Source organism: Cupressus sempervirens, chromosome 7, assembly GCF_028749045.1.
Source record: "Cupressus sempervirens isolate cs-2001-9-10 chromosome 7, ASM2874904v1, whole genome shotgun sequence".
NCBI classification, from domain to species: Eukaryota; Viridiplantae; Streptophyta; class Pinopsida; order Cupressales; family Cupressaceae; genus Cupressus; species Cupressus sempervirens.
Window position 1 is genome coordinate 890,340,351 of NC_143124.1, and position 288,358 is coordinate 890,628,708.

At 35.3% G+C, this 288,358-nt stretch overlaps 1 protein-coding gene across 2 annotated transcripts; it reads right to left on the minus strand.

The window, feature by feature from the left end:
• Positions 1-79,842: 79,842 nt before the first annotated feature.
• LOC149550356 (GroES-like zinc-binding alcohol dehydrogenase family protein) lies at positions 79,843-200,179 on the minus strand. Of its 2 annotated transcripts, none has more exons than XM_089793390.1 (7): positions 199,803-200,179; positions 170,001-170,228; positions 168,757-168,830; positions 135,597-135,756; positions 124,383-124,502; positions 124,158-124,262; positions 79,843-80,354 (listed from the first exon to the last, which is right to left on the minus strand). In XM_089793390.1, exons 1-7 carry the CDS (start codon positions 200,040-200,042, stop codon positions 80,313-80,315), a joined length of 969 nt encoding a protein of 322 aa, XP_089649516.1. In that variant the 5' UTR covers positions 200,043-200,179; the 3' UTR covers positions 79,843-80,312. The 2 variants fall into 2 exon arrangements, with proteins under 2 accessions (XP_089649516.1, XP_089649515.1); XM_089793389.1 differs by having other exon boundaries at positions 124,154-124,262.
• Positions 200,180-288,358: the final 88,179 nt, after the last annotated feature.

Sequence of the window (288,358 nt, forward strand, 5' to 3'; positions counted from 1 at the left end):
CTTTGGTTCTTGAAACAAGTCATCATAACTAGAAATAACTTTGACCATTTCAGCCTTATGTTTTGGATCACATCCCTTAAATGCCTCAGATGTTTCATCTTCTTTGGCTTTTACAATAATCAACACAAAATTCTTACTAGAGTTGACTAACCTTTTCATTTGACTAGTTTTAACAAGAGCTAGATTAGTCTTTATTTAATGTGCTTGTATAATGTATTCGATTTTATCTTTAAACAGATGATACTTATTTTTCCCACTATAGAAGATAGCATGTCGATCATACAAATAGGGACTCCCAAGTACAAGACCACAAATATCTAAAGGGACTACATTAGCTTCTACCTCATCCACAAAGTTTGTAGTGATAGAAAATCTTAACTTGCATTGCTTAGTTACCTGTAACTATGCATCATCACAAGCCCATCCAAGAGGATATGGTTTTGGATGAGGTGTTGTAGTAAAATTAAGCTTTTAAACAACTTCCTTAGATATCAAATTAACTTTAGAACCCATATCAAATAATGTATCAACCTTAGTATGCTTGATAACAACTCGGATGTGAAATAATTCATTCCTTTGCTTATCATTCTTAGGAGAAGATTCTTTACTTGCACTTGCACTTATACTAGAAGAACTTGCAGCTAATGAAAGAGATATACCTTTTCCTTTACCTTGAATCCTTGTAGCAACAATATTTGTCTCATCTCTAGAGTCAGATCCAAGATCTTGTTGAATTACTATAGCAGTCTTTTGTTTCCTTTGTTTCCACCATATCGCTTTGGCCTTTTTTCAGGATGCAGCTTCCAGCACTTAGAATCATCATGCCCTTCTTTCTTACAATGTGAACATGTGGGTTTCTCACCCTCTTTCTTTATTGTAGCTATATTTTTAACCTTTCCTTTTCCTTTTGACTTTTCCTCAAACTTAGATGGCTTTTTATCATACTTATCAATGAAAGTACCCTTACCCCTTGATTCTAAATGTGTTGCCTAGACACATACTTCATCCAAATTACAAGGATTTAGGACAAGAATAGAGTGCCTTACGTAAGAATGAAGACCACATATATACTTAAGTAAAGTGTCTTGGGTATACAATGGGACATTTAGTGAAATAGCCTTTTTACAAAACTCATGGGTGTAATCCTGGACAAACTAATCTTTTCCTTGCCTAAAATGTTGCCAGCTCATCATTAACTATTGTATATGGCCTAGGGGATAGAATTTCTTCTTTAAAGCACTAATAAATTCTATCCAAGACATGTTGAACTTACCATGTTGTGAAGTTTCATGCCAAGTCCTACTCTCCCACCAAGTTATAGCTACACCACCTAACCGAAGAGTGGCTAACTGAATTCTATCAACATCATCTACAAGATTTTGAACTCTAGAGTAGACTTCTACTTGTTGAATCCAGTCATCTAATTTCTCGGCATTTAACTCCCCAAAATATTTTAGCAAGTCAAACTTTACATCCAACTTAATTCGAGGCTTATGTCCACCCTTAAAAATATTAGAAGACTCAGAATGTGTAGAAGAGGGAGGAGATGGAAGCTCATGATCAACACCTTTCTTTTTCCCTTTACCCTTTCAAGTTGCACATCTTTGCATCTTCTCTTCTCTTTCTCATACCAAAACTTCTACCATTGTCTGCAAATTTTGAAGAGTCTTTTGGATACTTCAATCTTTTGAACCTTTTCCACCACCTTTATCTTTCATCTGTGACGGTGGATTAGCTCTTCACTTTTTGATCTCAGGATTATATTCTTCAAGATCACCTTCACCTTGATTCAACCTGGATTATGTTAACATTCAAATCTACAATACTAGTCCAACAAAGATCTGATACCAAATTTGATCTGATTAGGATCTAGGACTATTACAGAGGAATGCTTAACATTATTACATAAAGTTAAATTTCAAAGCATTAATTAGCAAATTAACACAACTTAAATGCTTGAATGAACAAAACATAAAAAGGTAATGACTAAAAGAAAGAGAATAGAGAGACATAAGTCAAAACACAATTGGTAACAGAGTTTGTTTTTAGGTCAGACTACGTCTTCAGGTCCTGCTCCAATAGAGGGACCGATCTAATTTGCTCTAAAAATCAATTACAAGTGTTCAAGAACTTCCCTTCAAGCACAATTGCATCATTATTCTCCAATGTGTAGGAATAATCATCAAATCTCCAAGATTATAATCTCATTCTCATCACTTGGATGCCTTTCCAAAGCTTACTACCCCCATTTTATACATCAAATTTAGCCAAAAATGGGCTAAAACAATTAACCAACATAATCCCCCATTTTGATTACATATTTTTGAATTTACCCCTTTTACCATTATTTTGTTATGATCTCACACCAAAATTAAGGGTTTGTTTTCAACAAATACCCTTATTTAAATAAGATTGGGTGGATTTGTTATGCATAAATAACAACTCTTCCCTTAATATTTCATATACCATAAACAGCCCATTGCTTGGCTTAAATTTTAGGACGCCAATGGTTAGGAGTTCAACTCCCATTATCCAATTCCTTTAATTTGAATTAAATAACCATTTTAATTTTAATTTTAATGTTTTCCCTCTTTTTATGATTTTATGATGTCATGCTGACATCATCAAAATCCATACTTTTACCTGAATTTGAAACCGTCATAACTTTTATATCTGATCTCCATTTTTTATGAAACGAATGCCATTGAAAAGCTTTTGACAAGCTCTTTCATTTGAAATCCATTATTGACTACTTTTGAGATGATTAATTTTTTACCCTTTTATGGCCTCTGGTCCTATTTTGACCAAACTTTGACCAGTCATAACTTTTGCACCTAAACTCCAATTTTTCCCTTTCAAGTTATGTTGGAGTCAAAATTTTGAACTCTTTGTAATGATGTTGATTCTTGGAGCATTGGGGACATTTTACTTTTCACTAATTTTTCTCCCCTAGATCATGACATCATGATATCATGATGAAAAGACAACTATTCTATAACCATGAGAATCAAATAAAACATCAAACAATCAAAGAACTCGAAGTGTACATCATGAGCTCCTCAAAAAAAACCAAATAGCCATGATCTTCAATCAAGAAGATATACCACCATAACCAAATTAGGAAATCCAAACAATTAAACATCAAGGATGTACCTCTATATCCAATTATTTCATGTCAAAATCTATGGCACCATGATCACATCCATGAACCAAGCATCTAACTCCCAAAGTGTCTAATATGTCAGCATAAAATAATCAACCACAATTCTCCACCATCATTGTACTTGATAACAACATCTCATCTCTTCTACATGAAGACAAATCAGAAAATTCTATGGCTAAGGGCATAGACAACCCAAATCCATGAAATTAATATGAATATGGATCAATAATAAAATATTAGTGGGCAAAGACAACTCATATACAAGCCATAAAGGCAACTTGTAAGTATAGACCACTTACAACACTGCACAACTTGTAGATTGAACCATTCATCATACATAGACAAATAAAACATTGATAACCATATCATCATGAGACCTATCTGAAATATAAGTTGAGTATACAATGACATCAAACTCCAAATCTCCAAAATATTCAATGTCATAAACTCACAATGTTACCACAATCAATATATAACCAAATAAATCACAGCAAACATGCACCAAATCTAAATAAATGTGTAGAGCTCTCCAAGAGCTTTCCATTGACAATTTGAAGTCCAAAATCAAACTTTGTATGCCCAAGTTATGCCCAAACCTATATTAAAAATAAATAACATCTAATATTTGGGCTCTTAAAACCTAACAAATTTCAAAATCGCAGAATCAAACCTACACCAACTTATAGTGTTCTAAATTAGCTTTTCAACAACTATAAGAAGTCCAAGATCTGATATCCTAAGTGAAAGTTATGGCATTTTAACTAAGACATTCTTTTTACCATTTTCAATGCAATTTTTTTTACAAAATTATGGCAAGATTAAATTTGATGACTTTCATCAGCTGCAACAAAAAATATTTTGCATTTTCTACCAACATGGTCAAACTAAGGCATATTATATATCATAATTTATGGAAAAATAGTTAGAAATAGATAATACTAAGAGGGGGTGAATCAGTATTCTACAAACTTTTGCGCACAACTGAATATTGTTACTTACTTTATAACTTGCATATGAAAGTAAACCAGTAATGTTGAACAGTAATTATAACCATGCACATAGATAACTCATAACACCATTATTTGTTAACTAGGGAAACCTTGGCCAAGGGAAAACCCTAGTGGATATGATACCCACAAGATGATTCACTAAACAATAGGATCCTATTAAAGATATTGACCCTATTAGGAGTCTATGAAATACATATAGTGTCTAGAGTCGCTATTAGAAGACTAGGCCTAATTAAAAGCCTCAACAAGAAGAGCCCACTGTCCTAACATGCAATTATACAATTCAATTCTTCACAAGATAGGTATATACTTTCTTCATTGTTGTAACTCGCACTTGCTCTGATCAAACATTAGATCTCACATCACATAAGGCTTGCATAATAGTTTGCATCACAACTACAACATCTCATGACTTCCCAATCACTGTGCAATATAAGATCTTTACTTATACCTTGCACATTCACAAAAACTCTACTCAGTTGGCCTTCATGTGTTCACACACTTGACATAATATAAAATATTGTCAATAAATTTGGCTCATCATGACTTATTAATTATTTTGTAAGAAAAATAATTCCTAAGTTTGTACAACTTTGATTATTGAAATGCTTTGTTCTACTCTGCTAAATACCTATATTGGTATTTTAATCATAACTTGCACCGTATTGTCATACACATCTATTAACTTAACCACATCATCATGATAGTGTTATGAAGCTTCCCTTCATAGTGCATAAGCTAACTCTTAACAAGTCATCTGCACTCTTAAGATCTATTCTCTGCACTACTGCAAATTGTCTAACACTTAGACAATCTTCTATCTCTAAATGCATAAATAAAATTTTGAATACATGTTGCCATAAATGATAACCATCAAGACATATATCGGACCATATTTCCAACAATCTCCCCCTTTGGAATTGATGATAACATTTGGAAAAATTGGCTAAGTCCCCAAATGATGTCATGCACAACAAAAACACATAAAAGTAACTTATATAAAACTTGTCTTCAAAACATAACAATTTTATTTATGTTTTGATGGATCGTTACATTCCTTATCACTCATTTACATTGATACATACATAAGCTCCCACTTACATATACATTTACATCTATATAATTTTCTCTACATAATACTCCCCCCTTTGACATCAATGACAAAGGTGTCAAAAACTGTATCACAAAAACTTGTTGCTTGTTGATGATCATCTCATCATTCTGGATATACAATCTACAAAATAAATCTTAAACCTATCTATGTCCTTCTTCTAGTTGCCTTGAACTGTATTTGATATACTAATGAGTGTGCAAAGTGTATAAGATTCCACTTCAACTACGCTCAAGTTAGTATAGCAAAATTTGTCATAGGATATCTTCGTTGTAAGATATTCCTCCAACTACCTCTGCAAAATGACAACTTTGGGTGTCAAATGTTCTCTGAGAATATAGAATCTCCTTAATAGCTTATCAATGTTAGACTCAATGGCTCTAATAGCATTATGAATCTTCTCAATTTTAGTTTTAGGATCTTCAATTCTGACCTCTGGTTTCTGCAATCTAGTAGTGAGTATTTGAAGCTCACTCATATGGCCTTTGATCTTTGCATCAAAATATGATAAGTAATTGTAAGATATTGTGCACTATCCATCCAACTTCTTACCATCATCTAAGCTCTTCCTTAGCTCCTTTATACAAACATATAAGGTTTTCATATCATTCCTAACATTTGTGCATACTATGTCAAACAGTGATGCATCATAGTGTGTATGTACTTGTGTTGCTACTACTTTAGATAAAGTTGTGAACTCCTCATGAAAGATCTTCACCAACTCTTTTTCCTTAACCTGTAAGTCTAGATTTTCTACAGATGTGGAAACTATCTTCTAGATCCACTCCAAGACTTCAACAAGAGTCTTCTCCAAAGAGTTTATAGACTTATTTTTCTCAAACAATTTTCTCAAGGTGCCCATTTGCTCTTTCTAATCTTCATCATTAGATGGAATAGATATTGTTGCTGATGTTCCAGCTACAGATACTACTGAGGTTATAGTAGCCTTCATATTATTTTCCTCTTCTTTCTACTTTTCCTCTTCCTTCTTCTTCTCTCTTCTTCTTCCTTCTCTTCTGTTCTCTTTTCCTCCTCTTCTTTTTTATTTCCTCTTCTTTTCTTCTTCTTATTTTCTCTTCTTTTATTCATCTTGATTCCTCTTTTCTTGTTCTTCCTTTTTCTTTTTATCTTCTTCCTCATCATCTAAGCTATAATATGTAATGATATTGCCAACAATAGATTGACTAAATGCTACAAATGGAATTTCTTTGACATCTATTGTTATGTGCATACTATCCACTTGCATGGATTCAGTATCCATACTAGTGTGAGGTTGTGAAAGTGTCTATTGTGTCCCTTCTTCATCTTCTTCTACCTATAAATATACTAGAATAACATCTTTGGTCTGCACACTCACCTTAGGTACTGAGGACATATATTTTACTATAGCCTCCCTTGTCTCTTGCCTAACTTCCTCATAATTTCCTCCCATCAAAAGAGTTTCTCTTGTTTTGTTCCTCGGCAAGGGTTCAATACCCTTCAAAACTTTGTCTGACTCTTCCTTTGAATGGACATCACATAACTTATTTATTGATGTGATCCTCATGTTTAGATCTTCTTCTAATACCATTTTCTTCTTATTTACCCACCTATTATATAGGTCTTCAACAATCCTATTTTGTATTGGCTCAAACCTTTTATTCTTCAAAATCATATTTTTTATAACAACATTCTCTAACTATCTTCTATCCATACTACAGTACATATTGTCATATTTATTTAATTGAACAAAATTATCATCATTTATAATCTGCATATTCAAATTTTCTACCTTAGGTTTCCATGCTTTCTTGCATGTTGTTGTCCTTGCTTCCTGTGCATCTTGTTCAACAAGTTTATCTTCAGCATCATCTTCTTAACTCTCTGAGCTGCTCATCTGCATGGTCTTTCTCCTGTTTCCTGGTCCATTGGCACTCTACTTGACCCTTTTCTTTGCTTGTGGTGCAAGTTCTTTATTAACCTAAACTAGATTCAAACTTTCTAGGTGCACAAACTCAGACTTCAAGGATAAGCCATTATTGCACATCTTTCCTAAATCTTTGTGAATCTCCTATGCTCTCATTTTTGCAATGTATATAACTTTTGATATCTTCTACGTGTATCACATTTTTTGGAACTTGCAAAAGTGGGCCTATAGGATCATCTAATAAAGAAACAAATGGGTGTTTCTTGAACTCATACCTTGGTCGATCACTGACATCATACACTTTTTGACTTTCCATTGCTCTATAACTATAAATACTAGAATAAATTGGATTCAAGCTTTCTAAAATACCTTGGAAACATGACTTGGGGCTTTTACAACTTTCAACTTTTCAAACTTCACTTTGCACTTGAGTTTGTTGTCAAATTGATCTTCAATTCACTCAAGACACTTTCCATGAACAAATGGTACACTAAATCTTTCTTACAATCCTTAAATCAATTTGAATCATATTGTGCATTAAATGCATATCTACCATAGATTCAAACTATTGTCTCTATCTACCTTTTACCTTATTTTCACAATTCCTACATATCGCGATCACATCTAGACTTGCACACTTGACCATGGCTTCCTCTCTATGTCTACTATCTTCTATTAACTGCACAACCAACAACTCACTCTCTAACATCAGTTTTGACCAACTGATGCTCTGCTACTATTGTAATAGTTTAATTTAGGTAGGATGAGCCACAAACAATCTGTGACTTCAACTTCCCATCAGGTGCATCAAAGAACTATTCCTCCAACACTTTGCAAGAGCTTTCAACATTAAAAGCTTTCACAAATGCTTCCTTGAATTCATCAACATGGTCCTTAACTAATTATTTCTTACTGTTATTACTTACATTCTCATTCCTTTTGTTATCTATACGTTGTTCCTTATGTGATTAGAATTCCTGTTAAGGTTCCTTTTGCCCATTCTATAGAATTTTTTTGTATGTCCAAAGATATTGCATAACTGACATACAGGTGCATTCCTCCTTTGATTGGTTCCATTTTGACTTTTAGGTGCTCTACAATTCCTCGCAATATGTCTAGGATTGTTACACTTGTAACAAACAAACTACTTGCTTTCACCATCAGGTTTTTCTCCATCATTATATCTACTCTAAGATCTACCTCTTCCATTACCTATAGGGTTAGTATTCCTAATCATTCTACTATTCTCATTATTACCATCAAATTTGGGTTTCTTAATATCTACTTCCTTTTGTCCATAACCATGACAATTATAACAATAGAAATTACTAATAAGATTAAAAGACTTACCTCTGTAATCTCTCTTCATATGTCCAACTTCATTACAAATGAAACATCTACCTCTAAACTCATTTCTTACAACCCTGGGCTATCATCTTACTTAGATTCATCAACTTGCTCTAGTTTCTTAGGTTCATTAGGCTTAACTTTCAAATCAATTAACTCAATTTCCTTTGATACTTCAGTAGATGTGCTTGATTCTACCATACTTAGATCATATTCCTTAGGGGATTTATTAAATAGATCTAGTTGTCTTTTGATTTCAACTTTCTTGGTTGATTTCTCTCCAAACAGATATCCAAGTCCTGTCTTTTCATAAGAAGGTCTCTGATGAAATATTTGTGTTGTTCTCAAATTGGTTTTGACAATTGAGTGTCAACACACTTAACCAATTCTTCAATTGATGCTGAGTATAATATAGAAGTCAAACTACAATGTATGTTGAGCAAAAAATTCAATAGGTGTCGAGTGAACTTGAGGTGCCAAGCAATCTTTAGGTGTCGAGCAAAGTATAGATTTCAAGTGAAACAAAATTGCTATAGAAACCAAGTGAGCCAATTTTCCTTTATGTGTTGAGCATCAGCAACTAGTATGTGCCGAGTAACATAGAATTAGCATATGAGTTTGTGCCTTCACAAACTCAAATATAAACCATTTTTGGAGCTGACATGGGATGAATCTCAAAGGATCTTGAAGATAAGATTGAATCTTTTGCATTACCTATGTAATCAACATGTAGCCAATGAGAAAAATACATAAGGCATGCAACCAATAGGAAAAGTGCAAGAAATGAGTGGGAAATGAAGATTTAATATTGATCATAGATTCATACCTAACCCTAAGTCTTTGAAATCTTTAAAAGGAGAACAAAGCCTCATTATACAAGAGAGAGGATATGTAAAAAAAAGAAGTGTATGGGTAGATTATAGTGAAGTGCAGAAGGGTAAAAAGAGTTAGTGAAAAATAGAACAGAATTATAGAATCTAGTTGATGAAGAATAAAATCTTAGAACCTCGCAGATTGACATATCAGGTCAAGCAAGGATCAGAGCTAACAAAGCAGAACAAGGATCTGGAATTAGCAATTGAAGATTGCAAAGCTATTAGGTCAAAGACTTTCTAATACACTCTACCAATTTTATTAGATATGGAAATCCTATGGACTTAGGTTGGCCTAGTAGTCATTTGCAATCCTTTAACAGGGTGGCATTCCTAGTGAATGTACTAAAGTCCTTTAATTAGGCCTAATTTTAGCAGGGTAGTAAAATCCTTTAACCAGGTCACTTTTAATAGAGTGTAAAGTCCTTAACAAGACAGGCCTTTCACAGGGCTGACTATTGGAAGTGGTCAAACATTGTAATTTTGAATAGTTACACATTGTTGTAGTGATATTTTGTGGGTGTCATCCCCACCCCAGTTGTACCTTCTCATTTTGGGGGGTTTTTAGGTTACCAAAATTGTGTGTTATCTATTTTCATGCACGTCTTTACATTCATGCTTATTAGATAAATTAGATGCATGTGAATGGTTTCATTTAAAAGGATTTGAAAAGGTTAAAGTTAGTTACTTCTTATTCACCTCCCCCCCTCTCAAAAGTAAATCTTTCCACTTGTTAATTCCAACAATTGGTATCAGAGCAAGGTTCTCACAAGAAGAAGCCTTATAGCTTGGAGAAAAAAATCTAAAGATGGAAGTATACAAACTTGGGAAGATCATATAGAATCAGGCAATTGACATACAACTTTCTTTACATGCTTTGGAAGAAGCTAGAGGAGAACTGAAGAATTCCTTAAAAGAAGAAGAGAGATTTCCATAGCTAAGAATGACACACAGTACAAGGAGATTGACATCTCAAATCTATTTTCAAATGGAGATTCCAAAGAGTTTGATGCAGCAATAGTAGACCTAATGGAGAAGAATAGAGCTCAAGCAGAAGAAATTAGAATACTCAAGCTTGAACAAGAATCACAAGCCATGATGCTTTGTGAGGTGATTGAATAGAAGAAAAGAGCCATTGAAGACAAGGCTATAATAGAAGAAGACAAGAGAAACCTTTCCAATAGACTAGAAGAAAAGTCAATTGAGCTTGAAAGAATTTCAAACATGCAGATAGACACCCTAAGTCAAATGATGAATGCACATCATGAACTGAATGTCAAGGATATTGAGATCTCTACACTAAAGATGCAAAATGAACAACTAAAAAATCACCTAAAAAGAGAGAAGGAGATTGTATAAAACTTCAACAAACCCAATGAGGCCATCAAGTACTTTGAGCAGCTACTGAAATCACCAAGGGCTAGCAATGACACTTCAAGACTAGGTTACATCAGCACTGAACAAGGAGAGACATCCAAAACTATAGAAGAAAGGAGTAACAAAGGTAAAAACACTAAACCTACTTGTCACTTCTATGGTAAAAAGGGACATACCTCTAATATATGCAGGAGCAAAAATGTCCATCACCATGACAAGCCTAAGAATGCAAGTTATTGTCATAAGTGCAAAAAGCAAGGACATCAAGCACACAACTACAAGAATAGGACTATTAGAACACCAAAATTTGAAGATCACTACTACAATTGCAAGAAGTATGGACATAGAGTTTTTAAGTGCAGATCAAAGCCTATGTGGACATCAAATCAGGTAGCAAGGGAAGGAAACCATGGTCATCACTATAGTTGGGACTATAACACTAGGTATAGCTATCATTACTGTCAAGAATATGGACACATTCTTCAAAATTTCATAGGGACACATTTTAGAAGGAACTACAGTAGATGGTTGAACCAAACCACATGTTTCAGTTGCTTGAACACTGATCATATTAGCAGGGATTTTCCAACAAAGTCAAAGGCACCCAACTCAAATAATGACAAAGGAAAGGAGAAGGTAGATGTTGAACACATCAAAGGAGAAATTAACAAGACATGGAAGAAGAAATATGGGAGTAGCACATCAAATGAGGAGATCACTTTGCCTAGCAGGTCAAGTGGTCAAACTTCATCAAACTCAACAAGAGAAGGCACAAGGGACTGATTTAAAAAGTTATATCATACATCATTTCCTAGTCAAGAAAGTACTAAAAAAGAATAGATCAGCATGAACAAAGATGCAAAGTTGAAAATTCAAGATTTCACAAGTGTTGGTGAGTTGCCTTCAGATGCCAAGTAAAAATCTAGTACAAGCTGAGTTGATTGTCAAAACTATAGGAGCTAAATGATTAGTAGGAGCTGAGTTGGTAGAGGAAGCTGAGTGAAGAAGAAATATCAGTTGAGGTTGAGTAAGTAATACTCTAGTGGAAGCCTAGTAATGTAGAATCCTTCAGAAGCTGAGTGGATAGTTATAAATGCACTAAGCATTAAATGCAATGAAAATAGCATATATTATCATATTTTTAATCATTTTTCCTCATCACAAACAAAGAGCAAAGATGAGAAAGAGCGTAGAGAAAATCCAAAGTAGAAAATCTAGTGTATAAGAAGATTTCAATAGCATTCCAAGCACGATTCCATCGATTTCAAGGTATTCACAACTGTGCCAAGCTATGCAGTTACATGTTTTCTCTGTGTTAAAACCCTAGGTTGTGTAAAATGGCTTCTAGTTCTAGAAAAACTTAGGAGAAGGAATCATTTGAAGTCCAATTAGTGTCCAAAGAGGTCAGACAACCTAATTTTTGTCCAATACCTGAAGTTACATATAATAAGAACAACCTAGCTGGAGCCCTATCCATCATACCCCCTAAGGTTGTAATGGTTCAAGATGTAAGGAGATGCTATAATTGCAAGATTGGAACCATAGGCGACATGGAAATGAGGGAGGCCTATGAAAAATTGTGTGATAATGGAGTGTTGAAGGAAGAATTTCATATGGTTGAGAGGAAGGGTTTAAAACAAGCCCTAGAATTCCCCACCATTTTCAAGACTGAATGAATTAGACTAGTGTTGAGTAGAATACATGATGGTAGCTTATGGTTGGAGGATGGCCCTATAAAAATCACAAAGAGAATTTTACATAGAGTGACAAGGTACCCAACCCTAGATCGGTCAAAGACCCTTAGGAGTGATTCTTGTTAGAGGAAATAATTATTTAATTATTTATTATTTATTCTATTACTTAAGCTTACTTATTTTAATGCATTTATTTAATATTTAGTATTTAATGCATGTAGTGATGAGTTGTGGACAACATGGGAGTTTGTTCCCTTCTAGCATGTTCCATCTTTTTGTGGATGCTTGGTTGTCAACCTTATCCTCTACCACTTTTCAGCTTATTCTACAAGCTTCCATGAGGCTTTTATATTTGGGCTCTCTTATTGTATTTTCACAACTCACAACGCATTCTCATTGTAAATACAATTTCATTATTTTGCAATATGTTCTCTCTCATGTCCATTTAGGGTTTCTCCCAAGCTCCACCTCTTCCTTCTTGATTTCCCTTTGATAGGTTATTTGCATGCAAGTGATCTTGGCAAGCTATGGAGTTGGATTTCATCAAATCCTACAATTCTAAGGAGGAAAATGAGAAAAACACAAGTGCAAAATGGAATAAGAGAGGAATGACAATTGACACTATCCAAGACCCTCTAGTTGACTTTGTTGTTAGGGTCATTACACACAAATTCTACCAATCCAGCAAACTCAATAGTATGCCTTGTATTGCAGTAGATGTAGGATACAAACTGGTGAAGAATGATCATACATATGATCTTGTAGAGCTACAACTGCAACAGATCAATGAAAATATGGCTGCAATCAAGAGAACAAAAGGAGCCCAATGCAAATTTGGTGCCATTTTGATATGTATTTACTTTTATGTTTAGAATGAATTTCCTTCTCTTGGAAAAGTAGCATGGAAAACTAATAGGTCAATCATAGATCAGGTCAATGAATACATAGAGCATATGGGAGCTAATTTTGAGACCTTGATGACTCATTATTTTGAGGACTTTAAGAAGACAATGAAGCAAAGGCTCATAATTCCAGTTTTTTTAGTAGAGAAACATGTAAATCATGTATGTTTTCTTATAGATATAGACTATACATACATAAAAGTTTCCATACCAAGAGTGAGATGGTTAGGACCTCTTGGGTATGAAATAAACATAGATGAAGCATCAACAGCAATAACTGCATTATTGGCAGAGGAAGTTGACAAGATGCACCATATTTTGGAACCTATGACATGGTGAGATCAAAAGTGGATATGGAGTTGAAGACTACCTCCACTTTGAAAAAGAAGGACAAGCTTGTTAAGAAGTTGAAAGATAAATTTGGGGAAGGTACTACAGAAGAAGCAGAAGAAGAAGATGAAGATGGAAAGGCTAATGAAGAAGAACAAGATTAGGGGCCACTTGCCTTAACCTAAGGTATGGGAGAAGATCCAAATAAGGAGGAAGGTGTTGAGCAAGAAGCACCAAAGGCTGAGCTAAAGAAGAGAAAAGCTCAAAAATAGGCAATTGCATAGCCCAAGGGAAAGAAGAAGGCTACAAAGCCAAGCCCGGCTAAGCCAACTACAAGGGCTAACATTAGGGCTACAACTCAAGGGGAAAAAGAATGGGAAAAATAGAATGCAATAGAACAATGACCTATAGAGTAGAAAAAGAGAAGAAAGTATGTTGCACCTCCTGAAGAGAGAACAAAGTCTGATGAAGAACAATTCAGATTGGTAAGTCATTCTGCCACATCTAAATTGGAAAACATTTGCAATAATATTAGAGATAATGCAAATTTAACTAGTCTAAAGACCGTAGATTTCAATAAGTTATCAAAGAAACAAAAAAACATAGTGGAAAAGTCCATCTATACTATGATGGCTAAGTTCAAGACCACCCCACTTGAACTAGACAATTCAATGCCTAAGGAGCTAAGCTCATTAGTTGAGAATAAATGGCATTATTGTCTCAAAATGGAGAAGGAAATAAGGGAGTCTAGATTGGCTCATGTAATTTCAGACCTTACTAAAGGTCAAATAAAAAAGGCTAGTAAGAAGCATAAGAGCAAATTTGCACCCAAATACAGAGCCTTCAAAATTTTGTAGAACCAAATAGAAGATGTTGTCCAAAAGTCCACACAAATGTGGAAATTAATATATGGATTGAAAACTATGAAAAAAGGGTAGGAAGACCCATTTGAAGGCAGAAATGATGAAGAAGAATGAGAAAAAGAGAAAGATGAGGAAGAGGAAAAAGAGATAGAAAAGGAGACAGTGGAGAAGAAACATGGTGAAAAGGAAACAGCTGAAGAGCAACAGACTGAACAGAGTGTCCAAGACACCCAATTGCCACCACCAAGTCCTCCACACACAAAACCTATAGAAACAACAATTGTAAAGGATGTTCCTAACACCTCAGGTCAGAACATCAATCCTTTAACTACAAAGGATCTCAAAAAGATCCTTCACCAATCTACATTGCAAGCACAACTTTGTACAAATCCAATTTTGGTGAGTGTTGATGAGTTGCAAAAAGCTATAGCAAAAATAACTAGGGAGAAGGAAAGCACACAAGAACAATCTTCACAACCTCCCATAACTATAGTAGATCAACCCAAAGAGCACGAAGAGCAAGACAAAATTGCTAAGGTTGATTCTACAATAAAAGTAACAACAACTACCGAGGAGCAAGCAAAGGAACAAAAGGGCAAGATGTTCCTACTGCACAAAGTCAAGGTGCACCTCCACAAATTATCATTATTGATCAAGGCAGTAGAGAAGAGGAGAAAGAAGAAGAGAAAACCCCTAAGAAGTAGAAGGCAATACAAACATTGGTGAACTTGCCTACCTTAGGGACTCCTAATAAGAAGCCAAGCACTGATGCAGTACCATTGTAGATTTCAGCACCAGGCTTGAGCTCCACCAAGGTTGCAAGGGTACTTCACTATGGAAACCCTACACTTGATGAAGAAATAGTCATATCCAGTTATGACTCAAGAACCATGAATCTACAACAAATAAATGAAATGCAAGAGGCACTAGAGAGGAGAAAGAAACAAGAAATACTCATAAATGAGTTTAGGAAAAAGCAAGCACTGGTGGAAATCAAGGACATATTTCTTAATGCATTCAGCTTGCAAGCACCTGATGAAACCCAGCCCATAATGGAGCAACTATCCAACATTGTGGACCAAGTATAGAATGAGGACCTAGAAACTAATGTTAAATTATTAGAATGGTCAGAAAAGAAGTTTCAAATGAAAGTAAATGAGAAAATATCAAGTGAAATAGCACGTTCACAAGTTGAATTGGCAAAGAAGATTGAAAAAGTGAAGAAAGTACTTGAGAATGTATTCTCATTGTACAACAAGTTGTTTGATTCCTCATATTTCACACAGGAAACTAGTCAAAGGATACTGAGCTTAGAATGAAATCTAAAGATCTCTAGCACTCAGCTACCTAAGGATCTAGCTCAATGTGAGAAGAATTTTGTAGCTATGCTTCACACACAAAAAGAATTAGTTGTATTGACAGCAGAAGAGGTCAATATTAAGGCCAAATTGATGCAAATTCAATCTTCCATTACCCCACATCTAGAAGTACTCCATAAGGAACATGCATATGCAAAAAATGTTCTAAAGAAGGATCCTAACCTTCCTACTCCAGAAGGCCTTGTACATCTTGTAGGAGAGACATGAGCCATCCAACACAAGTCATTGGAGATTGCTTTAGATAATCAGGACACTTCTCTCAAGATGATTATGGAGGCAAATAAAACATTTTTGGCAAAGTATTCTATTTATCCTTAGGACCCTTTGACTTAAGTGCCAAAAAGGAGGAGAATATACTCATAGGGGATATAATTCATTATTTATTATATCTAATAAGAATGGGGAGATATAATGTTTTGGGGAAATGTGAATAAGAATGGTTACATAATAAATTCTTTGATGGAAGCAATAAAGAATATCCAAAGGGGGAGATATTCAAATTCACATTTTAAGGAAGTAATCAAGTCAAAAGGATGCAAAACTACAAGTAGATGTGAAAAGGGAACAGATACAGAGTACAAGGAGCAGAAATAGGGTACAAATAGATACAGAGTGTAAGAAAGGCAAAAAGGCATCAAATTGAGACACATTCAACAAAAGGATTTTTACGGGAATGGAAATAGAAATGGCACATCAACTTAGGAGGAGCTACAAGATTTTGAGGTATACAAAATTTTGAATAAGTTTTTGAATTTTTGTATATATGCCGAATAGAATATGTAGTATACTCATAAAGATTAGATTTATAATGTCTAGTTAAGTGTTTTGCCACTCATGTCAAAGGAGGAGATTTTTGGTCTCAGATTGGTTTTGATAATTGAGTATCAACACACTTAATCAATTCTTCAATTGATGCCGAGTATAATATAGAAGCCGAACTACAATGTATGTTGAGCCAAAAAATTCAATAGGTGCCGAATGAACTTCAGGTGCCAAGCAATCTTTATGTGCCAAGCAAAGTTCAAGTGCCGAGAAAAGTATAGACGTTAAGCGAAACAAAATTGCTACAGGAGTCGAGTGAGCCAGTTTTCCTATATGTGTCGAGCATTAGCAACTAGTATGTGTTGAGTAACATAGAATCAGCATATGAGTTTGTGCCTTCACAAACTCAGATGTAAACCATTTTTGGAGCCAACATGGGATGAATCTCGAAGGATCTTGAAAATAAGATCAAATCTTTTGCATTACCTATGTAATCAACATGTAGCCAATGAGAAAAATGCAAAAGGCATGCAACCGATAAGAAAAGTGCAAGAAATGAGCAGGAAATGAAGATTTAATATTGATCATAGATTCATACCTAACCCAAAGTCTTCGAAATCTTTAAAAGGAGAACAAAGCCTCATTATGAAAGAGAGAGGATATGCAAAAAAAGGGAAGTGTATGGGTGGATTATAAAGAAGTGCAGAATGGTAAAAGGACTTAGTGAAAAATAGAGCAGCATTGCAGAATCCAGTTGATGAAGAATAGAGTCTCAGAACCTCGCAAAGTGACATATCAGATCAAGCAAGGATCAGAGCTGATAGAGTAGAACAAGGATCTGGAATCATCAATTGAAGATTGCAAAGCTATTAGGTCAAAGACTTTCTAATACTCTCTAGCAATTGTATTAGATATGGAAATCATATGGACTTAGGTTGGCATAGTAACCATTTGTAAATCCTTTAATAGGGTGGCATTCCAAGTTAATGTACTAAAGTCCTTTAATCATGCCTACTTTTAGTAGGGTAGTGAAATCCTTTAACCAGGTCACTTTTAACAAAGTGTAAAGTATTTAACAGGACAGGCCTTTCACAAGGTAGACCATTGGAAGTGGTCAAACATTGTAACCTTGAACAATTACACATTGCTATGGTGATATTTTGTGGGTGTCATCCCCACCCCAATTTTACCTTCTCATTTTGGAGGGTTTCTGAGTTACCAAAATTATGTGTTATCTATTTTGATGCATGTCTTTACTTTCATGTTTATTAAATAAATTAAATGCATGTGAATGGTTTCAATTAAAAGGATTTGAAAAGGTTAAAGTTAGTTACTTCGAATTCACCCTTGCCCCCTCAAAAGTAAATCTTCCAATGTCATGCCCATAATTCAACAAGGCAAAAATGCAACTAAAAATTTTATTTTATTTTTTTTGAAATGTAGGAACTAAAGGCAAGAAATATAATCTACCCTTAAACTTGGAGGTGATGGAGCATGATAATGGAACAGAGTATTGATTTACTCATAGTCTAGGTTACGAGTACTAGGGGGTGGTTACCTGGTAGCTAGTCACTGAATGCAGAGATACATAATAGTGTGATGGATGTGAACCCTTAATCTTTTGCACCCTATATGAGACACCCTGATTGTATAAGTGAGATTCAATTTGTGTTATTGTAGTAGTAAAAGTTCCAAGGTTGTAACAAGAAGGTGTTTTATCAATTTATCATTTAATTTCTATTAATATTAGCTCTATCTTAATTTTTGCAATATTTTCATTATTATTATTCAACTTTTATTATAATTATTATTTGAAAATACCTATACTTCTACTTAACATACATCTATTTTTTTGCTAACATTATTAATATTTAATACTAAATTGAAATTACTACATTTGCAAATCATGCCCGATTAATTATTAAGTAAAAACTATCTTAACCTATACTAACTTTAACAAATTATATATATATATATATATATATATATATATATATATATATATATATATATATATATATATATATATTACTCTCCTAAAATATCTATGATCAAAATCTAATGAAATCAAATATATTAAAGTAACATATATATATTATCTTTTGAATTCATCTAATACACTATAATCAATTTATAATCAAAATACACTATTATCAGAACTTGCAAACTCCTAAATCAAAATATAATCAAATAAAATAAAATCCAATTTAAAATCCCTTTATTATATATATATATATATATATATATATATATATATATTTATTTATTTATTTATTTATTTATTTATTTATTTATTTATTTATTTATTTATTTAATTTTTTTTTTTAAATGCCCCTAAATTTATCCCACCCATCAACTAATACTTTAATATCACATACTTTACCCCTTTCCCCATTTACCTAAGTATTCCTACATTCCAAATATAATAATTCCATGATCTACCTAGCATACTTTCCTAGGTTCTGCACCCACCCACCCCAATCAAGTGATATGTCCTAGGTCCCATTGCCTAGGGATTAGCTTGAGCATGTGGACATGGGTACAGTCATTACCCAAATGTAATTGCAAGAAACAAATTTTAAAAACATATATGTCTTTTCTAAAGTGCTCCCCTCCTTTTCCTAGGTGTGGGTATGAGTTAAGATTTGGGTTTTTTAAATAAATTCTTTTTTTTTTTAAGAAATCTCCCAAGACTAGACATTTAGAAGGATGTCTGCCATGTAAGACTTCATAAATGCATGTCTCTTATATATGCCAATTTTACCACTTGCTTACTAGGCATGGAGGAGTGGTTTTTTTTTTTTTTTTTTTTAATTATTAGTTTCACCTCTCCCAAGGCTAGGCACCTAGGGAGGGTGGTGGTCTCAAGACTGACATTGCATGTCATGTCTTTTAAAACTCTTTCCCTAGGTCAACCTTCCATGGTTGCCCACCATGATTTGCCCCTTTTTAAAATGTATTTCTTGCTTGAGGTGGCCCCTAAATTTGAAGAAATATGGTACATGTAGGAGAGGGTAACTGTGTAGGAACATAAAAATATATTTCCCCATTTATTGTGTTTGATTAGTTTGGTATTATAATACATTTCTTTCTTCTTCTTCTTTTTGTTTTTTTTTGTATGAATATATCTTTTGTTTAGGGTCATATCATAGAATAAGGACTAAGTCTAACAATTTATTTAATAGGAAGGATTTTGGAGATGATTTATTTCAAACTTCCAATTGAGATATTAATAATTTGTTCAAGGTCTATTATTTTATTTGACTGTAATAGAATGAGACTTCTTTTGGTTTGCCCATACATTTCCAAAATCTAATATCCATCTACAGGCTCTTGGTTTATATTTGGGTAGCTTATTTTCTTACTTCTTTGTAATCTTCTCTATGGTAATTCATAAATTTGAACCCACTTAATCTGGCTTAGTATTATGAAATTCAAACTCATTCCATGTAGTGAAACCTACATTTTGAAGTATGAAAAATACCTTAAAACTATCAAGGAAAATTGCAAGATACTTTTGTGTCAAACACAATATAATCCTCTACTTGTAACTTCATGAACTTCCATAATTTCCAATTCTAATAAGAAGTATTCATCATGTCCATGAATTCATTATCAATAGGCAATAAATTCTACACTTGATATGATTCAAGAGTAAACACAACTCATCTAATTTATTTTAATGGAACTTGAGGGAATAGGAATAACAAGATGATCATATTATATTCATCCTTCCAATGTATATCCTAATTTAAGGTTTTCTTTTTTTTAATACATTCTAGTCATGCTAATAAAATGACAACATCAAATAATGAAAAATTCTTCCTTCATTCTTCCCTCAAGATTTACATTCAAACCCAATATCAAGCAAACAATTGGGTGGTGAAAATATCATGTCAAGATACACAATGGAAGAACCTTACAACAAGGTATTTCACAATTCCTCTCTAATTTTCCTATGCATGAGACCAATAACAACACTCCTACAACACAATGAATTCACATATCATGATAGAATTTTCCTCCATTACAATACAAAAACAACGGTATTCTCTTCTTTTATGCAAGAGTAAGACTTCACCATTTTCAAAAGTCCAAGACCTCAAGAAAATACCTACAAATAAAAGACAAATGTAGAACCATGGAGGCTCACCTCCCAACCTAGGCCTCAAGGAGGCAACCCACCGAGCTTGGAAAAACAAGGCACAAACAATTGCATACTCCAGATTCACATACCATGCACGATCACAACAATATGACAAGATTTCACACAATACATTACAAGACATCCCATCCCAAAGCTTGCACAAAGATTCAACAATTGAACCAAGTATAGGGTGAAGGTGGGGTCTCTCCATGAGGAGGATTTCCAAAAGCTATGATTCACCATTTACACATATTCTCATTATCAACATTCCCTTTTGAGGCTTACAATAACTTCCCTTCTACATACCTCCTTATACCTCCCAAACTACAAGTAACCAAGAAGACCACATTCCATTGAACATATAAAATCATCTCCACACATGGGAGAGTTCCTGAAATACATGTGCAATCCCAACTAACCCCTTCACCCAAGCATCTCTTCCCTCCCAAGGGTAAGTGATTCTTCACACCCATTACGCAAAACACACATGGAAGCAAAACAAGATTCAAGGATGGTTTCACACAAAACTTCTCACATGCAACACTCAAACAAAAGATTTTTTCCCACAAACCACGTCTACAATACACTAAATTTATCATGGAATGAAGAACACCATATCTATTCTACATCAAAATGAAGAACACCATGGATCATGGGTACCAACCTTACTGCAAGCAATGGCAATGAAATGTTGTAGTAGAGCTCCTTATCCTATTCCTCTAAACCTTAGTTGGCTCTAAAGATAGAGAGTGGCCAAGTGAGTTTCTAATTTGGCCAAGCCTCCATATAACACTCTTATTTTCGGATTCAATAAAAAATGCATTCTTTTGGGGGTCTCCTAGGTCTACTGGGCACCCTAGAGGCCATTATTAGCCCCCTAACTTAAGGTACTAACATGGGTAGGGTTTATTTTTGTCACAAATTCACTTTAGAGTTACTTTATGGCCCTCACAATGCCAAGCAAGTCCAAATTCCAAATTTCCCATGGTGGTAGCCTTTTCTCTATACTAATTTAAGGCAATAAATCAAATTTCTCAATTAAGGCATTTAACTCGAAATAAGGTGGCCACATGATCCATCATCAAAGAACATGTCATTTCACATAACAAGCACAAGTGTCAAGTGACACACATGAAATACACTATACATCACACATGACACGTTCAAAATTTACACATGAAATACACACTACACACATACATCTCATGTTTACAAAATAAACACATCACAATGAGGTTTATGAATCTTACAAAGATTCACCTTGGCAAAGTCATTCAAACATGTGTTTATACTTTGTTTCCCTGTTAAATTTCTATGGTTCCTTTTCCTGCATATCAAACTCAAGCATCAGTAGTCCAAGGGGTCAAATAAATGTATACAACATAAGTTCATATAATAATAATATCCATATTAACATAATTTGAATTAGATTTCCTTTCTTAGTCTTTTCAATTATTTTATTTGAAATGTTAAGATATCAAAATCTACATGTCATAAGTCATCATTATCAAATTAACATCCATCTACATATCCTAACCATTCATCTACATGTCATAAAGCATCATAATCATATTAACATTTATCTATAGATCAGAAATCATCAAAATCAAATTAATATTTTGCATTGCATCAAAATCTGATAATATCATGTCATAAAGTTGCATCCATATATGTTCAAACATTTCTTACACAATAACAGGTTCTTAGTGCATATAACAATGTAAAACACTACTGAAGTATCAAAATCAATAGATAAAGCAATCCACTATCCATCTAAGTTTTGAATAACTGTCAAAATATCAAGGTCTTGAATATCAAAAAATAAATAAAATATCCATGCTATGACGGGTCGGGGTGAGGCCTCACATCCCACTTGTTAATTCCAACAATTTGTTGATCTATCTTTTCACTACTAGAATAAAGTTTCTCTAACTATTACTTAGCTTGTATCAATTCTCCTTTTACAATAATGTTGTATTTCTCTAACTCAGCATGTTCAATCTTGATAGTATCAATTCAGATGTAACTTGACTTAATTGCTTTCTAAGATCTACATTCTCATTTTTTAGTCTTGGTTCAATAATGCCACCATTTTTCTGAAGACTTAACTTAAGCTCAACTATTTTTAATTCATGTTTCAAGATCTCATTTTCCTTCTAAAGATCTCCTACTTCATCATTGTCACTAGTCTTCACAATTGGTTCCTTGCTAGATTTTAGATCATCAATCTCATTTTCAATTTGCCAATGTACACTTTTGCATCTTTGTATCTATCTTTCAAGGTGTATCTTTCTTTTATAAGAAGGTCAATATGCTCAAGATCTTCTTCAAGATTCTTCTTCAACTGTTACATATTCACTAGGATCTCACTTAAGTTGTTAAGCCTCTTCAAAGTAATTTTATTTTAATACCAATTCTTAGAAATTTATAATACTAAGAGGGGGGTGAATCAATATTCTACAAAAAATTTCCCACAACTAAATATTGTTACTTACTTTATAACTTTCATATGAAAGTAAACTAACAATGTTGAACAGTAAATATAACCATGCACATAGATAATTCACAACACCATTATTTTTTAACTAGGGAAATGTTGGCCAAGGGAAAACTTTGGTGGGGATGATACCCACAAGATGATTGGCTATAAATTAGGATCCTATTAAGGATATTGACCATGTTAGGAGTCTATGAAATACATATAGTTTTTTGAATCCCTATTAGGAGACTAGGCCTTGTTAGAAGTCACAACCCTATTAGGAGTTGGTAGAACAAATATAATGTGTGCAAGAAGAGCCAACTGCTCTAACATGCAATTATACAATTCAGTTCTTCACAAGATAGGTATACATACAATACTTGTTTTACTATTGTAAGTCGCACTTGCTTTGATCAAACATCAAATCTTGCATCACATTAGGCTTGCATAATAGTTCACGTCACAACTACAACATCTCACAACTTCCCAATAACTGCACAATATAAGATCTTTACTTATACCTTGCACATTCACAAAAACTTTGCTTAGTTGTCCTTCATGTGTTTACATGCTTGACATAATATAAAATATTGTCCATAAAGTCAGCTCATCGTGACTTAGTCATTATTTCATAACCAAAATAATTCCTAAGGTCATACAACTCTGATTACTAAAATGCTTTATTTTCTCTTTTAAATACTCGTACTAACCATACACATCTGTGTACTTAACCACATCATCATGTCAATATCACAAAGCTTCCCTTAACTATGCATAAGCTAGCTCTCAACGAGTCATCTGTACTCTTAAGATCTATTCTCTACACTGTTGCAAACTGTGTAACACTTTGACAATTTTCTATCTCCAAATGCATAAATGAAATGTTGAATATATGTTGCCATAAACAACAACCATCAAGACATCCTATCTAACTATATTGCCAAAAAAAACCACACCAGATTCAATGGTGAGGTTTTTTTTTTTACCTAGAAGGTCATTTCTACAAGCTACCCCTTAAAACCCTCATATAAAAGAAACATTTGAATAACTCTTTTGACCAACAATTTCACATGCCCCAGATCTGTCAACATCTTATCATAATAGCAAACCTAAAGCCCCCAGATCTAAATCAAACGACCTACAAAATGCATATATCTTGTCCTTGCATTCATTCTTTCATGCATTCCCATAGATTCAATATAGGTTTACAACAACAAAAACCATAGCTCCAATACCACTTGTAAGGAAATCTGCAACCAAAAATATTATCATTCCCACATAACCCATAATAGATCTAAAATATAAATTGTAATTTAAATCCACATGCAAGAAAATAGACAACATTCTCACAAAATGTGACACAAGATATACCTTGGGAAACCTTCATTAAGGGAAAAACCCAACATCAAAAGGAATCCATCACCATGTACTATTCAACAAAAATATCATTGCAATACAACCATGAAAGCCTTCAAAACCATAGCCACAACCAAGCAATCCATGTAAAACAAGCATGAATCCACACAACCCACATCAAGACATGCTTCCAAACTTCACAAATGCTCCCTTGGCTAACATGTCAATTCTTATCTTGCTTGACTCTTGTTTTCTTATGTTTTTCCCTTCTCATACAACCACCCTTGTGGTTGCTTTTATAGTAGCAAGTCTCACAAAACTACTAAGTCATATTACATAAACCATGTGCTACCTAAAACATTAACCCCACATTTAATATTGGACATTTAATTTATTTTCTCTAATATTAAATAATTACATCAAATATTATCAAAATGTTACAATACAACTCATCAAGAATATCCCATGAGAATCTCTACATCTCGCACATCCATTAAATGTTTCTAGATGAAACATTACATAATAAAATAAAATAATACAATATAATAATATTATGCAATGTGTGCAACACCCATTATCTCAACATTTATGATGTAAAATGATTTAATAGCTTCTTATGACAATGTTGAGTTGCAAGAGATTGCAGACTATAATCATATGTTAATCACTAGATAACTAAAATATTGGAGTTGTTGTTTGAACATAACCCAGGGATTGGGTACCTTAAATCAGTGTGTCTTGTGTTCTCTTCCATGTACTTTATTCCTTTGTAATATTGGTTATATTTACATGTAATTATTATTTCTCTCTCTAAACCTAACAGGTAGTATAGATAATCTTGTTTATGAGGACTTGGTTAATAAGTTATTTGAAAAAAAAAAAAAAAGGAACCCCTAAATCCCTACCAGATTGCTTAGTTGTAAAATGATCATAATGCTTTGGTTAGTAAATAGTTGCTCACAAAGTTCAAGATTGAGGCTATCATGATGAGGTGTTGTGTGATATTATGCCTATGGATGTTTGTCATTTTCTATTAGGGAGGCTATGACAGTATGATCATCGTTGTACATGATGGGTTTGCAAATACCTATCTTTTGACAAATGATGATGTGCACCAAAATATGAAGCTCTTGAATAAAATAGAAGGAAAGGTATGTAGTAAAGAAAGAATATATTTAATTGATGGAAGAAATATTCTAGAAAGTGTGAGGTATGAGCACATGTGGTTTTCTTTAATTCCAAAAATTGGTAAAGAGGAAGTAGAAGATGTACTTGTAGAATTTATAGATTTATTGGATGAGTTTAAGGGTAGTGTATATGATAATGTTTTTGATGGGTTTCAACCTATGAGAAAGATGAAGTTTTAGATGGATTTGATTCTAGGAGCTAGTTTTCCAAATAAGGCAACTCATAGAATGACTCTGGTAGAAAGTGGACAAATGAACAGACAAGTATAGTTATTATTGCAAAAGAGTTTAATTCGAGAGATCCTAAGTCCATGTGTTGCACCAATAGTATTAGCATCAAAGAAAAATAGAGAATGAAGGATGTGTACAGATTCTAGAGTTATCAATAAGATTACTATCAAGTACAAATTTCCCTTGCCAAGGATAGATGATGTTATGGATTTTTTGAGTGGATTAGTCTATTCCACAAACATAAATACAAAAAGTGGATATCACCATATATGGATTAGAGAAGGAGATGAATGGAAGATTTCATTTGAGAGAAAGGAGGTGTTGTATGAATGGTTAGTCATGTCTTTTAGGCTAAGCAACCCACTTAGTACATTTATGTGAGTCATGAATGAGGTACTAAAAGAAATAATGGGTAAATTTCTCATTTTTTATTTCAATGATATTGCTATATTTAGTAACACATTGGAGGAGCATATAATGCATATTTGTGGACTATTTGAAAGGTTAAAGCAAGAGAAATTATTGATTAATTGTAAGAAGTATAATTTTGCGAAGGAGTTAGTATATATGAGATGTGTAGTTCCAACAAAAGGTCTAAAAATGGACCCAAGAAGGTGAAGGGGAAAGCCTACTCCAAGAAGTGTGAGTGAGGTAAGATCTTTTCATGGTTTGGCTAGATTTTACAAATAATTTATCAAGAGTTTTAGAAATGTCTAGGGACTATGGACTGAAATAGTGAGAGGGGATAAGAAAGAGTTTAAGTGGAATACAAGAATAGACAAGATTTTTGAATTTTTGAAATCAAAAGCTATAGAACAACTTATTTTATCACTTCCAAACTTTAATAAGGTGTTTCAAGTAGACTATGATGCTAGTGGTAATGCAATTGGAGTTATTTTGAGTCAAGGAGGTAGACCTATTGCTTATTTTAGTGAGGAGTTAAATGATGCCAAAAAAGTGTATGTATATGATTAGGAGTTTTATGCTATAGTTCAGGTATTGGGCAAGTGAAGACAATAGATTTTTTCTAAGGAGTTTATTTTATATATTGGTCATTAAGCTTTGAAATATTTCAATAGTCAAGGAAAATTGAATCAAACACATTTGGAATAGGTTGAATTTTTGTAGAGGTACACATTTATTTTGAAATATAAGAGTAGGGAGTCTAACTAGGTTGCAAATTCTCTTAGCAAGAGCCTAATTTTGCTAACAGAGATGCAAGTTGAGGTTATTGGGTTTAAGGAATTCAAGAGTTTATATCCAAAGGATCCTAATTTTAGTGAAGCTTGGAAATCTTGTATAGAACCTGTCACTTTAGGAAAAACTAGGTGGTTGGATTTCATCATTCAGGATGGTATGTTGTTCAAAGGAAATCAATTGTGCATTCCAACAAGTTCAGTGGCGAAGAATCTCATCAAAGAGAAGCACAATGGAGGGTTGGTTGGATATTGTGGTCTTGATAAAACCATTGTTTGTGAGAATTATTATTGGCCATAGTTTTGCAACAAAATGTTAAGAGATTTTTACAGAGTTGCAAAGTATGTTAGATGGAAAAAAGAGAAAAGTAGAATACAAGATTATATTATCCATTACCTCTACCAAATGATCTGTGGTAGGATATCAATATGGCATTTCTTCTTGGCTTACCAAGGACTCAAAGAGTGCATGATTATATTTTTTGTGGAGGTTGACATGTGTTCAATGATCACATATTTCATTCCCTATAAGAAGACTAATGATGTTGTTCATGTGGTAGAATTATTTAGAAATGGTGAGACTACATAGTCTACCAAATATAATAGCTTTAGATCAAGACACCGCATTTTTGGAGAACATTGCGAAAGAATTTAAAGAAAATTTAAAATTCACCTTGGCACATCATCCACAAACTGATTGATAGAAAAAAGTGGTAAATAAGATTTTGGGAAACCTATTGAGATGTTTGGTTGGAGGTAAACCAAATGGATGGGATTTTATTCTCCCATGGGTAGAGTTTGCATATAATAATTATGGAAATGGGAGCATTAGTAAATCACCATTCCAAATAGTATACAGAAGTAGTCCCAGAAATGCTTTTGAATTAAGGAACATGGACAAAGGGGAGACAAGTAGAGTTAAAGTTGAAGACTTTGTAGAACACTTGAAGAACCTACATGAGGAGGTGAGAAAGAACATTGCTAAAATGAATAAATAGTACAATGCTAAGGAAGATGAGAGAATGAGACATAAAGAGCTTTAAATTGGAGATTAAGTCATCATTCATTTGAGAAAGGAGCAATTTTTAGTGAGTACATATAATAAGTAAAATATAAGATGTTTGGACCATGCAAAGTACTAAAGTGTTGTGATGTGGAGCCTAATCAAACTAGGAGATTTATTCCATACGATTTCTTCCCAGGTTATTTCTATGGGGCAGTGCCCTTGTGAGGTCCTAGGATAGTGCCCCAAGTGTACTCCCTATCGCAATATAGGGTGGGATTGAGGGAAAACACCCTTGTGGGGGTCTTTCTAGGGTAGTTCCCCTAAAGCCAAAAATGACCTTATATTGTAAAAGGTGTTGACTGCTATTTTTCTATTGGATGACTTAGTCTAGCCCTAATTTTGCAAGTGGTAAAAAGCTTATATAAAAAGGCTTAGCGTTAGGGATTTCATAATGTATAATGATATTGTAGGTTCTTGTGGCAGTATTGAGCTGTAAGGGATTGTAGATTGTAATCAATGGATAGTAATAATATTGGACTTATTGTTGGTGGATGTAGCCTAGGGATTGGGTGAACCATGTTAAATCTTGATGTCTTGTGTTCTCTTCTGTGTGGTCTATTATTTTCTAATATTGGTTATATTTGCATGTAATTGTTATTTCTATCTATGGTTAATCCTAACATAAAGAAGCCTAATCCAAGAAATGATTATGACCTAGAATTTCCTAGTGAACTAAACATTTTACCAGTTTTTTAATATTCTAGATCTAATAGAGTATCATGAAGGAGGTGTTGATGATGAGGTCACATAAGTGCAATGAAGTATTCTAGTAATTACTTCAGCTATAGGGATTGAAGACATTTTGGATAGTCACATTGGTAAAAGTACAATAAACAAGATATATGAAGAATATCTAGACAAGTGGAAAGGAAGACCTATTGAATATTCATCATAGTTGACAAGGGAGCAAGTTAACTGTCTTGGTTTTCCTCTAAAAACTTGATACTTGACAAGGTGACTTCTCAAATTACTCTAGATACCTAATACAAGAGTATCTTGGGTGTAAAGGAAATCTTGCATCACCCAAAAACATATTTATATGTTGTCCTTTTTAACAAGAGTTATCTCAATGCATAAGTGTTGTTTATGGAAGCTTACTATTTTTAGTAAGATGGTTGTTTGAGCTTAGAATGTTCTAATTTCTTCCCTGGAAGTTAATTTTACATATATCAGCTTGTCAGTACAGTTTCATTGCAAGATCAAGTCATTTGTTAAGTTATTAAATAAAATTGGTATTGGTAGCCTAGTATATAACTTTGAACTCAAATTTGAAGGCTTTTTAGAGGCTCCAAGAAAGGGTCATACCTCGACTGACTAAAGCTTGCACAAGTAAGGTGTTATAGATCAAGTTGTGACATTTTCAAAATGGTTTCATAATAGTCAATAAGAGCAACCAGTGATGAGTTGTGGTCTCCAAAAGTTGTACTACTTGAAATTAAAGAAAATGAAATTCCTTAAAAAATGCTTTTGAGTTTTGAAAGCTATTGAGACCTACTTTAATGTAATTAAACATGAATAATAATATCTTAGGGTTGGTCAGCCTCAAAGTTTAGTGCTAAAATTTTAGAACCGTCTTGGGTTGTAAAAATTTGTGTATACAAAGAAGGCTTGTAGGGTTTTCTAAGACATTTTTGGGTATGATTTGATGGCTCTGGCCTTCAAAATATTGTACCCATGCAACTTTGCATGTTTTATTTTACAATATTGTAATTCTATTTTCTTGGAGATAATAAGAAGTCTATTTTCTCTTCTTGCAAATTGTTGTTGTTTCTTTATTTTGTTGAGAGTATTTATGTTAATAAGGGGAGTACACTTCATCACTCTCAATCTCTCTTCATTTTTTGAGAATTATTGCTTTGAACCCATAGGAAATTCTATGGGTCATTTTTTGATAGTGGGCAAGGCTACAATTGAGGTGCACTGATCTAATTTTTCTCGCATTTTGGTTGATCATGACATCTCCATACTTCTTCTAGGGATGTGATTTTCATGGTCAAGGGTACACCATGGACCTAATCATCTGGTGGTGCTTCTCTACTTGTCATATGCCCACAAATTATTTTCTTTCATGTCATAAAGGTGTTTTCACATGGTGGAAGGATGCATATGACTATCATTTGACTTTCCTACCCTCCAACTCATCCTATGATGTCACTTTCCAGGCCGATGATGCATCCTCCCTGGATGATGCTTCTTTTTCTTTGACCTTCTTTCTCATTTTGGATCAATCTCCAGCCCTTTTTAATTCAATCCCCTCAATAGTGTTAAATTTTCTCTGATTATTATTTCCCTTGGTATACATCAACCTATACTTATTGAGGTTCAACATTGCAAACACTTTGGTCTTGTTGATGATGTTGGTTCTCTCTTTGAAGGTCCCACCATCTTTCATCGAGGATCTTGTTGATAGTATCACTTGGATGATTGTTCATTTATAAAGGAAGAATCACTCTATAGTCTCCCATCCTTCTTGCCTTGTTGTGGGTGATTTGTGTACCTATACTTCATGTGGGTTACTAGTTATCTTCCTTTGATCTTAGTTTAAATATTTATCTTTATGCCTTCATGTTGTGGTTTTATAAGGGCATGGCCCTTTTTTTGCTTCTAATAATCAAAAACATGTATTTCATGTAAGTAAAGATGAATGAAAACTTCCTATACCAATCTTGAGAGGAAGGTTACCTAATGCAGGAGCATCCTAGGTGTAAGAGAAATCTTGCATCACCCAAAAATATTTCATTTCAGTTGTTTGAATAAGGGTTTCCTTAATGCAGAGTTTTTGTCTATGGAGGCTTGCTACTTAGTAAGTCAATCATATGAGCTCAAAATGTCCTAATTTCAAAGGTGGATGTTCATCTTGGATATATCAGCCTACCAATTGAGGCTTGTTGTCATATCATGCATATTCATGGATCTATTGCAGATTTTTGGTTTGCAATTTTGGTATATAAACTCTAGCCTCACTGTTGGAGGCCTAAAAGTGCTTGGATGAGGCCCAAAAACTCGATCTATGGGTGCTTGCGTGGATCCAAGCCTATAGGTTAGGAGTTGAGGTTTCTAAAAAGTGGTATAATAGCCAATTAGAGCAACGGTTTGAGAGGTATGGCCTTCCAAAGTTGGACCAACCAAAACTTTCAAAATAAATGTCAAAAATGGATTTCGTAACTTTATATGTAGTGTTAGGGTCTTTCAACCCTAGGTATTAAGTTTGAATGTCTAGAACCTTCTAGGGCAACATAAAATTGCCTATTTAAGAAATGCTCAAACATTGTCTAAGACAACTCTAGGTGATAGTTCACGGCTTTTTCTTGCAAATTACTATAATGAAGGTGCCCATGTGACTTAGTATATTGTAATTGTGAATTATATAATTCCACAATTGCGCTTATAATAAGAATTGCATATTTTGTTCTCACAATTGTCATTTTTTTGTCTTTGTTATGTGTTTATGGTATTTAGAGGAGCACCCTTCATCATTACCAAAAAAAGTTAAGATTTTTACAATAAAATAAAATTAACATAAATAGCATACATATCACAACACAATGACTTACACGAGGAAAACCATTATAGGAGAAAAATCCCAAACTCTAAAACCAATCAATAGATCATACAAAAAATTCTACACACACAATTGTAAAACACACTTCTTATAAGAGTGTCACCGATGAGAGATTTGAAAGTAGGGTAGCCGCTATAAGGTTCCAACACAATCTACATCTCATGCACCTATATAGGATACAATACATGAAAACATCAAATAATATTACAAACTATGGGCCAAAACCATCCCAAAAAATATTACACTCATCTTATCTCTAATCCAAGATGTCACATGATGTGTCAAAGTACACACCATGTGTATGTTCCTTTTATAACTCAATGTGTCCAACACATTTTTATGTTTCCCATTTCAAGTGACCCAACTTTTGAGGCCATACATTCTAATTTGAGTGTTTGATTAATGAATTATTTGAAGCACCAAAAAGCTCATAAAGTGCTCTATTAAAGTATAAAGCTCGTATGCTCAATTTTGGGCTCATACAAAGCCCGTAAGTCTTCTACATTGACTTCAAAATTTTCAAAAAAAACTTCAAAAAAATTGAAACTTTCATTTAATATCATCAAATCTAAAAATAAACTTGCAACAAAAACTTATCAAGTTACTTATTTAGCCGACCCATAACTGTGGAAAAAAATTGACTAGTACATGTTCAAATTTAAACTTGCTATAGTAACCTTATTTAAATGCAAGGTTTAGACATCATTTTCCTAGCATTCCATATAGTCAATACATATACACATAAATTAAGAAACCATAACAAAAATAAAGACATCAACGAAAACAAGATAAAAAGAGCAATGAATACTAGAAGGATTTTCCTAGCAATGTAAAATAAAATATATGAATTAGAAAGTCTTCAAAATAGTAAATTATTGTTTAAGAGAGCATCTAACTTAAAGCATTCTTAAATTTTTCCAAATTAAATTAAATAAAAATCAAGGTTCTTGAAAATTAGGACCAAACATTAAGAATTTACTAGTAGTCATAAAATTGAATAGAAAAATACTAAATTGTGTAGGTGGTACATTTGTTTTCTTAGGCACAAGCATTTTCTTTTATTTTCTAAGGTTTTGCTTTTATATTGTTTGTGTCTTGTGTTCTTGAATAATGCACACCTAACATCTATCTATAAACTACATATATGTATTCTTTACTACATGAAAAGAGAATCACAAACAACTCTATATACATTCCAATTGTATTAGTAAATTTTATTATATGTGAATATCTATATTAAGTCTAAAATTTTCAAAACACACTGTAATTAACTAGTCAATGGCATCTTTCTTGTTCAATTTCCATTATTTTCCACATAGTAGAAATTAATCTTAATAAAATATTAATTTAACAATAAAGCATCAATTTGTATCTCTATATTAAATCTAAAAAATCAAAACACATTATACTCAACTTGTCAATGGCCTCTTTTTTTCCAATCATTTCGACACAGTAGGAATTAATCTTAATAACATTAATAATCATAAAGAGCAATACTTCTGTAACTTAGGAATCCACATTCACATATTTTTCAATCAATATAAAATTGGTGATAGAGAAAATAAATTATAAATTATTTTAAAATAAAATTTAATTTATATTTATCAAACATTATACAAGAATTATAAACCTAGATTGTTGTTTTGGAATTCATAAGAGGATTTAATACTAAAACTAGAAACACTTTAGTTATCTAATACTTAATTACACATCATAAAGTTGTATAATCTGTATATGAGCAATGTTAGTATGCTAATAGAAACCAAATTTAAATAAAGCTTCTACAAACTAAACAAAATTCATAAACTTCAAGATAGACTAAGATGAGCTCTCAATTGAGAATATGAGCCATTAATGGGCTCTCTCAATGAGAAGCTCTCTTGTTGAGTAGCTTTGTCTAAATAGATAGGATGTATGCTCAAGCTTTTATGCTTCAAAAAGGGCTTCAAATGGAGTTGGAATTTGGGTGTGAGTGTATGGTTTTGATGTAAAATGGCTTCTCAAAATGGCATTATGACTTTACTTCATGGATTGTGTTATTTTGCAAAGGGGAAGGATCCAATTTATAGGCAAGAGGCTTGAGGGATTGAGGGCTAAGATGCAAGGATGGGAAAAAGCTCATGGAGGGCTTAGATTGCATGAGAGGAGAGCACATGGATTGTGCTTCCTTACAACCAATCAAAGAGTGACACATGTCACATGGTGAGAGGATGGAGGAAAGGGGAAGGATGAGTCAACAAAGGAGGCTCAAGGGATAAAATCTTCATAAAGACCCTCATAATGACTTGTAAGAGCAATAAAAGGGCTTGTAAGAGTCATTTATGACCTAGTGGACTTCATAAAGTTTTATGGTTGAGATATTTTGAGGGTGATGAGAGCAATTTCGACTTGGACTTGATAAGGAAGGTTTTAAGTTTGTTTAGCCTTGTGCAAATGATTAGAGGATGGATTAGGATGGTTTAGGATTAGCTTAGGGATAGGCAAGTGGATGGCATTTAATGAGGGTGAGTGAAGGAGGAGATATTTGTTAACTTTGGCTTGGGTTAGTAATTCTTAACCCATGTTTAGGGAATGTGACAAGGTTAGGAGGGGATTAGGATTAGGTTTAAAGACATCTTCTAGAAGAGTCTAGACTTTGGATGAGGATAAAGACTTTCTAGAATAGTCTAGAATTTCCTAGGATGAGGATGAAGACTTTCTAGAAGAGTCTAGAACTTCTTAGGATGAGGATAAATTAGATTTTTAGGAAATAAATAAAGTTTTATTTATTTCAAGGGTTTGGGTTGAGGAGATATTTATTAAAACTTTTTTAATAAACATGAGGATTAATATTTAATCTTAATTAAATATTTTGAGTTGGGATTAGGGGTAGGAAATGATGGGATTAGCCTTTAATCGAAATTAAAGAAGGATTAGAAGATTTTGGAAGAGGTTATTGGTCATAAGGAAATTGGCCAAGTTTTGGGCAAAAAATAATTTTTTTATTTATTTTAGAATTTTTGGTCAATTTATTAATTAAATAATTAATTAATAAATAAGGAAATAATGTTTAAATAAGATTTAAACATTTTTGGGAGGGATTCCTTAATTAAATATTTTTAATTAAGATAAAGGGATTTAATGGCATAAAAATAAATTAATTAATTAAATAATTAATTAATTAATAAATGATGATGTCATCAAGAATTTTTAGAAAATAAAAATACTTTATTTTCTAAAGGTTTTTTAGGTTTCTACATAATCTATATGTTAAAACCTATTTGGTTAAAAGCCAAGTATGGGTGGAATTCATTCTACGAAAGTTGTCTACGACGCAATCCAAGCCTTAGTCCTTATGATGTCAAGGCTATGTGCTTGACAAGAATCAATCCTTCATGGGCTCATTCAACTTCATCAACAAACTGAAGACTAATAAATGCAATCATTTATTAAAGCTTCCCTGGTATTATAATCCAATGTCAAAAACTAATAACAACTTGTCTAATGCCATAAGATATTTCTTATATAGTTTTTAAATTATCAACAAATGATTTGGGGCATTTGATAAGGTCAATCTAGAATTTCTTTGCATTAAATACCCCCAAAATTTTCAGCCCAATTTTGATCTATAGCTAACCTTTATATTATTTATTGAGGATAGGAATGGAAATGTATCTTTTTATAGTCTATAATATTGGATAATCAAATCTACATATGATTTACAGTAAATGAGACTGTCTCATATTCCATACTAAACATGCCTAACTATATTGTATGTAATCTTCTATAAAAACATGCTAATTGAAGATGATCACATGATAGACAATTATCCCATATCTAGCATAAAAAATATATAAGCATTTGTGAAACCTAGGTGAAATTTAGGTAAACCCCATTTCCTTCTATAAAAGTGTGAATGATAATTGCAAACTCCCATGGATGACAATAGTTCCATGAATATGATCATTAAGGTGAGTAAACCTAAATTTCATGGCCTTGATTTAAACTAGAGTTTAAATCTCTTTCAAAAGATATGTATTCAAACTGTAGATGCTTCCACATCCCCATACCAAAAATTAGATAATAGTTGATATATTTATAAAAGGTCAACTAACACATATATCAGATTCACCTATTTTCAAAAAAGTGAATCATAATACTTGCATCATACAATCTATCAAATATTTACGTTATATAATATAATAGAATTTAAACAACAGACAAAATGCATCAACGTTCCTGGCAATAGTTAGAGAGGAAGCAAAATAGAATAAAAAATGATAAGCTAAAAAATAAATATGCTACATCAAAATTGTAAGTTTAAAATTTTGTTACTATCAACTGATTTAATTTTGTAAATCAAATTTTGTCGAGTGAAATGTAATGATGCTAATTAAAATATTAAACATCTTTATATTCACTTGGTAAGATTTAATATTTAAAGTTAAATTATTTTAAATAACTTTAAATAATTGTTATTATGATATTTTAAAAGAAATTATCATCAGTATTTTATTTAACATCTTTATATTGCACTTGGTAACCAAGTGAAATATTTGGTAAGATTTAATTTAAAAATTAAATCTTAACAAGTGAAATATAAAGATGTTAAATGAAATACTGATGATAATTTCATTTAAAATATTACAATAGCAATTATTTACAATTTTTTAAATTAATTTAACTTTTAAATGCATTAAAAAATCAATCAAAGTCAAATAATTTATCATGTTTCCTTTCAATTATATAAAAAATTATTTTATTAATAAAAAATGATATAACACAATAAGAAAAATATAATTATAAGTGAATATGTTTAATAATCTATAAATAAATAAATATTTTTTAACTATTTATAACATTTCATGTAAATTAAACATAATTTTAGTATTTATACAAAATAATTAAATGTAGTAAATCACATATAAAATATATATTTAACTATATCAAATATAAAAATATAAAAATGTAATTCGTAATAAATTATAAGAGGAACGATGGAGGAAAAAAAGTGTTAATGGAATTTGATCTCTTATGCACATCAACAAACATTAGAATTATTGGCATGGCATAGACACTCAACCAATTATATTTCAACCATGGTTGTTCAAAAGATAAATAAGTGGAAAAGGCAGGGTCCATGACATATAGTTTTTGATTGATTTAAAAATAGGTTTTGAAGGTACTCAAAAGCCATTACAACATTAGAGTATAAAGATATTCAACAGACACCCCAAGATAAAACTCTACCAACAGACATTGAGTACCAACCCAAGATATCCAAAGGAATAATGCAGAGAACAATAATATTCAAGACCAAGTGGAAACAATAAAATAGAAACATAAACAAGAAGCCCAAACTACCCAATCCAACAACCTAGAAATATACAATAAGCCCAAACTACCCCAATGGATTAAACCCTAGGAACCCACAACCTGTGAACAATGAAGATTTTCCTTTACCTTCATTTTTTCAAGAGCTTAGAATCATATCAAAGAGAGGAAGAGACTTCTCGTAATAATTTTCAATAACTAGGCTCCATTCCTCCACCATAGTAGCCTTATCCAACCAAGCCTGAGAATCCATAGACCTCGTAGCAAAATCGTGAAACAACCAACACCGTCTAAGCTAGAAATAACATTCGCTAATGGATCAACAATAAAACCTCTGCCAAAGGAACTAGATCAGAATTTCATTGGACAAATCCAATGGTCAAACTTACTACAACATCATGTTGGATAGAATCAGTAACAACAACGAGACCAACAACCATCAAACCAGTCGTCATGGATCCAGCAATATTTTGACCAACATTATGATCCAAACCATAAGGAACCCTCTTTGAGACATCAATTGCACTAGCAGAAACACCAATAGAATCCCTATCAGTAGATGGTCCAGACAATCCATTAGATTGAGAAGAAACATCCCCAAGAACACTAACTGCACAACCATCATTGCAAGCAACACTTAGGGAATCCTTGTAAGGATCTGAGAGGTCTTCTTCCAAACATAGCAGTGTTCACAAGAACCACCATTCCACTAGTTAGCATATCTTTTATTTCTCTCTAGATCACACTAAGAAGAATCGTACCCAATTTTGAAACATCTTCAGCATCTAGAAGGGATGCCTTCGTAATCGAATTGCTTAACCAAGGAAATCGAAGAAGTCTCAATCCTAATTTCAAGTGGGAGCTCACTAGAAATATCCATGTCAACCAAGATTTGGGCATAACTAGAATACAAAATGTCATATAAATCCTTATCAATCATCAAAAAGTACCCCAAAGCCTCCCTGACTTCTTACAGGAAGGAATCTATACAAATGTTGAGAGGAAGGTTGGAGAGCCTAAACCAAATAGGGATCTTGTTGAATTTCTCAAAGAAAGGGTTAATCTTTGGATGTCAAGGTTTGACCATCAAAAGAAACTTGCCTTCCCACCTAAAGAAATCAATGCAAAGATTCCTTGTTCTATCCCAAACAACATCAAACTTGACAATGAATTAACACATAGCTAAGGGGTAAATATGTATAGAAACTAAAGAGGAGAGGTTCCCATGAAAGGTTCCCAATGATGGGAAATCCATGCAACTTGGGAAGGCTAAGCCAAAATCCCCTAAAACGACAAAACAAACCATGAGGTAGAAGAACAAAATTGTTGTGATCAATCTCCTTCTCCATACCATCATATTTAACTTAGGAGAAAAGGGTTTACAAAAAGGAAATAGGGTCTTGTTTAGCAAAACCCCAAAAACACCAGCACCCTCCTTAGAAAGAGCACATTCAACAAAGGCTTGTTACCAAACAAATGCACCTCAAGGGAGGCATGAACCACAAATTGGCAACACTGACACCCAAAGCAGTAGCAGACACGTTGGACCCAACTGCCACATGAATCTCTAGGAAGTTCAAGCAGCGTGAGAACTAGTCACGATGGCCTCAAACCAATTCTTGTTTGCAACCAAAGGAGCAAAACCTGTCACAAAAATAGGATTTTTCACCAAAGGAAGGCCACCCACAATAGACAGTGGCAGCAACAAAGACACCAGCAAGCCATTGGTCTTCAGACCAAAACCAGAGCCATGTACTATAAAAACACCACCAGAGACAATGCCAGAGGGAGAAGTGGCACCTAAGGGAGAAGCCCTAGCAAAGTTGGAGAACCAACCATGGTATATTTTATTCCATATTCCATATTTTACTAGGTGTTTATAATTTTTGTATAGTAGAAGATTTCCAAAAAGAAAAACAAGGTTTATCATCAATGCTAACATATGTATGTCTTTTCATGTTGTTGAAATATATGTTATTTTTATTGAGAAAGTTGAATTTTATTCCTACTAAATTTTTGTATAGTCTAATATAATTCATTTAAAATGAGAGTTATAGAATCATGTAAAATAGAATATATATATATAGACACACACACACACACACACACACACACACACATATATATATATATATATGTATATGTATATATATATACATATGTATATTTGTATATATACGTATATATTTATACATATATATATATATATGTATATATAGTATATATATATATATATATATATATATATATATATATGTATATATAGTATATATATATACATATATATATATATACTATATATATACATACATGTGTGTGTGTGTGTGTGTGTGTGTGTGTGTGTGTGTGTGTGTGTAAGTTTTGTAATTTAATTGGTTAGTTTAGCTGAAAAATTAAATTGAATGGATTGAATAGTATTATACTTGCCAGGAACTAATGACTTGGGTTGAATTTAGAAAAATGTCATTTTCCTTTATAAAAATATGACACTATCTTATAAGAATATTTGTAGGTGAAATAATAACATAAATGTACTTTGAATTTTTAATATATTTTTTATAATTAATTAAAATAATTTCTAAACTTTAAGTGAAATATATTTTTCTTGTATATTATTTACACTATAGAATTGATGTTTTTATTTTCTTAATGGACAACATAATTTCACGTATTGAATTGTAGAATCGATATAATAAAAAATATCTATATAAAAGGTTTAAAGTGCTTCTCTATCCATTTTATTTGATAAATTTATTTGATTACAAAAATTATTTATAATGATATTAATTTGATTCAAATGACATTTATATAAGAATTTTTTAGATGGGAAATCACTTATTATTTCAACTAATTTATAGCATTGGTAAACACCCCTTGTCATTCTTTAAATAGTGTCGCAGGGTAAACTATCTTTCATGGCATAGATTATGGTTATGACTTTTTAGACCTTTTATCAATATTCTATTTAAACTAAACAAGAAAATTTTAAAGGCATAAATTACAAATATTCATATCCATGTAAAAATAATAATTAGATGACATTTTATATAAGGATTTTTTAGATGGAAATTAGTTATTATTTCAATTTATCCATAACAATTGACCTTATCATTCTTTAAATAATGTCATTGGGTAAATTGTCGTCCATGACAAACATTATGATTATAACTTTTGAGACCTTTTATCAATCTTGTATTTAAACTAAACAAGAAAATCTTAAAGGGATAAAGTATAGATATTCAAATTAACCAACAATCGAACATTGAATGACCCTGTGTTGGGAGAAATATTTTTCATATTAAATGCTATTTTCTTCAGCATTTAGAATATTATTTGTAAGTTTTTTTATAAATTGAAAGTAGGTTTCGAAAGACCATGGAACCCTTTAGAAAATAGGTTTGAAAGGGACTTGAAACCCCATAATTAAATATATTCATGACTACTCACTAGATAGAGTGGACCAAAGCAAAATGGGACAAAACCAAGAACATAAAGCAAGCTAGACAAGCTTCCCCCAAAAAGACAAGTTGTATAAATAAAAAGGAAAAGAGAAAATAATCCTATATACAACCCAAGCCTAGCAAGTACTAAGATTTCATTTCGAATTTCCCTTATGGGAACAAAGGGTCACGGCAAATGGGGAAGCTTAATTATTCATAAGTTGGTACCATGGAAGGAAGCTTAATTTGACCTATGAAACATCTATGGAAACTTGGTATGAAGAAGGTAATACAATCGTTTTTAGTTTTTCCAAAGATGTAAGAAAGATTAATGGCAGTGCAGGATCTATAAGAATGATGCAAAATTATCTTAGAGAACCTAACCACATCCTAACGCAAAAAGTAATTTCAACGAATAAGAAAGGAAACAACATGACACCCTACTACAATATACAAATGTAGCAACCTTCATGGATTAATTGTGCATAAGTTCTCTCCACCAAAAGTTTTCCTTGTCAAGCAGTCGAAACCCAAACCTATGAAACGTAACATGTAAAACCATTATGCACCTTGTAGAGCACAACAAATCACATGATAGATATAGGTCAATAAAAACTCCATTTAGATTTGCACCCCTTTATGTCAACCCTTGGTGGTACCTTGTGCTGAAAAACATTTTATACTAGACATTAGGCTTAGGCCTAGCTTAGGCTAACGTAGATCACTTCAATACTTAGGAGTTTGTATATAACCTCTCTATGGAATGAATAGAAAGTAGCTTGGTAATTACAGAGTTTGGAAATTAGGATCTAGAACTAAATTTTTTATATAATTTAGAAAGAAACATGTGGTCGCCTATAAGCTAGCATGTGTGGCCAAAGGGACCTAATGTAATCTACATATGGGAAGAACTATATGCATGTTTAGTTTATGTTTTCAATCAATAAAATGACATATTTCATTCAATTTTTTGTATTGTGTTGAGTTGTACTGCAAGTTTGCATGGTCCATTCTAGACCAACATTCATTGTATCGAGTGATATCATAATGATATTTGAATCCTTTGAGAACGTGCATTTTCAGAACCTTAATATGGATAGCCTATCGACTTGAGGCAAACAACAACTATTGTCATTCAATACCACTAAGGAGGATGTTTGTAATGGCCAATCCAATCAGAAGGGTAGCAAAAATGATGGACATTATGAGGTTAATTAAGAGTTGGTTGGACGTTGTTGAAGATGATAGGTGAAATGGCATAAACCCTAGACCAAATGAGGAGGATGGTGATGAGGAGCAAAGGATTAGAGTAGAATGAGGAAAACTTGAGGAAGAGTCAAACCAAATCAAGATGATGGTCATCACAAAGATTGGGAAATGGCCAGGATAGAGATTCCTAGTTATCTTGTAACTGTAATACCAAGGAGTTGATTGACTCAATAAATGAGATGCAAGACTACTTTGAAGGTTAGGAGTGACTCGAAGTTGCAAAAAAAATGGTGGGTTGTCCTACTCTCAAGTGGAAAAAGGGAAACTAGATAGCAACTGGGGAGGAAAGGAGAGGATCACAAAATGGAAGAGGATTATAATACAATGGAAGAATTGATACATACTTGCTAACTATGAGTTGGAAATCTTACAACAACCTTGAAATCTAAGGAAAAGGAGAAGACGGTAAAGGAGTACTCAAAAGAGCTCCATAAGATTATTACTATGATAAATCATAGCGAAGCCAAAAAGGAGATGGTGCCATGGTGCATTGATGGCCTTAAAACAAGCATTCAAGAGGAATTTAGTGTGGTTTGCAATAGGAGGTTGGAGTGGATACCAAGTAAGAGAAAAAAAAATTGCAAATGTGGTCAAAACCTAATGAAAGGCGGCCATACATAGAAAAAACAAAGGGGTCCTTACACAAAAAAAGAATGAAGACCCAATGATGTGATTCTTATTGCAATAAGAGGAAAGTTATGACAACTACAATGATGGTGCATACTGGGGGAAAGAGGACCTGGAAAAATATTATTTTAGCTAACATTTTTCATGTGTGGGAAGTAAGACATTCAAGCTTTGGATGCTACCAAGGAAATGAAATGAAGCAAAAATAGAATAAAGCCAAAATAGCATACATATAGGAGGAATCAAATCGATTATCTAAACCTATGGGAGATCCAAAGGGGTGAATATCTAGTTATGAGAAAAACTCTATTGCAAATGGAGATCAAGGGCAAACTAGCACATCAGAATAACTTATTTTCGACAAAGTGAAAATCATGAGGCAAGTTTACCATTGGCATCACTAATGATAGTATCACAAACACTTTGGTCTAAGAAGAAATGCTATGGAAGCTAAACCAAAAGAGGGTGAAACATGCAAAATCGTATTGAATTTCTTGGATTCCAGATGACCACAAAATCCTAGTAAGGGAAGAATGTTTGCTCAAAATTCACATTGGATCATATAGGGATGAAATGTTGTCTGACAAACATGCCTGTTGACACTTGTCATTTATTGTTGGGAAAACCTTCACAATGTGATAGGAGGACTATAGATGATGAAAGGAAGTGCCTTAACATAATGTGAGACACAAAGAATCCCCAAAGGAGATGCCCAAGACCCCAACAAGAATGCCACAATGGAAATAACATAGATAGAAATCTAAAACAACCATTCCTTATTCACAAAATCATCAAAATTCATACAATGTGTTGGGTTGTCAAGCTTTCCCAATTACAACCACATACAAAACTCAAACTCAGATCAAGCACAATCCTTTCACCATAAGGTATCAACCCTCAAGTTGCCCTTAGCCCAATCCTTACAATTTTTGTTGCTCCCTCCATCCTATAACCACAACCTTTAACTTATACTCAATGCCTCTTACCTCAACATTCAAATATTACATAGCCTGAGACAAATGTATTAAGCTTGTCGGCTAACAAGTGCAAATAAAATCCCTAAATCCTAAAACTTCTCAAAACCTATCGACCACCATATCAGCCACATGAAGATCCACCTCAAGAATCCAACCAAAACTCACGAATGATCGAAATCCATGACCGCAACTACTAGCCACCTAATTGGTGCACACTTGATTGAAAAGAACTTTAAGCCACCAGTAAGGAGTGTCGGCCTCTAATAACAACTCCAAAGCATTAATAAGGAACATCAACCACCGATAAGGACTCCAATTATTGATAAACAACTCGAACACAATGAACAAAATGCAACAACTGGTGAGATAACCCACAAATCAACCAACTACCCAAATCAACTCATAGAAGAAGTGTAATCAAGAGACCCACTCTCCAGGAATCCCTCAATTAGACTCCAAGATAGAAACTCATAACTCGATCACAAGCTCCATCCACAACCAAATCTCCAAAACTTGTCAACCAAAACCAAACAGGTACACAAGCCAACAAAATAATGCAAGATCTTAGACTACCCATGGATGCTCTTGCATTAAACAATCTAGCTGATAAGAAGATAAATAGGAACATAAACATCTTGAGGAATTCACGACATGAATCTCATACTCATTCCTGATCCAAACATTTTCAACAACACCATCTGATCTGCATTTACCTTTGCTCCTTAGTAATCTCTTCAAATCATTTCCTTGTTAGTTTCTCTATGAAACTTAATGTCATGCCACTTCTTAGACACTTTAGGTTGTCTATAACTAGAATTAGGTTGACTCTTCTGATCTTCAGGCACTCAATCAACCCTCATCTCAACCTTCTTACTGATACTCAAACTCCTCATACCTGTCCCATTCTTCTCAAGGAAAGATTCCTTCCATTCTTCTCAATCAAGAACACATTCTTCACGCAATCATGCACAACCTTGCAGTCATATTGACAAGGTCTTTCGAGCAATAGGTGACATTAAAAAGCACTTGATCCATGTAAGGCCCAATCTCGAAATTAAGTAGGCACTTCTCTCTTACTTCCAAAGAATGTTCATCCTGTTACCAGCTTATCTTGTAAGGACAAGGATGTCTCAGCCTCTTCAAACCAAGCTTTTGCACCATCTCTTCAAAAACAAAGTTGTTAGTATTACCACCATCCACATTTACCATACAACATTTTCCTCCATACTTGCAAATGGTTCAGAACAAACTTCTCCTTTGTCGAGGATCTACTTTACATGGATTCACCAATAGCCAATGAACCATAAGGTTTTCTCTAGCCTCAAGCATAGCAATATCTGCAATAAGTTTCCTCTGTAACATGAGAATTTTCTTGCATTCAAAGGCCCTATGTCTAGTCAATCCACATTTAAAACAACCTTGGAATTCATAATTGCATATCCCTTTCCTAGCTGTATATGTTTAGGTCCTTCAACTACATGCTTATCCCTACATCTAGGGTTACTCAGGTGTTTCATTTTCAACTTATCTTTTTCCTTTCGGGCAATACTAATAAGCATCCTCAATCGAATCCATCCTCAACAAGCTTAACTCATCTTGAACAACAAACTTCAAACCATTAACATACCTAGCCACCTTCTCCTGCAAAAATTCCTTAATGAACACATATAATGGTAAGTTTGTAAAGCTCCTTGGCATAATCCTCCAGAGTCATAGCCTTTTGCTTTTGGTTCTACAATCTCTTAAACAACTAAAGCTCATAATCAATCAATATGAACATAGCCTTAAGTAATCATCATCTTCCATCTAATGATTTTCATTTCACCATCTTCTTCTCTTTCCTTTTGCAATTCTTTCCACCAAATTGTAGTATGTCCCTTCAACTTAGTATGTGTCAATCTAACCCAAAGAGGATTTCTACTTTTCTAACTCAAAGTAATCCTCAAGTTCACCTATCCAATCAATCAAGTCTTATGGATTCAATGTACATGACTAATTAGATACTTGCATCCGAAGACTAGAACTCAATCTAGCCATACATCTCTCTAATTTGTCAAATCTGTCATCCACATTAGATCTTTCAATCCCAACTCTAAAATCTTCAACAGCTTCCTAATAACCATCGTTGGTTACAAGATTTCCCAAAAAATTGATAATAGCACTCATGATATCATTCCTGATACAAGCCATCTTATATCTAAGTTCTTCTCAAAGATCTACTCTCATATGCTCCATCATCCTAGGGTTTACTCTTCTAGGAGGCATTGTCCAAGACTTTGGTGCAACTGCCTCAAGTTTGGTGATATGTTCACCAAAGAAGGAAAATCTCCAGGCTTTAAACCCTCTCCAATGTAGTCCACCTTGCACACACCTCTCAATTTTTGTGAGTCAAATCTCCAATCTACAACCTCACAAACAACAAGATGTTGGTTCACAAGTACTGAATCGCAAATTAGCAACTATAGGAATCAAACTAGCTCTGATATCATCTGATGCAATGTGAGGCAGGAAGAATCCCAAAAGGAGATGTCCAAGCCCCCAAGAAAAATCCCACAATGGAAATAACATAGATAAGATCCGAAATAGCAATTCCTTATTCAAAAAATCATCAATTTTTTATAAAATGTGTCAAACTATCAGGCCTTCTTGCTTACAGCCACACACAAAACTCAAACTCAAATTGAGTGTGATCCTTCCACCACAAGCTATCAACCATTAAATTGTCCCTAGCCCAATCTTTACAATCTACGTTGCTTCCTCCATCCTATAACCACAAACTTTAACTTGTACCTAATGATTCTTTACATTCAAATATTACATATCTCGAGACAAATGTATTAGGCATGTTGGCTGGCAAGTACAAATAAATCCTTAAATCTAGAAACTTCTCAAAATCCATCAATCACCACGCCAACCACACAAAGATCTACCTTAAGAATCCAATCAAAACTCACAAATGAAATCCGCAATCGCAACCATCAACCACCTAATCAATGAAGACTCCACTGATAAGTGCAACAAGCCACCAATAAGGAATGTCAGCCCCCGATAAGAACTCCAAACCACCAATAAGGAATATTGACCACTAATAATGACTCCAACTATCGATAAACAATCAAAACACAATGAACCAACTGCCACAACTAGTGAGATAACCCACAAATCAACTAGCCACCCAAATGAACTCACAAATTAAGTGTAATCACAACACTAGTCTCTAGGAATCCCTCAATTGGACACCAAGACATATACTAATAACTTGATCACAAGCTCCATCCACAACCAAATCTCCAAAACTAGTCAACCAAAAACCAAGCACATATACTTTCCAGCTAAACAATGCAAGATCTCAAACTGCCCAAGGATGCTCCTACAGTGTACCTACATTGTGGCCCTAAAAGGAAGAAGCATATCTTGTTTCTTCTAGACAAAGAACAAAAAGCTATTAAGCAATAATGTTAAGATATGTTCAATGGATGAGATGAAATTGCTAGATGGATTCAAGGATGAAAAATTTTCTTTTGCACTCATTTTGAGGAAGGATAGTGAGGACTCGAGGAGTATCACCACAAAAAGATAAGTGTAGAAGAAGGTCTTAAGGTTACTTTATGCAAGGAGTATAGTCATGATAAAACTAAATATGACAAACTTTTTTTTTCTTTTGGTTGCATTAGAAAACATTCTAGAAGGACTTCCACCAATTCAAAGTATCTACCATCATGTAGGCCTCATACTCAAAGAGAGATTGCAAAGATAGCCACATGTGTTGGATGACATCGGTAAATGGTGCAAGCCTAAGTAGACATGCACAGGAGTTAACAAAGAGAGGATCAATTTAGTACAACCTAATCCCTTGTGTAATACATTTCTTGATACAAAATAAGGATGGGAATGGAGGATGTGTATAAATTAGAGCAACCGACAAGATCAGTATCAAGTGTTGGTTTCCCATACCAAGGATGGATGACATTATGGACTATTGGAGTGGGGCAAAATAATTTGCAAGATTTGATCTCAAGAGTGGACACATCATATTAGAATTTGAAAAGATAATAACTATCACTAGTACATTTGGGTTACATTTTTTACCTAAATTTTTTACGGTAGGCCAATTTGGCTTGTCAAATTCTTTTTTTTTTTAATATGATCCTGATAACGTCAAAATTTTGACGTTAGTTAAGTTTATCATTGAAATTTTGACATTTTCGAGGATATAAAAAAAAAATAGAAAAAGTGAAACTTCATTTATTCACATGGCAAAGTGCGGGCAAGAGGCTCAAGCATGACAAAGAGTTGTTCAAGGTAAAGGTTTTTAGTGCTTTGATCTTGCATTATGGAACTTTTTTTTTTTAGCCATATCTTGTATATACGACATTGTAGGGTTTGACTTGGCACATCAATAAAAGTAAATTGAAACAGTGAAACCCATGCTAAATAAATAACCAAAACAATCGAGAATGTCTCCCATGCCCTGAAATATTTAACAAAATTTAACTTTTCAGATATCTTTCAGCATGAATCAACACAGTCACTTTATCATAATGTTTTAGATTCACCACTTATTAAATTTCTCTAATAGCCCATTAGTATTTAATGGTTTCTACAAAGCCCTCTGTACGAATGTTTGGAACTTCACAAATAAGATTCAAGATTCAAGACTCGAATTAGGGTGATAAAAAAGGACCATTATGGGGTTGACCACTACCTTAATTAACTTTATCTCTACTAATATCCTCTTTTGAACCTTGGAATAATTTAGGCTCTTGCTAATTCAAGGGCATTGGTGGCCAACCTAAGTGAATGCCCTAGCTAGCAAGAAAAGAATTTTTTAGTAGATGTTGCTTAAATTCTCTACGAGTCTGTTCTTTGTGCTAATGGTCTCATGATATTTATGGTTCTCTGCTTATCTGTACACACTTTTTTTTAGGTAAATATGTCGAATACCTATATTTATGGAAGTAAAATTTAGAGGGAAATGTTAAAAAAGGATGCAATGATTAAGCAATGGTTGCATATTTCTAGCATGCCCCTATTCACCCACAATATGAATTCTAATTCCTAAGTTGTCGTTGCTCCCCCTTTTTAGGAGAATATTTGATGTTATACCTTATGATTGAAAAATAAGTGGCAAGCAGTTGCATGGGACCATGAGGCAAAGGAGGTATCATAGAAGTTATGCAAAAGACCTTGAAGCTTCATCTAGGATCAGTTGAGTCAACTAGTTGCCTTTTTTGTTAGTGCTCAAATAATAATATTGGATCCTCCTTGTACCTTCAACTTTGTGAAACCTTTCTTAATTGTGATGTGAAGATCTTCTAGCTAAGTTGTCAGTCCTTATATGGGTTTGGTTACATGTGTAGGGATACGATATAGTGGTTCGCTAATGTTTTTGTCACATGTTCCACAAGACTTGGTCATGGTTGTACAAATGTTTATAAAGATTCTAGCCATGTAAACAAAATTAATCATAGTACGCACTGAATAAAAAAAATTCAACCACAAAATAGTGTCGAAGGATGACAATCTAATGCTATGAGCAAAAAAAATAAAATGGTTTATAAAGTTATATCTTCTAGTAAATATAGGATAATAGATAGTAGTCAAACTACATAGAACACATAGAAACTCAAAATAAGTCATTTTATTGTTCTTTAGAAAGTGCATAAACATCATTGATCGCATTTTGAAAGAAGCTAGAATCCTAACAATGAAATTTGAAAAAATTATCTATAGACATGCTTAGCAAGAAGTCAATTGGATATCTTGGACAGTAAGGGTGTAGATTTGGATTCTTTAATTCCCTTGAACAAATCCACATTGGATGATTGTTCAAAATTAGGTGGTTGTAAGATGTGGATCCTGCCCCTTAACAAGGTCCATTTTCATCCTAGAAGTATCTGTAGCCCATTTGGGAACCCTGTGAAATCTATGAGTTGTTGAGTGTAAAAGGAAGCACAAATCTCTTAATGTTACCTTAACACGGGGAGATGGTGGTCATGATGTGATAAATTAAGGCTAGATCTTGAGTAGAAGCTTAATTAGATTCGGAAAAAAAAAAAAAAAATTCTTCACCGCTATAATTAGAAGCAAACAAATCTGAGGAGTTTTGGCTAATCTGGTTGGACAATTGGGCACCTTCACTTCATTCATCAACTTGAAACTATATGATTAGTGAAGATGGCAAGTTAGTAGGTACTGATTATCTCATTTGAATATTCTCTTCCATTCTAGAAGTATCTAGGTTGATTTTTGCTCTCGTCAAATCTTAGCTAACTTGAAATCCTAAAGAAGCAAAATATCAGGGAATATTAAACTCTCTAATCTAGCCATACTCTTACCAGGTTCAAGATGAGCATTAATCTTTTTTTTTTAAATATTATCAGGTTTCTTGAAGTTTCATTACCAGAAGAAAAATGGATCATATATTTTAAATTTATATCTAGAGAATCTTTACTGTTGCAAAATGGGTCATCAATATTGTTGAGAAACAAAAACTTCCATGGTCCTACTTATGTTTGCTAGATACAGATTATTTGCATCAGGTAAGGACAATGCACCAAATTTGGACCTATTTTTTGATAGTAAACGATATTTTTATGATAATTAATGGATTAGGAATGTATAGGGGTGAGTAATGAGGGTGTCTTAACTCTTAAGTGATTAGGAACAAGGGAGCACTTAATTTGTGTTCAGGTTGGTGGTTGTCTCTACAAAGGACTTACAAACATGACTGTTTGTCTAAATGTTGGACATAATTAAGTTATGGGTATTAGTGTTTGGGGGCAGTATATGGTCAAGGGGTTGAATAGGGTTTAATGTACATTGGGATAAGAGCCTTAGAAGGAGGAAAAGATCACAAGAGCAAGGTCAAGAATTGATACCTGATAAGGATCTATAGGGAGATGTATAGTGTGTTTGTTTGTGAGAGAGGCAATCACATTGAGATGTAATATGGTGACAAAGATGGTAGTTGGAGTAGGAATTATGGATTGAGAATTTAATTGGTAGGATCATAGAATGTGAGGGATCCTATTTGGGATTTGTGAAGGATAAGGTTTGGTTTCTATCATGGAGAGTGGTGGCATGATAATCGGATTAGGGAATGCGATTAGATTAGAGTTGTTGTGATCAATGGAATTATTGAGTCTATGAGTGATTGTTTGTTGAGTGGATGCATAAAACATTGGTAAGAGGATTTAAGATTAGGCCTAATGCTTGAGACCTAACCATTAAAGATGATTTGGGAGAAACAAGAGTTATGATTGTGGTTAGATTTGTGGATCTATACGTTGATCCTATGATTATGACATTGGGTTTGAGATGCTTTGAAGGTTTGATCAGAGTTAAGAGTGGAAGCTTGGGGAGCTTGGAGATTGGTCCAAATAGTTGATGAAGTGTGTGATGATCAAGCATGAAGCCTTGAGAAGGTAGGGTTGTTCCAAAACAAAGTAGAAAATGGAAACTTTCCTAGTAATGCTAGTTGGCCCATGATGCTCTGCATTACAAACCAAGATCCTCCATCTTCAACCCAAGCCTCATACACAATATTAAAGTTGGCGAGAAACATAAGTAATTTTTGCATAATGTATTAGAGCTTCGATTAGAGTTTGTCACACTTAGAAACAAGGTGAAAGATAAATTGCTAGTCTCAATCACTTAGAGAGCTCTTCATTAATCTAGGATATTTGACATTAAATTGCAGTACTATTGTGGTGTCCACAACACACGCTCCATTCCTCAATAGAATGGGGAACCCCTACTTTTTTCGACTCCTGGACTCACAATTCGAGAGTCGGGAGAAGAAATTTGATTATAGTCAGTGTTAGACTCAAAAAATTAGAAAATTTAGAAAATACAAAAGAAATTAGAAAATTAGAAAAAGACAAAAAAATTAGAAAATTAGAAAAATCAATCATTAAAAAAAAATACAAAAAAAAAAATTAATAATTTTTTTTTAAAAAAATAATAATAATAATAATATTTTTTTTTAAAAAGAGAGCGAGCGGGCAAGCGCGCGCGCACGAACGAAGTGCACAGCGCACACTCCGCCCGACACGGGGAATATAAAACCCCCCCCTCCTTTCATTTCATACTTAACATGTTTTATTTTGCCAAAGTTTTTTTTCTCTCGGCATAAGGTAAACACAGTGTTCTAATTTGCGCTGTCGCGCGCTAACAAACAAAGCCGCACACATTAAAAGCGTCACACACCCCAGCAAAATTTTGCGCCACACGCCTTGTCATCGTGCCATTGCGCACTCATCAATGGCATTGCGTGCCCTCGTCATCGCACATTTTCCACCACTGTCACCACCACGTGCCTCCTCATCGCACCGTCGTGCACTTGTCAACGGCACAGCGCGCCCCCACCGTAAATTTGCACCTGCGCACCCTTTTGCCCCATGAACCAATGTGCATTGTGTGCCCACGCACCTCCTTTTACGCCACACCTTCAATCTCCTTCGCACACACGTCTATTTGCCGCGCCGCCTCCAAAGCTGCTTTGTGCCCCTCTCAAACGCACTACACGCCCGTCATTGCACCGTTGTGTGCCCAAACAAATCATGGCACCACGCGCCCATCAATGGCATTGCGCACCTCACATCCATCATGCCGTCGTGCATATTTAGCCAGTGTTGTGCGCCCCACAAAATTGGCACTGTGCACCGCTTTATCAAACCCTAACTACAGTGCGCACACGCACCCACACTCATCTCTACCTCATCATGACCCTCTTTACAGCGCCCTCACACCCACACACTCACATTTTTTTCAATTTATTTTTTTTCAAAATTAATTTTAAAAATTAATTAATTAAAAAATATAAATATATATATAATAAAAATTAAATACTTTAAAATACCCAAAGGGGACTTTTTTTTATCTTTATGCTTATTTTAGTTTAATAGTTTTTACGTCTTATATTTGGACTAATAAACATTTTTCTCATTGTGTGCAGGTGATTAAATGGCGTCCACATCTAGAGTAGCACCCAAACCGGTAGTCTTCAAATTCCAAGGCGTACCATCCAAATTGAGATTTCACGATGATTATGCAAAAACTAGAGATACTGACCAGGGGCACATAGACTTAGGAGAATTCTTGAAAACCTATAATAAGCCAAATAAGAGGTCAGATCTAGTATCCTCCTTCATACGTTTCGGGTTGGTGAAAGCAGCATCACATCCCATATCAGTGCAATCAACAGAACTAGTAATGACATTGGCGCAACATTTTGTTCCTCATGAGAGAGTGGTGAAAAGTGTGATAGGAGAAGTGGTCCTTGATCTTCGACCCAACAACATTGAGAGGGTCTTCCATCTCCCAAGAGTGGATCAATTCATTAGGCTCTCCTACAAATCAGCAGAGAGATGGTATAGGGAACATACAAAGCAGGCGATAGATATTATACAGTCATCTTATCTCATTGAGAGACCTCCTCAAGGAAGGATAACAGGCAAAGTGGATATGACTCGGGGATATAAGAAAGAGGATATTGGTTACTTCATCATCCTTTTGAGCAGAGTAATGGGTTTATCTGCAGCAGGCCACCTTAATACCTTCATGATCAACTTTATTGAGACCATCAAAACATCAAAGATACCATTGGACTAGGCCACTACACTAAGTGAAAACTTGTGTGAGCAATTGAGGACGGTGAAGGACAAGAAGAAGTTTTATATGATGTCTTACATAATATACTTGCTTGCACCAAGGGCAACAGATTATCACAGATTGTATAGAAAGGGAAACATGCAGGATCCCAATGCTTGGCCTTACATAATCTACCCTCAATTGGTCAAGAAGAAACTATCTGCTCAAAGCAAGGAATATAGAATCGTGAATGATGCATTCATTTTTGCGAACATTCGATTCATTGAAGGAGATTATGGAAAGAGGCTATTTGATTAAGAAAAAGCATAGATAACAACTCTCGGGGCCTATTTCATTCAGTTTAAGATGTTTACCTACCTGCGGGTAGGTGGTGCCACTATCAACCCCAAGAAACTCCCTAGATATCCGAGTGACAAGCTGGTGCTATTGGAGATTTCCCGGCAGATTGAATCTGCATATAAAAGGGTGAAGAGACAAAGAAGACCTTGTTGGACATGGCCTTTCGTCATTGGACCATACCAGGTAAAGAAAAAGCAAGTCATTCTGACTTTTGAATGGGAATGGGAGAATTATCCCCTTGAGGAGTACAATTCCCCTAGAATACATTTTGATAATGTCAGGAAAGTAGAGAGTATGGATGGAAAAGAGTTTCATCATGAAGATGTTATTGAAGATCATTGGATTAATGTGACAAATGACTACGATATCCACATATGGGATTATTGTAGGATGACTTTGTATCTGGCAGAGAAGACCCTCAATCTCAATATTCAAGAGGAAATAAGGCAACAAAATTCTAAGGAGCTATTGGACCCCCTGTTCAACTTAGACAAAATTGGAGAAAGACCCATTATGAATGCAGAAGTTGACAGAGATGAGGACAATGATATTGATCATCGGGCAAGACATGTGGTTCGAATGACGAAGGAATGGATCAAGCAACCTTTTCCACTTGATCCCATACCAGACACTGTAGTCTTCCATACTCAAGCCCGCCCTGAGAAAGGTAGAGGAAGGAAAGTTACAGTTCCTACTTTTGCGCTCCAATCTCCCATCAAGCCAAAGATAGTATACCAACTTGACCGCCCGGATGGATGCTATCATCCTCCAGAGAGGACAGGAAAGAATAAAAGGAAGAGGACTTCCCTGCAAAGAATTCAAGCAGAACAGGGTGAAGTGCAAGAACCTTCCCATCAGCAACGAGAAGAGGTACAAGGATTTGAGGATATCAAAGCTGCTCAAGTCGAAGATAATCCTCCACTACCTCCCTTTGTGCCTACCTAATCAGAAGAGGAAGAGAGTCAGCAAGTTTATATCCCTCTGGCGCAAGAAGAACAAGCTTCCCCTTCTGCCTCTATAAAAAAAAAAAAAAAAAGAGATGGATTCAAATGAAGAAAAGGCAAACGGTGACTAAGAGAATGGTGCCTTTTCCTTCTATTCCTGAAACCATCCCAGAAGAAGAAGATGAAGAAGAAGAGGAGACTGATGAAGAGGAAGAAGTGCCCTTACAAAGAAGAACCTAGCTAGCTAGAGCCATGGAGAAAGAAAGGAGGAGTACCTCGAGCATATCACCATCCACTCAGGCAAGACCCTTACAAATCTCTTCTTCAGAAGATGAAGTGCAATAGTGGGTAGATGAGAAAAGTGAAGAAGGGGATGATGTATTTAAAATGTCTGATTTTGACTTCATGCCTATGGGAATGAAAGTAATTGATGGCAAGATTAGGCATACTCCTATGAGCCAATCTCAACATGAAGGCTAGATGCAAATACCACTCGGCACACAAGGTCTCGATCCTGCTCACCCATCTTCACCACAAGCTATGGTGGTAGATAAAGGTTTGATTACTCCCCCGCTTCCAGGATTAGAAGAACAAGTTCAGAAGGAATCGTCGCAAGATGAGCAACCAAAACAAAGGGCAACCGATGAAGCATCAAAGGAGGGACAAATAGTCGAATATTCTCAATCACCTCCCCAAGACACTGAGGTGCAAGCTACCGGGTCCATTGAGACCGAGCAAATAGAAGGAGAGCCCTCACAAACAAAAACAACTCTGAGGAGGAGTGATAAGGGGAAGAAAGTTGCAAAACATACTCCCTCGTCTTCAATAAGAAGACCTCTAGCTAAACACACTCCAAGGTGGCTGCAAAAGGAAGTGATAAGAAGCTCCAGACCCATATTCCAAGCCTTGGACGAAGACATTTATGAGATTGCAAAAATTTTGAATAAACCTGAGTCCCCGGCACATGAGGCAATACCATTGGCATTTGTTACAAGTACATAGAATAGCCTGGAGTTGTTTGCACAAGTATTTATTCCTCCTGGAGATACAGACGTAGAAAGCCTTGGTCCCAAGGATTATGAATTGAAAAATGTCATGTTGGGAAAACCCACACAGGATGCATCCCAATAAATGGTGACCATGAGAATTAAGGAGATCATGAAGAACATGGGGGAAGATGAGATGGAAATCCAAGCACTTCGAAGGCAGGTTGAGATCCTAAAGGGATATTTGGCCGAAGTCATTGGTCCTCTTGATCCTGAGCGCCCTAAGGAGACCTTGAATACTGTTCTTAGAAAAGAGGCAGTAGTCCATATGGATCCATTTTTGAGAGCCTGTCAGTAATGGTGGGAGAGTTTTGAAGAAAAAGGAGTCATGATTATCATAGAAAACCTAAAGATTTTGCACGCTACACAAGAAAATGTGAATAAAATGGTGGCGACTTTGAAACAAGACTTCAACATTATTGATGAAGTACGGGCCTGGAGCAAAGATTTACGGACTATACAAGCCATAAAGGGACAAAGGTACCAAGTTTTGATTGATGTATATACGAAAGATGAATTAGATATGATTGATGACTGGATAGAAAAGATAGCAGATAGCAATAAGGTAATGGAAACATTACATGATGAAATTAATCGGCTCAACAATCATGCCCAAGAGAAAATTTTGGAAGCAAAGAGGCACTATAGTGATGCCTGTTTGGATATTTTTGAAGATGAAGAATGTGAGAGATTGCTACCTGTAGATATAGTAGTGGAGAATTTTAAGAAGATTTTTGTGGAAGTTGATGATGAGGAGGACATCCGACAGGCCTTCAAAACTGAGGAAGCATTGTTAGAATTGGATACCAAACTTGGGGATTTTGTTGATACCTGAATTGAGGTAGACAATTATAGATGAAAGGTCAATGAAAACTATGAGGCTTTGGATTTTCCGAATGCGGCCAAAATCACTAAGATTATAGAGAAATTCAAGGGCAAACATCCAAACATATCTTTGGGATGAAGAAGAACAAAACCCAGATGCCAAAATTTCAATTTTGACACTTAGTGAAATTTTGAGATTTTGACCTTGTCAAGATCCGCAGGTCCGTAGCTCCGCAATTCCAGAAGTGCGTTGACAGTTAACTGCTAGTTCCAAAAATAGAGCTTTTCATGCATCGAAAATGCATTCTGATGGCAGTTTAACTCTAACTAACGCCCTGTGAAGGATCAGCTTCTAATTTTGGCATCTCCAGACACTTCTACTTTGACTCGAAGTTTTTGCATGCTTTTCTCTCGTAATTTCTCTATTTTTGACATGTAAAGGACTCATGCATCCAATTAATGAATAAAATATGGATGGAGTCCCTCTAAGCACCAGTTAGATTATTAGTTTGTATATATTTAGTTTGTTTAAATGTTTTAAAAGCATTTTTATTGCATCAAGATATCTCTCACTCTCAACACAAATTGAGGAGACGATTTCTTATAAATACTTCATTATAAAATGTAAGAAGGGTTGTCGTTATTATGCAATAAAGTTATGCTTTTGGTGCTAGCATTCAGAGTGTAGTTATTCTTGCCTGAATGTGTCATTGTTTTGTGGATTTTATTCATGAGATTGTGATTGAGCCAAAGGTTTATTGCGTTGTTTCTGGATGTGTGATCTTTTAGTTCTGGTGTTTGCTACAGATATATGAATTTCGGCGATGTAACGAGCTTGAGAAGAGATCACCCGATTGTGTCTACATAGCTTTTTGTCTTGCATGAGTGCACTTTCCATGGCCTTGCAATTTGATGAAGAGTGAAGCATCATTCGATTTGTTAAAAATTCTCACCGACGATTACATTAGTGAAATCTAAGAAGCATTGCTCCTGTTTTCAGTGGTTTCCTATCGATTTCTTTGAAGGTTTAACGCGCAGCGTGTTGTGTTCTGTAGCTTATGTCTGTTTAGAAATTTCAATTTCAAAGTCATTTGATTTCATGTTATTTTCTTTCAGTTTTGTTATTTGCTTTGCTAACCCCTTGTTAGAGTAGGACCTCATACTAGCTGCATTGTTAGAATTGCATACATTGAAAAACAAAAAAAATATTCTTTTGGTGTGATATTTTGAGACAACGAACAGATTTTACTCCAATTCCAAGATAAAAGAATTTTTTAGAACCAGCAAAGGCCTCCTTGTGAACACTCGCATTTATCTTCTACTGAGCGGATTTTGGTACGTCGCAGGACAAATACTGAACCTTGGAGTGGATCCGTAAAAAGATTTTCTTTTCAAGAGAGGAATTACGCAATGGATTCTTGCCATTGACCTCGTGCAAAACAAACGCCCAACAGAAGTGGCGCTAGAAGGAGGGCTAACTTTTCTGATATTCAAGATAAGAGAAAAAATTTGCCAAAATTTCAAAATTCTTCACTTTCTTGCAAATTTAGAAATTTTCTGAGTCTGTCAGAAATTTAGGTCCATAGCTACGCAGGTCCGCAGCTACATAGATCCGTACCTCTGCAAAATTTTGTGGTGTGCTTCTTTTTGTGAGAAAGTTGTGCTTCTATAGAGGTACGCTTTTTCCAAAATTGATGCAAACTAGAGGATTTTGATCCAGAGTCCCCATTTTAGTGAACATTAAGATCCTCACCAACTGCACACGAATTCCTTGAACTTACCCATTTCCGCAAAACACGTAGTGAAAAAGGAATCCTACAAATTCAACCACTTCCTTTTGATCTTTCATCATCTTCTTTAGTTATGCCTCCACTCCAACCACCTGGTGGACCACCACATATTCCAATAATTCCAGCATCATTAGGTCCGCCAAATCCTCAAATGGCCTTTTTTGAAAACATTGTAAACTCACCCATCAACTTGAGAGGTGCACTTCATGACATTCCCAAGAATCTCGAGAAGTTTTGCCCAAGGTTCATTTATGGAGAAACATGAACTGCCAAAGATCACATCAAAGTATTCAAAGAAATTTGCAACCGAAAGCAGATTGCCAACGAGGATGTGGTTCTTCATTTATTCCTTTACTCTTTAGGGGAAATTGCCTTCAATTGTTATGTTAATCTACCACCTGGATGCATTGGAGATTAGGACACTCTCGAAAAATTGTTTTTAGAAAAATTTAGAACTTTTATCAATCCGGCTGTGATACATCAACAATTCATATCTATCAAAAAAGACCCAACCGAGACAATTTCACGCTTTAACCATCACTTTCATATGGCATACCGCAAGTTAGAATTGCCATACACTATACCAAAACTAGCTGCTATCCAGATTTATTTCAATGCGATGGACCATCTCACAACTATCTTTCTAAGAAGACTTCCTGGAGCAAATATTGACACATTGGATAAATTTTTCATAGAAGCAATCACCTTCACCAAACAAGCCAATCCCAATGGAGGAGGATTGATGTTTCCCGAGCAAGCTATTATAACAACACTGATATACCCAGCTGCGACACCCATGGTGCCTAGCCAATTCATACCCATGAATCTAGTTCCACTATAGCAGGTGCCCACTCCACAAAATCCAACTTTGACATATCTAGGATATGAACCCCCAAAAGTTGCTTTCTTCAAACAAAAGACAACAGCTCCAGCTGAGGTAGACAACAGTTTTGTCTCCGAGTTCGGCCAGATGAAAAAGACTATATCACTAATGAACAATGAGTTGACTCGCTTAAGGTTGTCGCAAGGAAAAAATAACAACTTTCAAAGAAACAACGCTGGTCCTTACAACAACAACAATTACAATCAAAAGTACAACCGGAATTTTGCTGGAACTAACAACAATGTAGGAAACAATAATGGGGGAAATAACTTTAACAATGGCTTCCAAAGATAGAACCAACACTGGAACACACGTTCAAATAATGGAAGCATTCCTGCAAATAACAACAACAACAATGTTCAATATGTTGATATCAATCAATATGATGATAGTCAAAATGCCCCAAAGAGTGATGGTTCGTGCTATAACGAAAATCAAGACATGATTCAGAATCAACAAGCAAATGATAATGTCCCTCCTATGCAGTTTAATGCTATGCTATTAGATTCTTACGAGTCCACACAGAATGCACCGGTTGAACCACCAACTAGTGAGGAATTATCTTTTCCATTTAGCCAGGAACCAAATATTCAACATGATGAGATGTTTGCTTTTCGCAATGATAATTGAAACACCTACAATTTGCAAAACAAAAAAGAACCTTTGACGGATGGGATTCCTCCAGGACTAAAACCGACTCCTCCTGATCTGAGAGCGAGTAATAATCTGGCGCCAGTCAAGCCCCCATATGGAGGACAACTGAATCAGAATCAAATAATAGTTCCTACAATCTTGAAAAATCTAGCATGGTCTACTAAGAAATACAATGTAGTAGAAGATTTGAAATGAACTAAGGCCAATATGTCTATGTTTGACATGTTGCAAAATTGTCCTCAACAATGGGAAGCATTGATGAAGACCCTGGATCATACAAAGGTACCTCAAAACAAGAATATTGTTTCTCAAAAAGCAGTACCTCAACAGGTCAACACTTCAAAAGCAATGCTGACTATGTTTAAGGACAAGGTTGAGGTGCCTCCATTTCTACTAAGTATTAGAATATATGGGAAAAATCTTCACAATTGCCTAATCGATTCATGAGCCTCATTTAATGTGATGCCACTATCGATAGCACAAAAGTTGGGAGTAAATCCCCAGCCTTCCAATCGAATAGTAATACAACTAGATAAGACTGAAGTGAAAGTGATTGGTGTGCTAAAAGATGTCCGCATACAGTTGACAGTCGACCCTAGGATTCAAGATATAATTGATATACATGTAGTTGATATACCTGAGACATATGGATTGCTACTAAGCAGAGAATGGACAAAATGTCTAAGAGGATGGTTCTCTACAGACTTCACTCAGTTATGGTTACCGTGGAAAGAGTTGAACAACCAAATCATGATAGATGCAAAACCAAAGTTAAAAACTATGGTTACTGAATATAATGCTCCTAATGAAGTAGCATTCTTGCAATCAAATCTGGGTTCTTATAAAGTGATGGCTTTCTCAACCAAAATATCGGAGGATCAAAAGTCCAAGGTTTCAATTCCAAGGCAAGAAGTTGTAATGTAGTTTGTAGACAACATGGTGGCTAATCTACAATGTTTAGGAGAGGAAGCTGACCCCAGTATCCTACTTCTCCCAAGATTTTGTCGACTGCATAAAATTAGCCATTCAGATTTTGAATGTTCATCATGCCAAGAAGCAGTTGCTAAGGTATTGACACAAATGATGGAAGCCAAGAGCAATAACACACTGAAAGATGAACCCACGGAAGATCAAGCCCCTATAAACATAACTGAATCTGTTGAAAAAGTTGAAGAAGAAATCGAAGACTAGAACACATCATATGGTGATACCTCTTCAGATGGTGGAGGTTTGTCTTCTCCTCCACCAGGGATGATCAAAACCAAAAGGAGAAGATGGTACATGAAAGGGCAAGGATGGACTTCAGTAGTTGTTCGCCCAATAGCCAAGGTGGATGAAATGAAGGAATTGATAGGGGAAATCAAAGATAAGCAAGAAAAACACGCACTCCCGGTATCAAAGAGCGACAATGGAAAATCAGTAAGTCCACCTCGAGAAAGATTAAAGTGGGTACCTAAGAGACAATCTCTTCAAGCCCAAGTAAAGGAGAAGATGAGAACAAATAAACACAAAGTTAGAAAACCCAAGGAATGCTCGATATGGACACTTCACTTCGATGGTTCCGGATGCAAATTGGGAGCCAGCGCGGGTATTGAGTTGGTCAATCCTAAAGCTAAGTCTTTCTATGTTGCATATCGATTACAGTTTAGATGCACTAATAATGTTGCAGAATACGAAGCATTCATTCGGGGACTCCTTTTCACTTTGGAAAAGGGGGTTAAAGCTCTCATCATTGAGGGAGATTCTCAGTTAGTGGCGAGACAAGTAAAATCGTTATACTCCTCCAATGATAAGAGGTTGCTCGCATATAGGAAAAGAGTATGAGATTTAATGGATGATTTTGAAGCCTTGAATGTGAGATCTATTCTGAGAAGGAAAAACATGATAGCAGATGCTCTAGCTATTTTAGCTAGCGCATTACAACCAGTTGAAAGAACCAAATTGAAAAGATTTTTAGTCGAATTGGTTGTTGTTCCATCCATTCCAGATAATATCATGAACTTCCAAGTCTTTCAGGATGATCAACATATACTCGAATTTATCATGAGCAGTGGCCACTTTAAAGGGCAAGAAATTGATGACACGTCAGATGACAACCCCGAGAATGATGAAATCAAAGATGAGGATGGGATTCTGAATTTAAAGACCAACACTATTCATAAGGGGATGGTTGAGTTGGAGCGCATCTTTGATCGTGAAAAATCGGCACTTAACAGAAGAACGACTGAAGAAAAGGGAATAGAGGAATGCGACTCGTACAATTTGGGCACTGATGATGATCCTAAAATGGTAAGGGTCGGGAAAGCATGCACTCAACAAGAAAGAGAAGATATGCTTAGATTACTCTCAGAATATAAACATGTCATTGCATGGAGCTACGAAGAGCTAAAAACATATGATCCCAAGATTATGACACATGACATTCCATTGAAACCAGATGCAAAGCCTTTCCATCAAAGGCAAAGACCTGTCAATCCTATCATCGAACCATTGATAATGAAAGAAGTTCAGAAACTTCTCGACGCCAAGATCATTTTCCCTATTCATCATTCCACATGGGTGGCCAATTTGGTACCTATACGGAAGAAGACTGGAGAAATTCGTCTTTGTGTTGACTTTTGCAACCTCAACCTAGCATCTCAAAAGGACAATTATCCTTTACCTTCACTAGATGAGGTCCTACAAATCGTAAATGGTTCAAAAATGATGTCCTTCTTAGATGGATACTCAGGATACAATCAGATAATGGTTGACGAAGAAGACAGACTAAAGACAGCATTCACAACTAAGTGGGGAACTTTTGCCTACAGAAGAATTCCTTTTGGGTTGATCAATGCAGGGGCTACATTTCAACGATCCATGGATGAAGCTTTTAAAGGATTGATAAGCAGATGTATAGTCATCTATATGGATGACTTGACGGTCTTTTCGAAATATTGAAGCACTCACATTGCGGATTTGAAATAAGTATTCAACAGATGTCGCAAGTACAGCATATCTCTCAATCCTAAGAAGTGTTCCTTTGGCGTCACTAAAGGAAAGCTCCTGGGTCACATCATTTTTGAAGAAGGGATCTCCATTGATCCTGATAGAATCAAATCTATTCTAAAGCTATCACCTCCCCACAGTCAAAAGGAACTCAAGTCTTTCTTTGGGAAGATCAATTTTGTTCGAAAGTTCATAAGTGGATTTGCAGAAATAGTCTGTCCCCTCAACGACTTACTCAAAAAGGGGGCTAAGATAGAATGGGTTCCGAAAATTAAGAAGTCATTCGAGGATATCAAAGTGGCCATTTCTACGACCCCAGTACTGGTCAGTCCAAATTATGAGTTACCTTTCAAAATATATTATTTTGCCTCAGAACATTCATGTGTTGGGATCCTAGCAGAAGAAAGAAAAAGAAGATGAAAGGCCTATTGCTTTTATGAGTTGTCCTCTTAAAAATGTTGAGTTGAAATACTCTAACCTTGATAAAAAATCCTTTGTGTTAATCAAGGCAGTGAAGAAGTTTCATCACTATATACTCATAAGTAAAGTGTATGCAATAGTACCTGATCCAGCAGTAAAGATGCTTTTGATGCAGAATGAACTTGGTGAAAGGAGAGGCAAGTGGATGGTGATACTTCAAAAATTCAATCTAGAGATTCAACCTATGTGACTGGTTTGAGGACAAGGATTGTCTAAAATGATAGCTGACAACCAGGATGGAAATGAAAAGGAATTCAAGTTTGACAATGAAATTGATGACAAAGATCAAGAGAAAAGGATTGTAATATCTCAAGTTGACATTGACCAGGGTGTGGTGACAGATATTTGGTACCAAGACATCGTTTATTACCTCCTACAGAATCAGTATCCCAATTGGATGAATAGCTCGCAACATAGAGGACTCAAGATGAAATGTGAGTCTTATATGCTACATGATAGAAAGTTGTACAAAGGGAATTACGAAGGGATATATCTCAAGTGCTTAGGTCATGAAGAAGCCAAGGAAGTCTTAGAACATTTTCACGACAAGTATGGTACAGGACATGGTTCGACAGAAGCAACTACTCACATGATTCTAAGATCGGGCTATTTTTGGCCCTCGATATTTAAAGACACTTTCAAGCACGCACATACGTTCTTGCCATATTTGTCAAACTAGTGCTAATAAAGGAATCTAGCAATGCCCTTATAGCCTGTATTTGAGATATGCCCCTTCACAAAGTGGGGATTGGATTTTATTGGTCCGATCAACCCACCATCGTCAACAGGACACACATTCATTCTCACAGCCACAGATTATTGTACAAGATGGACGGAAGCAGAAACCTTTAGGAATTGTACTGCTAAGATGGTGACTGACGACTTAGAAGAACATATTGTCACTAGGTTCGGGATGCCATTTTCCTTGGTATGCGATAATGGGTCTGCTTTTGCATCAGCATTCTTGACCCAATGGGCATTTGAAAATCAAGTCATTATCAAGTTTTCTTTGAATTACTACCCGCAGGGAAATGGGGTAGCAAAATCCACAAACAAGAACTTGATTACGGTTATAAAACGATTGTTGGAGGAAAACCCTAGAGATTGGCATACGCAACTTAATTATGCTCTATGGACAGATCGAGTAAGGATCAAGAACGCTTTGGGAACTTCTCCATACTTGCCTGTCTACGGACAAGAACCAGTATTTCCGCTCAACCTCAAAATTCTTGTTTTGAAGTTCATGAGTGAATATGCTCAAGATGCTAACAAAATACATATCAGACTGATGAATCTTTTAGAAATGGACGAGAAGTGGACAACTGCACTAGAACACATGGCTAAACATTAAGTTGTCGTCAAGAGGTGGTTCGACAAGAGGGCCACAATAAAATCCTTCAGGATTTCTCACCTTGTTCTACTTTGGAATAAGGCAAAAGAAGAGCCGAGCAGCCATACCAAGTTTCAATGCTTGTGGATAGGCTCGTATCAGATTGCAAAAATCCTCGAAGAGAACACTTTTAGACTAAGTTCCTTATGGGGGGATTTCTACCTTTGCCTGTAAATGGGCAATTTCTGAAACATTATTTTGAAGCCTTAAAATAAAATTAAAAAAATTTAATTAGTTAGATTTTATTTCTGCATCTAGGTTAGATTTTCATTTCTGCTAGTGTGTTTATTTTTGCAAGTGTGTTAGCTATCAGTTGTGTGTTTTATTTTCAAAGTTATGTCAGTCCTAAGGGGTAAGGTGTACTTGAGATTTTTCTCAAGATTTTACTAACCACTCTTTGGTTTCTGATTTCAAGAAGAGGTATTTCTTTGTCAGAACATTTGGACGATTGTGTGTCTTATACCAACCAAGCAATGGACATTTTTTGTGGAAATAAGGGATTTACAGTCAGGAAATCAAAACTCAAGACCAACAAGTTCACAACACTTTGAAAATCTTAAAATTTGATCATTTTTGGTGTTGTTGAATTCAAGTCAAAGATGATGAGAGATTATCCAAACTTCAACTAGTTTAAACGGGGTGAGTCTCCTCGAAAGGTTACTAAGATCATTGATTGGCGTGAGAGTTTCTTTAAAAAAAGTTCTAAAAGAGGAACGCAAGGGATGTTCACAAGAGATCAAATCCAAGAAACGATGATGATATCCTGACTACACAGTCTAAGCGTAGTTAGGATACAAAAAAAAAAAAAAAACAGTGTTAAGGCTAAAGGATTCCAAAGATCTGAAATGGAAAAAGATACGTTCTCAAAATAGAATATCTTATATTCAAACTTTCACTTCATCAAAAGTAACATTCTGAAAGACATGGAGCAATTATTCAAATTGCCAGAAAATTAAAAGGATGGGACATCCCGCCAAGAGCCCTCGAACTAATTCTCTCATCTGGTCAAGCAGTTGATTGATAAAAGTCTTCATGGAGATTCTGAATGAATGAGCTAGGAGGAGTGAAAGATCGTTTTCAAGTTATCAAAAAACTTTTATAAACTACATCCTAAGACGTCAAAGGAAACGAATACACATCGCACACACTAAGCTTGAAGATTTCGGATCCTAAAATTTCGACTGTGAAGTCATTCAAAATAAGCTTGAGATGTTCAAAGTTTGGTTGGTTTTTGACACACATTGGAGATATGTTTGTTGATGAAGAAATGCCTTTGTCATTTCTTCCTTTTTCGGGGGCTATTTGTTGTGGTGTCCACAACACACGCCCCATTCCTCAATAGGAATGGGGACCCCCTACTTTGCGAAGGCTCCCGGACCCATAGTTCGAGAGTTGGGAGAAGAAATTTGATTATAGTTAGAGTTATAGTCAAAAAATTAGAAAATACAAAAAAAATTAGAAAATACAAAAACAATTAGAAAATTAGAAAAACACAAAAAAATTATAAAATTAGAAAAATCAATTTTAAAACAAAGAATACAAAAAAAAAAATTAAAATTAAAAAAAAAATAATAATAATTTTTTAAAAAGAGAGTGAGCACACAAGCGCGCGCGCGGACAAAGTGCATGGTGCGCACTCCGCCCGGCGCGGTGCTTATAAACCCCCCCCCTCCTTTCATTTCATACTTAACATGTTTTGTTTTGCCAAAGTTTTTTTTCTCTCGGCAGAAGGTAAACACAATGTTCTAATTTGCGCCGCCGCGCGCAAACAAACAAAGCCGCACGCATTAAAAGTGTCGCACACCCCAACAAAATTTGGCGTCGCGTGCCTAGTCATCGTGTCACTTCATACTCATCAACAACGTTGCGCGCCCTCACCATAAACCCTCGTCATGGCACATTTTCGACCACTGTCACCACTACATGCCTCCTCATCGCGTTGTCGCACGCTTGTCAACAGCGCAGCATGCCCCACCGTAAATTCGCACCTGCGTGCCCTTTTGCCCCATGCGCACTGTGCGCATTGCACACCCACGCACCTCCTTTTACGCCACGCCTTCGATTTCCTTTGTGCGTGCATGTCCATTTGTCGTGCCACCTCAAAAGCCCCTGTGTGCCCCTCTCAAACGCACCGCGCACCCGTCATTGCGTCGTTGTGCGCCCGAACAAATCATGACGCCACGCGCCCACCAATGGGGTTGCGCGCCTCACATCCATCACGCCGTCGCGCATGTTTAGCCGGTGCTATGTGCCCCACAAAATTGGCATCGTGTGTTGCCTCATCAAACCCTAAGTGCAGTGCACACGTGCACCCACACTCACTTCCACCTCATCACGACCCTCTCCGCGACACCCACACACTCACATTTTTTTTCAATTTGTTTTTTTTTAAATTAATTAATTAATTAATTAATTAAAAATATATATTAAAAAAAAAATTAATTTAAATTTTATTTTTTAAAATATTTAAAAATACCCAAAGGGGACTTTTTTTTTCTTTATGCTTATTTTAGTTTCATAGTTTTTACGTCTTATATTTGGACTAATAAACATTTTTCTCATTGTGTGCAGGTGATTAAATGGCGTCCACATCTGGAGTAGCACCCAAACCAGTGGTCTTCAAATTCCAAGGCGTACCATCCAAATCGAGATTTCAAGATGATTATGCAGAAATCAGACATACTGACCTAGGGCACATAGACTTAGGAGAATTCTTGAAAATCTGTAATAAGCCAACCAAGAGGTCAAATCTCGTATCCTCCTTGATACGTTCTGGGTTGGTGAACGCAGCATCACATCTCATAGCAATGCAATCAGCAGAACTAGTAATGACATTGGCACAACATTTTGTTCCTGATGAGTGGTGAAAAGTGTGACAGGAGAAGTGGTCCTTGATCTTCGACCTGACAACATTGAGAGGGTCTTCCATCTCCCACCAATGGATCAATTCATTAGGGTCTCCTACAAATTAGTAGAGATGGTATAGGGAACATACGAAGCAGGCGATAGATATTATACAGTCATCTTATCTCATTGAGAGACCTCCTCAAGGAAGAATAACAGGCAAAGTGGATATGACTCGGGGATATATGAAGGAGGATATTGGTTACTCCATCATCCTTTTGAGCAGAGTCATGGGTTTATCTGCAGCAGGCCACCTCAATACCTTCATGATCAACTTTATTGAGACCATCAAAACATCAAAGACACCATTAGACTGGGCCACTACACTAAGTGAAAACTTGTGTGAGCAATTGAGGACGGCGACGGACAAGAAGAAGTTTTATATGATGTCTTACATAGTATACCTACTTGCAGCAAGGGCAACAGATTATCCCGGATTGTATAGAAAGGGCAACATGCAGGATCCCGATGCCTGGCCTTACATAGTCTACCCTCAACTGGTGAAGAAGAAACTATCTGCTCAAAGCAAGGAATATAGAATCGTGAATGATGCGTTCATTTTTGCAATCATTCGATTCATTGAAGGAGATTATGGAAAGAGGCTATCTGATCAAGCAAAAGCACAGATAACAACTCTCAGGGCCTATTTCATTCAGTTTAAGACATTTACATACCTGCGGGTAGGTGGTGCCACTATCAACCCATAGAAACTCCCCAGATATCCGAGTGACAAGCTAGTGCTATTGGAGATTTCTCGACAGATTGAATCTGCATATGAAAGGGTGAAGAGACAAAGAAGACCTTGTTGGACATGCCCTCTCGTCATTGGACCATACCAGGTAAAGCGGAATCAAGACATTTCGACTTTTGAATGGGAATGGGAGAATCATCCTCTTGGGGAGTACAATTCCCCTAGGATACATTTTGATAATGTCGGGAAAGTAGAGAGTATGGCTGGAAAAGAATTTCATCATGAAGATGCTATTTAAGATCATTGGATGAATGCGACAAATGACTACGATATCCACATACGAGGTTATTGTAGGATGACTTCGTATCTGGCAAAGAAGACCCTCAATCTCAATATTCAAGAGGAAATAAGGCAACAAGATTCTAAGGAGCTATTGGACCCCTTGTTCAACTTAGACAAACTCGGAGAAAGACCCATTATGAATGCAGAAGTTGACAGAGAGGAGGACGATGATATTGGTCATCGGGCAAGACATGTGATTAGAATGACGAAGGAATGGATCAAGCAGCCTTTTCCACTTGATCCCATACCTGACACTATAGTATACCTTGCTCAAGCCCGCCCTGAGAAAGGTAGAGGAAGGAAAGTTATAGTTCCTACTTTTGCGCTCCAATCTCCCATCAAGCCAGAGACAGTATACCAACTTGACCACCCGGTTGGATACTATCATCCTCTAGAGAGGACAGGAAAGAATAAAAGGAAGAGGACTTCCCCGCAAAGAATTCAAGCAGAACAGGGTGAAGTGCAAGCACCTTCCCATTAGCAACGAGAAGAGGTACAACGATCTGAAGATATCGGAGCTGCTCAAGTCAAGGATAATCCTCCACTGCCTCCCTTTGTGCCTACCCAATCAGAAGAGGACAAGAATCAGCAAGTTTCTATCCCTTCGGTGCAAGAAGAACAAGCTTCCCCTTCTTCCTTTATAAAACAAAAGAAGATTAAGATTCGAATGAAGAAAAGGCAAAGGGTGACTAAGAGAATGGTGTCTTTTCCTTCTATTCCTGAAACCATCCCGGAAAAAGAAGATGAAGAAGAAGAGGAGACTGATGAAGAGGAAGAAGTACCCTCACAAAGAAGAACCCGGCTAGCTAGAGCCATGGAGAAAGAAAGGAGGAGTACCTCGAGCATATCACCATCCACTCAGGCAAGACCCTTACAAATCTCTTCTTTGAAAGATGAAGTGCAACAGTGGGTAGATGAGCAAAGTGAAGAAGGGGATGATGTATTTAAAATGTCTAATTTTGACTTCATGCCTGTGGGAATGACGTTAATTGATGGCAAGATTAGGCGTACTCCTACGAGCCAATCTCAACATGAAGGTTGGATGCAGATACCACTCGGCACACAAGGTCTCGATCCTACTCACCCATTTTCAGCACAAGCTACAGTGGTAGATAAAGGTTTGGTTACTCCCCCGCTTCCAGGATCAGAAGAACAAGTTCAAAAGGAACCGTCACAAGAGGAGCAACTAGAACAAAGGGCAACCGATGAAGCGTCAAAGGAGGGACAAATAGTCAAATATTCTCAATCACCTCCCCAAGACACTGAGGTGCAAGCTACGGGGTCCACTGAGATCGAGCAAATAGAAGGAGAGCCCTCACAGACAGAAACAACTCTGAGGAGGAGTGATAAGGGGAAGAAAGTTGCAGAACATACTCCCTCGTCTTCAATAAGAAGACCTCCGGTTGAACACACTCCAAGGTGGCTAGAAAAGGAAGTGATAAGAAGCTCCAGACCCAGATTCCAAGCCTCGGAGGAAGACATTTATGAGATTGCAGAAATTTTGAATAAACCTGAGTCCTTGGCACGTGAGGCAATACCATTGGCATTTGTTACAAGTACACGGAATAGCCCGGAGTTGTTTGCACAGGTAGTTGTTCCTCCAGGAGATACAGAAGTAGAAAGAATTGGTTCCAAGGATTATGAATTCAAAAATGTCATGTTGGGAAAACCCACACGAGATGAATCCCAGTTAATGGTGACCATGGGAATTGTGGAAATCATGAAGAACATGGGGGAAGATGAGATGGAAATCCAAACACTTCGAAGCCAGGTTGAGATCGTAAAGGGATATTTGGCCGAAGTTGTTGGTCCTCTTGATCTTGAGCGCCGTGAGGAGACGATGAATACTATTCTTAGAGAAGGGGGAGCAGTCCATATGGATCCATTTTTGAGAGCCTATCAGCAATGGCAGGAGAGTTTTGAGGAAAAAGGAGTCATGATTATCACCCTAAAGATGTTGCACACTACACAAGAAAATGTGAATAAAATGGTGGCAATTTTGAAGTAGGACTTCAACATTATTGATGAAGTACGGGCCTAGAGCAAAGATTTATAGACTCTACAAGCCATAAAGGGACAAAGGTACCGACTTTTGACTGATGTATTTGCGGGAGATGAATTAGATATGATTGATGACTGGATAGAAAAGATAGCAGATAGCAATAAGGTAATCAAAACATTACATGATGAAATTCATCGGTTCAAGGATCATGCTTGGGAGCAAATTTTTGAAGCAGAGAGGCACTATAGTGATGCCTGTTTGGATATTTTTGAAGATGAGGAATGCGAGAGATTGCTACCTGTAGATACAATAGTGGAAAATTTTAAGAAAATTTTTGTGGAAGTTGATGATGAGGAGGACATCCGACAGGCCTTCAAAACCGAGGAAGCATTGTTAGAATTGGATAGCAAACTTGGGGATTTTGTTGATACCCGAATTGAGGTAGACAATTACAGACGAAAGATCAAGGACAAATATGAGGCTTTGGATTTTCCAGATGCGGCCAAAATCACTGAGATTATAGAGAAATTTAAGGGCAAACATCCAAACATACCTTTGGGATGAAGAATAACAAAACCCAAATGCCAAAATTTCAGTTTTGACACTTAGTGAAATTTTGAGATTTTGACCCTGTCAAGATCCGCAGCTTCGCATGTATGCAAGTCCACAACTTCGCACCTCTGCAATTCCAGAAGTGCGCCGACAGTTAACTGCTAGTTCCAAAAATAGAGCTTTCCATGCATTGAAAACGCATTCTGATGGCAGTTTAACTCCGATTAACGCCCTGTGAAGGATCAGCTCCTAATTTTGGCATCCCCAAACACTTCCACTTCGACTCGGAGTTTTCACATGCTTCTCTCATAATTTCTCTGTTTTTGTCATGTAAAGGACTTGTGCATCCAATTAATGAATAAAATATGGATGGAGTCCCTCTAAGCACCAGTTAGATTGTCGGTTTGTATATATTTAGTTTGTTTAAATGTTTTAAAAGCATTTTATTGCATCAAGAGATCTCTCACTCTCAACACAAATTGAGGAGACGATTTCTTATAAATACCCCATTGTAAAATGTAAGAAGGGCCGCCGTTATTATGCAATAAAGTTATGCTTTTGGTGCTAGCATTCGGAGTGTAGTTATTTTTGTGTGAATGTGTCATTGTTTTGTGAATTTTATTCATGAGATTGTGATTGAGCCAAAGGTTTATTGTGTTGTTTCTGGATGTGCGATTTTTAGTTCTGGTGTTTGTTACAGACATATGAATTATGTCGTCGTAACAAGCTTGAGAAGAGATCACCCAATTGTGTCTACATAGCTTTTTGTCTTACATGAGTGCACTTTGCGTGGCCTTGCGACTTGATGAAGAGTGAAACATCATTCGATTTGTTAAAAATTCTCACCGACGATTGCATCAGTGGATTCTAGGAAGCACTACTCCTATTTTCATTGGTTTTCTACCGATTTCTTCGAAGATTTAACTCGCAGCGTGTTGTGTCTTGTAGCTTATGTCCATTTAGGAATTTCAATTTCAAAGTCATTTGATTTCATGTTATTTGCTTTCAATTTCGTTATTTGCTTTGCTAACCCCTTGTTAGAGTAGGATCTCATACTACCTACATTGTTAGAATTGCATATATTGAAAAACAAAAAAAAATACAAAAAATATTGTTCTTTTGGTGTGATATTTTGAGACAGGGAACAGATTTTACTCCAATTCCAAGATAAAAGAGTTTTTTAGAACCAGCAAAGGCCTCCTTGTGAACACTCACATTTATCTTCTACTGAGAAAATTTTGGTACGTCATAAGACAAATACTAAACCTTGGAGTGGATCCGTAAAAAGATTTGTTTTTCAAGAGAGGAATTACGCAATGGATTCTTGTCATTGACCTCGTGCAAAATGAACGCCCAACAAGTACCTAGAAGGTGTCATTTGAAGAACATGTTTGCTTCAACAAGAAGACTGCATCTAGTCATTACAAGATGACTTTGGAGACAAATCATTTATTTTGAGAAAAAATGGACAAATCATCCATCTCAAGAAATGGGTATGTCATTTCAGAGCCATCCTATTGGGTGAATTTAACTTGTATATACTTCATTCAATTAGTTTCTTGTTTAAAAAATGAGATGGATTACCATGGCAGGGTTGTTTAGCAATAAAAAAGCATAGAATTTTTTTGAATAGCCACAACACAATATCATTTGTAAATTGCCGCATGTTGAAGATTTTGTTTAAAGGAAAATTAGTCACACTAATGCTTCATCTCCATTCATAAAAATAGCTAATCCTCGTAGCCTTACCAACAAATAGAGAAATTGTGGCTAGTTATGATAAGTATCACTCCCTTCCTCACAAGATACAAGACATGCTTTCATTCACACGATTTTTGGATATCAAATCAAATGTAAAAAGTAAACAAAAATCTAAATACAGTAATGAATCATTGGGAAAGTGAAGAATTAATTGTACAAGAACAACAAAAGGAAAAGGGTTGCTTGTTTGTAAATTGTGAACTACAATTCATCAAAATCAATGTAAAAATCAATCATCATGTGGCATCCCTAAAGAAGAAGAAAAACCTTAGGTCAAGAGGAGACACATGGTACACCATTGAGACTTCATGTTGATCACAAAATAGATCAAATTACAATCATGGCCTAGCCATTACAGATGTTGAAAACATGTAACCAAGGTGTGACATTTAATCCGTTATTGTAAAAATAGTTTTGATCATGAGGTCGCATCCATTTCACATGAACTCAATAGCATGGTTGAGTCTTCCTATGTTCATACTCAAGATGATAGTGGTGCACATGAGATATATATTGTGGACACTGGGCATAAAAGTGATGATTTTGTTCATCACACTATAGAAGATGTTAAAAGGACACAAGATATGTGTATGGGTGATCAGAAAAAGCGGAGAAGGCCAAACTATTTATTGCCCAAGCAAGACAACACTTACAAGAGATCAAGGAAAGATGCAATAAGCTAGACAATACATTTGGACCTATTTGTGAGGATTTGGAGAGTTAACTTATCAAAATATATAAACCTAAATGATTTTTTATAGGTTGTAAACTTTACATTCACAACGTTAGACATTTTAATTAACAAATTCCATTAGCAGGTGTAATTATTGTGCTATCTTGACATAATTAGTTTGAGATTTTATGGGTAGGTGATTTTTTTGTGTAGGTTGGTTGAAGCCCCTAACTAATCTTGGTTGTTTCCGCACACGTGATTAATGCTATCTACTCACATTGGTCACCATAGTGCAGATCTCTAATCACCTCAATTTTGTAGTGCAATTTTTTTGTGCATAATGGAACTGTTTATTTTTTGGAGCAATATGTTGCATATACGGCATTGCAGAGGTTCCAATTTTACATGTTTTTATTTCTGATTGTTATACAAGGAATCTATCATTGTAACTAATGGGTTTTGCAATTCATCCTTTCATAAGAATTTTGACTATAGGGAATTATAAATCTTCGCAAGCTGGCATCTTAAAACATCGTAAGTGGCTTCATCTCTTGCACTCTCTACTTACTTTCCCTCGAACTAGGTACTTCAAGCAGGTGGGTGTTTTGAAAATAAAAAGTTAAACATTCATCTCCATCCTATACCCCTTCCACACAACAAAAATTAGGGTTTTTCACTATGGGGATTAGGAAGGAGACTTCATTTCAATTAAACCCTAAGCATAAAGTAGGGTAACAAGCAAATAGAAAATAAATCAAAAGTACTTCAAGCTTAACCTACACACCTCAAACTAATTAGCACCTTTTCTAGGAAGCAAAAATACAGGTTTTTATAATATAAGCATGTACCTACTGTAGAAATGCAAGATCTTAAAATTGTACTTTTGTATTTTCCCACAAAAATTGCTTTCTTATTGATTCAAATTCGTACATATCAATTCCAACCCTTTCCAAGGTTGAAGAACATTCATTTATAGGCTATATCTCTTGACCTGACATATTCATTCCTACTTGTTTGATCAAAACAAAACACTGACTGTTGACCTTCCAAATTTGCAAAAAAAAATTGATTAACAACAATATTTGTTGCATGACAATTTTTTGCTATTTTCTGCAACTTTTCCATATTTCTAATCAAATGTCTTCCAATACCTTCCAAGGTGATAAAATTGCATATGCAAATGTAACTATCTCTGTATGTGTGTGTGTGTGTGTGTGTGTGTCTATATATATATATATATATATATAGAGAGAGAGAGAGAGAGAGAGAGAGAGAGAGAGAGAGAGAGATCTTGTGGATTGTGGAGATCAGTAGAGATTTCGTTGTTGCCCCTTGTGATCGTTGTATATATATATATATATATATATATATATATATATATATATATATATATATATATATATATAAGTGTGTGTGTGTGTGTGTGTGTATAAACAAAGAGATCTTGGCACAATAGAAAAACAATAAAACTTAATAGATAGCATGGTCATGAGTATTGTCATAAGCTTTTAAACATGACTATATAAAGAGTGAGTTAAGACGTATATAGGTTAATCTTACATTAACTGTAAACTACAACACAAAGGTTGCACCAGGGTATTACATGCAATTTTGTATGCCTCCAGTGTGTAGACACCTTGGACATAGTTAGGTAGCACTTAACTATTTTAAGACATTATATGTCAACTAACAAGGCTCATTCCCTTGCAGAAGCCTCTCACCAAATCAACCAAGATGGCTAGAATATCTTGCTAAGCACCTCCTATATTGCTCAATTTCTTGAGTTCATCTTTGACATAATTATGATCATGTATAAGAGGATTATATGTTTCTTCATTGTTGTCAATATCTATGTTCATTCTAAATATGTACTAAGCGAAATCCGAAAAAATTACATTTCAATTCTCCGTTGGGGACATAATTATATTTTATTCCTTAATTTTGGATGCAGCAATGAGGGTTTTAGCTCAGGCCACAAGAGAGCATTTGAGTTGTGAACATCAAATTGGGAATGATATATGTTGTGTTTTGGTTTTGTTTTTTTTTTTTTTTTAATTTAAAATCAACTTCACATTGTGGTGTAACTCTGGTATAGGTGTTTGATCCTCAATAGCTTTCATTTCAGCATTTCAGCATTCAAGTTTTCAAGTTTCGTCTTCATTATATGTTTGGTTTATCAATGATTTCCTCCAATTTGATTACTATATGATCTAGAATGTTATGAAGTACTAAGCTAGTAGTAACTTCTCTCATGTCTCCAAAAAGCATAGCATAGGTTTAGGGTCCCTTCGCTCTCAAGAATTTGTAGCATAGGTTCAAGGTAGTAACTCCTTACACTCAACTCTTCACTTAAGTTATTCTCACTACCACAATGACGTTACCTCTAAACCATGCAAAGGATGTTGAAGTGGTTCCCAATCTTGAAACACTCTTATAACTTAAGAAATGGCAAAGCAAATGCAAATGCAATACATGACAAATTACACAACTTGTAGTCTTTATATATAAAGAGATCTTTTTTAAGGTGCTTATTACATATTAGCACAACAGAAAAATTGTTCTAGTTGCATACATATTCTAAAATCCAAATAATAAAAACAATAAACCTCACTCAACCCATACTAAGTGACAAGCCATAACCTAGTTCAATTGGTCTAATTGTTGATTAGCTAAGTTGATTACTAATTCCTATAGAACTATCATCAGATTAGGTACAATAAAACGAACAATCGGTTATTCCCAGCTAGCATTAACTTGACTGGTTTATTTAGACCCATTGATTATTGTCACAAGCTTTTAAACATAACTATAAGGAGTGAGATAGGACATATATAGGTTAACCTTAGATTAACTGTAAACTACAACACAAAAGTTGCACTAGGGTATTACAGTATTGTAATAGAAAACCGCCTGATTCGCCCGAATGGGTGTATGGTGGCGAAAAGTTGTATTAGGTAAGTAAAGCTCACCAATGGTTATAGGAATACAACTAAATCAAAACAATTAGAAATCAGAACTAAATATTCGTTAGTGAGTAGTTTAAGGGTCTTGATCCCATGGATAAGAGTATGTAAGCAGCCTGGTAGGCAGAATATGCCTTCAGTGTGCAGACGCCTTGGACATAATTAGGTAGCACTTAGCCATGTATGTATGTATGTATGTATGGATGTAACTATTCTCTACTTAACAATGCCATCCACATGGAGAGGGGAGTTGATCTTGCACCTTCTGCAATACTTCATTTCCATTATTTGTGCTCTCTCAATCAAAGGTATATAACTTTATCACTTGTAACTATAATTTTCAAATAGTAAAAAACCACAATAGTTTCTTAAAATTCTATAATTCTCTTTGTAAGTTTATAAAATTGAAATTTAAAAATTAATTGCATTTATGTACATCTTTTTCAAGTTTGATATTTCTTTTTTTCCTAACTCATAGTCCAAGAATAATTTTTCAAAACACATACTAACCAGTTGGAGATTGAGCCAAAAAATTGTAAGAGCAATTATGCCAAAAGAGCTTTAAAAACATGATTGGTGCACGATAATCATCTTTTTATGCTCTTTTTTGGCACAACTGTGCTTACATTTTATGATTTTTGGTGAGAACAAAATTCCAAACTAATCAAGTAGGTGATCCAGAATTAAATCATAATTGGTTGACGCATGTTTAAATACCTTATTTCACATGTTATTGAATGTTATGTGTTTATGTGATGCTATTAATGAAGAATGTTACAGGCTATTGTACTAGTTCTTAAGCCAAAAATAGATAAATCATGATTTGAAATGCAAACTTGGGTGCTTAACTTAATGGATGAGCATGCCAAGCAAAAGACCTTGTGTGATGAAGGATTATATGATTTTCTACATATTTCACCACATAGCAATGCATTGCAGGTTTACATACATTCTTAAGTAGACATTTGTGAGCACTGGGTGTGTGAAGGCTCCATGCAAAAACATGAAGAAGCATTTTCAATGACATGTTTGCTAAGAACATACACAAGTTCCTCAAGGTGACTTCACATTATCAAATTTTCATGTTTGCCAACACAAATGCTCTTCCTCCATATCCTACACAAATAAAAAATGTTGCCTCCAACATTGCAACCATATGATAAATGGGAATAGCACATGCACGAACCATAACCTAGTTAAATTGGTCTACTTGCTGATTAACAGGGTTGATTACAAATTCATGTAGAACTGTCATCAAATTAGGTATAATAAAACGAACAATCAGCTATTCCCAGCTAGTAGGATCAAATATAGTTTTCCAAGCAGATAAAATTGCATATGTAGATGCATCACTTGACAAACTAATTATATAAAAGATGTGAAAGTCATATGAGCACAATGAGAGGAATACTTGATCACACCAATCACTTTTTCTTCAAATTTTTTGAGATTCCAAAGTACAATCATATCACTAATGTTTTGAGATCATCAAATTTATGTGTCACTTAATAAAACTATCTTCCAATCACTTTGAACTTAAGAAATAATAGAGTTCAAAATTCAATAAACTTACTAATATTTGATAGGTGTCAAGTCATGTTTTGTTATCATTAAAAAGATAAGAGAGTGTTGGTTCATGGAATAGATTATTGACCTATTAATAGTACAATAATAGCACTAGTGCAATTCCAGCACAACAACAATCTATCAAAAACCAAAAAAAAAGAGTCAACAATCAACAATGTCTAGTAATGATGTTATTAGCTTGATATACAGTGAGACTTTCATTTTTTTTTTTAACTTTGGCTGTCGTTGATATTTCGACGCGGCCTGATGTCAATGGTATGACAAACCCGCCGAATCATCTCTGGCTGGCGTCAATAGTTCAACGGGGTTTGTCATCGATGGTCAAACAACCTCGTTGAATCATCTTTGGTTGGCATCGATAGTTCGACGTTTCGAATTAGTTGTCGAACGCCACCATGTGACATAGATGGGGATGATTTTCGACTAAGTGTCCCATCAATAAATCGACAATCGTGGAGTGCATCAAACTTTCAACACAATTCTAGCAACGTTGGCTTTAGATGTTTAAGTGTCAAAATTTTGACCACCCACGCATTGAAAATAGGTCCAAATATACTAGTGTGTAAGTCTACATTTAAGTCAAACAAAGGGTTGTATGCATTGTTAGTCATCCTCTAACTACTAACATGCATGCAAGACACATTCAAAGTAAGTTCCACAATGTTTGCCTTGATAGTATTCCAATTTTTAGGAAAACGAAAGAGGAGCATCTAGAGAAGAGAAGAAGTTGATCAACATCAAGAAGTGCAATTTCATGAAGATAGAGTTAGTTTGCCTAGGTTTGTCATCTCAATGAAAAGAGTGAAGATGGATCTAGAGAAGGTGAGAGCAATTGAGTGATAGCCAACACCAATTAACATTGGAGAGGTAACATCTTTTTCATGGTTTCGCAAATTTTTATTTGAAGTTCATTATAAATTTTTAAAATTTAGCACCAACTGCATGCAAATGATTGAGACATGAGAGTAGATCAGGAGGAGTTTCAGACTTCAGTGGACATATAGAGAACAAAAAAGCTTTGAGTTTCTACAGGAAAAAAGGTGGAGCAATCAATACTAGGCTTACTGGATTTCATGAGCTTTCAAGTGGAATGTGATGCCAATGACAATGCTACAGGATTTTTCCTAAGTTGGGGAGGAAGGCCTATTTCATATTTGCATGAGAAGTTGAATGATGCCCGAAGAAGATATTCAATCTATAATCAAGAGTTATATACCGTGATTCAAAGTGAGGTACCAATGGAGTTCATACTATATACTAACTATTATGCCCTTTAGTTCCTAAATAATTTGGATAAGTTGAACCAAAGGCATATGCCATGGGGTTGAATTCATGCAGAGCTATCCCTGTGCCCTGAAGCATCCAAGTCAGAAGCCAAGGTTGCAGATGCACTGAGAAAGAGAAGGAATCTGACTATGCAAATGAAGTCAGTAGTGGTGGGATTTGATGACCTGAAGCATCTGTAGATTGAGAAAATGTGTAAATGAAGGCAACTTGTAGTTGCACTTTTGGGATTGTTACAATTTCACTTGTACCATATCAATCTCCATTCTACTTGTATTTGTTCTACAATTCTAACATCTATCTAGTGGATCTATTATAAGCATTGCTGCTATTAAGTTTCTATGATAAGTAATTTAATAACAAAAAAACACATACTGTTGAATTATAAAAGAAACTAATAAAATATGATGTGTACAGTTATGCAAAACAACCCAGCTCCTACTCTTCTTATGCTAATGGTTCTATGAGTTTCAATAAAACAAAAACATCCCAAAAGAAAAGCTCAAATAACTAAATGAAAAATCAACATTTTTTCATAGGAAATAGATAACTTTAAAAGCCAATAGTCTAAATTGTGCTCTCTAATAACTTTATTCTCTAACCAGTAAGATGCATATCAGTAGAGTAAAACAATTTGAAGGTACATGTATGAAAAGTTTGAAATATTTCGTCACTATATGTACAATGTGCATTATCGTACACTGCCAAATTAACAGAATTTATCATTACAATCTTCAAAAAGAATCATAGTGCTCTTGCCAGATTTATACAATTTATTAACTTGATCTCAAAAAAATTGACTCCCAATTCAACCTATTTATAAGTCCTGCACAAGATGCCAAACTTATTTTGTTCTGCTGTGAAGAATTAGTGAACAGGAAGAAAACGGCCACTCACTCTATTTGGAGGACAACTTTTCCTCGTAAAACTTTGCTTTCTCTAACACGATGAGCCTCAGCAGCTTCTTCCAATGGGAATGTCTTTCCTACAGGAATCTTCAATTTTCCCACTCTACTCAATCTTGCAATCTCTTCTAAACCTTCAGAATCAGTTCGCATATAGGTCCACCAGTAATCTACATTCAAAATTAAGTGGAATAATTCAACACAAACTAAATAATGAAATGTGAATTTCCAGATGAAGTGGATCTTACAGATTAAAAATGCAACTATTTCCAAGGAGCATACAATTCAGATAAATAAAATTATTGATAGATCCCAATAGACAACTAGGGATTTTGACTATTTATATTCTTCTGTTTGACAAGATCTCATCAATCTGAAAACATGCAGATAACTCTATTGTCAACCTTTTGGAGGAAAACCTTTTGACATACATAGCACGAAACAAAATAATTAATGATGTGTGTTGTCTTTCAACACAGTTTTTTTTCCCGTCAAGACAGGATCCATATCTGGTCCCACTCTCTCTATGCTCTTCATCTTTCATTTATGCGGAGATACATAAAGTGCCCCAAAAAAGCCAAATAGAACACACCTGTTGGCAACTGCTTAACCAAATCCTAGTAACTACCCACAAACTGGCAAATAACTAACATATTTATTACATCTCAAGTACAATAGCATCAAAAATTAATTTATACAAATGCATCATTTTTAGATGCTCCATTCTTCTTCTGCTGCTGCCAATTTTGTCTTCGCATTTTTTGGAATTGAGTTTACTGACTCAAATTCTCTTGAAACGGTTTTTTGCTAATCCACTAACTCATCGCATAAATTTACAAATGTCAAGGTTATTTGATCAACCCCTTTTGCTATCCAGCTATGCAAACATCTCGAATTGCAACACGAGATACTAGTAGTGGAAATGAAGCTCTCCCAACTTTGTTTTTGTGGGTTTGGTGATTTGAATTTATTGAACCAAATGTGCTTGAAACTCATTATGCTAATGCTCGAACTCATTGGATAAATTTTCCGAAGACAAAGTTACTTGATCAACTATGCAAACATCTCAAATCGCACCAGGAAAACTAGCAGTGGAAATAATCCTCCAATGTAATGTCCCCAAATTTTTGTAACGTGCCTTAGTTTAATCAATTAATTAAGTTGTTCAAAAAAAAATCATAGGGATGACTTTTAATTGATTGATTTAATTGAAATTAGAGTAGAAATAAATAAAATATTTAGATAACCACTATAATAAGTAAATTTCTCCAACTACGAGAAATATTAAAGTCGGCCTTATCTTCTAGATTCTTCTGCAAGTTCTTTATGAGATTGGCTGGGCAGAGGGAGTTATGATTTATGTTTCCAAGGATGTAAACCTTCAGGAGTTGACAGAAGGGTTGAGCGAAAACCTAGCTCTTACAAAAGGGGTGGATTCATTACGAGGACTCCATTAGTGCTAATTTTAGAAGTCTTCCTTTACAGACAAATTTCAGTAATAAAGGAACTACAGCATTGAGTGGGAAATGAATAATATTATTCCAGACTATTTTAGTTGATGTTTTCTGCGTGTATCAGAGGCTAAGATTAATATTAATCCACGATGGCCTCAAGGTTTGGGCAAGATATTTTGTTTGTGGAACTGATTAATACTTTGGTCTACTAAAGTTTAAAGTTTAGGCATGAGAACTAATATTTTCCATATTAGAATAGAAAAGCCAAATCAGAGAAGTGCCTCTTTTTCTATAGTAAGCTGATAAGGCAATATTTAATATTTAAGTGGTGATTGTATCTGTTCATTTCAAGGTACAATATATTTATGCCAATGCCTATTTGTGGGATGATTTATATTTTGTTTTTTCCTTAAATTTGGGCCAAACAGTAGAACTTACTATCTATCAACAGGTGACCCCACAATAGTAGGTTATACTTTTTTGAACATCCTGATTTTTGTTGAAACTACACATTTTAAGGAATATATGATAATTTAAACCTTGACTAGTCCTATTTAAAGGAAATTACTAAAAGTGGTTTGATCAGAGTCTTGTAGATCAAAAATATTTTATATAACCTCTCTCCTCCTCAGTCATGCCCGAAATGGAGTCTCCTTCACACCAATCATAATGCTGATAAACAATCACTTTGACTTTAGCTTTTGGGGAATCAAATGAATTCATTTTAAAAACCTAGATGCAACATATGGTACTACTCAAAGATCTTGCCAATGAATATAATTTTAATATATATTGAATTTATTATGACTCTGTATATTTAGTTTTACTAAATATAAATTTTTCGCCATATATGAACTTTTGTGTTCAATGATTGAGGAAAAATAGTAAACTAAGAAAAAAAGATGAGAAATATAAAGCCACTAGGCATTGGTGTCCTCTTTCTATCAGAAAAAGCAAAAAATTAGTTTTGATACACGGAGAAATTTATGGATTATGAAATAAACTATGTCCAAATTATAGTTAACTTCACATAAATACTTAAAAATATATAAAATATTTGTCATAATAAAATGAGACCAATTGAAATCACTAGATATTGGCGTTACAAATCTAAATTCAAATTATCACATTTTACTTTTTTGAATCACAAAATGAATTTCACTCCTTCAAAATGTTGATTTCTGATACAATTTAATTTTGAAGGAGATGAAAAATGGGTACAAATCAAATCCAAGAAATTCCAAAAAATATATTTATAATCTAAACACAAAATGTTAAAAATCGATGGTTTACATCATCTTCAAATTTTTGAATTGGTCTTGCAGAATTAGGTGTAAATGGGGAATTTTTTCTTCAACATATTTATTTCAATGTCAAAGTTGGCAAAAAAACGTAGCCCCCTATTGTGGACCCACCCCAACTAAAGAGTCTACGGCTTTGAATGAATTTTTGCAAAAACAGTGATAAAATAATATTAATACTACTGTGGACAGACAAAATAAAGGCACTATAGTCTATAAACAGCAGAGAAGTAATCCATTGTGTTTCCCGTCATTGATACCAAGTCTCATTTGTAAAGCGGAGGTTGGAGCTGTGAATGTGATTTAAGTCACTCAGAACCATGAATATTGATAAAAGATCATTCCTACCAAAACAGTATATATCCAGGAACCGAGTCAATTGGTAGATGATTGGCTGAGAATGGTTTTTTAAATTTTTAGTCGTAAGTGTGAATATCAACAATACTTGGTTTCCAACTATCAAATCTAGTATCTCCCATTGGTGAATGTCCAGTCATGGCACTACAAGACTGAATGGCAATGATTGCATATTTTCAAAACATCGTGGATGAAGACTTCTGAAGTATCTATTGTTTATATATGTAAGGAATGGCTATGCTGTGTTGGCCGTGATCAAAGGACCTTTTAATTGTCACTAGATTCTCTGCTGACCAGCATGGATATTCACTGAGTTCTAGTGACTCTCCATTGCTGTAAGTTGGGTTTAATATTGGAACTAAATGTGCATTGTCTGAGTATTTGCAAAGTAGTTAATTTATGATAATTTCAGTTATTTAGAACACTGAGTATTTGCTGTCACCATGGATGACCAATTGTACTAATCTGGTGTCAATAAATTATAAAGAGGTCAGGTTCTGCAAAATTTCTGATTTTATTGGTTTCACAATTATTTACATCATTCCTGTTGCTTGTCAAGCCTCTGTTGAATGCAACAAATTAAACAAATACATCAGACCTGCAATTCTGGAACCACAATTCTGAAAGTAATAAGCAGAGGTAAGTTTCCGGGACAGGGACGGTAGGGGACAGGAGGACTAGCTTCTGGGACAGAAAATCTGTAATAACCCCGCCTGGTTATAGCTTAGATTAACACCAATTTCCTCTGCTAATTAGCGTTTTGACGTTTCATCAAACACTCAGCGGGCATGCTCTCATACCACTGCGAAAACCTTTGACTGTTTTGAGATGAAATGCTGATGAAGCAAGATATTTCTTTTATGTTGTCTTTACAAATTTTGGTATTTTGGGTTTATTCACTTTTTTTGAGATTTGAGATTATAATGGCAATTGAAAGAGGAATGCAATACTATGAAATTATTCTCAAGAACTAACAACCTCTTAATTGGTCAATTCTGAATTTTTGCATAAATATCAGTACTATCTGCTATTACATGATTAAATACAGCCAACATAAAGAACATGGATAATGTGCAGATCCAATGATGCAATGTTTTAATCAATCAAGCTCCTAGTGTTAACCTCCTCCATTAGCCATGTTTAGCAGACTGAATACATCAATGGCCTCTAAACAGTTCACAGCCTTCATACATGTCGGATAAAAAATTTGTAAGCCACTGTGACCACAGCTTATAAAATGGGAACTTTTAGGCAACGGTGTAGCGAGATAAATCTCTCCTCTCAGCAAGAGGGGAGGCTCCCTTCTTACTGTACATGGCTACAACAAAGACCGAACTGGAATTGACAAAGGGATGGTTCACTGAATCAATTCCTCTTTTTTCAGGAATGATTTTCTATTACCAACTACTACTTACAATTAAACAAAAGGAATCTATTGCTACGGTAATACCAGTGGCTTAAGTATCAACATAAAATCGACCTTAAGGCAGCAATTATACTTGACTTATGTGGTTGATAGCACGAACCCAACGTCTCCAACAAGAAACCTTCTTGAAACAAAAAGGTGAACAGCTAACAAAGCCCAAAGTCTTTGTTCAACTATCCAGATATGAAATAATATACAAAGGAATCAAGCTCAAAGTCTTCAAATCTTAGTACTTTCTGCCACTAACAAACTTGATCAATCTCATTCAAGAAAGCTCAAAAGTCTTTCAAAAACAACATCAACCATTCAAATACCTTAATGAGAAAAGTAAAACGGCTGAATGAATCAAAGTAACATAAGAAACAATGATCAATTCCAAGTATCTCAACACAAAGTTTGGGAAAAACTTGCATCTTTATTCACTTCATAGATTTGCAACAAGAAATACAAAGCCTTCAAGTTACAAGCCCAACCTTCTCCAATAAAGAAAAAGATGATTATTTACAATGAACTCTCTTCTTTATATAGGAAAAACAAAGAGAGAGGTGTGTTGGCCTGATTTTTCACCCATCAAAAATTTGTGAAATCTTGTGAAAATCAGGAGAACTATGTTAAAGATTACTTAGGGTTTCTAAAAATAGTTGTCTATCTTGTGAACAAAACCCTAACACTAGTCATGTCATGTATTTTTCTTGAAATATTCATAAGTTGACATGTTTTAGGGATATATGAAATATTGCTTATTTTTTATGTACCTAAGTCCTTTTTGTATGTTCTAATGTCTTGCCCTTTTTACAAATTTCAAGCTGCGATGTTGCAACTGCTTTAGTTGTAAAATCGCCCCATTTCTTATGCTAACAGTTTGTGGAGGTGCGACTATGCGAAACAGTTACATTTCCTAATGTGTGCAGCTTCATGGCTATTGGGGATAAGTGCAAAGAGGCAATTTCATTGATCACATGATCGCTACTTCTTCTAACATTAAGGGTTTTAATGGTGTGACTGTGCGAAAGAGGGTTACCAGATGGTTTTGTTCAAGGCTTATCACACGATCGTAGAGGATTAAGGCTAACCATGGTTTGGAGTTGCGACAAGACGTTTCAATGGATCGCATGGCTTCAAAGACAATCAGAATGTTAAGTTGTGATGTTGCGAGATAGGAAATGATTAACCAGAAATGTTCAGTGCAACATCGCACAATCAAAGAAAACATCTTACTTGGTAGTCACGAAGACGCAACAAGGTCATTATCTCAATAATCGCAGCGTCGCAAGCCTAAACAATTAACAAGGAGAATTATATTCCTGATCATCAGATCTTGTTAGATCAACGATTGTCGTATTCTCACAGTTATAAGTTACAAGGTTTTTAACCAAAGCGAGAATATGACAAAGTGACACATGGAAAGAGGTCTGAGGTGTGTGCATGGTCGCAAGACAGTAAAGGTTTGTAAAATTATAAGTTGTGATGGTGCAAGAAAGGGCAATGCAATTAAGTTCTATAGCTAGTGCAAGATCGCATGAAGTCTATTTAACCCTAAAGCCTATGTTGCGATTGTGCGAATGAAAGACAAACAATTAACAAAAATGGCTTGTCACATGCTCGCAACGAGTTAAATGAGGCCTCGGGTTAAGGAGGCGAGGCTGCAATGGTTTGTGTTCGCGTGATCGCAAGAGTTAAGGTTGAGTTAAGCATTCATGTTGGGAAGTGGCAATCAAGGTTAATGTCCAATGCTTCACATGTTCACAGGTTAGCTTAGTCAAAGGAAGTGTTATGTTGTAACTTTGCAAGAAGTAATCAGACAGTTAAGCTAACAATTATTCGCAGCATCGCAAGGATAAAATGAAAAGTAGCAATTAAGTTGCGAAGCCGCAATGATCATGAAACAGTCAATGCAAGCCTTTCTCGCGTAATTGCACAGCTAAGAAACGAAGAAGAATAAACAGTTACGAAGATGCGAAAAATTAACCAATCAATTAGGGCCTTTGTATCGCAACTTCGTAGAAGGTTAGAGCTAAGTTGATGATCAAGTTGCGAGCTTGCGAAGTGGTCAGGGCAGTCAATGTTCAAAGCTTTCACATCTTCGCAGGTCAAGTGTGGCAGTTAAGGTTTCAAGTTATGAACTTGCGAGAAAATGAAAATGTTAAGGAAACAACTAGCGCAACATCGCATGTCAAATGCTGCAGTTAGGTGGATTAGCTACGAAGTTGCAAAATAGTGTGTCTAACCATTGCTCATGATCACAGCAGTTAGAAAGATGAAATGAAACCTGGTTCTGAAGCTGCGAAGTAAAAAATAAGGAGGCAAATCCAACCAGTCAGAAGGTGACACATGGTTTTCAATGGGCAATCAGCTCAGTTTAGCCTTGAGGTGGCAAAAATATCTGATTTGAAATGCAGATTGCAGAGTTGAACATGAATGAAACGAAGCCGAAAGATGAACATTGAGTTAATTGCTCAATTTTATACAGCCTTAATGGAGATCGAATTTTCAGGGGGAGTAAAGCTATAGGGAAAATCAGATTTTTGGAACAGCCACCATGAAAGAAGTAAATGTCTTGGAGGTTGATTGGAGAAATGAGGATCCTAACGGCAGAAGCAGTTAAAAATTTTCACAGCCAAAGCAACAGAGGACGAGCAGAATTGAATGAAAGACTCCTATAGCAAATATCGCCATGCCAATTTAGCGGTCGCTGTCCTAGTTTCATTTTAATACAAAGTGGTAAATGCAATATCATTGATATCTCTGCATATGTTTTCTAGTCAAATTCTGACATGTGTCCTCTCATCTGTAGCTTGTTGCAATCCTTCTCTTTGTAAGGATTTCCAGGATGGGGAGGAAAGGGTTCCAGTTTCTATTGAAAAATCCTTTCAACTACTATGATACCAATAGGGTTCCAGTTTTTTGGGTCAAGTTTCTCCCCAACTGCTATGATACCAATAGGGTTCCAGTTTTTTGGGTCGAGTTTCTCCCCAACTACTATGAGACCATAGTTGGTTCCAATCTTTTGGACACTTTCGTAATTGTGATACCGCCGAGATGGTTCCAGTTTGATAAGTCTTTCCATTGCTGTGATACCATTCTTTCAATATTTTCTCTGTTGTGAACAGCATTTGTATTTCTCTTTGAGCATTTACGTTATACACTTGTCTATTTTGTACATTCCGAATCTTGCATGCATTTTGATGTATTAGTTTCAAGGGAATTAATGCAAAGTTTTATTCAAAGTTTCAATCTAAAATTTGTCTCCATCTTCATGGGTTTGTAATTTTCTATTAGTATATGTATAAGGTGCATATTGTGCAGTTGCAACTTGGCTTTGAAGTTGTATGTCATTGCATGTTTTGCTGTTAGGTCAAGGACTTGAGTAAATTGCTTGATATGCATTGACAGAATTGCAGGGGTCATGGGAGGATCTGATAAGTATGAATTTCATCTTGAAGATAGATGTTTGTTTGCAAGTTGAATGGATGGATTAGATATCTGGGTATATGAGTATATTTTGGATATCCAAGTGTATGTTTTTAACTTAGTTTATGCCCAATGGATAAGATATTGATCAGCTATGAGATTGCATGTCTTTGTACACATGCCTTGGTCTTGCGGAAAATCAACATCATAAATGAAATCTTTTCCCTTTCATGTTGAAAGAGCTAAAAGAGTTACCCTCACTTAGAAGATTAAGGGTATTATCTACTTTGTTAGATTCAAACGTATGCTTTAACACTGGTACCATATGAATGAATCTGAGGTACACCAGCCTAAGTTTTGCAGAACCTGAAGTAAAAGAAGGGTTTAGCTTTATAGTTGGCCCTGGTGTTTGAATAGGTGCATTGAACATGAGAATTAGCTGCCCCTAGGTGTATTTGTTCTTCTCACTGGGCTATTCAAAAATTGTTAATTCAAGAGCCAACAAGGTGGAGGAAAAGAACAATCTCAACCACCAATACTTATCCTAACTAATTACTTTGACTTTATTCAAAGTTGCATGCCTAATTCAATTTCAACTTAACTACATGAGCCGATTGTACAAGTACATGTTATCCTATACTTACAACAAAGATGCTCTTTACATGTAGCCTTCCTATCACTAATCTACTCAAAGCATATAAAATAAGATTTGGATTTTTCACATTGTATCAACCAACTCTCCAAACTTTCGTAGGGACTCTCGCACAACCGCAACATCTAGTTCTCCAGCATGTTATAAAATCATGATAACTTTCTTGAATGTGCTTGCAGCCCTAGATGTTTCCTTGTTAGGATTCTCCACTTGATTATGCAAATTCTTCAATAAAAACTTCCAATTTGCAAATGTGTCAAGTACACTGATGTTAAACTTATCCAACTCAAGTTGTACGCTAAAAGCCTCTGCAAACTCTATGAGAATTTCTTGTTGACTTCTTACTCTGTTGTCCTCATTGATGATTTCACATGGCAATTCTCTTAAAGCTCCTTTGATCCTATCTTCTTGAATAGATACCATGAGTACTGCTGCCTTTATCTCTTCAATGAGCTTTTGGAGAGCTTGTTTCTTGTTTTCCATCACATGTGTGGAATCATGGTACATTTCAACAGATGTAATGACATTATACTTACATAAGAAGTCTAAATCAACTTCAATCATGTTGTTCCAAGCACCAAGATTCCCATCCAATAATTCAAATTGATATTGACATGTCATCGAGTTTAGCAAAGATTTCAATTTCTTTTCTCAACTACCGATACACTTATAGAATCACTTGGATTCCCTATTTTACAATATCGCTGCCCCATTCATTACCAGTTTGTGTCTTCCACCTCTCTCTTTCTGTGAATACAACTGAAATAGGTTCACTACCTGCAAAAGACCTCTTCATCTCTTCAATAATTCCCAACAAACAAGCATTCTCTTCTTTGAGTTTCACTTTCTTTTCCCACAATGCATCATTCTTTTGAGAAATAAAGTTTACCGCCCCATGTGCATCCTATTGATAACTTAGCCTTGTTTGCTTATCAAGTTCAACCCTTGTGATTCTGTAATCAGCAAGTTGCATGTCTTCGGTAGATTTCTCCACAAGTGGTTCAGCCACTTCAGCATACTTGATATGATTATCATCAACGACCACTTGAGAAACTATATTAGCTTTCTTATTCTTTGAAACCCTTGGTTTTCTTACTTGTCTGTCATCTTCAAGTGGAATTTCGTCTTTTTTTCTTTTCTGTGTAACACTAAACCATGGAAGAAGCCTGAAAAGAGACACATTGGCTGAAGCAGTAGTTACCATAGAAAACTCAGGATTACCTTGCATTACAGCAGTGACTATAGTTGGTGTCTCAGTCTGAATGGACACAGAAGAGTGCTATGTGTGACCTCAATCATAAATTGTTCAAACTAGGCTGAAGTTACATCAAGCGATGTTGTAGACCAAACAGTAGCAGAAGGAATAGACAAGGAATATGCATCGAAAACATTTTCAAAATCATACTTATCTCCTTGTGCTTCTAATGCAAGAGCAGCTGAAAATACAAGCAGTGTTGGTGCCATAGGCACAGAATCTTCAAAAGACGAATGCTTAATGGAGAGTGCACCCATAGCAACACCTAAAGGCAAATCATGAGATTCATCTGATATTGGGGCCGAGTCTAAAAGAGAGGTTACAGCGAGAACTTCTAGAGGATATGAAGCAAGAGGTGATGACTCCTTTGATTTCTTCGCTTCATCATCACTTGAGTCAACTTGAATTGATTGAGATTCAATCTCTTGCACCTAATGTACTCTCAAATCCTTTCCTCCTTTGATAGATAGCTTAGGCAAACTTTGAACAAGAGGTTCAAATGTATATGAGGATTAGGATGTGTCATCTTTACCTTTACCCTTAATTTCTAACCTCACACCAATCTGACCAGTAGGATCAAAATCTTTGTCAAGCTTTATCTTTATGCATTTAAGACCCCTTCTCTTCATCCATGTATTGGTATTAGCGAGAATAGACTAGAATCTATCCCAATTTCTTTGCATGACCATGTAGGAGGAAGAATGGGCAACTCCTCCACATCATGCTGAAAATATTCAGGATCCAGAATTTGATCATCATCTTCAAAACCAAGAGGAATTGATGCCAAGTTGGTTAACCGAGTATAATCCTATAATGTCCCCTGTTTGGGACATTAGAAATATTAAAGGACACATTTATATGATATTAAAATTGACTATGAAAGCTTGGACTCTTATTATAAAATGTCAATTTAATATTCAAAGTGGGCTAAAGATGACAATGAGAGATAAGACAAAAAGTCAGGAGGGAAGTCGAAGAGTCACAACTGTGAGAAGAAAAGGAGAAGTGACTCTTTCATATGGTATGCTTGATTATGATTCAGATTTCAGTCTCTCTTGCAAGAGTTATTTGGAAAGCTTCAGCTTTATGCCAGTGTGAGGACGTAGCCCCTCGTGCCAACAGACAGTGGACGCAAACCCATTGTCCGTGGAGACGTCACTTTAGGTGTCTTGTATGCGCTTACAGGTTCTTCTCTTAGTGTTCCAATTTGACTGTAAAACTATGTTTAGGATTGGATTCCGATTGTTGGTTATTGTATTGGTGTTGTATAACATGTTTTAAGGAGTTGTATGAGAGTTTATTAGTTTAATACTGTTGGTTTGTAAGCATTTCATATGCTTGGATCTTGAATATTATTCTAAGAACGAACGAATTAATAACTATTTAAAAATCTATTGGTTTCTATATTGATGTTTTGCCTATGTTACGTTCTAAATATATTTTTGAGGAAAAATCGAGTAAATATCCGGTTTGGGATATTTCAAATCCATGCGCTATATATCCACCTCAGTACATACATCAATCCATAGATCTTCTAGACAATGTATGTGCAAGAACTGCTTCCTCATCTTGTCATGCAATCCCCTCCAATCAAAACAACTCCAGACTGCAAACTTTTTCAGCGTGATACTTCAAAGTTCAAAGTCCATATTCTTGGCCTTAGGCACAGTGTCTACTGAGTATCCTCCAATCTTCAAAGGGTTTCGAGATAAGATCCCCACTCCGGGAAGTTGCAAACTAGACTGCTAAGAATAGACTTCCATAAGTTGTCTTGGTAGCTCCATCAATATAATTCTATCAGTGGGATAACTTGGTAATATGTATGGCTCTCCCTTGAAGCACCCAACTCGCAAATATGTAAAGTTGGGAAATTGCAAAAACATGTAACCATACTCATTAACCTTGTTCCATGCCTCATCACATAGTCGCTTATTAAGAAGATCTTTATCAAAAAAGCACATAAAAAGCCCAATGAGGGAATCCTAAACTCTTTTGAAGTGTATCCAACTTTCTTTCAAAGGCAATTGTTCATAATTTCGTAGTAACCCCAACCCCACTCACACTACTTCCCAAATTTTAAAACACCACATTGGAATATGCATTGCCCACAACTAATTGAACAATTTCAAATAGATCTAGCAATTGGAACTAGCAATTAATTTTATTTACTTAAATACGGCTAGCAGCAAAATGACCAAATTATATAATTATCTATAATTGGTACCAAACTAAATGTCTTGTGATTGGGGTTTATATCAATCTGCAATTTGGGATTTAAGGCAATGCTACAACAACAATAACTTTAAATAAACCTGTCACTTCATATCCAAATCGATTTGCACAAAAATTGACATGCATTTCACATAGCTCTGCAACTCCAATTGAGATAATGAACTTGTCTATGCTCCTATCAAACTAGCAAGTGCCTCCACATAGATTCTGATTGCCATACATCAGCAATGCCCAGAGATTATCAGTAGTTCACAAAACTCGGAGATAGCAAACACATAATCATGCCCTCCAATGGTGTCTGAACTCCTTCAGCAGGGTGACACTAGAATTTACCCAAACTCCACAGGCAACTACAGCTCCCAATAACAAGCAAAACAATAGCAAAGAATGTCAATAGACTACCCAGTAACCCACAACCAGAATTGCAAATCAACTGCAATTCTATTTTGCCAATCAAGTGTAGATCAATTTCCAATGTTTTAGCAGAGATAGATGTGTCAAACAGTAGACATTAATGTAGCCTTTGACAGGACTTTTAGACCACTGAAATTCAACACCTGTAACCAGAAATCTAGGCGTGTGAAGAGCCAATGAGAACTTACAGCAAAACTCTGAGAAATGATGCCAAACTCTAGACCGTAGGTGTACCAAAGCATGAGATTTTCTTTAGCTATTAGCCCTCTTCTCAATCAATGGCAGAATATAGATAACCTCTAGCCAACATATATCTTCCAAACCACAGTAAGTACAAAAATGGAAGATGCCAACCAAACTCTAGAATTGCAATACTTCCAGCCACAGATGATAACAATAAGGGAGATTAAATGGAATCACTTTACCTCAGCAGTGATTCAAAAATACTTCTTAGTTTCCCTTATACATCAGCAAGGGCAACAAAATTCAGTACCTCGGAAAGCCAAAAAAGTAACAAAAACAAAGAAATTGTATTTATGACCTCCAAATTCTTTTTTGTTGCCAAAATGTAACTTCACTTGAGAAGCTTCACCACACAACATTAATTAGAAACTTCATTTACATTCTCTCACTTGACTTGGCTTAACTAATTGATAAATGGCACTTTCCAATGATAACTCAACTCTCAACTTAAGTGAAATTATAAAGTTAAATTATAACTTCATAATAAGCCATTTAATAATTAATAATAATTTGACCACTAAAAATATAATAACTCCCAAAATACTCATCATTTAAATATGTTGTCTGAAATAGGAGTCATACCTATTATTTCTTCATGTGACCAAATGCACTTTCCAAAAATAGGAGTCCATCTCGATCAACACCAACTTACCACAAATAGTAAGTACACAAAACTAAGCCCAAACAAAGTTCGATCTAAGTCAAACGAAGACCAACCTGTAGCTTATTGAAATGTGGAGAAGATAAGACCCTCCCAAGCCGAGCCACTGCCATAGAAGACCCTCTATCCACAATAATCAGCCTACGAGGATCACAATAATAGGCTAATCCCTGAAACTTTGATGCCGACAAAATTGAGGACATTACAAATATTCCCACATGAACTATAGACCTATCGTGCCTGCTTGATAAACTAGAAAAGGTGCCTAGAGCAGCAGCAATGTATACTATGTAGGAGTTCATGTTGAACACACCAATTGACAGAACGTTCACTAATTGTTCGCATATTGAGTCACTCACCAATTCAGCCCAAAACACATTCATTTTTTATAGTATTACTAGTGAGATTTTCTTATACATCCAGGGTTCGAAGGTGTTTGAATCCTTGAGCCCTGTAAAGCGGATGAGAAGTGCAATGAGGTCATTGATTTCTTCTTTAAAATCACATCTACGAACTCCCTTAACTGACAATCTGACAAGATTTGGTATCTTAATAATCAGCCAGTTACCATTTACAAACTTGGTACAAGATGGAGTATCCTCATTCCATCGGTCCATAGCCTTCTTCCTTGTGAAATTCGTAATAGGAGTATGAGGAACATGAAATATACGATCAATAGTCTCGGGATCAAGACTAATGATAGTATTGCCATCTTGATCTTTGATGGTTCGTGAATCCGCATCAAAATGTCTTGCACATGCGAGGATGAATTCTAGTTCATGAGCTACCAAGTGGAAAGTGGACAGATGATGAATATAATTCCGCTTGATCCACACCATATCCTCAGTAGCTGCAACCTTAACTCTTGCAAGAAAGTCTTCAATGTTCATATTAGAAATATCAATATCTCGTACTTCATCACAGTATGAGGTTACTTGTGATGAAGGGATGGAGTTATGATTCTAATCATACTAGTACATCATCTTCTTTTTGTCTTTGCCCTTTCCTAGAGTAGATTCTCTTGACATTGAAAATGGTACGCCTGCACAACTGTTATATGAAAATCTCATAAATAAGAACATCGTCATGTGAAGAATCCATAGCAAGATTTTGATGGATTTTGAACAAGATGTAAATGGGGAAAATGGGTGGAATGAATGAGGATAAATAATGAACAAATGGGCCAGGCTCATAATGCCTGTAAATGGTGAGTAAAATAGCCTAAAACTGGTCTTTTGGGATGAATTACATAAGCGATCAGCAAGCTCGGATTTAAGTGAGCAAGGAGAAAAACGAATAATACATTGAGCACATCATGTTTAAATAAATGCAAAATGTGAGATACTATCTAACAAGCATGTGGGAAAGACTTCAACCATAGGGTAGACATATGGAGGTACATGAAATGCATAATGATGGAGTTTTTACTCACATTTGCATGAAAGGGAAAAGTAAACTTATCTTTCTTTTTAAAACGGGATTTTACACCCGACTACATATGCAAGTAAGATGAGACCTTGCATATGCAACTTTCAAAAGAAGACGAAAGATAGAAGAAACAACTTCAAAATTGAAAATCATGCACGCCTGAAAATGGAAATGTCAATAACTTGCAAGATCATTCAAACAAATATATACAAATCCCTTTGAAAGAATAAGCAAGGAAAATTACCTTAACTCCACCAAAAATGAGAAAGACCAAACCTTGTTCAAAACTTGAGCAAATCTGAAAAGAATCCAAGAGATTTTTGGATTTTAGATTTGTCCAAAGCCAAGACTTAAATAGATTTTGAAATCCTTATGACATGGTTTGAATTTGGACACGTGGATATGGTTAAAGAAATGCAATGCCCAAAATGTGGAACAAACTTTGACCTAGCAACTCCAAATTTAAGGACATAAAAGTGACGTCTAGGGCATCAAAATGACTTCCAAAATGATAAAAGACTTTCCTTGCAAAGATTCAATGCCACAATGAATAGGTATGAGCCGTTTGGAATGAAGAATATGCCCTAGATAGGTTGTTTTTCCCCAAACGCATATAGAAGACAAATGCAAATGCTCCCAAAATTGTCGCTCAGCTCTTTTTAAAAGAAATGCAAACTTCAAACATGCTTTAGAAAGGCACAAACACGTGTAGTTTTGCCTAAAATCGCCATTTGAAAATAAAGGAGGTTTTGATAGTTATAAATGCAGTAAAATCGCCATTTGAAAATAAAGGAGGTTTTGATAGTTATAAATGCAGTTTTTAGAAGCTATTTCATCACCACAAACTTGTGCATCTTACTCAAAAATAGCCACCATTAATTGGATAGAGCAAAAACGTGTTTTTAGATCAAAACATGTTTGCAAACATGTGTAATGATAAAGAAACTCACACCATTACTTAACACGTTTTTTTAAGGCATTTGCATGCTTGCAAAACATGTGTATTTGACTTGAAAATTGCCACTAAGTCTTTAGGATTGATGACTTAAATGAAAAATGCCCTTTTAGGAAGCATTTACATGCTTTAACATTGATGCAAAACCTTCAAATATCGCCACCAAGACTGAACACATTTTTGAAACTCATAAACATATATGCAATATGATAAAAAAACACCACATTTTCTCTATAGGGCTTCAGTTAACGTCAAACACACATTTGAAGACAAACATATGTTATTGACTTAAACATCGCCACTTTTGCTTGAGGTGGGTTTTAAAAGTGAAAACACATTCTTTATTAGCATTTACACATCCAAAACATATGCAATTGACTCAAAAATTGGCACCTTTACCTTTGGTTTTAAGGAAAACACATTTTGTAATTAAAAACATGTCTTTGGGACCAAAATCGTCATTTTAAATTCAAATGAATAAAAAATTCATTTTAATATAGCATTTGCATTTAAATAGGCTTCAAAAACCCACTTTAAATGGTGATTTAAAACACGTGCATTTATAAAAAATGGACTTTAAACACAATCACATATGCAATCGCATTTTAAAACCACATTTTTAATGATGTTGGGACTTAGAATTTATTGAAAGTGGATTTTCATGAAGTAAATTGCATGTGGACATATGCAATATGAAATAAACATCTCACTTATGCACTTAAGTTATCTCATGTAATTATATTTAATTTTTAACTATAGTTTTTAATAAAGTAACATGAAAAATAGACTTGAAGAAGGCTAATTTCACAAAACATATAAAACTATGGTCAAAACAATTCAGAATGAGCTGAAATTTTAAAACGGACCACAAAGTCCACTTTAATTATCAAATATAACTTCATATTGTGCACTTGCCAATAAAAAGCCCACTTAAATGAAGTTTTTAATAAAACTATGTAGTTATCTTGAAAAACCCCACTTTTTCCCTTATAACTTGAGCTAGACAACTCCAATTTCGACCTAAGTTAGCTCAAATCGAGTGGAATTCCAGGGGCTATTCCTCTAAGGCAAAAACAAAAACAAAAACTATTTACAACACAAAGAAAAAAGGAAAAAAAGACATGAAAGTTTGTCGAAAATCAAGTGTTTGTAATGCAAGAAGGAAAACTCTTACAAACAATTGGGGATAATCTCCACGGAAAACTTTCAAAAGAACACATAAATAAGACTACACAAAGAACAATTCGAGAATAATGAATCATTTTCATTATGTCTCATTAATGTGTTGAAACAAAGAGGATGCACCTATGAATCCATGAGAAAAATTCATAGAGTTGCCTCAATTTTGTGATGTCAAGATTAAATTGAGGACAACAATACATTAATGTGTGTGCCTCAAACAGATATATAAGTTCCCCCAAATTAACATGCAAGCCCTCTGAAATCCAAACACAACCCCTATAGTCTTAATCGTAGCACAAAACAGACAAGAGATTGTTGTTGTGACTGGTATACACGCTCACATTGCTTCACATGGCCTTCAATTCCATTGGCGCGACCTCCAAAGTTATTCGTAGGCTTTGTGATGAATGCAGGTCTACATATACGATCACAAGTGTCCCAAATGGCAATAAACACTACCCAGAAATCAACAAAAGGGCAGCCTCCAACAACACTCTGATTACCAATTTGAAAATTGTTGGTATTCACAGCTATGATTATGCAATTGTCCCTCTCAAATGGTTTACAATATTAAATCAGAATCTTACACTAGTCGCCTTCTCAATTACAGTCACCTTAGAGGAGAAGCAATCTCCATTTGCTATACCTCAACAACAATTGGGAGTACAAATCAAAAGAATTTCAAGAATTCCAAAAAAACCCTTAGCCAGATATCAAGATAATAATAATTGTAAGAACAGTACAAAGACAAAGTAATCTTAGAAATCCACAATACCTCAATTGTGGAAGAACGATCAACTTCACACCCTTAAGAAAGGTCACATAATACAATAACTCAAGAAAGTCACAAGGTCACAAAAGCAAATAATATTCAATCGGATGCCTTTCCTTTCACAATGAGCCCATATTTAAAATCTCAAAAAACCACTTGCTTCCCAAACGAAACTCCACTCAAGAAGCTTCACCAACACAACATTAATTAAAAGCTTCTGTTACATTCTTTTAATGAATAACAATTCCTTGCCCTTTCATCTTTAATACTTGACTTGACTTATAACTATTTAAATAAATGGCTCCTTCCAATTATGACTCAACCCTCAACTTAAGTGAAACTATAAAGTTAAACCATAACTTTATAACAAGTCATTTAATGATTTAATAATAATTTGGCCACTAAAAATATAATAACTCCCACAATACTCATCATTTGAATATGCCATCTGAAATAGGGGTCATACCTATGATTTCTCCATGTGACCAAATGCACTTTCCAAATATAGAAAGGTAATGCAGGAGCATTCTCAGTGTAAGAGCAATTTTGCATCACCCAAAAATATTTCCTTTTTGTTGCTTGAATAAGGGTTGTCACAGTGCAAAGTTGTTGTTTGTGAAGGCTTGCTACTTGGTAAGTCAATCATACGAGCTCAGAATATCTTAATTTTAGAGGTGAAGACTCATCTTAGTCATATCAGCCTGTCAGTTGAGGCTCAATGCCATATCATAGGTATCAGTGAAATTATTATGGATTTTTTGTATAAATTTTTGGAACAAAACTTTGGGCTTAGATTTGAAGGCCTAAACGTGCCTGGATGAGGCTCGAAAACTCAACAGATAGGCTCTTGCACATCCAATCCTGTAGATCAAAAGCTAAGGATTCTGAAAAGGGCTTATAATAGAAAATCGGAGCAACAGTTTATAAGTTGTGGCCTTTCGAAGTTGGGCTGACCAAAACTTCCAAATTAAATGTCAAAGGTGCATTTGGTCGACTCTATATGTATTGTTAGGATTTGTCGGCCCTAGGTATTAAGTTTGTGTCTAGAACCTTCCTAGGCGGCATAAAAATGCCTATTTAAGAAATGCCCGTAGATTGTCTAGGACAACTCTAGGTGATAGTTCGTAGCTTTGTCTAGCAGAAACTATAATGAAGGCGCCCATGTGGGTTAGCATATTGTAATTCTAAATTATGTAATTCTGTATTTGTGGCGATAATAAGAAGAACAAATAGTTGTTATTTCTTGGTTTCTATTATGTGTTTAAGGTATTAAGGGGAGCACCCTTCATCAAAAGGATCCATCTCAATCAACACCCGACTTACTACAAATAGTAAGTACACAAAACTAAGCCCAAACAAAGTCCAATCTGAGCCAAACAAAGACCAACCTGTAACTTACAGAATTGCGAAGAAGACAAGACCCTCCTAAACCAAGTCACTGCCTCAGAAGACCCTCTCCATAATAATTGGCCTACGAGAATCACAATAATAGACCAATTTTTGAAACTCTGATGCTAACAAAAATGGGAACGTTACAAAATCAATTTTCCAAGTTTGGGGACGACCTTATAAATATAGCGAAATTTTAAAATAAGTATGCAAAGTTGCATATATATATACATTACATTCATATGAAAGCATGGATAAAGCATACCATTTAAACAGCATAGAACACTTCAATATTGAAACTCAATACACATTCATTATTCGGAATTCATTACCAATAGCAACAAAACAACCCACCTTCCAAATTGAAACACATTACTATCATTTAAGTGTAATATAAATAATCAAAGTACACATTATAGGCATTGCATTACAATTGCTTTCAAAGATAATCATTTAAAAATTAGTGCATGTACATAAAATAACATTCCTATGACATACTAACATAAAAATCCTTAGAATATCTATTGAGTTGATTGTTGTAGGTTTGGCATTGACTCTAGAAAAGGGATGCTACAGATAGTGGATCAAGTATATGTCTCCCAATGCTCTTCTATAGACCACATTCACGAATGATATAAATCAGGATTACATTGTTACAACCCTAAAGCTACATCTCTAGTTTATTGTAAGTGAATTGATATTAATACAAATAGGTTTGCTCTACAATTTCGACCATGATATAGGTTTGCTACAGCAAGATGGCACCGTGATGCAACCTCCAATATTCACCAAATCTTCCACAAAGGACCCAAATCAACACAACCAACCTAGCACTAATGTTTTGTCACAAAATAACATAAAGATGCATGTCGCAAGTTTGTGATGCACTTTCCATACTTTTTGAAAACCTTGCAAACAATCTGCTATATGATTCTAAGCATGGAGCATGACTACAACAAGATTCTTAATTTCACGGTTCTTCATTTAGTGTTGCCAAATGCTAATTAGAGTACCCCAAAGAGAAAGAACTAACTACCAAACAATAATAAGCATAATAGGGCTATCTTGGAAGGAGAGCGCCAATTTAATATTATAAAAGAAAGAGATTTACAAAAGAAAAATGTGTGTTTTTTTAGGTGCAAACACAACCTATCCCATTAGGGGCACCTATATGTATCGGTGACTTCCAAGGCATCCCTGGGACATATAGCTTGCCTCCACAATATTGGGCAACATTTCCAAGTTTTTGGGACGCCCATTGTGACTTTTTGAAAATAGGGGACAAGATGGGGACATCCCCTAGCTATCCCCCTATCCTAGAAATGTCCCCAGTATGAGGGCAAGGAATTTCAAGTTGGTGACGCACCCCCAGGTAACACTCCATTAAATTGGTAGATATAGCAATGGCTCTTCACACTGGAACTTTGACATTGGTAGTCTGGGATAGATTTGATGAGTGAAAGCACACTTTGTAAATTTTCGTTCTTAGGCTCCAAAAGGCATGGATTGTTCCATCGAACAATAGGACCATGTTAGAATGGTTGCATTTTTTCCAATTTCAATATGGATTGTTCTATGTATGCTTGAACACAAATTATATTGGGGGTTAAGTATGATAACTACTTTTTCAAAAAATTTAACTTTATTAATTAGAATTGCAAAATTCATTCAAATGCAAAGAACACAATGTTTATACATACTGAAATTAGAAAAAATGCAACCATTCAGAAGCCAAAACACATGAATGGGTGAAAAACTATAGTGAGAAACACAGCTAGGATCGACTATCCTATTCCAACCTCATGAAGAAACAATGTGTACAAAGCTTTTAGGGAACCAATGTTGTCGATAAATTTATAAAATAGCCGACAGGTAGATTAGCATGTAGTCGGTAAAAGAAACAATGTGTACAAAGCTTTAAGGTAACCGATGTTGTCGGTAAATAGCCAACAGGTAGATTAACATGTAGTTGGTAATAGTTATGTAGCCGACGGACCCCGTCAATAATTGTTATGTAGCCAACGAACCCCTTCGAGAAGTATATGTACACCATCTAAGATCATTGTAATCATCATTGGAAGCACTCTGTAATCTCTTTGGCATATATGCGAATAATAAAAAGAGTACTGTTGTGTTGCATGTTCTTGTCTATTGTCTGTATGCATTAAACTATTTACCCTATACGGTAAACATTTGGTGTCATTGCCCCATGGACCTGGAACGAAGGCAGAGGAATGAAGACTAATGCCGAATCAGCTTAACAAAAATAAAAATAAGCTAAAGGAAAAAGATGAAGTACGCACCGCACAAGAAATTTTAATTTTGGCACAACAAGCCGAGCACATATGGAGGTTTCAACAGATTGCCGACGGACACCGAAGCACCTAGGAATTGTTGGAAGAGACTCAACAGTGGTTGAACTTGGTGGAAGAAACAAGGGAGGAATTTCTTAACCTGTATACGCTAAGGGAAGAGAATCTAGACAGAAGGGAATTAACTCACATGGCTCGAAGTGCCAAGAGAGCACGAGCGTGGAGCGAACTCTTCGTCCACGATACACTTCCGGAATGGACAACTTCGCTTGAGGAAAACCCTTTTTCACCAAGTAGCACGGCCGTTGGAAATAAGACGACTATCTAAAACAATGCGGGTATTCAGAACAGCGCAAGTGTGCAGAACAACGCAAGTGTACAAAACAGCGCGGGTGTGCAAAACAACACGGGTACACAACAAGTACCTCCAACTCAAATAGTAATGACTGGACCAAAGGAAAAATTGCCAAAGTTTGATGGTGATGGAACGGCCGATCCAATCCGACACTGTAAGACATGCAAATCAATTTGGACGGCAAATGGTGTAACTGACACAGATGAATGGGTCCAACAATTTCCAGCAACCCTAAGGGGTGTAGCAGTTGATTGGTTTGCTGACACCGATCTCCAAAAATTAACCACGTGGGCGGGAGTTAAAAAGGAGTTTATCACCGAATTTCAATTGCTCTGAGACGACAATGAGATCGTAGCAAAAATCTACACCACAAAACAAGGGAAAAATGAAACAGTCCGTGTATATGCCAGAAAACTAAAAGAATTAATAAATAAAATGGAAAGTAAGCCGACGAATGGCTTGAAAAAGCGATGGTTCATTGAAGGATTACGCTTGAAGTTAAGGAAGAAAATGAAGATCATGTCGCCATCATCATACACCAAAGCATACAACCAGATGATGGACTTAAAGAGTGAACAGAAAATGAAAAAGAAGAAGAAAAGTAGCTCATCCGACTCAGATGACGCGTCTTTAGAAGAAGATAGCAGTGGTGATGAAAAGGGCAGCAAGAAGGTCCGAGCTCTTCAAAAGAATGATTAGAATGATGAAGGAATTTAAGAATATGCAGAAAGAGACGAAGGGAAACGAGCTTTGGTGTATGGAATGTAAGACAGAAGATCACACAAAGGGATCCTGTCTGAAAAACCAGTTTTGTGAGATCTGCAAATTATGGGACATTCCACAAAAGAATGCCCCTTCAATATGAAAACAAGAGGACCTCAACAAGTGCTCCTGACACAGAAGGCTTCCGCGTCAAGAGGGAACGGAAACACCAACAATGATGGTGCCACTTCGGGTGGGTACAGAACTAATAGAAGAGGGCAAAACAGCAATACCAACAATAATAATAGAGGCCGCAGCCGAATTCAGTACAATGCGAACGGCCGCCTGATGATTCAATGCCGAGCATGCAATTTGTGGGGCCACTTTGCAAGGAATTGTACATCAGCGAATACACCAAAGTTGGTATGTCGATGGTGTGGTTCTGGAGATCATGAAGATGCCAAGTGCCTGAAATCAAAAGTGAATCTGATCAGCATTGGTACGGATGAAGAAGTCTTGGCAAACATGGAAACAAGCAAAACTGTACCTCAACCCGATAGAAGAAAAGAAGAGATTGGAAGAAGCACAGACGGAAATTGAGAAAGCAACGCAGGCAGAGAAATCACAATTGAAGGACACTACTAGTACCTCAATAAGGAACTATGCAGAACAAAACATCATATGGCAGATATTACAAACTGAAGTACTAGTCAAAATAAACGATCTGCTGCTCACAATGCCTCAAATTCGATCGGCACTTACAAACATCACTCCAGTTGCTAAACCACCGGGAGAATATGGAAGGGAAAAGGAAAGCGGAGCAAGTACAACGGACCCAATGCTGCTAGCCCTCACATCCGAACGGCATTTGGCGGTCATAGAGATGGGCATATTAGGAACGGTCCTTTCAAACACAATTGTGGACGGAGGATCAAGGGTAAACGTCCTACCAGAAGATAGCTGAAAGAAGTTGGGACAGCCGACGTTGTGGCCACCTACGTTCCAATTACTAACGGCAGACTAACACGGCATTAAACCTCTCGTCGTCCTGACGACACAACCCGTGACCATTGGAACACATCCGTTCCTACTCAATTTCGTCGTCATCCCGCTGAAGAGGAGAGGATATGATGCCATTCTGGGTCGAGGATGGCTCATACAAGCAAGGGTTAAGCATGACAGGAAGAATAATACACTATCAATGGAGAGCAGAGGACGAAAATTCATTATTGATTTACACACAAATGGTGGGCGAAGAAGCCGTATCATCTGATTTCGAAGAAGAGGATGAAGGAAAGCAGTGATTAGAACCCAATAAGGAAGGAGTCCTACAGTTAGAAGGATCAACGGGTGATGATCTGGATTCGGTGAACAGCCTTTTCCACTCGTAAATGGAGGATTACGAGCTCTTTCCAAGCTGTAATATGTTAAGGGTCATGAAGGTGAGAAAGAAGACGGAAATGAATGTCCGAAGGAATATAGAGAAGCGGAAGAAGGAAAGGCAATTACAGCTGAAGTTGAAGGGAAGAACATAAAGTATGAACCAAAAAAAAAGGAAGATTCCACCGTACGGTACACAGTGAACGGACTACACAAAAAGAAAAGGTTACAACGCACCACGAATTTACTAGAAAGTTGCCGGTAGCAAGGAAAACACATCGTACGATCTGCACAAGAAACAAAGAGGAAGGGCTTAATAAAAACTTCAGCAGTACAGAGCGAAGGTTCTAAAATCAAGAATATAGTTATTGACGGCAAGGAGTGGCAGCTGACGGAATTCATGGTACCGAGTTTCAAGAACAAACTAGGCGATATGGAAAACCTGAGGGAGAGATCGTGTAACTTAAATAAACTTGATGAGCGACGATTGCAGGCACAATGGGCCACAAAGGTGACACAAAACAAGTGCAAAGCATGGCATGATAAACACCTAAAATTAAATAAGTTTCAACTGGGCCAGGTAGTGTTGAAGTATAATGGGCGGAATGAAATCAAACCTGGAAAGTTCAGAGTCAAATGGGTAGGACCATACAAGATACGGGAAGTTGATGATAATGGGGCGATGAAGTTATGGACGCTTGACTGGAAGGAAGTACCGGAGACACTGAATGGGTCGTAGTTAAAAATCTATCATGAAGGGAATAGTCCCCCATCAACAAACAATGAGCAGTAGTTTCAAAAAAAAAAAATTTGAAATATTAAAAAAAAAAATTTAAATGAAAAAAATATTGAGAAAAAAAAAGTTAGTAAAGGTCACCGTACACCTTCAACAAGCTCATGACCACCGTACGACCAAGAAAAAATGCAATTTAAAACATGTGTGGACCATACGACGTACGAGGGTAGAGAAATTAAAGACTATATGGCAAGGAGGGAGAGAACAGTAGAATTTGGTGAACCGTACGACGTGGAGAAAAGAGAAACTAAAGCCCGTACGGCAAGGTAGCTCATACAACTTAAAGTAAGATCGTATGGTGAAGGCGAGTCAAGAGCAACGTCTGTACGGTGAAGGTGAGACAGGGAAATCGAAACAAGAAAAAGAACGACGCACAAAAGATCGTACGGCATTTGCTAAAAGAGACTTAGCCGTACGAAACCCAGCAGCGAAACATAGAAGGGAGTCTAGACTAGCTACCCTATGGTGTATGGCTGTAAGGAAGAACTGTACAATGGACAAAAGGTAAGGAGCAAATTGTTTTAAAGTCAATAATAGATAATGTACGGTGCACAGGGAAAGAAAACAGAAGGGGTAACAAACCAAAAGGTCGTTCAACATACGATGGATGACATTAACACTACTTGGAATTTTGTATAGCGATCAATAGAGAAAGGAGGAAAGGACCGTACAGTTTGAAGGGTACAGAGAAAGAAAAGAAACCGTAAAGTTGTACTACAAACACCATACGGCCAGTACAATAAAAGCAATTCACAGAATTTTCAAGGAGGGTTGTACGGATCCATATGGACACCAGGGAAGGAGAAGAATTTGGTTGTACAGAGGGATAATTGACCTAATTAAGCAGAAGAATAAATGGAGTCTGCAGGAAAGAGGCGCTGCCCCTCGACCCTGCTGGGGGCAATGCCCCCTAGACCCCCAGTCGCTTCAGTTATCAGTCATGGGAAGTATGACCAGTTGATGAGACCTAGAGCTGCTGCAGGCATGGAGTGTCTGTGTACCAGAGGTGGAGAGAACAACAGAGCAAGTCTTTCGAGAGGGGTGATACGCTTTGTGGCACTTGGAGTAGGTGTTGAACGTGAAACTGTCTTGGTGGATGCATAGAGAGCTTGGGAGGAGCTGATAATCCAATTGAAGGCAGTACTGCAACACTTGGCTCAGTGTACCGAAGAGTTGGAAGCAAAGAAAGCGGCACGGGTGGCTATCAAGGTCAGCTAAGGAAGCAGTATTGTGTTAGCAAAGGTTGTAGATGCAACGTATTTTGGAGACCAGTTTGATGCAAACACGGAACGAATGTGAAAGTGTTGTGATAGAAACATATCTATCTTGTTATAGTTAGTCAATTAATATATCCTGTTTTGTTAATATGTCTCGGATACTTTGTAATTGTCGTCCGGAGACGACTTTTCTTTTTGGGGGGGATGATGTTGTCAGTAGAGTTATAAAATAGGCGACGGATAGATTAGCATGTAGTCAGTAATTGTTACGTAGCCGACGGACCCCATCGATAATTGTTATGTAGCCAATGGACCCCTTCGGGAAGGTTCTTCGAGAAGTATATGTACACCATTCAAGTTCATTGTAATCATCATTGGAAGCACTATGTAATCTCTTCGGCATATATGCGAATAATAAAAGGAGTAATGCTATGTTACATGTTCTTGTCTATTGTTTGTACGCATTAAACTATTTACCCCATACGGTAAACAACCAAATCTGAATCATCGAACCCATTGCTTGAGAGCACCAACTCTTACAAAAGCACCAACTTCTCAATCTGAGCACCAACTCAGTACCCTTGAGGCACCAACAATAACAATGATACAAAGATTCTTATACAAACTCCCACTGTTTTATATTCCCTTTGATTCTGAAAAATTACACTTCACAATATCTGAGTCTGTAAGAAAACGTTTACAGTATGTGTACTATCAATCTTCAGATATGTTCATACAAACTCATCAAAATACTTGTAATATATCACTGATTACTCAACCTTCACATCATCTATCTTTTTCAACTCTATCAAATTACAATCTCAATAAAATGTATCGCTGCAGCCTTGACATGATGCAATCTACTTACCACACAACTTTCATTGGAACTTTTCAATTCTTCTAGAAACCTATCTATGATCATGCATATGGTTGAATAGTTTCAACTTTCAACTGCCTGAGCAGTTATAATATAAGCCTTAACCAAAGCACTTAACACTTAAGGTATTTCCTTTATACACAACCATAAAACATGTCTCTAGTCATGACAATCGTATAAAAAAGAGTTTACAGACTAACTGAATACAGGTGATAACTGTCAGTTTTAACCAAAACAACCAAGGCTTAAATTGACCCATGGCAAACCCAATATATAGAAATCGATCTGAGCATAATATTTGGTCATAAGAGCTACATCCATAACAAAATGAACCCACAAACATATGCTACATAATTTTGATTAGAAAAATAAGTTTGCAGGACAAAGTTTTTGACTTTTCATTCTGCACATTTCAGTACTCTGCCCAATATATCCAATACCATCATCTCAGTTATACCTGATATCAGATCATTTCATCTTCTGAGTCTGATAGATACAATCAGACATTTCTGTTTCCATACTTGATTAGAACCATTCATTAACGTGGGAGAGAACAGCAACTTCAGAACAATCAACATTATCCAACCACTGTAAGTTCAATAAAAAAATGGTATGAACTTGGGTACTTTTCTTGATCAAACTAATCCACAATGGTCAAGTATAGCATTGATGTCTACAAGTTCATTTCCCTGTTATTACTTTTCTGTTAGAAAGATGTCATGCCACTGTTTTGTCACTTACAGATACCCTTGGGCCTTATCAAATAGACATGGAATATTATCAAGTCATCACTTGATACAAACAGATATGTGTATCTTGCTCTAATACAAATCATTTGATACAAATAGATATGTGCATTTAAAGTAGGATTTCACAGTATCTGCAAATTTCATCCAACTGTTGTATCTTATAATTATCAGCACTTTTGTATCTGTATTTGACATCAATGACAAATTCTGCTAACAGAGCTAACTCAGACAAGTGCCTCTTTCTCTAAAGTAAGCCATTATTGAAATGTTAATATATGTGTGGTGACTGTATCGATTCATTTCAAGGAGTGCTCTTTCTGCCAATGTCAATTTATATTTTGTTTTTCTATAGTTTGGAATCATTCTGAATTATTATTTGGGCAGAATTGTAGAGAGAAAAAATGTCTTTAATGGCTTCAAATGGATTTTTACCTAAGTTACCAATTCAGGTTCAGGGACAGATTTATGTTTGAGTTCAGGTTCATGGGTTGGGGCGAAAAAAAAAAAATCCCATTTGGATTCATGGGTGGGTTCGTGAATGTGTGTGCGCGTGTATATATATATATACATTATGTATAAATTATGTATACAAAAAAAAAAAGAGAAACATGCACAATTGCAAAACTTAGTCATTTCATAGTATGAATATATGTTGCTTGATCATTGATCAATGGCAAATGTCATAGCTATACATTAAATACCTGCTCATTAATCTATGTTCATGATTGTAAAGAGAATCATACATTGAATTACTAAATTGCAAAATGAAGTTTCAAATTATAGCATAGTTCATCTAATAACAAAGTTTGAAACATAATGATAAATGGCAAGTGTTTAATAGATTATCAATGATCATGGTATCAAATGCCCTTCAAGGGTCAAATGGGTCATCAAACAATAAGGGATCAATGGCTTCATCTCAGGCTGCAACTATATCTAGGTCCTCGTCATTGGAACAAAAAATCCCTACAATCTTCTCTTAAAACTTGTAAAATGTGCATACCAAAATAAGAGAGCAAAAGAGGGATTAGACGAGTGAAAAAAAATTATTAGGCTCCTTTTAGGGTTACATAAAAAAAATATTTAAACAACATTATTTTAAGTTGTTTTATTTCATTTTTTGGACCCCACTTCTACGAGTCCTCATAGGTTCGCCCAAATTCATGCCAGCAAGGACCCGGACAGACCCTGCCTGGACCCACAACAAACCCGGACGTGAATTCTGACCCACACGAACCCAGACCCAAATGCAGGCTCGAGGGTGCAAACCCAACTTCATCGATTTGCCAATGCAATGATGAATAACACTATAGTAACATTGTTGTGAAGAGACAAGATTAAAATTATTATATGTCAACCTCAATCTGCATCTTTGTCAACAAAATCAGTCTCCTACTAAGAGCATCTACAACCCTGTGAGACTTCTAACTCGTATAATTCTGCAAAAATTCAACCCATTTCAAATGCCTTTGATTCAACTTTCTTTGATTGTTCAAATATTTTTTGATGATCATTTTATAAAACAAACGCTTTAGGTAAAAGATAATATCTCCACTTCTTCAATGCCTAAACTATAGCATAAAACTCTTGATCAAAAACATAATAATTTCTTTTGGCATCATTTACTTCTCACTGAAATAAGCAACAGGTCTACCTTCTTGGCTTGAAACAACTCCATTTACATTTACCACTAGCATCATATACTTGAAACATCTTAATAAAATATGGAAGTGTTAAAACAAGTTGTTTTGTAACTTTTTGTTTCAACAATTCAAAACTCTTTTTTTGCTCCGATAGTCCACCTAAACTCTTTCCTATCCCTTGCCATTGTTTCAGCCAAGTGCGCACAAACACTACTAAAACTTCTAATAAACTTTCTATAAAAGCTAGCCAAACCATGAAAAGATCTCACCTCATTAGCACACATTGGAATAGGCCATTTGAAGACAGACTTCACCTTCTCTAGGTCCATTTTTAAACCGTTTGCCGAAACTACAAGTCCCAGACACACTAATTCCTTCACAAATCTGCACTTCTTCAAATTAGTCAACAATTTATCTTCCCTTAACCTCTCAAACGCCCTACAAATATGCATTATATGCTCTTCCAATGTTTTACTAAAGATCATCATCCAAATAAAGAATGACAAACTTACCCAAAAATTCTTTCAATACCTCATTCGTGAATCGCATGAATGTGCTCAATGCATTGGTTAGCCTAAAAGGCATGACTAACCACTCATACAATCCCTCTTTTTTCTTGAAGGTTGTCCTCCATTCATATCCTCTAATGCGGATTTGGTGATATCCACTCTTCAAGTCTACCTTTGTGAAATACACGAATCCATTCAAATAGTTCATAATATCATCCATCATTGGCAATGGAAATCTATACTTAATACTGATCTTAACGATAGCTAGAGAATACGTACACATCATTCATTCACCATTTTTCTTCCATGCTAATACTACTATTACAAAGTATGCACTCAAACTCTCTTCAATCAAAAATTTTTGCAACAACTCTTGCACTTGTCAATTCAACTCTTTACTTCTTGTTGGTGTCATTTTATGTGCTGCCTTATTTGGCAAACTAGCTCCTAGAATCAAGTTCATCTGATGATTGATCTTTCTCATAAGTGGAAATATATCAAGCGCATTATCGGATACAATATCCCAATCTACAACTTCTGGAAGTATATCTTCTACTTTTTTTTTTACCAACTTTTTGAATTAAAGTAAAACACATATGCTCATGCCTCGTACCTTTTAGCAACATTCTTCCATCATCTACACATATTTTAGCAATACTACATACCTTTTCTTTTGTTTCCTCCAATGACTTCATCTTATGTCGCACTTCATCCTTTGTCAAAGAATAGGTAATTGCATACCCATCATGTATTGCACGTCGATCAAACTGTCACAACCTCCTCATAGCATATGACAAACATCCATAGGTATAATATCACACGGTAGCTCATCATGATAGTTCCCACTCTTGAACATTACCAGACATTGTTCATTAACCAAAGCCTTACGATCCTTTTGCAACCAAGCAATCCAATGGGGATTTGGATGCTTCATTCTTCCCAACTTCAACTTATTAACCATTTCCTTGGAAACAAGAATATATGTGCTACCACTATCAATAATGGCATCACATGCTTCACCCTTACACTTGCACCTCGTGCGGAACAAATTCTTCCTTTTTTCAAGTTTATTCTCATCATTCAGCAAGGGTCTTCCCGTAAACCAAGCCTTCTCCTCTTTCAGCATCTTCAAAATGTGATGACTTGGCATCTTCATCTACATGCGCAACTCGTTCAACGCCTTCGGACCTTCTATAGGCTCTCCCTTGATGTTGAAAACACTCACAATCTCTATGACCTTCTCTGCAATGGAAACATGTTCCACAAAAACCTCCTCTTCCTCTCTAATCTCTATTATTCTAATCACGAGAACGGTTCAAGTTGTTTCCCCTATAATTTTGATTGCTACTCAACTCAACATTCTTCTTTTGATCTTCACTGCGGCCTCCATATAACCTTTTGTTGCGTCTTCCACCACGATCTCTTCCATCTTGCTTGCTTTTGAACTTCTTGTTCAGCTTTTCTTCCACTCCCTCTTTAATAGTTTTTGGAGTTAAAGTAAATCACATATGCCCATGCCTCATACCTTCTAGAAACTTCCTTCCATTAACGTAACATATTTGAGCATTAATACATACCTTTTCTTCTCTTTCCTTCAACGACTTTAGCTTATGTTGCACCCCATCCTTCAAAGAATAGGTATTTGCATACCCATCATGTATTACACATCGATCAATAGAAAGCAAAACATCCAATCGGAGAATTAACATAAAAGGCCCACTAAGGAATTGCAAACGACATATTGTATAGACCTTGGAACATGCAATCTGCATAAGTATTTGGGCCCAAGTCTAGTAATCACAATCAGGTCAAACCTTATTTAATAAAGAAGAAGAAGGATTTCCTTTATGAAACATAGAAAGGGATAAGGTGGTAAGTATAAGACCACCATATAACAAGGAGATATGATATCTGAAAATACAGGTGTAAAGCACGTGAGGTATGTCGTGTTATAAGCTATATACTTTATTTAACAAATATTATTAATAATAACAAAAATAAAAATTTCTCCCCGACAGTAAAAGAACTGAATATAAGAAAAATTAACTGGAGAATGGGTTGTATTAGTAGTAATTAACCTTCCACGTAAAATGAAGTCAAAATAAATTTCACCAAAAGGATACATGGTATTACAAATGGAATACAAGTCTGCAATAGCATCTTTAATCTAATTCTTAGCCTTTGCCATTTCCATGCTATTGTTGGAAGTATAAGAGTGGGGGTTATCGAATTTGGTGAAATGTTGTCTGAAGAGTATTTTGATAAAGTCAAAATTAGATTCAGCTTGATTTTTGATTATAAGGTTTGGATATGGCGTCGTAAACTACTTATAAAGTAGAAGATCATGACACATAAGATGGAACCGCTGCCAAGGGTGAACGTCTCGATGATTTGACCCATACACGGAATGGGAGATGATACATGTTATAAAGTGATATAATCACATAAGGTGGAAATGAACTATTAATGATCTGAATCATTTTGTCAATCCAAAGGACAATACCAAAGGAAGAAATAGTAGTATTGTAAACACGTAATAAACAATATCAAGAAACCAATTTATTCATAAAATAAAATTTCATACAATTGTGGACAATCTCGTAAGTGAGATGTATGCTGTAATGTACCCTGAAAGGATCTTGTTCAATTTGTTTTAAAAATTTCTTTATGACTTTAGTTGTAACATCCTTGTGAATTTTCTAATGTTTTTCTTTCTTCCCTATGATTGTTACTAAGATGAGTTCTATCTTATTTTAATTCCCTTTAAAGATTTGTATATATACATATATTTACACTGCAACTCTTCAAAATATAATATCTCTATTCTTGACTCTAAAGCTGGTATCTACTTCATGTATATCTATGCGCACCTCAGCCATTGGATAGAACATATCCTCATTCTTACTCCCTGACTTATTCTCTTATTGCTTCCTTTCTGACCAAGACTTCTGATTGCTTGCTGACTAGATAAGGTTTATACCGTCTATCATATTGGGTGCTTTTGGGATCTTATTATACTTGCTAAGTGGGTTACTGTCTTCTTCTTTCCTTATCAGCAACTTCTCATCTACCTAACTACTGTGATAGTAATAGCTCCCTCTATATCCAATGATTGTTGCAAGATTACCGGGATTCCCATAAATTGCAGGCAAACCATTATTCTCTTATCTGACATAGCCTTCAGCTATACTCTCAAGTGTCTTCCATTGAGTGTAAATGGCCTTTTTCTAATGTTCGGACTTTCAACGTGGGGAACAGACAGTTTTATGTATGCGAGTATTCAATATTGAACAATCTTTTATTGACACGAATTATACTTTTGAGTTGCAGATTACTCTCCTATGATTGATGATGCCTGGGCACAATATATAAAAATTGGAATACTCTTAATCATGATTTTTTTGTTCCTCGCATCTGCCTAGTCAGATATATATGGTTTGAAAGGCCACCCCTATCTCTAGAATCTGATATTTATCTGTTGTATGCTTCTGCCAACTATACTTTATTTCCACTTTCCAGCTTCTTGCTAAGGTTATCTAATAGAGTGTATATATATCGATGTTGTACTTGCATGTTTCCCTATACGGATGTTAAAGTTATCTTTGGAACGCGAATGTCTATACTTTCTGTCATTTGGGATTACACCACCGACATGATAACTTAGTTGCTTGCAATCACAACTGAATCCTCAAATCGTTAGTCTTGCATCGGTAATACCTTCATGGCTTCAGTATCACATTTGTCATGGTCTTTATACAATAGTCTTCATAGGGATGTTCTTCAAATTCCACTTTCCCTAATCGAATGATTTCTTATGCAAATTGTATCCTCTCCATTAATAGGTCTCCTTTATCCATTGTTTGCCATTGTGTTGATTCCTTGATGATTATTCGTCTTCCATTCTGTTACATCTATTCTATCCTCGGTGTATGACTCTCTAACAAAATTTGCTTCTGAATGATTATCTTTGTTCTTTTCCCTATCGTGTCTCAAGTACTTATTTACCTGTGTTATGGAAATATATTCTCCAATGTAACTAAGGTTAGGCTTGATGCTTCTTGATTGTTTGATGGCTGGTATATATCTGCTTTTTTCCCTTTTTTTCCCTTCTAAAGGAAGAATTGCCTATCTATGTATATTCCTTATGCGGAATAGGTGTGTCCCTTCAGTTAGTAATAAATTGTGACCCTTCAATTTTCTTCCTTAATTATACTTAATTATACTTGATGTAATCACCTCTTTGTTCTCATAAATCTTAATATATATAATATAATTGCTCTTATTATAATATAATAATATTTTATCTGAAAATATATATTATATTATTATATTATTTATTCCTAGGTTGTTCTCTTATTCTATTATATTAACACGACAATTCATTTAATAATTATAGTATAATTTATTACTAAATCGATTCCTTATTTTGTTCTTTATTTTCAAATTTTATGGGGCAAAATAGGGGACATGACAGTCCGCCCTTCTTCAAATTGCTTGTCCTCAAGCAATTCAATATTTTCTCCTTTTGATTTGGTCGATGCACCTCACTATAGTCCTACAACAGCAATTTAAACTTTGGGATTAGATCATTATAAATATAAATTTAAAGACTACAAGATTCAATTTAAATAACTAAGATTGATTTTAGAGAAGGAACTTATCTTGATTTGTTGTAGCACTTAAGTGTTTCTTGTCTTTGGTAAATATATCTCTCAAACATAAAATCGCTACAATGTTCTCTATGCCAATAAGGGCGACATTCCATAAGAATGTCCTCTGCCCATAATAGCAACATTCTATAAGAATGCCCTCTACCACAATTGGCGACATTCACTGACAACGTCCTCTACCAAGAGTGGCAACGCTCATTGAGAATGCCCTCTGCCAAGCCTAGCAATGCTTCTCTAAGAATGCCCTCTATCCATAATAGTAGTGCTCACTAAGAACACTCTCTTCTATTTATGGCAACATTCACTACAATCACCCTCTACCAAGCATGGCAGCGTTCACTAAGAACACCCTCTATGGCCGACATCCAAGAATGTCCTCTATGGCCGACATTCACATGATGTCCTCAGTGGCCGACATTCGAGGATGCCCTCTATGGCTGACACTCAAGAATGCCCTCTATGGCCGACATGCACACAATGTCCTCTGTGGCCGACATTCAAGGGTGCCCTCTATGGCTGACATTCATAAAGAATGCCCTCTGTGGCTGACATTTAAGAATACCCTCTGTGATCAACATTCATTACGAATGTCCTCTGTGATCGGTGTTCAAAAATCCCCTCTATACAAATCTCTTGGGTCTTTGGATTACCTTTAGGAATCATGACATCCATTTTGAATGCCCTCTTTTTTAATTCTTATAAATAACTCATTTTGTCACATATCATTCTAAGATGATCTCAATTTATTCCTTATGCTTTTAGTATTGCTTTGAATAGATATTGTTGCAATTAAATGTGTCTTCCTCTAAGATTTGTTGGACCATAACTGAATCATGATGTCATCTTTCTTGTGATTGCATGATGGAAATTTTAAAAAATAAATAAATTTCTTTCTCTTATTTGATGTTTGTATATTTTCTACCCTGCAGGATTGCAGGATCATGCTCTGATACCACTGTAATGTACCCTAAAAAGATCTTGTTCAATTTGTTTTAAAAATTTCTTTATGACTTTAGTTGTAACATCCTTGTGAATTTTCTAATGTTTTTCTTTCTTCCCTATGATTGTTACTAAGATGAGCTCTATCTTATTTTAGTTCCCTTAAAAGATTTGTATATAAACATATATTTACACTGCAACTCTTCAAAATATAATATCTCTATTCTTGACTCTAAAGCTGGTCTCTGCTTCATGTATATCTATGTGCACCTCAGCCATTGGATAGAACATATCCTCATTCTTACTCCCTGACTTATTCGCTTATTGCTTCCTTTTTGACCAAGACTTCTGATTCATTGCCGACTAGATAAGGTTTATACCGTCTATCATATTGGGTGCTTTTGGGATCTTATTATACTTGCTAAGTGGGTTATTGTCTTCTTCTTTCCTTATCAGCAACTTCTCATCTACCTAACTACTGTGATAGTAATAGCTCCCTCTATATCCAATGATTGTTGTAAGATTACCGGGATTCTCATAAATTGCTCTTATCTGACATAGCCTCCAATTGTACTCTCAAGTGTCTTCCGTAGAGTGTAAATGGCCTTTTTCTAACGTTCAAACTTCCAATGTGGGGAACAGACAGTTTTATGTATGCAAGTATTGGACATTGAACAATCTTTTATTGACACAAATTATACTGTTGAGTTGTAGATTACTCTCCTATGATTGATGATGCCTAGGCAAAATATATATAAAAATTGGAATACTCTTAATCATGATTTTCTTGTTCCTCGCATCTGCCTAGTCGGATATATATGGTTTGAAAGGCCACCCCTATCTCTAGAATCTGATATTTATTTGTTGCACGCTTCTGCCAACTATACTTTATTTCCACTTTCCAGCTTATTGCTAAGGTTATCTAATAGAGTATATATATCGATGTTGTACTTGCATGTTTCCCTATACGGATGTTAAAGTTATCTTTGGAACGCAAATGTCTATACTTTCTATCATTTGGGATTACACCACGGACATGATAATTTAGTTGCTTGCAATCACAACTGAATCCTCAAATCGTTATTCTTGCATCAGTAATACCTTCATGGCTTCAGTATCACATTTGTCATGGTCTTTATACAATAGTCTTCATAGGGATGTTCTTCAAATTCCACTTTCCCTAATCGAATGATTTCTTAAGCAAATTGTATCCTCTCCATTAATATGTCTCCTTTATCCATTGTTCACCATTGTGTTGATTACTTGATGATTATTCATCTTCCATTCCGTTACATCTATTCTATCCTCTATGTATGACTCTCTAACAAAATTCGCTTCTGAATGATTATCCTTGTTCTTTTCCCTATCGTGTCTCAAGTACTTATATACCTGTGTTATGGAAATATATTCTCCAATGTAACTAAGGTTAGGCTTGATGCTTCCTGATTGTTTGATGGCTGGTATGTATCTACTTTTTTCCCTTTTTCTCCCCTCTAAAGGAAGAATTGCCTATCTATTAATATTCCTTATACGGAATAGGTGTGTCCCTTCAGTTAGTAATAAATTGTGACCCTTTGATTTTCTTCCTTAATTATACTTAATTATACTTGATGTAATCACCTCTTTGTTCTCATAAATCTTAATATATATAAAATCAATGTTGATTGAGATAAGACTAGTTAGATACAAACTCATGAGGGGAGATATCAAGAGACAATATCAAAATTCCAAAATTGAACCATCCTTAGTGGGTAAGTGATTCAAAAGAGATGTCTCTCAAACAGTCTAAAAGGATTTTTTTTTTAATTTGATGAACCTTCATTGAAACAACTTGTATCAAGAATGCGCAAATAAGTATATATTATCCTTAAGTATATCTTTTATCTACTGTAGTCTCTCTTTTATTTGTATTTCTATATGTACTGTAAGAAAAATTTACCTTGTTCCTTGAGAATATTTTTGCAAGAAGAGAAGAATGCTACATTAGGAATGTTAATGATTCATTAGATAAGTATTGTTGGTTATTCATTCTTGAATGCTCATTTTATTTGCATATCATAGTCAATCTCTTAACTATATCAATGCGTATAAGAATCATTTGCCTTACTATTATGCTCTTGTTATTTTGCATGATCCCCAGGATGAAGTTCGACATATTTGATGTGATGCAAAATTGTTCGATGATATAAGAGCAGGAATGTCACATTGTAGGGGGGGTGGGAATAATAAACAATATTCCATTCCCATATGAACTATCCTTAGAGCGGAGATGTCAAAGAAGAGACACCATCAAGGATCTGAATATTGGTACATTAGGCATGCTACCAAATATTATGCAGGACTCAATTTGATGACAAAATCATTAGTCATTTGATGATCATCTAGATAAAGTGAGGCTCTTGAGGCAACCTTCTATATCAAGAGGGATCATGATAGTTCATTAGAGACAACCTTGGACAAAGAGAGGGAGTAGATGGACGATATGCTTTAATCAAACTTGTCTTGATGATCTTGATTGTATTGACTTAGATGGAGTAGACCACGTCGAGACGGATTCTTCAGCAATTATGTATGTAGGCTTGAAGGCCTTGTGCTATCAGGATACTTGTTGAACTAGGGAGGCATGACATGACTTGCTAACAGTACAAATTAGAAGGATGATATCGGATTCAGAGGGAGTCTGACACTTCACTAGAAGCAACCTTAACTGGGAAAAGTCTACAGATTGAGAAGGAGAACATTGAGGTGAAATTCCTTGTAATATATTATTCCCTGTGAGAGAGAAGGTTGAGGTGAAAACCCTTGTTCCACCCTCTATGAGAAGCTATGGTGGATCCATCCTCTGGCATGGCTCATGATGGATATCATGTGAGTCACTACATGAATTTGTTGGAAAACATCATGAGTGGTTAGGATCTTTCATCAATGTTTATTTGTGAGGATGCAATTGTAAGGCGACGATGTTAACAATGGCTTGACCTGTTATCATGATGGACTACATTAAGTTGTTATCATGGAGTGTGTCAAAGATCATGATAATGAACGTATCATGATAGACTACATTAAGTTGCTGCCTCGAAATGTGTTGGAGATCATGATACTACAATTGTTGTTCATGAGCTCTTGATCTATTATCATGATAGACTTCATTGACTTACTGTCCCAAAATGTGCCGAAGATCATGATAATTAACATATCACGATAGAGTACATTAAGTTAATCTCAACAATGCGTCGAAGATCGTGATACTTGTCAATACAAAGACTACTTTGCTGTCCCTAAGATTAATGTTGTTATCCTATAGACTACATTCAATATTGTCCCAAAGTGTGCCGGAAATCAGATAACTAATATCTTTCTAGGATATAATATTCTTGTTGATAGGCATCTTGGTGTTGATACTAGTGCTCATATCACAATAATGTGAGATTGATAAGATTGTTTAGAATCATATCACCATTTTGTGAGATGGTCATGTTGTTTAAATTCTTCCTCGCTAAAAGGGAGTGTTGATAAAATAGCATCAGTCAGAATATATCTGATATGATGGATATATGTTGATATCCTTAAATATGTCATTCCAAGAATATCATATTGAGATGATATCTCTCTATATGCTTGAGAATATAATGTGTTTTATAACAATCCACCCTAGCTAAGAGGGATTGTTAATGTTGTAGCTTCAATAGGATTGAATTTATCTAGAGTTTATCCCCAAATGGTTATTGGTTAAACAATATTGCATTTGATTAATCATCAATTAGAAACACACACACATATATATTGTTGTTAATAATATCTAATGGAAATTATCTTACCACAGTATGATTAACATAGAGACATGTCTCTTCTACTCCTATATATATATGCGTTTGGATTTGCACTTAAAACACACAGAAATAATCAGGAGTGTTATTGCATTTGTAGAGATCCTTTCATTCAACAGGGGGCATTGCATTGTTTCATTAAATCAAGAAAATCAAATATTGAGAAAACTCCAAAATTGTACCCACCAAACAATACTCAAAGTAATAACCTAATGAAGGCTCATGTTAGAGAACTCTGCCAAATCCCCTCCAGAAAAGGGTAATACACTCATAATAACCATCAAAACTCAAAGAAACATTTGATGCTACCAATCTATTGCATAAACTATCTCCAAAGTTCCCTACCCTTACTCATTAGCCTACAAGAATCAACTATATAGGCTAAAGGTCCACCACAACTGAATTGACTAGGAAGGGAGCATTATAGTCTTCCCTTCCCAAAAATTTCATGTCCTCAAACAATCTCAACTCTAGGTGTTGCCTCATTGTCCCATGTTGCATCCTCTACTAGCAAGTTCTTCCATTTGACTTGAAATTCCTTAAAACTCTCCTCCAAAGAGTCCACTATCTGGAGTCTACAATGGCCTTTCAAATCAGTATCAACTTCCCCTCCTCTTCCGATGATGGCAAATCTAATGAGAGAACTACGTTGTGCTTGAGTGTCTTCATGAGCCTAGATACATGAAAAATGTTATGTAATGTGCTACTAGATGGTATTTCAAGCTCATAACAACCTCTAAACGCTCTTGGACACTAAATGGACCACAAAACTTGGGCTTAAGCTTCTCTGCTCTACTCTTCTTGAAAGTAAATTATTTGTATAGCTGAAGCCTCAAATATACCATATCCCCAACCTCTAAACTGCATTTACAAGTTTTCCTTCAAATATTTCAGAGCATCCTAACTCTCGTATGATAAATTCCTTGCCTTAGGCACTCTATTATGGCAAAAAAAAAATCCAAGAAGTTGGGTGTTTTGTGCCCATTCAAAGCCATGAAAGGTGACATCACGATAGACATATGATGAGTAGTATTATAGCAATACTGATACATCCCAAGATTTTGACCTAATTTCAAACTTGTTCATAACCGTTGGATTTAACGGAGTATTCTTTCATGATCATGTGAAATAGGTAGTTATTTATATACGTTGTATTAACTATTAATGAAGATGGTCATTAACCATTAACTGTTATTAGATGATTAGCAGTTGCTTGATTTGAAATTATGATTAATAATTTAAAGTCTTTTAAAATGTTTATATGAAATTATTATAGAATTGTTATTATGGTGAAAGTGTTTTCATGGGTGATTGCAGGAGAAGATGAAGAGGGGGGAAGCATTGCTAAACGGGATCATTGGAAATGGATGCTCGCTTAGTTCAGTCATCAAGATCAGCAGGTATGACCTTAAACTTCTTTCGAAATGACACGACGACTTGAACAGAGGATACATTCGTGGGACCTGCATGAGCTATTACGAAAATAATCTAAACATAAAATAATCTAATTAAAATATAAAACGTACCTCAAGGGATTTTAATTGATCTTTAATCATATTATTATAATATATATACGTACATATAAATATAAAAATGAAATGGCACCATTATATTATAATAACTTAATAAAATGATGCCATCCCATTGATATATTCACGTGAACATACATATATACATATTATAAAAATACAACCAAATTATAATTTCAACTCTTTCTTCCAACCTTTTCTTTTCTTTTCTTTTCAACCGATTTAACACTTGGCAATTTTGAATTAACAAATAATCTTTTATGTTACGAAAGCCAAGAAGTCACAGCTAGTTCTTTAAAATGGAAGCCGTGAGAGGAGTCCAGCACCATATTCCATATTCCCGATTTCTTTCTGCTGCTACATTTTCAAACCTCATTGCCTCCACAACACCTGACCTCTTCTCATTTACCAATTAATTACTTTCGTTGATACCCTACAATACCGATTATTAAGCTTTGTTCAAGCAGTTCGAGTTCTACTCTTTGTCATGCAAGTATTCCAGCTAAGAATCAGAGATTATATGCACTGAAAGTGAGGTCTCAAGCAATTGGAGGGAATCGATCAGATTGCAAGTTCTTCAAAACATTACTAAATTCTTATCAGGTCATAAGTTACCATTCCAATGTTTTTAAATACAATTTCTATAGCAGTCGGCTAGGCACAGGAACCTCTTTACTTTATGTCTATGATCATGTTATTTAACTTGTTGAATAATCCCTGTGATTTATAATAAATTTTCTTCTTACTTTCATAGTTTCCTGAATCATCATAAAAGAAGTTGAATATAGTATCTCTTAAAGAAGAGTTTGTAAGTGTAGTAAGAACTTGGATGAATGTTATTGATCTCAAGAACAAGTTTCATTTTGTCACAATTCCTGATAAAAGATATCAAGAGTAGAATGCTCATAACTTTCCAAAACACCTGGGATTGACCAGCAGTGTAGCCATAAAATGGTGAAGAGGTGCAAAGGGCAGAATGCTCATAATCTTTCAAAACACCTGGGAATCACCAGCTGTGTAGCCATAAATGGTGAAGAGGTGGAATAAATCTGCAAGAAAACAAAAGAGAAATTAGACATGAATAACTTAAATGAATTATACTTGATAGCTCATGCTCATCCCTGTAATGAAACCTGTTGTCAAGTCGAGCAATGGTGATCAAGTCATTGAGCCCATCGGAAATCCTTGGCCAAGGTAGTTTATAGGCATGTTTGCCATCTAATGATCACTTGATGTCAGAGGCGCCAATTATGCAAGCATGTCTGTTTCATAACTGTGCGGACACTCAAAACACCAAGATGCTCAGATGGTTGGACTAAGAACATCCCAAGCCCAATCCCGAGGTAGGGAGGGTCTTTCTAATTTAATAGATTGTTTGGGGATAAGTATGGTCCGAAGTTGGGAGGTTAAGCCCATGTCAATGCTTCTCCTCTCACCAAAGCCAAGGCTTGCACAACCAGCTAAAGACCCTCCGGATGATTCTTGTATGTTCTTTCCTTCTTTCCTTGTTAAGCATTTACTTACGTGTATGAAGAAAGGATAGTTGATCTTAAGTACAGTTATTTTCAATTGCTCATTAATCTAGTTATTTCAGTTGATCATAAATACAACTATTTTCAGTTGATCGTTAAATTAGTTATTTCAATTGATCATGAATACAGTTATGTTTAGTTAATGGTGGATAAAGTTATCTTCAATTAATCGTTAAACTAGTTAATTTCAGATGAACATTGATATGGTTATGATTATTTCAGTTAATAGTTAAAATGTCATAGGAAAAGGATTTCTGTTGTCTATTTATGAATGTTGGAAATTCTTTGTTTAAACCGTCTTTGTTTTCGATATTAAAAACTGTTTGTTACAAATACTGACCAAGGAGCAACTATTTAATGCAATCCCTCAATTGTCCTGACACATGGCATCTAAGATACCCTTCTACCCATCTGTTTAGTATCACCATCTACCGCTCTGTTTATAGGTGGTAGCTAGTACTAAGAGTGAGCTCAGTCTCATTCATTCTTTAAATCTCCTACCAAAAGAGGCTTAAGCAACTTGTTGTCCCTATCACTCACGATGCTCTTTGACATCTCATGCAATTCAAAAATCTCTCTAAATAACAAATCAGCTACCTGCAATAACAAATGTCACTGAAATAGCAAAGAAATGTGCAAATATAGTAATCTGTCAACCACAAGATATTTGCAGTCCGTATCCTATACCTTAGGTAGGCCGTTTATGAAGTCCATGAAGATACATTACCATTTCTAATGAGAAAAGGGCAAGGGCTGAAGTAGACAAGTGTGCTCATTCTTATTTGTCATGGGGCGCTATCTATCATAGTTGAAAACTAATGAAGTCTTTTTCCAAGTGATTTTTTGTCAGATTTTCCTTTAGGTCTTGAACCCTGGGTGACCAGCCATAGGTACATCATCAAAATTAATTGGTATGTTTACCTTAAGTAGTGAAGTGGGCACCAAATAAATCCTCTCTATAAACAATTAAATCATTAACCACAGTGTACCTGTCATATGCATTGTGCCTCTATGATTCCAATTGCCTAAGAATCTTTATCATTGACATCAACTCTCTAATCAGCAGTAATCTCAACCAGAGAACCTAAGTGAGGCCTGCTAGAAAGTACATCAGTACCTAAAATGTGAAAATCATATTCCTGTAGTTGTTCACCCACTACTACTACATGTCATGAGGATCCTTCTGTTCATAAAGTACTTAATGAAAATTATGGTCCATTTTGATACTGAACTTACCCCCAACTAGGTATGGTCTGAATTTGGTACTTAATGAAAATTATGGTCCATTTTGATACTGAACTTACCCCCAACTAGGTACGGTCTGAATTTGGCCAAGGCATGCATTCTGGCCAACATCTCCCTATCATAGACCATGTAGTACTTAATGCAATTATAGTCCATTTTGATACCAAACTTACTCCCAACTAGGTATGGTCTGGATTTGACCATAGCATGCATGATGGCCAATATCTCCCTATCATAAATTGCGTAGCTCCTCCCCACACCTCTCAATTTCCTGTTCTCAAATGCTATGGGGTGTTTCTCCAACATTGAAATGGTTCCAATCCCTTCTCTTGAAGAATCAAACTCCAACCACATCTTTTTTAATATTTTTTCTGTGTTCTACAATCATCAATTTAGTGATTAGCTATGCAAGTATTCAGTTATATTAATTATCGAAGATTTAATATTAGGAGATTTATGCAATTCAATGATACTATTAATTATTGTATCAAGTCTTTATATTGCTGGTGTTCTTTGTTTACAAGTTGCTAAACAAGCAAAGGAAAAATTACATACTCACTCCATGTGATTGTCGATATTGTAACTGTTTCTTTGACATAGCAACAGTTGCAGCTGCACCGCCAGCAACTAGACCATACTTGTCGGTGAATGAAACTGCCTCTCCCTGTAACAATGGGTCCATTCAATAATAAGCTTGTAAGTGATACAATTAATAAGTCATCAAATGTAGTTGGATATTGTTCTACCTTACTATAATTATCCGAGTTCATTTATGCAAATGTACCTGAAGTGTCATGTAATGACCACCCCTCTTCAGAAGACCAATGCCTAATGCTTCAGTTTCTGGGACACTAATTGTGTCTAAGACTGCATCAAATTTCCCCTTTAGCTCTGCTTTCAAGTCCTAAAAGAAATGATATATTTGAAATGATTTTCTTCAGGCCAAATTACTAAATTAATTCTCAAAGGATGAACATAAAAGAACATACACAGACGTAATTATTCATATACATAGCAATAATCAATTCAAGGTAGTACAAAGAACATATCTTGGATTGGAAGGAATGAATCTTAACCAGGAATGAGACACTCAAGAACAAGTGATAAATCTTACCAAGGAGAATTACCCCCTGAGGGATTTGTAAACTATATATCCTAGAATGGTTGATTGTATTAAGGATATTTTATGGCTGCTAATAAATGCCCTTCATCCATTTTCCCATCAAAAAAAAGTCGCAATGAAATATTAGTCTCTGAATTAGCTAGTAATAAGGTGTGTCTAATCGTTTATTTTTTAATGGCTTACCCTCCTTTATATCTGAAAATATCTCTCGACTGTTGACAAGCCAGTATTTGTATTCAAGGCAAACACATAGTCAAACAGTACTTGTAAATTCTGTTCATAGTTTTACTGGATTAAATTTTACCATCCAGCACCGCCCTAATTTGGCGTCCAAGACATTTGATGCTGACTAACCTATACTTTTTTGGAGGCCAATATTAAAGTTAAACTGCGTTTAAATAAATAAGTTTATAAGAAAAAGCCCATGGTTTATAATGCTGGACGATCCTTGGTGTTTAGCACCCCACCTTGGGGACTTAATTCTCAACTTATATAAATCTTTATTTATTTAATGAGGCCAATCCCTTGTGAAGCACCAAGTCCGCAATTGAAGGATGCAATTAAAAGCTATAAGAATTAACCTCATTTGTCAAGCATTATATCCCTCCTAGAGGTTGCCAAGATAGAGAAAATCTGAAGCAATCAAATCAAAATATTAGATCAGATCTTTGAAGTTAAAGCAGATTTTCGAAGCATATTAGAGAAGATCCAAGGCAGAATGAGAGCAGAATTATATATGAAGAATCTGCAATCAAACTAGAAGGATGAAGTAGAGATGAGGAATAAGAAATCTAAGATCTGAGTTGACACATAAAATAAGGCAAATAAGAGCAGAACCTGATCTAAAATTATCAGCCCAAGTTTAGTAAAGTTATATGTGGAGATGTGATATATCAACGCAACATTTATATTTTGCTGGAATTTATCGGGGCATCAAATGATATGAACAATTAATTGGAAATCAGATAAAATAGAAAAATTAGCAGAAATCTAAGTTGGCAGTTTTATCAACATCGAATTTGCAATTTGGGTTGGTATAAGTCAAGGAATGGAATAAGGAAGCCGATTTTGATTATTACAACAATCAGATCACAGAGTTTTAGATACAAATTGCATTCAGAGATAAAGAAGAAATATATTTAGCAGATAAATTGGCATATCCGAAAAGGGCACATTTACAATTACAGATTTAGTAAGATCACAAAAAAATTCATCTTACAGTTTAATGAAGGGTTCTACCATATGTATTATTTTGTTTTAAGTTGTCTCACAAGAGACAAATTGAATGCTAAGACATCATAAACATTCCATCAGATGCTCTTTTTATAATGAAACATCAAATGATTCTGATAAAGAGTACTCCCCTTATTAACACAAATACACAACAAAATATAGAAATTTAAACAAATTGCAACAACGGGAATTGACTCCTTATTATCTCCAATAAAATGGAATTACAGTATTCAGAAATATAACATGCAAATTCACATGGACATTTTCCTTACAATCTTCTGCAAGCCAAAACCACCATCTACGTCTCCGGAACTCTTCTAGACAACCCTACAGACCTTCTTTATATAGGCGATTTTTAACGGCACAAGAAGATTCTAGGCCCAAGAAGATTTTCAGTTGCTTTAACAGGCTATTGTGACCACATTTTGGAAATGGCACGAACTTCTCTATCTTGTCTAACTTGCGCAAGCTCTAGTCAGTCACAGTTGGACCTCTTTTCAGAGCCTCTAAAGCAATCAAAAATTAGTTCAAAGTTTTGTACCCTGCTACAAATACCAAATATTTTGAATATTTTCAAAACTACAATTGATCAAGCAATGAAACTTTACTGGTGGACTGATATATCTAAAATGAACCTCTAGGGAAGAAACTAGAACATTCTGAGCTTTGACGACCAACTTACCAAAAATAGTAAGCTTCTACAAATAGTAACTCTACACTGAGATAGCCCATATTGACAAGACAAACCAGAAATACTATTGGGTGATGGATACTCCTGAATCAGATTCTTTTGATAATCTAGAAAAAAATACTGAAGGTAATGGCTCTTAGTTGCTAATATAGGATATAGTGGATGCCTTTTTACCAAGACAAGAAATAGAATTCTCCTTTCAATAAAGTTATAGAGGGATAATGGAGATTAGCGAAAGCTTTAATGCAGCCCACAAGAATTTTCTTCCAAATAGAAGGATGTCACACTATAGTGACTCTAAAAACAGCCAACAAAAGGTATTCAAATCTAGTTCAATTTTTGTGAAGCTTCAAGTCGATTGCAAGGATTAAGAAGAGGGATGCATGAGTCTATTTTAAGAACAGCTTCAAGCTACAAAAGATGATCAAATAGTGCACTGGGACTACATATTCATGATGAAATATGAAGTAGAGATGGGGAGACTATGTTGTGCCAACTTCACCACGTGATACTTTTTGGAAGGAAAGAAATAAGCATCAAGGAAGGCATGTGTTGTCAGGTAATTACATTTGTTAGTTAAGGGGTTGTTGTCAAGGGGTCAGTAGTTAGCCGACAATTGCCAACGGTTGGCACTCGACACCATATATGTGTTGTATTTACCTTCATGTGTAGAGTTGTTATGGGATGTTATGTTATGGTGTGGTGATACTATTATCTCTGAGATACATTGTAATAATTCTGGAAGCAATGAATAAACAAAGCTAAGTTCTCTCAATTACATTGTGTATGCTTACTTTTTGTTGTGTGTGCACTCTATTTTATTTTTAACATAATACCCTATGGGGCAACAGTATGATCAAATTGATAATGGAGAAAGCACTCTATATAGAAACAATCATAATAGAAAACAACAATTTCATTGCACAAATACAGAACACACCATTTTTTGGAACAATAGAACGATAACAAATATTAAGATAACATCAAGATGTTGATAACAAGGAAACAATTTACAATGTATAAAACATAACCAATGCAACAAATTGACCCCACAAATATACACAATCTTCATTCATAAGACAATAATTAGCCTCACACAAGAAACATCATCTCCCAAATTTCTCATCAACACAACATCACACAAACTTATCAGGTAAAAGTGACGACTTTGAGACTATATCGCTCATTACTCCTAGCGCATAATAAAGCTAGGTACCTATATTGGAGTCCAAAACTATCCCCTACAATATACAAGATTGTCATCCACGATAACAAACTCTCGTCTTGGATGTTGGAATTAGTGTAATGGTTGTTGTACTTGGCCTACATGATGAAGATCCATGTTCTTCCTTTAATATTGTCGTTTCTACACCATATGCGATTTGGAATCAAGACCCTTGATTTGCCTCTTTGGCCTTTAGGCAATTATCTTGCGCAGTGTGGCTTAAGGAATAATCTTCTACATAAACCAAACTCATCCATGATTAGCTGCAAATCCATGTGAACTTCTTAAAATATATCCGTGCCATAGTGAAATGAAATAGACATCTTCCCACATTGATGTGTTCTCCTCAAGCTACTATATAGACTCTATCTTATGTTGTTGTAGCCTTACACAGATATATAGCCAAAATTATAGAGGCTACCATATCCAAGCTTGCTTTTTCTTCACATTGATCATTTGAAGCTTGATAATTTTTAAAAATTTGTGGATACAGCTTAATCAATATTTATTATAAATTGCATGCCTTTGGACTCCTATCACTCCTCGAGAAAAAAAAAAAAGTATGCAAATACTGCGCCGAGGCTATAGATGCGGGCCCTGATATATAATGGGGGGGTGGCCCCTCGTACAAGTGTAAAGGCCCTTTACTATATCAAGGGCATTGGGGGGGACGACGCGTGCAGCCCCGAGAGCTTGACTGGAGCTGGTGAGCTATAGAACATACTATTTTTTTCTAGTACTGCATTTACCTATATGTGCATATGTCTCAACTAACTCGAAAATAGTATATGTCCTCATTTGATAATGAGTGGGAATGTCACTAAACGCTATGTGTGTTGAAATACAAGACCATCCCAAGCCAAGCCTCTACATCAAAAGATTCTTTATCCACAATAATTAGCCTACGAGAATAACAATAATAGGCTAATCTCTCAAACTCTAATGCTGGCAAAAATGGGGACAATACAAAAAAATTTGGTGAAGTTGATTTTCCTTGAGAAATATATGTCGGCTCCACTTTGAATATCTGCATATTTCAAATTTATTGTCCATAATTATTAATTATTAATCATGCTTTCAACAATTTATCTTCACCATAAGTTCTACCTTCAAGGAAATTACATGTTGATGGAAATATCTCATAGTCCTCCATTTGTTAGTAAAACAAGCCACAAAGAGAATTTGTTTCATCATCTAAGCATGAGTCTAACTCCAAACTTCTTTCGTTGTAAAGTTCCATCCAACCCTAACACTTCGTCCATTCATCTTTGAAGTTTAATTTTGAGAAATTTGAAGAAGCAACACTACAGAAATCACTTCCTCTCCAATGGCTTGGTTCTTTAATCAATTACATACTTGTGATCTTTGATTTTGATAGAGATTGTGTCCTTTTCATAAATGTGATTGGCTTTGGTTGCTAGCAACCAAGGTCCCTCAAGTAATGCATTGTGCACTTTCTTTTGCAACAGGATGACCACAATATTCAAGAGCAATTGTTGGGTCTCAATCTCTACCTTTTATGCCATCAGCATACCCAATGATTGGATTTCGTGTTGGTTAGCACCTATTAGTTAGACTATGGATGGACAAAGGGTTGGATTCCTAAGTGATTTCTATGTATCTTCTAGCAGCACAGTGACTTATGATCCTCCACCATGATCATTCTTCTCAATGCTTTCCATGCTTCTAAATGATAGTCAACTTCTTCTCGATCTTTACCATTGCTGCTCTTAGTTGTGGCATGGTTTAAAGGTTTATCACCTTAATTGGTATGACTGTTTCGTAGCACCTGTTGTACAATGTTTGTCTCTAACTCTGACCGCATTGAGGTACTTCCAATTTCCTTGGAGCTTAATCATTTCTTTGCCATGGCTTGTTCTACTTCTTCCCTGGCTTGTTGAAGTCATTCCTTTAACAAATGTGGGTATGGATAAGTTGTGTTCTTTGTATGTGATCTTAGTAATTGCTAAAATGTCTTTCTTTCACTCCATAACATCCAACATAGTGATACCCTTTTGTTCTTTGTATGTGATCTTAGTAATTACTAAAATGTCTTTGTTTCGATCCATAACATCCAACACATTGATACCCTTTTGTTTTGATCAGTTGGTGCCTTCATGATTGTGTGGCCCATTCCATTTGAACAATAAACTTTGTCCTAACTATTGGTGAATATTATATGATAGGTTGCCCTTAGCTGTAGAAAATTTGGTTTTTGTTCCCTCACTGGTTTCAATAACCACCTAGAGATGTATCTTGTAGCTTCAATGAGGTGGAAACTCTCCTTGTATAAAGAGGCTCGTGTCCTAGCTTTCAAATTGAATGGTCACTCCTTTACTGAATGCCTCATAACCTAAAAAATCTCATAAAACATCTTTCTAGACAATTACTTTTTTGTGTGCCCCTCAAATTTGAACTTAGTACACCATAGTTCATTAGTTTCTTTATTAAGCTTTTTCTTTGCCTTCAATTTTTTCATCATTCTCAATCATTGGATTGACTTTTGTTCTTTGTTGTTGCTACCCTTGGTGTTGTGGACATTTTTTGTCCTACACTTCCCTTGGAAGCATGTTTTATTTTCACTCTCAATGTCCATCACCTGATTGTAAGCATCAGCATACAAGAATGGATGTATCACTTTCATCTTCTACAAGGGGATCAATCCTTGATGAGCAAAAAGTGCTCTTTGGCTTGTTAGTTACCCCGGTGATCCTCTATGGTTGTGAGATTTGGGGCAGCAGCGTGTCTAATCAGAAAAGGAGACAAGTAGAAAGAATCCAAAAGCATTTAATCATCAATAGTCTCAAAATTAAAACAACAGAATTACAAAAAATTATAAAAAACACAAACACAAACATTTGTTGAGGTTTGAAATTGCTTTGTTTATTTAAACAATTTATGCATTATAGTACCTGTTTTAATCATTCCACACACCATGACCTTATGAACCTTTGGTTAAAAATTTTAATCTTTAGCTAGCGTAATATAGTATGTAAAAAAATTGAATCTTTATCTTGAATGCTACTTATTACAGTTCAAACTATTTTGCACTAATATTATAACTTCACATTAACTGCTACTTATTATGGTTTGAAACATTCTGCTTGATAGATATTCTAATTATTATTTGTTGCATGTTCGAGGAAACTAGAAACTAGAGTTAAGTTAAGTGATGAAACTTGAAATATTTACAACTTGTAAGTATATTCTAAATAATTATCAAACATAAGTTAAATTCTTATTATTATTTTATTGAAGTGAAAGACCAGGAAATAAATTTCATCCATACTAGATTTCTTTGTCTGTCACATCTTCCTTGAATCATTTCCTTTTCTTGCTTATGTGGTGAATAGCCAAATGTTGACTTGGTCAAAGATGGTTTAATCTTGATTTAAGATAAATGAAAGTTAACACCTTAGATTACACTAAAAATTAAATGAATTATTTTAAGATGGAATACATGATTTATTATGTTATGATGATGTTGCCATAAGACGTGTCCTTAAATGTCATGATTTAATATCTATGTGATTATGCTAATGTATTTATTTCCTATGAGAACCTATTGGTGAAAACTTGTATCTTCCCTTTAGAAGCCTCAACAATGATTCGGTTATTATGATATTTAAAGAAAGCCCAAAGTATGGAAAATCATTGTCAGCCTAAGCTGATTGTAGAAGAGAGATTGAATAGAAGAAAGAACACGTAGATGAAGCAAAATGTCAAATGGATGGAAAAATGGAATGTTAGTATGCATGAATATCCGAATAACAATGCTGGAATAAAAAAGTTTGTGAAGGAAAAATTCAGGAGTTGCATATGGTCAAAACAAAATGGGCACAAAAAAAGACTTTGATATCAAAAATTTAACCCAACACGAGAACCTGAGGAGAAAGCATACAAGGAGCAAATATCAAATGGAGAGCTAAAACGCTCATAGCACAACTTAGGACAAGCTCTCATCATTTTAGATGCATAAATAGGTAGATGGACGATACCCAAGGAAGAATGGAGAGAATAAGTCTTTTTTGCAACACAGGAGTGATGGAGACCAAGCGACACTTTCTCATGGAATGCCTGGCATACAATGACATCCACTCCGGCTATTGGGATATACTAGAAACAAGCAATTTAGGTACTCTTTTTGAGGAAACGCAGCTGGACAGGACAGCAAATTTAGCGGTCAACATTCACTGTCGAAGGGATAACTTAAAGAAGCAGCTCCAAAAGGCCTAATGTTCTCACACACTTTATCTTGTAGGGGCGCTTGTCTTTTGTCCACTGAGTCCCATAGGCTGCTTTGACCTCGCGGATCTTATTAAAATCATTCATTCATTCAATCTATCCGCCAACAACCGATTGGTTCTCCAACTTTACCAATAAATCCTTAACGCTATGATTGTTAGCTTATATGCTCTCATCTTTCCCTTGCTTAGTGTTGTAGATCTCTACCATTATCAAACTGTCGTCTCTCAATAGTCTAAACTCTACCTTGAAAGCCTTCTTCATCTTTTTTTTGTCAATTCGTCGATGGCTATACCCCACAGCCTTGTTGGGAATGCTTTCAGCTAATAGTCTTTGTGTTCCTGGCCACTCACTAACCGAATGGGTCTGCAGATCTTGTAGTGCCTCATAAGATTTTTAGACCCATTCCTTGTGACTTTTGAGAGTTTGTCTTTCCATAGCCGGACTCACCAAGAGAGTCCCCATTTTCCTTGATTGATTGTGTCATTATGCATTGGACATTGTCTTCACCTCAATGCTCCAATGTTTACCTTGCATTCACCTGATTTCTTTTATAGCAACGACGCCAAATGTTAATTGCTATATATGATAAATTATACATGAAGTAATAATAAAGATGGCAATGCATACTAGATATAGGAGTTAAGTATATCTTTATTTGCACATGAAATTATTACAAAGAAGACTACAGATGATCAGCCAAAGACAGATGTTGATCAGGCTAAATCATAGCACTTCCCTTGACAATACACAATATATTTAAAAGACTCAACAATTGCCAAGAGGAACACAATTGTCAACCAGCCAACACATAACTACCCAGGAATAACAAACAGATACATTATACATACATGGTTGGATAACAAAATTATCATGCGTAACAATAGATATTGTGTGCTAACAATATAATAGGTAGTGTTTTCTATCCTTTCTAAGATTAGGTCAAATGCATCATTTATTCTGCATTTTAGTATTGTGCTCTAGGGCATTAGACTTAGGGCATCCTCTACATGCTAGAGACATGTCTTGATATTATACAGCAAGTAGACATCTCTTGCATATTCAGCCTCTAAGTCATACTCATTTGTAGGACACATTGTACAATTGGGCACAATTCTCATGTAATCTCCCATTTTTTGTAAGCATGAAATATAAATAATTAATTAAATAAATAATTATTTTTTCTAAATTTATTTTAAGGTAACTAGTATTTGATTAATTATTATTTAAAAATAAAGAGATTTTGGGTCGAAAAGAAAAGGTACTAAATAAAAGTCACTTTGGAAAAGGCAGAATATATTAAAAATTCAAAATGTTAGGAGGAATAGAAAAGGGTGGTAAAGGAAGATTGTTATTGTCTTTTGAAAATATTTTATTGGGAGAATTTGAGTTTTGGAAAGCTTGTTTACATGGCCAACAGGTCCAAGACCTAGGAGGACTTACATCAGAATTCATGTGCAGCTTTATTTGGTTGGTTCAAGAGATTTATCTGGAATTTGTGAGGTCTTTTATTAAAAAACAAACTTCAGGGTTCCCTCCGGAAAAGTTTTATTTTCAGGTAGTACTGTAATTTTCAGAATGAAGACATTATTGCAGGAGAAAAAATATTTGATTGCTGGAGAATAATATCATTTGTACTGGGCAAATAAATTATTATTTTGATGGTTTCGTTGCTTCTCAGAAGGCGTGGGAATTAATATTATTGTTAAGGAAAATCTAATCAATGCCCTAACTTTGGCATAAGATTTAAACAAAATATATGTTCAGAGGACTGTACATATGGGGAAAATAAGGTATAGCTTGGACAGGACATAAGAGGCTTGGAGCCATGTTTAATAATTGATGAGTTTCCTTCTAGCGTAATTCATATTAATATTCAGATTGTAGACATTGGAAAGATTTTCAATTAATTTAAAATTTGGAGGGAGTCAATTATCAAATGAAGAATATTAATCAGAAGCCATGAGAAAATAGGGCAGGCAGGTCAATAATGTTTTCAGCATCCCAGACTCCCAGGCATGAACATATTTTGGGTTACAAGTTCTCCTCACCAAGAAGTGCTTCCAGCTGGGCAAGATATGAGGCAGTGGCAGTTATCCACTGGTGATTGGTATCCATATCATTAGCCAAAACATAGAAGATTTGCTTATTGCTGAAGTGGCTCAGGAACTGCTGTGTATAGGCAATAAACTCTACCGGATTCTGCCACCTCGTGTACCAGTTGGAGAAAGGACTGAAACCAACAGATCACTTATCTGTAGCAGAGATGTATCGAGTACATGGGGGCACCCATTCCCTAAGCTTATTAAAAGTAAGAAGCTCTATTTTGGACAAAGTGAGTTGCTGCAACCCTGAGCAGAAGATCTTACAAAATGTTTACACTTAAAATAGGCATCAGATTTAATCTCTGTAGCTTCTGCAATTAATTACAAATGTGAGGTAGCAGTTCTGGTTCTATTTTATTTATTATTTATATGTGCAATTATATATTACCAATCCAATCAGGAAACACAATGTTATTTTCCCACAAACATGATTGATTCAGAACAGCAATTAACATTTACTGTGCTCAGAGAAATTGCAAGGTGATTCATGAAATCAAACAGTGCAGAGTGTTTGACAGAAGTACACAATGATAAGAGTGAAAATCTTGGATTTATATCACAAGGGTTATTACATCTCCAGATCTCAAAGGTTAAATCTCTATTTTGGACAACAGTGAGTTGCTGCAACTCTGAGCTGAAGATCTTACAAAATGTCAAAGTTTACACTTAAAATAGGCATCAGATTTAATCTCTGTAACTTCTGCAATTAATTACAAATGCGAGGTAGCAGTTCTGGTTTTATTTTGTTTATTATTTGCATGTGCAATTATATATTACCAATCCAATCGGGAAACACAATGTTATTTTCCCACAAACCTGATTGATTCAAAACAGCAATTAACATTTACCGTGCTCAGAAAAATTGCACGGTGGTTCATGAAATCAAACAGTGCAGAGTGTTTGACAGAAGTCACAATGATAACAGTGAAAATCTTGGATTTATGTCACAAGGGTAATTACATCTCCAGATTCCAAAGGTTGAATCAACGTTTATGATTCAATGGACTCGGATAGGTTGGCAATGCAAATAGTCAAAAAAATTAATCAACTAAGCACTAAACACTAAGTAGTGCCCCTAATAAATCACAGTTCAAGCTTTCCACGAACTTAATATAAAATAATCTCTTTGTAGTATTTTTCCTTTTATAATTGCAGCCCGGGAGGCATTCATTTGCAATTGCTTTTTTAATTTTAAATATCTTTACTTGCAGTCACTTTACTTGCCTTGGTATCAATAGTATTTTCATATCTAGGACCCCAGTTACAGAACCCCATAATGGCTCACTTTGAGAAAAATAAAATATCAAAGACGGGGAATCAAGCTATAAGGAAAGCCTGAAAGTTATTAGAATGGAAACCCATGTACTGTATATTACCTTAGATGTATAGTCAACAGCCTGCTCTGCTCCAGCTGCCATAACACGGTCTATACTTACTTTTCCACATGTACTCACTACTCTACATCCAGCTGCTACTGACAATTGGATTGCAGAAAGCCCAACTGCACCTCCACCTCCGATTACAAGTAAACTTTGTCTACAAATCAAGTTAAACCAAAAACACAAGCTCTGTGAGAAATTAAATCTAAGGCTATACACATAGAAGGAAAAACAAGTTTGAGAGTTGAGGATTCTTGATTTATAACTGTACTGCAGCATATAGTTTCAAACAAAAAACATAAGGATTTTACATTTATGGTAATCCATAATCTCCATTAGTTGTTTAAGACCATGCACTAGGAGTTATTGTAATAAACATAAAAGCTAAATAGATAAAATGGAAACAATACAATATAAAATAGGAACTTCTTAAACTAAGTCAGAAATAATATAACAAAATTAACTTGTATAATTAAGGACTAGCAAATACAGGTTTAAGAGATTAAAAAGAGCAAACATGTATGAAAGAATAGGCTAGGACATATCCTATCTTGTTTATCATGTAGTCCCATGTTAAATGACAAATTAATTTTACATATTAGTAAGAGAATTAATAAAGGCCAATAAATTCTATATATCATAAATTTAACAAAAATTATTATGGGGATGTAGTAACACTTGGCACAATATAATTGAAGTTGTCATGAGCAATACATCGTCCTACATACATGTCTCTGTTGATGTGAGTCTTGTGATCACTCCAACATGCAGGATAAAATACTAAGGATTGTTCCCCTCTTGAACAAGGAAACTTCAAATGCTAAATAATATAACAAATGTGTGATCAAATGAAGCAACCCCATGGTTTGCAATGTGTACTTGCAACTTTAAGTTGGATACAATTCAGTTTATATATGTTGTCATGTCCCCATTTTGGAGGCAATTTGATTTAATTAATTTAATTAATTAGGTTGTCCAAAATAATGAATATTTTATGAGGATAACTAATTAATTATTTTAATTAAATAAATAAGTGGTATTAAGTTAATTATTTATAAAGTTATCAAATAAATAAATATTAAAAGGTAACTTTATATTTAATTAATTTAATAAAGTGACTTGAATTATAAAATATTTTTTATAAAGTCACTTAATAGATAAAATAAAATAATGTTCTAGAAATTTCTGGAGAAAGTGGAGAAAAAGAATAAATATGCACCCCAGGCTTCATTCTAATCATCCAGTTGTTTATTTCTCTCTTGACATCAAATTGTGATTCAGTCACATAGTCTATTGTGGAGCCAAGTGGTTTCAAATAGTCAGTTGATCTTTGGGAACAAAAACTCCCTTGGATTAGCATAACTGAGGAAGTGAAATATCTTCTGAAGGGTTGCACAATTGGAGGTGATAATTCAGTCACTTCAGCTAGGGCATCATTGGGCCTAAGGCCATTTTCAGCATTTCAGCATTTCAGGAGGCAATTTTAGCAGGGCCGAAATTATTGGAGGTCATTTCTAGCAAGTCCGCAAGCTGAAAAAGCAGTCTGAAAAAAGCAGACCGAAAAAGCAAAATCGAAAAAAAAGCAGTCCGAAAAAAGCAGGCCAAAAAGCAAAACCGAAAAAAAAAGCAATCCGAAAAAGCAGCTCCGAAAAAAGAAATCTGAAAAAGCAGCTCGAAAAAGCAAAACGAAAAAAACAAATCCGTTAAAAGCAAGTGGAAAAAGCAGATCGAAAAAAAAAAAGCAAGCAGAAGGGGCAGCATTGAAGGAAAATATTACAGCCATCCACAATTAGGTTCTTCACTTCTCATTTGGCATATTTTTTGAGAAATGTAGGTTTTCAGCTAAGTACAAAATATAGCTTCAACACTTCATTATTTTACATTGAACTTGTCTTTGTTTGCCATTTGGCATTATTGGTATCAAAAGAAGGCTAGGATTTTGCAATTGAAAGAGCGTTGTAATTTTTAGACTATTAGCTTATTAGTTTGCATTCCAATTGTTTGACAAAATATCAATTGGCTGTAAGTTCTCTTTTTGGCATAAATAATGTTATAATTTTGCATACTAAGTGTTTTTATTAATGCCACTTGGTTGTAAGTGCATTAATGTCATCCTAGGTTGCATCCAAAGTAATTGTCATAATTACTAATTGCTGTAGCTGCATACTGCAAGTAGTTTAAGTCACATATTTGTATTGAATATTGTCAAAATTAGTTGCACATTCATGTTGGGTCATTGTTTAGACAATCTGGAGTCTTTTTGTAAGCATTCTCTTTGATGCAAATTGAAAAAAGAGTCATTGCAGCAATCTGAAAAGTTATATCAGTCTTATGAGCCCTTGTATGCAAAGTGTTTGACGAAATGTCAAACAACTGAAGTATAAAGATTTTTGTTGTTTAAAGGAGTTATAACCTGTTGGGGTTATTACAGATGTGATATTGCTGATAATTAAGAAGGTACTTACGCTATTCCTCCTAAATTTAATCAATTTTTTTCCTCGGTATCAAGAACTTGGAATGTTAACTTGAATTCAAATAAATGACAAAAGGGATGAAAAGGTGAGAAGACTATTATATTCCTAAGGACATTGGTATCAATAAATGATGCTTAGTTAAATGAATTCCTTTAACCAAGCTTTGCTTCACCAAATGAAACCACCACACAAAGATGATGCAATCTACAAAGGAAACGCAATGGATTTTCACATTGTAATCATTCATTCAAATACCCAATACGCATGCAAACCAAATGAACATTCACAATAAGATTTCGTAATTAATCAAGTCCAAACTAATCTTACATTGTGACTTGCAATCAACAAGCAAGAAAATGTAAGGACATGGAATTCATCATTTATCTTCACATTTCCATTTCAATCAATGAACTTAAACTAAACTACGAGAAGTAGAAACCATCCAAAATGTTGAAACACTACATTGAAATTCCCCATATCTTCCATGAAAATCATGTCTTTATACAATGTCTCCTTAGCAACAATTTTTCATCTCCTCCTATTACTACTTCTACTCTATGGCTAATCTACAACTACCCATGACAAATGAGAAGGCTAGGCATTGTAGACCTCCCAATTACAAAGAAGGCCCCACAATGATTTGAATCAAAGTCCAAGATTATTATATGAAACCCTAATCAAGGTTGTTAAAACAATCACTTATAATAATTTAGTATCATCCAATGGAAGAATTCCATTGATTTGAAATACATATGCTTTTAAGGACGAACAAGTGAGAAAAAACATTATAACAATTCATTAAATGCCTCCCACATGTCTGCTTGTGAATAAATTTGATTTGATGATCTTGGACATGTTGACATGGAATCACTTGATTTGTTCAACATGGGTAGGCACCACCTCAAGATGTACATCCTTATCCTTGATTCACCAAGAAGAGGTATCTCTTCATACTCAACATTTCTAACTTCGATAAATTCTTTTTAAGCTATCATCTTGTGAATGCGATGATTTATATCCTCAAGTTGCTTCATCTTCGTGAATGTTTTTCATCCTCTTAATCTTGGAAATCCTCTCCTTAAATTGGTCTTGAAATCGCTCTTGTCTTGATATCTTCACCTTGCTCCTCTTGGAGTAATTTGGCTTTCTTCTTATTGATATTGGATTTCCACAAGAATTCAAGATTGTGATAGTCTTCTCCATCTGTAAACTTATACACTTCCTTGTACAACTTGTTCTTTGAATTCCATCTTGAAGTGGGAGTCTGGTGTTGAATCTGGGTTTTTCCAACTCCTTGATCTTGAACTTTCTGTGCATCTTCTTAGTCACCTTGGGCTTGAACTTGAAACTTCTTGTAGTCGTTGACTTGAAGTTGTGATATCCGTGCTTCATGTTGTAAAGTTGCCCATCTTCATCATGATCATCATCTTGCATGCCTCAATCATGAAAACGAAAAGAAAAACAATTTAAAGCAAAGTCATGAATGAAATGCAAGAACTTAACATAATTTTATGATGAATGGTTCTTGAAAGGATAGGATTTTTGTCATGAACTGAGTTTGTATTTGAATGCGATCTGGAATTAGAGATTTGAAATGTGGAAATGCACTTCTTGCTGATGAATTTTACATCTGGTCTTGAATTGTCTTTAATCTGTCTTCTCATTTCACATTATTCTAAATTTTGCCCCTCCATTTGATTCATTTTGCTCCATGGAATTCTGATTCTGATATCTGTATTTCCTTTTTCAAACCTGAGTGATTTGCCTCCTTCAGGGAAGGGTTTTGCACCTTCTTATCTCTGATTTTCACACTTTATTGGGAAGACTTCTGTGTTTCAATGATATGTCTTGCGAAATTCTGGGCTTGACATCTGTATTTATCTCCAAATTGTCCAACCTGAAGGATCGGATCCTGATATTTATCACTCGCTTATCATCCAAATTCTCTCCTTAATATATCAGATCTGCATTTCTTGCTACTGCTCTGCTCTTCATTCAATTTATGTTTAAATTGTGGTTAAAATGACTCCGTGTGATGTTACTTTATAAGCTCCCACATAATAAATGAAAGGACACGTCTATTAGTGAAGGGGGAGGCCTAACCTTCCATGCAAAATTTAAATTGTATTCATGAGGATTATCATCAAGGCTGACCCAGTCATATAAATTTGTGTGGTTTGCAATTGCATATTTGTAATATTTTCCTAGGTCAGGATTCAGAGGGGGAGCTGAATTTGTTTTGAAACAATCCAAATTGGACTTATTATACTTGATTTCCTAGGTTGGAAATCCACCTAGCAGCTGAAGTGACTCATCAAGAGGGATGGGTTGCATTTCAAAATTAGATCTTCAAAATCTCATAACTTTGGATCAAATTCAGCTATTTTCATTGTCATTTTCATCTTGAATTGGATATCAACTTGACTTGGCCATTTTTTCATCTCATGTCATGCTTTACAGGTCGTAATTCCACGAGGGAGCTGAAGTGAGCAAACTGAAATTGCAACTGCTTATTAAACTCCAAACTTGAATCATCATAGTGAAATTTTATCAGGCCTTTGATTAACCTTGAATTTATCTCCTCTTCTCCAACTAAAATCTAAGATGCTGGTTTGTGTTCGAGTTCAAAGAACCGCTTTGGTGATACAAAAAAATATTGCAATGGGTTTAGGATTGCTAGTACAAAAGCATATAAAAAATTAATTATGCATGCATGTATGTATGCATGTATATATGGATGCATGGATGTATGGATGCATGGATGTATGCATGCATGCATGGATGGATGGATGTATGGATGTATGCATACATACAAGCATGCATACATGCATGTACATATGCATGGATGAATGTATGTATGTATGTATGTATGGATGTATGTATGGATGTATGCAGCTTAGAAGCATGAATTAAGATTAGAATACCAGATAGTATCATAAAAACAACAACACTATAAACATGTAATCATAGCACCATATCTACTATCAATATCAAAAAATTAAAATAATATTGAGTTCAAGTATCATTGTTTTGACTCTTACATTTTAACAACTGGAACTTTATGCTAAGTTTCAATCATCTAATAGATTTTCTACATCTTCATCTTCTTCTTCCTCATCATCAAATGCATTAGTTGATTCACAAACAATTTCAATGGCAAAGGGATCAGCTGCACTAATAACATTCTTGCTTTCCAAGTCCTAAAATGCGTATTAATTTTTCAAGGTATAGAAAGCTTGTTTGATTGTAATTAACATTCTACTTGAAAAATGTTATAAAAGTAGCTAGCAACTCCCTTCACGTATTGAAGATATTGTTTAATATTTAAAATATTATTTATCAGTATAGAGAGATTCCAATTTGTTGAGCAGGGATCATTATTAGGAATTGGATATAAAATTTTCATTGGATGAAATCTTGAGGGCTAGTAAATATCTGAACTTTCGCAAATTTTGCTTGTAATGCAAAAGATCTTATTCAAATTTTGTAATAATCGTTATTTGCAATGTTTTCTACACTAAATTATAGAATGTTTCTCTATGGATCTATATCTGGTTTGCAGTTGGTTTGCCTAGGTCTGCCCTAGTTCGAACATGGTTTGATCTAAGTTCGACTTGGAGAACCCAGCCTTGATCCTAGGTGTAACCCACAAGCAAAGCAGACCAAGACAAAGGACTGGTTCGAGACTCGCCTCATCCGAATGGCAGAGAGAAGAACTATGTAGCTTAGACTAAAATTGATTTCATCTTTGAAATGCCTTCATTTTTCCAAGGTCATATTCGAGCAAAGGAGCTGAAATGGACAACGCATAGGTCGGATTCGAGAAGAGGAGCTCAAATGGTTCAAGAATTAGCCAATCTTCTGATCTTGGTAAGGAATTATCGAGACTTCTTGACCAATTCATATTTCTTCCTCGGAAATCCTTGCTGCTTCAGTTTTGGATGGAAATGTTTTAATTTAACATCTTATTTTCCTTGAGTTTGTGATGTGTTGGTACAACTTTACATCTTGCACTTAGGCTTTCCTTTCATTTTCTCCCCATTTACTTGATCAACCTGAAAGTTTACCTCAAAAATACCCTTAATTTTTCTTGGTCTGAAATCCAAAAGGGAGCTGAAGTGAGCCAATTGAGGTCGGAAATTCAACTAGGAGCTGAAGTGGTTTATGACAGCCATTTTTATGCGATCAATCTTGATTAGCTCTATTAGCTAAATCTTTTGTAAGCAACTATAACCACAACTTACAAAATGGGAACTTTATGCAACAGTGTAGTGATATCAATCTCTCCTCTCAGCAATAGGGGAGGCTCCCTTCTTACCGTAGGTGGCTACAATAAAGACCTAACTAGAATTAACAAAAGGGTGGTTTACTAAATCAATTCTTCTTTTTTCAGGAATGGTTTTACATTACCAACTACTACTTGTAATTAAACAAAAGGAATCTATTACTATAGTAATACTAATGGCTTAAGTATTGACATAAGAACAACCTTAAGACAGCAATTATATCTTGACTTGTTTGGTTGATAGCAAGAACTCAAAGTCTCCTACAATCAACCTTCTTGAAACAAGAGGGTGAACCAGCTAGCAAAGCTCAAAGTCTTTGTTCAACTATCAAGATATGAAATAATATACTAAGAAATCAAGCTCAAAGTCTTCAAATCATGGTACTTGCAGGCACTATCAAACTAGATTAATCTCATTTATGAAAGCTCAAAGTCTTTCAAAAACAACATCAAAACACTCAAATGCTTCCAAAGAGAGAAGTAACAGAGATGAATGAATCAATGCAACATAAGAGACAATGATCAATTCCAAGTATCTCAACACAAAGTTTGCGAAGAACTTGCTTCTTTATTCACTTCAGAGATTTGCTAAAAGAAATACAAAGCCTTCTAGTCACAAGCCTAGCCTTCTCGTATAAAACAAAAGATGATTATTTACAATGAACTCTCTTCTTTATATAGGAAAAACGAAGAGAGAAAGGTGGAGGAAAAAGTGGAACAACCTCAACCACCCATAGTTATCCTAACTAACTACTTTGACTTTATTCAAAGTTGCATGCCTATTATGATTGCAACTAAACTACATGAGCTGATTACATAGGTACATGTTATAATGTATTTACTTAAAGGATATGAAAATTTGAAATGTTCATAGGGTCTAAACAATCTTTGCAAATTTCTATAGTGAATTTTGCACAACCTCAGCATCAGGCTCACCGGTGTACTCAGCAACTATTATGATCCTTCGACATGTGTTGGCTGCCTCTGAAATCCCCTTGACAAAAACCTCCTTTTTGCTTTGTAGTTCTTCTAATGAACACTTCCAGCTTGCAAATGTATTCATTACACTGAGATTGAAATCATCTACTTCAAGCGGAAAGCGAATCGTTTTAGTGAACTCTATAAGAATATCCTCTTCTTTCTAGAGTTCATCATTCTCAATGATATCTCGACATGACAGCTTCTTGAAGCACTCACTAGTCATGTGTTTTTGCTCATCAATCTTTACTATTGCTGCCTTTGCATCCTTCATGAGTTGTTGCAAAACTTGTTCTTTGTTAATCATCAGATGCTTATAATCATGATACATCTCAACAGATGAGATGACTTCATAAGCACATAAAACCTCCAAGGTGAGCTCCTCCATATTCTTCAAAGTACCAATATCCCCATCTAACAATTGTAATTGTTGTTTAATTGATCCTTGAATATCACTTAGTTGAGCAACAACTTCCTTACCCTTTCTCAGCATTCTGTAAATATCACAAATGAGTTGATAACCTTGTGATTCAGTGTCGGTTACCCTTTCATCTATGGCATGTGCCTTCCGATTCTCTCTTTCTATACATACAATTGAAACAAGTTCACTACCGGCAGAGGACCTCTTCATTTCTTCAATGATTCACAACAATCGTGCATTCTCCTCTTTGAGTTTCATTTTCTTTTCTCATAGTTCATCATTCTTTCAAGAAAGAAAGTTAACTACCTCATGTGCATCCTATTGATATCTCGGCCTTGTTTGTTTACCAGGTTCAACCCTTGTGATTCTATAATCAACAGGTTGCATGTCTTCAATAGATTTCTCCACAAGTGGTTCAGCAACTTTAGCATACTTGATGTGATTTTCGTCAACCACTACTCAAGAAATTGTCTTAGCTTTCTTATTCTTTGAGACCCTTGGTTTACTCACTTGCCTGGTGCTCAACCAAGGAGGAAGGCTGAAACAAGATGCATTGACTCAAGTAGTTACTATAGTTAACTCTGGATTACCTTGCATAACATTAGTAACTATAGTTCGTGTCTCAATCTGAATGGTCGTAGGAAGAGGACTACTATGTGTGACTTTAGTCATGAATTGTTCAAACTGAGCTGAAGTCATATCAAGCAATGATGTAGACCAAACAATGGCAGAAGGAATTAACAAGGAGTATGTATCAAAAACATTCTCAAAATCCTACTGATCTTCTCGTATTTCTAGTACAGGTGCGGCTGAGGACACAGGCAATAAGGGTGTGATAGTCGCAAATTCTTCAAAAGATAGATGCTCAATGGAGAATGCATCCATAGCAACACCTAAAGGCAAATCATGGGATTCATCTAATACTGGAGCCAAATTCGGAAGAGAAGTTGCTAGGAGAACCTCAAGAGGACATGAAGCAAGAGGTGATGTCTCCTTTAATTTCCTTGCTTCATCATCACTTGAGTCAAGTTGAATTAGTTGAGATTCAATCCCTTTTACTTCACGTACTCTTGAATCCTTTCCTTTTGGGATCAACAGCTTGGGCAAACTTTGAACAGGAGGTTCAAATGTAGATGAGGATGTGTTATCTTTACCTTTACCTTTATTTCTGATCTTAAACCAAGACCAGCAGGATCAAAGTCTTTATGCTCTATTTTGATGCATTTGAGACCCCTTCTCTTCATCCATGTATTGGTATTAGCAAGAATAGACTGAAATTTATCCCAAATGGATGTATTTTCTTTGCCAAGACCATGTAGGAGGAAGAATGGTAACTTCTCCACATCATACTAAAAATAGTCAGGATCTAGGATTTGATCATCATCTTCAAATCTAGGAGGGATTGATGCCAAATTGAAATCTACAATCTGCTTCAAAATCAACCGAGTATAATCCATGCGCCGTATATCCACCTCGGTACGTACATCAATCCAAAGTTCTAGATGATGTATGTGCAAGAACTGCTTCCTCATCTTCTCATGCAACCCTCTCCAATCAAAACAACTCGTAGCTGCAAACTTTTTCAGCATGATCCTTTGGAGTTCAAACTCCATGTTCGTTGATTTAGGCACAGTATCGACTGAGTATCCTCCAATCTTCAATGGGTTTCGAGACAAGATACCCACTCCAGGCCAGTGCAAATTAGATTGATAAGCCTGTACTTCCATAAATTGCCTTGCCAACTCCATTAGTATACTTATATCGGTAGGGTACCTTGGCAGTGTGTATGGCTCTCCCTTGAAGCATCCAACACAAAGTTATGTAAAGTTGGGGAACTGTAAAAACATACAACCATACTCATTTACCTTGTTCCATGCTTTATCAAATACTCGCCTATTAGGAAGTTCTTTATCAAACAAACACATAAAATGCCCAAAGAAGGCATCCGACTTTGCTTAAAGGGCAGCTACTCATAGTACTCCCACACATGAACTATAGACCTATCATGTCTTGTTGATAAACTAGAAAAGGTGCCCACAGTAGCAACAATGTATACCATGTAGGAGTTCATGTTGAACACACTAGTAGATAATACTAGTATATAATACGTTCACCAATTGCTCACATATTGAGTCACTCACCAAATCAGCCCAAAACACATTTGTTTTTTACCTTGTTATGAGTGAGATGTACTTATACATCCAGGGTTTGAAGATGTTTGAATCCTTGAGAGTTGCCAAGCAACTGAGAAGTATAACAAGGTCATTGATTTCTTCCTTGAAATGACTTCGACGTACTCCCTTGACTGGCCATCTAACAAGATTTGGCCTCTTGGTAATCAACCCTTTGTCATTTACAAACTTGGAACAATAAGGAGTATTCTCATTCCACCACTCCAAAGCCTTCTTCTTTGTGATATTTGTAACAACTGGTGTGTGAGGAATATGAAATATACAATCAATAATCTTAGGATCGAGACTAATGATGGTATTACCATCTTGGTCAATGATTCGTAAGGCTACATCAAAGTGTCTTGCACATACAAGGATAAATTCTAGTTCATGAGCTGCCAAGGGGAAATTGGTGCAAGGAATATGAAATATACGATCAATAGTCTTGGGACGGAGACAATTGATAGTATTATCATCTTGGTCTTTGACGGTTCATGAGGCTGCATCAAAGTGTCTTGCACATGCAAGGATGAATTTTGGTTCATGAGCTGCCAAGGGGAAAGGGGGCAAAAAATGAATATAATTCCACTTGATCCACACCATATCTTCAGCAGTTGCAGCATCAACTCTTCCAAGGAAATCTACAATGTTCATGTGAGAAATATCAGTATCCAGTACTTCATCACAGTATGATGTTAATTGTGGGGAAGGGATGGACTAATGATACTGATCCTATTGATACTTTGTCTTCTTTTTGTCTCTGCCCTTTACTGGAGTAGGTTCTCTTGACATTGCAAAATGGTACACCTGCACAATTGTTACATGAAAATCCCATAAAATGAGGACGTCTTCATGTGAAGGATCCATAGCAAGAGTTTGACAAATTTTGGACAAGGTATGGTTGGGGAAAATGGATGGAATGAATAAGGATAGAGAATGAACAAATAGGTCAAACTCAAAATGGCTAAAATATGAGTAAAATAGCCTAAAACGGATTTTTTAGAGTAAATTATATATGCGATTAGGAAGCTTGGAATTATGTGAGCAAGGGGAAAAATGAATAACACATTGAGCATCTTATGTTTTAATAAATGCAAAATGTGAAACTCAATCCAATAAGCATGTGGGAAAGACTTCAACCATAGGGCAGCCATATGGAGGTACATGGAATGCATAATGGTGGGGTTTTAACTTGCATTCGCATGCGAGGGAAAAACGAACTAATTTTTCTTTTAAGAATGGGATTTTACACCCAACTGCATATGCAAGTAAGACGAGACTTTGCATATGCAACATGGAGAAGAAAACAAAAAATAGAAAGAGCAACTTCATATGCAAAAAAACATGCAAATCTGAAAATGGAAATGACAAATATTTGCATTCAAACAAATATACAAATGCCTTGGAGAAAATAACCAAAAGTAATTACCTCCACTCCACCAAGAATGAGAAAAATAAATCCTTATCCAAATCTAGAGCAAATCTGAAAAGAATCCAAGTGATTTCAGATTTTAGATTTGTCCAAAGCTAAGACTTAAATAGATTTTGAAATCCTCATAACATGGTTTAAATTTGGACATGTGGAGATGGTTAGAGAAATGCAATGCCCAAAATGTAGTACAAACTTTGACCTAGCAACTTCAAATGCAAAGACATATAAAAACGGCGTCTAGGGCAAAGATAAGCTTGCAAAATTATGAAAAACAAGCTTGAAATTAAAAAAACTTTAAAACAAGCTTGAAATTAAAAAAACTTACTTTAAAATAGCTTCTTGAAGAGTTTTGATGCAAAAACACCTTGAGATCACAAGGTATTTTGATGGAGATCAAGCCCAAAACGGGCTGCTTTTTGTAATAACCCAAAAATAATCACACATATATGTATATATTCCTAAAGTGAATAGAAATGGTTTCCTTTTATATTATGTTTGCATTAAAGAATTAAATAGATTATATGGTTGTAAAATAAACACTCAAATAAATAAATTATATTAAACTACTATCAATGTGAAATATTATTAAATGTTTAAAAAGTTATAAGATGCTATTAATATGAAATGTTTCTCAAACACCAATGAGCATTTCCATCGGAGGGACACGACTTCTCATATCGAAGGCAAATCTATATATGTGCAGAGAAGTATGAACGACGAAGAGATGGGCAAAGAGAACAGAATCGATCAAATATTAGAAAAGTGAGCATCTCCATCCACTGGGTATCATCACCTCAACATCAGATGTCACACATCGTGTTGGAGTCGTCATACACAAATTGAAGGATCTTCAGACCAAACCAATCGAGAGTTGTTAATCATCAACGCAGATCTACTACCATTGTTGGAGGAAGGAGCGGGATTAAAAACGTCGAGCCTTCATACTCGATCAGAGCCAGAGCCGAATCTCAGACACGCCCATGCAGAAAGAAGTAAACTAATTAGTCGAAACTGTCTAGCATTCCAAATACAAAGAAGGCTTCCACGCTACTTGCCAACAATTCAAGACAATATTTGTGATACCCCATTTCTATATATACACCAACAATGGAAGACACGCAAGAAGAGAAGTCAGGGAAGTTGTATAGATAGCCCTAAATGTGTAGAACAACATATTGGAGATAACAGAAGACTTAATGTTTACATCTAATATGAGATATCATAAATGTTAAAGTAATACTACTAATAAACAAAGGTACCTAATTTATTCATAACTAAGAAAGAAGTTATAGAAAACAAGGGAGCACCTTGGTAGGGAACACTTGAATTGAATGTCTAGTTTCATAAGAGGGAAACTCAGAATATAAAGACATTCAAATAGATGTTGAGATTATGAATAGGAATTCAGAAAAGGATTTATGTTGGAATCCTTAGAGACAATATATATATTGTAGTGGTCAAACATATGCATATGTCAAAATCAGAGACTTGGTAGAGATGGGATCTCTACCAAGTAGTGTTATAGAGTGTACAACCAGAGATCCCAAAGAGGCCTTAGGAGGATTACCTTCATATGACGATTGCCTAATTGAGAAATAGTTCTCAATATAGGGTTAGGTGATCTAAGAAAAGTCTTTTCCGAGGGATTAGGGAGAACAGTATTAGATGTATACTTAATTAGTTTTAGTATTAGTATTTTTCCTATGTTGTACTAATATTTTGTTGCAAGTTCCAGCCAAAATTCCTTAAAATGAAACAGGGACATTACATTTTTGCTCAAACGCATACATTGAAAATGCATGTAAAAGCTCTTAAAATTGCCGCTTATAGCCTTGCAGGCTCTAAACGCACTTTAGAAAGGCATTAACATGCTATGAAATGCATGTATTTTTTCCAAAAATCACCATTTATAAGAGATAGGGTGTTTTCGAGTCAAAACACATGTATTGAAACTCATAGCATATTGCAAAACATATGTATTTCCTTCCAAAATCACCACTCAGCCTCTTAATGAAGGAAAACAGTTTTTAGAAGGGCAAAACTATATTCTCAACAATATGATATTGCAACAAAAATTGTCGTCTATGAGAGATAGCACAATTTCAAACCAAAACGCATTTTTTTTGGAATTTATAACATGTTTTGGAGTATATGCATTCCTTTTAAAAATCAGCACTCAGCGTTACATAGAGTAAAATGCAACTTTTGGGAGCAAACGTATGTTATAAAATACATGCATATCCACCAAAAATCGCCACTTTTGATTGACCATTTCAATTGCTAAAGAAAACGCATTTTTTGGAAGCATAGGCATATTGGGAAATATATGCAACGTGATATAAAATCGCCCCTTTTGCTCCAAGTTGAATTTATAAGTCAAAACGCACATTCCAATGGCATTTACATGTGTTATAAAAGTTAAAACATATGCAATTGGCTCAAAAATCGCCACTTATGGTTGTAGACTTAAAAGAAAGCATGTTTTTCAATCAAAAACATATGTATTCAGGTCCAAAATCACCACTTTGGCTTAAAATGAATAAAGAACTCATTTTCAGTTTACATTTACATGTAAATGAGTTCCAAAATCCCACTTTAAATGGTGGTTTAAAAACACAAGCATTTAAAATCTTACTAATAAGAAAAAATGGCGAGATCTGCTCTGAAAGCAAACTCTACTGCAAAAGCAAAAACACCAACGAAATATAGAATCTATGAACTTCCCTGCCATAACAAATTTGAAATAATGACAAAATTACACTCAATCAGAAACGAACGAATCCAGAGGTCGGGCAAGACCAAAGGCTTGGAATCATATCCCAGCCAACGAAGAACAAATTCAAAATCAGCAAATTCAAATCTGCAAGGGACACCATCAAAACCTAATGAAGGATGGCAGCTAGTACGGAAAAAACAGAGGATCAAACAATCATCCCGCCAGCAAAAAGCTCCCCCTCATGAGAAAGAAACACCGGATAGCCTCCTATTCACATTCACCAAAGCCCTCCTTCAACAACGAACGAAAGCTCCTGCAAGAACACAAGATCTATACCAATAAGCAAGGTACTCTCAAACATTCAAAATCTCTAACTGTGGATCCATTAAATAAGCAGAAATTTTTCTTTGCTAAAACCAAGTATGCCCCAAAAACTCATCATGTTTCCTCTCCCAAGACCCTCATTTGGAACCCGATAAATCTCACCCCTATCAATGTAGTTTCTGCAACCTCCAACCACATTAACATGGATTTCCGATGTCCCCCTGTCATATCCTATGTAAATAGAATTCCACTAGGGAATCAGCCCAAATTACAACAAGATCGGAATCTAAATAAAACCAACACCGAAAAACCCACAGCATGTAACCTTCCCAGGAATAACTAGAGTTTTAGCCTTGTGCCATCCATCCCACCCCAGGAATCATCTAGAGCCTTAAAAATCCAACCTAGCAAACCTAATGCTTACATTCCCCCTCATAGGAAAACCGCATCCCCTCCCAAAACTATCTCTAATCAGCTTCCCCCCAAGACCTAATACGGAATACCCCTTGAAAACAACAATTATCAACAACGCCATAAGTGAAAGGAAGTGGTTACACTGTCAAAGCAAGGGAGTCTACGATTTTTGGAGGGGCCCATCAAACAGAAAGGAAAATCTGGGAGACTGGATTAAAACCTTCAATTGGGAACAGGTAAGCATTCTTCCTATCTCTCCTAGACTAGTTTACATGCATTGTGAGAGTGAAGTAATTAGAGATGATATTCTACCATTTCCATCTTGTTTTTTTAAAGGTTATCTGATCAATTTTACAAAGTAGAAACCTAACCTTATTGAGCAATCATTTCAACAATTCTAGATTTCCCAGTGTGGATAGCTTTTAAGGACATCCCTATAGAAATCCTTCATACTCATATTTTGGTTAGAGTAAGTTTAGCTCTAGGAAACTTAATTGGTATAGACATGGATAATTATAACAATACCAAATTACTAATTAATCTGAAATCCGGATAGCAAAATAAATGGATCTATAAAAATTATAACAAATAGATCAATCTATAATATCCAATATGAGAAATATGAAGGACACATTAATAACATTTCTATTATCACAAACCTACAGTCTTTAGAAAACCTTACATTAGAATTCATCCAAATAGATAGGAACACTAATCTAAAAAGCTTAAATACAAAAATCTCTAAAACAAGCCCAGAGGAACTATCTGAACAAAACCTAAACAAATCCATACATCTTATCAATTATCCCAAAGTGAAGCCTCGTTTTCGCAGTATATCCCACAAGTAAATGAAGGATTAGAGGAAGGAGAAATTCAAGATGAGAAGGAAAAAATCAAATTCAGCAGGAAGCAAAACTCATCAAGAGGAAGCAACCTGCAGTAAAGGAGAAAGCTCTAGAATGATCCGGGAATTAGCAGATGAAAACCAAAATAAAGAGGTTCATCCCAAGTCCTTAAACACCAATTATAAGAATGAGTTAGAAAGAATGCAGCAATGTGAACAGTGTGAAAAATAAGATACATCAATCGAAGATATCAAAGCAAATCTGCTAAAATATAATCAGCTTATCCATGAATTCCTATTAATCCACAACGATATTGCAGACCAATTAATGTTGTGGGAAGAAGCCCACGACCAACTTCTAGAAACCAAAACAGAGGATCCAAGTATAATAGTTGATCCAGAAAATTGGATGGAATGTGAAGAATGCAGAATTGTCTTAAGAAATACATACCAGCGTAGTAGAGATAATGTAAAAAACAGAATGGCAAGCCCAATAAAGATCATGGAGAGAATTCAAAATCTTTAAGAGAAAGTATAGGAAGAAGAAGGAGAACTCAGCAAAGATTTGCAAGGAAATGATAAGAAAGCCCCAAATTCTGAGGAAACAGCTAGAATCACAACTAATGAAGGAAAACAAAAGGATAATCAACAGTAGTCCAGCATAATAAACAGGTTCATCTATTAGATATCCATCTTTCTCCAGTAGAACAAGTGGAGAATATCGATGGCATGACAAGAACCATGAAAAGATCACTTAGATTTTTGGCAAACCAAAAAATGGAAAACATCCTTTTGAAGATTATGATCAAGAATCATATCGAAACAATGATGAACCTGATATGGATGACCTAAGAATTCTAGTGGAAATAGAATCCCTACTAAACATGTCTAGAGTTAAAGAAGCTGAAGTTTTAGAAGACAAAAGTAAAGGGACAGCAGATAAGGAAAATGGAAAGTTTTAAATGGGAAGAATTTGGGGGATTAAAAGAACCAGAACAGGTTAGAGAAGAATATGAGTATTCAGAAACTGAAGACCAACAAGCAAATGAGGAAGAAACACAAATAGATTTAGGGGAGCAAATAAATAAAGAATGGAACGAGGCTGTAGAAACAAAGGAGGAAGAACTTTCATCTTCAATTAGAGAAAACGCCCATAAGTACACTAATAATTTTAGGGATATCTATGAATAAAGAAGGTAATAAAGCTCTAAGATGTGGGAAACAAAAAATGAAAAGAGGTAAAAAAATCTTTGAAAGAGTTAAGAAATGCATCAGGTCAAGCAAACAATCAGAAAAAGATCAAAGGTGTTGTATATAGGGAAGGGGAAGGTCCTTCCCACAGAACAATGAAGATCACTACTTGGAATGCTAGGGGCCTTAATGCCCCTAGCAAAAAGCGTCTATTAAAGAACAACTTAACCCTATTTGAATCTAAAGTCATACTAATTCAAGAAACTAAGCTAAATAAAGACAAAGGACTTACATTAAAAAAGAAACTAGGTAATTGGAAAACGGATCTTGTTGAATCAAATGGAGCCTCAAAAGGAAAAGGATCAATGTGGAATCCAAGGAAAGTAGATTTTATCAAAGTTGTAGAAGCAAAAAACTGGATGGGTGGTAGAATCGAAAGTTTCAGAAACAATACTCAGTTAATCCTTATAAACATATATGGCCCCGTCCAATCAGTAGATAAAAAAGAACAACAAAAGGAAATAAGTAAATTCATGGATGGCCATCCAAGTGATAGTATTCTTATCAAAGGTGACTTAATGCAATACTGAATCTAGAAGAGAAATCTAGTGGAATTCAAAACCTCTCTCAGGCATCAATAGACTTTAAGGAATGGGTAGAGTAAAATAATCTAATGGATATACATACTAATAATGGAGTTTTATACATGGAACTACAGAAGGGCGGGTTTCTATAATATAGCAGAAAGATTAGACGGATTCTTACTCAAAGGAGATTTAAGTAAACTGAATGCAATCCTTCAAGCTAGCATTTTACCAAACACTGGGTCTGATCACTTTCCAGTCAGATTAGAATTTGTAGAATCATGGAAACCTACAAAAAATCCATTCAAATGTGAAAAAATGTGATTTTTAGATAAGGAATTTATGGAAAATATCAAGAAATGGTGGAATGAATGCTTATTTGAAGGATAAAAAATGTTTTGTTTCCTATCTAAACTAAAATGGCTGAAGGAAAATATTCTTAATTGGAATAAAACACACTTCAATAAGTGTTAAACAAACCAATTTCATTAGAAGAAGTTAAAGAAGTCTTATTCAAGATGCATCCGGATAAGTCACCAAGCCCAGATGGTTATCAGGCCTTCTTCTTTCAGAAGTGTTGGGACATAATTGGAGTAGAGCTATGGAAAGCCATTGAGGCAAATAGAAATTGAGGGATGTTGTTAACTGAAATCAATCATACCTTTCTAACTCTCATTCGTCTAATTTGAAAGCTCAAAAGGAAATGCTCAATTCAATCCCAAAATTGGTCACAAAAATGGACAATAAAATGTTAAACAAACCAATTTCATTAGAAGAAGTTAAAGAAGTCTTATTCAAGATGCATCCAGATAAGTCACCAAGCCCAGATGGTTATCAGGCCTTCTTCTTTCAAAAGTGCTGGGACATAATTGGAGTAGAGCTATGGAAAGCCATTGAGGCAAATAGAAATTGAGCGATGTTGTTAACTGAAATCAATCGTACCTTTCTAACTCTCATTCCAAAATAATCGAAGGATGAGGAACCTGGACATTAAAAGCCTATTGCTCTATGTAATACCCTCTATAAAATATTATCCAAAATTGTAGCAATAAGAATGAAAAACATCCTCCCTGAAATCATATCAGAGGAACAAACCGGTGTCATCCCAGGAAGATCAATACTAGATGTTATTATCATCATTAAAGAAGCTATCCATTCAGCACAAAACAACAAAGAAGCATGTATGCTTGTAAAGTTAGACATATAGAAGGCATATGACATGGTTGATTGGAGGTTTCTATGCAAAACCCTAGAAACCTTTGGGTCTTTTCATCAATGGGTAAACCTAATTTTCAATTGTATAACTACACCAAAATTTTCTATACTAATAAACAGAACACCGGAAGGATTTTTCAACATATCAAGAGGGATTTTTCAACATATCAAGAGGTATTAGACAGGGAGACCCTATCTCACCTTTCCTATTTATTATTATGGTAGAAGCTTCTGGAAGAGCTGTTAAAAAATCACAAATAGAAAGGAAAATAAAAGGAATAACGGTATCCAATAACATTGTGAACATTACCCATCAACAATTTGCAGATGATACTATCTTACCTGGGAAAAGCTCAACTGATGAGGCATTTAACTTCAAATCGCTTATACAAAGGTATATGGAAGCATCCAAGCAAAAGGTAAATGCTAACAAATCTGAAAATTTCTTTAACAACACTAAATTAGCAGTGGAATATGAGATCTACAATATTATGGGATATAGGAAAGGATCATCTCCATGCAAGTATTTAGCGATTCATTTAGAAAAGCAAGTAAATAACTCTAAATCATGGGAACCCATTCTAGAAAGAGTTGATGATCAGATTATTAATTGGAAAGGAAAATGGCTAACCAAGGCAGATCAGAAACACAAAAATTAAAGCTGTCCTTTCAGCCATTCCGACTTATCAACTATCGTGTCTACAATTACCCAAAAGTATTAACAAAAAATTAGAAAGAAAGCTCAAAAACTTCTTTTGTGAAGGTACCGATCATAAAAAGAAACTAGCTCTAATTAAATGGGAAACCATTTGTAAACCCAAAAGGCTAGGAGGCTTAGGAATCAAAAATCTAAGCTGGCAGAACGAAGCTTTAGGAGCAAAATTAATTTGGAGAATGTACTAGGAAAAAGAGACTAAATGGGCAAATATACTCTATCATAAATATTTAACTAGAACAGATCCATTATCATTATTTCAAAAAGGAACCCGCCTAAAGGATCACACATATGGAATTTAATGATAAAATGTCGCCCCATTATTAGCAACAATTTAACTTGGGATGTAGGGAAAGGCAACGAAGCATTATTCTGGGAAGACTCTTGGGACAGTCCACCATCTCGTAATAGTTGTAACTTATCTAGAAACATCAAGAAGACGTTAACTCAATTATGGGGGACACAAGTTATCAACTATAGAAATAAGATAGAAGAGAATGATGAAGATAATTATGAATGGAAATCTCCAGACAGCGTTAATCTCACCATGCAAGAGAGAGGAATTTAAAAATTTCTTATGTAGTGGACATCTAAGTTATAAGAATAGACAAGATAAGCTAATCTGGGATCTTTCAAAAAATGGGAAATATAGTGTAAGGAAAGGAGTATGATTTACTAATCAACTCACAGAACTGGGAAGAAACTAGTATACCCCTTAACTTATGTTGGGACCCATCGTGCCTACCTAAAGCTGGTATCTTCTTATGGGCAGCAATACAGAAGAGAATTTTAACAGCAAATAGATTCACTAAATTGGGATATGAAGGCCCTTCGAGATGTATCCTCTATAAGAATGCCCCAAAAACAACAAAACATCTTCCTTACCAGTGCTCGTTCTCCAAAAAATGTTGGGAATGGCTAACTCAAAAATTAAATTGGCAAACCACATTTCCTGAACACCTATCTAATCATCTAATAAGCTGGCCGACAAGAGAAAACAAAAGAGTTTATAGCAAACTATGGAACACATCGCCTTCTATTTTATTATGGGAAATCTGGAAGGAGAGGAATAGGAGAATCTTCAAAGACTCGGCATTAGAATTTCCCTCATTTCTTAACAAAGTAGAGGCTTGCATTACGAAAGTCATAAACAGTAACCTTAGGAAAGTACCCAAAGAAGAATGATCCTTCACGAATTGGGACACAGAGATGGAACAAAATTGGAACAAACTCATAAACCCACCACTAATCTATAGGAAACAAAATTTACAAGCAAGAAAAGAGGGTAAATGGCAAACCCTCCCCCCCCCCCAAAAAAAAAATGGATTAAACTCAATTTCGATGGAGCTTCAAGAGGCAACCCAAGAAAGGCTGGATTAGGATGTATCATCACTCGGGATACTGGAGAATGGTTAGTCAAACGAGAAAAACCATTAGGCACCTCAACCAATAACATAGCAAAATTAGAAGCTCTAAAGGAAGGGCTAAAATTAAGTTTAGAACTAAATATCAAAGAATTAGTAATTGAAGGAGATTCTCAAATTATCTTGAATGCACTCAGGAAATGTTCAACAGCAACCTAGAGGATCAATTCCAATCTAGAACCACTTTCAAATCTATTAGATAGGTTTGAAGAAACAAGAATCCAACATATATATATAGAAAGAAACAAAGCAGCTGATCAACTAGCAAATCAAGGGGCAGATAACGTAGATATAATATTAAAGGATCCTCAGATCAACCAAAATTTAATATATCGTACCTAAGTTTTCCCTAGATGCATCCTCAAATATTAAGAACCCAAAACTACTCACTTTGTTTTTTACTCTTTTCCCATATTATCTTAATATTTCTAAACTTCCTAAACTTCGAGTATTAAATCTAACATCTATGGCCATTCCTCAACATTGGGACATCTTGTATAAAGTAACAAGGCATAATTTTGTATGACCTAAACACTTTATAAGATTAGTAGATGTGATTTTAAAATTACAATGGATATATGTGGACTTGTTATAAACCTTTAGAGTGTTGCCGTATATAATTGACTCAGTTTTTGGAGCCTATCATCACAGGTTTAGCTTGGCTATCTCCAATGTCGTATCATCATTCCTCAGAATGCTCTTGGTCTGAAATTATTAACTTTGGCATCTATTTCTTTACCAAGTGTTCATCATTCTTCGTTATGATTATGATTGATTACTCTTATCAGCATCTCCATCCTTCTAGATTTTTCTAGGTTGCTCTACTGCCTTTTTAAGGTTTGGCTGCTCCTCTTATCGCTTCCCTCCCTGTCAGTCTATCTAGGTAGATCCCTTTAGGTTTTATGTCCGCAAATAGGATCTTTTTTAGTATGGAAGCCGCCATTTATCTGTTTCATGCTAGTGAGGCTAGAACTATGGCTTTTAGGGTCCGATTAAGCCTAAATGCAAGAATCGAATTCTTAATCCGATTGATGAGATGACCAAAGTTGCTGTCTACAAGGTCTTGGGAGAAAGGGTTTTTGATAATGAATCCACTTGGCGTACCAACGGTTCAATTCTAGGGTCGTTCATAGCATGTCTGACAAAAGCCCAAATTGACCATTGGGATATTATTTGTTTATGCTTCAATCTTTTTGATCCAACCTGGTTGGTAGGGTTGGAAAATGCAGTTCTCAGCATTGATGAAAATTTGAAAATACCATATGTTGAGGTTTACATGGCACATCCCCTGAGTAGCTTTGTTCATGCAATTGTGCCTATGTTAAGATTATAGCTACAATCGAATAAATTTAATCTTAAGATGAAATGTTGATATATATAGCATATATATATAATATTAAAATTATACTACATATATACTTATTATATTATATATATGCATATAATATTATACATATATATTATATATAATACATATGTTGTATTGTGATTTATATTGTTAATATATATTAACTAATAATGATTAATCATATTGACTGAAGAGACATGTCTCCTACGCTTATATTTATAAGAGATTGGGATCTGCATTTGAAACATATCTATAACAATGGCAATATAATTACATTTGCATAAATGATCCACGTTACTTAACATGGTATCAGAGTGAGGCTGTAAATGTAAGAATAACATATACGCATATACACATGAAAAAAGAAAAAAACTTGTCTGGCTTATTCAGATTCAAAAGGTTCATTATGGCAGATTATATGACTCACTATGTGGTATTTGGAAAGACATTGTGTCCCTTCTGGAATTACTCCTCCATTTCATCTCCATGGTTGAAGACACCTAGGCTTGGGTGGCATTATGATTCCCTGTCGTATATATTTTGATATGACCTTATGTGAAAGGTTTGGTTCATATAGAAAAGTCTAGAGTTAATGATTGTGAGCAGAGTTTTTCTTTGGACTTGTTATCGCATGCATTTTATAGTTACAAGTGTGTGTAGATTCTGGAGCGGAATATTATAGTTAGTAATTACCTCCAAGCGGATCGAAGTGTACCTCATGTCCTATCCATTACACGCTAAACTCATACCATCAAACTTATAGATGGAATACATTCAACGGGAAATCACTTAATTGAATGACAAATAATGAGTAGTGTGCATTCCACTGATGGAGTTCTATAAATTTATATATGATTGAATGAGAAATAAATTGGAAGGGAGGATTGCGGAGACACTCCAATGATAGGACTGGATCTTATGGAGAGTGGTCCATCTTACATCGACTACTTAAGGCAAACATTAGAAAGAGATTAAAAGAACTTAAGCCCTATAAAGAGTGACTCGACCAGGAACACATCATAGTCATTAGTGAATAAGAATATCAGGAATCACCTAAGAAAAAGAAAAAAGAAAAAAAAATGCCTGGCAGCAAAATAAAATGAAATAAAAAGGATCGAACAAGTTAGACATACCAAGTATAATAATAATACTACATGAATTCAATCTTGAATGGAGTCAGTAAAATTTGTGTAGATTAAAACTCAATGATTTTATTAATTCTCTTCACAGGAATATTGTTATTTTTGAAAATTATGTAATCCTTGTGTCAACACAGCAACTAATGAGGACTGGGTTCATCCATGCACAGCCCGTGGCTTCGTCCATGGTCTGATATTTTGCTCCTGACTGTGGGCAATATAAATTGCTTAGATGATATTAGTAAATCAATATTGTAGCAATATCACTTTGAGAAAGTTACAACCGAATCATATTGGTGGGTGAGTAGCAGTATCTAAACAGATGCGGGTCGAGAACGTGATTGGATCGCCATCCACACATAGGAATCATGTGGAAAGACCATCCAAGATAGTCTGAGCACAACATAGTAGGCAGAATAACTTAAAGGGAGCATAAATTTTAAAGATAACAACACAAAGTGCCATCTTTACCACAAAGATATAAAAGAGTGTTAACGTCTAAGATGGAGGGAAATAGAAGATACCGATGATATTAGTGAACATCAATAAAGGCCCAACCATCTGTCAATTGTTTGAATATAAGAATGGATTGACATTTTGTCAAACAGTTCAAATATTATCATAGATAGCTATTGGAAGGCAATGAGGTTTCAAATTCAAACAAATAAAAATAACTGACCTTCTGTGAAGTCATTGAATGTGCACCTAGATGTATGGGAATCCTTGCTCGATGATGAAACTAATTTGTCCACATCATACTTATGATGACCCTATGAACGTGGTTTTCGGCACCATAGCCGCAGGTTGGGCAATCAATGAACTTCTAACTCAAGAGTCACATACTTCCATCAACATGACTCAATTTTGATATTGAGCTTTTGAAATACATCATGCTTTCCTTTGGCGCAAGCACTCAGTCTTTGTGTTTCCATTGGGGAACCGGATAACTTGAACAAGCAAAGAATTATGATTTTAAATGAATTGAGATATCTTCTTTATTGAATCTAAAATTGTTCATTTGTCCTGTTGAGCTGTGAGAGTGCTCAAACTGGCACATTCCACACCTGACACATGCATTTCCATCTACGTGTCCATCAGCTTCGAGAATTTTGTCAATGAGTGACACGTCAACTCCCCTGGATATTCAGATTTTCATTGTTTCAAAGTTGCATTCTGAAGGTATTTTCCAAACAATTTATGATCTCTCTATGCGGGAAGATTGGGTTCAAACAACCAAATGATTCAATCCACTACAATTTGTTCATCAAACATTATGCGTTCTCTCCCATTCTACATATGATGTTATCTATGTGTAGGGTGAGTGGTTCACAAGTGCAATCAGTATTAAAATAATAAAAATAATAAAAAATTGATGTGAGCCTTTTCGTTATATTCTCCATTACAACCATTAGAAGCAAATGAATATATCTTCACCTTTCATTGAAGTATATAATTGTTACTATTGGACAAATAAAATGGTGATAAAATTAAGGTAAAATGTCGAAGTGGAAAAAGAGAATATAAATCCTTTGAGTTGAATATCATTCTCATCATGGTGTTAATCTATATATGAAGTAGCAATGAGTAAGTAAATGAAATAGTCACTTTTATTGGGTACATAAACAATATGTAAGCTATTACATGATGCCAAAGGGAGAGTATTACTAATGCTATCTAATCATGGATTAATTCTCTAGTGGGGTACAATGAAGAATCATATATCAGATGGTGTAACTAATGACTTATAAATGAGAGATTTAATCACCATTCTTATCATTGGATCATTATTTATTCATATTGGCTTGTTGGTTTCGAGAGCTGCTCAATTATAATGAACCACCGAATTGGTATCTGATACAAATGACTAGGATGATATGGTGATTTGAAGCTACGCCCTTACTTAACACCACGGATTCTTGTTGAGCTCTTGAAATGACTAGAGTGATTTCCTTGGCAAACAATATGAGAAGGCATTTTCTAATTTGATGGACCTTCATTAAAGAAACTTGTATCAAGGATACACAAGGAGACATCATCTTACTTAGGCACATGGACCCTAATTGGAACAACTTGTATCAAGAACGTTAATGTGGAGATAAGTGTCTATTATCTTTGAGTATTATATTTACTTACTTATTGTAGTCTCTCTTATTTGTAAGACTACAAATATTATAAAAGTTAGTTGCCTTGATCTTTTCCTTTATGTCTAGGGATGTTCTTGCAGTAAAAGAAGGTTGTATAAAGTGAGACTCTTGAAGAAAAAAATTTGTAATGATTGAAATCATGAGTATCCTTCTACATTAAGAGGGAGTATGACACTTCTTCGAAGGCAATGCAAGAGATTGGAAGATTGATTCTTAGCGGGAGTCTAAAAATACATGTGTGACACTGCATGATTTTGATGGGCCTACTCTTGAGTGCATCATGAGGAAGCATTAACTTATCACTAGAAAATCAACATGAAAATCAAAAGATTGATATCAGATTTAGAGCGAGTTCGACAGGCATCCTTGGGTGAAAAGAGTTTTTGAGGAAGTAACTAGAGGACTTGACTTCCCAAGATTGATGTTCAGAGGGAGAATTTTGAGGTGCAATCCTTTGTAAATGATATCTTCTCTATGAGGAGAAGTTCTAAGTAAAATTTATTGTAATGTATTCTTCGAGATAGAATTGAGGTGAAAGCCTTTGTACCACCCTCTGACTTGGTTCATGGTGGTTACTATTTCACATATGATATGCAATGAAAGGTGACAATTTTTCATTGGCATGTACAAACAGAAGGTAACCATTGTAAGGTGACGATCTTATAAATGGTAGACCTGTTATCATGACAAACTTCATTAAGTTGTTGTCCTAGAGTGTTGGAAGTCATGATAACGAAGAGAAGGTAACTATTGTAAGGTGACGACTTTATCAATAGTTGATCTATCTCCTAACACCAAAATGTGTTGGAGCAAGTGTTATCATGGTTCTTCAGGCCGGATTTTGCCGAACACCATGAAAATCAATTTGTTATGGCTCTTCATGTCGGATCTTGCCAAACGCTATGAAAATCAATTTGTTATGGTTCTTCATGTTGGATCTTGTCGGACACCATAACTTAAATCTATCATAGACCACACTTAAGGTGGTGTTCAAATCTTGTATTATAATTGCTTTAATTCTCTCTTTGTTAAAGAAGGAGTGTTGAGAAATTTAGCCTCATAGTGAATTGAAGCAAATTCCATATGTAATATATGTTAATATATATGTGTGTCGATGGATTTATGTTGATATCTGTAAATATCACATTGAGATGATATATCTCCATATGCTTGAGGGCATATTGTGTTCCATAACAAATCCTCCCTAGCTAAGAGGGAGTGTTAAAATTATAGCTATAGTTAGATTGATTTAATCTTAAGATGCAATGTTGATATATATATCATATATATAATATTGAAATTATACTATATATATATATATATATATTTTACATATGTATTATATTATATTATATATGTATATAATATATTATACATATATATTATATATAATACATATGTTATATTGTGATTTATATTGTTAATATATATTAACTAATAATGATTAATCATAGAGACATGTCTCTTCCTACTCTTATATTTATAAGAGATTGGGATCTGCATTTGGAACATATCTATAACAATGGCAATATAATTACATTTGCAAAAACAATCCATGTTACTTAACGGCCTAGACGCCCAATTTTGCACATCAAGGACATTAACCTGTTCAATAGAGAATGGCCTAAAATGTTGGTGAGTATCAAATTTCTTCTAGGATGGAGAGGAATAGTGGAGTTCAAAACTAAGAGTGGCTCCTCGACTACCTGAGAATTTTTTACTCTTACACTGAACCAAGAGTAGATTTCTTTGACCTTAGCAGATTAGAGTTCGCTTTGCCAAACTTCAACAAGTCAAGCCGAGAGAGAACCGCTTTTGAGCTGGCACCAGGATATCAAGTTATCAACATTAAAGAACTAGAAGAACTCATCATGGTCTACCGGAAGAGGCCCAATCTTTCCACACTTTGGTTGTTGTTTTTGTTTTCTCCCCTCCGTGGTTCATGTTGTCTTCTTTTCCATGCTTGGTTAACAGAGGTAAAGTCCCCATCTGGGTGGTCCTGTTGTCATTTCTTTATATCTAGTTGGTCTAGGTTTCTAATCCTTTGATAGGGCTATTTTGTAATGTACTAGCCTATCATTCTATAATTGCCCATAAATGTATCTATTAATATACTCTCTTATGTTCTTAACAATTTTTGTCTCAATATGAATAGATGATGTTCATCCTTTTCCTTGTTTCTCAGTTTCGCTTCACTCTCTTATTTTAAAGACTAAGAATATATAACTAAGAGATTTGTATTCTTTGGCATGGACGTAAGACATATGATCAAAGAGGAAATTCAGGCATGGGATGGGAAACCTATACCAGCTCCCAGTTTTTTGGTACCCCCCATCTCAGAAGCAGTTTTAGACACTTGAATTAGGCTTCATCTTCGCCTAATGACTCTTGTCAGATTACTGATCTAATATAACTATAATTGAATTCTCCTTTAGATCTAGTTAAAGGTCAATCTCATGCAAGTGATGCATTTTTCTTATTCTTATTGCTTGCATATCTACCAGTAGATCACATCTGGGTAATTTCAATCACTTGGATTACTAGTATTTAGCATACCTATCCATAGGTTTTAAAAGTAATAAGTTTTTTTTCATCTCTACAAATGTGAGATTAGGAAAGCTTAGAGTTATCATCAGACCTAGGTAGGTTAGCAGGTTGCTTTATTTCTAGCATTATCTCTTTAAGTCAATTGATGACTCAACATGACTTTTAACCAAGTCTCTTCGTTATATTTCGAGCCTTATACTGGTGGTTTTTATCTTACAAGTAGTGGGGTTATATCTTTGTCTCCTTTTTAGCGGTCCCTTGGTTTTCGTTTTTCTCTCTCTGTCTTCTTTATGCCTCCTTTACTCTGAGTTGTGATCATCATTGTTTCTCGCGCTTTGCTCTTTCTCCCTCCGCTTCCTCAAACCTAAGTTTTGGACACCTTTTGTCTTTTTGGGTTCTTGCTTTCAATCTCACCCAACCATCTTTAGGTTTTGGTTTATGTTTCTTATCTCTCTCTCAGTGCTCTCTCTAGTATAAGATTTAACCCTTTACCTTTATCTAGTTTGATACTCTTAATATATATTTTCTTTATAGAGATTTTTCATATGCCAAAATGTAACTCAATATTTGATTACTCAAATTTCAAATCCTGTACTAATCTAATTATAAGATGTACACCACATAATTAAATTCTCAAGGTAATATCTATTATACTATGTAAAGCACGAGCAAGATTTTGAGGAGAGAAATTGGGGACTACTATGTAAAATCCAAGCTTGAAGTGTCTTAAGATGCAAGGCTAAAGGAAGGAACTCATAACAAACAACCAGCTCATAATCAAGATGATGAAGGCATTCATCTTGGAAATCCATAGCTCTTTTATCAGCCAATCTAGAGCTTCTTCCAATTATTTTTCTAAGATGGATAACAAGGAACACCTTTCTTAGACTTTTTTTGATCTTGAAGACGTTTTTTTTAAACTCATATAGAATAGTGGCACGAAGTTATAAATAGATAATGTAGCAAAAGGGTATAACCCTTGTGATATTTTGAAACTAAGGTATGCCCCTTTTACTTCTGTGTTATGTTAAGGACTGAGGTCCCAGGTGAGACTAGAGGTTTTCTTCTCCGTTCTTTCCTACCAATGCCTGTTTGAATGGAGATGTGTATTTTATTTTATTTATTTTAATATATCACATTTGGCTTTGGTCGTTTACCGATCAAAAAAAACACAAGCATTTAATTATTCAAAATGAACTTTAAATACAATAATATATGCAATCGCATTTAAAAAGCACACTTTTAATGACGTTGGGACTTAGAATTTATTGAAAGTGGATTTTTATGAAGTATTTTGCATGTGGATATATACAATATGAAATAAAAATCTCACTTATACACTTAAGTTGTCTCATGCAATTATATTTAATATTTAACCATAGTTTTTAATGAAGTAACAAGAATAATAACCTTGAAATAAGCTATTTTCATTAAACATAAAAAACTATGGTGATATCAACTCGAAATGAGTTGAAATTTTAAAATGGACAACAAAATCCACTTTAAATATCAAATATAACTTTATATCGTGCAATTGTCAATAAAAAGCCCACTTTATGAGGTTTTTAATAAAAATATGCAATTGACTTGAAAAACCTCACTTTTTTCCTTATAACTTAAGCTAGACAACTCCAATTTGGACCTAAGTTAGCTCAAATCGAGTGGAATTCCAAGGGATATTCACTTAAGGCAAAAACAAGACCACAAACTATTTACAACACAAAGAAACAATGAAACAACTAAGAAATCATAACATCCGGAGGATACTTCCTAAACTCATTCAAGAAACAATGAAACAACTGAAAAATCATTCCTTCGCACCCAAGATCCAACATGGTGATATAAAATCTGGTTTTTTCCATCAGCTCCAAAATTTTAGCCCTCTTACCAAGGTAGGACGTTTCACATCATGTAGTCCCTCTAGGCTGTCCATAGTCAACTGCATGACATTTAAGGTACTATCATTGTGTGGTGTAGTAGGAATCGTTATCCCAATAATCTCATTAAGGCAAGTAGCGACTATTAACCTCGCCTCTTCATGGATGCTCCATTAACCTGTGTTGGTCCAAGGTAATCATGGAGGGTTGTAAGGCCCAAATTTAATAGCCTCCAATCAGACTGGTCCACTTTGGTTAAGCAAAGGTCCATCTCTTTCAATTTTAGAAGAAAACCGTCCATACATTTTAGACTCTAGTTGTTGCCCCATGATATACAATCCATTCCCTATCTCAATTTATTTCTTCAAGTCCCTTGATTGTTCATCGTTAAACATGTCATTTAAATCTTTTGAAAATACCTTGTTTCAGATTTTCCATTGTCTGATGTTGCCATTGTAAGAATCCCTTGTTCTTCAAATTATTGTTGGCTTGTCCAATTTGCAAGGGTTTTTATTATAGGATTATGAAAACTATTGTTGCCTTGTCCAATTTGCAAGGGTTTCGGATTATAGCAATCTGGTTTTGTATACAACAAATCTTTTCCAATAGATGATTTAAAATTCTTCGAAATTCACTAATTGGTGAGTAGTTACTTTGAACCACAACAACCTTTCCCAATTCCAAATCTTAAACAATACTCTCAGGGACTTATTCAAAGAATTTGAACTAAGTGATTTGTTTTAGAATTAACAGTTCTTACAACTTCTTTTGTGGCTTATGTATTGTTTGTACTTTGTAGTGTAAGAATTAAATGACCAGCACGTGAAGAATAAGAACTTAGAACCAATATCATTTCAAACACATGTTCTCCAAAAAGTTCAATCTATAATGTCCCCATTTTCGGCGAGAATTTGGAGATGATTGAGTTGGTTCATTATAGCGACCCTTGTGAACTGACAAGGTGATTAGGGGGTCCCAATTGTGGACTTACTATTTTTAGTAAATCTATTTTTGGCAGTTGCCATTTTTGGCAGTGGAGTGGGTGGCTCGGGTAGTTGGTCATCACTTGCAGTGGATATGGTTATCAATTGCATGAGCTCTTATTTATTATTTAGTTATTAAAGTCGCATTATTATAATAAAAGTATTTTATTATGATAATGTCATTAAGAGATATAACTAAAAGAGCTGTATTGGAAAGTTTCAAGAGCTGAGTTCTTTTGGGAAACTTTTGCAGTTTCTAGAGTTGAGTTCTTTTGGGGAAATTTTGCCAACAAGGGATTATAAATATGAGCTCGATTCATTTGAAAAAGCATTGATTGAATATTATTTTCTTTTGTGTCTTTTCTGAGGTTCTAAATTTTGTTGCCCTTGCTAGAGTATAAGGATCTGGAGTTCTCGGAAGTGCATTCAACTGCTGCAAAGGTAAAGTGGAGTTAAATTTATTTATGATCTGGGTTTGGAGGACTTATGTTGGTTGTGGCTACTGATACTATCTGGGTTTAGAGGACTTATGTTGGTTGTGGCTACACGTACTGTAGAAGATTGATAGTTTAATTTGTGCATATTATTGGCAGTACAAACTGCAAATATGGGAAATATTGTGAGTATCTTCCCATTTGTCATTAGCTGTTGTTGGGATACACCCATTGTGGTAGTGAAGAGGTCAAATGCAGAACACAGCAGAACAAAAACAAATAAGACACATCAAAATGGGGTTCCAACATGATTGAATGTTCCATATAAAGCAATCTTATAGCAGCGTTAAATGGGTACTAAGTTAAAGGATAAATAGTATACATTTTTTATACCATGAATTCTCCAGAAAAGTCACTTTACCAAGTGTACTTTACATTCATTTATACCAGCCTCGTTAATCATATGTGCTCTCGAATTTCTAAACATTCTTGGACAACCATTTAAATTTTCATTCAGTGTACCTGATGCATGCATACATGCAAGTTGCAATCAACCAATCTAAACTCTTTACTCCGCTATACAATAACCACTGGTACCAGATCAATGCAGATGCAAAAAGTTTATTGTGGGCTGAAAAGTATGAGTTGGTACCTCAAAGTTAAAACAGTTGGTATAAAAAAAATATTTCTCATCAAGCTCAAAACCTAGGGCATAGGGATATGAAATTATGCTATGCCATCATATTCCCATAGTTAATCTGACAACAATCTCCAATAAATGAATTGCACACAAATAAACATCACCTCACAGGATCAGAGTAATAAATATAAATGTCTGTTTATTCTACCCATATTTGTGAAAACACTATTAAAGTAATATTCTTGCATGTCCCTTACCCTGGACTAATAACTCAATATTTGGTAGAGATGCATTGATGTCAAAGAAGCTCATCTAAAAGACAAAGGCTGCAGCAGTGAGGTAAAAAATGCTCAGAAATGTAATGTGAGATATGCTTTCCATTTTCATGTTTTTTCTTTATCAGATATCTTATTTTCCCTTTGTGAAAAATATTAATACAAATCCTCAATCATACTTAACCTGACAACAATCTCCAATAGATGAATTGCACACAAATAAACATCACCTCACAGGATCAGAGTAATAAATATAAACATCTATTAATTAAACTAATATTCTTAGATGACTCTTACCCTGGACTAATAACTCAATATTTGCTAGAGATGCATTAATGTCAAAGAATCACATCTAAAAGCAAAGGCTGCAGCAGTGAGGTGAAAAATACTCAGAAATGCAATGTGGGTTATGCTTCCCATTTTCAATTTTTTCTTCATCAGATATCTTTTTTTCCCTTGTGAACAAATATTATCCAAATCCTCAATCATATTGCAATATAAATTTGGCCATATCATTTCAACATTTATGAATAAGATGTGAGAAAACGTTGACAGAATTTCCAAGACAATTGCAAGACATACCCCGAATTTATTCTAGCAATGCTTTTTAAAGCTCGCCATGCTGTCAATGCTGCGAAGGGTATCGCACTTGCTTCCTAGAAAGTACAAATGCAGGAGAATCATTATTTAACTGCCTTGAATAGATACTAAACACAATACCCACATATATTTTCATTATTGTCAGCCACCTCTAGGAACAGTTGTAAATATACACTAAATATGATACTCTCAAGGAAGTTATGGAAAGATGTTTTTGGTAAAAGCAATGAAAACTAAGCAAACTTGGAATACACTAAATATGACACTCTCAAGGAAGTTATAGAAAGATGGTTTAGCTAGAAGCAATGAAGACTAAGCACAATGGGAAAGTTTCATAGCATGCAGACTACAAGATTATATTGGCAGAAATGGTGCATCTGAGAAGCAGAGTTATTATGGCCAGATTTCATTACAAGCTTCATAAAGGTCTTCTTTTCCCATGAATTTAGAGTAGATACTTCAAATATTCATAACATTCTTATTTACTGAGTCAAGTATCGTTTTGAACAAGTAGAAGTCTAGAAAGAGGAACATGGTCAGCACCACCAACAAATGTGAACACAATAAAAGATGTCAACATTACGTGAAAAGCCCCAGTCATGTAGGAAGCATCTATTGAATGGAAACAAAAAAATCAGTAGAACTGAAGAAGCCAGACTATAACCTGTTCATAAAAAAGTACCAACCTGACAAATCAAGTGTCAAAACTATTCAAAATTCTCAATTTGATTCCAAAGCAAAACCCTCTAATGAATAAGTAGCATTGCTTTGATGGGAAAAATCTTAAATCCCCTTCATTTGTACATTTGCTAGATATGCAAGAAAGAATTGGACAACATGGTTATTAAGAACAAAAATTCATCACAAGTGTCACCTACTTAAAGAGAAGACCTTTGCAAGTCCAACCAAAACAAACTAGCATTACAAAAAGGGCAGAAACCTACAACTGAGAGCTGATTAGTACAAGAGGTGAAGACAGGAAATCCACAGACTGAAAAGAGAATAAAAATATTCAGCTTAAACTCTCTTAAAAGTTCACAGAAGACAAGGAAAAATAAATCATAAAAAAAATGGTCATCCGATATGCAAAGATAGTACCAGAGAAAAGAAATTAGGCGACCAGACTCCAGACTCCAAACAACCATTTTCAAAACTAAAACTTACCGCGTGTGCAAGAGAAGGTGGCTTAGGTGCTCCAAACAACCACTTTCAATACTAAAACTTACCGCATGTGTAAGAGAAGGTGGCTTAGGTGCAAGCTCCTCCTCTGATAAAATAGCATAATCACAGTAAGTGCCTCTTACTGCAGTGGGATGCAGAGCTCCAAAGACTTCTTGCCCCACATGTAACTGCCGAACTGAACTTCCAACAGCTGCAACTTCACCACTGATGTCTCGGCCCAGAATCAGAGGCAAGAGAGGTTCAAATAATGACCGGCCATATCCTGATCGCATCTGAAGTACTCAAATTTCAAACCAATGAACTTGTAATGCAAAAGATGTGAGAGAGCAAAATCTTAGGATACAAATCATAGATGCACAATGAACAGAAAAAGGAATTCAGGAGAGGCAATAAAAGAGAGCTAAGAAAATTCTAATGGCACTAGAGCACATTTATTTCGACCATGGCATTGAGACCTGCAACTTTGCTGCCTGATGTAACAGAAATCTACAAAGAACAGAATTTTAGCACTATACAAATAAAGCAGTTTGTTTTTGCCAATTGTATTGAACACATGATAAGATGGAAAAAAGTAGGTTTTACTAGTTGTTTCACTCAGTTAAAAACAGAATTGTGAGAAAACTTCTAAGCTCCCATCAGCTGTGCATGTACTGTTGCATATACACCGATCCACAGAAAGCTATTGCTAAATCCAAAAAACCATCTTTGACATAAAACTAAGACTTTATTCCATAATTATTTCAATATCACTAGTTGTCGTTAGGAAATTAAATATTTTGTAGTCACAGGATCTTTGTACCATAGAAAATTGGCAGTGATAAGTGATAACATTGATAAAGGCAGCAGATAGTGTTATATAAAGACAAAGCAGAGCTAAAGGACTATTTACACAGATTAATAACAAGGCTCCTAAAAAGGAACAACAGATTTGCATTGAAGTTTAAGACACATCAGCCCAAACTTACAAGTACAATGTGCAAGGACAATTGAAAGCTAACATCCCCTGCTGGTTAAGGCAGTAGTTGGTGCAACACAAAATGGCATCTACACACTGGTCCAAAGCTAGAAACAAATTATTGTATTAGTCCTCTGTCTCCTTCCTTCCTATAACTATGGTTTTTGCCTTTATACACTTTAAACAAACTTTATTAACATACATTCCATTAAAGATCGATCCCCAAAATAATTATTTTCTCTTAATTTATTTGACAAACCTATTAATATTTATTCTACAACAAAAACTACTACAGCTCTATTCTATATTAAAAATCTTGTACAACTCTTCTGGCCAATAGAAGTTCAAATTTACACAGAAACCCTTAATCAGTATTCTATACCACAATGTATCTATGATTCTTAACCAGCTTCTAATTCCCTGAGGATACCTGACACAGCCCACTCAAAACATCAGACAATAAATACAAAAAAAACCACAGAAAGTTCCATGAAAACAATAGGTAATATCGTTTTGGGACCTGCAGGCTTTTATTGCCTTGCGAATGTTAATAAAATACGTTCACCCTCCCTCACAAACATTAAAAATATCATAGTTAAGATTCTGAAATCTTGAATAATAGTCATACTGGATGTAGAATGGGCATCAACCAGAAAAACAGATTATACATTCAAGTACAAGAACCAAAGGAACGTTTAGTACAATTACCATGCGTACCAAAGTTGGCGAGGGAAACCATATATTTTATTGATTACCAAAAGCAACTAGTACATCATTCATATTCTCAAGTTCTTAAATAGAGGTCGTTTGGTTAGGAAGACCAATCGACACATCCCCTCGCTAACAACTACCCATCCCCAAACTATCTTTTATAACAAAATTGTATTATTAGGCCCTATATCTATCCCTCCCCCCAAAAACAAAGAGTCGTCTTCTAGATGACTGCCTAGAAAAACCAAAAAGAACTATACTTCAAGAGGTAGGGTGGGAGGACGTCCCTGGACTGGAACCTCGGTGGAAAATACACTCTAACTCCTGCTCAGCAACCATGTGCTTAGCTCAAACTCCTTGAAGTAGGCGCAGGGCATCCATTGTCATTTTCTACTTTTGCCAATTTAGCTCCCAAAGTTGCTTTCTCAACTTGCCATTTTGCCTCCTTTTGCGTTGCCAATTCATTTTCTTCTTTCAACCACCTTGCTAAGTCCTTTTCCTACTGCCATACTAGGAAGGTGCCTCCAAACACTTCCTCCATCTGTGCGAGGGACTACATGAGAGTTGGTTGCTTAAGTGTCCAAAGGACTATAAGTTCAGCCTTCCATATCTTTGTTGCCTCTTCATGCACGACTCCACTCTACATAAGTACACCCCAATCTATATGGCAATCGATCCTCATAAATGCCACTAGGGACTCTATTGCCCGAATAATGGCATCCAAGTTCTACCCCTGAACCTGCTTTATGATCTCCTTAGTGGCTTGCTCCATGTCCCACAACTCTTGAGGAAATTTTCAATTTTTTCCCAAATGAAGGTACTACCATCCCTACTTCGACTGGTGCTAATGGCTTCTTGTGAGTTTCCATACAGTCCCCATCTATTTCCATTTCCATGGGAATTGGTGAAGGGGTTGGTATCATTTCAAATTTGCCCAGTAAACTATCTATCTTTGCCAACATGAGTGCATCCTCATCTTGTGCTACTGGCAAGATACGTGTACTTGTTCTCTCCATGGACTTCTCACTCTGTATTACCTTCTTGCCAGTAGGTTGAACCAATAGGGCAAATGGTTGAGCCAAATCAATACCTTTCTAGTGTTACCAATCTTACACTGTGAACCTTTCTTGTGGCCTCGAAGATCTATCATCTTAGTGTTAGGCAATTGGTCCAGAGAAACGAAGTTCCCTGGAATGGATATGCATTTAGCACCCCATTGCAGAAGTAGTTGTCCACCTCCTTGCATCCCCCCTCTTCTATGCCTGCCTGCTCATTATGGGATTCCTTCTGTAGCTTCCATGTTCCCTCTCATACTACTACCATCAATCTTTATACCAGTCTCTATTGTACCAATAGCAACCGTATGGCCACCTTGTACTCCTTCCACCATACGGGAAACCGTACGGCCTTCTTTGTGCAATCTTTCCTCCACCGTACGACCTCCCTCATCAACTGTATGGCCCCCTTTTCTCTCCTCTATACAGCCCCCTTTGCTCTCCTTCGGCCCTTTGTGGACTTCTACGAATTCTAAAACTGCCTAAGGTAATGGTCCTCCATCTGGCGATAGGAATGTGACTTCACCAAGTATGCCCATGAGATGGCTCAGCCAAAGTTCATCTTTCTCTTTCTCTGAATCATCTGAAGACGATGCTCCTCTAGTGGTTTCTTCTCCATCCAAACTCTCATCTTCCCCATCTGTGGTTTGTGTTGAACGTCTGGTATTGCCATTTGCCTTGGTTTCTTTTTCCTGGACACTACCCCTCTAGGCCCCATTCCAAAGACATCAAGATGGAACCAATATGCCATGGCTGATATATAGGGTTCCACCCGGCTTGCCGATATGAACGTCCTCCTATGCTCTGGGGTAACCTGTGTTCGAACTGCTTCCAAGAACAATGCTATGGCGTGATGGAGTATGTAGAAAGGTTTATGTTTCAACTGCAAAAATTCTCCCAACCTCTCTAACAAGACCTACACCAATTGTAAACCCTTCCCATATTCAGTCCATTGACTCTAGGTAGCATCCATATAGCAATATCAGAAATGTAGCTCACACCAATAAGTTTGCGCTTCACTAGGTCTACAATGCACCTCTATTAATCTTTGGCAATGAATATATTCTTCAACCCGCTTACTCAGAATGTTGTTTGACTCCTGTGCTGAAAGATCATCCCTACACATGAGGCGAAGCCATTTCTCCTTTTCTTTTGTTGTCTTTTTTGTCGTTTTTGTTGCATCGTGCCCTTTGTTGGGAACCCCAAATAATTTATTTATCATCTTTGGAGATTATGAGATAGTAAGGGTATGCTGAAAATATTGAATTACAAACTTATGCCCTTTCTTGTCGTATCCAACCATCATGGTTTGCAACACAAGATCAAATTCCTTTAAGTCAAAGATAGGCATAAAAATTATTTTATCTACCCCTGTTTTGCATAATGCCTCTTTGAATACATGTTTTTCCTTCGCATTCCCCCAACATGTCTAACACTTGCTCCCTGCTACACTTTCAAATATAACGTTAGCAACTGTGATGTCATCTGCATTTCCCCCTTTATCCTTCTTCTTCTCACCTGCAAAGCCTTGTTTTTCCTTGAATCAATGATGGGGTCTTTGCTTGAAGCAATTGGTGCTTAAATTGTTTTTAGTAATTCATTTTGGAGAGATAGGGATCAAAATTCCAATACATACCACACAGATCAGAGGGTTCACAAGAAATAGAGCTTCTTAGACCAGTCGTATAGCCCTAAGAAGTTGACATCACACTTTGAGGAGAGGTATTTTGGCATATGTTAGAGTTTATGTGCTTATGGCTTCCAAGGCTACATATTGTAATGTCACCATGTTTAGTGAGCTCCTGCAGTTGATTGAGTCAATTCATCATAGCAACCCTCGTGAGAAGACGGTAAGATTTTAGGGTCTTAATCGTGGATTTACTATTTTTAGTAAGTCTAATTTGGGCAATTGCCATATTTGGTAGTGCAGATGGTGGCACTAACAATTGGTCATCACCTACATTGAATGGGGTAATTTATTGTGTGGGCTCATATTTATTAATTAATTTTTAAGGTTTCATTATTATAATGGAACTTCATTATCATTATACTTTATAAAGTGACATGTTGGTGAAGCTTCTTAAATGGAGTTAAATTTGGGAAACTAAGTATCATTTGGGGATTATATATATGAGCCCATTGTGAAGGAAAAAGCATCTGATTGTTTATTTTCTCTTTATTGTTCTTGTGAAGGGTTTCTGAGTTACCTGATTTGCATATTCAATGCCCTTGTTGAGGTATAAGGGTTTGAAGCTGAGAAGTGCATTTGAATCACCACTGAGGTATAGTAATTCCATTATATTCCAGATATTTGTGAATCTCCTTTACTGTAATTATCTGTGGCTGGGAGATATTATTTGGAATTTTTGCTAAAATAACCATTTGCAATTGAATAAGTTTGACTTGCATATCTAAAGATTGTTGAAGTATTGATGAAGGGTGCTCCCCTTAATACCATAAACACGTAACAAAAACAAAGAAACAACAGCAAATGCGAGAACAAAATATGGACTTCTTGTTTGCGCCAAAAATGCGGAATTACAAAATTCACAAGTATAACCCACATGGGCGCCTTTATTATAGTAATTTGCAAGACAGCTGCCAACTACAACCCAAAGATGTCTTAAACAACGTTCGGGCCTTTCTTAAATAGGCAATTTTATGCCGCTCGGGAAGGTTCTAGACATTGAAACTTAATATCTAGGGCCGACAAACCCTAACAAAACATATAGAGTCAGTCAAATACATCTTTGACAATTATTTTAGAAATTTTGGGTAGCTCAACTTTGGAAGGCCATAACTCTCGAACCGTTGCTCTGATTGGCTATTATAACCACTTTTTGGAAATGCCAATGCCTGATCTACAAACTTAAAACCATGGAAGTGCTCTTCCATAAAGTTTTCAGACGTCATCCGGGCACTCTAAGGCCTCCAATGGTGAGCCTAAAGATTTTTCTGCAAATTTTTCTACCAAAAATCCGCAATAATTTCTCTGGTACTTAAGCTAGAGCAATGAGATTTTTATGGTAGGCTTATAAGTCTAAAATGAACTTTCATATAGAAAATGAGAACATTCCTAGCTCGTATGACAAACTTACTAAAAATAGCAAATTCCAATAAATAGTAACCACCCTGTCTACTAGTCCTTACTAAATTAGAAAAAGACTAAAAATAAAATGTTTTTGGGTGATGCAAAATTGCTCTTACACCCAAGATGCTCCTGTATCAAACACCAGGGGTAATTTGAGAAGTGACTTTGTCACGTCTCAGATGTTCAGAGGAAAACCAAGATGGTTAACCTCCTCCCTTACTAGCCATGATGAATCATCTACTAGCCTCCCTTTCCATTTGACCAGGCATTCCTCATAATTTATGTTCCTTCTACTTTTGCCAACATGACTATCCAATATCTCCTCAATCTCCTTTGTAGCCGAACTAGCTTCTAGAATACTCCACTGCGCTTCTGCAACTTCATCTCCATCACCTCCTTCATTATACTCTGTCAAATCTGAAATGTTAAATACTGGTGAAATATTCAATTCAGCAGGCAACTCCACTTCATAAGCATTTCCAAATCATGCCTTTTCACTATCTTGCACGGTCCAAACTTCTTCATCTTCAGTTTATTATATGTACCCACTAGAAAACACTCCTTCCTCAAATGAACCATGACTTCATCCCCAATCTAAAATTCCTTATACCTCTTTTTCACATCTACCTTAGCCTTGTATTGTGTATTCATCTTTATGATGTGTTTTCTCACCTCGTCATGGATATTCTTCAAATGTTCAGCAAATTCTTCTACTTCAACACTACTTATCTCTCCTTTATCCAACTACCTCAATTCAGAAGCATTTCTGGGACTACTTCCATATACAATCTGGAATGGTGATTTATCAATACTCCTGTTGATAGAATTATTATATGCAAATTTCACTTATGGCAAAATCATATCCCATCCTTTTGGCTTGTCTCCAACCAAACATCTCAACAAGTTTCCCAAACTCCTATTCACAACTTCTGTTTGTCCATCAATCTATGGATGTGATGAACTGAACTTCAAATTTATCTTCAACTTCTTCCACAATGCACGGCAGAAATACCCAACAAATTTGGTATCTCCATCTGAAACTATACTCTTTGGCAGACCATGTAGTCTCACCACTTCTCTGAAAAACAACTCTGCTACATCAACAGCATCACTAGTCTTCTTGCAAGGGATAATATGTGTCATATTTGAAAACCTGTCAACCACCACAAAAACAGAATCATACCCTAGCTGAGCCCTCGGTAATCCAAGAACAAAATCCATGCTGACATCCTCCTACGGCTCCTCTAGTACAAGTAATGGCTGATACAACCCTTTATTCTGCTTTACTCCTTTTGACATCTAACATACTTTGCAACTCTGTACAAATTTCTTGACATCTTGTTGCAATTGTGGCCAGTAATAATTCTCAACAACCAAAGCTATGGTTTTATCTCTACCAAAATGTCTAGCCAATCCTCCAGTCTGCTTCTCCTTGATGAGATTCTCTCTCATTGAACTTTTGGGAATGCACAACTAGCTTCCTTTGAACAATATACCATCCTGGATCATGAAATCCAACCACTTTGTCCTGTCAAGTGTAAGCTTTTATGTACAAGCCTTCCACGCTTCACCAAAATCAGGTTCATCTAGATACAAAGTACTGAGTTCCTTGAACCCAACCACCTCTATCTGCATTTTTGTCAGCAAAAGTTGTCTTCTAGTAAGAGCATCTACAACTCTATTAGACTTCCCACTCCTGTGTTTCAAAACAAATGTATAACTCTGCAAAGGCTCAACCCACTTCAAATGCCTTTGGTTCAATTTTCCTTAACTATTCAAATATTGCAAAGCTTGATGATTAGTATATAAAACAAACTCCTTAGGAAGAAGATAGTGTCTCCACTTCTTCAATACTTGAACTATAGCATAAAATTCTTGATCATAAACAAAATATTTTCTTTTTGCATCATTCATCTTCTCACTAAAATAAGCAACAGGTCTATCTTCTTGGCTCAAAACAACTCCTATTGCAGTACCACTAGCATCACAGTCTACTTGAAACACATTGTTAACATCAAGAATTGCTAAAAACAAGTTGCTTAGTAACTTTATGTTTCAATAGATTAAAACTCTTATCTACTCCTACAGTCCACTTAAATTCTTTTCTATCCCCTCTCATTGTTTCAGTCAAAAGTCCACAAATACTGCTAAAACCTCTTATGAACTTTTTGTAAAAACTAGCCAGTCCATGAAAAGATCTTACCCCTGCCGCACTCCTTGGAGTAGACCATTCAAGGATAGCCTTCACTTTCTCTGGTTCAATTTTCAGACCTTCTGCTGAGACTACAAATCCCAGGTATACCAACTCTATTACAAAACTACACCTCTTCAGGTTTATCAGCAACTTTTCTTCCCTCAACTTATCAAACACCTTGTGAATATGGATCAAATGCTCCTCCAATGTCTTACTAAAGATCAAAATATCATCTAGGTAAACAATGACAAACTTACCCAAAAACTCCTTCAGTACCTCATCCATGAGCTGCATGAAAGTGCTCGATGCATTCGTTAGCCCAAAAGGCATGATTAACCACTCATATAGTCCTTCTCTTGTCTTGAAAGCAATCTTCCACTCATCACCTTCTCTGATACAAATTTGATGGTACCCACTCTTCAAATCTATCTTTGTGAAATACTCAGCTCCACTCAAACAATCCATTATATCATCCATCCTTGGCAATGGAAATTTGTATTTGATTGTGATCTTGTTGATAGCACGAGAATCTGTGCACATCCTCCATTCTCCAATTTTCTTTGGTGCTAATATGGCTAGCACAGCACATGGAGTCAGACTCTCTCGAATCAACCCCTTCTACAACAACTCATGAACTTGTCTGTTCAACTCTTCACTTTCTACTGGTGTCATTTTGTGCGTTGCCTTTTGGTAAACTAGCTCCTGGAACCAAATCCATCTGGTGACTGATCTTCCTCATTGGGGGAAATCCATCAAGTACATTATCTAATACAATATCAGAAAACTCTCCCAACATATCTGCAACTTTTGTAGGTAACTCCTCTACTTTATTATCTTTTGGAATCATAGCAAAACACATATGCTCACGCTTCATACCTTTGAGAAACTCTTTTCCATCAACAAAACATATTTTGGCAACACTACATACCTTTTCTTCTTTATCCTTCAGCGGCTTCAACTTATGCTTCACTCCATCCTTGGTCTAAGTGTAGGTATTTGCTTGCCCATCATGTATAGCATGCCTATCAAACTGCCATGGCCTACCCAGCAACATATGACATATGTCCACAGGTATGATATCACAATGTACCTCATCTTGGTAGCTTCCAATCTTGGACTTCACTAAGCACTGCTCATGACCATGAGCTTGTGGTCATCTTGCACCCAAGCAATATGGTATAGACGCGGGTGTTTCTATCTCTTTAGCTTCAGCTTTGTGGCCACCGTTTCTGACACCAGATTGTTAGTACTTCCACCATCAATGATCACATCACAACACTTATCTTCACATCTACACCTTGTGCCAAACAAGCTCCTTCTTTGATCAGGTTCATTCTCTCTACTCAACAGGACTCTCCTATTAACTAGGACTTCTCTTTCAACATCTTCAGAATGTGAGGATTTGGCATCTTCATCAAAATGTGCAACTCTGGCCTGGCCGTCTGTTCTTCAATCTATCTTTCCTTGGCACTGGGAACATTCAAATGCTCTATGCCCTTCTTCTCTGCAGTAAAAAAATTTCCCACGGAGCCTCCTCTTCCATATCCTTGCCCTTTGCCTTTTCCTTTCTGATCTTTATTGTTCTGATCATGGAAACGATTGGAATTGTTTCCCCTCTAGTTCTGACTGCTACTCCCAGCCTCATCCTTGTTCTTCTGATCATCATTACGGCCTCCATAAGATTGTCCGCCAGATCTTCCACCGCAACCTCTTCTATTGTTCTTGTTGTCAAACTTCTTGCTTAGTTTCTCCTCAACTCTTAGGGCAAACTGGTATGCCTCCTCAATACTGTTCATGCGAACCAAACTTAGCTCGTCTTGAATACTTGGCCTTAACCCATTAAGATAACAAGCCACTTTCTCCTTATCAGCTTCTGCATGGTCAGTTCTAATGAGAACTCGGTAGAACTCTTTGGTATACTCTTGAACAGATTTTCCTGCTTGCTCCAACCCTTGCATTTTCTTCAACAGATCAAGCTCATAATCCACGGGAATGAATTGTCGCTTTAGTTTAGCTATCATTCGCTCACATCTAGTGATTTTGTCCTTTCCCTTTCTATTTCACTCTAACTGAACCTCCTACCACCAGATCTTCGCATGTCCCTTCAATTTTGCATTTGCAAACTTGACCCTATCAGGATCGTCAATATCTTTATACTCAAAGTACTCCTCCAACTCATTGATCCAATCGATCAGCTCCTCTGGGTTAAGATTTCCCAAAAAATGTGGGAACTTCAAACTTAGGTTCTTTTTCAATCTTGGGGATGGCCCTAAAAAGCCTCTCTTCCTTTGGGTTTAGAACTACCTCTACTTCGGCATTTTCTTCTTATTCATCCTCATCCTCGCTTTCATCTCTTTCGAGAAGATTTATTCCTCTACGCATTTGTTCTTCCAATGCTTGCATTTGTCTTTGGAGGGCTCTAAAACCCTCAGGTGTAACACCTACGGCTCTTCCACCACACTCTCTTCGTAGAGGCATTTTCGCACTTCCGTTGAGACCCTACTACAAATTGCCTCACAATCGGTGATTTGTCTACACGCTTAGCCCAAACCACGATCCTGATGCGAACTGCCTCACAGTTGGCGATCTGTCCACACACTCAAGAAACCTAGCTCCGATACCACTTGATGAAGGGTGCTCCCCTTAATACCATAAACACATAACAAAAACAAAGCGACAACAACAAATGTGAGAACAAAATATGGACTTCTTATTTGCACCGCAAATGCGGAATTACAGAATTCACAAGTACAATATGCTAACCCACATGGGCGCCTTCATTACAGTAATCTGCAACACTATGCTATGAACTACCAACCAGAGTTGTCCTAGACAATGTTCGGGTCTTTCTTAAATAGGCAATTTTATGCCGCACGGGAAGGTTCTAGACATTGAAACTTAATACCTAAGGCCAACATACCCTAACAAAACATCTAGAGTCGGCCAAATACATCTTTGACAATTATTTTAGAATTTTTTAATAGCCCAACTTTGGAAGGCCATAATTCTCAAACCATTGCTCCAATAAATTCTCAAACCATTGCTCTAATTGGCTATTATAACCACTTTTCGGAAATGTCAGCTCCTGATCTACAAACTTACAATTGCGCAAGCGCCCTTCTATTGAGTTTTCGGACCTCATCCGGGCACTTTAAGGCCTCCAACAATGAGCCTAAAGCTTTTTTAGCAAATTTTTCCACTGAAAATCCACAATAACTTCTCTGATACTTAAGCTGGACCAATGAGATTTTTATGGTAGGCTTATAAGTATAAAATGAACCTTCATGTAGAAAATGAGAACATTTTGAACTCGTATGGCAAACTTACTAAAAATAGCAAGTTCACATAAATAGTAACCACCCTGTCTACTAGTCCTTATTAAAATAGAAAAGACTGAAAATAAAATATTTTTGGGTGATGCAAGATTGCTCTTACACCCAGGATGCTCCTGCATTAAGTGTCTTCCAATTCTATTTTTCCTGTTACTTGGAAGTTCGAATTAGTGAGAATAAGTACAACTAAAGAGAATCAAAATTCTGCATCGTTTTTTTAGGACGCCAACATACTATTAGTCTGGACATATAGAAAAGCCCTGAATCAGCAATTGATTAGTCTGCAAATTCTGAATTTTCTGGGCACACATATTGCTCACTTTCTAGGCGTTGGACACCTTCTATTTAGATGTTGCGGATGTGTGTGTTGGGCACTGCCTACCCAGCATTTATAATTCTGATTACGTGACCTGCTAAAAGGCGCCACGATACCTAATATCTCATTTGGGAGTCTTGTATTTTGTTTTGGGGCTTGCTTCTGCACTTGAGAGATCTATGTTTTGGTGTTTAGAGACTTGTTGAGCATTTTGGAGGCTGTTGATTCCCTCTGTGGCAGCGTTGCACATTTTTCCCAGGCTCGGGACCAACAATTAGAGACCTGTGATCATTTATTAGTGGCCTGCAAACTCAATTTGAGAACTGTGATTTATGTGAGGAGCCTACATTTATTGTTGCAGCCAGCATTGAAGAATGCTGGAGTTATCACAGCTTCCATACTATGTAATTTTCATTGCGTTCATATAAATAAAGTTCAATAGCATTTTGATTTCAGAACTGGTTGATTTGTGGATTGTTAAAATTTAGCATTGTCATTTTCTTTATCATTATTTCTATATTCAAAAAAACAAAACAAAGTAAGTCACATTAACACCATAGTGAAAGTGAGATGGTTTAGAGTGGGAATGTTTGTCAAGTGTTTGACAAAATGACAAACTGTTGATAGTAAAGAAAATTGGTGTTGGTTAAAGCCATAACTGGCTAAGGATTATTACACAGATTGCGGTCACTGACGGCAGATTTGAGGAGTTGGGATCATTTTTCAGCAAGAAGACAAATTATACGACTGTTGCACAGACCCAGCAAGCCTGCAATTTATCCTGGAGTAGTGGCGTCAGACTTGGGTCGCAGTGCCAGGGCAATTTGGAATCATTTTGTGGGCTGCAACAGACCATTCCACCAATCAACTGTCCTAGAACTCATCAGCTGTGCATTTTGGGAGTAATTTTGCCAATGTAACACACTTACATATTATAATGGCACTTTATTATTAGTATATGTTATAAACTGATGTTGTGTTGATGAACCTTCTTAAGTGGAGTTACATTTGGGAAACTAAGTGTCATTTGGGGATTATAAATATGAGCTCATTGTGAAGGAAAATGCATCCAATTGTCTATTTGTTTTTATTTATTGTTGCAGCCAGCATTGAAGAATGCTGCAGTTATCACAGCTTCCATACTATGTAATTTTCATTGCGTTCATATAAATAAAGTTCAATAGCATTTTGATTTCAGAACTGGTTGATTTGTGGATTGTTAAAATTTAGCATTGTCATTTTCTTTATCATTATTTCTATATTCAAAAAAACAAAACAAAGTAAGTCACATTAACACCATAGTCAAAGTGAGATGGTTTAGAGTGGGAATGTTTGTCAAGTGTTTGACAAAATGCCAAACTGTTGATAGTAAAGAAAATTGGTGTTGGTTAAAGCCATAACTGGCTAAGGATTATTACACAGATCGCGGTCACTGACAGCAGATTTGAGGAGTTGGGATCATTTTTCAGCAAGAAGACAAATTAAACGACTGTTGTACAGACCCAGCAAGCCTGCAATTATCCTGGAGTTGTGGCGTCAGACTTGGGTAGCAGCGCCAGGGCAATTTGGAATCATTTTGTGGGCTGCAACAGACCATTCCACCAATCAACTGTCCTAGAACTCATCAGCTGTGCATTTTGGGAGTAATTTTGCCAATGTAACACACTTACATATTATAATGGCACTTTATTATTATTATATGTTATAAACTGATGTTGTGTTGATGAACCTTCTTAAGTGGAGTTACATTTGGGAAACTAAGTGCCATTTGAGGATTATAAATATGAGCTCATTGTGAAGGAAAATGCATCCAATTGTCTATTTGTTTTTTATTGTTCTTGTGAAGGGTTTCTGAGTTATCTGATTTGTGTATTCAATCCCCTTACAGAGGTATAAGGGTTTGAAGCTGAGAAGTGCATTTCAGTCACTGCTGACCTATTGTGATTTCATTATATTCAAGATATTTGTGAATCTCCTTTATTGTGATTATTTGTTACTCGGAGATATTGTTTGGAGTTTTTGGTTGCATTACCATTTGCAATTGAAGAAGTTTGACTTGCATATCTAAGGATTTCTGAAGCGTATTCCAATTCTGTTTTTCCTGTTACTTGGAAGTTTGAATTAGGGAGAATAAGTGCTACTAAGGAGAATTGAAATACTGCATCTTTTTTTTGGGACGCTAACATACTATTATTCTGGGCATATTGGGAAGCCCTGAATCAACATTTGATTAGTCCGCAAAATCTGAATTTTCTGGGCGCACATTTTTCAGCAAGAAGACAAATTATGACTGTTGTACAGACCCAGCAAGCCTATAATTATCCTGCAGTAGTGGTGCCAGACTTGGGTAGCAGTGCCAGGGCAATTTGGAATCATTTTGTGGGCTGCAACAGACCATTCCACCAATCAACAGTCCTAGAACTCATCAGCTGTGTATTTTGGGAGCAATTTTGTCAATGTAACACACTTGCATATTATAGTGGCACTTTATTATTATTATATGTTATAAACTGATGTTGTGTTGGTGAAGCTTCTTAAGTGGAAATACGTTTGGCAAACTAAGTGCCATTTGGGGATTATAAATATGAGCTCATTGTGAAGGAAAAAGCATCCAATTGTCTATTTGTTTTTTATTGTTTTTGTAAGGGGTTTCTGAGTTATCTGATTTATGTATTCAATCCCCTTGGTGACGTATAAGGATTTGAAGCTGAGAAGTGCATTGAGTCACTACTGAGGTATAGTGATTTCATTATATTCAAAATATTTGTGAATCTCCTTTACTGTGATTATTTGTTGCTTAGAGATATTGTTTGGAGTTTTTGGTTGCATCACCATTTGCAATTGAAGAAGTTCAACTTGCATATCTGAGGATTTCTAGAGCGTCTTCCAATTCTATTTAACCTATTACTTGGAAGTTTGAATTTGTTGAAGTAATATGGATCATTTTTTTGCAAATGTACTAACGTGGCCATTGTAATTGATGATTTTCAAATGCAGATTTGGCTCTCATATAAATATGAGAGAAGACATGTCTCTAAGGTTTAATTATCATTTAATTTATTTATTTAATAATAATAATTTGTATAATAATATATATGTGTGTGTGTGTGTGTGTATATATGTATTATATATAATATAATATATATTATAGCATATATTTATATATTTAATAATAATAATTTGTATAATAATATATATGTGTGTGTGTGTGTGTATATGTATTATATATAATATAATATATATTATAGCATATATATATATATATATATATATATATATATATATATATATATATATATTATATACTGGAATATATATAATAACATATATTATTATTACATGAATACGTATATATAGGAAATGATGGTTTACCAATAACAACAATGTGTCTCAAATTGAATTGATCCAACTAAAGGTACAACTTTGACACTCTCTCTTAGCTAGGGAGGATTTGTAGAGCACATTATGTTCTCAAGTATATGAAGAGATATCATCTCAGTATGATATTCAATTTACTATAAGGCTAAATTTTTCAACACTCCCTCTTTAGCAAAAAGAATTGAAGCAATTATAATACAAGATTTAAACACCACTTTAAGTGTGGTTTATGACATATTCAAATTATGGTGTCCAACAAAATCTGGCCTGAAGAACCATAACAATTGACTTTCATGGTGTCCGGCAAAATCTGACCTAAAGAACAATGATGAGTTGATTATTAAGGTGTCTGGCAAAATCCGGCCCAAAGAACTATGATAAGTTGGTTATCAAGGTGTCCGGCAAAATCCGGCCCAAAGAACCGTGATAACACTTGCTCCAAGACATTTGGTGTTAGGAGATAGATCAACTATTGATAAAGTTGTCACCTAACAATAGTTACCTTCTAGTTGATATGTTTGTTATCATAACTTCCAACACTCTAGGACAACAACTTAATGAAGTCTACCATGATAACAAGTCTACCATTTATAAGATCATCACCTTGCAATGGTTACCTTCTATTTCTATATGTCAATGAAAGATCATCACCTTTCATAACATATCATATGTGAAATAGTAACCACCATGAACCCAATCAAAGGGTGGTACAAAGGCTTTCACCTTAATTTTCTCTCACAGAGAGGAATGCATTATAAAGAGTTTCACTTAGAACTTCTCCTCATAGAGAACATATCATTTACAAAGGATTGCACCTCAAAATTCTCACTCTAAACATCAATCCTAGGAAGTCAGGTCCTCTAGTTACTTCCTCAGAAGCTCTCTTCCCCAGGAATTCTTGTTAGACTCACTCTGAATCTGATATCTAATTTTCTAGTGATAAGTCATCACTTCCTCATGATATACATAGGAGTAGGCCCATCAAAATCATGTAGTCACACACATGTATTTTTAGACTCCCTCTAAGTATCAATCTTCTAAGCTCCTGCGTTGCTTTGAGAAGAAGCTTCATACTCCCTCTTAATGTAGAAGAATCTGATAATCTCAATCATCAAGGATATTTGCTTCAAGAGCCTCGTTTTATCTATCTTGATCATCAGGGTCTTTGGAGCTATTATCATTAGATTGAGTCTGCACAATATTGGGTAGCATATGTAAAGTGCCAATCTTCTTTTCTTGTAAGAATATCCTCAAACATAAAAGAAAAGATCAAGGCAAACAACCCTTATAGTATGTATAGAATTGCAAAATAAGAAAGAAAAAACTACAAAGAGTAGATAATGTAAAAGATAAGAATAGTTATCTACACATGAAGATTCAGAAATTGTCTTTTTAGATTTTTTGAGAATGGAACATCTCTCCTCTAAATAAGGTTCGAGTGGGAATGGAACATTGACTATTATTCCCCCCACAATGTAAAATTTCCACTCATTCTTATATTGTTAAACAATTTTGTATCAAATATGACAACTCCTTTCTAAGTTCCAACTTGCTCTTTTCATCCATTTAAGATCCAAACATTCATTTAGCCTAACAGTAGAAGCGAACATATCCTTCCATTTTCTCAAACTCATCCACAATACGTCAATATCTTGATTGAGTATGATTTTGGCACATGTATGAATCCACAACTCATACATCGAGTTTCATTCATCAAAGAGAGACTCGTAGATGGTTCAAATGAATTCTTTCAGATCTTCATTAACATCTCACAACAACTCAAGTTTCCTTTGTTCATGCAAAGTTATTTGTTTGATCTTTTGATTAAACCTATATTCCGCACATCTTACAATCCGTGTATTCCAAATTTATGATCGAGATCATCAAAGGTTGACTGGATCATATCCTCCATCTACTCCCTCTCTTTCAAAGTTGTCTCTATTGAAATGTCAGGCTCCCTCTGAATCTCAATCTCGCTCTTCCTGAAATAACATTCTCAGAGGAAGATCAAGGTACATAACTCTTATAGATATATATATAAAAAAATTAATTAAAGTTAGTTCTCACGATATAATAAGGACTTATCTCTCTCCTTATCTTGAATTCCACTTAATATCATGTAGGATTTCAATCACTCATTATTTCTTAGGATTTTATTATACACACAATCAGCTTTATCATAAGAGATAATATTGATATCCATAAAACATCAAATATCTTTAATAGATATTATATCATATATATAGTCACATATATTATATAATTATAATATCCCATCTAATGTTTGTTATATAGAAAGGAGAAAGGAACATTAAAACACATTATACATACCTTTAATAATGTTTGATGTCCTCGTTGCCCACAAATCAGTTTAACTATAGTGGATAAATTTGCATTCCATATTTTGATCTGACTTCTTCCCCATTATTTATATGAACAAATTTAACGTATGTTTTACGATAACTCACATTGTTCATAGATGAATTGGGGATAATGGGTCGTAGTTGTTCCTTGTTCATTTGCGGTGTTGTTACAATGTTGGTTATATTGGGTCATTGTTCTGGTCAACAATTCTTAACGATATATGCCAACACAGTGACTAATCAATCTACCATGGATGATATATGCACATACAACTTCCATATCCTTCATAAGAGTTAAACAAACATTTCCACAATGCATATTAGTATAATGGGATGCCTGTCCCCTTTTTATGTGAATGTGTACCATGTTTGGAGATCTATGGTTATTTTGACAACCGCTTATGGCAGCTTTGATGCCATGGATCATTTGTTGTCCAGGTACAACCGTGCGTTTAGCATTATATTAATGAGCGAACTCTTTTGAGGGTAAAAGGCATTTCTGTCATGTTGTAGGACAGATGCTTTAGGGCGTGCGAGTGGTGCTCCTTGTGACGTCGTGGGATCAATTCTCATGCGCCTCAGGACAAACAACAAGTAGCAATAAACACACCTTTGGCCTCACCCACAAGCATTGGAGGAAGGAAAGAAGCACAATGGTCAAAAACGCAAGAAAATAAATACTCTGCGACAAGGATTGGTGACAAATGACATTGATGGGAATTTGGATTCCAAAAACCGGGCAAAAGATGTTATTGAAGGGCGGCTATTCTCCTCCCAATTGATTACAGCCATGATGAAAAATATAAATGGCCAGTGTTCCAATTATGATGTCGCACACTTGGAAGAAATTGACGATTGCCTGGTATTTCTTAGACTGTAACCGCAACTGAAAGCGCTTCAACCAAACAAAAGGGCATGCCAACAACACTATCCCTACCATCATAAACAACCTTATTCATATCTCTATTGTGCTTTTTTTTTTCTTAATTCCAAAAGTCCTAAGTGGCTCCAATATTTGCCTCTGCTGATGGTGCAAGTTCAATAACAATCATGCAATTAGGATGGGATCACAACCTCTACTAATTATGAATTCACTCAATAATACTTCCCTCAACAATACGTTGCGACCTTATATAGTTTACATAGCTGATGAAGAGACTCCACTCAATAATATTGATTGTAGACTGTAGTCTGACTTTCAAATAATTATCTGAGCCACCATAATATCTTGCCTCCAACCATATTAAACCTTTGCCACTGAGTACAAATATTCTCATGTTTGCTAATAGCCCTTTCTCTCTTCACGCCAAATAAAAATCTTCAAGCTCAGGCACGAAAAAATTCTGATATATGTTGCAGTTCTCACTGGATGATCCTGTGTTCTTCTTACGATTGCACCATTGCCTTCTTGATCGTATACTACTGTACTGTAAGTATTATTCTCTAATATTGCTGTGTACTATTGACAAGCAATGGAGGCTTTATGCTCTGCCATTGGCTCTAATATGACCAGATGATAGATGTTTGAAATTTCCTCAAGGATATCATTGTTTAATGATGGCAGAATAACAGAACAACAACTCTTCCAATGCCTTTGCTAGAGTAGCAAGCTGCAGAAGTGAATTCAGTCAGATTGAGTGCTCCAAAGGCAGAGCACAATATTCAGAAGGCTGCACCATAAAAATCCCTTTATCTTGAAGTGATGATTCTTTCATGTGAACCTTTGTCAAGGAATGATTTTGATTGCTAATGTTGCATTGACCAATACCATTAAGATCTCCTATCATTGATTTTATTCTATTACATTTGCAGTATAAGCTCTAATACCATGTTGAAGTAACATGGATCGTTTTTCTGCAAATGTTCTAACATGGCCATTGTAATTGATGATTTTCAAATGCAGATTTGGATCTCATATAAATATGATAGGAGGAGACATGTCTCATGAAGAGACATGTCTCTAAGGTTTAATCATCATTTAATTTATATATTTAATAATAATAATTTGTCTAATAATATCTGTGTGTGTGTGTATTATTATTAGTATTACATGAATACATATGTATAGGAAATGATGATTTACCAATAACAACAATGTGTCTCAGATCGAATTAATCCGACTGAAGCTACAACTTAACAGAATTTAGGGAGAATAAGTGCTACTAAGGAGAATAGAAATTCTGCATCTGTTTTTTGGGACGCTAACATACTATTATTCTGGGTATATTGGGAAGCGCTGAATCAGCATTTGATTAGTCTGCAAAATCTGAATTTTCTGGGTGCACATTTTGCTCACTTTCTAGGCGTTGGACATCTTGTGTTTGGATGCTGTGGATGTGTGTGTTGGGCACTGCTAAACTGCCTACCTGGTGTTTATAATTCTGATACGTGACCTGCTATAAAGAGCCAAGATACCTGCGATCTCATTTGGGAATCCTGCCTTCTGTTTTGGGGCTTGCGTCTGCACTTGAGTGATCTGCGTTTTGGCGTTTGGAGGCTTGTTGAGCATTTTGGAGGCTGTCAATTCCCTCTGAGGCAGCGTTGTGATTTCTTCCAGGTCTGTGACCAACAGCTAGAGACCTGTGATTATTAATTAGTGGCCTGCGAACTCAATTTGAGGACTGCAATTCATCTGAGGACTCTACATTTATCATTGCAGCCAGCGTTGAAGAATGCTGCAGTTATCACAGGTTCCATACTATGTAATTTTCATTGGGTTCATATAAATAAAGTTGCAATAGCATTTTGATTTCAGAACTGGTTGATTTGTAAATTGTTAAAATTTAGCATTGTCATTTTCTTTATCATTATTTATATATTCAAAAAACCAAAACAAAGTAAGTCACATTGACACCATAGTCAGAGGGAGATGGCTTAGAGTGGGAATATTTGCTAAGTGTTTGACAATATGCCAAACTGTTGATTAGTAAAGAAAATTGGTGTTAGTTAAAACCATAACTGTCAAAGGGTTATTACACAGATCACGGTCAACGAGGGCAGATTTGAGGAGTTGGGATCATTTTTTAGGAAGAAGACAAATTATATGACTGCTGTACAGGCCCAGCAAGCCTGCATTATCCTGCAGTAGTGGCATCAGACTTGGGTAGCAGCGCCAGGGCAATTTCGAATCATTATGTGGGCTGCAACAGACCATTCCACCAATCAACAGTCCTAGAACTCATCAGCTGTGCATTGTGGGAATAATTTTGTCAATGTAACACACTTGCATATTGAATCAAATCTGCAATGATTATCCTGGTACAATTTTCCTGTAGTATTTGGGGCAATCAATAAACACTGAACAGATAATTCATTTCACATTTTGTATCTTCCAGTTGCAATTATTTGTTCAGATTAGTGCATTATTCCTTGCATCAAAATTTGTCAAAAAATACAAAAAAAATTGAAAACAATCAAAAACTATATAAAAGTCAGAACATAGCAAAAAAACAACCCCCATTTCACTGGTCAAAGAATGATTTGCAAACAAAATTTGGAACTTCAACACATTTCCCTAGTTGGCATCTTTCATTTTAGGGAAGTTATTTGAGAGTTCATTGCTTCTCATTCTCCTCTTGTAGTCTTTATTCAGAAAACTATGTTATCTGTTGATAGTAGGCTATACAAGGCGGAGAGAATTTGGGCTTGAAGTCATTGTCAATGCATTAGACTTCAAAGCAGTTCTAGGATGTGGCTTGCTTGTTGGATCTGCGTATGATTATTCCACAAGCTATAAATCCAGTTAGAATATTATTTTTACTAATGTTTATGCTTCAACTAATCTGTTGGGAAAATCCTTGCTTTGGTCTCAATAAGATATGTTCCCATGGATTTTAGCAAGGATTTTAATGCAGTATCAAGCCTAGATGAGAAGAGCGAAGGTCATCTAATGTGATGTCCCCTTTTTAGCATTCATAGCATGATATTGTCGTTACCCTATTTCCCCACGGTCCCGTAGGCTAACCAGGACATTAAAGGGGCTTAGAGGCCATTTGGCCTAGATAATTTCAGTTGCAGGTCTTTCTGAGGGGTTTTGAGGCAACTTTGGGCATACTTACTATTTATAGTAAGTCATCTTGGGCATGGGTGGACATCCAGTGGCAGCGGTATGTCGATAGTAATTGTTTAAAATCGGCAAGAAGCCTTGTTTATCATTGATAAAATTTGTTTTGCATTGATAAAGCTATTTTATAAAGTTAAATTTAAATATTTAACTTTATTAATGCATAGACTATAGTTTGTGGGAAATATTTAAATTAAAAGAGTCCCCTTTATTTTATAACACATTGGAGACATAAATTACATAAAAGGAGTTATGTTTTATCTCACATTGAGAAAACGAAAGATGGAGCTCTTGTGAGAACACTATAAAAGAAATGAAAGAGCTTCTTTTAAGCATAGTTGGAAATATCAAAGAAATTGGGGAATTTTCTGAAGATTATGTCTCAATAGTTTGAAGGACAAAATCCCTTCAAGCTGGAAATCTTGACACCATTGAAAGATATGGTCTTGAGATTCAACATAGTAGCAATCCGAAAAAACAAATACGAAAAAGCAGGCTGAAAAAGCGAATACGAAAAAAGCAGTCCGAAAAGGCGGAACCGAAAAAGCAGGCTGAAAAAGCGGGTACGAAAAAGCAGTCCGAAAAAGCAGAGCCGAAAAAGCAGGCTAAAAAAACAGTTCGAAAAAAGCAAAGCAGAAGGGGCAGCATCGAAGGAAATTATTACAGCCATCTACAACCAGATTCTTTTGTTAGTATTGCTTTTTAGGGTGTTATAAGTTTTCAGCTGTAAATGTGCATCATACCAGCATTATCATTTTGTAATCCATGTAAATGCCAAAGTCTTAGCCATATTTCATGAGCATTGTATTTTTCATTGCAGTTAAGAAGATAATAGTTGCTGGTGTCATTTAAGCAATTTAATATCATTATTTATCAACTAGTTAGTTTGCATACCAACTGTTTGTAAAAATGCTAGTTGGTTGTAGGTGTTCATTTCTCATGCTTAGATCATATATATGCACTGAATATTGTCAAAATTAGTAGCCCACTCATGTTAGGTCATTGTGTAGTCCATTGTAGTCTTCTAGCACAAGATTCTCATTGATGCAAATTGAAGAAAAAGTCATTTGAAGCTCGCTGAAATACTATATCAGTCATACGTCCCTTGCATGTGAATTGTTTGATGAAATTCCTTGAACTTTTATCAGCATTTTTTAGAGCAGATTTGAGGCGGGTCATTACAGTGGTATCAGAGCTTGCTTGCAAAGTGTTTGACGAAATGTCAAACAACTAAAGTATAAAGATTTTTAGTGTTTGAAGAAGTTATAACCTATTGGGGTTATTACAGTGGTATCAGAGCTATAAGTCCTGCCATCCTGTGGAGGTCTTATAGGGAATTTGGAATAGCCAGATAAAGAGAAAAATGTTTGACAAAATGAATGCTGGTCCAGATCAGGGAATGGAAAGATTCTTACAGTTATTAGACACCTTAGCACAAGGACAGCGATCAACAGAGCAAAGAGCACAGGAACAGAGTCAAAGATTGGAGCTTATGATGCAGATGATGGCTCGTCAAATGGGGTTGAATGCTAATGTGGGCGGAAGAAATAATCAGAATGGTAATAACCAGAGTGGTAATAATCAGGATGGGACACATAATGGAGGTGAACAAGTTGGGAACAATTTCGGTCATGCACCCCAGCTGTAGACACCTAAAAATCCTTTAGAAAATAAAGTATTTTTATTTTCTGAAAAATTCCCGATGACATCATCATTTATTAATTAATTAATTATTTAATTAATTAATTAATTAATTTTTATGCCATTAAATCCTTTTATCTTAATTAAAAATATTTAATTAAGGAATCCCTCCCAAAAATGTTTAAATCTTATTTAAACATTATTTCCTTATTTATTAATTATTTAATTAATAAATTGACCAAAAATCCTAAAATAAATAAAAAAATTTTTTTTTTTCCCAAAAGTTGGCCAATTTCCTTATGACCAATAACCTCTTCCAAAATCTTCTAATCCTTCTTTAATTTTGATTAAAGGCTAATCCCATCATTTCCTACCCCTAATCCCAACTCAAAATATTTAATTAAGATTAAATATTAATCCTCATGTTTATTAAAAAAGTTTTAATAAATATCTCCTCAACCCAAACCCTTGAAATAAATAAAACTTTATTTATTTCTTAAAAATCTAATTTATCCTCATCCTAAGAAGTTCTAGACTCTTCTAGAAAGTCTTCATTCTCATCCTAGGAAATTCTAGACTATTCTAGAAAGTCTTTATCCTCATCCAAAATCTAGACTCTTCTAGAAGATGTCTTTAAACCTAATCCTAATCCCCTCCTAACCTTGTCACATTCCCTAAACATGGGTTAAGACTTACTAACCCAAGCCAAAGTTAACAAATATCTCCTCTTTCACCCACCCTCATTAAATGCCATCCACTTGCCTATCCCTAAGCTAATCCTAAACCATCCTAATCCATCCTCTAATCATTTGCACAAGCCTAAACAAGCTTAAAACCTTCCTAATCAAGTCCAAGTCGAATTTGCTCTCATCACCCTCAAAATATCTCAACCATAAAACTTTATGAAGTCCACTAGGTCATAAATGACTCTTACAAGCCCTTTTATTGCTCTTACAAGTCATTATGAGGGTCTTTATGAAGATTTTATCACTTGAGCCTCTTTTGTTGACTCATCCTTCCCCTTTCCTCCATCCTCTCACCATGTGACATGTGTCACTCCTTGATTGGCTATAAGGAAGCACAATCCATGTGCTCTCCTCTCATGCAATCTGAGCCTTCCATAAGCTTTTTCCCATCCTTGCATCTTAGCCCTCAATCCCTCAAGCCTCTTGCCTATAAATTGGATCCTTCCCCTTTACAAAATAACACAATCCATGAAGTAAAGTTATAATGCTATTTTGAGAGCCAAATCCATACTAAAGCCATCTATCCACACCAAAAATCCACAATCATCCATTGAAGCCTTTGGAAGCATATTGAGCATACATCCTATCTTTTTAGACAAAGCTACTCAACAAGAGAGCTTCTCATTGAGAGAGCCCATTAATGGCTCATATTTTCAATTGAGAGCTCATCTTAGTCTATCTTGAAGTTTATGAATTTTGTTTAGTTTGTAGAAGCTTTATTTAAATTTGGTTTCTATTAGCATACTAACATTGCTCATATACACCAGCAAACTAGGACAGTGAGTTCGAGGCCCATTATTCCCACATTTCCCCCTAGAGCTCTAGAGCAGCCCATACCAGAGCCCCAGATCACTGATATACAGGACCAGCTGAGGAGAGATTGGGAAGCCGAAGGTCCAGATTTTATTGCTGCAATTACCTTTAGGGAGTATATAGATGTGCGGATGAAGCATATGCCACGTGGACATGACAGGAACCAGAGCTATGAGCTACGGAAGAAAGTAGGGAAACTTCAGTTACCATATTATGATGGCTCGGGGAAGTCTACATCAAGAGCTTGGGTTCAAAGGCTTGACACATACTTTCAAATGTACCCTATGCTTGAGGAAGAAGCTATTAAGTATGCAGCAATTCACCTGGATGGGTTAGCACACAAGTGGTGGCATCATGGTATGGTCACTATGGGTCATGCACACATTACCTCCTATGTGGAGTTTAAGGAAAGACTGATTGAACGTTTTGATAGGCCTAAGGATCGTACCTTCCCTATGACAGGCAGAAATTTGTATGAGGAGTTTAACAGACATGCTGATTCAATACAGGGAGACATTAGCACATCTTCAGGTAATGGTTTATTTGCATCATCTTCACAGGTAGAAGGGGTTACAGACGTTGTGCAGGTTGAGCCAGAAGGTGATATCACAGGCACACCGGATTGTGCGATTGGCACAGATAGTGATTCCAGTACAGTTGGGCTAGATGACGTTACAACAATTGAGGATACTATCATGTTTGAGGATAGTAAAGTTGATCAGAAAGTGAGCATTCAGGACTTTGCAGAAAATGAGTATCAAGCATAGTTGGATGCTTCTTCACATGAGATAGAGGAGAGACAGAAAGGAGTCACAACAGGTTCTTCTTGTGACGACTTACAACAGATCAAGGAAGATGCAGTGAAGAAGGAGGAGGAGGTTGACTGGCTTTTTCATGAGCTGGAGGATACTCGAAATTCCTTGGTGTGTACTCGGTTGGCTCTCCAAGATTCTGAGAGACACGTGGACGAGCTTTGTCTTGAGGTGATTTCAGTTCGGGAGTTAGCGCGTATAGCAGGGACTCAGTTTTCTTTTACAGTCGGGTCACATGATGATGATATGAGTATGTCTAGCATTCATACTCTGGATTCAAAGATTGTAGACAGGTGCGTGAAGTCAGTTGGTATTGTTCACATTACTCAGGTGAGAAGTTTACTTGAATTGCCAGCTGTTTTCCGTTCATGGATTAGATGTTGGGATCCTTATCTTAGTACTTGGGATCGTTTTGACCAGAGATATCTATCATTCCTTGGTAGTAGTATCTATTGCACCATCATGGACTTGATTAGTAGTTTGCCAGGTGTAGTTCTCATCCATGCCAGCAACTTGTTTGATGCTGGAATTAGTTTTTACACACCTATGTTGGGCATTGTTCATATATCCAGTCGACAATTCTTGTTGGAATGGGTTGATGATCTCTCAGATATGACAGAGTTGACAGAAGAGTCCCAGGATCTGAATATTACAGATGATAGCTATTCCGAGGTTACTCCTTTGGACAGTGTACCAAGGATAGAGTATAGGAGTTCGACCAGTCGGCACAATCATGTGTCTAGTCAGCTAAGAGTTGGCGAGCGAGACATTTCTATCGCTTGCGAGCATTTCGATGCTGCTCGTCAGTTGTTAGCAGTTTATGGATGGGGTTCTCCTACTAGTGATGAGCAGGGAGGCAATTATCTTTCCTTGACAGAGATCCACTCTTTATGGGAGGCTATCCGGATTCTGAGACAAAATTATATGCAGTTGGTAGCCGACAGAGATTATCTTATGGAGTGGGGGAGTACAGCATACAATGCATTATTGGCCAAGGAAGATGAGGTGAGTGAGCTTACTCAGCAGCTCGAGGTGACTTTTGAGATTCTTGAGAGTACACAGTTGGCTTTCGAGGAGTCACAGTTTCATTTGGCTAAGGTGACCATGGAGTTAGAGCAACTTCAGTCTTTACCAGATTTTGTACAATCACAGACCGTGGTGTCTGGTGATCCGCGGATGTCCATGGTCGAGGTTGATAGAGGTAGTGGAGATGAGGATATATCTGTCCACGACACTACTATTGGCATATTTGGTCCATTTCCACTCGAGGCAGGTTCAACTGAGTTGGGCGTTGCAGCTGAGCATTGTGATATGTTTGACTTGGAAGGCACAGAGAATAGTGATGTTGTTGTTGATTCTGCACTCTTGGCTATATCATCCTCTGACTTAGCTGATGATCAGTCACAGTTGGTCATATCACGTCTACAGAATGAGTCTTTGACTAAGATTGGTTCTTTTTACCGGCATTATACTAAAGGATATGTTCATCAGTTTGCTTTTGATCCATGTGTTGAGGAGTTGATGGCAGACAGGTTTGGACTGGGCTCTTATTTTTGCTATCTACCGTGTAATGACTATTCACCATCAGCAGTGCATGGGTGTTATGGTTATGAGACAGTGGCTGGTAATCTGCAGAGTTGTGTTAACTGCAGCAGATGTACAGTGTGTGGATTCTCTGTATTTGGTGCAGTTTCATGTGGGAGTGGTCACTATTGTAGCAGAGTTGGAGTGTGCATTCCACATAACACGGTGGGTTGTGTGGATGGTGTTTATTATGTTGACAGTTTGGGTGATCTACTCTACTTGGGGTCTAATATTTTGAGAGTTTGTGCCTCGTGGGTTCCTGACTGTGGCAGTAGTGGATTTGGAGTTCAGTTGCACCGTGATTCACGATTCATTTATGGATTCCTCTTGGTTAATTTTCACAGGTTGTTGCAGGAGCCTATGTTGACTGACAGCAGTATAGTTCATGACTACATTTGGGATCCAGGTGGATTGATTGGGTTGTTGTTCGGCCATTGTTTGGGGACAAGCAATTTTGGGAAGGGCGGACTGTGATGTCCCCTTTTTAGCATTCATAGCATGATGTTGTCGTTAGCCTATTTCCCCACGGTCCCGTAGGCTAACCAGGACATTAAAGGGGCTTAGAGGCCATTTGGCCTAGATAATTTCAGTTGCAGGTCTTTCTGAGGGGTTTTGAGGCAACTTTGGGCATACTTACTATTTATAGTAAGTCATCTTGGGCATGGGTGGACATCCAGTGGCAGCGGTATGTCGATGGTAATTGTTTAAAATTGGCAAGAAGACTTGTTTATCATTGATAAGATTTGTTTTGCATTGATAAAGCTATTTTATAAAGTTAAATTTAAATATTTAACTTTATTAATACATAGACTATAGTTTGTGGAAAATATTTAAATTAAAAGAGTCCCCTTTATTTTATAACACATTGGAGACATAAGTTACATAAAGGGAGTTATGTTTTATCCCACATTGAGAAAACGAAGGATGGAGCTCTTGTGAGAACACTATAAAAGAAATGGAAGAGCTTCTTTTAAGCATGGTTGGAAATATCAAAGAAATTGGGAAATTTTCTGGAGATTATGTCTCAATAGTTTGAAGGATGAAATCTCTTCAAGCTGGAAATCTTGACGCCATTGAAAGATATGGTCTTGAGACTCAACATAGTAGCAATCCGAAAAAACAGATACGAAAAAGCAGTCCGAAAAAGCGGAACCGAAGAAGCGAGTACGAAAAAAGCAGTCCGAAAAGGCGGAACCGAAAAAACAGGCTGAAAAAGCGAGTACGAAAAAGCAGTCCGAAAAAGCAGAGCCGAAAAAGCAGTTCGAAAAAAGCAAAGCAGAAGGGGCAGCATTGAAGAAAATTATTACAGCCATCTACAACTAGGTTCTTTTGTTAGTATTGTTTTTTAGGGTGTTATAAGTTTTCAGCTGTAAGTGTGCATTATACCAGCATTATCATTTTGTAATCCATGTAAATGCCAAAGTCTTGGCCATATTTCATGAGCATTGTATTTTTCATTGCAGTTAAGAAGATAATAGTTGCTGGTGTCATTTAAGCAATTTAATATCATTATTTATCAACTAGTTAGTTTGCATACCAACTGTTTGTAAAAATGCTAATTGGCTGTAGGTGTTCATTTCTCATGCTTAGATCATATATATGCACTGAATATTGTCAAAATTAGTAGCACGCTCATGTTAGGTCATTGTGTAGTCCATTGTAGTCTTCTAGCACAAGATTCTCATTTATGCAAATTGAAGAAAAAGTCATTTGAAGCTCGCTGAAATACTATATCAGTCATACGTCCCTTGCATGTGAATTGTTTGATGAAATTCCTTGAGCTTTTATCAGCATTTTTTAGAGCAGATTTGAGGTGGGCCATTACATCTAAAAGCTTCATCCTTCAGCGGGTCTTCTGAAGAACAATATGGAGTTTCTCAATTTAGTTGATGTTTAACCCATCAATGGATTGTTTAGTTGGAATAAGAAAAGATGTAGATGAGATAGTTGAAAAATTAGATAGATTTCTGCCGTCTTGCTACTAGTTGAAAAAAGATATGACATTAAGATAGTAGCAATGCATGTAAAATGCAGACCTTACGATTTATCTCAATTTAAACAATATTATGAACAAGGAGGACCACAACATTAGGGTACGCAACAAATTTAGTCAACAAACTTGTAATTGGAAAAACATAAATACACAATAATACCCAACTACAAGGGAAGGGGGTCTACAAAGCACATACAGGGCACTGCTAAGAAAAAAGACATGACACTAAGTTAGTAACAACAACAAGAGCACTCGGAAGCTCCACCCCTTAAAGAGATAAAAGATTACGAACTGAAAGAGACTTAAACGAGGTGAATGAATGGAAAATAGATAAAACCCAACATCTCAACATGACGGTCAAGAGAATGTCACTATTTTAAACAGCACATACGAGCAATAGCCAGATATCGGCTAATTGCCCGCAAAATTTTAATAGCCGACAAATACCACAGTCTGTAGCAAGTATTTACAACAGATATGTCCTTCGAATAGAAATATATTTAGAAATATAATAGCGCAAATAATAGGTAGTCGCCGCCAAAATTCAACCTAATTACCGCAGATAATAACATAGCTGTGGAACCCAATCGTGTAAATCCAAGATTTATATAATTAAATAACATGCAGAGTGAACTGGCAGCAAAACCGAACAACTGTAAAGATCGTTTCACAAACAGAATAGTCTAAACCCTCCTTTATTTTTCATTTCCTATGTATAATGAGATAGGTATTCTCCTATGCTAAAGTAGATGATCATCTCCTATGTATTATTAACTGGAAAACGAATGTGGGAACTCACCCGACAATCCAGAGGATTTATACCCACGGCAAGAGTTCTAACCAGCACCTCTGAAGCACACAAATCTGGAATCTCCACATTGTTTCTAACCTCCAAAACCTCTGGCCCTCCAAATCTCGGCACCACCACTGCTCTGCAAGTGGACATTAATCTTGTTTCCACATTGTTTACTACTGACATTAACAAAGAACTGTAATCTACAAACCCAACTGGCTTCCAGATTCTTGTTCCTCCTATCATGGCTTTGTATAGTCTTACGGGCTCATAGATAAAGATGGAATTCAATTGAATTTGATCATTGAATTTAGCTACTCTAAAGAGGAGAGCATGACAGAGTTCAATGCTCGTTGAATTTAAATTTCTTGGATACCAATAACAGTCAAAAATGTACTGCGCTTACAAGTATATGCACTCTCTCCCCTCGAAGAGGCCACGTTGGAACTAACTGGAGTTCAAATTTCGCTGACCTGTGGTTAAAAGAACGGATAATTTGTTTTTGTTTGCTCTTATCGGTGTTTCGATTCGTGAAAAGGATAAGTTGCTTTCAAGTGTAAGACGAAATGCATCTGTTGAAGGGATAAGCCACGATGTGCCTCGCCCCGCCGCGCATTGCAATTTATGAATGAAATCCATTTTTAGCCGTGATAATAATGTGCATTAATAAATTTGATAAATATTTCAAAAATTAAATTAAAATTTACCAAGTCTTTAAAAAATTAAATTAAAATTTATCAAGTCTTTAAAAAAATTAAATTAAAATTTAATAATAAAAATATTTAGAAAATAAATTTCAATTTAATAAAAATTTATAGATTAAATTTGATAGTAAAGGTTTTTAGTTTTAGACTCAATCTATTATTGATAAAGTAGGCAATAGCTTACAACGCATTGGTAAATTGCGAGCCTCTCATTAGGGAGGTCTTGGGTTCAAATCTACTCACAATTAACATATTATAATAATTACTCTTAATAATAATAATAAATAACCTAGGCCTCAGACGTTTACCTATCCAAAAATATATATATATATATATATATTATTGATAAAGTAAATGTTTCCTAAAGTAATTATAATATTTATATCAAAGACAACATACACATCTATACAAGTAATATATCTATACAAGTAATATATGTGTGTGCGTGCACGTTTGTATACATATATGCATAGATATATATACATGTGTACACATGTATACACATGCATGTATACATATACATATACATATATATGTGTATATAATATAATATATACACACACATACACACCTATACAAGTTATAAATGTGTGTGTGTGTGTGTGTGATGTCAATGGTAGCAGTGATTCTTTATATTAGAATATAATGATTTTCTTTGTGCAATTGCTTGGTTCTCTAAACTACTAGAGTTAACTTCCTTATGAAAACAAGTGTGCAAATTGAATGGCTTAAATTACACAAATGTGTAAAGAGTCAACATATAACAACCATTAAAAAGGGTATAAGAACTTGTTGGTTACCAAATTAATATATGGTCACTTTCTTATGTTGAGGTTCTAAGTTGGATTTAGCCAACAAAGGGGAAAGTGTATGCATGCACTTGTCTCCCTAGCACTACAGTCTATATAGCTACAAATGAGAAAGCATTACATAATAGGAGCCAATCAGCAACCATGAGACATAGATCACAGAACAAACCAATCGCCCAAATGAACATAGCACATCAGGCCTATGCTTCATAACCCAAAGTTTTCAGGGGTCTATAAACCATAAAAGTAAAACAAGGGTTTTTCCAGATTCCCATAACATAATAGTGAAGAATAATGATCCTTCTAGTCAACAAGGGATTTTAACAAGATCCCCTAACTTTGATAATTAGCCTCAAAAGGTTACATAATACAAGTTTATTGAGGAACCAATGGGTTTAACATGGTTCCCAAAACCATTGCATAGTTTTAAAATGCACACCAAACCTTCATAAGAAGTGGCAAAAGATTACACAACAAAAAGATAGATGAAAAATCATTGGATATAAACATGGAACCCATAACCAACATGGGGTTTCACAAGGCTTCTGAAACCAACATAGTAGGTTTTGACTTGGCTCCCGCAACCAAAAATAAGATACCCCTCCAATATTTCTACACTAATCCAAAATAACAACTCTCCACCTTATTAGGAGAGGAACACACCTCTATAGGATTAGAAGAGAAGGCAAAGACATGGAAGTGAACCAAGATGGCATTCATATCTAATTCTAAGTAGTCATAACCCAAAACAAAAATACATCGTCTAGAACTCTTGCACCAATATCCACCTCAATAAGACAAATTGTCACCTCCATTAGACAAAAGAGAGAGGAAAAAGGATTTTGATTGAACCATAGCTTGTTTAAAGACCCACAAAGTTGGCCAACCTCTTTAGAGGAAGTTTCCATCTCTAAAGGAACTCATCAAATACCAATCCAACAATGAGCAATATGAGCCCACTAAGAAAAAAGCATAAACACACACATCACTTTAGCAAATCCAAGAAGGAACCAAAAACCACACCATATTAACCAAAAAAAAAAAGTTGAACCAAGATGGACCCTTGAAAATTTCTAGCAACCATTTGGTCCACTAAAATACCAAATTTTAACTATAAACCAATAATATATATGCAATGATTACTTTTATCATCAATAAATGTAAGTGTCTAGATGTAATATAGAATGAACAATAAGACAAATATACATAATTAGATCATAAACACCTTCTTTATGGTGGAAAACCCCTAAAGGTCAAAAACCACTTCCTCGGATCCATCTTACTATGCCTCAATTAAAAATTGTGTCTCTCATAGCATACATTAGGCCTCACATAACCAATATCATGCCTCACATAGCATTTACAACCTTAGATAGACAAGTTATCTCACCTAGCCAAAATGCCTCACATAGCACTCGCTAGAAGCACCCACTTCAAACAAATACATGAATAATAAATAATTTGATTTAGAGGGTTACTCTATTTCTATACATAGTTGTAACATCTCATAAACATATCAATTATCAAAGATACTTTCATTTACTACTTCAAACTCTAAGATAAACACAACCATTTCTCTTTTCCTTCTATAGAATCTTTACAAACCTACAACCAAAGATGTATACTTCTAACATATTCATTCAATCAATGAAATCATGTCAATTTCAAATTCTTAAATATACATGCATATACAAACTACCACCATTGGTTTAATGTCATTTCCCATCGTTTGTCTCATTTCACAATATTTGAAAATCAATCATTACTTCTTACTAATGCAAAACAATTCCAATCCTAAACCAACTAACCAATTAATATTTTGGCAATTAGTTAACAAACACAAATATCAATCATTGTATTCAAAAAATGATCAACAAATGTACTTCATCAATGGTTATTTCATGTCACTACAAGGACAAGAATAGTTAGCAATGATAAACATCTAAACTTTCAAATCTGCAACTTGTCAATGCATATTCTTGTCCATAGTCACTATTTAAGACACTTTATTAATTTGTAAACAAATCTAATCAAGATATGAATATAAAATGCATTATGATCTATTCCAAATCTACATCTACAAATTACAATATTCATTCATTTATAATGAACTCCTGCAATAATACTTATTGATACAATATTGCAAAATAAGTGTACAATAGTAACACTATCAAAGTCTGACACAATTCATGATCTCTAAAAGATCACAACTATTAGCATTTTCAATCTACACATATATTACAAATTTGATAAATAGAAATTTTCCTTCATATGGACTCAACATTTAAATTTGTACACCACTTCTCTATCGAATCTATCTTCCAAACAATATTGGAATCTTAAGCTTATAGACAACATTCAACTTTTAATTTTTAGAACCAATAGTGAGCCAAATTGATTAAAAATTGGATTAAATCATCCATTGCATATATAAATATCTAATTAAAGTTTGGCAATCCAATTCATTGTCTTAACAATAGTTCTAATTTATATATGTATTTTAAACATGTCATTGTGTTTTCAAATGAATCAACGATGAAAAAAGTTGTCATAAATGTCTACAAACAATATTCAGATATACCTAATAGACTTGGCAATCAATCCCATATATCTTCTTATTGTCGATTGGCTTGGTCCCAAGTTGGTGAAATTCAATCAACACCTTATTCACTATATGTTATGTATTTTAGACATAGATTTTTGTTCTTCCATCCATAAATCTTCTTCAAAAATATAAAATCATTATTATCTTCTCTATTTTTAATAAAAAAATATTGATTATAAAATTTCACACACACACACACACATAAATACATATAGATATAGGTGTGTGTGTGTGTGTACACACATATACACTATAGATATATAGTGTATATGTATGTATATGTGTATATATACACACATATGTATTTATAAACATATACATATGTATGTGTGTGTATACATATGTGTGTGTGTGTGTGTGTGTGTGTGTGTGTGTGTGTGTGTGTGTGTGTGTGTGTGTGTGTGTGTGTACAAGATTAGGAGAAAATGATTGATTGTGTGTGTGTGTGTGTGTGTGTGTAAACAAGATTAGGAGAAATTGATAATGAGACTTCGAGATATGTGAAAAGCTTAAGGAGACTGAGTGAGAATCTTAAGGTTTGAATGGGTGGTCAAGATTAAGAGGAAAAAGAGAATAATTATGAACAAAAGGTTTTGTAATAGAACAAGTGATGTAAGTAGGGAAGAGGTGATAAAAAAATGGATGTTGATGAAGAGTGATCAAATAGTTGTGATCAAAATGTTGAGCAAAGAAGTGCATTGTTAGTGGTAGCAAATTAGAGAACCAGTTAGATTTAATATGCAAGAAGTACCACAACCACATTAATGGTTTAGTTATTTCCTAACAATTACAATAGTTAAGTCCCTCAATTGGGTGAACCCTAATAGGTTCTAGTTGTAAATCCCCTAACAGGGTAAGATCTCAAAAGAGTTTTGTAAGTCCTTTGACAAGGTAGATGATCTTAATAGATCTATTTATATTTCTAACAAGATACAAAGTCAACACTAATGGGTTGAACCCTTAGAAAGGGTAATTATATGCGCCATTTAATGTAGTAGAGAGATTTTTGGGTATCATACCCATCACATTTTTAATTTTCTGACAAAGGTCTTCACAATACCAAAATCACTATGCCATGTGTGATTTTGTGTGGTGGTTTGATATTGCTATATTTTATTGATAAATACGAGTCATATGCTTTACTATTTAGAAGTTAATAATTCACTTTTATAGATTGGTCATTAAAGGTTTAAGTCACCTATTTGTATTGATCCCCTCCCCACTCTCTATACCTAAGAATCCTAACAATTGGTACGAAAGAACTGATCCTCTTAATATTAAGGCTAACAACTTGAGAAAAAGATCTACAATTATGGAAAGTTGCAAGTAAAAGAAGCAACTTAAAAGAGATAATAAAATTATTCAAGAGCTATAGGGAAAGTTGATAAAATCCATGGTTTCGAGAAGACAACTCACAGCAAATAAATATAAGTTAAGACTACACTGAAAAACTATCTAAAGGTGCACTATGTCTAAAGAATATAAAGGAAAAATTGTAGAATTGGTGGAAAAGAGTTAGAAGCTCAAAGACAAAGTGACCAACCTGAAAAGAGAAATGGAAAGCCAATAAGTCAAAATGTATGAAGACCTTAAAGGAAAAAAGAGCAGTTGAGGAAGCTAGGAAATTTTCAAAATATGCCAATGAGAATGTTGTGAATGCACTACATGAAAATGATGAAAAACTTTTCAATATATCCTAGGAGAATACTATCGTGCATAAAAGTCTTTGCACAAGATTACTGAGAATCAAGAGATTGTGACTAAGAATCAAAGGATGAAGGAAGAAAATGAGAATCCGAGGAAACAACTTCAAACTAAGAAGGATGAAAATGATAAGTTGAAGCAATATAGTGAAATCATGTTAAAGCTTGATGAGCAACTAAATAACCAAAGGAGACACAATGCTACAATTGGTCTTGGTTATAAGGGATAAGACACATACATGATCCATGAGTCATCCAAAGGTGAATCCAAGAATCAACATCAAAACCAAAAAGGAACCATAGGCAATACATGTGAGAGTTTTAACAAGCCCACTTATTTCAATTGTGAAAATATTTGCCATATTGCAATTGTATGCAAAATAAAACCAGATAATGAGTCCAATTCATTTGAAGGTCCTTGTCATGATTATTATAAGTATGGTCATGTTACATATGAGTGTAGATATAAACCTAAAGCCATTATTATTAGTTTCAATGGATATTATTACACATTTAATAAGTATGGATAGGAAGCCAAGGAATGCAAGTCTAAGGAACTTAGGTCATATGTTCAACCAATGAACTCATATAGAAGGCAATGCCAATTAAATCCTACGTGCTTGGTATGTGGAAAAATTGGACATTCAACAGAGAATTATAGGTTTAGAGAGTGTGAAGATAATTCTATAAATTATCTTCCAATATTGTGTTTTTAGTGCAATAAGATTGGACATATTGCAAAATATTGTAGGTTAGGAACTGGTCACATCAAGGAAAAATGAAGAATTGTGTAAGTCTTGATAAAATTAGAGAAGAAATAAAGAAGAATTTGATAAAGAAGGAAGGAAAATGGAATAGGTAAATTCATATGGAGAAACATCACTATTTTTGGTACGATAAATTCATCTTCAAACATCGAAGCCCAACATTTTCTTAGGAGGGCACATTAAGGAAACTTATCTATTGATCCCCATAGTAAAGAATAGTATGATAAATTTGTAAAATATGTAGTAAGAACATGTTGTGTTGATTTTTGGAAAAAAATTTAAAGTTTAACTAGTCATGTATAGACCACTCTAAATATTTCATAAGTTACATTCAATTGTAATTGGTCATAAATATTAAAGAATCATTAAACAGTAAGTATTCAATTTGGTGACAAGACATTGTTCCCACCATTGGTAAAGGTATTTTTTAAAGTGTTGGTGACTAAAACATTTATTTTACAATGATAAATAGTGCAAGAGTGATTCATTTTGCACTTTTTCTATATTCAAGAGCAATATGGAGCATTGTCAAGTGTAGATTTGCAAAGATAAATTGTTATTATGTTGTCGTGAGCCCTAAATATTCTATTATGATATACTTATTCAATTTTTTGATTAGTACATCATTCTAATTGAGGGGATAGTGGCAAAGATTGTTGAAACACTTGCTTTGATCAATAATGAGGAATAATCTCAGCCAAGATACACACCCCAAGTAGACAAAATATTCAAAGTGGACATGTTTGATGCTTAATCTACTATACCATCAGGTGTATTGTAGTAAGCTTATATTCAATGTAGAAGGATTACAAGAAGATGTGTCAAATGGAGTATTGAAGGATAAGAACAAGCATCTGCAAACTAAAGGTCTAACCTACATAGTAGATATTCCTGCCAAATTTCACCTAGACTAGATAAGGTACATACTTAATCGAGTCCATGATCAGTACATGTAATTGGATGAATCACATAGGTTATCAAAGACAATCATTAATAGGGTAATAGGATTTCAAGCACAAGTAGAGTAGTGCACAATAACAAAAATTTCCATAAGTTTGGTTACTAACCTAACCAAGTCAAGATACAAAGGGATATCGATGAGTGTTCACAAGATCAAATATTTAGAAGTTTGTGTTGCTTCAATGGTGATAGGATACATAGTTTATTAGTTGAGAAGAACAAATAACGTCACAAGAAATTTCATTCATGTTGCTTATTAGATTGTGAAAAATGGTATGATTTATGACCTATGTGATATGGAGAATGCAACCACCAGAGAGTATAAGAAGAATAAAGAGAGACAATAAGTAACCATTAAAGTATGAAGCTTTATTGGTATGCATTTTCTTTTATATTCTAAATTATTTTCAAGATAGAAAAAAAATGTTCTATGGTCTAAGAACAAACTGGTAGTCACTCAAATAGGTAACCTCATAAGAGAACAAGGCAATTATTTCAAGAATGTTATGTGGGACCACTTTAGAAAAGCTTAGTATCACATGCATAGATGAGTAGGAACTCTTGTTAGTGTAATAGAAAAATAGAAAATGACATTGATTTCCTGGTCAATACAAATTGAAGTATATTGCAAGTAGTAGAACCCATAACCCATTGACTTCCACCTATGGGATTTGAGATTGAAGAAGAATATGTCACTATTCATGTTGATATGTCATTATCCAAACCAATAGAAAAAAGTGAAAATAGGTTTGGAACCTATGAGGAAATTCATGTAAGTACACTAAAAATGATGGAGACCACATAAAGAAAAAATAGAAGGAAACCAATTGGTTAAGTGCATAAATCACTTGGTGAGGAAGCATGAACATCAAGAACAACAACAATTGCAATTGAAGATCCATAAAAAAACATTGCATGCACCTATAAAAGACTAAACAGAAAGCCAAATTGATTGGTAACCAAAGAGTTGAGGATTGAACTAGTGAAGAGGAAAGGTCAAGCAACCAAGGAGATCTCTAGAAATAAAAATTATGACAAAAGACAAGAGGAAGATGAAGAGGAAGAAGTTGAGAGTATAGAATTGGAAAAGAAAGCCTTAGAATTGAAGAAGAGAGGAAAACAAAACAAAGCCTCTACAATAGATGAAATTATGGAAGGTATAATACAAACTAGTGGTTAATAATGATTAAGAGAAGGTACACCATTGGAAATGAGGAAAATGAGAATAAAATTGAAGATGCAATAATCCAACATATTCATAGATTGAAGAGAACACCCCCAAAATCAATCACACTCTATGATTTCATGTGATTTACAATAGTTATTAGATGCCAAATTATAATCTTCTTTACAAATAGATAGGGAGTTTATAGAGAAATCTCTAACTGGGGTACAACCTAAATTAAGCTCTGAAGATGCAAAGATAATATATGAAGCTCACAAAAGGGAATTTGGTGTAAAGAATAGGGATGCAAGAATCCTTGTAGAAGATATGCAAAGTCAACATGATAAAATAATTGACATGTGGAAAAGGATTATGAAGATTGATGGAAAATAAAAGGACTGTCACCTATTAAAATAAATGACATATTCATAGTTGAAGAAATAATTGGCAATATCGTACAAGAATATATTCCTAGTCATGTACAAGACATTTAATAGGAACTACCTAAGGAACGAGAAGAGGTAGGATTACCTAAGAAGAAGGTTGAATTTCTTAGAGAAAGTCAACAAGAAGAAAGATAAGAAAAGACTGAAGAATGGTAATAAGTAAGAAGAAAATTAAGTCTTGATCCAAGTGTATAGAAGCAACATAAACTAGTCAAACATCTGACAAAAGAAGAAGATTTAGGATAGGAGGAAATTATCATAACAATGATAGATGCCAATAAGATAAGACCTAAAGAGTTAATTGAATATTAATAAAAGATGAAAATAAAGGCCACAAAAGACAAAAAGAAGAATAAATGGGTTTTGAGACAAGCAAGAAATATTTTAACTAAGTTGGTAAATAAGGTAGAATGGAACGTAGAAGATTCTATAATTGATCAAATAGATACTTTTATAATAAAAAAATATGATCAAGAGATAGTTTTACAAACCATAATAATGAGTATTGTTGAGGGAAAAATGGAGAAGAAAATCATAGCTAAATTGGTAGAGAGAGTCACTAAAGCAAGAAGAAATCTAGCATAACTAGTGAAGGAAGTCAAAACAACATTGGTAGAAGCAAGAAACGTATTTACCAAGGTATCAAACTATTTAGGGTTTGTAAAAGATTTGGAGGAATAGAAAGGTGAGGTACATAAAGAGTTGGAGAGTCTTAGTAGTCAACTTGATCCACTATAAAGTACGATCATGATATTTAGTGATGAAGACCTTACACATGATAAGACAACTACAAGTAGAACAAGATAGTAGAATAATGAGTGTACTTGAACTTCAATCATATATCCAAACCTTGGAATTTATGCAAAATAATTTGAAGACAATAAAGGAAGCATTGGAATTACCACATGCAGATTCAATTGACAATTTGGTTGAGACAACTACCAAGATGCATGAACGGGTTATTGTCTTAAGTCACTCACACAAGACATGGGAGCTACTTGTAGAATCAACAAAGGTCAACCACAAGGTTATATTTGATACGTTTTAAATAAATATTTACCTACTCTTAAAGATTACAACTTTGGAATTATTGTCAAATGGTAGAAGATGATGATGGGAGAAGAAGATCATGAAGATTGTGAGATGTTGTATGAGAAGATCATTGCGAGAAGACAGAAAATAGAGATTAAAATGGTGAGTATGAACTCAGGAGGAGCATTTATATTTCATGATCTCAAGTGTTTGCCATCAATTCCAAAGGGGGAGATTATTGGCACTACCTATTGGAGATCAATACTCTAGGAGTTTGGAATATTGTTGGTATTGCATGAAGATTTATATGGTTGTCATTGATGAAAATGCATATAAATACATAACAACAATCATTGAGAACTATGCCAGTTCATCACAAAATAATGATCGGTAAAGGTAGAACACAAAGTGACTATCAATGATCATTAGAAATGATTGGTAACTATAACAAAAAAGTTGACACCATTTAGAGAATTCACAATTGGCCAAGGAAGAAGTCAAATATAAAGATGTGATCACATTGGACAATGGGATACTACAAAGTGAATAAAACAAAGTTGTTACATTTGTATTAATTGGATCAAATAAGGTTAGCTGGTTTATTGGCAACGGTAACACATTTTGACTAGTCCAAGTAATAGATAGATAAATGTTGTTGAATGCTGACAGGATTAGGACAAAAATATAATGAGACTTTGAGATATGTGGAAATATTAGGGAGAACAATAAAGAAGCTTGACATTTGAATGGGTGGTCAAAATTAAGAGGCAAAAGAAAATAATTATAAGCAAAATGTTTTGTAATGGAACAAGCAGTGTAAGAAGAGATGAGGTGTTTGAGAATTTGAAGTTGGTAAAGAGTGATCAAATAGTTGTGATCTAGACATTGTTAAAGAAGTGAATTATGAAATTGTAGTCAATTAGATTTGATAGGCAAGAAGTGTCACACCTAGATCAGCAATTTAGTTTTTCCCTAATAGTCACAATAACTAAATCCCTAAATCGAATGAAACCTAATAGATTCTAGTTGTGAATTCCCTAACAAGGTAAAATATCAAAAGAGTTTTTTGAATCCTCTAACAAGGTAAATATTAGCTCATATTTGTTTGTACTTCTAATAAGGTATAAAGTCAATCCTAATAGGGTGTAACCTCATAAAGGGTAATTGTATGCTCCTAATAGGGAAACTCATTTATTATGGTAGTAAGCTTTGTTGGTATCATCCCCATTGTGGTTTTTACATTCTAAAACAACATCACTCTTTTATGCATGATGAATGTGTGGTGGTTTGATATTGTTATGTTTTATGTATAATTATTCATCATATACTTTATTATTTAGAAGTTGATAATTCAGTTTTGTATATAAGTTAACTGCTTGTACTAATTCACCCCCATCTCAGTAACTAATAATTCGAAAAGTTCATACCACTTAATTGATTGAAATTCATTCCAACAACGTGAGAAGTATTATGTTTTCTTGTATGAACCATAATAACTTTTTCACTAACACCATTTGCATCATTTATATTGAAATCATAACTAACTTCAACCTTTTTGACATCAATTACAAACATCACCAAAGTAAACACTTCCTTGACCTAAGAGTTGTTGAATCTTGAAAAATAGGCCTAAATTTGAATCATAATAGCTTATTGATGTTAGTTTAATCTCTAAATCCCTATTGGCCTCCTTTAAATTTTACACCCTAGAATGGATAGATGAGGTACATAAGTAAGGTGTATAAGATATTCTTGTCAAAGGAGCATCCTTGGGTTGTTGGAAATATTGTATCACCCAAAATTTTTCCTTCTATTTTTTCTATTTCTTATTTCAGTTGGATAGTTTCATGTTAGTCTAGGTAGTGATCATCCCAATTGGCTCATTATCTTATGTGACCCTTATGGAGTGGTCTAGGCATAACGAAGATCCCATGTCTAGCTCCATGACTTGTGTCAATATCTCTAGATAAATTTATCCTAGGATTAGTTTGGCCCTATATTTTATTTTTGTGCAATGACCAAGTAGGTGAGATCTGGCTTATGATGAAATTTCACAAAATATAATGGTAAGGTACATTGTTCTATGTTGTTATACATGTTGTCAATTATATATATATATATATATATATTTCAAGGAGGGCTCCTATGGATCTAGGTCCTGACCTATATGTTTGTAATATGTTCCTTTATCTTGGAGATTGTTGATTGACTGACTTGACTTGAGTAGTGATCTTGTATATAAGTAGAGTAGTAGTCCTTGTTTGTTGGGGTGCTAGAAAAATTGTAGGTAAAATGACATCTAATTTGGAATATAATCAAGCCTATATACAGGGAATGTAAGAAGGCTTATGTCGTAAATTTGTAATCTGCACTTGCATGCCAACTTGATGATAATTGAAGTTCATGTTTCATTATCGGTTGGTATTATTTTTTCTATGGTAGTTCTTGATAAGTAGGAGATAATTTCCACAATAACTCAAATTGTGATATTGCTATCAAGACTTAACTATTTGATTTTTAAGTCAAACTCATGGTATTTCTTGTTGCAATATTGGACATCTCCTTTTGGGGAATTCTTTGATCTTGATTGCATCAAGTGTTATTAGAGAAAGGTTGTGATTCTTGGTTGTAGATACAAATTATTGATCTTAAACTTTTTTTTACTTGGTTCTTACAAGGTAAAAGATATGAGGATATGAGTATATTAATCGATGGCTTGCGCAAGGTGCTTAAGAATAGGATTTATGACTTACTAGTGTGATAGAGAGAGTAGAAAATAATAAGAAATTGATTAGACTAAATTTTGAATATTGTGAACCCTAGAATTATTGGTTGTGCTAGGATTATTTTAACAAAAAGATAATAGTTACATGAAATATAACCAATATCACAAAGGAATAAAAAATGCATAAATATAACAGAACAAACAAATATTTAATAACATGGTTTAGCTAATCATAGGCCACATCCATTGAATAGAGAGTCCAATATTATTATCTAATAATTTCAACCTATTACAATCTTCAATCTCCAGTATCACTACAAGAAGTTCTATATTCTCTTTAAAAAACCTAACCCTAAGCCAATATTACATGAAATGTATTGGCTTAACAAGTTAACCCTAAACATGCTTGTAAGTCAACCTTCAATTTTTTTTGACGAGTCAACCAAAAAAAATTGGATTGTTGTCCTAAACCCCACACCTTATGAAAAGTGTACAATACTTGCCTGATTAGCTACCACAAATCAACAATCTCCCACTTAGGGACTAATTAGGCTCCACACTAAATCACCTCCCACTTGGAGACTAATCTTATAGCCATGCTGCTACTCCTAAAGCTCCTACTAGATTAAATCACTCTAGACTTTGATTTTCTTTTTTTTATTTTAGTTTAGAAGACCAACCAAAGTTAAAGAGGAGTTCAACTTCTCCCTTAGCATTGTATTTGTAAATATATTTTTTGGCTTATCATTTGTATGTATAATTTTTATTTTTAACTATCTATAATACAAAGCCGATTGAATGAAATGGTATTGTAATTATATGTGTTTTGTCATGGAATGTAAAGCATGATTCTTGCAAAGCATAATTATAATACATATAATTTATAGTATGTGAGTTTCCTAACTCTTGTATGAAATGTTGTAGCCATATCATCTCCTTAGATGCCTCTGTAGCTGAAACATACTCTACCTCTATAGTGGATAAAACATTCACCTTTTGTAATTAAGAATTCTAAGTCACTATTACCCTACTAACATTAAATGAATATCCTACAGTATTTCACTTGGTGTGTTAATCCCCTCCCAAATATGAGTCAACATAGTCTTGTAAATCATTAGTAGAGCCCCCAAAATGTAAAAAAATTCTTGGTGTACCTCTCAAGTATCTAAGAATCCATTTTATTTTTTTTCTAATGCTCAACTCTAGAATGACTCCTATGCCTACTAATGAATCCTACAAGATGTTCAATATCTATTCTAGTGCATATGGTACTATATGTTAAACTACCTACATATCATAGCATACATTAAACTGCATATTACTAAAGTATAAAATACCTTGGATATTTTATCCTCCTCTTCCTTTGTCTTTGGATACATCTTCTTAGTCAATTTCAAATGATTAGCCAATATTGATAACTTTGGCATTCTCCATATAAGTTCTTTGCACTACCTTTTCCAATATAGTAAACATGAGAAAGAGTCAATTTCATGTTCTTCCTATCTCTACAATTCTTTACAAAGAGAATTTTTTTGTTTCTCCCAAACCCTTCATTGCAAATTTTTTTTTGCTACCAATTGTTTCAACCCCTTAATGTGATCCATGTTAGACCCCACAAAAAGTACATCAGGAACATATAAACATAAAATAATGCATCTATGATCACCCCACCTCTTAAAATGAAAATAACGGTCTAAATGAGACCAACTGTATCCATGTTTAGTCATAAAAATATCCAATTTAATACATCATTACCAAGGCGCTTGCTTCAATCCATATAAACCTTTCTTCAATCTGGACACTCAATTCTCATTATCATCATCCTCAAATCCCTATATTTTTTCCATATATATTTCTTCTTCCAAGTCACCATAGAGAAAAGTTTCTTTAACATCATGTTGTTCTATATGTAAATACCCAGTAGCCACAATACTTAAAACAATACAAATAGAAGTCTTTTTAACAATTGGAGAAAATATCTCATCAAAATTAATGTCCCTTTTCTATGAAAATTCTTTTACAACTAACCTATCTTTAAATCATTTCTTACCTCTATCCTTCTCTTCCAATCTAAAAGATCCATTTAGTTTATAAAGCCCTTTTACCTGTAGGTAACTTACATAATGCCCAAGTTTGATTCTTTAGGAGTCTATTTCTTCTTTCATCGCAGTTTCCAACTAAATCTATGTATCCACATGCCTAGCTTCAACATATCCTTCTGGCTCACCAACACTTGTTAATAAAATAGAGTACATAGAGGGAGATAATCTTTCAAGAGATCTACTTAGCCCTATCCATCGTCTAACATTCATTGGAGTTTGTGGTATTTTTTTTTGTTATTGCAATGCATGAGGGACTACTAGAACAATATCTTTTGGAGTATCATCCAACACTACATAATCATTTTATTTCTTCTCATGTTGTTGCAATTGATCTTTTTACAATACTCTCTCATTGAACATGACATCCCTGCTTCTTAAAATTTTATGATTTTTAAAATCTCAAAATCTATATCCAAATTGATCAGTGACATATCCAATAAATATACTTAAAAATAAATAAAATTAGATTCTAGCCTGGTCCTATTTTCATAATCTACATATGCAAATGCTTCACAATTGAAGGTTCCAAGAAAAGAATAACTCACCTTATTGCATGTCCATGCTTCCTCTGGAATACCACAACCAAAAGGAGTAAAGGAAACTATATTAGTTAAACAAGCAAAAGTGTTTATATCATATACCCACATATTTAAGGATATTCCAACATGCAACCATATACTCCTTGCACACTATGTTATTGTCTTATTCATGCACTCAATTGCTCCATTTTTGTGTGGAGTCCTTGGAACAATTTTTTACCTATGAATACCATTAGTGGAACGATAATCTTCAAAATGTTTGTTGCAATACTCACCACCATTATCAGATATGAGATATTTTAGTCTTTACCAATCTAATTCTCAACCAAGCTTTTCTATTTTTTTTCATTTTCAAATACATCATATTTTTGTCTAATGAAATAAAGCCAAACTTTTCTAGTTACATCATCAATGAATGTAAAATAATAAAGAAATACACTAAGGGAAGATATCCAAGTTGGTTACCATACACCTATATGTACAAGCTCTAATTTTTAATTCTTATTTTCCTTTCCACTCTTAAAAAATTAACTCTGTTTTGCTTTCCATAAATACAACTTTCACAAAAAGTCCATATTGAGATATTTTATACAAGGTAAAAATTTCTTTGAATGGCATAATTTCTTACCTTTATCACTCATGTGCTCAAGTTTGTTGTGCTATAATGTTGTTTCAAAACCTATAATAACTATTAGATGTTATTCTTGCTAAACTACAACAATTGTTCTTGAACATTGATTTTTCTCATAAATAATTAAAGAAGGAATAATATACAAAGATATAAGGTGCCTACTTTCACACCTTTTTCTACTACTAAGACATCTTTTGAGACCTTCCAATTTTTATCATTAAAAGTAATTGTGCAATTCTTATGACCTAGTCATCTTTCTAAGATTAAATTCCTACTCAATATTGGAACATGTCTTAACTCTTGCGGTAGGAAATGATTCACATTTTGTAAATTTATCTTGATTCTAACCTTTCCAACAATTTTAAAAGCTTCATTATTTTCCAAAAAGACTATACAAAAATCCTCTTAGACATAATTAGTAAAATAATCTTTGTGTGGTGTAGCATGAAATGAATTCGTTGAATAAAAAACCCACAAATCATTTGTATTTTCTAGGGAAAGAAGAAAATAATCCTCTTTAGATTTATTACTTACCATGTCTACCTCCCTATTTCCTTCTTATTTATCTCCTTCATTATTCTTCCAAGACCAATAATCTTTCTTCTTATGACCTAGTTTCCCACAGTACCAAAAATCTCTTGGCCCTTTTGATCGAGACCTCTTTACCTTTGATTTTCCTCTTGTTTCCTCATGATTTCTAGAATTATTACCTCTTTTTTATTTTCCCCCTACTTTCTACATTCAAAATACTGGCTAATGTAGATCCACTTGAGCTTTTCCTAGGAATTTCTTCACTCAAAATAATACTAACAACATCATCAAATCTTAGATTATGTAAACCAAAAATAAAGTTACTAACAACCATTACTAAGCCATTCCATCTTTCAAGCAAAGAACACATAATTAAAAGAGCCCTAGTTTCTTCATCAAAATTGGCACTTACATAAGATAATTGACTCATAACTATATTAAACTCATTTAAATGAATAGAAATAAATTTGTCTCTACCATATTTATATTAAATAAATTCTTTATGAGAAATACCTTATTTAAAGTGGAAGGCTTTTCAAAGTACTTTGCTTGGGTTTCCATTAACTCTCTAGTTGTCTTTTATTTTGTAATGTTAAATGCCACTGATTATGCCACACATAAATATATACTTCCAAGTGCCTTTCTATCTAAAATATCCCAGTCCTCATCTAATATATTTGTTCTTTCTTCAATTTTTCCTTCCAATGGCCACAATAAATCCTTTTGATAAAGATAGTCATCTATTTCCATTTTCCATATTTGAAAGCTCTACCATTAAACTTCTCAATCTTCAACTTACCCTCATTTAGTATTACTCTCACTTAAATGTGAGAAATTATTGTAGAGGATAACTAAAAAAATTAGCTCTAATACAACTTGTTATGGTGATTTTGATAGAGAATAAAAGTTACATGCAAATATAACCAATATCACAAAGGAATAAAGTACATATAAATGGAATATAACACACAAATATTAAGCATGGTTCATCCAATCTCGAGCTACGTCCACCAAATAGATAATCCAATATTACTATCTAGTAACTTCAACCTATTAGAATCATCAATCTCCCTTACATCTAAATACCAATACAATAATCTCAATAATCTCTTTAGAAAAACCTAACCTAAGCCATTATTACATGACTTATGTTGGTTTAATATGTCAACTAAAAAAATACTGATAAGTTGACCAAAATATGCCTTATGTTTGATGAGTCAACTAAAAAAAAATTGATAAGTTGACCAAAATATGCCTTATGAAAAGTGCATTGTATGTGTTTGATTAATCAATAGGTTGTGGGGTGGAAGAGGATATTTTTGACCTCTAATTGTAGAGGGTTGCACAAGGAAGAGTTAGTTGAGTGGTAAAATAGTGGTTCAAGGACTAAACAGATTGGTTACTTGAGAAAAACTTATGACATAGGTAGATTTCTTGTTAGTGTAGGAAAATATGCATTTGTGATCAGATCCCTAAAATTGTAGAGAATGAGAAATTAAAATTCTATCAGTTTTCAAGGATGTTATGTAGAAGAATCCCAAGTCTAAAGAAAATGGTGGAGGGATTAAAAAATGAGATAATAATTAAGGTCTATAATGTTGTGACTAGGGTTAGGAGAGATTTTGAGATTAAAGATGAATTTGATGAAGCTATTGAAGATCTTGAAATAGATAAATTTGAGACTCCTGTAAAAGAAGAAAGATTATTGAGAGCTATGGCATAAATGGGTAAGATTCATAGAATGTATATTTCTTGCTTTGCTGGTTCATTACATTATGATCAGGGAATGATAGATTCAATTAATGCACTAGAGGAATACTTTGAGCTCAAAGATGTTAGAGATCCATACTGTATATGAGAAATGTTAGTATGCTAATAGAAACCAAATTTAAATAAAGCTTCTACAATCTAAACAAAATTCATAAACTTCAAGATAGACTAAGATGAGCTCTCAATTGAGAATATGAGCCATTAATGGGCTCTCTCAATGAGAAGCTCTCTTGTTGAGTAGCTTTGTCTAAATAGATAGGATGTATGCTCAAGCTTTATGCTTCAAAAAGAGCTTCAAATGGAGTTGGAATTTGGGTGTGAGTGTATGGTTTTGATGTAAAATGGCTTCTTAAAATGGCACTATGACTTTACTTCATGGATTGTATTATTTTTCAAAGGGGAAGGATCCAATTTATAGGCAAGAGGCTTGAGGGATTGAGGGCTAAGATGCAAAGATGGGAAAAAGCTCATGGAGGGCTCAGATTGCATGAGGAGAGCACATGGATTGTGCTTCCTTACAGCCAATCAGGGAGTGACACATGTCACAGGGTGAGAGGATGGAGGAAAGGGGAAGGATGAGTCAAAAAAAGAGGCTCAAGGGATAAAATCTTCATAAAGACCCTCATAATGGCTTGTAAGAGCAATAAAAGAGCTTGGAAGAGTCATTTATGGCTTAGTGGGCTTCATAAAGTTTTATGGTTGAGATATTTTGAGGGAGATGAGAGCAATTTTGACTTGGGCTTGATTAGGAAGGTTTTAAGCTTGCTTAGGATTGTGCAAATGATTAGAGGATGGATTAGGATGGTTTAGGATTAGCTTAGGGATAGGCAAGTGGATGACATTTAATGAGGGTGGGTGAAGGAGGAGATATTTGTTAACTTTGGCTTGGGTTAGTAAGTCTTAACCCATTTTTAGGGAATGTGACAAGGTTAGGAGGGGATTAGGATTAGGTTTAAAGACATCTTCTAGAAGAGTCTAAACTTTGGATGAGGATAAAGACTTTCTAGAATAGTCTAGAATTTCCTAGGATGAGGATGAAGACTTTCTAGAAGAGTCTAGAACTTCTTAGGATGAGGATAAATTAGATTTTTAGGAAATAAATATAGTTTTATTTAGTTCAAGGGTTTGGGTTGAGGAGATATTTATTAAAACTTTTTTAATAAACATGAGGATTAATATTTAATCTTAATTAAATATTTTGAGTTGGGATTAGGGGTAGGAAATGATGGGATTAGCCTTTAATCAAAATTAAAGAAGGATTAGAAGATTTTGGAAGAGGTTAGTGGTCTTAAGGAAATTGGCTAAGTTTTGGGCAAAAAATTTATTTATTTTGGGTTTTTTGGTCAATTTATTAATTAAATAATTAATAAATAAGGAAATAATGTTTCAATAAGATTTAAACATTTTTGGGAGGAATTCCTTAATTAAATATTTTTAATTAAGATAAAGGGATTTAATGGCATAAAAATAAATAAATAATTAATTAATAAATGATGATGTCATCAGGAATTTTTCAGAAAATAAAAATACTTTATTTTCTAAAGGTTTTTAGGTGTCTACACATACAAGGTTAGGTTAGAACAAACTAAGTTAAAGAGTCATGCTATCTTATGGTGGATATAATTGTAGAAGGTTTAATATCCCCACTATTATGCATAGCTTTGGAAAAATATTACCTACAACGTAAATGTTAAATCAAACAATAAAAAACCTAAATATATTATTCTATCCTCTATCTTAACTCCAAACCTTAAAGACATCTCAAGATGGGGATTAATAACCCTCCTAAGAATCTCCAAGTCATGAATATTAGATCATAGATTCTAATTTACATCTTGGGTTATCTATTCATCTTCTCTAGAGTGCTCCCTCAAGTTCTTCCTAGAGGAGGTAACCTCCATCTAGGGCCCTTATCACATATACATATGTTAACATTAATATAATATTTTCCTCGTCTAGCCATTTATATAGGGTTTATATTGACCTTTCACATTGGCACTATTAACCATTATACAAAGGTTGTGTTAACCTCCCACACTAGCATGTGAGGTATCACTCTAATCTATCCATTTATACAATGATTATGTTGTCCTCTCACACTAGCACTATTAGCCTTTAATATAAAGGATATACGAATCTCCTACACTGGCAATAAGAGACTCCATTAACCCCAAGTTAACCATTTATATAGAGATTATCCCAATGCCTACACTGACATATAGCCATTTATATAGAACTGAGAACAATCCCTATATTTACACTATGGGATTTTAATCTATTATCTATTTGATGAACACAATATCAAAATATTCATCTAGTTATTGTTCTTTTTGAATTGATAATGATCTACTCATGTGTATATATATAAATAAAATTTTATATATAAAATACCTTATATGCATACCTTTATGATGCCTTTACCACCTTTTAGAGTTGTCATGCTTCTCATATTAAGTATATTCCAAGAGGTATGTGATTATAACTCTTTTCTTACATTATTTCATTTTCTCCTTTCGATACCATTTTCCTTATTTTTTCTTATTTAATGGTAATTTATAAATCTTGTTTTATTTGTCATTTATGTCCTTCTAAAAAGTCACAATGCTTCATAATCACATCCATTTCAAAATATCACAACACTTCATAATTACAATGTTTTCGAAGAGTCACAACTATTAATAATTACAACTCTTTTGAAGAGTTACGTCCTTTCACCATTACAACCATTTGAAAAAGTCACTTCCTTGTTTTCTTCTCATTCCTTCCTCTTTCATTAATAATTCTTTAACTTCTATCTTCTCCTCATTCTTCCTCTTTAAAATGAACTCTCCTCCCTTTTATATCTTAATTTGAAGGAGTAACATCTTTTCATTATATATCTCTTGAATTTTCATCAGGCTTAGTTAATTTATATCATTTTATATTATATTATTTATTTGCTTATTATTTTGTATTTATTATCATTTATTATTAAATCGTGTTTTGAAAGTTAAGAGATTTTCTATAATACTCTCTTTTATGTTTATTTTATTTATTTATTTATTCATTCAAATGATAATTGTATTATTTTAAATCTCATACTAAATATTATTATAATTATAATAGATTATATATATTTTTAAGTTTTTTTTCCTTAATTTATATTTTAATATTAATTTTGATATAATTTTATTATCATTATTTAGTAATAATGTAGTATCTAATAATTGTTAAAGTTCTATCTTTAAATGGGGACATGAAAATAGGATAGCGAAGATAATGGTGAACCAAAGATTGAAAGGTAAGGGGTTATGATTTTAGACTTAATAATTGTTTAAGATACTACATAATCTAAAGTAGAAATATCTTAATCATTTATTATTAAATCGTTTTTTGAAAGTTAAGAGATTTTCTATAATATTCTCTTTTATGTTTATTTTATTTATTTATTTATTCATTCAAATGATAATTGTATTATTTTAAATCTCATACTAAATATTATTATAATTATAATAGATTATATATATTTTTAAGTTTTTTTTTTCTTAATTTATATTTTAATTTTAATTTTGATATAATTTTATTATCATTATTTAGTAATATTGTAGTATCTAATAATTGTTAAAGTTCTATCTTTAAATGGGGACATGAAAATAGGATAGCGAAGATAATGGTGAACCAAAGATTGAAAGGTAAGGGGTTATGATTTTAGACTTAATAATTGTTTAAGATACTACATAATCTAAAGTAGAAATATCTAACAACTATGGAGTACATCGAGGAATTGGACAAGATGGAAACCAAACTAGGCAATAAGAGACATCCAAGGAGAAGGTGGATAGGAATGTGATGGAGAGCTTCTTCACTCTAGAGCTTTCTTGCTCTTCCAAGGCTACTCCTAGCCTACTCAGGGTTACTATTCCAAACCCCAACCTAGAGGACTTGCTCCCAGTCCCCTCTCACTAAGAAACTCACCCAAGAATTCAAGATTTCATCCTCTGCTTCCAGTTCACTAATTATGCACTATTTAGCTTAGACTATCAAAACTTCATCAAGTGCACTGAAGTGGTCAAAATAAATTTTGAACCACCCTTATTGGTTCTTGGACATTTCCTACCATTATGTATCATTCTTTTGAGTATCACACACCCACAACTCCAAATTAGCTTGTTTAGCCTTGTAGCCCTAAGAGCCCCTATTAGCCATCCCAAAAACAAGGAACAAGCTACAACTCCCAAAAAATATTAACAAGGCCACTTGGTGCCTTCAGGAAATTGATTCCTATTGACCTAAACTTGAATATAGTTCTTAGGTCTTTGTGATGTTCAAACAGTTCGACTTCAAAAAACCCTCATTTTATGGGTTTTAAGGCAATGACAATGAAACTTCTACAAATAGCTCCAAACTCCACATCCAACCTCCTCCTTTGTTTTTTGGACTCCTTGTGCATTACTCCTTCATTACCTGAGAAAGATTGGCATGTGCCAATCTTATGTTCTCTTCAAATCTCCATTACAAACCTTCATTGCACCTTGCCAAGATTTCATTGCTTGCCTTGGGCTTGCTTGTAATAGCTACTTCACTCCCACAAATTTAGATTATTAACAAGGGATATTTATTGATTTCCAAAGGCCATGGTGTTTAGACCAAGGAATTTCAAGCCATAGCCATTTTAGAGCTAGTAACACAAAATTGGACAATAAGAAGGTAAAACTTAATTAAAATTTCAAAACCTTGTAAAGTGAATGCTCTGAACCAAAACAACTATGCATAGATTCAGAAAATGGTACAAAGACACTACTCCATTAGAAATAGTAAACTAATCAATGCAAAATCTTATTCAGATCCTTCAAACCACATTTTCTATCGCACAAAACTCTCCTTCAAAATGTATTATCCGTACAATTGAGAATCCAACCCTTGGAAATGAATTGAAGAAGGTTTAAATAGGCCCCTCTTCCATTTTCACCTTTGGTCTGAGCCATAACTACCCATGTAATTTGTTCTTCCAAAATTGTGCCAAAAGTTGCTATGCAATTTTGCAAAAATTGCAAAGTTGTCAACGAGCAACTTTTGACAACTTTTGCAATTTTGCACATTGAGCCTTCAAACTTGGCCAATCTATTTCCAAACCTTCTAAAATGACCTTCAACCACCTAAGGACTACTCTTGCACACATCTTTCCCCCTTTAAGGTATTTTTCCACATTTTTCCTCATTGAGCAATTTTTAAGCAATTTTGCCTATCAGGACCTAATAGACAAAATTTGACTCACATTCCAAATCCTAACTATCTAAACCTCCTAAACCTACCTTGGGACTTTATTCCTAGTCCTTATTACCTAAATGGTTGGTTAGACAATTTACAAACCAAAGATTCATTAGGGCTTCACCTTTAACCCTAGGTGCTCCTACGCCATTCTCCCCCTACAAGAAAAGACTAAGGTACTGATGGAGAGAGCAATTCCTTGTTGATGTCATCCTTCTTGAAATCACTCTTAGCAATCCAAGTGGCCTTAGCTTTAGGTGTATCCAACCACTTCACTAGATGTTCATTGTAGACCTTGTTTCTTGTAGTCTTCTTTGCTCTAGAATCCAAAATCCTCTCCACCTATGTTTGCTTCTTTTCAGGCACTTGTAGGTTTGAGAAATCCTTACTTAGCTCTTCCTGATACTCTACTTCATCAATCTTAGGACCTTTATAAGGTATTAGGTCCTTGATATTAAAGATGGGAGAGATAGCCATGTCCTTGGGTAAGTCTACCTTGTATACATTTGGTCCATACAAGTCTCAAGTATTTTGCTCTTCGTCTGCAACTTGCTCAGGATGCCCTTTTGTAACCTGTCTTTTCTCAAATAAACCATCACCAAGTTTACCACTTGAAACTGCAAATCTCTTCTACCCTCATCCTTCTTCTCCTTCAATTTTTGATTAGCCTCCATCAAGGTTTGTTTCACTTGATCATGCACTTCTTTCATGGACTTAACAAAATCATTAGTATTCCCACTAATGTTATCATGTGTTGGAAAATCTCTTAGCCCCATGATGCCCCTTGGATGAGTCCCATAAACTATTTGGAAAGGGCTTGACCCTGTTGTTCTGTTCTTGCTATCATTGTAGGAAAATTCAACCTAAGGGATGACTTGCTCCCAACTTTGCCCATACTCCTTGGTAAGGCACCTTAATAGGTTTCCTAAGACCATGTTGATAACCTCTGTCTACTAATCTATTTGGGGATTGCAGACATGACTATGTGCTAGGTTTGTTCCTAACCTTTCCATAGGGCCTTCCAAATGTGCCCTATCAACTTGACATCTCTGTCAGCAACTATTCTCCTTGGTAAGTCATGTATCCTAACCACCTCCTTAAAGAACAAGTTGGAAATATTGCTTACATCATGTGTTATCTTGCATGGGATGAAATAGATCATTTTGCTGCACCTATCCACCCCCACAAACACACTATCTAACCTTTCTCTAGTTCTTGGCAATCCCACTATGAAGTCCATGTTGATGCATTTCCAGATTCTATTAGGAATGGGTAGAGGCTGGTAGAGTCCTGCATTTGATGAAGTATCCTTTTCGTTCTAACATATGTTACACTACTCCATATACCTCCTCACATCTCTTTGCATCTTGGGCCACTAATAGAACCTCTCCACAAGGTCTAAAGTCTTGTTAAGAGAAAAATGCCCACTCATGCTCCCATTGTGCTTCTCTTCTATGAGATTTTCCCTCATAGATCTCCTTGGGTTGCACAACTATTGTCCCTTGAATAATAACTCATTCTGCAAGGTGTACTCAGCAAAGTCACTATGAAAATGATTAGAAAAGTTAGTACATATCTTGTAGGCCTCTGGAAAGTTAGTGTCCTCCTCATATAGGTCTTTGAATCCATCCAATCCTATACTTTGCAACTTGACCTCTTGTACCGTCAGCAACCTACTGCTGAAAGCATCTGCCACCTTGTTGTTTGTCCCTTTTTTGTGCTTGATAGTGAAAGTGTAGGACTACAAGAACTCTATCCATTTGATGTGCCTCAAACTTAGTTTCTAGCTTGGTTATTTGTGAAGACCACAAACTCGTTAGGAAATAGGTAAAACCTCCACTTTTTGAGGGATTGGACAAGTGCATAAAGCTCTAAGTCATATGTTGAATACCTTGTCTTGGATTCATTAAGCCTCTCACTAAAAAATTCTATTGGTCTACCCTATTGGATTAAAACTGCCTCAATTGCTATGTTGCTAGCATCACAGTCCACCATAAAGTGTTTCTCAAAATTAGGCAAAACCAATATTTGTTGTGTTGTCACTTCTTTCTTCAACATCTCAAAACTTGCATCTACTACCTTAGTCCATGTGAACTTGGTCTTCATGCCTTCTTTGATGGCGTCATTCATTGGTGCACAAATTTCACTAAATTTCCTCACAAACTTCGTATAGAACTATGCTAGACCATGAAAGCTTCTAACCTTAGTATAAGATCTAGGAGTAGGCCAACTCAAGATTTCCTCCACCTTGTCATTTTCTATTTTCAAATTTCCTTGGGATACTACAAACCTTAAATACACAAGCTCCTCCTTTATGAACTCACTCTTTTCAAGGTTCACTATCAACTTTTCCTCTTGAATTTTATTTAACACTAATTATGAGTGCTTCAAATACTCCTCCTTTGTTTTGTTGAAGATAAGGATGTCATCTAGGTAGAAAACAACAAACACCCCTATGTAGTCTTTCAAAACCACATTCATGACTCTAATGAAGGTAATTGGTGCATTGATAAGGCCAAATAGCATTACCAACCACTCATAGAGACCTTCAATAGTCTTAAATGTAGACTTCCATTCATCCCCCTCTTTCATCCTAATCTAATAATATCCACTCTTGCGATTGACTTTGGAAAAGTACCTAGCCCCACCTAGATACTCCATTAGATCTTCTATCCTAGGAATAGTAAATCTATACCTAATTGTAGCGATTCTATTTATTTACCTAGAATTAGTGCATTTTCTCCACTTACCTCCCTTTTTAGGTGCTAGGACAACTCGTATGGCACATGGACTGATGCTTTTCCTAATTAGCCCTTGATCAAGCAACTCTTGGACTTACCTTGCAATCTCCTTGTTCTACTCTGGAGTCATCTTGTATGTAGCTTTTTTTGGTAGTGGTGCTCTTGGTATGAAGTCAATCTAATGACTTACAAATCTCTTTGGAGGTAATGACGGTGGTGCTCCATCACAAATTATATCCTTGAATTGATCTAATAATTTGTACCTCTGTAGGTATAGGTATGGCTTCTCCTCCTTGGGTTTCACCATGATGGCATACCCTACTCCTTTACCTTCCTTCAAGTCCTTGAGGAACTCTTTTCCACTCATCAACAATGTCTTGGCAGTAACCTTCTCAACCCTGTCTTCTTCCACTATGGACTATATCCTATAGGTGACCCCATCCTTCTTGAAAGATTACTTATTATCCTTCCCATGATGTATTGCCTCCCTGCCATAATGCCAAGGCCTTCCTAATAATAGATAGCAAGAATCCATGGGGATCACATCACATAGGATCTTGTCTTGATACTTCCCAGTAGTGATGTTTTCCCATACTTGTTCACTCACTAGGATGTTCTGCCCTTTGTTTACCCAAGTCACTCCATAAGAACACACATGGGGTGTCTTTGTTAGTCCAAGTTTTTGTACTGTTTCCTCTGACATTACATTGTCAGTAGACCCTGAGTCTATGATCACTTTGCACACCTTACCTAATATCTTACAAGTAGTTCTAAATAATTCCCTTCTTTGCTTGCTTTCCTACATTACTGGCTCCTTAACCAAGACTCTTCTTAACAGGAGATTTTCACCCTTCTTTATGTCAAGGTCCACTACACCTACCTTCTAATTATCTTTCTCTTTGATGTATGCAATTTTATTCTCTCCATAGGATGATGATGCCTTCTATGGACATCTACAAGCAAGACGCCCCAACTTGCCATAGTTATAACACTTCATATTGTTGAAGTGTGAGACTCTGTTGTTGTTCCCATATTTGCCTCTACCACCATTTTTGGATCCTCTTCCTCTACTAGAGCCTCCCCTCTGACTCATCTTACTGACCTTCTCATTCCACTTGGAATCCCCATGGCTTCTCCACTCATTGGATCTGCCACTAAAGCCTCCTCTTGAGCCACCTCTAAAGTCTTTACCTCTGCCTCTATTTTTGGAACTTGAGTCCCCTTTATTTCTTAATTTATCTTCTACTTTCCTAGCCATTTAAAAATAGCTCTACAATGTGGTTAGACTAAACAAAATTAACTCTTCTTGAATAGGCCATTTAAGGCCATTTAGATACCTAGCCACCTTGATCCTTTTTGCCTTCTACACCATTGATCTTAGAGCCAACTTTTGAAACTCCTCTGTATAGGTAGTCACATCAAGATCCTTCTGCTTGAGATTCTACCTCTACTTATAAATCTAAATCTCATAGTCTTTTGGCAAATAGGTTTCTTTCATCTTTGCCACCATAGCCTTCCAATTAGCTATAGGTTTATTCCCTCCTCTCTCTCTTTCCTCTTGCACAAACTTCCACCATGTCAATGCTTGACCTTTCAATCTGGATTTTGTAAATCTCACCTTTTGGGCCTTTGTTGTCCCCTCACACTCAAAGTAGTTTTCAATACTTTCAATCCATTCTAGGACCACCTTTGCATCCATCTTGCCATGAAATACCAACACATTTTCAAGAATTTTCTCCCCAAAATCCTGGAGAGCTTCGAGGAATGGTTCTTTCTCAACAAGTGGAGGATATGGTTTAGGTATCTCATCCTCCAAGCTCACCTTCTCTTTACCCTTGCTGAAGTTTCCATCTTCTTTAGCTTGGGCTACATCTTCCATCTCCTTTATCTTATCTTTCACCTCCTCTAGGGCATCATCAAGAAGCCTAGTCTTCTCTTCTATGAGATTATTTTTCTCATCTACCTCCTTTGCTAACTTTTCATTGGTAACCATCCTTAAAGATCCACTTGAATCAGTGGAATACACATACCACCACAAGTCACAATCTTATGGCTTTGATACCACTTTGATGGGGAGCTTCTTCACACTAGATCTTTCTTGCTCTTCCAAGGCTACTCCTATCTTACTTAGGGTTACTATTACAATCCCAACCTAGAGGACTCCTCAATCTCCTTTCACCAAGAAACTCACCCAATAATTCAAGATTCTATCATCTACCTTTAGTTCACCAACTATGCACTATTTGGCCTAGAGTGCCAAACTTCACTAAGTACACCTAAGGGGTCAAAATCAAGTTTTAACCACCCTTATGAGATTCTTGACACATTTCCTACCATTCTACATCATTATTTTGAGTATCACACACCCACAATTCCAAATTGCCATGTTTAGCCTTGTAGCCCTAAGAGCCCCTATTAGCCCTTCTAAAAACAAAGAACAAACTACAACTCCCAAAAACTCTTAACAAGGCCACTTGGTGTCTTCAGGACTTTGATTCTTAATGACCTTTATAAACATGAATATTTTCTATGTCTTAGGTCCTAGGTCTCTATGATGTTCATACAATACAACTTCATTAAACCCTCATTTTAGGGGTTTCAAAGGCAATGGCAATGAAACTTCTACAAATAGCTCCAAAATACACATCCAACCTCCTCCTCTATGTTTTGGACTCCTAGTACATTACTCCTTCATTTTCTAAGCAAGACTGGCATGTTTGAATCTTCTGTTCTCTTCAAACCTCCATTACAAGCCTTCATTGCACCTTGCCAAGCTTTCCTTGCTTGCTTAGGGCTCGCTTGTAAAAATAACTACTTCACTCCCACAAGCCCCTAAAAAACTATTTAAATTATTTACAAGGTCTATTTCTTAATTTTCAAAGGCCATGGTGTTTAGACCAAGGAATTTCAAGCCATAGCCATTTTAGAGCTGATAATACAAAACTGGACAATAGGAAGATAAAAGTTAATTAATTTTCAAAACCTTTTAAAGTGAATTCTTTGAACCAAAACAACTATGAATAGATTCAAAATATGGTAAAATACACTACTTCATGAGAGAAAGTAAACTAATCAATCCAAAATCTTATTTAAATCCTTAAAACCACATTTTTTGTCACACAAAACTCTCATTCAGAATGTGTTGTCTATACAATTGAGAATCCAACCCTTGGAAATAAGTTGAAGAAGGTTTAAATAGACTCTCTGTTCTATTTTTTCCTTATGTTTTGATTCATTACTACCCATGTAGTTCGTTCTTCCAAAACTGTGCAAAAAGTTGCTATGCATTTTTGCAAAAATTGCAAAGTTGTCATTGAGCAACTTTTGGCAACTTTTGCAAAATTGTACATTGAGCCTTAAAACTTGGCCAATTTGTTTCTAAAACTTCTAAAATAACCTTAAACCACCTAAGGACTACTCTGGCACACATATTTTCCCCTTTTAAGGCATTTTTCCACATTTTGCCTCATTGAGCAATTTTTAAGCAATTTTGCCTATCAGGACCTAATGGACAAAATTTGACTCATATTCCAAATCCTAACTACCATAACCTCATAAACCTACCTTGGGAATTTATTCCTAGTCCTTATTACCCCAATGGTTTGTTAGACCATTTATAAGCCAAAAATGCATTAGGGCTTCACCTTTACCCCCAGGTGCTTCTACACCAGAATGTTAATGGTTTGAGACTTAACACTCAAGATGAGTTAAGTATGTTGAGAATGAGTAGAATTCAAGATGCATATCAGTATATTCTGAAGGTAGAAGATAAGGTGAAGAGGAGCTAAACTACCCCTAGGCTTAGGGATAAACTAGTTATTGATAATGGCAAAGATAAACTTGTTATTGAAGAGGAACCTAATAAAAATTCCATGAAAGGGGAAGAGGCAACAAAGAATTTAAAGGTAGTTGTTTCAAATGTGGGAATGTTGTAGATGTATTTTTCCTATGTTTGGTTGGTTCATGTGAACAAAAATCAAACCTAGTAGCACATGAGGACAAATATGACTAAGATTGTTATTATACTTAAGGTCCAAGATTACTAGGGAAGAGGGTGAATAATAAATCTACCATTTAAAAAAACTTTAACCATTTATCAAATCGTGACCAACAAAATAAAATCTTAAATGTTAAACCATTCATCATGTGCATATAATGTAAACTAGTGAAACTATAAATAAGAAAAATAATAAAACATCCACACAAATAACACAAAGGCACCAATATTTTTCACATGAAAACCCTTGGTTAGAGGGAAAAATAATGGAAGTGTATTCTCAAAAGTAGGCACACTTATATAAACCCTTCTATCCAAGGTACGCAAGGGAAATGGAGTCTTGAATGACATCTTGTAGCTTCCTATCCATGATGTGCAAGATTAAAAATGATGGTGGATCTCAAAATGAACCAAATGATGGAGACCCTTTCAAGGTGCACCATAGAATGGAAGATTCAAAGAGTAAAGAAATGAAAGTGCTAGTAGCCGAGAATCAAGTGAGAATGCAATGCAAGTAGAAAACTAGAATGCATACAAGATTAAGTTAAAATGATGATGCAAGATAAAGGAAAGTAAGATTAGACTAACAAGATCAAGATTATCATCCCTCCTAATTAAGCAATGTGATTTAAGCTAAATGTAACAAAGGAAATACTCATCTAATATGCAAGAGTGCAAGTGAAAAGTGAGTAATCAAGTCCTTAAGAATTCAAGAAATAAAGCATCAATGTACCAATAACATGAACTCCAAATTATGAGAGAGTGAGGAGAGAGCCTCCTTTTAAAGAGATTTGGAGGTAGCGACTAAGAGGCAAAATTAAGGGTGGAGGTTTATTCTCATTTTGACTTTGAGCTCAAGATTCTCAAGAGGCAAAATAATGAGTGGAAGACAAGAGGCAACATAAATTCCAGTCACCTTGGAAAGTGTGTGTTTAATGTGTAGACAAAAAAAATATTTCTTTTTATTTTTAAAGTAGGAAATTACTTTTTCATGTGCACACATAGGATAAATGATATTTTTGTTCAATTAAAAGGGAACATGTTCTTCTAATTAAATAAAACATAGGATAAGGAAGTCAAACCACAGGATTAAATTAAATAAATAAATATTTTATGATTTGATCAAGGATAGATGATTGATAAATTATGTATAATTGATTAAGCATAATGTGATCTAGTATAGAGATTTAAAATGTAGAAAAGGGGGCTTATAGTTTATAGACAATTTTTGAGTAATTATAGGTGGCAATTAATACCCATAAGAACTTTTCACTCTTCTAAAATTCACCCAGATAAAGGTTTATCCCTGTTAAGAGCGTACACTAATGTCATGTTAAGAGCAGATCTTATTAGGAGTCACCCAACTAAGAGGTTTTCCTTTATCCCTATAACAAGCTTTATCCTATTAGGAGTAATCTCATTAGAGGATTTATAACTCAAGCTGATGAGCCATGTGGTAAAAGGGATTACACTTTAGATTTGTTAGGATCCTTCTCATCATGTTTTTTTTTTAGATTAAGGTAAAAACAAGTTTTGAAGGGACCTGAAACCCTTTACAAAAGACTAAAAATAAACATTAATGTAGCACAAGGTTTTACAAGGACCCGAAACCTAAAGTTTTAAATAATGAAACCAAGTTTTATAGGGACTTAAACCAAAAAGTTTAAACCATAAAAATCAACTAGGTTTTACAAGGACCTAGAACCTAGAGTTTAAACAAATTGGAAAGAAAAATGTAAAAATTAGAAAAATCACTCAGACCAACAACCAACACACCTGCTCCATAACCAACACCTACAGTAGCACTTTGATAATGTTTGCCACCTCATTACCTACTTTTGTAGTATTTTGGATTATGTTAGCCAAAATAAGAATAGGGGCCTCAAGTGCCTCAACAACCTTTTTCCTCATACTTTGCCTAGTTCTCTTACTAGGTCCTCCTAGAATCCCCATCCCTGCATTACTAGGAGACATTATCTCATCATTACTCTTCTTACCCAGACTAGCCACCACAACACACATGTTAGAAGTGATCTATTCTATTTTTTGACCACTTTCCTTAATTAAATAATGAAGCTCTTTCTCATATTCTTTAAGCTTTTCAAGGATGTTACCGATTTGCACTTCCATCTAAGCTCTCATAGTGTGTTCAAAGTCCAAATCTTTTTGCATAACCCCCATTTTCTTCTTAAGAACCTTTGTTTCATTATACAACCAAGAATCACCCTAAAGGGAAGTCTCTACTTTAATCTTAGTAGTGTGAAGAAAGGAAAGTTTAACTTCCTGAGAGTCATTCCTCCCATCTACCACAACTCTAGGCTCAAAATCAATAACAGTAGTCATAATATTGATCTGGTATCAGTATTGATATCCAACTTCTCAGTCCTCTCCTCCTTTTCCTCTTTACTCAGTGTTTCTATCCTTACCAGTCGACACCCCTTTGCTCCTAGAGTAACCATCCAGGTTAGATCTAAGTTCCCCCAATTACGTCTTCTCATCATTATCAAAACTCTCAAATTTTGTGATTTCCTTGACATTTTTCTTAGTCCTCTCCTATTTGAAAACCTTCTTTCTATCACTAGTCCCTTCTTTGCTTTTAACATTTATTCTCTTAGAGTGGGAATCATTACCAAACCCTTTCCTCTTCTCCAAAACCAAAGAGGGCTTTATAGCCTCACTTTTACAAAAAAATTCAATAAATAATATTAAACCTTCATGAAGTACAAGATAAGATTCTGTCTTCCTATGAGCATATAGGCTTTGAAGTAGAGAGTATTTCAGATAAAATGGAAAGGAAATCCTATCTTTGTGCCTAGAATAATTTAGGAAAATAAAGTGAAATTTATGGACTCTCTTATCCCTACCATCAAGAATAAAATACTCATGGATACATAACAACACATCCCTCCAGCTAACCTTTTATTTGTTTCAAGTCATAAAAGTTGCCATTTTTCTCCAATTTTCTCTCTTCATCTTTCGTCTTTGGAAATTTCTTAAAAGCCGCATTGGAGATACTAGTCTCCTTGCTGAATTTAATCCCTTCCATTGGAAGCCCCATGATCTCAACAATAAATTCTTCAATCAAGTTCACCATGACCCCATGCAAAGTGACCTTTTCTTCAAACCAATTTTTAAAGGTCTTTGTAATGTGAGGTTTATACCCATGGAGTTTCTCAATGTAGGTCATCAATTTTCCTTTTTGCAAAATCTCCCACACAGAGCCATTTGCCTTCCATTCCTTGTAATTGCTCGGATCTTTCTTTCTGGGTTCCCGTCCCATCTTGAAAACTTGTTTTCCCTTGCAAATCACCAAAGTAGCGAAAACCAAAAAAAGCAATAAATTTTTGAAGATTATCGAGGAGATATCAACCTTACTTATATGCCAAATGCAAGTCATAATAGGGCAAAAGTACTTCCTAAGGAATCTCAAACTATCCTCCATAAACCCATCACTCCTGTTCATCTTTCCTTCTCTAGCATGTGTCCTGTCATAGTTAACTATCACCATTAGCTCCATATCCTTGCATAGGTCATCTTGCCACCTCAACTTTCTTTCTCTATATACAACTTGGTCGACAATCCAATCAGCAACTGAATTACCTTCCCAAAAAATATGAGAGAATATAACATTATCAAATTTATTAATAAGGTTTTTGATTTCCATTATACTTCCCTCAATTGTCCAAGTAACTAGACTCTTATTATTAAGCATGTTAATAATGTTAAGAAAATCTCCTTTCATCAAAATATTTTGATAACCAAAATCCACAGTTAGCCTCAGAGTATATAGCGCTACCATTTCTTTAGCTTTATGGCTAGTAGAAATCAGTATAGGGTTGGCAATATCATCAATAATTCTACTAGTATGTTTCCTCAAAACCCCTCCACAACTAGCTTTGCCAAGATTTCCTTTAGAAACAGCATCAAAGTTACCTTTAATCCAACCCATAGGAGGAGATTCCCATTTTACATTCTGCCTCTGATCATCAATTTTGATTTTATAGCCTTTAGTCTACATAGGGTTATTGATTTGGATATCATCACTCAGTTTTATGTGAGAATTGAAGTTTTCCTTGATAGCTTTGATTATATTATGACAAGAACCCACTTAGGAATGTCTTTGTCTCTAAAAAATCTATTATTTCTTTCTTTCCAGATTCCCCACCAGAGATGGGGTAGAGTAATTTTCCACAGAAAACCAATATTAATCTCCTTAGAAGGACGTGTCCAACTCTAGAAGCATTGATCAATATTATTCACTGAACCCAATCTAAATTCTAGTAGATAAGGATATAACTCCACACTTTTTGACTATAACTACAATTTAAGAAAACATAATTCCTCTTTTTAGAATCCCTTTTACATGGGCAACATCTGTTAACCACATAAGCCCATCTTTTTTGCAAATTGTCAAAGGTTAAATTTTGTTTTGAAGCAAGATCCAGAAAAAATGTTAATTTTAGGAATAAGACCTTTAATCCAGCCTTTAGTCCATAAAGGTCTAATTCCCTTTTCCTAAGTTCTAAAAATATAAGAGACTTTAAAACAACCTCTTGGTTCAAATTCCCAAAGCATTTTATCTTCAATATGAGGATATAGGGTAAAAGCATTCAAGATTAACTGGATAGTATTAAAAATCATACTACTTTCAACTAGGCTAACCCATTCATTATTAATCCAATAATTCTTTACAAAAATACCAAAAGTCTATTCACATCTATCAACAAGAGTTCTATCCTCAAAATCCTCAACTAGAGGATGATCCAGAAGCCACACATCATCCCAAAACATGATCTTCTACCCATTACCCACTTTCCAAATACATCCTTTGATTAAAATATTTTTAGCGCCTTGAACAACTCCCCAAATAGCAGAAGGAGATAAAACATTAGAATAAGAAAGAAAATCAGACAAAGAAGGAGCATCAATGAGGTATTTATGTTTCCAAATAGAACTCCACTCCTTATTGTCATGATAAACTCTCCAACCCTACTTAGCAAGAAGATCTTTATTCATAGTCCCGATAGACTTGATCCCCAAACCACCATCCAACTTAGGCTTACAAATTTGATCCCAAACAATTAAAACCATTGTCTTCTTTTTCTCAAAACTAGACTAGAGGAAGTTCCTTTGATTTTTGTTAATACTATTAGTGTATTTAGCTAGAATCCTAAAGAGACTTAAAACATATGTAGGAATACTTTGGAGACAAGCCTTAAGAAGAGTAACTTTTCCAACTTGACTCAATAAATTACCTTTTCAACTTGCCAATTTCTTGTTGAATTTCTTAATAAGATATTCCCAAAAGGAATCCAAAAAATTTGGCCCTAGAGGGAGTACTAAATAAATACAAGGAAAAGACCCTATAGACAAACCAAGAATATTAGCAATCTTACTTTGTCTCGAAACAAGGGTATTGATAAAATACAAAGAACTCTTATTCTAGCTAACCAATTGACCTGAAGTAGAATAATAGAGATTAAAGGCCTTTTTGAGGTTCCTCACTTCCCTAACCTCAACTTTACCTAAGAAAATTTATCGTCCACAAATTGTTCATGGGAACAAATAAGAGGATGAGAAGAGGGTTGCTAACCTTTGATTTTCCCTAAAGAAACCAATTTCCCAATATATTTGCCCAAGAAATTAGCCATAATAGTGAAGATGATAGGATATAAAGGATCTCCCTATCTAAACCCCCTAGATAGTTTAAAGAAATCAGAAGAACACCCATTAACCAGAAAAGCAATCATAGTAGTAGAGATCATCTGCATTATTATCTTAACCACATTGACACTAAAATCAAAACATAATAAGATATTATGAAGAAAGGACCATTCTACTCTATCATAGGCTTTAGCAATATCAACTTTCATTATAAAGCACTAATTATTAGAAAGCAATAAAGAATGGATATTCTCATGCATCGAGATAATAGAATTAAGGATTTTTCTACCATGAATAAAACTATTCTATTGCTTAGAAATAAGATAAGGAAGCAGAAGCAACAACCTCAAAGTTAAGACTTCTGAAATAATTTTATAAAATAAATTACAGAGACTGATTGGCCTAAATTGATCTAGAGAATTTGCACCAAGCTTCTTTGGAATGAGGCATAGGAAAGTTGAATCAATTTGTTTCAACATCCTTTTAGCCCCAAAATATTCTTTAACAACATCACACACATCTTTCCCAACCAGATTCCATTCTTTTTGAAAAAGCAACATAGGAAAACCATCTTGCCTTGGTGACTTATCCCCACCTAACAAGCAAATGACTTTATAAATTTTCTCTTCCTTAGGTATAACATTCAGCATTCTATTCTGATCTTCAGTTACCAAAGAAGGAATAACATCCAACAACTTAGCCAGGATCTGAGGACATCAAAGAAGAGAAAAATGAGACCATTTCCTCTAAAAAATTCCTTTTCCTCAACTAACTTCATTCTTCCTTTATTAAGACTTGAAATTTGAGTTTTTGCTCTATGTTTTAAGGTAGACAAATGAAAAAAAAAAAGTATTTCTATCACCTTCATCTAGCCAAATAGATCTCAATCTTTGCCTCCAGTAAATCTCTTCTTTAGTAACAATATCATGATACTTCACCATTGCCTCATTTTCTTCCATCACTAAATCCATCGAGTACCCTTCCCACTAAATTCTATCTTGGATCATTTGCAAATCCTCTTTAATTTTATATTTGTTATAAAAAATGTTCCCAAAACATCTTTTATTCCAAACTTTTACTTTCTTTTTAAAATTTCTGAGTTTAGAAGCCACACAAAATAGAGCTGTTCCTTCAATATTTATGTTCCACCATTTAGCCAAATGATCTTCAAACTAAGGATACTGCGACCATATTTTCTCAAATTTAAAAGGAAAATTCTTTCTATTATGGACAGACTTAGTTGTAAAAATCAAATGAAAATGGTCCAAACCAATCTTCTGGATAGCCTTTAGACTACACACAAAATCTTTAGTCCAATCTGGATATATAAGAACTCTATCCAAGTGAGCTTGGATATAGTCATCACCAAAAATTTTGTTACTCCAAGTGAAATCAATCCCAAGAATATCTAAATCCATTAAACCTTCCTTGTTAATAAAATCCATAAAATCCAGTCTACCATCCAACTAACTAAAATTTCCCCCTTTTTTTTCATGCTCATAAAGTGAAACATTAAAATCCCCTAAAAAAATGCATCTACCATAGTAACCATTACTCTTTATGTTAGAAAGAGTAGCCGACATCTTTTTTCTAGCAGTCTTGATGTTAGGTGCATACACATTAACAATATGCCATTCATTACTCTAGGCAATGCTCTTTATCTTAACCACTATAAAATGTTTATTAGCATTCAACAAGGTACCTGAGAACAATGATAGCTTCCACATAATCATAGTCCCCTCCGAGGCTCCTTCTAAGCTAGTAGCCATAATACAATAATTATTAAAAGATTTAAGCTTTTCATCTTTCTATTTATCCATTTTGGTTTCCTGGAGTACTAAAATATCTAGTTTGTGCTCTCTAATTTTTTTTAAAACAATATCTAATTTATGAGTCCTATTCAACCCCCTAATATTCCAAGCAATGATATTCATCATAATTATTTAGGGGTAAAATCCAGAATAGTTGCTTGTTTCCTTCTCGCCATGTTAAGAGTGACTCAATTAAGGAATTTATTCTTGATAACATATTAGGATTTAACAAGAAAAGTGATATGGCTATAACACTCCTCTATTTCTTGTATATTTCTAGTTCAACTTAATATCTACTTTTGGTTTTAGGAATTAAATTATTGGCTTGATTACGCATGCCATTCATGACCAATACACTTGCACTTGCAATATACTATCATATAAATACACATTTCAATCTTTAAGGTGACCACCACCTTAACCAAAATAGTTTACATTTGAATTTCACGTTAGGCCTACCAAAATATATTACAAAACCTGAATATTCCCTTTACCAGATCCATATGATAACCATTTTTAGTTGTACATCAATTAACAAAGAATATTTAACTTTTAAAACTTTTTCTAATGAACATTCTTGACCTCAAGAAATTTGATCATAATGACAAATTCATCATAACCCATTTGTGTTGCATAAGTACTGCATCATTACCTAACTTTACATTGTAAAAGATCTACCAGAGTCAACCCAAATACTAATGGTTAAGGATCAAATAAAAACTATTCAAAGTGTTATTAAATTTCCATTTGAACATACTTTGATCAACCAAAAACATATCGTTGGTTTTTGAAAGGGTTTACACTACAAAATTGTTGAGTATGGATTGAAGAAGCTAATCAGAGAAGGAGATTGTAAAGGGAGATTGTTAAGAACATACAAGTATGACCAATATACTTCAATCATTGTTTTGTCACTGATGTCAAACCTACTATTTTCTGGTAAGACAACTATTTATATGATTTAAGTACTATCACTTAGTTGATTGATGAAGAGGATTTGATCAAAAGATGTAACAATAGCACCTAGAGGAAAGGTTGAGTCATGATTATGTAATGAAGTATAAGAATCATTTAAGATAGTGATAACATGATGTATTGATAATCTACTTAAGGTTACAAAGGCTAGTTACACTAAGAAAGTTTAGAAGAAAAAATTACACAAAGGTTGTGTTCCAAGTTTAACCGAGTGGAGAATAGGTGCCAAGAAAAGTCAGTGCAAACTAAGCAGAAAATTAGTTGAAGCCGAGTAAAATTTTATTCTAGTGTATGCCAAGTAGAATAGTGGGTGCCGAGTAAAGTTTAGTTGATGCTGAGTACCAATAAACTTTAGTTTGTGCTGAGTAATTTCATAGTGGATGTTGAGCAATGCAGTATGTGCCAAGCATCAGAAGCAAGATAATGCCAAGCTTCTGCATTATTTAAAAGATCATGAATTCGATGAATCTAAGTTGACAAGTTGGTTTTCTTGGAATTTGTGAACTAGGTGGAAGATAAGATTGATGAGCTGGTGGCACAGAATTCAAGGTAAACCATTTTTAGGCAAATTCAAAGAGGATTTGAGGAGAAGTTTTTAGAGGAGAGATGAAATGTGGGATAGATTCATTATATCCTACCTAATATGTCCTAATCCTAAATTGGACAATGGAGAATGAGTGGGAAAGGATCTTAATTTCCTATTTATAGGAATGGTTGGTCAGAAGAAAAAAAAGTTAGGTGTAAGAAACCTAAGGAAGACTAGGAGTTAAGGGTTTTGCTTCATCAAGTGACCTAAGAGGAGATTGCATTGGCATGCTAAGTAAGAAGGCTTAAGGATATGAATGCTTGAAGGGTGAACAAGCTGTCTGAACTACAAGTATGAAGGCCAAGCAGAATTGAGAATTGAAATAGTGATCTATAATCTACAAATGAAGTTGTAAGTTGTTATCAGATCAAGCCTTATTGTTACTCTCTAACAATTTTATTAGTCTAGGGTAAATCCTTTGGACTAAGGTTGAACTAACAATCATTTGTAAATCCTTTAACTATGTGACATTTCAAGTGAATGGTCTAAAGTCCTCTAACAAGGATCACTCCTAATAGGGTGATTGAAATCCTTTAACATAGTCACATTTAACAGTGTGTATTGTATCCTTTAACAGGGTTGACCTTTCATAGGGTATCACTTCAGTAAAGTGAAAAGGAGTAGCATGTTACTGGTGGTTTTTCCCATATTGGGTTTCCACGTAAGTCATTGTGTCAAATGTGTTGATGAATTTGTTATGTTTCATGTTTACATTTCAACAAGTTGATTTATTAGTAACCTATAAGTTTTAAGTGATTGCATAATCTTATGGATGCATGCATGATGAAAATAATTTTTTTAATGGGTTCACTAAACTGTGAAAAGTTTTAGTTATACATCTAAACCTTGAATAATTTATTCACACCCCTCTCAATTATTCTAAAAGTATTCCAAAAATTGGTATTAGAGCCATTTGCTTAAAGGACTAGTTTGAAGGTACTAGAAGCACAAAGATCAAGATGTCAAAAAGAGAAGTACCAAAGCTCAACAGAGATAACTTTCCTGCATGGCAAAGTTTGATGAAGCTGCACCTTGGAGGACTTGGAGATCATGCACAATCTACCATTACCATTGAGCATGTCGACCCTACAGGTGCCCCAATTGCTGAGCATATGAGAAAGAAGAAATAACATAGCTAGGCAATGTTGGAGATTGCCTCTACCCTAAGTTATGCTGAATTTGATGATATTAAAGGTCTTGATAGTGCAAAGAAAATGTGGGATGTCCTTGCTATCATCTATGGAGGAGACACCAATGTTCTCAGAGCCAAAGCTGAAATTCTTAGAGGTAAGTTTGATGAAATGAGAATGGAAGAAGGTGAAAATATTGCTCAATATGTTGCAAGGATAAAAGAAGTAGTTAATGCAATAAGAGGAGCTAATGGAAAACTAGATGGTGATACTATGTTAAGAAATTTTTTAAGAACACTACTAACTATTTATGCTATTAGAGTCCTTGTAATTCAACAACTAAGATGCAGACCAGGGAATGATCTATCACTTGAAGAATTGGTAGGTAGACTTACTGCTTTTGAGCTATCTAACTTTGATAATTACAAACTTGAGAGTATTAAATCTACTTTCAAAGCTAAAGTATCATTGAAAGAACTTAATGAGAACAAGAAGAAGAAGAAGATAAAATATGTATCTAGTGACAGTAATACAGATGAGGAGGATGTTGAACAATTTGAAGCACTACTACAAGAAGATTCCACAAAGGTAAAGGTAAGTTCAAAGGTAAATTACCTATCATTTGTTTCAATTGCAATGAAATTGGTCATATTGTTGCTAGATGTCCACAAAAGAAAATTTATAGAGGTGGTGACAAGTACAAGAGTAGAAGAGATGAAGACAAGGACTACAAAGACAAAGGCAAAAAAGTCATGCTACATTGTTGAAGAGGAAACATCTGATGAACATAATGACAAAGTGGTATATGTTGCAATGAAGGATGAATAAAATGAAGATGGGGCTACTACACTTGTGACTTGTGTGAACAAGAATGAAAGTTGGATCATTAACAATGGGTGCTCGCATCATATGACTAGAGAAAAAAGTAAGTTTATTACCTTGAATTGTTATGATGGAAATAGTGCAAGATTTGGTAATGATGCACCGTGTTTGATAAAAAAAAAAGGTTCTATCAAGTTCACAGATAAGATTTTATATGACAATGCTTACTATGTTGAAGGACTAAACTATAATCTCTTGGGTGTGTCACAATTGAATAATCTGGGATATAAGGATGAATTTGAAAACAAGGTTGCTAAGATATATGACACAAATGAAAGACTGATTGGAAAAGGTGATCAGACTAGAAGTACTCTATTCTATCTTGATATGGATGATGCTACTTGTTTAGTTGTAAAATTTGATGATTTATGGCTGTGGCACAAAAAGTTATGTCATGTCAATTTTGATAATTTGGTCAGTATCAATAAGATGAGAAAGGTTAGAGGATTTCCTAAGTTGAAAAAGCCTACTAATGTAATGTGAAAACAATGTCAATTAGGCAAAATGACAAAGTCAAGTTTTAAGAGTAATCTAAAGAAATACTAGAGATTATTCATACTGACTTGTGTGGACCAATTGAAGTAGAAAGCTACAAAGGAGATAAGTATATTATGTTATTTGTTGATGATTATTCCAGAATGATTACAACTATGTTTCTAAAAAAGAAATTTGATGTCTTACAAATAATTAAGTGGTACCTAGCACGAGTTGAGAAGGAAAAATGTAAAAATCTAAAGTGTTTAAGATATGATAGAGGAGGAGAATTCACATCAAATGAATTTGAAATGTTCTGTAATGATAGAGGAATCAAAATATATACATCTGACTCTAGAACCTCTCCACAAAATGGAATTGCTAAAAGAAGGAACAAATCTATAATGGACTATGCTAGAACACTCATGATGGAGAAGAATGTTGCTTTGAAATACTGGAGAGAAGATGTACGTACAACTGTCTATACCTTGAACCATGCATAAGTCAAGAAAGGTACTCATTCAACACCTTTTTAATTGTGGCATGGATACTCACCCAATGTAAAATACTTTAAGGTATTTGGAAGCAAATGTGACATTCTTAAGGATTTTAGGAATGGTAAAATTGATGCAAAAAGTGAAGAAGGTATATTCCTAGGCTATTCCACAAGAAGTAAAGCTTATAAGTGTTTGAATACTAACACTAAAAAAGTTGTGGAAAGTGAAAATATAAACTTTGATGAATATATAGAAGTATATGAGGCTGAACCTATGAAAGAACTAGAAGAATGCAAATCATTTGTATACTCTTATGAAGGTATGCCTATTGAAGAAGATGACGAAAATCAAGTTACAAATCAATAACAAGTGTCAATAATTATTGAGTCACAGACTATGAATGCTAAGTTGCATTCAGGAATCCAGCTACATTTAGATGCCAAATTACAGAATGAAGTTGAAGCATATTCTAATTCTAAGATTAGTAGAAATGCTAAGTTACTTGAAAAAGATGCACCCAATGATGCTGAGACTGAAAGATCAAGTGAAGAAGCAAGAGCTCAACCAAAATTGTCCAAATACATGAAGAGATATCATCATGCTGCACAAATCATTAGAGATAAAGATGCTAGACCAATGACAAAAAATAGATTGAAAAATGACACATGTTTGCTAAGCATGAAGGAACCCAAATCAGTAAAAGATGCATTAGAAGATAACGACTGGAGTAAAGCCATGGAAGGAGATATTGAACAAATAGAGAAAAACAAAACATGGAGTCTAGTTCCTAGACCAGAAGACAAGAACATAATTGGCACAAAATGGGTATTTAGAAATAAACTAGATGAAAATGGTGAAGTAATAAGGAACAGGGAAAGATTAGTCTACAAGGGATATGTACAAGAAGAAGGAATTGACTATGGAAAGACATTTTCCCCTGTTGCTAGATTGGAAGGAGTAAGAACTTTACTTGCTTATTTTGTATAAAAAGGTTTCAAATTTTATCAAATGGATGTCAAAGCTACATTTTTGAATGGCATATTAGAGGAAGAAGTTTACATAGAACAACCATAAGGTTTTATTGATGTTAACAATAAGAAAATTGTATGAAAATTACACAAAGCTCTATATGGTTTGAAACAAGCACCAAGAGCATGGTATGATGGAATTCATAAGTATCTCATGAAGATTGGATTTGAAAGGACTGATGATAACAACAACCTATACATAAAGACAAAGAAAGGTAATGGTATTTTGTTATCTGAAATTTTTGTTGATGATATCATATTTGGAGGACAAGATGCCTTATGTAAAGATTTTGTAAATGAAATGAAGCAAGATTTTGAAATGTCTATGTTTGGAGAGATCAAATTCTTTGTGGGTTTGCAAGTATATCAGATGAAATATGGTATACATCACTCAGTTAAAATATGTCAAAGAAATACTAAAAACTTTTGGATTGGAGGATTCAAAAGCAGTGAGTACACCTATGGTGATATGACTCAAGTTGTCAAAATATGATGATTCAACTGAAGTAGATCCAACACTATACAAGTCTATGATTGGAAAATTACAATATGTGATACATAACAGACCTGACATTGCATTATCTATAGGGATGGTTGCAATATTCTTTGCAAATCCCAAGGCAAATCATTTAATGGCTATGAAGAGAATACTGAGATATCTGAAAGAAAAATAGGAGTATGATCTATACTATAAGTAAAATGAAAAATTTGAATTAAGAGCCTACATTGATGCTAATTGGGATGGAAACATTGATGACAGAAAAAGCACCAGTGGAGGAGCATTTTTCTTAGGCAAGAGGCTAGTTACATGGACTAGTAAGAAACAAAATTGTACTTCACAATCTACTACTGAAGCTAAATATGTTGTTGCTACTATGAATTGTACAAACATTGTATGGATCAAACAACTACTCAAAGGTATGAAGGAAGAGATCATATAAGTAGTGATACTTTATTGTGATAATACAAGTGCTATTAATATATCAAAGAATCCTGATGGAGACAAAGACTAAGCACATTGCATTATTTAAAAGATCATGAACTCGATGAATCTAAGTCGACAAGTTTGTTTTCTTGGAATTTGTGAATGAGGTAGAAGATAAGATTGATGAGTTGGTGGCATAGAGTTCAAGGTAAACCAATTTTAGGAAAATTCAAAGAGGATTCTAGGAGAAGTTTCTAGAGGAGAGATGAAATGTGGGATAGATTCATTGTATCTTACCTAGTCCATCCTAACCCTAAGTTAGATGATGGAGATGAGTGGAAAATGATATTAATTTCCTATTTATAGGAATGACTGGTCAGAAGCAAAAAAAAGTTAGGTGCGAGAAACCTAAGGAAGACTAGGAGTCAAGGGTTTTACTTCATCAAGTGACCTAAGAGGAGACTGCATTGGCAAGCTAAGTAAAAAGGCTTAAGGATATGAATACTTAAAGGGTGAACAAGCTATCAGAACTGCAAAAGATGAAGGCCAAGCAGAATTAAAGACTGAAATAGTGATCTGTAATCTACAAATGAAGTTGTAAGTTGTTATCAGATCAAGCCTTACTATTACTCTCTAAAAATTGTATTAGTCTAGGGTAAATCCTTTGGATTAAGGTTGACCTACCAGTCATTTGCAAATCCTTTAACTGGGTGATATTCCAAGTGAATGGTTTAAAGTCCTTTAACAAGGCTCACTCCTAATAGGGTGATTGAAATCCTTTAATAGAGTCGCATTTAAAATGTGTATTGTAACCTTTAACATAGTTGGCCTTTCACAGGGCATCATTCCGAAGAGTGAAAAGGAGTAGCATGTTATTGGTGGTTTTTTCCAAGTTGGGTTTCCATGTAAATCATTGTGTCAAATGTGTTGATGAATCTATTATGTTTCATGTTTACATTTCAGCAAGTTGATTTATCAGTAACATATAAGTTTTAAGTGATCTCATAATCTTATGGATACATGCATGATGAAGATAAATGTTTTATGGGTTCACTGAGCTGTGAAAAGTTTTAATTATACATATAGACCTTGGATAACTGATTCACCCCCCAGTGACTCTAAAAGTATTCTAACAAAAATAGCAACTAAGTTGATCACTCAATTTCCTACAGAGAAATTAAATCCAATAATAAAAAAGCTATGAGACTTGGACCAACTAACAAGGATCTAAAAAACCCTTCTACACTTAAGCTCTACAAAACCAAGGAGGGTGGTCCCTTAATGCCCTTTAATACACATATTAAAATTCACAACTAGCAATAATTTAAAGTAGATAAATCTCATATAAGGAATTAGCATGATAGGGAGTTACCAGACAATGAATAATTATCCATTGAAAATCAACACGCATGGAACATGATATTGGGGCTAAAAACACAACAAACTTACACAAAAGTAAAGATATTCTTGATATTTAACATTTTTTGTAGCAAGATCAACATGAATATGAATAGAAACAAACATGTAAAACCCACAATAGATAATATCAATGGCTCATCCCACTAGACATTGGAGTTACAAGAAATACAACATCATTTAACAATGTTTACTAATAACAATTGATCTAAGAGCATTACCTTACAATAACCTTCAAAAGTAATCCCAACCTAACCTACTTATCAAAATCCCTACACAAGCCCAATAAATCTACAAATTATACCAGACATTTAATTGACTCATTAGACCAAATTATGGAATAAAGTTACATATCTCACAACAAGACACTATAGAATAAAACTTTGCTCTATTGCTTTTAAAACTTGCCTATTTTTCAATTGGATAGATATTAACCAACATTTATCTCATCAAAACACAATGCTATATGTGTCAAACAACATCAACATAAATAAAAATTCAAAAAAATTGCATAAGACTCAACCCAAATTCATAAAAATATGCTCTAGAATGGTTTTGAAATGTTGTTCCTACCCCAAAAATATTTCTATTGAAACTACAAACTTTGGAACCAAGAGGGTTGAAAACCAAAAGTTGAAACTAAAACCCTAAAATGAGAAGAAAATATAATAAATAGAGAGAATAAGAAATATTGTTTTATTTTGATCTTTCCATTTGTCCATCTTATCCAAACCCTAAACTTCTAAAAATAAACCATCTCTTTCTTCTCACTGTGCAACCACCATATTTTTGTCTTGTTCTAAAGCATTTTTTTATTATCTATTTTCAAAATAAAATAAAACCCCCTTTGACGATTAGAAAATTGGCCCCTTTACACACACTTGCAATAATACCATGAAAATATTTTTGGGTAAAACTTAAAGAAAAATCCACAAAATAATATGCATTTTCATAAAATGTATGGGTCAAAAACCTTTTGTGAAATTTCTTCTCTCTATCTTTTCCTATATGTGTGTACAATATTCGGTCATCAATTTTTAATAATTTAACATTTCATTATACCCTTATTTTTGTCATGAATTTATGCTTCACATTACACATTTCCATTTAGGATGCATTGCTTTATCCATTTAACATATGATCCTAACTCATTTTCCAAATTTCCCGCTCAAGATCCTATCCAGTCAACTCATGTCAACTTCGGTCCAAAACCCTTGACTTCCTTATTATGGCCCCTGATTGGCCCCCAATCTAAGTTGTACACCACCTCAACATCTTGTTGATCCTATCATTGCCTCGTTGCAAGCCATGATTGGCCTACTAGTCTAACATGCACACCACCTTAGCATAATGCTAACCATGCTACATTTTCCTACCTAGGGAGTTAGCTCTTCCACTACCTCATTGAAACCCCTTCTTATCCTAATAGTTTAATTTTCATACCACCTCAACATCCTATCAACAATATCATATCATCCTACCTAGGTAGTTAACCCTTCCATTTCCTCATCACAGTCCCTAATTGGCTCACGAGTCCAATTTTGCACACCACCTCATCATCATGTTGACCTTGTCAGGTTATCTTACCTATGAAATTATCCCTACATGACCCTTGATTAGTCTATTTGTAGACCTTTCCGCTACCTCAATATCCTCTCAACCCTACTAAAACATCCTACCCAAGCAGTTTGTCTTCACTACCTCATTTCAATCTTGATTGCACACTAGTTAAACTTGCACACGACCTTAACATCTTATCAATCTTACCACATCATCCTACCTAAGAAGCAAACCCTTCCACTACCTTGTTATGACCTTTGATTAGCCACCTCAACATCATGTCAACATTGCCACATGATTCTGCCTAGGCATTTGACCATGTCACTGCCTTAGTGTGATCCCTAATTGGCCACCTCAACATCATTTCAACTCTACCACATCATCCTACCTAGCTATTTGACCTTGTCTCTACCTCATTGTGACTCTAGATTTGCCTCCAGTCCAACCTGCACACCACCTCAACATCTTGTCGATAATCCCATGTCAACCTACCTAAGCAATCTATCTTGTCACATGTTGCATTGTCATTATTATGTGCACTTTAACTCTCCTTAGCACTAATTTGTAGTTGCATAAAATACATGGGTTAAAACCCCTCTATGCACTTTCTCCTCTATGCCTTTTCCTTCTCATATGTGCAATATTTGGCCACTAGTTCCTAATAATACAATATCTTCCTTTAACCTTATTTTTCTTTTGACTTCTTGTTTCATATTACAAAATCCGCTTTGTTATGGCATTACTTTATCCATTTATTGTGCAAGCCTAACTCCATTTCTAATTTTCTCACCCAAGTTTTAGATTAGTCAACTCAGGTCCATAGCCTATAACTATCTCATTCCAACCTCTAATTGGAATATCAGTCTAATTTGCACACTACCTCAACATCTTATCAACCCTGCCATGTCATCCTACTTAGGTTTTGTTGCTTATTTTTTCGCCCCCACCAAAATTTGAATTCAACTACAAACCCCGCCCAATGGTCATTCCCCAGCTTAATATTATTTTAAACGTCCCAGGGGTATCAAAACATTATTAAAAAATCAAACCTTATGATATGTTTCTGCGGCCCACAAGTTCCTCATTGTTGGATCAATCTGAATCGACGGATGGCGCTATGTTGCCATTGAGAGTTGCACGTTTTGCATTGGCGACATAGTGCCCTTTTTCCACGTATCAGGTGGGTCCCTCTTTTCCTGGTTGTTTCTCTGACTCCAGTTTTGGATAAATCAATAGACAGTGCTATGGTGCTATCGAGAAATTAGTTCTTCTCACCGTTAGCGACATAGCACCCAGTCGAAAAGTGATCCTGCGGTGAAGTTTGGAAATATGGTGGGTCCCAAGTATGCTCCGTTGGATATCAGCGAGGATTTGTCAAACACATTGGTAGTTGATCAGTCTTTTCATTGGCTAAGGCATGACTGCGTGGAATGTGGGCCCTGCGAGGACTTGTTAGACAGTTTGGCACGTGGCCGGCTCTCATTGGTTGATACACTGATAAGTCAGATCTATCTTGCGTGCCATCAGATCTTCCCCAGATCCATGACAAGTGCTATCTCACTATGGAGAACTGCGAGAACTTTAACCATAATGACATAGCGCCTTGGTGATGCGTGGCATGTGAGTCCGTTTCCATCTTGTGGGTCGTAGGATGAACATATGGCTTATCTTCTGTGGCAGCTATCAGATAGGTCAGAGTATGAAGGTATATCTCATTGGCCCATCCAATTGACTAGGTATGCAGTCCTGCAAAGAGTTTGAGCACCGTAGATGTGAATTTGATCCACGGTTAGCATTATGTCGCTATTGAAAGTTGCACGAAGAATACCCATAGTGACATAATGCCTTGGTGACGCATGTCCCTGTGGGGCCGGGTTGGTTCCATGGATCGTCAGGTGTTGACAGGTGTTGCCAAGTGTTGTACGGATTGCTGAGGTGGTGCCAGGTGTGATGGGCCTGGGGGCAAGAACAAGTGCAAATCTTCCATGATCGTTGATCTCGTGGAGATCAATGGTGGGTGTTATCTCGCTATGGAAAGCTATGAGAATTTTAACCATAGCGACATAGTGCCTCAGTGACATGTAGCAAGGTGGGGCCAAGTATTATGAACCGCAGGGATGGTACCAGTTCAGGCTGAGTCAGATGCCAAGTTGTGCCAGGTGTACCGAGTTGTTTCATGGGCCCAAAAGTTTAAAGGCAAAGCGCAGGAAATGGCGAGTCTTCACGATCATCAGATTAAGGAAGATCTACGATAGGCGCTATCTCGCTATGAGAAAGTGCTCGAAGGATACCCATAGCGACATAGCACCTAGAGGACACGTGTCTCGATGGGTCCAATGCGGGCAGTAATAGTTAGCGGCTGGAAATTAATGTGATCATCATGGTCAGGAGTTGCATGGTGGCGCGATTAGTAAAGAAAGGATATGGTTAACTCAGGGAGACTTTGTAGGGTGGCAAAAAGATAAAATTGTTGGCCCATGTGGCTCGTCCTAGTGCCAAAGATAGGTTGACTAGGTTGACTTGCTGATTCATGAGACAGGAACTAGGGAAGTCGAGGGTTTCTTGTGCGATCTGATCTTCATGATCATTTCCAACCACCAAAAGTGAATGCAAAACAAAGAAGAACACTCTACCACCCGATCTATCTATCTACCTAGTCAGAATAGCTTAATGGCACCGTTTCTGTCTTCTTAGGGCCCTGTTCCAACCAAGATCAGAAATCATTGCATCTGGATCTGCATCTAGATCAAGTTTTCCCATGGTTGTTCCTTGTAGGACTTGATGATGGTGGTTGCAAGATAGTTTTGGAGGGAAAATCTCAGTTATGCCTGTACTATAAAGGCAAATTTTGTAAATTTTGTCTGGGTCGACCTTTCTCTCACTTTTCTCTGCTGTTGTTCTATAATTCCAGTGTAAATTCCCCTATGCCTCTGAACTGTATGATTCTCTACTCATCTCCTTTAGCCATTGGTGTGAAAGTGCAAGAATCCTTGCCTCTCATTGATGTTTTGTGGATATCTGTAACCTACATGACTATATCTCTGCTGGCCTGTGAATGATATATAAGTGAATCTCTCTTTCCTTGTGTCATTCATCTTGGTTTTCTGATTTGCATGTGGTTATTTTATTAAAGCAAGTCTAAATGTGTATATCCTTGGTTTCATTCTGGTTCAATAGTGCATATATGGGCAGAGATTGGTCTGAACACTCTATTTTGGTGCATCACCTCTTTAGATTAGATTAGGTAGATTTGCTTTCATGCTCTCCTTCTCCCTTTTTCTCTCCAAGAGTAGTTAGGTGCACCCTGATAGTAAGAGGAAGCTAGCCTTCTCCAGAGACTCAACCTCATAGTTCAAGTCCCACAGCTTGGAGGTTGTTTCCATGTTCCACTAGGTTGTCCTCACGCATAAGTTCTGGACAAGGGTGCAAATCCAAGTGACAACAATTTTTGGCACGCCCGGTGGGACAAAATTTGAAAAAATTTCCAGCCTACTGGTGTCAAAAGAGAAGATTTCAAGATCAATACTGAGGAGATAGTACTAGCTTCGGTGTTTAAGCCTTCAAGAGGCTCATTCTTCAAAGTACTTGGTGACTCTGAGCTTCAAATACATATCTAGTTCCAGACCAAAGTTGCAGCGATTCATGCCTAGAGCTAAAACAAGGGCATCTTCTAGAGGTAAGTTTAAGTATCAAGAGCTTTCATTTTCAAACCCTAGAAGAAGGAAGACTAGAATATCTTTATCACTAGTTAGGAGTGCAATAGTAACAAATACATCTACAAGGTGTATCTCTACTCCTCCTGCTATTAGATCTCAGCCTAGACTACCATCAATACATATCAATAGATCACTTGTCTATATGGCGTTGCCTAGAGCTTATACTTTTGCCACCTTTAATGGTGGGAGCCCAAAGACATGACATACCAATAGTTGAACTTAAAAGTATACCAGAGTTTACTAGTGAAACTTCTATCTCCCCTTCAGAACACATTCAAGAGGTTACAAATGTCTGCAAAATCCATGGTATTATAAAGGATGATGTTGCAGTTAGGCTCCTAGCCTCGTCCTTGAAAGGAAAAACACTACAATGGTATAGAGGTCTAGGTCATGGTTCTATAACAGATTGGGATGGATTAGGAGCAGGATTGTGCAAACATTTTGAGGATAAAAGTGACTATTTGTCACTTTTATTGCAATTGACTACTATAAAAAGAGCCCCCCATGAATGCATGACTGATTTTAACTATAGATTTCAAAAGACATGGGATAGAATACCTACTTTGGTGAAGCCTACCCTTGGTAATGCCTTCTTGCATTACCTTAGAGCTTTTAACAGTGATATTTCCACTACAATCCAAACTATGGGAGGAGATACCTTGCCTAATGCTTATGACATAGCAATAAGGGTAGAAAATATATTGATACAAGGAGGTAAGTTAGCTCCAAGGCCTCCTATGCCTTTCTTCCTTGATGTTCCAAATCATCAACCAACAATGGCCCCTCTTCCCATAGCTTTCACCTCGCAATCCCTTGTCCCAGTCCCTCAAGCTTCCACATCTTCAAATGGGATAGATGAAATCAAAGAGATGATGCAATCTCTAATGCAGAACATGGATAAAAGAGAGAAGAACCTTGATAAAAAAATTGCAAGATGAAGGGAAGAAGTTAGAAGATCAAGGAAAGAGGCTGGAGGATAATTTCTCTATGATGTAGAAAATGAGCAACAAAGTGGTGACTTTAGAAAGACAGCAAGCTCAAGGTAGCAAGCCTCATCAATTGCAATATCAAGCCCCCAATAGTGGTAGGCCTCCAAATCCTAGTCATTGGAACAATTCTTTTGATCAAAGTAGGCAGGGTGGCCATGCTTCAACCTCAAGTGTAAACCAAAGTAGGGCCATAGTTCCTCAAAACAATATGGCTCAAGATCAAGATTTTTGTCCCTCCTATAACTACTCCTATGCCTATTGTATGTGTCAAAAGGCTGAATCTTTTATGGCTTTAACAGTCCAAGAACTTGCAGCAAAAAAAGCATACAAGGAGGACCAATTTAAGGATGCCTCAGATATGCAAAGATAGGGTGATTGCTCTTTTATGAATCATCAGTTGGGGGAACATTGTAATGTAAACCAAGATTCCATTGCTCATAAAACTAGAAGCAAAAGAAGAGCTATGGAAGATGTTGTCCCTCCTCCTCCCAATCAAGCTTCAACTTCAAGTGCAACATCTCATGAGCAAGCAACAAATAATCAATCAGGTACCTTTCAACAATAAAGGCAAAACCATGGCAAAAAAGATACAAGTGATCCTTAGGTTATTCCATCTCAACCTCACACAATTACAGCTCCCAAAGTCTCTACCAAAGCACCTGCTATGCCATTCAGTGTGGTAGAGAAAATGAAGAAGACAAGTGTGAATATCTCCATGTGGGATGCTGTTGCTACTATACCCATGCAAAAGAGGTTGCTGCAGCAAGAATTGGAAAGAACTAAACCAAAGGATCAAACACTTAGCATGGAAAGTGCCAGAAGCCTAGTACAACCATCAAGGGAGGTAGAAATAAGAAAAAAGGTTAGACCTCCTCCATTCTATGTTTCTCTAATTATAGGGGGCAAGCTAGTCCATAATTGCATGATTGATTTAGGGGCTAGCAGTTCAGTGATGCCTAGGAGTGTTGCTGATGCTTTGGGAATGGAATATGAGCCCATTGTTAGGGATGTATTACAGTTGGATGGTAGTACTGTCAAGACTATAGGGATCCTTAGGAATGTGGGGATGGCATTACATGCATGCCCTGGTTGTACTGTAACCCAAAATATCTTTGTTGCTGAGGTCAAGCCATATTTTTCCATCTATCTGTCAATAGATCTCACTGCCCAAATAGGTGGTTACATATCTTCTGATTGGTCATATATGTCTTTTAAAATGAGATATGGGGCCAATTCTTCAATTAGAGCAGAGTCTCAAGCCCTCCACCACACTAAACCTTACACCCCTAATCTCATCAACATGAATTATACTATCCTAGAAATGGATGAGAATGACATAGTGAAGGAGCCCACCACTCCCCTGGCAGAGATACCTGATTTCTTCTTGGATGAGTGGGCTGATGCATATCAATTAGACCCTATGTTAGAAACTCTTGAGATAGGCCTCAGTACATATTGTATATTAGAAAAGGGCGCTCTAGTTCCCAATCTTGTGGAGACTAAAGAAGATATGAGTGGGATATGGAGTATGTACTTTGATGGCTCAAGAAATAAAAATGGATCAGGGGCTGGTGTGATGTTAATTTCTCCTGCACAAGTAAGGTACTACTTCTCCTTTAGGCTCCAATTCAGTTGCACCAATAATGTAGCCGAGTATGAATCCTTGATTCAAGGTCTCCTAATTGCTCAAAAGAGAGAAATCCAAGTCTTAAGGGTGTATGGAGACAGTGAGTTGGTGGTTAATCAAGTGAAAAATTAGAATATCACAAAAAATGGTTTGCTCAAGTCTTATAAACATAGAGTATGGGATTTGCTTGAAGGTTTCAATGCATTTAATATGTAAAGCATCCCTAGAAAGGAAAATAAGCATGCTGATAGACTTGCAGCAATAGGTGCATCTTATGATGTGCCAAGGAATCTTGAGGAGGAGAAGAAATAACAAATCAAAGTGGTAGTAAGGCCTGCTATCCTTGATAACAAAATTCATTGGCAGGTGTTTGAGTCTGATGAGTAAATTGTGAGCTTCTTGCAGAATGAAGCAGAATTTTCAGAGAGAAATCAGTCAAGACTATAGGATCAGTATGGTGATCAGATCATTCATCTCAGTTCTAAAAAATTGCCTAAGGGTCTCATTACTTTGGAAAGTGTTTTCAATCCTGATGACCAAGCAAGAGGTAGGGCCATGAACCTAGCTGCTGATGAAGATGACTACACTCCAGTCATGGTTGTTGATGGAAAATTCTTGAACGTGGGGAAGGTATGTTCTGAAATTGAACAAGAAATTTTTATTCATCTATGTCAAGAATTTAATGATGTATTTTCTTGGACATATGATGATTTAAAGGGTTTTGACCCAAGGTTATTTCAGCATACCATAGATCTAGTTAATGATGTAAAACCGGTAAGACAAAAATAGAGACCAGTGAATCCTACAATTGAACCCTTAATGAGAAAGGAGTTATCCAAATTGATTGAGGCCAACATAGTTTTTCCCATCAAACATTCATCATGGGTAGCAAACCTTGTCCTTGTTAGGAAGAAGAATGAAGAAATTAGATTGTGTGTGGACTTTAGGGACCTTAACCAAGCTTCCCTTAAAGATCACCATCCTCTCCCTTATATGGAGTAGATTTTTTCCAAGGTCAGTGGTTCAAAGAGATTTTCATTTCTTGATGGATTTTCTAGTTACAATCAAGTGCTGGTTAAGGAGTCTGATAGATACAAGACTGCATTTACCACCAAGTGGGGTACCTATGCTTATTATAACATGCCATTTGGGCTAACCAATGTAGGTGCTACATTTTAGAAGGAAATGGAGACAACCTTCAAAAGATTGATTGACAAGTTTGTCTTAGTTTACCTTGATGATATCACTGTGTATTCAAAGGATGTAAAGGATCATTTTGATCATCTAAGACAGGTATTTCTAAGATGTAGAGAGTTTGGGGTTTCCATTAACCTAAGCAAGTGTGTCTTTGCTACTAACCAAGGAAAGTTATTAGGACACATTGTATCTAAGCATGGTTTAACCATTGATCCAAAGAGAACAAAAGAAATACTTGTCGTCCCCCTTCCTAAACACAAAAAAGGGTTGCAAAGTTTCCTAGGTAGGATAAATTTCGTGAGAAGATTTATCCCAAATCTTACTACCATGGTGAAACCTCTTACAACTATGCTTAAGAAAGGTATGGTCTTTGCATGGACCAAGGAAGGGAAGGAAAGTTTTGAAGAGATCAAGATAGCCATAGCCTCAGCCCCTACTGTCATGAATCCAAATTTTGAGAAGGATTTCATTCTTTATACCTTAGGTGGTGAGTCAAGTATCTCTGTTGTCTTGACTCAAACAAATGACAAGAATGAAGAGAAACCCATAGCTTTCTTTAGTGAAGGGCTTAAAGAATATGAAGATAAATACAACTATGTAGAGAAGCAAGCCCTTGGAGTCATCAGAGCTTTAAAGAAATTTAGACACCTCCTATCTCATAATAAGATTCATTTGTTAGTACCCCATGCCAGTGTGAAGGATTTCCTTTTGAACAAAGATGTTAGTGAGAAAAGAGCTGGTTGGATTACAAAGGTAATGGAATATGATGTTGACATTCAAATTACCAAGTTGGTAAGAGGGAAATGATTGTGTAAACAGATGTTATCATCTCAAGAACCTGATGAGGAAGCTGCTATGATACTGATAGAGCAACAAGAGGTAAGAAATGGTGACCTAAGGAGTTGGATGGATGACATGAAGAATTTCTTACTAGGAAATGGATACCCTCAGGGATTAGATAGAACTAAAAGGAGACAATATAGATTGCAGTCAATTCTTTATGTCATAATTGATGGTGTCCTCTTTTGAAAAGATTTTAATGGAGCTCTATTAAGATGCCTTGATACAGACCAGGCTGAAAGAATGACCAAAGAACTTCATGATGGCCCTGATGGTGGTCACTTCTCAGCAAGGACAATTGCAATGAAAATCATGAGGGCTGGTTATTACTGTAGACACCTAAAAACCTTTAGAAAATAAAGTATTTTTATTTTCTGAAAAATTCCTAATGACATCATCATTTATTAATTAATTAATTTATTTTTATGCCATTAAATCCTTTTATCTTAATTAAAAATATTTAATTAAGGAATCCCTCCCAAAAATGTTTAAATCTTATTTAAACATTATTTCCTTATTTATTAATTATTTAATTAATAAATTGACCAAAAAACCAAAAATAAATACAAAATTTATTTTTTGCCCAAAACTTGGCCAATTTCCTTAAGACCACTAACCTCTTCCAAAATCTTCTAATCCTTCTTTAATTTTGATTAAAGGTTAATCCCATCATTTCTTACCCCTAATCCAACTCAAAATATTTAATTAAGATTAAATATTAATCCTCATGTTTATTTAAAAAGTTTTAATAAATATCTCCTCAACCCAAACCCTTGAAATAAATAAAACTTTATTTATTTCCTAAAAATCTAATTTATCCTCATCCTAAGAAGTTCTAGACTCTTCTAGAAAGTCTTCATCCTCATCCTAGGAAATTCTAGACTATTCTAGAAAGTCTTTATCCTCATCCAAAGTCTAGACTCTTCTAGAAGATGTCTTTAAACCTAATCCTAATCCCCTCCTAACCTTGTCACATTCTCTAAACATGGGTTAAGACTTACTAACCCAAGCCAAAGTTAACAAATATCTCCTCCTTCACCCACCCTCATTAAATGCCATCCACTTGCCTATCCCTAAGCTAATCCTAAACCATCCTAATCCATCCTCTAATCATTTGCACAATCCTAAGCAAGCTTAAAACCTTCCTAATCAAGCCCAAGTGGAAATTCCTCTAATCTCCTTCAAAATATCCCAACCATAAAACTTTATGAAGCCCACTAGGCCATAAATGACTCTTCCAAGCCCTTTTATTGCTCTTACAAGCCATTATGAGGGTCTTTATGAAGATTTTATCCCTTGAGCCTCCTTTGTTGACCCATCCTTCTGCTTTCCTCCATCCTCTCACCCTGTGACATGTGTCACTCCTTGATTGGCTGTAAGGAAGCACAATCCATGTGCTCTCCTCTCATGCAATCTGAGCCCTCCATGAGCTTTTTCCCATCCTTGCATCTTAGCCCTCAATCCCTCAAGCCTCTTGCCTATAAATTGGATCCTTCCCCTTTGCAAAACAACACAATCCATGAAGTAAAGTCATAATGCCATTTTAAGAAGCCATTTTACATCAAAACCATACACTCACACCCAAATTCCAAATCCATTTGAAGCCCTTTTTGAAGCATAAGCTTGAGCATACATCCTATCTATTTAGACAAAGCCACTCAATAAGAGAGCTTCTCATTGAGAGAGCCCATTAATGGCTCATATTCTCAATTGAGAGCTCATCTTAGTCTATCTTGAAGTTTATGAATTTTGTTTAGTTTGTAGAAGCTTTATTTAAATTTGGTTTCTATTAGCATACTAACATTGCTCATATACATTTTGGCACGCCCGGTGGGACCCCGCATGGATCATCTTCATTAGCTTTTTTAGTCAAGTTTTGTATGTCATTTGCTAATTTTGGCTATTTTTTCTTGTTTTTGTGATTGGTAGGATTGTATAAATTGGTTTTGTAGGTCCACATGAGTATGAAGAAGACAAAAGAACTCATAGTCTATCTCATAGTGTTTGCAGATTTTTCAAGCTTATAGGTGGACAAAGAACTTGGAATTCTTCTTCCTTTTCTTGTCTATATTCTTCTTATTCCATCTACTTCTTCTTCTTCTTCTTGTTGGAGATCTTGGCCATTTTTTTTTTAAGGAAGCAAAATCATACACACTTCTTTTTAGTGCTTAAAATGAACCCCCAAATCATACTTAAATCCATTAAAAAATTAAAAATTTGCAAAAAAGAAAAAATCTTTTAACAAGTGAAACTAAACCAATCCAATCATTTGCATCCTTGCAACATCAAGGTTTTAGATGCATTCATGCAAATTTAGGAACACTTCATTTTTGAGAATTTAAAAAGAACTTCAAGTTTCCATTTCAAAAGGTTCAAAATCAACACTAAGTGCACACTAAAATCTAAATCAAACTCAAAGCATCAATCAAGGATAAAATGAACCTCATTTGCAAATATTTTAAAGTTCTTTTAAAAATCTCATGAAAACAAAGAGTTCTAAATGGTTGCCAAAAATTGTCCTAAAAGCTTTGTTATTTGTTCCAAACAAATGTCTTGTTGCAAAATCTTGAATGTTTCTTAGGTTTTTCATGCATCAAAACAATCTAGGAATATCATTTTTGGGCTTAAAATATGCAAACTAGAACAGAAAATCTTGAATGAAAACCAAAGTCCAAAGAGTCATTTTCACTTTTGAGTCCAAAACAATCTTGAATGATCTAAGGTTAAAACAAAGCACTTCAAAGTTCTTAAAACAACACACAAAATCTCAATCTTGAATGCTCAAAGGAAAAAACTTGAATGTTTAATCACTTATCTTTGAATGCATGTTGTTAAAATCACTCTTGAGTGCCATGGATTAAAATCAAGTTTTTTTTTTTTTATGAATGCATGACTAAAAGAAAAAATCCAATCTTGAATGCCATAGATCAAATAATCATCTTTTGGGGCATAAAAAGAATCCACATTTTTGAAATCTTCTAAGTTATAAAAACTAATAAAGACGCTTTGAGTAAGTTTGTAGTTGGACTCACCCTCTTTAATCACCCATCAATTTAACCATTGGTTGCAATCTTAGTGCCATATATGGGGATGGGTCTACCTAAGAGGGTGTTAAGTGCTCCACAAAGATCAAACTCCACTCACTTGGGTCTTTAGTGGTTTTTCTAAGTTAGAAAATTTCTTGAATGCACATTAATCTCGCTCACACTTCATTTGGGCATAAAAATTGGACAAATCTTGACGTGGAGGGCCTCCGAGCGCGTGCTTGGCAATAAAGTTTCACACATCTTTGTTTTGGGCTTAAAAAAAACTCACACTCAATCTTGAATGCCTAACAATCAATGAACATTGCATGGTTTGGATGCATTTTCAATGACCCATATCCCACCTTCATCCGCTAAATCCATTTTGGGTCCCTATGTCCCAAAATCTACCATCCTCCATCCTCCTATCAGCCATCATTCAAATCCTATTCCCTTCATTCCTATGCAAGATCAGCAAAGGCACATATCGAGGCACATCATCCATCATCATCCCCCTACATGCTCTCCCATATCCTCTCCATCTCACAAAGCTTCTCCTAACCATCTTCCCAAAGCTTACCATATTAATGTAAATGCCAACTTCAAAATGCATAAAGCTAAAAATCCACATCCTAGGCAATCATATGTCTATTCTAAAAGACATACTCCAAAAAGGAAAAATCCAATCAAAGAATGCAAAATAATGCAAAATCCTATGAAAAGAAAATCCAAAACCATGTGGATCCCAAAGAAAAAAGTTGAAACCCAATGCATAATGGCATCCACCTTTGCTAATCCTCCATCCAGTGACTCATGTCCCCCATCTCCTAACTCCATCTTGGGTGCCTATATCCCCAAGCACGCTTCCACAAATCCTCCATCATGCCCTCATCTACCATCTATCCCCCATATGCTCTTTTCACACCCGTCCCAACATGTGCCAATGTTGCTCTTGCAAGCATCCCCATCTCATGCTCCTTTCCAACCTTTTCATCCCTCCATCTCCTACCATCAATCCCATCTAATCCAATCTATTGCATAAATCACACATTCGGTGTACCAATGACTAGCAACAAAATTGAACATTCCAACAGCCAGTGAAAAATCCCAAAAAAGCCAAAATAGCCGAAGAAAGCCAAAATCATTCCAGCTAAGTCTGAAGTCAAAAAGTCAAAAAAAAAAGAAAAAGAAAAATAAAGCATCCACTGGTGAAAACTTGGCAATTCAAGTGCCTTGGACAAGTACCATGATGAAAACTTGGCAAACAAGCATCATGCGTAATCCCGCCATCCCCAGCTTAGCCTATCACCCTCTTGCTTTTGGTCATCTCTTGACATCCAACTCCATCTTCCAATATATCCACCTATCCTCCACCCTCCATCTTCCATCTCACACCATCCACTTATCTCCTGCAACTTCAGCCAACCATCCCAGTTATCATCCATCTCCCTAGCCCCTTCAGCTTTTTCCATCTTAGCTTCAATCCTATCACATCTATCATAAGACCTCCTTCCACATGTTATCTTCTGATTGGGGGCACTATATTCCTTGGAGATCTTGTCTTGTCCATCCTCGCTTGTCATTGGTATCTAGTTCTAGGCTATCCTCATGCAAACCCAATGTCATCTCTTTGTATCCATCATAATCCTAGCTATCTACCATCCTATCCAGCCATCTCATCCTGCTCCTCTAGCTATCCTTGGTCACAAAATCTCTCATCATCATTGGATGCATCCTGCCAAATCCATATCTTTCGCTATCACCCCACCCTTAGCTTTCGCATCTTGCACAACATCGAACCATCCCGCTATCCTATCATCCTGAGCTTTTGCTTGCTTGTAACTATCTTGGTCAGCTTCAGCTTGTAAATATCTTGGTCCATCAGCTTGTACATCCTCTTTAGCTTAGTACCATTGTATCTATCCAACTTTTGTGTCAGTTCCTCCTTGATCAACATCTTGCACACATAACACATCTTGGTTAGCTATTCCAATGCATCCTTTAGCTAGATCTCCTATCACCAAAGTGTTATCCTTCTTAGTTCAACTTACCAGATGCATCACTCACCCAGATCCATCAGCTTAGGTGCTCTTTGATAGATCCTTGTAGGATATAGCTTTCCTCATGTCTGATCTTGGTCTGTTAGTACCTCGTCCTACCCATCTCGTTGGCAAACGGTTCTCTTTTGGATTTTCACTTTCTTTTGATTTGGAATCTTCCCTTTTGGGTCTTGAAGTATCTTTTCCAAACAATCTTTTTGTTCCCTCCTCAAAGTTGCCACGATCTTCCATATCATGGTATACTACGAATGGGGCAATCTGGGTGTAAGGTCTTGATCAAGTCTTTTGTTTGTTTTTCTTTTCTGCTTGTGGGTTACCCAGTGTTGGTTCTACTCTGATTTTTTTGAGATTCATGTGTGATGCTGGGGCAATCCTTGCGTGTTTGTTTTGAGTTAGTCTGTTAGTCCTTTGGATAGTTGGTGAAAAGGCCTTGATGTTCTTGGTAACCTTGGCAATTAACCAATAGTCCTATAGCAAATCTAGTGCTCAACTACATGGTGGTACTTCTCTTTGAAGTATCCCCCCGCTCAAAAAGCTTCAATGGTTTTCCTTCATCTCCATTATCCCCCATCCATATCTAGCATCCGTCTCTCCTACCCCAGCTTATGCATCAATATCTCTTTGCATGACTCCTCACCTTTAGCTTTAGGGATCCACAATCCTAGTCTTAGGGATCCACCAATCCAAATCAATCCACCAAGCCTCATCTTTCGAGATCCACAATCTTAGTCCTAGGGATCTCCGAAACCCATCTACCACCAATTTGACTCTTTGAAATCCTGTTGCATCAACTTTTTAATCCCCTCATCCATCTCCCCATCCTGGATTCCTTTTATAGCACTTTGCTCCTTCATCCTCTGCAATCCCTAAGATCTTAAGCTTGCTTCCTCTTGTGCCTCTGATTCGCCCTTTATCATTCTCCTGTAGTGAGAGTTTGAGCTAACTAAACCTCTTCTCTTAAGCCACTCTTCGTCCTCCCACCCACCAAGATTTTTTTACATTTCAAGAAGTTGTCGAGCCTCGCTTTCTCTCCCTGCCACATTCTTGAGGGGGCATCTCGCAGTCCATTCTATCTTCTTCTGCTCTAGCCTTGGGCATCTTATTTTCTTATCTGTGATGTCATGCCACTTGCGGCATCACATCAAAGAGGGGCAAAATGTAGACACCTAAAAAACCTTTAGAAAATAAATTATTTTTATTTTCTGAAAAATTCTTGATGATATCATCATTAATTAATTTATTTTTATGCCATTAAATCTCTTTATCTTAATTAAAAATATTTATTTAAGGAATCCTCTCCCAAGCCATTTTAACACAATCCATGAAGTAAAGTCATAATGCCATTTTAAGAAGCCATTTTACATCAAAACCATACACTCACACCCAAATTCCAACTCCATTTGAAGCCCTTTTTGAAGCATAAGCTTGAGCATACATCCTATCTATTTAGACAAAGCCACTCAACAAGAGAGCTTCTCATTGAGAGAGCCCATTAATGGCTCATATTCTCAATTGAGAGCTCATCTTAGTCTATCTTGAAGTTTATGAATTTTGTTTAGTTTGTAGAAGCTTTATTTAAATTCGGTTTCTATTAGCATACTAACATTGCTCATATACAATTACTGGCCATCTCTGTTTCATGATTGTCATAAGTATATAAGGAAGTGTAAAAAATGTGCCTTCTTCTCTATCAAAAAAAGGCTTGTAGCTCTTCCCCTTCATCCTATTCTGGTGGACTAGCCTTTTGCTCAATGGGGATTGGATTTCATAGGCCCTATCAATCCTCTTTCTAGTTCAGGTCACAAATAGATTTTAGCTACTACAGATTACTTTACCAGATGGACAGAGGCAGTTGCATTGAAGGATGCCACTGAATCTTTAGTTGTTGAGTTCCTTGATGGAATTGTGACCAGATTTGGTGCCCCTTCAATCATCATTTTAGATAATGCAAAGTCTTTTGTTGGAGCTCAAATTTGTGCATTGGTAGTGGACCATAATATCTATTTAAGCACATCCTTGTTGAGATAATGGGTGTTGCACACATTGCATAATATTGTTATTTTATTATTTTATTTTTATTATGTAATGTTGTACCTAGATGGGCGTGCAACATGTAAAGATTCCCATGGAATATTCTTGATGAGTTGTATTGTAACATTGTGATAATATTTTATGTAATTATTTAATATTGGGGAAAAGAATTAAATGCCCAATATTAAATGTGGGGTCAGTGGTTTAGGTAGCACATGATCTTAGCACATGGTTTATGTAATACCACTTAGTGGTTTTGTGGGACTTGCTACTATATAAGAAGCCACAAGGGTAGTTGTTGTAGAGAGAGAGAGAGAGTGACAAGGAGAAGACAAAAGGCAAGAGTCAAGCGAGACAAGGCTTGACAGGTTAGCCAAGGGAGCATTTGTGAAGGTTGAAAGCATGGCATGGGATGTGTAGGTTCATGCTTGTTCACATAGTTTGCTTGGTTGTGTCTATGGCCATGAAGGCTTCCATGGTTGTATGGCAATGGTATTTTTTGTTGAATAATACATGGTGATGGATGCTTTTGGAGGCTAGGTTTTTCCCTCAATGAGGGTTTCCCAGGGTATATCTTGTGTCACAATTTTGTGGGTATGTTGTCTATTCTCTTGAATGTGGATTTTAATTCCATGTTTATTTCAGATCTATTATGGGTTATGTGGAAACGGTTATATTCTTTATTGCCAAGTTTCCTTACAAGTGACATGCAGACCCTAGAGACACACCAATAGCAGGTCAAAAAGATTTTTGACAAAAGGGCTAGGGTCAGGATCTTTAGGGAGGGAGATTTGGTTCTGAAATGGGACGTAGATAGGGAAAAACCAGGAAGACACTCGAAATTTGACACACTGTGGAGTGGTCCCTACCTAATTGAAAGTTGTAAACAGGCCAATGTTTTCTAGTTAAGCAGGCCTGGTGGTGAAATTCTGCCCATCCCAGTCAATGGGATTTATCTTAAGCCATGTTTCTAATAGGGTTTGAGGTTCCATGTACATATTAGAGTAGTTATCTTTTTGTTGGCTTCTTGCTTTCCAAGAAGTGCATGAGCACAGGCTGTCTCTCCATTAGATAGCCAGTTTTCAAAATTTTGAAGGTTGTAGAAGGAGTTTTGGTCTCTGGTTCCAGTTGTAGAGACACAGGTTTTAGGGTTTCCCTCTTAGAGGTAGGGTTAGGGTTTCATAGTGCTCAGAATCTACATATTTTATGACTCTGTAGCCCAATGGATGCTTCAGGCCACTGGTCATATGCGTAGTAGGCTTGCATCCCTTGTGAGTCACCAGAAATGTTGCTTATTTTTGTGCCCCCACCAAAATTTGAATTTAAATACAAACCCCACCCAACAGTCATTCCCCAGCTTAATATTATTTTAAATGTCCCAGGGGTATCAAAACATTATTAAAAAATCAAACCTTATGATATGTTTCTGCGGCCCGCAAGTTCCTCATCATTGGATCAATCTGAATTGACGGATGATGCTATGTCGCCATTGAGAGTTGCACATTGTTTTGCATTGGTGACATAGCACCCTTTTGTCGTGTGTCAGGTGGGTCCCTCTTTGCCTGGTTATTTCTCTAGCACCAATTTTGGATAAATCAACAGAGGGCGCTATGGTGCTATCGAGAAATTGGTTCTTCTCACCGTTAGCGACATAGCGCCCAGTCGAAAAGTGATCCTACAGTGAACTTTGGAAATATGGTGGGTCCCAAGTATGCTCTGTTGGATATCAGTGAGGATTTGTCAGACACGTTGGCAATTGATCAGTCTTTTCATTGGCTAAGGCATGACTGCATGGAATGCGGGCCCTGTGAGGACTTGTTAGATAGTTTGGTAGGTGGCCGACTCTCATTGGTTGATACACTGATAAGTCAGATCTATCTTGCGCACCGTCAGATCTTCTCTAGATCCATGGCAGGTGCTATCTTGCTATGGAGAACTGCAAGAATTTTAACCATAGTGACATAGCACCTTGGTGACACATGATATGTGAGTCTGTTTTCGTCTTGTGGGCCGTAGGATGAATAGGTGTCTTGTCTTCCGTGGCAGCTGTCAGACAGGTCAGAGTATGAAGGCAGATCTCATTGGTCCATCCAGTTGACTAGGTATGCAGTCCTGCAAAGAGTTTGAGCACCGTAGATGTGAATTTGATCCACGATTGGCATTATGTCGCTATTGAAAGTTGCACGAAGAATACCCATAGCGACATAACGCCTTGGTGATGCATGTCCCTATGGGGCCAGGCTAGTTCCATGGATCGTCAGGTGTTGATAAGTGTTGCCCAGTGTGGTATTGTTGAGGTGGTGCCAGGTGTGATGGGCCTGGGGGCAAGAAATAACAAGAACATATCTTACATGATCGTTGATCTCATGGAGATCAATGGTGGGCACTATCTCGCTATGAAAAGCTACGAGAATTTTAACCATAGCAACATAGCACCTCAATGACACGTAGCAGGGTGGGGCCAAATATTATGAATCGCAGGGATGGTACCAGTTCGGGCTGAGTTAGATGCCAAGTTGTGCTAGGTGTACTGAGTTGTTTTATGGGCCCAGACGTTTAAAGGCAAAGCATAGGAAACAATGAGTCTTCACGATTGACAGATTAAGGAAGATCTACGGTGGGCGCTATCTCGCTATGGGAAAGTGTCTGGAGGATACCCATAGCGACATAGTGCCTAGAGGACACATGTCCTGGTGGGTCCAGTGCAGGTAGTAACAATTAGCGGCTGGTAGTTAATGTGACCGTCACGGTCAGGAGTTGCAAGGTGGCATGGTTAGTAAAGAAAGGAGATGGTCAACTCAAGGAGACTTTGCAGGGTGGTGAAAAGATAAAACTGTTGACCCATGTGGCTTGTCCTGGTGCCAAAGATAGGTCGGCTACATTGACTTGCTGATTCATGAGATAGGAACTAGAGAAGTTGAGGGTTTCTTGTGCGATCTGATCTTCATGATCATTTCCAACCACGAGAAGTGAATGTGAAACAAAGAAGAACACTCTACCACCCCTATCCATCTATCTACCTAATCAAAATAGCTTAATGGCACCGTTTCTGTCTTCTCAGGGCCCTGTTCCAACCAAGATCAAAAATCATTGCGTTTGGATCCGCATCCAGATCAGGTTTTCCCATGATTGTTCCTTGCAAGACTTGATGACGGTGGTTGCAAGATAGTTTTGGAGGGAAAATCTCAGTTGTGCCTGCACTATAAAGGCAAATTTTGTAAATTTTGTCCCGGTTGACCTTTCTCTCACTTTTCTCTACTGTTGCTCTACAATTCTAGTGTAAATTCTCCTGTGCCTCTGAATTGTATGATTCTCTACTTATCTCCTTCATCCATTGGTGTGAAAGTGCAAGAATCCTTGCCTCTCATTGATGTTTTGTGGATATCTGTAACCTGCATGATTGTATCTCTGCTGGCCTGTGAATGATATATAAGTGAATCTCTCTTTCCTTGTGTCATTCATCTTGGTTTTCTAATCTGCATGTGGTTATTTGATTAAAGAAAGTCTGAATGTGTATATCCTTAGTTTCATTCTGGTTCAATAGTGCATATATGGGCAGAGATTGGTCTGAACACTCTATTTTGGTGCATCACCTCTTTAGATTAGATTAGGTAGATTTTCTTTCATGCTCTCCTTCTCCCTTTTCCTCTCCAAGAGTAGTTAGGTGCACCCTGATAGTAAGAGGAAGCCGGTCTTCTCCAGAGACTCAACCTCACAGTTCAAGTCCCACAGCTTGGAGGTTGTTTCCATGTTTCACTAGGTTGTCCTCATGCATAGGCTTTGGACAAGGGTGAAAACCTAAGTGACAACAGGTTTTCAGCCCTTCCACTACGTCATTTCAACCCTTTCTTAGATCACTAGTCCAACCTACACACCACCTCAACATCATGTCAACCAACCACATCATCCTACCTAGGTAGTTGGCAGTGCCATTGCCTTGTTGTAGCCCCTAATTGGCCTTCTATTCTAACCTTCACTCCACCTTAGTATCCTATTGATTTGACTACATCATCAAGTACCTAGACAGTTGACCTTGTCACTGCCTTGTTGTGTTGGAAAATAGTTTTGCATGTAAAATAAAATGCATACCAATAACAAACCAAATTTTCACGTATTTGTTCTAGCAACCCTAATGATTCTCATTTTCTAGGTTAATTTCCTTAGTTATAGCTTAGCTAGGTCATATTTGTGACCTTTCTTAACAATTTTGTATCCCAAATCAACTATTACCCATGACACATAGTTGGGTCTCCTCGACTAAAAAAAATTGTATGCAATGACATAAACTCCAAATTTTGTTTCCAAATATCTTATGATATAAATATTCAAACCAAGTTCATTCCAATGAGCTTGGGTGTTGGTTTCAATTTCATTCTTTGACACTTTACAAATGGTATTTACATTTTTTATAATCAATTAACCTATAACCATATGAATTACATTCTTAGTAGTTTGATTGGTTCATCTAGCCACATGTGCATGTTGTGTACTCTACTTAACACTATAGAAATCAAGTTTTCTTTAAATTCTTTCAGAAAATGTAGGGCATGGATGAGACCTGTTTCCTCCAAATGTTTATGTTCCTCTTTTAGTTTTCCATCAACACACAATTTGTCATAAATCTCATGCAATTCATGATCTCAAAATTCTACAACTTTGCAATGATAAAATGAATGGATATCATTTACTAGTAAAAACCTAGGTGGTATCGATGATAATACACCCACCTTGCCAGTTTTTGTGAAACTTCAGGATATAGCTTGTCCTTTGGCTCTTTGCATACTTCATTTTGAGTTAATTTCATAGAATTTGTATTTGTCTTTTTCTTCATGGTTGCAAAACTTGAAGCCATTATTGTAGATTAGGATTTCATTGAACAAACATTCACACTTTTCTCAGTTAACGTCAAATTTACTTTCACACTTGAAATTCTTCAATAGATTGCTCTCACAAGTTCTCAAATTTAATTTTCCTCATAGACAAGTCATATTTTCTCTTTCACTCTTGAAAATGCATATGGAGGGTTACCAAATGAATTTCTTTTTTCCCTATTTAATATGCAAACATTAGTTTTCAATGCTCATTAGGATGTAATAAATTCTTCATACCTCATACTTGGTTACCATAGATAACTCAGTGATGCATCAATTTCATTAATTTCTTAGTTAAACACAAATTTGATTAACAGTCTAATTTTACCAACAACTTCACTAACTCAACTGACAATATGCCTTTACTTACTAACCACCTCGGTGTGACTTGTTAGCTTTGAAAAAATTCCAAACTTCTCGATTTGTGCTTGCACATTATTCATCATATGGATATGAACTTCCTTCCATTTTATATTAGGAATTGATGTAAGATGTATTAATGATAATTCAATTCCATACCTTCTTCTAAGGTCTAGTTAGAAGTAGAGGTTTTACCTAATCCATTGGATGAGGTGTCACTATCAGTTACATTTTATATTTCATTCTCTTTTGTCTTTCTTATCTGCTTCTTGTTCATCTATTCATGTAATTCATCTATATTGAATTTTCCTTTACCTTTTGGATCTTCCTCATTAGGTGTCGACACTCGGTAATTGTAGGTCTTCCTTAAGCAACTAGCTCTATAGTAATGATGACATGTCATTTTAGGATTCTTCCAATTACTAGATCTTTCTCTAGTGCAACCTTATGTAGGTAGTAGAAATGTGACCATGTTTTCCACATAGAAAACATGAATACCATGTTAATCACAATTGATTGTGTGCCCTTCTTTCTCGGTGACCAGTTAAACTTCATCTATGATATGCAATCTTGATACTTATGTCCAAATTTGTTGCAAGTATTATAATATACATTAAATTCATACTTTTTAGATTATTGATTGAACTTAGATCTACACTCATATTCTTGGTGTCTATACTTATTGCAATGATAACAATAACCATCAAACTTGGGAGTAACATTGGACTTACAAGTTTTACTCCTATAAAGATTTGTTGTACGTCCATGATTTCCACAGTGATAGTATGCAAGTTTATTTGGATTGGGATTGGTGTACACACTCCTCTGTTCAACTTACTTATATTATTCTCCTTTCTCAATAGTAGAATTCTAGGTGTATCCTAGTCTAGATGTATCTCTTGATCACCTCTATCCTCTAAGTTATTCATCTAGTATCTTGATACATTCCTCTATTCTCATCAATATCTCATTTGTTTCTTTCTCACATTTTAATGCACTCTTTATCTTTTCATTTTCAATTCTTAATTCAATAATCTCTTCCATATTTATTCTAGTCTCATTATTTTCATCAAGTAGTTGATTTTCCATATCATAATGGTTTTGAGTTAATGTTGAGATTTCTTCATCCAATCTTGTAGTGATTTGTCTCTCTTATTCTTCCATCATTTTCTTGTCATCCCTAGCTTTTCTCTTTCACTCCATTGCTTGACACATCCTTTTAGATTTCAATTCTTTTTCTCTTTTCAGTGCTTTTATCTTCTCAGTAAGGTTGTGATTTTTCTCCATTAGATCAACTATAGCATCATTAGATTCATTAGACATGTTTCCATCTGGTAGCTCTTCAATCACTTCTTCCTAATAAGATGATTCATTAATTTTTTGAGAAATTTCCTTTCTTCTATTTATTGGTGGCTTAAGTTTGTCTTTTATTTCATTAATTTGGTCTATGGTCATCCTTAATTCCAATTTTTTATTCTCATTGGTTTTGTCAAGTCTATACCTCTCCATGACTCAAATCTTTTCTCTTAGGTGGTAAAACCTTCAACAAGAGAACTATGCTTTGATACCATTTTTGGCATATATGGAAAGGTAGGATGCTAAGGTTGGAACCACTACCCTCTAAAACTTTTGACCTTAAAAAAATCTAGTGGTGCCCTTATCCTTTTTACAACTCAGTAAGCTCATAACAATACTACAACACTTTGTAAATGAAATAGTTTTATCTAGTCTTATTTGCAACAACTCTACAGTCCATAAACATAAAATCACAACACATAACACAAATATTTGGTGACACATAAACCCTTGGTTAGAGGGAAAATTGTGGTATGGATGGTACCCACAAATCCTTCACTACTGTAGTAAAATGGTGTCTTGGTAGGAATAAAATATATATTTGTCACTTGTGGTGACTTACTTGTTTAGGCATATATAATTAGATCTATTAGGATCTATCTTCTTCAAGGATTGTAGAATACTATCCTAAGTGTGTAATCAGTTAAGAGATTTTACATGACTTTTAAGTCTACCTTTGTTAAGGATTTATAACTACTATAATGATTATAAAGTAGTAGAGAATTATCTGTATAATGGCAACTTACTTTGCTTGATCAAATCTCACTTCTATTGATATGTTTATTACCTCTTGCAACTAATCTTCAATTCCTCTTTACATTGTTTGAATCTCTAACCTTTGATATACTCAACACTTCCTTCTATCATAAATTTTTCTCAATGGAAGTAGTAATAGTTCCCCTCTTTCTCACTTAATTAACAACTTTATAATGGTTCCTTATAGGTCCTTTTATAATTTTCTTTTGCCTCTTTGATGTTTCACCTAATTAGGGTTTACGAACTCTCTAGAATGTATCATTGAAAAAAATCAATGGTCCAGAATAAACCATGTTCCATACTTTTCCTTTCTAATTTTTCATTGGCCTTCTCCCACCTTGAAATTAAAACAAAACAAATCACATTCTTCAAGAAATCTTGTCAAATATTTGTCTCAATCTATGGGAATCATGTTTCCCACTTGGTAAGATAGTTACACATTATTTTATGTGCTAATTCAAACATTTAGATGTCCTCTATTTCACTTGATAAACACTTTTGATCTTTATGCTTTCACTCAATTGTCAAAGAGCACAAACATATTCCTATAATCTCTTTGTGTAAAGTATGCATGTCAAAGAAACAAGGGGTCTTGGGCCTAAGGAAGATCAAGGTATTTAATCAATCTCTTCTTGCCAAGAAAGTGTGGAAGATATTTAAATGTGATGGTGAATGGAGAGACACTATATGTCAAATATATTTTCCAAGATTTTCCTCTTCTTTCCTTAGATTATGAATGGGTCATCTATTTAGTTAACATTATCAAGGCTAGAGAGCCAATGACTCTTAATATTAAGTGAATAGTTGGCAGAGGTACTTTGGTAAATTTTTGGGAAGATGACTAGCTTTGAGTTGGGAAAATCATCAAATTTGAGGAGTTGGTTGTGTGGAAAAGGGCTTCTGAAGAGAGATTTGGGATCTTTGTGGCTAATTACTTGTCTAAAAATGGTTGGGTAGATTTGTCATATATCTCCTCTAGGAATAATCCTTAACTTAGTTAGCCTTTCCCCTAGGGGTGAGGATGAGAGCTCCAACACACCATACTCTAAAGATAAGAAATTGAAGAAGAAGGTAAAGCAGTCACCACATTCCATGAAGAGAAAGCCTACTACTTTAGATGAGGAGATTGTGATTCTAAATTGGGACACATCTAAATTGAGTGTAGAATAGACAAGGACACTCAGCGATTTGTGTTGGAAACTACAAATGGAACAATTATTATGTAGTTATTGATGTCAAACCTTACTGGTAAGACATTTGCTAATAGTGTAGAGTGCCATATCAGTTGATTGATAAAGAGGATTTGAAAAGAGAAGATAACAAGGTAAACTAGTGAAGTTTTTGAGAAACAAAAGTAAGTGTGTTGGAATTACAATGAGCACTTTATTAGTTAGTATTTGAAAAGGTAATGTGTTATTTTATCATTATATAAAGTAAAGAAGACAATTGAGTTGAAGTATGGAAGAAATGTTTGATGAAAGATAATAACTTGAGTAAAACACTAAGCTTGATTGAGTACCAATTTACAAGGTCAATGAAGAAGTTGAAGAAGAAGATTAAGGAACTTAAGAGATAGTTGAGTGAACAATATCAACCAAGTGATAATAGCGACCGAGTGAGATAAAGGAATATTGAAGAAGTGACTAAGTGTAGTGAACATTGAGTGAGCCAATGTAAGCCAAGAAAGATAGAACAATAGAGACCAAGCTACCTAGTGATGAACAAGATGAAGAACATAGTGATGACTGAGTGTTAGGAAATTAATAGTTTGTGAAAGAATTGAGTTTTGAGGCTGACATAGGTGAATTTATGAATTGGTCAAAATGAGTAAATGATAAGGATTGATGTGTTGGTGTATTTAATGAATGAATTGAGTTTGTTAAGTGATCTATGGTGAGGATTTAAGGATACTTTTCAAAAAAATTCAAGAAAGGAATAAGACTAAATGGTGGACAAATTTAATGGATTTTATCAAAACCTAAGATCTACGATAATGTTTAAGCAACAAAGGATTAGAGGGTTTGTGAAGTGTGATTTCTTGAAGAGTTACCAAGTAGATTAAAGATGGAGACTATAATGAAGTCTAATCAATGAACTAGGGTTGAGACAAATAGAGAGATGAATTTGCAAAGTGAGTTGTAATTTATCATATCAAACCTAGTTGTTACTTTCTAACTATTGTGGCAGTAAAATCCTTTAATCAAGGTTTACCTAACAATCATGTTGTAAATATTTTAATCAAGATGGCATTCTAATCTAATGATCTAAAGACCTCTATCCAAGCCACTCTTAATAGGGTGATTAAATTCTTTAATAGGGTCACACCTAATAGTGTGTTTTGTAACCTTTAATAGGGTTAGATCTTAACTGACCTTACTTCAAAAGAGCGAAAAGTGGTAGCATGTTACTTGGTGGTTTTTCCTAGACTGGGTTTCCACATTGAAGCCTAGTGTCATATATGTGTGAATTTTATTTTCATGATGAATGTTATTCGCTATAGTTTATTCTATTATTTGGCATATACTAAACATAGAACTATTTATTTCTATTATTTGGAATATACTAAAGAGAGAACTAAGTGTTGAATGAATAAGTTAAGTTGTTATATTGGCTAAGTGGTTTTATGAGTTTGAATAAGTTGTTTGATGTTTTTTAAAGTTGAATTGGTAGATCTAGACCTAAGGATAACCAATTCACCCACCTCTTAGTTATTCTATCATTCTAACAATTATATGGGGAGCAACCACTTCAGGTGCCTACTTTGTTGCTTCTACTTACAATCTTATCCTAGTAGATCCTGATCTACCTCCTTGTTGGGAAAAAGCTTGGTATCCTGGCCTTAATCCTAAAGTGAACATTCTTTCTCTAGATTCTCCTTTAGAACTGGATCCCTACTATGGATAATTTATGAAAAGGAGGCTTTCTCTTTCATAACAGGTGTATTTTATGTTGTAATGATGAGGAATCAATTGATCATATCTTTATCCATTGTCCTTTTCTAGGGATATTTGGGATCTTTTATTTAGCAGAGTTAACTTGGTTTGGGTCTTCCCTCCTTCTATTACTATTTTTCTTTTCTAAGTTTCTCCCCCCCTCTTCCTCTAAGGATGCTAGAATACTTTTTTCCTTTCCTCTCCCTCATATTCTATGGAGAATTTGGAAAGAATGGAATAATAGAATTTTAAGAGACAAACATTCCTCTCCTAAAGTTGTCTTCTTTAAAATTGAAAGGGAAATTTTAGAAAATTATAATTGCTCTAGTCATCCTCCTTTACTTCTTTAGGAGTCTTTTTTGAACATCCTTGCTAAAGGATTTGAGCAATAAACAAAACAAATCCATGAAACCCTCAAATACCTGCATGTAAAAAACCTATCACAGAGAAGAAAAAGACAAGAGGAGGCAAGGGTTTTCAAATATAAATATGCAAATGTATTCTCAGAAAAAGAAAAGATGTAAGATACTTACAAATGATCTATCCTTATAGTAGGAGATTGAAACCCAAAAAGGGTAGCCTAAAAGGTACAAAGAGTAACCTAAAAGGTAAATGCTATTTAATAATTACTAAAAAATTATTTGATGAGAATTAAAAAGGTGAATAAAGTGAAATCTTAAGAAGGGAGAAAAGGTAATTTAATAAATGAAATGAAATTAATCTTTTTCTCTAACAACCCCCCTTAAGATGAGTAATAATGTAGTTACAAACAATGCAAAAAGAGCAAGGAAACTACAATACAATGCTGAAAGCAAACTTGGGTCTTGACAAGAAGGCTTGATAAGGTACCCAAGCACAACTAAATCTCTAAAAAGAGGAGAAATAGAGAAAACCACATGGAAAAAACCCTATCCAAAAAGAGATAGTTGAAAACCTAATGAAGGACTACATAAGTCTCCAACTAGAGGATTGTTCTAGAAAAAAGAAACAAAGAGACAATCATGAAGAAACAACAGTGAAGCATGAAGAAGTCACAAACTCTATAAAAAAGAAATTGCTGATCTATAAGACCTCCACTAAAATAGAACCTGATTAGGTAGAGAAGACTATAATCTACATTGAATTAGGAGACACACAAAGGAAAACAACTGAACTCAAAGATATAGATGGCATAAAACACCAAAGCCTGAAGAGCTAATCAATTAGGCCATGGAAGCATGAGAAATGATAAAAGACCCCCTATTGCTGACAAGGGTGAGGTGACAGGAAAATGAGAAAGTGGGCCAATAACTTTTGCAAAAAAGAAATAACCAAGAACATCGAGAGTGAGGAAGAGGTACAAACACGTATAAAAGGCACATGTCATCGACACATCATGGGGCTAATATCATGGAAGGGACACTGACTTGACAAAGGAAGATGGCACTAAAAGGGAAAAAACTATCCCCCCATGGCACTTTATAATGCAGTACAAGTATAATAAGTCACAATGATGAGCAAGATCTCAAAAATGCAAGGAGTGGTACTTTATCTTAGTGTGTTTACACAAACATACTTACAAATGTTATCAACAATGATTAGAAAGGAAAAAGAGTTGTTACAATAGATAGTGCAACCCAAAAGAAGAAATCCCATGCCATGAAAATAATCCTCAGACCTGAAACACCCAAGATATCCCCCATAGTACAATAAAGAAAAACCATAATAGAAAAATCTTGGAGCATAATCTAGAAGACAAACTAGCATTTCTGGAAAGAGAACTAAATGAGCTTTCCAAAAATATAGATTTTTTGAAAAACGAAGTTGGGTTGCTCAAGATATGCCCTATAGAGTAAAAAATAGAACACTTGGCTTTGACTACCAAAATAGGCAACCAAAATGCAACAAACCCCAAAAATTCCTATGCCATCATTCATCTTAGAACCAGCTTTTTGGTGCTTCTTTCAAATTGAAAAATAACCTTCATATGCTCAAGATACGACCAAAAAAATACTGGTCTAAAAGGGGACCTAAAGGGCATGTAGGGGTATGATGTAGTGCTGATGTTAGTACATCACTACATTAAAATTGATGTCTTGGGAGCTGTTGTAGCAAAAAATGACTTCTACATGGCAATGCAGGCCAAGATGCTGATGTGGCACCTAACACACGGTAGGTTCTTGCATCACATTAGTACTATGTGGCATGTGTCGAGAGCGCCACGTGGGTGGTGGCAAAGGCCAATAGAGCAATAGTCGGGCAGGGCTTGGGTTGAGTGGCAACCATACGAAGGAGGAGCAACAATGATTGGTGGCAGAAGTGGTGGTAGTGGCCCAATAAATAAAAAATGGTGGTTGGAGATCACCAGAGGAAGATTGTAGCCAGGAAAAAACCATCGGTGCCAGAAGGTGCTGCAGATCGGTGTCTTAAGATGTTGCGAGTCAGTGTTGGAATACTTGTAGTACACCAAAAAAATGGTTGTGGTGCTAGAAAAGGGCACAGAAGCTTTTTTCAACTTTTTTGAAAAATTGCCTCGTTTTGCATGTAGGAGGTCATACGACCTATTGGGGAAAATGTTTTGCCTCCTGGATCAACGTTATCCAAAATGGACGAACTTTATATGAAATGAGGGTTTAGACGCTTTCTGAATCCAACTGTGAGGTTGGTTTGGCCTCAAAATGCTCCAAATTTTAGAGATCCCCCTATTTTCATAAGAAATACCCCAAAAATCTATAGATTTGATCTGTCAAATCCTCGTTCTCCCTTTTCTCTAAATATTGAACAAGCTACAATAGATTTGGCTCTGATACCATGAAAGATTTGAGAAATATGCAAAACAAATCCAAGAAGCCCTCGAATACCTCCATGTCAAAAAACTTTCCATAGAGAAGAAAAAGACAAGAGGAGGGAAGGGTTTTCTTTGAAAAATATGCAAATGTATTCTCAAAAAAAGCAAAGATGTAAGATACTTAGAAACAATCTATCCTTATAGGAGGAGATTGAAACTAGAAAAGGGTAACCTAAAAGGTAATTTCTATTTAATAATTACTAAATAATTATTAAATGAGAATGCAAAAGGTGCATCAAGTGAAATCTTAAGAAGGGAGAAAAGGTAATTTAATAAATGAAATGAAATTAATCTTTTTCTCTAACATTTGCCATCCCTACCTCAAAAGATAGCTGAGTGGAGAGTAGATGACTCATCCCTCCTACTGATTAGATCAAAGCTAATTTTGATGGAGAAGATAAAGGAAATTGTGGGCCAGCTGGCTATGGGGGAGTGTCAAGGAATCATGTTGGTCAAAGCATTGTTGTCATGGAACTCCCCTTGGGGAAATAGACTAACCATTATACAGAGGCCATGGTCACCCTTATGTTGTCAGAATTTTCCAAAATTGCGCTTGAAGGATGTTCAAACAACATAGTTAGGTGTTTGAAAGGGTTGAGAAAACCATCATAGACAATATCAATTTTTTTCTAAATGCTATGGAAATTCTTAATTTTATGGATAATATTCATATCTCTCATAGCTTTAGAGAGTCAAATTCAGTAATTGGCTCATTAGCTAACATGGTTTTCAAGTCCAATCAACAACTAATCAGGTGACATGGGGATGTGGACCTCCTAATTTATTTCATATCATATATTAATTATGAAAAGTTTCATGAAAAATAAGGAGTACTTTAGAATGAATAATTTGTTTTTTTAAAGAAGCATTTATATGATTACAAGGAAAGTGAGTTGTCCTTGTGACAATTGTCATAATTATTACCACTTTTCTATTGGATGTTTAATTAGGAAACAAGATACTTAGAGGGGCAGGGGGTGGGTGGGTCAATTAGGATGTATAAAACTTTTCACTGATAAAATAATTAACCTTATCCATCCCTAATCCATCTCATATCTTAGATCTCATACCATATAATCATAACTTGTAATGTTAAAATGAAATCTCTTCAAGCATAATTATCCATGAAAACATAAACACATAACACAAAGATTTTGATAACCTAGAAACACTTCAAGATGAAGGTAAAACTAGGGTGGGGATGAAACCCATAAATCTTTACTGCTACAACAAAAATGTTTGCCTATTAGGGCTACGATTTGATCGCATATGATGATCTACCCTATTAGGGGTCTACTCTGTTAAATTTTTTTAAAGACTGTTAGGTCTTACCTTGATTGAATGATTTTACACTTACAATGAAGTGAGGACTCTATTAGGAGATTTAGATAGGTATGTTAAAACCACTCTAGATACTCCAGTTTTCTCTAAAAGTTGTTTATGAATCTCCTCTCTTCAATATTTCAAACTGATCTCCTTATATGATATGCCCCATTCCATCCTTCACTTCTCTGGTTTCTCTATTTGATCTCCTATCTGACTTAGCCTTCCTTTCTCTGTACTTAGCTTGTTTGCTCCTTTACATCTTCACTTCCACTCACAAACACTTGCTCATTCTCTCGTAATGATTTAGGGTTAGAACCCTTCTTAAATGGATAATTGTAGAAAGATCTAGATCATAATCAATGATCCATATTTCACCCTTTTTCCATTTTACTCTTCTAATTTTTTGATTGATTAATCTACTTTTCTTGGGATTAATGTCTCTTGATGAAACACACAATCTTCTCCTTAGCTATCTCTATAATCTTTAAATGTCGTGTAGAAATTGGCTAAAATGATTTACATAGGTCTTTGTGCCATTAAAAATTCATATGTCAAAACTAGTTTATTTGACACTTGAATGTTCTAACACTAGACCATTAGTAACAGTCATGTTGTCAATCAACTTCTATACACTCTATACTAACTCACTCGACATTAACTAAAACTTATCAAATGCTCAGTCTCTACTATGTTACTCAACATGTATGCTGAGTCAACATTTGTTGGGGTGCTCAACAGCCTTTGATTTGGTCAAGATGTATTAATGTATAAACAAGTCCTTTGTAGCTCGACCTCCTCTGGATGACTTGGTTGCAATGATGACTGTCCAACAATGCCTTAGAAATGACTAAGCATTAGACAATAATAGAAAACTTGGGCTTAGAGATCAACAATCTCCCCCTTTGACATCGATGGAAAAGACACTTTTTCATGACTTAGCAATCCATACAAAATAAAAAATAGTACTCCCCCTGAGACTGTAACTTAGTCTTTAAAAATTATCTCTTCTATACAATATATACATGCCTATAAACTTTGATGCTGACTAATCTGATAATGTTGTTTCAGATTTCTCCCCTTTGTGTCCTCTTCATGTCTATCATCCCTTTATGTCTATCATTCCCCCCCTTTTTTTGCCACTTATGGCTTGGATTTTGTAGGGGTTAGCTTGTATCTATCCAAAAAAGTTTGATGATTGGCCAAAATTTCTTCAAGTGCTTCATTCCATCTGTCTCTTGCCAATTCCATGACTTGAATGTGAATTTCTAGCTAAGTAGCTAGATCAATTAGGCTCTCCACATTTGGAAGATGTGGATATTTCCTTGTTAAAATTTGAGCCATATATAATTCCCTCTGAATTATATCTGAATGGGGTAGTAGCATAAATTAAATAGAAATCGACTTTTTCCTTATGCCACTATCTCTAGCCATTAACTTGGCTAATCACTGCTAATCAAATGTTAACTTATTGTATGAAGGTGAGCTTTAAATTGCTTTATTGTCCAATAAAATTGTATATGCATGTATGAAATCAATAGATCATTGATTCTCCAAGGTGAAGAACTTAATGTCACATAGTTTCATATACAAAGAATGAATGACTTTCAAAATTCCTTCCAATTGAGTGGTGAGGTTAGAAAGCTTAACCTACCTAATTGTAAGTTTTGTTGAGACTTTCTCCAAAACTTTGTGCTCAAACTTCTTCTCAGACAATCGCATCAATTTATCACTGGTCTCAATATCTACAGTTTAAACCTTATCAACTATATACACTAATTGATACAAAATTTGATGTTGATCATTAACATCAAAAATCTCCAAAATATCAACAAAAAAATCTTTGATATTATGTAAAACCTATTTCTTCTTGTGTTTTATTCTCAACTATTCTTTCTTTGTCTTGTGACTCAACAAGGTTTGCAATTCTTGCATCTGTTCTAGTGTCATATTGTTCAAGTCATACATAGGAAATGTAATTACCTCATCTAAACTCATTCTCTTTTGTTGCTTCATCTTTATGTGCCACCATATATGATCAAGGGGTGTTGTCACTAGGTAGTGATACCTAGAGTTGTTTTCCCTTTTCACTTGATTCTGGCGTCTTCTCCTTTTGAGTTGATTTTACTTATTGTACAGGTCTAAAAATTAATGTCTCTATTGGCATGGAACTCGACAATTGTATAAGAGCTTGAATAGCCTCTTGTTATTTTGGTTTCTCTGTCTCTGCCATCTCTATTTCTTCTCCTTCCTTACTCTCATATAGTTCATCATTTGTGGCATGGGTAAATTGTGGAAACACAATTATTGCCCTGTCTTGCTACTTGACACTCATGTTTGAAACCACTATAATTGATGTGACTTGAAAATCATTAGTCTTTACACTTTCAATCCTTGGATGATCCTAAGTTTGTAACAAAATAGGATTAGTGCATGGTAGAGAGGGATCTAAGGCATCTAGTGTAGCATTTTTCAAATCTTCCTTAGTCAACACATTCTGATTCTATGGTGATGAATCAAGAATGCCCTCAATTGTGACAACATCTTGTTGTTCACATCCTTCTACGAATTTCCTCATTTCTTCTACTAACTTGGAAGTGTTGGTGTAAGTAAGTATTTACTTATTACACTTACTTAAGTTTACTTAGGTTAATGCATTATGTAATTATTTTGCATTGTTTTATTATTAATTTAGGTGAAACGCTTAGGAGTTTGTGTACTCTCACAGAAGTGCGCAACTCTAATTATGCACATGGTGTCTATAACACAGGAGTTTGCATCATTCACTGAGTTGTCATGTTGACAACACAGTTATCTGCACTCCTAATTTAGCACATGTTGTCTACACCACTAATTTGCATGCTATACCATTGTAGGCTTATCCTCACATCATCACACTTAATTTTGTGCTTAATGGAGGATTTACCATATCTAGTGGACATGTGCCTAGTTGTATGACTTATCATGATGCTGGCTTCTATGCATTCTAGAAGCTCTCCTGAGGCCTTTATATACATGCACTCTTAGTGTACTCTTAATATGGCATATTGATGAATATATCATCATTCTGATCATACTCTCTCCATTTGGTCTACTGTTGTGCTTGTGTTTGAGTTCCTTGTTCTTGGGTAAATTCTAGCCTAAGCCAAATTCTTACATGGTATTAGAGTTGAGGGAGATTCTCTACACATAGCCATTCAAGACCATTCATGCTTCAACACCTCAACTCAAATTTAGAGGATCTGTAGAAATTGGGAGTGTCTAGAGCAAGATCTGACCTCATCTTTGTGTTCAGAGCATCAATTCAGTGAAGATTGACTATAAATTTGCCTATGTTGGGTGAAAGTTGATTGTGAGGCAATTTTTTTTTGCAAATCGAAACCCGGAGGCCCCGATTTGCAGTTCGGGTATGATCATTTTTGGATCTATTCAATTGATTTTCCAGATTTGAATTAATTTTCTCTTTGCATTTTATTTTCCAAATTGGTATTTTTAGATTTTTTTATTGCCTAGGCAGAGAATTTTTTTTGCAAAACCGGGCTATCAGATCTTGGCTCTGCAATTTTGGGTATTTAATTTTCCAAGGTATATTTAATTATTTAATCATTGGGATCTTTATATCCTTTATCAACCTCTAAAAATCTTGGTCATACCCTACTAAATCCATGCATACATCCTGAATGAACACTCTCTACAAAATCCAACGGGAGCTTTACAAGGCACGTCAACGCTCCCACCGGTGGAACTTTTGCTTTCAACCCGTAGCTGTTTGTTTTTATGAATTGTACAATCTTTTAAACCCATGAATGTGGGATTAAAGCTTGGAGTTTCGGACCCCGCTCCCTTAATTCTAGTGTCAACTTTTAAACAACAGTGTCGCTAATTTCCAACCCTTGGCAGCTCCCACGAATACAAAATTTAGCACCCTGAAGAAAGTTCCAGCCGTTGCTGCTGAGATTCCAAAAGACACCCATCGCAATTTCATTTGTGTGGCCAGAGTGTACACGCAAATAATCAAAATCTACCTCAGTCTAAAGCATTGTTTACCAACAATGAGGGTTCTCAAAATTCAATTGGACAATCTTCAAACAAAGGATGGAAGAACAAATCAGAGGATGCACAAAAGACAACACCACAATCCAATCAACAAGGCAAGTCCTCAAATTCCAACAAGAAGGGGGACAACAATAAGGAGAAGAAAAACTGCATTTATTGCAAGAAATTGGGTCATGAAGAACATGAGTGTTATCTTAAAAATATTGATGAGTTGACCAACATCATGAAGAGACATAATGTTCCATTGCCTAATGCTTACAAGGAAAAAGGGTCATCTTTAGATTCCAAAGGCAAAGGGCAAGCACTTATGGCTAATTGAAACTCTTCAAAGGAATTTATATTTGACTTAGATTCCTCTTATCACATGGGTTCTTCAAAGGAGGATTTTTCTTCAATGAAGCATTCAAAGGTACCACACATCTTCATGGGAAATGATAGCAAAATAGAAGTTGAAGGAAAAGGAAACATGGAAATGGAAAATGGAGAATTTCAAGACATTCTCTATGTTCCAAACCTAAGTTCAAATCTCCTATCAATTTACCAAATTACTTACCTTAGAGATGGACAATGAGTTGAGTTCCTTCCAAACTCAATAAAAGTGCACAATCTTAAGACGACTCAGTGGTTGTAGGGGAAAGTGAATCATAACAAAAGGTTATACTCTTTCTCTCATTTTGTGTCCAAGTCTCCTTCAAAGGCCTTGTTAACACAATCAAATTCAAACATGCAATTATGGCATCAATGGTATGGTCATCTTGACTTCTACTATCTTCAACAACTTTGCACATACTGAATGGTGAAAGGTCTACCTCAAATCAACTTTTCTAATGGTGAATGTTCAACAGATTTAGTGGATATGCACCTAGAGGGGAAGTTTCAGAGAGGAAAGTCTTCAAGAGCACTAGGTGTTCTATAGATGGTTCACATGGTCTTAGCAGGTCCTTTTGCATTTAGCCAGGGTCGCTACATACTTATCTTCGTTGATGAATTTTCAAGATATGCTTGGGTCCATTTTCTTCATAACAAAAATGAAGTGTTGGACAAATTTCTAGCCTTTAAGACTCATGCAGAATGAAAAATAGGAAATCCATAAAAGTACTCCAAATGGATAATGGAAGCATGTATCTAAACAAAAGACTTATGGACTTTTGTAGACTTGAAGGAATTAATCTTCAGACTCCTCCAGCATTCAGTCCACATATGACAGATGTTACAACATTGGGGATCCACACTTTTAAGTCTATAGCAAGTTGCATGATACATGCCAAGTCTCTAGATCCATCATTAGAATTCAAAGCAATCTCTAGTGCCACTCACATTCTTAATCATTCTCCTCATCTAGCCTTAGATGGCAAAACTCCTTTTGAGGCATGGTGTGGCAGAAAACCTATCGTGACACACTTCAGAGTCTTCGATTGTCCTGCATGGGCAAAGATATCTTCCAGGGGATGCAAGGCATAGTCACCTCGGCCTTATACTTTCATTGGTTATGAAGATAATGTGAAGGCATACATAATTCTAGATCCTAAGACACATCATATTTTTGTGGAGAAGGATGTATAGTTTGAGGAAAGTTCACCCAACTTTTCCTCTACTTCTCTCTGCACATCATATAGTGTGGAAACTGATAGTGACACCAGTGATAGTGCTTCAACAAATTCAAACACGTGGGGTTCTATCGATAGTTGCAGTGAGAGATCACTTCATCAATTCAGTCTGCATGCATACATCACCATAGTGATAGGTCCAGAACAACAGGGTACATCTAGTCTTTCAGATATAGGTTTAGTGATAGATTTGGGGGATAGTATTGATAATCTACCTGTTCTTCTTAATGCAGAATCACCTTCTTCAATTGTCACGAGGACTCCATCAAACTCTCTTGTTCATTCTCTACATGATCGATCCTCATAGGTTGAAGTGATTGTGAATACTTATGATCAATAGTTGTAGCAAGGTTCTTCATTAGTTGCAGAGACATACAGTTCTTTGAGATAGGTTCTTCAGTTAGTTGAGCAGGTTTAAGAGATATCACTTATCCATGGGATTCTTTCCACGCACAGCGAAAGCGTCTCATTTTTACCTTTGGCATTGTTTCTTTCTAAGGGGAGGAACACCATTTTGCAGTCTTATATCAACTTCTTCATCGGAGCAGTCACTATTCAACATTCTTCTTTGGGGGGCAGCCTATCTTGTCTCTCTTCCTCTTCTCATCATTCTCTTATGTATATACTGGATGTATGTTGTAATGGGGGGGAGGGGGGGGGGGGGGGGGGGTCTTGATTACTCCATCCATCCATGCATCCCTTTTTATCTCTCTTTTTTGGGGAGGGTTTTTCCCACGAGGTTTTCCCTCTTTCTTTACTTTATGAGAGATTGCATTTGCATTATGTACATGGGTACCTAACATGGCCTAGTAGTTGGGACCCATCTTGCATATCATCCTAGATTTCATAAGCTTAAGGGCATTCCCCTAAGTTGCACTTAAGGGGGGGTGTTGGTGTAAATAAGTATTTACTTATTACACTCACTTAAGTTTACTTAGGTTAATGCATTATGTAGTTATTTTGCATTATTTTATTATTTATTTAGGTGAGACACTTAGGAGTTTGTGTACTCTCACATAAGTGCGCAACTCTAATTATGCACATGGTGTCTACAACACAAGAGTTTGCATAATTCACTGAGTTCTCATGTTGACAACACAGTTATTGACACTCCTAATTTAGCATGTGTTGTCTACACTACTGATTTGTGTGCTACACCATTTTAGGCTTATCCTGACATCATCACACTTAATTCTGTGCTTAATGGAGGATAACCCATATCTAGTGGACATGTGCCTAGTTGTATGACTTATCATGATGTTGACTTCTATCCATTCTAGAAGCTCTCCTGAGGCCTTTATATACAGGCATTCCAAGTGTACTCTTAATATGGCATATTGATGAATATATTGTAATTCTAATCATACTCTCTTGATTTGGTCTACTGTTGTGCTTGTGTTTGAGTTCCTTGGTCTTGGGTGAATTCTGGCCTAAGCCAAATTCTTATAGGAAGCTTCTTCTTCATCATCTTGACCTTCCATCTATTCTTCACTTCTTCCTTGATTTTCTTCTTCTTTATCAACTGACGGAACAAGCAATCCAAATGCTTCCTTCATATAAGAATACTCTCTTTCTCTACTTCATGAGCCTTATTCTTCAAAATTTTGTATGCTCTCTCTTTAGGTAAGAATTTCTTTACAAAATATTTTAGGGCTATAGACATATGCATCTTTCCCAAATCAGTTATTGTCTATGCTAGAGTGGTCTCTCTTATTTGTTGTTTAGTGGATAATTCCCACTTCCACTTAGTATCTACTTTATTGTATAAATCCTTTGGAATACATTCACCTAATTCTATAGGTGTATATTTAAATTTTATCATCATATCTATCATAGATTTTTCAAGTTTCACTTGATCATCTTTATTTAAAGAATTATAATGAATAGTCTTCAATGCTACTATCTAGTTATTTAATCATCTCACACACCTAATCAAAAGTCGTTGGAGGTGGTTTGGGTATAGTTTGAAGTTTCCTTAGATTGTCAGACTTTGTTTCATCTTCATCTTCTCCCTCCTTAGGTGTTACAATCAATTTTCTCCTCAGCCTCTTAGGTAGATTTTGCTTCTATGCTTTGGCCAACTTCCTCTTTTTTGGGATATATTTTTCTTTTCTAACTGGGGACTGAGCTAACTTTAATCTCATGATCATTCATCTCTTTGTCTTTGGCTTTGGTGTTGTGACAGACTTCTTCACAACCTTCTTTAGATCCTCTTTTACTTTTGGACCAACAAGCATTATTTTCTCATGTTTCATTGCCTTGGACTCAACAACAACTATCTCTTTGCCCTTTGATTCTTTGACTTAAGCTTCTTCCTAGAATTCCTCATCCTCTCCTTTTCCTTCAGCTATCTAAAGTTTACCTTTGCCAAGTTTTCCCTCAACATATTTATTCATCTTCTTTCATTTCTTATCCATCTTGATCCCTTTTGTGCCCATCAACATTTTGATCTTGGATATGTCATAATTATCGAATGGATCGACATTTGTGTCAATTTTCTTAGACAACAATACAATCATTGTTGTTATCACTTCTTCAATATTTACTTCATATTACATCAGCTTCAGCCATGCAACCCTTGGTAGTACTGCCCATGCATATATGAAATATATATCTACCATAAAACATATATCATCATAGTAATTATCTACAATCGACTTAGATATCCTCATCCTATTTTTCATCTTATTCTTGAATTCTTCAAAATAATTATCCATTATTGCCTCAAAATTTTCTCCCAATTGACTGATCAAATTACTTATCTGTTCAATTGTTGGTCTGTTCCTATCCCATGAGATTGTTCCTATAGTGGGGAATGAATTCTATACATAGAAAAATATACAGACAAGTAGGGAACTAAACTTACAAGAAGTATTATTGGTTTTCATTTTCACTCCAAGATTCTCAAACAATTATTTCAATTACAGTCCGACAAGATCATAACTATACTATTTCTTTACAATTTTTTATCCTAGGTCCACTGCAATGCAAGACACACTATTTAGTCAGCTCAACTGATAGAATTGTTGTACAATCACACGTACCAGAAACTCAATAACTAGATCCATAATCCCATCGATTGACATACCATGACCATTCCATTTTGGTTTTGTTTTCTTCTCAATAACATCCCTTGCAACACTTCTCATCATCTTTGGTCTATGCAAGGTAGGATAACCAGTAACTTGGTGAATGATAGCCTTGTTAATCTTGATAGGTCCACCCTCTAACAAACTCTTCATGTCGTGAACTCAACTCAATACAATATTTATCCACTTGACCTTAAAAAGCTTTAGAAAGGGAATCATCAACACTCTTGTTGGAATTGGCAACAGGGTGCCAAATTTGTCACCAACCAATGTAATATTAGGATATTCCTTGAATTTTGGTGGAGGACACTAATTGTTCCTCACAATTTGTTCATTGCTCTCCCTCAACATTTCCTTAGCAGATATAGACGTAGAGGATGCCATTTCCAAACTAGGGTTTGAACAAATTTTTCTTCAACAATTTCAAAAATAACTTAATTCAACACTTAAACTTTACTTATGGTGATCTTTCAATTTTGCCAATTAGACGCTATGATTTTCTTTCTATTTCACTGAAATCACCTTGATCACCTTTAAATCGATTGTGCACTAAAAATTTCTTGGTGAAATTAAAAATGAGTACCACAATTTGATATATACTTTAAATTTGTCCATTAGGTCTACAATAAATGTGTTTGTACTCTGCTAGGTGCACAATAACTGTCTTGGCCTTCACAGATGGTGTTCCCACCTTTTTTCATTCAAATTTTTGGTCACTATTATCTTGCTCAATGAATACCTATTTCATTTGGAAAATACATCAGCTTGGTCAATATAAAATCTTGGTCTATATTACAATAGTTGGTCAATACAAACTATATTACTAATGCTCGACACTTGATAATGTAATTTATTCCATTACCAAATTCTTCTCTTAGATATTTCTTAATTTATGTCTATTTATGCTGACAGGGATTTTAATCACATTTCTTGTTAGGAACTGATGTGTAATATATCATTTAAGTATATAATCTCTCACATACCTCTTTGCATAGTTGGATGTGGTGTGATCACCTAATCCATTGGATTAGGTGATCTCAGCTTTGCTTGATCCACTACCTTGAGCTTCTACTATCTCTTTCCATGATTTACTCATCTCAACTTTACCTTTTCCTATGTTGCTTTCATTGTTTGGTTCTAGTGATAGGATCCTGCAGTTCTTACTAACATGTCTAACCTTGAGACAACTGAAACAAACTAGGTTTCTAGTCAACCATTTCTTGCAATTTCCTTTGAAATGTGTCTTAGTGTAATTCTTTTGAATGTATCCATACTCTCCACAATAATGAAATTATACCATGTGTTGCAATCCCAATTGTAAGAGTTACCTTGCTTAGGTTAATATGTTTGCCTTTTAGATGTCTAGTTAGATTTTTCTTTGGATCTGCATTCATGAGCTCTATGTCCATATTTCTGACAGTTATAACAATGTCCTTCAAATCTGGGTGCAGTAAGTGCATCACTTGTCTTTGACCTACATTCATGTGCTTGGTTTCCTTGTTTCTTGCAATTAAAATAGTTGCTAATAAACTTAGGTTTAAGGTTTTGTGTACCATTTTTGCTTCTACAAATGTTGGTTGTATGTCCAAGTTGACCATAATGATCACAAGTAGGTTTTCCTTTGGATCTTGTATTTCTTTTCTCACCACTCTTTGATGACTCTCCTTCCTTAGTAGATGAAGAGTGCTTGATATGTCCTAGACTATAAGTATCATAGGATGACCTTGGTGATCTCAATAGTTCTTCAAAGTATCTAATAAATTCACTTGGTTTGTTCATTCTTTCTAGAAGTTCTTTCTCAGATCCTAAATCATTCCTTATTTGGTCACTCTGTGATCTCCATGTCCTTTCTGTCCAACTCCTGATTTACAAGTAACAACTGATTCATCATATCTAATTGATTGTAAGCTTCTGAACATCAAATGATCTTTCTTCAAGTTTGGTATTTAGTTTTCTTTTTTCTTCTTTAGCCATGGTCTTATCTTCTTCAACTCTCTTCTTTTGTTTAGTCACTTCACATAGTCTTACTAATTGGATTTCTTGTTCTCTTTTTAGTTCTTTGACTTCTTTACTTTGAATATTATTTTTCTCTAATAGATATTCTATTGATGCATCAATGTTTCCATTATTTCCATTGTTAAGGAAGTCCTTGACATCAAATTCCTTATACAATGTGTCGTTCTAGTGAATGGCCATATCTTTCCTTTTCTTTAAATTTTCCTTAACTCTTTTTTTGCTCCTTCAAGTTGCTACAGTATGATCTAGATTTCAATCATCTAGTTCTCAACGATCTTTCTCAATTTGTCCTCCTCCATTTTCAAGATATGAACTCTCAAGCTGTTAGACTTCTTTTAAGATAACTAGGCTCTGATACGAATTATTAGAAGTTTGATTGGGAAACGGGGGGGTGGTGAATTAAGATCTATAAAAAATTTCAATGGTAAGACAATTAATTATATCCACACCTAATCCATCTCAT

Bases quoted from the DNA above. Each gene is read 5' to 3' on its own strand.
- LOC149550356 (XM_089793389.1), bottom strand. From the start codon at position 200,042: ATGATAGGAGGAACAAGAATCTGGAAGCCAGTTGGGTTTGTAGATTAC. The intron at 170,229-199,802 runs GTGAGTTCCCAC...TGAGTACTTCAG, and splicing joins TAAATCCTCTGGATTGTCGG to ATGCGATCAGGATATGGCCG. The intron at 124,503-135,596 runs GTAATATACAGT...CATTTCTTTTAG, and splicing joins CTGTTGACTATACATCTAAG to GACTTGAAAGCAGAGCTAAA.